The sequence below is a fragment of the Phalacrocorax carbo genome, chromosome 2 (genome assembly GCF_963921805.1).
Source record: "Phalacrocorax carbo chromosome 2, bPhaCar2.1, whole genome shotgun sequence".
In the NCBI taxonomy this organism is placed as follows: domain Eukaryota; kingdom Metazoa; phylum Chordata; class Aves; order Suliformes; family Phalacrocoracidae; genus Phalacrocorax; species Phalacrocorax carbo.
Window position 1 is genome coordinate 133,548,758 of NC_087514.1, and position 251,415 is coordinate 133,800,172.

General features: G+C 41.2%; 3 protein-coding genes and 2 long non-coding RNA genes across 26 annotated transcripts; 2 read left to right on the forward strand and 3 right to left on the reverse strand.

The window, feature by feature from the left end:
* Positions 1 to 11,050: 11,050 nt before the first annotated feature.
* On the reverse strand, positions 11,051 to 139,374 carry ABCB5 (ATP binding cassette subfamily B member 5). 15 transcript variants are annotated; one of them, XR_010371721.1, is made up of 30 exons: positions 139,211 to 139,367; positions 138,437 to 138,534; positions 137,359 to 137,446; positions 137,180 to 137,228; positions 135,947 to 136,100; positions 135,426 to 135,492; positions 135,003 to 135,194; positions 133,683 to 133,854; positions 132,548 to 132,672; positions 130,152 to 130,326; positions 129,053 to 129,166; positions 128,048 to 128,158; positions 125,574 to 125,699; positions 124,032 to 124,235; positions 122,616 to 122,786; positions 119,903 to 120,064; positions 119,174 to 119,413; positions 117,056 to 117,202; positions 116,538 to 116,642; positions 115,686 to 115,763; positions 114,481 to 114,564; positions 112,338 to 112,541; positions 111,438 to 111,538; positions 109,870 to 110,010; positions 109,239 to 109,395; positions 107,346 to 107,549; positions 106,231 to 106,437; positions 105,096 to 105,242; positions 104,235 to 104,561; positions 11,051 to 11,062 (listed from the first exon to the last, which is right to left on the reverse strand). XR_010371721.1 is itself a non-coding variant. In XM_064444464.1 (29 exons), the coding sequence occupies exons 2-29, from the start codon at positions 138,483 to 138,485 to the stop codon at positions 87,164 to 87,166; spliced, it is 3,837 nt and encodes a 1,278-aa protein (XP_064300534.1). In that variant the 5' UTR covers positions 138,486 to 138,534; positions 139,211 to 139,368; the 3' UTR covers positions 87,149 to 87,163. The 15 variants fall into 15 exon arrangements, 14 of the variants coding, with proteins under 14 accessions (XP_064300534.1, XP_064300532.1, XP_064300533.1 ...); XM_064444464.1 differs by lacking the exons at positions 11,051 to 11,062; positions 104,235 to 104,561 and adding an exon at positions 87,149 to 87,226 and having other exon boundaries at positions 139,211 to 139,368; XM_064444462.1 differs by lacking the exons at positions 11,051 to 11,062; positions 104,235 to 104,561 and adding an exon at positions 95,595 to 95,699 and having other exon boundaries at positions 139,211 to 139,369.
* On the reverse strand, positions 27,605 to 28,947 carry LOC135311747 (uncharacterized). Its single transcript, XR_010371335.1, has 3 exons — positions 28,886 to 28,947; positions 28,028 to 28,149; positions 27,605 to 27,710 (listed from the first exon to the last, which is right to left on the reverse strand). It is a non-coding gene; the product is annotated as an uncharacterized LOC135311747 (long non-coding RNA).
* SP8 (Sp8 transcription factor) lies at positions 40,078 to 42,715 on the forward strand. The gene is made up of 2 exons (XM_064441755.1): positions 40,078 to 40,175; positions 41,231 to 42,715. Exons 1-2 carry the CDS (start codon positions 40,155 to 40,157, stop codon positions 42,713 to 42,715), a joined length of 1,506 nt encoding a protein of 501 aa, XP_064297825.1. The 5' UTR covers positions 40,078 to 40,154.
* Positions 139,375 to 139,396: 22 nt separating the features above from the next.
* Positions 139,397 to 207,509, forward strand: LOC135312078 (uncharacterized). 7 transcript variants are annotated; one of them, XR_010371728.1, is made up of 10 exons: positions 139,397 to 139,613; positions 140,269 to 140,382; positions 160,991 to 161,063; positions 181,926 to 182,010; positions 184,780 to 184,821; positions 190,719 to 190,813; positions 191,555 to 191,611; positions 192,925 to 193,576; positions 194,376 to 194,436; positions 203,170 to 207,509. It is a non-coding gene; the product is annotated as an uncharacterized LOC135312078 (long non-coding RNA). The 7 variants fall into 7 exon arrangements; XR_010371723.1 differs by lacking the exon at positions 160,991 to 161,063 and having other exon boundaries at positions 139,399 to 139,613; positions 192,925 to 193,103; positions 193,397 to 193,576; XR_010371722.1 differs by lacking the exon at positions 160,991 to 161,063 and having other exon boundaries at positions 139,399 to 139,613.
* On the reverse strand, positions 182,887 to 232,841 carry ITGB8 (integrin subunit beta 8). 2 transcript variants are annotated; one of them, XM_064444471.1, is made up of 15 exons: positions 232,474 to 232,841; positions 218,146 to 218,231; positions 215,328 to 215,502; positions 212,401 to 212,647; positions 210,351 to 210,516; positions 207,503 to 207,661; positions 202,472 to 202,567; positions 202,288 to 202,377; positions 199,532 to 199,666; positions 196,159 to 196,564; positions 193,704 to 193,929; positions 191,999 to 192,102; positions 190,705 to 190,868; positions 183,195 to 183,320; positions 182,887 to 182,940 (listed from the first exon to the last, which is right to left on the reverse strand). In XM_064444471.1, the coding sequence occupies exons 1-15, from the start codon at positions 232,601 to 232,603 to the stop codon at positions 182,887 to 182,889; spliced, it is 2,364 nt and encodes a 787-aa protein (XP_064300541.1). In that variant the 5' UTR covers positions 232,604 to 232,841. The 2 variants fall into 2 exon arrangements, with proteins under 2 accessions (XP_064300541.1, XP_064300542.1); XM_064444472.1 differs by lacking the exons at positions 182,887 to 182,940; positions 183,195 to 183,320 and adding an exon at positions 184,886 to 190,611 and having other exon boundaries at positions 232,474 to 232,839.
* Between the last annotated feature and the right edge of the window lie 18,574 nt (positions 232,842 to 251,415).

Genomic DNA, 251,415 nt, shown 5'->3' on the forward strand with positions numbered 1-251,415 from the left:
CAACTAAATGCTGGAAGAATTCAGCAAGTTTTACTGAACTTAAAAAACTTTAATATTTGGAAATAGATTCAGAAGGATTCTGCGTTTATCCAAACCTGATTCCCTCCCCTGAAATGTACACAAACACTCTGATGGTACACATACACCCGGCTAAGCTTTGCATTGCAACAATCAAAATAAATCACAGCTAAGGAGCTGAATGAAACTTGCCCTGGAGTGTCTTATGTAAATGAAGTTACCATTTTGCACATTCTCTCTCCCTCATCATTTAAACAAAATAATGTTTTGGGGTGAAAAACATCCACACATCAAACCATAACAGGCTATAAGAGCACCTCCCAGCAGCTGAGATATGTAACGCTAACAAGAATGTGGATAAACAGTAGCAGCGCCGCAGTGGCTTTCCCCACCACCTTGTGCTGGCAGACATTCCCCTGGACCTGTGGTTCAGCTTGTGCCTAAAAGAAAAGCACAGGAAGGAAGCAGCGGCAGTGCTGTGGGAGAGAGGCACAATATAGGAATGGGGAGAGAGTGGGAGGGTAATGGCAAAGGCCCAAGGGATGGTGGGGGTGGGAATGGAAATGGAAATGAGGGACAGAAGAAAGCAATAGCCAGGAGGTCCACATAAAGCAGGTTGTGAATTACAGGGTTACGCATGGTAAGCCATCTGTCACTTTTCCTCAGGCAAGGATACTGTGAGAGGGATAATACTTGGCTGTACTTTTGTTTCCATAGTAAGTGTTCCCCTACTCCAAGAGTGACCCAATTTTAGCTGGGACAAGCCATGCTGCCTTTAAAGATGCATGGGAGGGCCATATGCTTTGATCAAAGTCATCTACACTACCAAAATCACAAAGAAGATGTCAAATCACATCACAAGACATCCAAACTGCCTGTCACAGTCCAGTCAGCACATTTGTTCTCTGTTCCCGACAGTCACAGACTCATCACGACTGGCCAAGTTTCTGAAAAAGTAATATCTTTTGATTTGTCAGTCTACCTCCCTCTCCATCCAACGGCATGACTTTTTGGTGGAATCTCTGTTCTCATTATCACATATCCTATGGTTTAAATATTTGTTAAAATTTATCCTCCTTAATTGTTTCATCCTATGAAGCCAACTTTTTTTTCTGGTATTTTTTCTCCTCAGAAGAGCTCTAGCCAAGGATGAGAATCCCCCTGCTACGGATGCTCTCCAAACCCGAATGATAAGTGAATTCCTGCCCCAAAAAGTATACAGTGTAGGTGCGAATGTATCCCTATTCTGGGAGCATATGACTGGCCATGCAAAGAGCTCTGTGCTTGCTTTTTTTCTTTTTTTGTTTTTTAATTATAGTTTATGTTTGAAGGGACCCCAGGAAGCCATTGGTTCCAATCACTGCTCAAAGCAGGACTAACTTTAAAGCTAGATTGGGCTTCCTAGGGTCTTGGTTAGCTGAGCTTTTAATATCTCCAAGGATGGAGACTGCACAGCCTTTCTGGGCAACCTGTTCCAGTGCTAAATAAATCTCCATATGAAGAATCCATATTCTTCAGAGGAATTTCCTGCATTTCAAAAGGCAAGTTCCACTGCCTCTTGTTCTTCTGCTGTCCACCTCCAAGAAGAAACTGGCTTCGTCTATTCTGTAGCTAACAACAGGAGATGAAGACAGAAAATGGAGGTCTCCTTAGCTATCTCTTCTCCAGGCTGAAGAAGCCCAGCTCCCTCGACCTCCTCTCATATGTCACCTGCTCAGCCCAAATGTTTGCATTTTCCTAAACTGTCAGATCTTAATGGAATATTTTCACTGTCTGCAGTTATGGGTCCCAGTAGATGGCTCACAGTGGGTAGTCATGCCAGTGGTGAGGCAGCAGGCAATCAAACCCTGGTAAGGCCCTAACAAGACCTCTCTCTGGTGAGGCCAGGGTTTCAGTCCTGATAGCTCCACATAATTTGTTTTAAGAGAATGGCCAGTACCTAGGTCTTTTTGTTTTCTGGCACAATTGTTTTCCTAGACCTTTCTATCATCAAAGTTTATCTTGATTTCCCAGGAAGGGCACTGATTTTAAAAATCTCTGCATTCAAAATCTGGTTGTCACTTGTGCTCCTGTTATCACTACCACATTTGCAGTGTTTTATTCCTTGACACTGTTTTATGATTTGATCTTGCCGTCAAAATATGCAATACTACACCCAGGCAAGTACCTTGGAAAAAATCAATTACTACACATGCATGCACAAACTCAGTAGCTTTTCTTTTGATGATACACCATGCTGCAGATTGCATATACAAGGCAGATTGAGCTTTTAAGATACAAGAACATAAAAGCACTTAGAGGTCTTCACTGTTTAACAGACACAGACTAATCTCTTCCTCTCTGACAGTCAGGCTTCAGAGTTCGCTCTGTGTGCATACAGATACAGCGTAATGAACAGATACTTATTTTATACAGAATTCAAAAGCAGAGTGGAAAATTCTCCCATTTCTACTATGTGAAACTCCAGATATCTTGCTGCAGTAAGAGAAATTGTTACCCTATATAACACTGCAGCTATGCTAACTAATACCCTTTCCCAAAAGTGTACTGTGCTTCTTTCATTACCTGCCATTTATGGTCTTGGTTATGAAACATGTGCCCTTTCCAGTCCCCTCTTTCTTTAAAGGTAATGCAATAGTGCAGCGAAATGTTAGGCCATTCACTGCACATTTATGTCTATCTCTTTGCACAGAGAATGAAATCTTCTTACAATTTGAAACATTTCTCTTCCACTCTTCCACAGTGACTAATTTTGGTCTCTTAATCAAACAAGAGAGTGCATTTTATCATTTAATTTATTCTCACTGCTTGAAATGAGCCAGCTGCATAATGGGAAGTTTGTTGACTTCCATCTAAATTCTTATCTTTATTAGATCGCTAGCATTATTATAACAAATAAACAACTTAATAAACACACAAAATGCTTATCTAAATGTAGTTAGTAAGAGTTATTGAACCAGATAATTTACCCTTAATTTTCTGAAAAAGATAAAACTATGCTATCTCACTTAGGTCACCAGGGAAATTAACTCCTCCACTATCAAACCTCCTGCGAAGTCCACTCCCACTGAATGGGTACTTGTACCTCCTTTGATTATGTCCTTTCTTTAGATACCTAGAACAACCATTCAATGACCTTTCTGTTAATTCTACTTTTGGAAAATAAGCAAGCTAGAGCACTGCTTTCTTCTGCTCACCCTCAGCTGTCCTTTACACAGAAAAAGATCTTAAAATCACACAAATATGATTTCCAGCGCTTTCACCACTGTCAAGCATAGAGAAGCAAATAGGCCTGCTTTTGTGCCAGTGTAGACAGGATTAGGGATTCAGAGTCAGCAGCTCAGCAGATCTAACTGCTCCATCTCAGACAGATGAGTCACATAAAGGGCCCAAAGAGGTTCGGAGTGATCCTGGTGGTGCAAAGCATTGTTCTGCAGGGAGGGCTGGATTTCCCCTTCTGAAGCCATACAATACATCTTCTCATAAAGATTTTCAGCATCAGGCAAAGTCATTCCCACTCACATTGCAATGTTCAGGTCTCTGTTTAAAGGGCTTTAGGTTCTTTTGGTTTTGAAAACAATCCAAACAACCCTGCCAGCCTGGGGTTCGTCTTCTGAGTCAGCCCACAAATCAGCAAGAACCAGATGCATCAATTCTCTCCAGAAATAGTTGTAATTTGCACTACTCAGGAAAGACATTTAAAACTTTTCATGTTACTGAATAATTGTTTTTAGATATTAGTGCATTTAACTAAATCCTGGAACTTATACCCTGGAAATATTTCCTCTCTCTTGTATATTAAAAACAGAATGATCCACCACTAACTGCCTAATCAAAGATATTTCTGAATCTGCATTTCATAAAAACAAATTTTTATAATTCCTAAAGATAACTTATTTTTTTCCCAGGAATAAATTTCATGCAAATGCAACTATTTGTAAACAAATATGCTTTTATACCAGCACAAGATGAGAAGCAGCTATCACCAGAAGTGAAACAGCCACAAACTAAACAGTGTGCGTTTGATTAAAAAATTGGAACCTGATCTCTATCAGAATATGACTAAGGCTTATTCACTAGTTATTAATTGCTACTAATTCACCTGCTACATAATGCAACATAAATAAAATCGAGGAACTCAGAATATCTAGTTCATCAGAAACAATATTTCAATTACTATATATATAAAATTCTCAGAGCTCACCTGCAAATCAGATGCTTCCATACTCAGGGCAAACTTCCCTGGAGGTGTTGTTAACTTAAGCATCACAGCAGAAGCACACAGATTTGTCTTCTTTTAAAAACAATATTAGTATTAATGGTCTTTTAGATTAAAATTAAACTGCAATTCTCTGCTCAGATTTCTAAGCATCAACCACAGTTAAAACATTGTGATGATCCACCTTAAAACATTAGCACCCAAACATCTTTGAAAATGTAAGGAAGTCTTTTCTGGTGTTCCTGTCTTTCTACAGGTCACCTCTCACCTTTTGGTTCTTCCTGTCAGTGAGTCAATGGAGTTTAATGCTAAAATGGCTGCATTTGTGTTGAGCCACATATGGGCTGGCACAGGAGGCAAGAATCAATCTCTGGTCCTGAAACCATCTGAAGAATGTACTTAGCTTGAAACTTGTGCTGTCTAACAAAAGCAGAGTTGTAGGGCTCTGGCTTTTAACCATAGTGAGATTAGTCACAGGTTTGAGGTTAAATTCTTCAGTAACATAGTGGTTTTTAACTAGCTTTACTAATGTGTGCATAATTAATTCACTTTAAACTGTCCCATGCTGTTTTGTCTACCCTATAAATTAAATCAACAGCAGCAAGAAGAAAAGTGAGTCTTCATATTTGGCATCTTCCTCACCCCAGATATTACAAAATATTCTGCTCAACATCAACAAATGCAATGTTTCGTTTATTTGAAGCCCAGCTCTCTGAATATGATCCTTTTTCTGTCTACAGCACATGCATACTGATGCAACAGGTACCCACAGGTTATTTGCACAGATGGTCATAGCAGATTTTTAATCTATAATAAAGCACGAGAAGTTTGCATTGACTAAAAAGTAATGAAACTTTCTGTCAAGATAAATTTTACACGTTAAATCTGCTCCAGGTTTAGATCAATGCAGATAGTGCCAAATAAAACAAAAAAACTACAAGGGAAGATTCACAAAAATTGATTGTGGCCAAAATACGCCCCAGCACTGTTAAGAGGTTTACTTCAGTAATGTCTGTGGTCATTGACTAGATCAATGAAACTCATTCTTTCAACAGCATCCAATTATCAGTTTACTGAGGAGTGAGCTTTCTAATAAATCAGTATACTTTACATAAAAGTAGACAAAACTACAATGAAACTTAATAGCAAAGTATGAAAATATTTTGGTTCCAGGAAGTGGAGGCTTCTATCACACCCAAGGAAAGGCGCATGAATGATTGCTTGCTTTATTCAGGTCTAATCCATAGTTAGTAACATTTTGAGGCAGCAACTTTCTGTTAGCTAGTTTATGGTTAGCTGGATAATAGAGTTTGATTAAGCACTTAGGACAGATGATCAATATGCTTCTGTCATATTTACACAATAAAAAATTGGCATGTACAGTAAGCGCCAAACAACATAAATTCAGGCACAATATCAGAAAGTCAATTAAGAACCGCTTTCCACAATGCAGGATCTGGAATGCTTTCTTACCAATATTACGTCTCAGGTACATTTTTCCATTCTCTTGGGTGAACAGGCAGCCAGCGAGCATTTGAGCTTTACATCAGCACTGTGTACAGTGGCAGACTTCAGGTCCTCTGTAGGTACTCTTCTTTTTCCCCTCCAAGAGGTAACCATGTGGGGAGTCCCCAAGACTGCATGCTGCCAGTAATAGGTTGGAGACACAGATAAACTTGAGCACCCCATAACCTGTAATGTTTTTATGTCACTCCACGTCTCCTATTTCAGAGCTGGGAAATCAAATGAGAGAGAGATGAAGGACTAGATCCTAGAAAGATCTTATGCAGAGCATTTTAGAAGTCCCAACTGGCTGTCACATAAGCCTAAGGGCAACTGCACAGAGTCATCTACAGAAAGCGTGCAGCAATGACATCCAAAGACTTCGTAATCCAGTGTCAGAAGATCAAGGTGCATGCTGATTAGCTGTTGGAGTGGAGGTCACCTAGCATGAGATGTTATTTGAAAAAATGTGCCAGCAGTTTTACTCAATTCAACGCTGAATTAACGCCTCAATAGTGATCATAGGCACAGAGGCGCCAGGAATGGGACAGCTGCATCATGTTCAAATCCATCCCCAGAAGGCTGAGGAGAGGTTTATAGAGTGCAAAAGGTCACCAATGCCTCCTCTGCTCCTTGCAGGCTAAGTGTGCATAAAACCAGTGCTACTTCATCCATATTTTTACACCAATAAATTATATTCCTCAGATACAATCTCGCTCTCGCTGGTGCCGTTAGTGCTTTAGCGTGCTCCAATGGATTCTACAAAAATGTAGATCATGTGAGACAAACCACAGTGCCATTGTCAGTATTTTAGACCCCTGCATTCAGGCCTGGTGCTGCAGCTAGGCTGGCTTCATTACAGTGCTAGAATTAGTAGAAGCAATTCAAAGGAACAAAGCCTGCAGCATCTGAAGGTGAATCTGATCACTGCTCTGCACTAGAGCAGAGCATTCCTAAAACACACCCTGGTGCTGCATCGCACCGTTCCTACCTGTCTGAGTTTCATTAGTAGCACCGGGATGTGTGTGGGGAGCTGTGCTGCGTACCCTGGGGGCATCTCCTGCATCACAGCAGCCGCGACATGATCTTGGAAAAAAGAGCTGAAAAATGCCAAACCCCAAACACCAGTTGTTATTTTGTCAAAAGGCTGCAGTGAATGCCAATTATTTAAAAACCTAACTGATCAATTAAAATTGATTCTGCTTTGCTTCCCATTGATTTCCAGGCTCAATGTAAGAGAGGAAAAAGAAATTATTCTCTTATATCCTTGATCCTGGGGTAGACGTGTGGCACTGTAGCATACAGCAGCAGGCTGTTCCTTATAAAATCTACACAGGATACAAATTCCTATTGACATTAGCACGAGCAAAGGTCTGACAATTCCTTCATCCCAAATTTGATTGTACTGAAAAACTCCTCACGATGGGTACTCCATTACATATGTACCAGAGTTGCTATATTTGAGCAGCACAAACTCTATGGCTGTAGGAAGTATAAAATTGCTGACAAGAAGTTCTCAATCAGTTCAGATACTGGAGTCAGTGACCCACTTGCACCTAAGGCTGATATTTGAGGGGATATGAATTTTACTTTGTGGATAAATTGAGCTAACTTGTGAAGATGGGAATGGTGCGCATTCTTTTCAGACGGCAGTAAACTCAGCGAGGTTCCCATCTCCTTTCAGCAGCGCATGTTTGTGCCTCTGTGCGTTCTTGTGACAAAACCACTGCTTTAAAGAAAAAAAAAGTTGTGAGTTAACACAATGAGGTATAATTCCCAAGAAGATGAGAGGACAAGAGACCATAAAAGTTCACAAAAACCACAGTTATTTATCAAAGACATTGCAGTGAGGCCTATTATGATCAATGAGAAGTACCTACAATTTTGTTTAAAGGCAGTGAGAGCAGATGAGTTTCTGGCCTGGGAAACTTCTCACGTAAGTTGAAAACCTCTGAACTTGATCTTGCAGTTAGAGAAACAACGCAATAAAGTCTCTGAGCCTAGCATTTCCGTTGTGCTGTTAAGCACCCAACGGCCACTGATGCATTTTATCCCTGTGCTACCTCTAAGCCTATGAGTTGCCTTTGGTGTATCTAATTTGCCAGCTTGCTCCTAGAAGAAACTTAGCAGGACTGTCAGATTCCAGCTCTGATGGGTGCACGTGCCACAGCAGCTTTAAACAAAGCCTAAATCACATTGGTGACCCAACTTGTGGACACACAGAACTTATGACAATATTGCATTTTAAACCTATAAAGCACCTAGGCTGAGCAAGGCCTAGTTATTCAATTGCAGTGGTTAGAAAGAAAATTATTTCCTTGTGCTCTAGGTGCAATACATTGACTGTATGGTTAAAAACATTTATATAATGTTCACACCAAATGTTCTCTGTCTTCCCACTGAGTTTTGGTGGACCTTGAGCTTGTGGGATCTGTCCCATAAAACAGCTAATATAAAAATCTGTCCATAAAGACACCTTCCTCAGCAGCCTTAGCAAGGAAGTGAGAGGCAAGTACGCACCTATGCTCAGACACGATGAAAGATGTGGCCAGACTCTTCCTCCCCCAGCACACACTGCAGCCCCTGGAAAGCTGCACTCCTTGTCTTCAGCTGTGGCAGCATGTCCTGGGGAAGGAGAGATCCACCCCCACCCTGATATCCCAGGCAGGTAGAGGTTTATAGATGAAAGCCAACACCTTGACTTCTATCTGGGAATATAGTGAAAACCTGAGCAAATACAGAGCACTTTCTCTTAGAATTAGTCTGATGATGGCACAGTGCTTTTAAAAAGTTAGGAAATTTATTTTAAATGCCTAAATATGAGCTTGCTTGATTATTTTGGAAAATCACCTTAAAAATTCTTAGTCTATATGATACTCATAGCTGAAATAACAAATTATAGATTTAGGTACTCTCTCTCATGCACCTGTTTTTTTCACGTTTTAGTCCTAAACTCTTCCTTCACTTTCAGCTTAAAATGCTTACTTACTCATATTTTCATATTATAGTTTACATCTTCATATATTTTTCCTCACAGCTTCAGTTTCTCCATTTAGAAAGTCATTATTTAAAATGCAATATCCTTCTCTCAATTTTGAAGCACAGCTCTGAGATATCCTCCAAACCATACTGTTCTGTTGCCTCTCTATACAAGATCCATTTATACACAGATAATTAGATTCCAACATTAAACCATCTTTTACCTTGCCTGTTAAAAGTAAATTTATAACAGACTGATTAAATCTCCCCTACAAGGTGCATACAAGCAAACTCAATTGAAATTGATTTAAGTTAGTTTAAAACCAGCATCAAGATAAAAAAACAAGGAGATAGAAAATAATGATTTCTGTCGCGTTCTCGTAGCTTACTATGAGAAATAAATTCACAAGTTATGCATGTACATACAGACAGACATACAGACACAGACATTTAGCTCTCACCTAGGAGATGTGAAGGGTCTCTTGATTTTTATGTTTTGATCACTTACCAGCATTTCTATCCCATGCAGAACATTATTCATGTGAGACTTCTGTTAACAAGCACATTAATAGATTTCTTGTTATATGTTGTAAGAAAATAGCCAGACTTTTTAACTTCCTTATTAATGCATAATTTACTATTAATAAATATTTTGGTTATGAAGTAATTTAGCAGAAAGATAATTAGTAATAGATATTTGTAAGTAGTTAGGTGATGTTCTATTATCAATGCCCTGGATAAGCCACCATTTCTGCAGTTACTACCAGAGGTGACCAGTGTTCAAATATTCCTAGTGAAGCTGTATTCACTGAGTCACTCACTCTTCGAAGTACTGGGTGGGTTATTTTGCAAACCTTGACCCAGTATCACTTGTTGAAACTCTTCCTGTAGTCAGAAGTAGAGCCTGAAGAATAATTTGAAGAAGCAAAAAGCAGCAGCCATTGAGGAAGGATATTCTCTGTGCTGACAGAATAATAACAGTCACAATCATAATCAGGATATCTGAGTTATTGGTGTTAGAATGCAAAGCTAATTCCAGATTTAAGAAGATATGTAGGGACAGAGCAAGACATGGGGCCTTGAGGACTGGATCATGCTTGGAATTTTGAAAATGATACAAGTATTTTAAAAAGACACTTTGGAACTATTTTGACGGGAAAAAAGGTGTATGTGTACCTCCAGAGACAGAAGAAAAGCAGCCTTAAATATACATGTGAATTAGATGCACTGCAGTTGAGAGGGCTGTGTATATACCATGGCAGCCCTCTGGCTTAGAGCATTACAGTTACGTGCCAAAAATTCTCACCAGTATTTAAACACCAAAGAAGAAACACTCATCTGCTTGCAATCAAATGCTTGTAAACCATAGACCAAAAACTTTGCTATGGTAATTACTTCAATACTGCATAAGAAACATTACTTGTGTAACTAGTCTTAGGCTGTGTCCCACATGGATTCCTGGTTATTTAATAATATGAACCCATACTGAAGCCATTTTCCCTGCGGGCATTCTAATGCATGTCTTTTTCCACTACACAAACACCTATTTTCATTAATTTCCCTGAAAATTCATATGATTGAGCCATCTCTTCCTTTGTTATATCCATTTCAAATTGATCAATGAGGTAAAATTTTGGTGAAGGAAGTCTCTGGGCATCCTGGTAGATGTGTCACATTAGCCTTATTACCTTAAGAAAGCAGGCTAAAAATACATATAAACATCTTTCCAAGTATGTCACTGACCAAGTAACACCATGTCTATAAAATAAATGGCATGTCTGGAAATAATGTAATACTATGTTAGGATTAGCCTATTTAACTTGGTTGTCTTTTGTGGTTTGCTACTATCTCTATATGGGTACAGCACATGGCAGAGCTGTATGACACGCTGATGCTCTGCTCCGGCACGTGAGTGGTGATCCAGTAAAATAGCACAAGAGATTCAGTGACATCCCTGGGCCTTGAATTCAGTTCCTTGCAAGAAATTAAAGAATTCTACTAACACTTTCTTATACTACATGTTGACTCTTATGAAACACAAGATAGTTAAGCATCAGGGAAGTGTTACTGATCTTACCTAGAAATAAATTTTTTATTAAAATTTTTGTAGTAGCTGGTGAGCTGTACCAAGTGAGCTAAATTATCAGTTGGCCTGCAAATATGTTTTATGTTTGTTTTCCTAAGGCTGCTTCTACTGTAGAATTAACTTCCATCGTCCAGTGAGTCATTACCTTGGTTAACTTTTACAACACTTCAACACTCCATGTAATTAGGAAATTAGGACTAAATCTTAATGATCATCATTTTCCACCCTTCTCTCTTGCATTGCTACAAAAAAAAAGTCTAGCGAAGGTAATAGATGAAAAGCCTTTGTATTGATACAGCGAGAACACCTTGATAAAGTCAAATATGCTTGTGCCATCAGCCGAGAAGAGCGAATTGGTAGAAGCATTACTGGGAAGAAGAAAATCAGATTAAATAATTAGTGTCAATTAGCCCCAGCAAAATCATTCTATAAACAATTGGTCTCTAGTGCCCTGCTTAATTATGTGAGACTTTCATCGCTTCTTATCAAGTCTGTTTTGATTTATGTTAGACTCTTCAGCATCCCAGAAGTATAATTAATTATTGTCTTGTAAATAAACCTGTGGTAATTAATGGTAGCAGAAGACAATACAGTATATTTTTTAAAGTATTCCAGTATGGAACTAAGAATACTTGAAAACTATTTTAGATTTCAAGGTAAAAGGTATTCACACTGAGGCAGGAGACAAGATAGTTGTAGCTAAAGACCAACTTGTTAGAAGCAGTGCTACACTGCCATTATATTAAACAACCCTTCTGTGTTACTTACTATAACCAATGTACCTTTGCAATCTGGCTTTAGACTGTAACATCTGCCTTATTTAGTTCTCAGTCCCTATATTAAAAGAAATTAGTCAATTTTTTCAGTGTAAGCAGTAAATACAATTTCTGCAAATGAAATTAGAAATAAAGATAAAGATAAAAATAAAATACAAAATTATTATTAATTCAGAATGCTGTGAAAGTTCTAGCAGTCAGTCCTTCCTAAATACAACAACCTGAGCTAATACCAGAAGGACTACATGAAAACAAGTGAATAGGAGGAGAATGGAAAAACAGTCCAATTGCTCAAATAAAACATATTATATAACCTGAATTATGCTACTTGGATTTGTAGATGCTCCTCCTGTAAATCACTTATTCCTGTGATTCTTCTATTTGACAGCTTTGTTACACTTGGAAAAATAAATGCAATATTCTTTGCCTTGTCTACATTCCCAGACATAATGCCAGCCATGGCATAGCAAATAAATAGGAGCTGAAAAGCATCAGCTAATGAAAGTGTGTAGCAGATCTTTTCTAAAATCATCAGAATCAAGACTAATTTCAAAAATGCTCATAGCGGGTCCATGCTGTACTTTAAACTACTGGTAGCAGTAGTAGCACCAGTAAAGGGGTACGTTACAGGTCTTTATTGGAGAGGTCCTGCATGCACAGTCTCACCACCACTGTACCTTACCAGTTCTATCACTGTTGGAGGCTTCAGAGTAGAACAAAGACTACTAATACATAAGTCCTTAAAGACTTAAGAATACCGTCACTTGACCCACAATCCTGGCCACTGATAACCCAGATGCTACAGTTGCCTTCCCCCAGCCTGTCCAGATTTCTCTCCCATGGAGATCAAGGAAGATGGGACAAAAGATGGATACAGGGAGGAAACAAGGGGAGAGGGACAGTGTATTCTACAGCATTTCCATCCCAGCATGATCTTGGACATAGCCTGGGCATGCATCCAGATGCACAGCTGGACATTCCTACAATTTCAGTTACAGTATAGTGGAGTAGTAGGCTAATGCACCTTTTTTTTACCAGCTGCCAAAACTCAGCTTGACTCCATCATTTCCACAGATCTCCAAGTAGTCGCAGGATGCTATCACATTGCTCCTTTGCCTGAACTGGTTGCTCCCTTCAGAACTGGAGAACCCGAAGATACAAATATTCCCAGTGCAGCCTCATCAGTACCCAGCACAAGGGTATAATAACGTCCCTTGATCTACTGGACTCAGTCCTTGCAATATCACCCATTATAGGATTTGTCTCATTTGCAATGAGAGCGCACTGTTGGCTCATACTCAGCCTGGCGTCCACTGTGATCCTCAGGATCCACCTGTACTGATACATGAGGTTACTCTGCCACAAGGGCCAGACTCTGTACTTCTTGCTGAACTACGTGGATTTTATGTTGTCTCAACCCTCAAGTTTCTCAAGGCCCCTCTGGACTGAATCTCTACTCCTTAGCCTGTTAACTACCCCCCCTAGTTTGTTAAGAGGACATGCTGTTTCATCACTCATGTTATTGATGAACACATTGAACAGTATCAAACCTAGCATCAACTTCATGATAGTCTGTTTATTGTCAGCTGCTAACTGAACATGAAGCCACTGAGAAATACCTTTGGGTCCAATAGTCCAGACAAGTCTCAATGCATTTAGCAGTCCCTTACATGAGAAAGCTGTGGGAGATGACACGAGAACCATACTAAAGTCAAACAACACTGCATCCACCACTCTTCCCCCATTCCATCAGAGAAAGTAATCAGCCTGGTCAAGCATGATTTGGTTGGCATTTGTGCTGGGAAATTCCCCTCCATGGTCTAGAAGTTTCCTGGATTACTTTGCACAGTGCTATGCTGCCTTCCCAGCAGTTGTCTGGGTGGCTGAAATCCCCCTGGGGAGGAGGGTCTGTAAGCAGGAGATTTCTGCTAGCTGTTTGTAGAAAGCCTCACCTACTCCATCCTTCAGAGCTAACAGTTAAGTGGAAAGCTGTCAGGCTTGATCTTGTGCAGAGATGCAGTCCTTCACTGGGAATTGAGATGGCTGCTCTCTCCCAAGACCAGGACCTAATTCCTTTCATTCTAACTGCCTTGTTCAAACCCAACTGCCTAAAACACAGAAACACCTAAAAAATCAGGGAAAATCTAGACAATGAAGGACACATTTCTTGAATCTTTCACATAAACATTACCAGATTAAAAGTATATTTAGACAAGATAGAAAACAGCAGCTGTGGAAATTGTAAATGTTCTTTAAAAAAGCAGAACGATCATAAAAAAGGAACTGGTGTAAATGCAAATGTTGAGCCAACCCAAACATGACAAAGTCTGGGAGGCAACACTTCAGGTGCAGGGCTGATACAAGGATACAAGTTCAGAACACTGGGTTATGTAGAGAGTTAAAGCAGACAGCAGGCACAATGACATGTTAAATTACCCACATGATGTATAGCTTAATGAACCCCCTTGTGTTGATCATGCTTGGCATTAATCAAGAGCCATGAACAGATTCCCTTATTTTCTCAATGCTGCTCTGATAAACTGCAATTTCATTTAACCTTGGACAGGAACTTTAATAGCTTCCACGGGACAACTGTCAATACTTTCCCGGGTATACAGTGATTAAACTGCAACACAAGATGCATGTCATGAATTTTCTTCATTTGAAATTAGAATTTTCATTTTTAACAACTATTTGCATAAAATATGCTGAGAATATGGAAATATGTAAAGGTTTGCATGATCCTTAGATAGAAATACACCAAGACAAAGGTTTTTAAAAACTAAAAAAAATAACAACACATTAATTAACATATTGAGAGCTTCAAGTAACCTTCTCATTGGGAAACAAGACAACAAAACACAAGAATTCAAGGAAAGGCTTTGTTTCTCAATTTCAGTGGTTTCTATAGAGGCTTTCTGATCTTTTTCTTCTCTAAAAATAGAGGTTCACTTCTCCCTGGGGTGAGTCTGTCTACCACAAAGGCACCGCAGAAGAAAGTTAGTAGATCCACTCAGTCTAGGTACCTAGAGGTTATTAGTCCAGGTGGATGTCAAAGGGGACAAGAATGAAGACAAATATGGATTCAGTGCCTTTCCTAGGCAATCTATTCTAACAGAGATCTACAAACAACTCCTTTGCCACTACCTTCATTTAAAAACTAGTTTCATTTGTTGCCACTAATGACAATGACAGGACAAATCTGGATCACAAGCAACTGAGAAATTTGTTACTATTAATTCACAAAAATCTTCATTATAGGTATGGACTACAATTACAGGAACAAGTAAACTACAGCTCCCCTCTACTTAGACATCATCATTTGCTTTTTTAATTTTTTAGTATGTTTTCTTTCCCACAAAACCTGACTAATCTTAATGAGAAAAAATACATTCTACACCTTCCCAAGACTACACTGCTACCAGTGAAAAGCACAGCTAACAGTACCAGTGGCAACCTATCTGCAACAGCACCCACTAAACTGAAATGGTGTTGGCTGCTATGAGAGATTTAGAAGCAATTGCCCTCAACAAAATAACTTGGCAGAGCAGTAACACCCTGAACAACCCACAGCCTCAATAGTTCTCTTGTCCTAGCCTGCACCTTGTCTCCCAGACAGGATCAGCATGGCCTGGGACTTCCAGAAAATGCCTTTAAATTTCACCATTAAGGCATAATTCCTCACAGAAGGCAAAATATAGATATGATTTTATTAAGAACTCTTTATGGTTGATTGAGTAATTGCAGGATCCTGGTAACAGGTGAAACCCAGCTGTTCTAATCCCTCTGATAACCCAGAGACTTATGGCACGCCACTATTGAGAAATTAAGCTCTTATTCTCTCTTTAAGAGCATATTACTATTTGTGTTTGAGTCTGTTTGCGCAAGGTGCTGTACAAATGTACACACAAAATAGGGAATGGGTAGGAAGCAAACCAGAGACAAAGAATGACTCTGTCAAGATCATGTATGGGCTAAGATCCAAGATGGAAAGAGAAACAAGGAATAGGGTGAACAGGGCCAACATAAGCACATATTTGTCACCATGGAGGTATTTAAAAGATGTGTAGACGTGGCACTTCAGGGCATGGTTTAGGAGACATGGTGGTGTTGGGTTGACAGTTGGACCTGACGACCCTAGAGGTCTTTTTCAACCTTAATGATTCTATGATTCTATAATTTAGGAGCAGTTATTCCAAGCCCGCATGTATGAAGGTAGGAGAAGGTTAAGGTTTCCAAAACCTCCAGAAGAGGATCATAACTGTCAGGCTAAAAGGCTGTCTTGGAGACTTCCCGTTTGTGCAAGCTGGCTCACCTGCAGGTGGGAATGCAAAAATCCTTCAGTGAGAAGGAAAAGTAAAAAGATCCTGTTTCTCATCAAAGACAGAGCAAACCGACAGGGTAAGGCAGCACCAGAAACAGGTTGACAGGATTGATATCTGGAACGTGTATAGGTTTTCAAGTACTTGTCCTGATTCAAGCAGAACATAAACAGACTGAATTCCAAATCAGACTCCTCAAACCGTATTAAATCACCAGCCATACTGGTGCTAACTCACAGCCCAGAATACCAAAGAATAATTTATTGTTACTGAATGAGTGCTACACCTATGAGGTGACAGTTACTACTGGTGATTGATGCCAATGGACCAAATACTTTGGTGTCACTAAGAAGGCTGTCTCAACAGATCTTTACCACAAAATGGACTGTTGTTCAGTAGAGCCTGGAAAGCCCTGGGCAGTCACAACAGCTCTGATGCAAATCCATTAGGTGCTCACGAAGTGCTCTGAGCTACCCACACATAGGTGAAGATAACACACCAAAGGAACCTAACATGAGATAGTTGCAGAGAAATCCATTCACAAGAAAGGTAATTGATGTTATGAATGTGAACAGAATTTTTTTTTCTCCTAGCTCGAAACTGACCTCAGGTAATACAACCACAATTTAAAAAAAATCAGTTTATAACCTGGTTATAAGCATTGAAGTCTACTGCAAAGAATCAAATAGTCTGTGCAAAAGTTGCTTTATCATTTCTACCACTCATTTCTCAAGATACGTTTACACTGAAGACTGAAACGTGGGGCAGGGGTAACGAAGCTGGCTTGGGTACCGCTGGCAATCCAACCACAACTTCAAAATGCAGTCTTTAGTCACCCTCTAAGTGTAGATCTAAGCACTGTTTGCTTAGTTAACTGCTTTGCTTGGTCTTGCAGTACCTCAGAATTTACTATATCTCTAGGAAGTTAAAAACTTATTTGTGGTGTATTGGTTTGGGGCCGGCACAAGTCTATCATACAAGATGAAAACCTGAAGTTCTGGCCGTCCCACATGTAGCTAGGCCACACACTGTGGGCTGAGTTGTGACTAAGAGCTTAAACTGCATGCTGGGTTCAGGAAGGCAGGGCTGGAGAAAAGAACAGTGCTCTTACTGCAGACTTCCATACTCAGTTGCCTTTTCTCTACTGAAGCTGCCTTAAATGCACCAAGAAAAAGGTGTTCCTGTAGTTGGTGGAAGGTACTGAGGAAGCTGCTGATACACTGACTTTTTCCCTCACAGTTCCTCCATGAATTATGTTTAAAGTTTACCTCTCCCACCAAGAAAAAGTAGTGGTAATTTGATTATGTATTCTGTATGCTGAAAAAAGGGGAGTCTGTGAATAACTACTGACTTGTTATTCTTTTTTAAAGGATTGTAATGACCTGGACAGCACTTAATATAAATTTAGAGACACTGCTGAAAGAATGCCTTGTGCTTGCACTTGAACATGAATCACAGATTCTCAGCCAAGACAGTTACGGTCGTGTATTCTGCCTCCCTGCATAACACACACTACAGGAGTTCTCCCAACAATTTCTGCCTCAAGCCACAGCTTGTGGTAGAACTGTAGTGTACCTTCAGAAAAAACATACAGGTCTGATTTAACATGTATAAAACTGATTGCATCCTTTGGAGGTCTTTTCCACTGGTTAATTACTCTCCCTTCTCAAAAGTTTCTAGTTTGAAAACTGCTGACTTTGACTTCTGCCATTGAATCAAGTTATATGTGGCTTTTTCTTGTCTTTTTTTTTTAAGAATGTTCTTGCCTCAGCTAATACCTTGCTACGCAGAGGGTTATAGACCACAGTCAAGTTGCCTCTTTACCTTTTAAATAGACTAAGTGGATTAAGTTCCTTTAGGCTATCACTGTAAGAAAGTGCTTTCTAAGCCTCCAATCATTCCTGCAGCTTTTTTCTGAACCTGCTCCAATTTTCCATCATTCCTTTAAAAAGTTAATATTTTAATGGGACACAACATTCCTATAGCAATGCTGATGTGCAGACGTTATTTATTAGTGATAGCTAAATCTCAGGTACCTCTCTAATATCAAAGAACATAATTTAATCTAAGAGAAAAATGTATGTGAAGCTGACTTAGAAAGAGTTTCTTTTAATTATTACTAAAGAAATCTTCTACTGGTAATTTAGCAGCCCGTCACAGTACAGTAAAGCCAGGAATAAATATGTAAAAGTTTTAATTTAAAAAGAACAGCATGAAGCTTGAAGGCTGATTTAACAGATACTGCCAAGTTCAATCACCTGATGTTAAGTTGGAAAACATTTCCTTGGTGCCATGAGAAAACACTGTTGGCTACAAAACAAGGGCAGAACTAATGCTGTTAGATTTTCCGTATATTGAACAAAGTAAGACTCCTGGTCCCTAACTTATACCATATTTGACAAATCAAGATGGAGAATTAAGCCAAAAGAGCAAGCAACGAGCAAGCAAACTTGGAAGGTTTATTTCAGCATGATCCCCTGTAAATTCCATTTTAATAAAGGCAAGAGACTCACAGTTAAGCTGTATGTCATTTGAATAAGCTACCTTTAAATAAGAGGGTGCTTTTCTACATTCTTTTTCAAACTGCAAATATATTCTATATCCCATGACAAATCTAAGGATCTATGATAAATGCTGGATGTGATAGCTGTGAGGCTATAGGAACATGTTTCTTGTCACAGAGATAAGGACTCTTTTGGGACACATTTTGTAATTTCTGGTTTTGTCCAAGTCTTCCAGTTGATTTGGCTGAGATTACAAATTCAAAATCCCTGGTTTATTGTGCCCCATCTTCTTCCAAATGCTTCCTGTAAAGAGGCTGCCAACTGGTCACAGGTAGGTAAGTGGCAGTTTACACTGATGCTTTTGCCCTTCCTGTGGGGTCTCCACAGCCACCAATTTTTTACTCCAGACTGAGGGAACTGGTGAGGAACATTTGCATCCAGAACGGTCCTTACGGCTCCTAACTAGAGAGAAAAAAGCAACAATTTTGCCAGAGATCAAAGAGGTGCAGCACGTATGTCCCACCAGTCAATTGTGCATACCTGCAGCTGGTGAGGTCAAATTCAGTCCTGAAATAAGCTGGTTTCATGGCATCAATATCTATTTGGCTTTATTTTAGGGGAATATCCAGTAGATTGGCATTATTTTTGTTTTGCCATGTTAATACTATTATTAGCTTTACATTTATACACATAATGAATCTAAGTCTGTGACTGGTAGATAAAGGTTTTGACTTACTGAGTTATGTCATCCAAAGTTTAGAATTACATTTATGCTCAGTTCATTTGCGCTGTCAGAAGAAAGCTTTCCAGAGTAGCAGCAGTAGAAGTATTAACTAGGCAGTTACACAAAACTCAAGTGCAAAAGAGAGAAGGGACAACAAAATGCTTAAAAAAAAAAAAGTGAAACAATAATTCATCTATTTAGGTATACTGGCTCTGTGTCTCGATACCAGTCATTGACTAACAGGAATATTAAGGTAAACTCTTCCTAAAAATGAAAATGGAACATACAATCCAGTCAACAGATGCAAATTACCAAGTCATTTTTGCAAACAGATGTTTGGAATAGCTTTTTAGAGAAGACATATTTAAGTAGAAAAGTGTATAAACTGAAATTACTTAAGTCAGTCTTTTTGCTATTTAACAGCATATTCTGAAGATCAGGTATTTTGATGACTAAACTATTGATAGTATACATTTATATAGTACCAGTGATCTGGAAGAACCAGACCTCAAGGTGATTTAAAGATTGTAGGTCTGAACATATCCTTGAAGCCTCAGAGGTTTTGGATAATAGATCATTATCTATTATCTATTATCATAGATAGATAGGTAGGTAGGTAGGTAGGTAGGTAGGTAGGTAGGTAGGTAGGTAGGTAGGTAGGTTATTTATAATCTATACTAATAGATTATTATCAACAGATAAATACAGAGAGAGCTGGTACCAGTTTGTGCTTTGCTGCTGATTCTAGCTAGAGAAAGATCCCACTGCAGGTAAACCATGCAAAATACAACTTCCTGCAGAAGCAGGCAAGAGGAAGAAGGTATTATATTAAAAACTAAAGCTCCATTTGAACTAGAGTCTCCACCTCATCACTAACTGTTAATACACATAAAATTTCAGTGTCTATGTGGGAAGGGAAGGGGAAGGGGAAGGGGAAGGGGAAGGAAGGAACTGTAAAACCCTGAAATGCCTATATTGCACATAAATGTTCTGCAGGATTCCTTTGAGTATCTTGGAAAACACTAATATAAAAAGGCTTGGTGTTCATGCTCCCAACTGTTTATTCAGCTCTGTTAGCCACTGTGCAGACACACAGCACTGTGACAGAGGACTCACTAATTCCCCTTACTAACCATCAAGAAAAATTAGACTAACCTAAAACTTTTGGCTTATTCAAGGTCTGTTTAGGACAGCATACTTCTGAGGTACTCTTGAGATCCTCTGATGGATGCTTCAGGATGTGACATTAACAATATATAACAGCATCAAAAAAAAAAAACAACAACCCAAAACCAACAGTGCTTTAATTTATTTTTTTAAACTGCAAGAACTAAATGGGAGAGGATTTATTCAGAACTTTTCTGATGTTGCATATGATCATTCTTAAAAGATAGAAACCATCTTGTAGAGTATTTGTATTTCAAATACTCATCTGGGGTTATTTATATTCTTGTCACTCCCCCCACCCCCAGCTAACATGGAGTCAGATTCTATTCTCAGTTAGCCCAATGAAAGTCCACCGAAATCAATGGAATTACTTTGGATTCACTCCAATGTAACGGAGAACAATGGCACTGAACATCACTATTGTGCTTTTGCACCTAAGCTGCTCCTTCAAAATATAAGTATATGAGTCATTCCTGCTCTTTAATTTCAATGGAAATATATCTGCTTTTCCTTTGCCTGGAAATTTTAAGTGAGTAGCAATGTCCAGCCTGTTTACAGATGCACTCTCTTCCAATATGCTTGGTAAATAGTATAAATTGACCTCCCTTCCCCCCTCCCAGTACCTGGTTCCAATCACACTCAAATCATGTTACTTATTATTCCTACTATGAAAATCATCAAATACAGTAGGTAAAGATTTATTGTATCTCTTTAAGAAATAAATAATTCATTGAATACATTAGATGGAGTATTGTAGACTTTCTGAAAATCAACAAGATAGCTATTTCTCGCAGCTTATATGGTTTAGAATGCTTTTAATCTTGGAGTACATAATAAGTTACATTTCTGGGAAAAAAAAAAGAAAATGGGGAAAAGGAGAGTTATGTAAATAAACAATAAGGCTTTCTCCTCAGAAAAGTATCTGTGTCCAGAAAAGCATTTTAAAATGCAAATAAAAGTAAGGGATTCCTTAAAACAATACGATTTAATATTTAAAATTCTCTCCTGACAAGGGATGATACAGTTTTCTCTGAAATGAGCTTTAAATTAGCATAACAAGAAAATCTAACCCGGAACAGAGCTACATCTAGTTTGGAACCAATCGCATTTGTTATGAAATCTGGGATAAAGTGAGAATAAAGAAAGGGGAGAAACAGATATTTTTAACTGTGTTTTAATGACCAGTCAAACAAAATTTAAAAATATCATTCTCATTCTTTCCAGCACTTGAAGCGTTAAGTAGGTGACAGGTTTGAAATGACCAGATTGTGGTTTGGTCACAAATAATAGAAGACCACAATGTTCATTGACTGCTCCAGGTCACTATGAAAACCCAAGCCTTTGGTCTTTGATCTAAAGATAGATGACATACTAAAAATAGACCTACATCCTTGAGTGAGGCAGAAGGAGGCAGCAGTCTTTTTTTTTTGTTGTAACAGTTTTACAAATTCTTCAGCTGGGATCAAGTAATCTTATCGAGGAATCTGGTCATAATTCAGAATAGGTTTAGTAAGGATTATTCATTTGGATCAAGCAGAATTTCTGAAAGATTGGGTTTGCATCCAAAGACATGTACAGTCAGTTTAATCTAACATCTGTGTCTTAGAATTTGATTGTTGTAGATGTTGCCATTTCATTATAAATGAGAAAGGTATTCAGTCATGCTGAATGGGGATATTTATATGTAAATATAGGAATTTTTGCTTTGGCAATAACTTCATTTCTGGGATGGAAGTTTATGTGATTCTCCAAATGCTACATTAACCATCAAAAAAACCTGACACAAAGTAAAGCCAAAAGACAAGCCTGTTACTCTGTCCCTGAACACGTTTAACGCCTCACTTCTACCCAGCAGCCACTACAAAACTACGCAACGAGACAAAGAAGATGATTCAAGCCAAATTCTCTCCTGGTGTAGGTCCCCTGGAAATCAATACGTTTGTTCCCAGAGTGAACTGGGCCACACGGCTGCTTTCTGTACGTGGTCACTGGGTTCACTGACACAGAAAACCCTTTGCGCCTTCAGGAGGAAATGTGAAAATAGAGATATGATCACACAATATATTTATGTTGAAAGTATGTTCATGTTGCAAATTTAAGCCCTCTCAACTTCAGAACAATCAGAATTAAGCTTGCCTTTGCAACTTTAATTTGAGCTCATTGCACATATGCATGATAATAAGTCTTTAGCTGCACAGACACATACATCATTCAGTGCATAGGATGGACGATGCTCCCTGAGTGAGCAGCTGTTCAATATTCTTTTTATTCTTATCACTCAATATGTGGCTCCATGCCTTCCTTACTGCACATCATTCAAACCCTGCGCAGAATACTGAATTATTAATATCTTTATGGGTGTTTCTATAGCATTCTCTGCTAGGGTTTCTGAGTGCTTTCCAAACACTAATTAATTTATCTTTAAACCTGTGAAGTGAGACTGTACTATTAGACCCACTTTACAGATGGGGAACTGAAGTGTTGATCCATTATGGCCAAGATTGATGAAAATGCCCACTAATTTGGGGTCCTCAATACGATATGCTTGGAGTTAGAATTTCCAAGATGCTTAGCGTTTTTATGGTACTTCATACATTTAAAGCATAAGTCCCGCTGATTTCAGCAGCGTCTGTGAGTACTCAGCACTTCCGTAGACCAGTCCCGAGTAAATGAAGTTGTGCATTCAGAAAATAAGGAATACACGGCAAGTGCATTCCACCTATGAAACATTCACTTGAATCATGTTAGGAACGTGAGTCTACAACAGGGACAAAATCAGGAGAGATGAGAGGTCACTTCTAGCATTACGGTTCCAGAGGAATCCTTTTTGGCACCGTAACATTCAGCTGTTTTCACTGAGACGGCTTGCCTTCTCCCTATTCTGGCTTCATTTATGGCAGCTTCTCACTTTTTCATGATATTCCAGCAGACAATAGCCTCTTATGTTAAAGCGCCCTGTCTTGCTCCCCGAGAACCCCCTGTGCCCGTGCCCTGAACAAAGTGGGAATAGTGTAGAGAAAAAAAGAGAGTGACTGCGTATTTTAAGATTGATTAGTAACACGAAGGCGTAACTCAAGGCTGGCAAGGAAAGCCTTAAATTTTTCTACTTTTCGAATCTCTCAGTTGAATGCACACCTTTAGAAGTCTTTGTGTGTTGATTTTCAGTATATAGGTTTTTTTAACCACCTTCTTTTGTTTATCATCCTGATTAAACAGGATTTCTGCTCTGCAGAACCGCGCTGCTGCCCAGGGTGGCTTTTTGGCACGGCTGGCATCTTGTGATTCACAACATCACCTTCTACAAGTCCAGATAACATAGGGACAATGGCAATGGTTGTTCAAAAAGTTCCTGAGCTCCATATGAACCTACCACAGGAGTGCACATGACACTCTGCCAGTAGATTTTTGTGGCTGTTTGCTTTGCAGCCGTAAAACCTTAAGGCAAATCTTAAGAGTTTAGTAGTGTCTTTCTCCTTCTAGTATACCCCTTGTGATCTTACCTCTTCCTTTTTTCATGTCCATCTAGACCTATTCAACAAATGAATTGGAATATCATTCTTAAAATTAGCCAAGTTATGCTTGTTCTCAAAATTAATTTTGGAATCGATGGGATTGTAAATTTTGAACCATTTTTTTCTTTAAACTTTTTGAAAGTTTTAAGATTTGGCAGATCACTGGTATGGAAAATTTCCCAGTTTTAATGGAAAATTTGACAACATTATAAGAAGCATAAAAATAGAGCCTTAGAATGGAAACTATTGAACTACCTCAACTTCAGAATTTTGGAGGAGGCAAGGGACAGACAATGACAGTATATTTATTCCTGGTTAAATTCTGACTACTCTCATTGCCTTATTACTAATATCCCTTTGATTTAAAAAAAAAAAAAATTTATCCTGATAGCTATGGGCTTGTTTTGGGCTTTTTTGTTTGGGTTTTTTTGGGGTGGTGGGTTGGGGTTTTTTTGTGTGATAGATTCTCTTTATACCTGGCCATGTATAGAACATTTATCGACTTGGTGATTTTCACTTTAGTTTGTAACCTGGTTTCCTTTTAAGGAACATACAACTTTTGCACTGGGATGCATTTAATACCTACACAGAGAGGGAGTCTGTGAATAGGCAAGGATTTGGCAGCTATAGCCACTGTACTCCGCTTCTTAGCAGCCTGTTGAAACTCTAATGACTGATCTAATAAGCCAGAAGTATTAGAAGGTCAGAGTGAACAACATTGCTCAGTTTGACCTTCCATTATTTATGGTTTGTCACATCAGCTATCAAAGCTCCGAGCCAGGGGCTGATAAGGAGCTGAATCAGCAACACAGGCATGACACTGCAACATTCTCGCATTGTGTGAATAGTGACCCTGCGATGTGGTGACCTGTGCAACCACCCATGACACATGCCCCTAAAGGTGGTCCCGGCCTGTTCACTATTTCATGTAGAAACTCTTTTTGTAAAGTTCAGGATTAACAATGCAGTTGGCACTCAACTATTTTATTTTCTTTTCCTTAAAAGGTCTAGACCACCAAGTAATCTTTGGACTCAAAGGCTTCTCTTTTCAGAACAGATCTATTTTCATGTTGTTCAAACCACAGTTTAACCATCAGCTGAATTATGTGGTGCAAAAAAACCAACCACAATCTCGGGGGCAATTTCATCTCCCTCACCTGAGACAGAGGGAGCTCACCCAAGCAGCAAAATTGCCTGGGGGAGAAAGGACCAGGCTGGAGAGCGTGGCTCACTGCCTAAGGTCAACTCCCATCTGCAGAGAGAAAAATGGGCTGGAGTAGGGTTGGAGCAATCCAACGGGTGAGTTTTATGGTCTTCAGTATGTTAGATTCTCAGTGGGATCAGGGAGATAGCGAGAGGACATCGACTGGAACAGCTCCCAGAGGCTAGTTGTCCAGCTGTGGGGTAGCATGGATGCTAAAGAGTCTGAGAAGCCAGTGTACGTACTCTGCGATCCAAACCAGGAACTGATGTGAGGCTGCCGCACGAATATCAGGTGTTTCAATGTTATTCACTTGTATGTGGATCAGGATAACCATGTTAACAGCTCCATTTTCTTTTTTACATTAGTTTTATAATTTTTATACTGTCGTGAGGCAAATATGAACATTACTTTAACGGATTCTAATGTAATCAGCAGTTGCTCCTCATCTCAACAGTGAGAGCAGTTTTCCTGGAAGCTGACAGTGTGACAGTCTTTGCCAGGTCATTAAAGGCTGCGAATTTGTCTCTGCCTATTTCACGTAGTTTAACAAATCACAAAAACATACCTTTGAAGGTTGCCAATCCAAAGCACAAATTACATGTCATAAGTAATAAGGAGTTTAAGTGTGATTCCTTTTCATAAGACAAAGAAAAATGCTCTGAGTTGCTTCAGTGTCTATATACTCATTAAACTCTTCCTAAGCTCATTAACTTTCAGGTTCTGCCTCCCAGAAAAGATTTTGGGGAGGTATCCAGTCACAATATCCCCAAGGCTACTAACAATGTTGATAAATCTTGCAATTTTATTGTGAGTGTCACAATATTTGGTGCTTTTCCCAAGTTTCAGACACCAGAACAAAACGTTCTTGCAAAATTCTCAGCTCTCATTAAAAAGGCATACAACAAAACCAAATTCTGTTCTGCACTGTTTCACCAAAAAAGGCTTAAAACAAGTGTACGCCCCAAACTCAGAAACCAGAACAAAAATGCAAAATACTTAATTTGTATTATCTTATGAGAAAGCCATGCAGCATTGGCAATGGTTTGTTTGGCTTCTGTTACAAAGCTCAAGGAAATTCCTATACAAAGTAATCTGGTAAAAACTTACTGGGATATTTGTATTGGAAAAATAAATTTACAGGCCACGGTTGAATTAGTTTACTTTATAAATAGGACAGCTAGCAGGATTGTCTGTTCTGAGGAATGAGAGAAGGCCGACAACTAATTCAGCTACATGTTGCTTCCCCCAGCAGACACGTGCAGGAAGATATTCACCTTTGAGCACTCTAGCAAGTCCCTTTCCTTCCTTTAAGCCACTCTCCTTTTGATCGAAACTTCCCTCCTGCTCTGGGTATCAGATTCCAACACTACAGAGACAGAGGAACAGAGACCGATATAGCTGAGGAGGCACCACATCAGTTGCTGGCTCCAAAAATCTGGGGTCCTAGCTGAAGACCAGTATGTCACTCCACACAGGGCTGAGACTAGCTTGATATGTACATGGAAAGAAACTGAGGAAATGGAAGGGATTGTTTTAGTTCCTGACCCAGAGAGACTGGGGGGAAAGGATGCGTTCATTGTTCATTATTCTCCTCTTCAGTGCAGGAGATGTTCCTATTTCTGGGTGTTTTTTTCCTGAATTCTGCGATAGAGGCTATGGACGCAAGCCAGTCCTTCTATCTGTAAATAGTAAGCACAAATAACAATTTTTTATTTGGTCTTTTTATGCAAGCTTGGACACCATTTTTTGCAATTGGTGGTGACACATTAAATTGTCCCCTAAATATCATCTGATACAGTCCAGTGAAGTCTCATTGTTCCAGCACTTGCTAACACTTCCTTGAGATTAGACTGGTGTTTTTGTGGAAAACATAATTCATTAATTTTTATTTAGAAAACCTTAAATGGATCAAGACCAGCCTTCCTGAGAAACTGCCTCCTTTCTGCTGCAATTCTCCTATGCCTGAGATCAGCAGATAAACAGTAAGTAGAGCTCTTGAATCTAAGCAGGAGGTAACAGTGTGGCTGAGCTGCTGAGCTATTCTTTCAGCAGCAGCATGGATGTAGGCCAAATCAAAGTCACCGTGTAGCCACAGCCTAACCGTCGCCACGCGTGTGACAGGCAGCCTGATGGCCTAACTTCAGATTGTGGATTCCCCTGGACAGCAGAGCTGGGTTTCACGATGCCTAAATCCCTCTGAGCGTTTTGCACTCCGTGAGGCTTTCCACAAATCTTGAGACTGCAAAGCTGAAATTGCAGGTTACAGAGGTGTATGCCTAACGCAATAGCTGCTGGATGGGACTCTGAGATTTATTACAGTAGCTCTTAATTGTGATTATAAGAAAATCAACACACAATCTGCTATTGACTACTAGTTTGTCTACTGTTGGAAGACGATAGTATAATTATTTCAATAAATTAATTTCTAACCTGGTTTTTTTGCTTTTGACTAATTTGCTGGATATTAAACTAAAGGTGATGAGGTTATGTGGTTAAACATTTCTTTTATGTGGTAGCATATTCTTCCCAGCCTCTTCTACCACCTTTTCTTCCTCCCCCTCCCCTTCCCTCTCTCCTCTGCTCCATACGGACATATTTCAAAAGATGCCATTTTTGAGCTTGCAAGGAATAAGCTAATTTACATCCTTTGTTTTCATCTTCATCCAGCACTCAGCCGTTGTAGTATAACTCCCAACCTGTAAGAATAAATATTTTCTGCTTTACGCTCATGCGTACATCTACAATTTACATGCCCATGTGCCACACACCTAGGTATAAATTATTGCTAACCACTTCAATTTCAATTAAAATGCGTTTTATTAACCAATGCAGGTTTGGACTAAACTAATCAGACATTAAAAAAACCACATAGTAGGATCAAAATTCCACAGACCTTTCAAACTGCAAATTCTACCATTCAAGCAGTGGGAAAACAATACAATTACATGCAAGGGCTTGTAGAGACTTGCTTAATGCATGATGAACACGCTGACCAAATAGTCAGTCCTCCTACCTCTCTATCCCAGAAGTATCTGAAAGGAACAGGACAGCTGTAGTCTTCCTGATTTTGGGCCATCGCAGAGAATGGGATGACAGATGTTGAGCTATTCTTTCAGTGCAGGCGGGAACTCCTCTCTGTCAAACAAAGGAGATTGACAGTCTCAGAGCCCAGTTTATTTGTATAAAAAAGCCAGCTGCTTCTTTAACAGTTGAAGGCAGTATTCCTAGCATAGCGGAAAGTAGATGAATAAATTAATAACTACTAACATGATGTTATCTGTTGAATGATTCTGTGTAGAAATTCTGTAGTAATTCCACAAAAAAGTTGCATAGACTTAACACCAGTTTTCCCCACGGAATGAAATGCGTCTTTACTACTGAATGTACCGGGTTCCTAAATTTGTACTTGAAGCTGCCCCCAAGTTTTGTGTGATATCCAATTAATATTTACCACTATCATATATGAAACCCTGACTGCATCCTATATAAATAGGATAATAATTTTAAGCTTTCTGCCTCGTAGGCATTTTTTTTTCAATGGTAACAATTTCTAATTTACCGATGAATGGACTTCAACTGTTTCAGAAAATCCATGTAGCTACTCAATTTCTCTTTTATCTGCTTTTCATATAGCATGATACAAACTGATATTTAAAGGGCAGCTCTTTGCAGTGCTATTCAATTTTTCACTAGCCAAGAACATTTAAGGACGAAACAGTTTATCCCATTAAACGTAAAACTCAGTTCTGAACGGCAGTGTCTGAGTAATACAGAGTCAGCATATAGACAAATCACGGTCCGATTACAAACATTTACCAATCACTAAAACCGCGAATTCCTTCTAATTAACCCTCCTCACGCTGAGCCCTACCTATTCACACCCGAGCAGGGGGAAGCATGTGATTTACTGTTATCCACCTGCATAAGCTTTCCTTGCGTTATTTTGAAAAACTAAAATTTGGGTTTGTTGGTGATGAAAATGTGAGAAACTCCCCCAACTTCCAGCCCGGTGACGGCTCGCGGGCCGGCAGCAGGCCCGCGCCACTGCCGGTGGCGGCCTCGCCTTCCCGCCGCCCGGGGCTGCCTCCGGGCCTCGCCTCCGCACAAGGGGCGCCCGCGGCACCCGAGGCCGACCGGGGCACCGGGGCCGGCTGCCCTCCGCCGCCGGGGCGGCCCGGGAGCGGCGGGGGGCACGGGACGGCAGCGACCCAGAGGTACACACAGCCACACGGACCGCCGCCCCCGGCGGCAAATGGCGCCACCGCCCCTCACGCTCGGCGGCGACTCTCCCCGCGCCCCGGCCCGGCCCCGGGAGCCGCTGTCCCGCCCGGGCGGGGCCGCGTGTGCGCGGGGCGGGCCGGGGCCCTCACCCCGCCCGCCCCTGCAGCCGCCCCCTCCTGCCGTCAGGCAAGCGGCGGCGCTCGGAGCGCGGCGGGAAGGCGAGGCGAGGCGAGGCGCTCCGCTCCGCTGGGGCTGGCTGCGGCGGCGGCGGCGGGGCCGACCCCGGCTCCCCCCTGCGCGCCCGCCCGTGGGGGCGCCGCTCCCGCCGAGGGGGCGGAGTGGGGCGGGAGCGGGCGGAGGGGTGGGGCGGGGGGCGGTGGGGGGCTGGGCAGGGTGGGCCGCGCCGCGCCCGCCCGCGCCTTTTGTGCTGCGCCCTCCCTGCCTGTCAGCGCGGGGGGCGAGGGCGATTGCGGGGGAGGGTCGCTGCTGGTGCGAGTGTGTGTGTGTCTGCGTGCACGGCGCGGTGTGCTGGGCTCTGGGTGCCAGGGTGCCCCGTTCCCCCTCCCCGGGGAGCCAAGGCGTGAGGGGCTCCCGCAGCGGGTTGTTGTGGAGTGGCTGGCTGTCCGGGTGTGTTGGGTCAGCCTGTGCGGGAAGGTGTGTTAGAGCTTGACGTACAGGTGCATTTGGCCTGTGCATGGTCGGTGTGAGTTGGAAGAGGGGGGCAGAAGGTCACTGCTGCAGCCTGCCAGGGAAACCCAAGCTCTCCGCCTGGACTCGTGAGTCCCTCAGGCAGGTGTAAGGGTGCTCCTTCTTGATGTCCAGCCATCTTGAGCTTGGCCCAAGCATTTATCTCAGTGTTGTTTCCAGCCCAGGGACAACCCTCTCTCCCACTGTGGCAAAAGTCTGTACTTAATTCATTATTATTTTTTTCCCCCACTGTGAAACAGCCAACTACAGTAAACTTCGGCTGAGACTTTGCTCTGTATTTGAAGAACAGTTTTCCATCAGCACAACAGCGAGCAGCCTTCCAGAGGAGCGATGAGTTTTGCTACCAGCCGCGTCTGCCTTGCCAAGGGTCACTCTGGCCTTTTATCTTGTAGGTCTTGTTCAGAACAGTTGTTAGACAATTAGCTAAACATACCAGGAGCAATGGCATTGGCCTCTCCTTGTGTCGGCCTAAGTGCTCTGCGTCCGCCAGATCTAACATGTCAGCCTGTGTGTTTGCTTTGGAGCTGGGCTCCTGGACTCTGCACTGCTGTCACCCGTCCTGCCATTTCCAGAGGCCACGCTGCACCCCTTGTGTAGCAGAGCTCTTCCCCTTCACTTCCAGACCGATGTTAGTCTCTGGTTAGTGATGGCAGAAATGCTGGATCCAAAGGCCAGCTGAAGTTATTCAGAGCTTCCTGCTGGTTTAAACCAAACCTGCCTGTCCACAGTTGCCAGGTGTATAGGGCACCCTCTTGACAATGCTGGAAGAAATAGGGCAGTGATCCCTACCCAAAGAGAAACGCCCCATGTTTTGGGTTCTGGTAGAGACTGACCCTTCTGAGAAATATTCTGGGCACCTCAGCCCAAGGTGATTTAAAAAGAAATGTTAAAATGGACCCAGTCATCCAGAGAGGCGCAACATGTTAGACTGCTTCAACACAAAACCCCCAGATCTCCTGCTCATTGCATGGCTCCTGAAAGTCCTTTCTAGGTCCCAGTAGGGTTATTCTCTGCCATGAGTTCATGCGTGTCGGGGGTGAAGAGATGCCTGTGTTCAACAAGGGTAAAATCAGTGAAAAATATATCCACTGTGAGTGTGGGCAGACTGAGGTTAAGGAGAACATCATACAGGGCAAATGTCCTGGAGAGTTGAGTGCAGGGTAACATACCAGCTGGGAGAAAATCACTTTGCCAACACTAGCTACGTTCCCCCAAGCACAATCCCAGTGGTCACTTACCTGTTCCTCAAGTAACAGGAAAGAAGTGAACCTGTTGATGAAAATATTCAATGTCGTACTTCTATTCCACGGGTACTAGGTGTGGTCCTAATGAACCCACACCACATCAAGCTGGTGTGAAAAATTGGAGACCCTTGGTTTTCTAGGAATTGGCAGGCACATGGTTTATTCTTGAAGATGTGAGCGGATGTCTCCTACGATGGGAAGAAAAACGTGGCACGGATGAGGAGGTGTTGCCAGCCTCTTTCTTCAGGAGTAACTGGATTTAGGATGTGGAGGTGTGGAGGCAAGTGGGGAGGGTTAGCCAAGGTGGTCCGGACCCCCGGGGGAGGGGGACAAGATCCCTCCCGCCCTGTACAAAAGTAACACAGACCACAGGGACAAAGAAACGCCGCTCGGCAGGATCGGCCCCACCGTGGGCTCTGCCAGCCCTGGCCGGCGGCACCCGAGGAGCATTCTAGGGAAAAAGTACCTTTCCCTCGCCGGTCTGCGGGTACGGGGAGGCTGGGGGAGCCCTCGCTTCTCGCACCTCACATCTGTGTCCGCCTCGGCCATTGCCTCCTTTTAAAATACATATATTTACCTCTCGGCTCCGCTGAATCGCCTTTGAAGATGTTTACCCAGAGAGACGGCGCTGCGGCAGCACTTTATTGCAATATAATGCACTGGGGGAAAAAATAGAAGGGGCTCATTATTGTGGTTGATAAACATAGGAAAAGCACATGCCTGACCTTTCATTTGTACAATTAATTGTTCCAGCAGAAAGAAAATGAGTCTTAATTGTGCACAGCTTCCTAGAGGATCAGCTGTGTGTGCCCCTCCGCGCTCAGGGAAAATCGCTGCGAAGTTTTCCTGAAGGATTTTACTTTCCACTCGGGCAGGAAAAAGAAGAAAGGAAGATGGCTCTATCCTCCCCCCCCCCCCCCCCCCCCCCGCCCCAGGTCTCCCCCAGAGAGAAAGTACATTGAAGTATAGCCCTATTTAAGCAACCTGCAGCATTTCCTTCGGTTCCCTAAAACGCACTTTTCCTCCTGGGTTTTCAGGGCTATTGGGCTATTTCGCGCCTATAATAAGGAAATATTTTATAAAAAGCGATCAACCGCCGTTTCAGAGTTCAAGAGTTAGCCCCGACAAGCACCTTAAACCCGCGCTCTGAATTTGGCTGTCGAATCACGTTGATGGCGGTGGGTGGTCACGGTTCGGAACGGGACCCCCCAAGCCCTGCGCCGTTACCCGAACGCCGCGCTGCCCGTGGGCTCCCAAGGGGCTTAGTCACTGTGTCCTCACGCAGGAGTCTGGGCACCCAAAGCTCCGAAACGAGCCTCTTTGGCCAGTGGCGGGGAACACGACCCGCGGGGAGCGGAGGGACGGGGCGCCGGGAGGTTTGGGGCGGGTTCGGGGGAGGGAGCGACGGGACGGACCGAATTCCTCTCACAGCACCGACGGACCCGCCGGCCCCGGGGTGGGGGGAGCTGAAGCCCGCGGGAGACTGAAGTTTTGCTTCTTTCAAAACCGCCGGAAAAAGTCCTTTTGTGCGGCCCCAGTTGATGATTAATAACCCCCCGGCACCCATCCTGCCCTCGGCATCGCCCCCGCGCAGCCGCGGGGCTCAGCCCGCGGAGCGGGATCGGGATCGGGCCCTTCCCGTGTCGCGGATGAGATGCCGCCCGGAGAGTGTGACCGTCTTAAACGCACGTTTTACCGATACCGATTGTTAATCTCTAAATCACAAAGGGACACATTCTGTGCTCCTTAATAGAGCACAACGCCCATTGACTTCTATCCCATTGACTTCAGTGGGAGTTTCGCTCCATTAAGGACCGCAGAATTTGGCCTAAACTGACCGCAATAATTTTGCTGCCGGTAATGGAGCTTCAAAGCCGTCTCTAATTAGCCGACGAGCAAGAATCGTTAAACACGCCGTACGATTCGGGGGCTGCGGAACAGCCGAGCAGTCCCGCTCGGACCCGGGGAAGCCTAGGAACAGCGCTCGGGTATCATTGCAACTTCTGCGGTGACAGCTTGGGGACAAGGGTGCCTGACGAGCCACTTCGTTAGCGTGGGAGCAGGAGAAAAGAAAGCACTGAAAAGTTGTGGAAGATTTGATCAGACGCTCAGCTTTTCAAAGCTGCGTTTAAAAGAATCACAGTGTACGCCGCTGCTTCTATTTATCAAAGCTAAACCTAATTAGTTGTGTTTATCCATAACCCGCAGCACTCCTAACGAGTTATGCTAAATCCCAGGGTGCCTCCGAGCAGCGAGGAGCTGCGCTTGGGGCTGGGATGAGTTTCACTACGATCTGGCACCTTCACGTCTAGCTTTCTGACTAGCAGTTTTCCGAGTACGGGGGGGAGGAAGGGGGGCGGAGGGGGAAACACGACGGAAACAAACTCAATCCGCTTCGGCTGAATTCAGCTGTAAGGGCGCTTTCACCACACGACGCTCCTGCCGTTTGTGGGCACAATCTCCTTCCTCAATTCCGCGGCTGTAAATCCAGCAGCGGGAAGAAATATCTCGCAAAGATTGTTATTTCATAGCCTGATTCCTAGGGGTGTATACACCTACATTTAAATCCCTGCAGACGGTCTATTACCTGTAAATTTTAATTTGGAAAACACCATTTTCCTCTTGGGATAAAATATTCAACCGGCGAGAATGGTGCAAAGGCTTTCGACCCTTCAAGGTGGGATGCGGCAAGAAAAAAATAAATACAGTTGTTAAATAGCATAAACTTCTACTGGGATTCCGTAAAATCTTCTCGAAGAACTAACCCATATGAGAAGAAAAAGCGCCCGAAGTCTCTAGGCATGCCCAGTGCATTTAGTCACCTCCTTTTTAAAAAATGAGCTCGGAAGTTTTGGTCAGTATTCTAGGCAAAATATGCTCAACAGATGATAGCGGAGATGCAGCCAGAAAACAACTCCAGCTATTTAAACTGCCAAATGAGACATAAAGCCGCATTGTAAAAATCATCTGGAAAACAGGTTTTCCTATTGAAGTCGCTATGTGTTAATTACTGTGATCTGGAAGAGCTCTGTATCTAAACGCCTGGAAGCCGACTTTCACCCCGCATATGTAAATGAAGAAAGTGCTGAATCTAAGCCAGAGGGTTCATGTTCGGATTCATTTCCGTGCATGCCTAGACATTAATATGTGTTCATGTAGGGTTCGTACAGTACGAGGTGTTATTTCCTTATAAAGAAACACCAGGTCTCGCTTTCCATTCTCCTTACAAAATTATTCGCATTATTTATGCTACATTGAGCGATCTAATTTCTTCGTGATAGTCAGCTAATTGCTCTGGCAGGTAATTAGAAGCGGTTTACAACGCAAAGGGCTTTTGCGGTGCCCCTCGGATTATTAAGTTGCTCTGTAAATTATACCATATTTGCCGAAGAGAGGGAGGGGGAAGGGGCTGACGGTCTTTTGAGAAGTTCTTCTCCCGCGATCAGAGCTTAAACACGTCCCCGTCCCCCCGTCGTCCCCCCCCCCCAACATTTAAAAAAATGGGGGGAGGGGGCTCTTCCAGGGCTCGGAGTCGAATTATTCTCAAGCACGCGATCTGAAGCCCATTTTGTTCGTGCTCACTGGTCCAGAATAACTTGGCCATAATGGCCGGGAATGGGCCAGGTCTGCAGCAAGCTTCCTGCGCCCTGGCAGTATCCAGCAGGCATGTGGGAAAAGAATGGCTTAAATGGGGACATCTGTTCAGTGTTGCTCATCTCGCTCCTGCGGCCAGGTCGGGTTAAGAGAATAACCTGTTCGCCACCTTGCCTCCTTCCCGCTGCTCGCCTGCCTCCCCTCCCTCTCCCGTCAAGTTAATAAGGCTGCTGGGGGGGGGGAGGCGGGGGGGGCGGGAGGGGGGTGACCTAATTGCTCTGCCATATAGGCAAATAACGACAGGGAAAGGTGGCAGCTACATTGTAAGAGGAACAGTAAATACATCAATATTAGGGTCTCTCAAGTCAGATCGCAGGAGTTCTGCATTCAAGAGAAGGCTGCGGTGCGCACTGAGTGCGCGAACCAACGTGGGCAAAACCTTCCTGGCTTAGCGCTCCGAAGGTACGTCTTTCCCGGAGGACCAGGGCTCCTTCCGCTTCGCAGACGGCAGCAAGCAAAGATCTTTTTTTTTAATTATTATTATTTTTTTTTTCCCTCCCAGATCGACACTTCCGTGCAGTTGGCAGCACATATAAATAAATAAATACATACATAGATGCGTGGAAAGCTTTTCCTTTTCCTCTATGTTCTCTGCAGGCTATGAATTTGGGTGCTGTAGAATTCGTATATGCAAGTGCCTATCACACCCACACATGTTATGTACGCGCGCATGCATATGTACATATTTCTATGTTTATATATAAATAGCATGCATTTCGGGGCATGACCCAGCTTCAGGCAGCCTGTCTGATGGGAACGTCCTGTCTTGCACACCGATTTTTCAACCGTTTACTGTATCTTGTCACCCGTTTGTAAAGCTTGTACAATGACTTGAACACATGTGTGGTTAAACCATCGGACCCAGAGCAGCTCCTAGATTATTTGTAATTAAACACAATTCCCAAAGTAACATTTATCTTCCCGAAACTGCGATTGCAATTGTCAGCCGTCTGGAGGAGACGCGGGGTAATCTGGAAGCATTACCTCCTCTCCTAACGGAGCAGAATGAAAAGAAATCAATATCGCCGAGGAGAAGAATTTAGTAGCTTTTAACTGTAAGTGGTGCCTGGGAGAAACCGATATATAATAGGAAAAAACAGAAAGCAGCTTAAACAAATCTATTCTAGGAAGGACCGAAGCGACCGGCTCTGCCCCGCCCGGGTGCTCGCTCTCCCCTCCGGCGCCTCCCGGTACTTACATGACCGCCCAGGAACCGCCGATGCGTGCACAGCGATAACGTACCGGGGGGGCTGGGGGGGCGGCGGGCAGGGGCAGGGAATAAAGGGGAGAAGAAGGAGGAGATGCGGATCGGACCTGGGCGCACACCGGCAATGTAAACAGGGCGGGTGTGAAGGTGCCTCTTCCTCTCCCTCCCCAGGCACGCACACACCAGCATGTGCACGGCGTCTTCCCGGGCTAATCTAATTACAGGGACCTTGCAGAAGCGCAGCCAGCTTGCTGCTGCTTGTTTTTTTTTTCTTTTTTATTTTCCTTTTTTTTTTTTTTTTGACACAGGCCCAGGCAAATAAATAAAAGAATAAATGCCGAAAGACATCGACGCGAACCCCACCCCCCCGCCTCCGCCGGCTGCCAGCGGGCAGGTCGGCGTGTGCCCTCGCCAAAGAGGAGCCCGGGCTGCGCAGGGCATCTTCCCGCTGCCTGCGCGGGGTGGGGGTTGGGGGGGCAGCCAGGCCGCGCATCCCTGCGCCGCAGCCCGGCTGCGAAAGGCAGGGCGGGCAGCGGGACGGGGAGCACGGCAGGGTTAGCAGGTACTTGGAACAGACATCTTTGCGCTGCTGGAAGGAATAACGCCGGTAACCTACATAGCAATAGATGTGGGCACCCGCGCACAGGCACAGCCTGCTGTCGCTGGGTTGCACCGGGTGCCCGACTGCGAGCCCCGGTCGACGAAAGTACCCAGTAAGGCAGTGACAGAAGCGTCCCAGGTAAACCACAGCAATGCAGAGGTGCGAATGGATGTTAAATAACGACATTAATCACCCCCGCTTTGCTCAGTAACCGCCAGGCATCGCACGGTCCTTTCTGGCCGGTGGCTGTTTCGTTTGCGTGCTGTTCCCCTTTTCCTCTCCCTGTCCAAGTCGAGCCCTCCTGCGCCTGGAGAGCTGGTTGTCACCCCTCGGTAAAATCTTCCAGGTGACAGCTTCCAGGTGAAGGTGGCGGGTGGAGGGGACGCCTCCTGCCCCCCCCACCTCCCCGGGGGCGGCGGGCGCGGCAAACCCGGGGGGGAACACCGCGGCTCCCAGCACACGGAGCCCGGGGAGGGCGAGGGCAAGGCCCCCCGTCCAGCGGCTTTTCCCCGTGGAGATGAGGGGAGCGGAGCTGGGAGGCACTGGGCGTCAAGCAGCCAAGGCTTCCCCCTCGCTGGACTCTTGCAAGGCAGCGGAGCGGAGCCGTGCAGCCGGGGAGGCATGAGGTGGGTCAGGCTCTAACGTGGGCGCCCGTAAATTGGCGCAAGGGTGGCCTGAAAGGCGCTCCCTCGCTAATACTGACATTCAACGTACGCCGTGGTCAGCAGTCAGGTTAATCTTTCCAGCTATGCCTTTTCAAATAGCATAGACCTCTCTTTCCCCAAAGAGACCCCCCCCCCCGCCCCTCCTCCCCGACACCCCGGTAGGGCTGTCTGCAGACAGACAAGGACCCCTGGAAAGGCGGGCTGTCCATCCCTCTGTCTGCTCGCCGTCCGCAGCGCGGAGGGTCGGGGCTTTCTCCGAGGAAAATCCCCCCTACACCCCCACACCCACCCCCGGAAAGGTTAACGACAGCTATCCTTGAGGCTAAAGTTCCGAGATTGCTAATGTATATTGTAGACACAAGATGTTAGGTAGACTTGAGCAAGTTGTTCCCAGGATGTAAATTAGGTCCCAAAAGCTGTTGTCCAAATCGAAGAAACAGAGAAATTAATCTGGGAGACTATCCATCATAGCCTGTAATAAAGGGAGCGACATGGATGAGACAGATGATATGATTAAGGAGCTGTGGTCGTTTTAATTAACTTTTTGCTGTCCTGTAATGATCAAACTGGTCAACAGACCCGGTCAATAAGCATGTTAATATCAAACAAATAAAACCAGGGATGATTAAAAACCTCCTGGTTTATTAAATTTGAAATTCAAATGAAATTTATGCTGCAGATGCATACAGAATGCTAATAGATTTTAGCTTTATTGAGAGTGGATCCCACAGGTTTTCAAGAAACAGCACGAACATTTATCTATTCCCGTACATTAAACTTCAAATGGGGGGAAAAAAAAAAGTTTTAATTAATTTCGGGAAAACCTCTCCTTGCTGGCTCCCCCCCCCCCCCCCCCCCAATATTATGTTGATGTACTGCACCCTTAAGTGCAGTGGTCAATAACGCAAATGCAAACAAAATTGTAAGCTTCCTTAAATCCTTTGCCCAGCAGGCAATGTATACAAAGGGGGAAGGTTACAGATGTTTCCGTGGCGAATTCAGAAAAGATCAGCTCACCGCTCTCAAAGTTCAGAAGCTGCTGCTTTTCCAGTTTCAGGGAAATTATCAGAGTAGCAGGAGGATGCCACTGGCAGGAGTTTTGTGATTTCTATTCAGTTCTGAGGTATCTGCCTTTTTCCTCCCTCTTTGTTGAGTTCCCTTTTAAAGACTCCCACGACTATTTTTACAACGACTTTTTCGTAATTTCCACCACGGTGCTTCTAAAGGAAAAAGTGCACTGAAAATTAAGGACTTTCGGCCCCAAATCAAAAGAGCCGGGGCAAGCATCGGAACAAGCGACCACGAAAAAAGATCAAGAAAGAACACGTTTCCTCTGGGCAGACAAGTGCAGACAAAATACGGATGCGAATGGGAGAGCCAGCCGGCGAGACTCTCCTAAAAAGAGATATATCACTAACGCCTTCTCCTTCCCCGGTGGATGGCAAAGTCTCTCAGACTTCCCGGGGCTGAAAGGAATGCGTGTCGATCTCTTTACCTAACCTGGCACACCACAAAATGCGATTTTCTGTTCCTCTAAAATATAATGCTCACGATGCTTGTTTTGCTCTTACGCCTTTCTGATCTATGTCTTAATAGTTCCTCCCCTCCTCCAGTAGATAAAGGAAGTAGAGATAAAAAAGTTAATAAGCATTCATACAAGGGAGTATCTCCGGGAAATGTTCTTCCCCTCTTCGCGGGTGATAGTATTGATTAAATTAAACCCGAAATTTAAACAAGTGTGCATTAGGTCTGTAAAATGAATATCATTATAGAAGGAGACCAAAGCAATGAAGTTAATTCTTTTTTATTTGTTAAACGGAGTTCCCTCCTTCCCCCACCCCTTCCTCCTTCTGGGCTGGCCTGTCACGCCTTCTCAACAGGCTAAAATCATTCAGAGCAGCTCGCGGAGAGAAACGCGACATTTATGGTAACCGTCAGCCTTCAGAGAAAGAAAGCAGTTCATTAATTTACTTCACTCTTACTTCAAAGTATGATAATGTACGTTCCCCCCTTAATCAATAGATATGATGGACAGTCAATATCCCCACGACACGGAAACGGGTCAAAACCGAGGCCGAGAGAAGGAGAAAAACAGTTTTTGCTTCCCCACGAAGCAAAGGGCCGTGAGGCGGTTGCTGGGGAAAACCCGCGGGGGTGAGAGCACCTGGCTCCGCCAGGGTCTGGGGACAGCGGAGGGAGGGGGACAGCAGCCAGAAGTCGCCTGAAGTGGGGGTGCCCCCCCCCACCAGCCGCCGCTGCGACAAGGACCGAAAGAAACGGGAGAGAGAGGACTGAGTAGAGGGGAGCGGGGTGGGGGGACCCCGCGGAGGACTGGGGTGCTCCCGCAGTCTCCTCATCGTTGCGGTAATAACAGTAACGCTGAGCGGATGAGGACGATGATATAAAAATCCAACCAAATGTAAAACGCTCAAAAAATAACCCGTGTCAGATTACGCGCACAGGGTGGGGGGACGGTGGGTGGTGGAAAGGGGCGGCCGGGACGAAGCCGCCGGACCCGGGGCGAGGGGCTCCTGCGGACCGGGACAGGGACCGTGGCCCGCGCCTCTCGACGACGTGACTGCGTGAGGTCATCAGCGCCGTCGAGCCCCCCGCGGGGGGCTCGACGGCGCTGATGACCTCACGCAGTCACGTCGTCGAGCGAGGCGGCGGGGCCGGGGATTGGCTGGCGGCGGCTCAGCGGCACTTCAAAGCCGGCGAGGGAGCTACAATTGTGGTGGAATGGGCGGAACTGATCATTGTATTGCACACCTCTAAAAAAAACACTGCCTCTGATTTATCAATATAAAAAAGATCCTCTGAGAGGAGGGCACTTTTGTGTGATGGCAACTTCACTTCTAGGGGTGAGTCTAAGGATTTTTTCTCTTGCTGGTTTAATTAGTTTCTTTTTATTGTCGATTGGAGGGGGTTAAAATAACCCCTGTCTTGACCGGGGCTATCAGTCTCCTCTATTCAGCCTTTTTTTTTTTTTTTTTTTTTTTTACCTTAAGTACAAGTGAGTTTACGAGAAAAGAAAGAGCGAGAGGGGGAAAAGGGGGCAGAGTCACTTTTCAGCGAGCAGGAAAAGGTTTTAAGGGCATTTGTAGAAACAACCTACAGCGCCTGGGCTGTGCTGTTCCTGTGCCCCCGGAGAAGTGGCCTTTCTTCTTTACATGTGACTGCTGGAAGGAAAAAAAAAGACACCCCCCCCCCAAAAAGCGCCCCAAAACCAAACCCCAGCACTATCGTTTTTCGTGCGCAATTTCTAATTTGCAAGAGATTGTGGCTTTTTATTTCCCTTTAAAATAACACAGCCCGCCGTGTCCAGCAGGTACGTTGAACTTGTGTATACATACATATGTACATATGTTAAATTTTATATATATATATTTAATTATCGGTGGTACGTAAATAAGGCTTTTTTTTTTAAGGAAGCATTTTTTTTAAAAAAAGAGTAATTCGATAGTCCTGCTATTCTGTATTTAAGAAAACTGTTTTACTGGCCTTGAGGGAAGGGGACCGGCCAGATCCCCGGGAAAGAGAACAGGCTGAACCGTAGCTGCCGCCGTGCCGGGGGCATCTTCAAAGCTACCGTAACAGGGGCAACTTTTTCCCCCCTCTCTTTTTTTCCCCCCTTTTTTAACCCTTCCTGAGCTCCTCCGTGGGATGAGGGTTGGATGGTGGAAAAACAAAAAGCCCGGGAAGGCGCTTGGAGGCAGAGCCGCCGTGCCGGCTGCGGCGAAGGGACCCTCCTCCCGCGGGAGTCGCGGAACTTCGCGCCCGGGGCCGGGCGGCGGAGCGGAGCCAGGAGCGGGGCCGGGAGCGGGGCCGGGAGCGGGCGGCGGCGGCGGCGGGCGGCGGCGGGGCCGCTCCGTCCCTGACGCCGGCGGGGCGGCCCCTCTCCCCTCTGTGCCCGCAGGAGGAACCGCGGGTAGGCTCCACGCCGCTGGCCATGCTCGCCGCGACCTGCAACAAGATCGGCAGCCCCAGCCCCTCGCCGTCCGCCCTCTCGGACAGCGCGTCCTCCTTCGGCAAAGGCTTCCACCCCTGGAAACGCTCCTCCTCCTCCTCCTCGTCCTCGGCGGGCAGCTGCGGCGCCGTGGGCTCCGGCCTCCCGGGCTTCGGCGTGGCGGGCGCGGCGCGCAACGGCTCCTCGGCGGCGGCGGCGGCGGCGGCGGCAGCGGCGGCGGCGGCCGCCCTCGTCTCGGACTCGTTCAGCTGCGGCGGCTCGCCGGGCTCCAGCGCCTTCTCCCTCACCTCCAGCAGCGCGGCGGCCGCCAGCTCGCCCTTCGCCAACGACTACTCCGTCTTCCAGGCGCCGGGCAGCGCCGGCGGCGGCGGCGGAGGCGGCGGCGGCGGGGCGGCGGGGCAGGAGGCGGCGGCGCACCAGCCCGTCTTCATCTCCAAGGTGCACACGTCGGTGGAGGGGCTGCAGGGCATCTACCCGCGGGTGGGCATGGCGCACCCCTACGAGTCCTGGTTCAAGCCCTCGCACCCCGGGCTGGGCGCCGGCGAGGTGGGCTCGGCGGGCGCCTCCAGCTGGTGGGACGTGGGGGCCGGCTGGATCGACGTGCAGAGCCCCAACGGGGCGGCCGCGCTGCCCGGCTCGCTGCACCCGGCGGCCGGCGGGCTCCAGACCTCGCTCCACTCGCCGCTGGGCGGCTACAACTCGGATTACTCGGGCCTGGGCCACTCGGCCTTCAGCAGCGGCGCCTCCTCGCACCTCCTCAGCCCCGCCGGGCAGCACCTCATGGACGGATTTAAGCCGGTGCTGCCCGGCTCCTACCCGGACTCGGCCCCCTCGCCGCTGGCCGGCGCCGGGGGCTCCATGCTGGGGGGCGGCCCCGCCGCCCCGCTGGCCGCCTCGCCGCGCTCCTCCGCCCGCCGCTACTCGGGCCGCGCCACCTGCGACTGCCCCAACTGCCAGGAGGCCGAGCGGCTGGGGCCGGCGGGGGCCAGCCTGCGGCGCAAGGGGCTGCACAGCTGCCACATCCCCGGCTGCGGCAAGGTCTACGGCAAGACCTCGCACCTGAAGGCGCACCTGCGCTGGCACACGGGCGAGCGGCCCTTCGTCTGCAACTGGCTCTTCTGCGGCAAGCGCTTCACCCGCTCCGACGAGCTGCAGCGGCACCTGCGGACCCACACGGGCGAGAAGCGCTTCGCCTGCCCCGTCTGCAACAAGCGCTTCATGCGCAGCGACCACCTCAGCAAGCACGTCAAGACCCACAGCGGCCCCGGCGGCGCCGGCGGCCCCGGCGGCGGCGGCCCCGGCGGCGGCCCCGGCCCCGGCGGCAAGAAGGGCAGCGACACCGACAGCGAGCACAGCGCGGCCGGCAGCCCGCCCTGCCACTCCCCGGAGCTGCTGCCGCCCCCCGAGCCCGGCCACCGCAACGGCCTGGAGTGACGGGCGGAGGAGGCGCGGGGCCGCCGCGCCCCCCCCGCCCCGCCGCCCCCGGCCGCCGCCGCCCCCCCGGGCGCGCAGCCCCGCGGCGGGGGGACGCGGACACGTAAGTAGCCGGCGCGGTTCGGCAGGGACCGCGCTGAGCCCCCGCGGCCCGCCCGGAGCCCCCCACGGGGCGGGCGGTGCGGCCGGGCCGCGCAAGCCCCGCGACGGGGGCGGGGGAGCTGCTGGGTGAGGGGCGAGAGCCGCGGCCGCCCCCCCTCCCCTGCGCCTAGAGACCCCCCCCCCCCACCCTGTCGGGTTGCCTTTAGAGCGGAAAAGAAACCCCATTCCCTCTCGCTCTCCTGCTGGGAACCGGCCCGCGCCCCCTCCCGCCGCCGGCGCCGGTGCAGGAGCGGTGCCGCGGCCGGGGCTGCCCGCACGGGGGGCTCCGACGGCAGCGCCCGCCGGCCGCGCTCCTTGGCCCCGCACAGCGCCCGGCTGAGACTCGGAACTGCCCTCCTCTCGTTAACTGCTCAAAGCCCCTCCGCTCCCCGCGACCGGAGCGGCAGGGTGCTTCCCCGTCCCCCCACACCCACCCCCCCTTCCTTTTTTTTTAATTTTAACAAATCGTTTACCTCCCCGAGTCCAAATTTCCTTACGTTTGCCAGCGCATTTGTATAATTCCTACAATTTGAGTAGGAATCGCGAAATACGCTGAAAAGAATTAGGATGAAAGTCGTATATTTTTTAACTCCAAACAAATGAAGAAGCACCGTGGGTTTCAAGCGAAGCTGTAGTTCCAATGCCAAAAAGGGAGGCGGGGGGGGGGGGATAGGAAAAGAAAATATTTGTAAAATACGTCTGAACCTATAGGTTTGTACAACTGGGGAATCGTTCTAGATTAGCTAACAATTAAATATAACTCCACCAATGTATCGGTGTGAGGTGCAGTTGTCCAGGAGACGATTTTGTATAGTATTTTTCTTGTAAATTACTTCCAGTAAATATTTGAAAATATATTGAAGTACACTTGAGCTTTTTTTTTTTTTTAATTTTTATTTCTTTTCCTGTCACGAGAAAGCGTTACTGTTGCAGTCCTGGTTCACTGCATTCTTTTTCTGGACTCATTCCTTGAAGTGTGCGTCAAATCTCACTTCAGGATATAGGTTTTGCTTGAATATTAATTTAGGTAGGCATACAACTGTAATTAAGCAAACAATATTTGATAAATGTTGAATGACATTTAATTTAATGGAGCATGTACTTATTTGCATTTGCTGGCAGTTCAGGTATAGTTACAGTGAGAGTTCTCCTATATTTCATAAAGTGGGTTTGCCACGACCCATGTATTAAATAAACTGTCCAAGTGAAACTGAACTAACGTTGGCCTATGTGTATTTCCTGAAAATAATATTGATAAATGTTAATAAACACTCCTGACACTACGTTAGAGGTTTGCAAAGCTGCAAACTAATTGTCTCATTGTAATGTTGAAATAATTTGGATATTTCACATTGAAATGGAAAGCCCTTCGCTGGAACATTTTAGATTTGCATTTTAAATGCATGAAATGTAATTGATTTTTATCTGTAATATTTTAAATGGTATTAATAAAACTCCAGATAAAACATTCTACCTTAGGTCAGCCAATTGTTTTTCTTCTTTTCAATTCCATCGTTACAGGCAGTGATTGACTTTGAACCAATATGACATGAGTCTGTTCTCTAGAGTTTCTGAGAGAAGTGAAAATACAACGAATTCAGTCCCGTTGTAAATTGCAGCCCCTAACGAGAGCAGCTTGGAGGCGTTAAAATGAATAAGTGGGCATCCTGCTTCGTGAAGGCACTAGGAGAGGAAACTAAAGGAAAGGCATTAGCAACTTTTTTTAAATTTTTTTTAAAAAAATATTTTTATCAAACTGGCGATGCGGTGCCTCTCGGAAACGGCGTGGGTACGCGGGACGGCTTTGCGTACACCTCCCTCTCGGACTGTACGCCTCGCACCGCCCCGCATCCATTGCGAGGGCGATTTAATACTGAAATGCTGAGGGTCATTATTGCTTTAAAAGACAAAATAAAAAGTACACCGCCGCTTTTATTTTCAGGCGAGGTGGTTGTGGCTGGGAGCGAGGCTAATTGCCCTAGAGAGCGCTGGCTGCTGCGGGACTCGGGGTGGGGGGTGGGGGGTGGGAAACTTCGCGGTTGTGCGTGAAAACTCCCCTCTTGCCCAGGGGCGTTTTCCTGCAGGAGCCGGAACGGGGGCGATTTCAAGGGCTGCGGGGTGCTGCCAACCAGCCGCTCCCGTGCTGCCGCCCTTGCCGTGTCGTTTAAATCCTGTCCGCAGAAAAGACCACACTGGTGTTTTCTTGAACAGGAAAACACCATTGCGAGAGTTTCCTAAAAACTAGTGTCTTTTGCCTGAGATGGAAAAGGAGTTACGGCATTTGCTTAGGGTTTTGGCAAAAAACCCCAACCTACTAACGCTTTCCCTTAACACTTTTTTTTGTTTGGGGGGGGACACACGTGGGGGAAGTGTTGTTCTTGTTTGGAAATCTGGCCTCTTGGATTACATCGGGAGGCGATGCTCACTCTCCGGGTGCTGAAAAATCAGGGCTAGAGCATGGAATCTGCATAGCAGAAAGATCTTTTGTGCGCACTTGTAAAGCACATTATTAGCGATAACCTAAACAGCAGGTGTTACAATGTGGAGCAAAAGAGTGAAGAAGTGTCAACCCCAGATGCGTGGAAGATTTTCGTTCTCTGCATGGTGTAGGGATTAGAAGGGGCTTTTAATGTCCACTGGAAACAGGAGTTGTTCTGGTTGAGTTTCTCTGAGCTGCTGCATTTGCTTCATTACAGATGCAACCATCAGAGGCCTGCAAAGTTTCCTACGAAACAAAGCAACAGTTTGCTCTGCTTTTTTTTTCTTTCTTTTTTTTTTTTTTCTTGATGCCCTGTCAATGGAGTGGTGCAGCAGCACCAGCTTTCCCCAGTGGGAGCGAGAGGCAGTGTTTATGTTACCTGGAGGTTTCCGTCCTGATGGAACAGGTTGAGCACCAAGTGAAAAGGGAAGGGAAACAGAGCAGTGGGTAACTCCTAGTACTGCTTCTCTGATAACCCCCTGAAAAGAAAGCGCTACCAAAAATGCCACTAGCCAGGAGCTTGCTGGCTTGTTTAGGGTACTGGTTGCTTCATCTCAGGGCAGCCTGGCAGTGGGATAGAGCTGGTGATGAAACTCATCCTTTCCCCGGGAAGGAGTGCGTGTTTCTGCTGCTTGAGAGCTGTTGGTTTGGATCTGGGCTGTGTGAGAACACACGTATTTTTTTCTTTCTTTTTTTTTTTTTCCAGCAAAACCCTGCACTTGAAGGCTGAATAGCTCCTTTTTGTAGTTGATTTACTTTTACTAAACCCTTCCAGATAAGGGCATTGAGTTGTTTGATAGGAGCCGGGAACTTGTCCCTGCGTTGTGCAGATCAAGGTAGAGTTAAACTAGTTTGCTGACCCCCAGGTCAAACCGGTGTCCATCAACTTACCTTCCAACTGCCTTCAGATGATTGTGGCCATTCCCGTTTGCTCTCTGACCTTTTAAGTCTCTCCCCTTCAAGCTTATAGCAATGTCTATCGAATTTCGTGTCCTGCTTTTCCCATTATTCCAGCTTTTCATTGTCATTTTCCAGTTTAAATTTTCAACAGAGCAGTGGTGGGAGATGTGCACAGCTGAAGCGATTTAAAACACCGCTTCATTTTTCCCTGCCATGGTGCCTTTCCTGCTACCCTCGGCCTGTGCCTGCTGAGACTAAACAGCGATGAAAGGGTGTTGGCTTCTCCTCTGCTTCCAGTCTAGGAATGTGAAAGTAGAAAGCAAGAAGTGAAATCTCAAATGCTTTAATTGTGGATGTGATGGCTAATCCAGCCATCAACACGTTCACAGCTGTAAAGGTGGTGGAATAAGGATACATGATGCAGTCCAACAAATCTTTCAGTACGAATGGTTGTAAGTATGCACTTGCCAAAACCTGCCACACTTCGGTTACATTCCGTGAAGCGACCTCTTGTTTAGCTTTGGGAGGAAAGAACTGGGAGAAGGTGTGAACAAATTAGCTGTATGGCTGCTCAGCGTTTCACCAGTTTTATGATAAAAGGACAAAATGCTTTTCCTGTATCAGAATAACTTTGTGCTTTGTGTTTCTTAGTGTAAAACAGGGTCTGCTTTCTTAGCTCACTGCCTTACACTTTGCTTTATTACCCTGAAGATATTAAAAAAAAATCCTCAACGTTTCCATGGAGGAAAGCACATTCTGCAATATCTGCTTTAAAACGTAGAACACCAATTTTTTGACTACTCTGTGTGTGGCATCTTTTCAAGCTAGCTGGCCATCTTGTGCTAAGGCATATGGGAAAATTTTTACACCTCAGGAGAGTGTGCATTGAGAAAAACTGCACAATTTAGGACAATTACTGCGTTTCCAGTTCTATGGTTTTCTAACTGCCGCTTGGAGTTACTCACTTTTTTAAAAAAGGGATTGGGGGAATAGGGGATAAAGGCAAGCGATATTGCACAGAAGCTTTAGTGGGACACTCTAAATACAGAGTAACTTCATTTTACACTTCTGGATTTTGAAACAAACCGGGACCCCACATTACAACTTGAGCGGTGAAGAATTTTGCAAGAAGGGTATTTATATTGCCTGTAAGGCTGGGTGAGAGGCTGGATGATGGACCCATCTCCTGGGGAGCAACTTCGGTCTTGGCAGTTGGAGATTTCTGTTTTCCAGGCTGAGTGATATTGCTCTGCAAAGTGCAAAAAGCAGTCACAGAGCACCACAACTTTTGTCGGTGGCCCCAGGGCTGCGGTGCTGCGGGGCAGCCCCTGGTCGCGGCCGGGGCCGCGGGGCTTCCCTTTGGGTCAGGGATGGAGAAGGGAGGTTTGTGTGCTTGTAAGACTGCAGCTCGTCAAATAGTGACACAGAAACTTTGTCTTTGGTTAGGGAAAGAGTGATGGATGGGCAGGAGGCTCCTTTTGAACAGCTTTTGCTCTTGTGGAGATGTAACGCCGTGCAAGTTTCCTTTGGGGGCAAGGGGGAAATAATTATAATCTTTTGCCGGCAACGCACTGTACTTCATGCCTGGCCATACCTCTTGGGACAGGAGTATGTGTATGTGTGTGCTTATATACGCGGTGCAACCTCCAGCTGCCCCCGCGTTACAAGCGCGCCTTCCACTGGCAATAAAGCCGGCCACTCGCCCATCCCGGTTGCTGCTGGGCGGCAGGCTTTGCACCTCGCCTGGAATTTCTCCCCATCGCTGCAGGGCTGCTTCTTTCGGGAGAGGGGAGCTGCCTCCCCATCCCTCCCCTTCCCTTCTTCTGTCTCGGCTCCTCACCTGGAATTTCTCCCCATCGCTGCAGCGCTGCTTCTTTCGGGAGGAGGGAGCTGCCTCACCATCCCCCCCCCCCCCCTTCTTTTTTTTTCTGCCCCGGCACGGACACGGACACGGACACGGACACGGACACACAGACACAGACGCACGCAGGGGTGCGGGGGCGGCGTGGCCGGTCCTGCCGCGGACTCGCAGCGCCACCCGGCGTGTGCGCCCCGTCGGCGGCCGCTCCCATCTCCTGCCCCGGGGCTGCCCCGCGATTCGGGGTGGGGGGGGTGGGGGGACACCGAGCTGCTCCCACCCAGGGGCAGAGGAGGGGAACCCTCGCTGTCTGCGCGCAGCTCCGCGGATGACCCGTGTGATGCCGGCGGGGACGGGCGGGAGGAATCTGCGCCTCCCACCCGTCCCCGCCGGCATCACACGGATCCTCGCACCGGGCGCCGATGTGCGGGTGTGTGGATTTTGCAGGAATATTTCCTGGGATGCTGGAGTGGGGACTACCGCTGAGCTGTCGACCCCATCCCCCAAAACCAGCACCCCGCCATCTGCGAGACTAAGTGAGGCTTCGCAGACACCAGCGGCAAGTGTCCTTCAAACTCTTTTTTTTTTTTTAAACTCCAAATCACAGCCAGTTCCAGTTCGCCCCCCCCCCCCCCCCCCCCCCGGAAAAAGAGCTGTCCTCTCCTCCCCTCCTTGCCCTGCTCCCCCGCCCCTCAATACAACACTCCGCGATGCTTTTTGGGTAGGTGGGATTATTTATTTACGGAGATAATAGTCTGCGGGCAGAGGCGCAGCTCCCCGCCTTTACGCGAGAGCAAATCTCCGTGGATTCGCCTGGAAATAAATGAGAGGGGGAAGGTACCTGCCGCCCCCCGCCCCGACTCTGCCGAGCACCCAGCAAAACGGGGCAGGACGATGTCCTCGTCGCAGACGAAGAGACGCTGGAAATGCAAAAGCAGCCATTAGGGCAGGATTTGGGTTCTGGTTTAGGTGTTACATCCCCGAGTTCTTTGAAAGCTACGGGGGGAGAGGTGACAGGGTGACGAGGGCTTTTGACTCTGTTGCTAAACTCATTCGTGTCGTTTAATGCTAGGTCGGGGGCGGCTTTTGTGCGAGTTATGTTGGGGAGAACTCAGCCCAGGAGGGACGCTTCAAAGTACTTTCCTACATTTTGTAAACTTGGCTTCTTAGTGTAGTTCGGGTGTTCGCTACCCCGACCCGTGCGTGCGAAAGGCAGAAGTGTATTCCTGCCGATTAAAGTTGCTCCACACTTAATTAACGCTCCTCCCGAGCTAGCAGTCTTCTTAGAAAGTTTTTTTAAAAAATTATTTTTTTTTTAAATCAAAGACTACAGCAACCGGTTTGGCAGGGCTAAGCGGGGAGCCGGGCAGGGACGGGGCGGCGGTGGCGGCGGCTGCCGGGGCTCGGCGCTGTTGCCGGGGGCGGGGGGAGACTGCGGCGGGATGGGCACACCGAGCAAAGGTGTCCTCTCACAGGCAAAGTGGCCAGCAAAGGAAGTACCTTCAGCCTGCAAATGAGGTGTCGAAGTACTAACGCCGCCTGCTTTCCTGCCTCCGGCTGCAAGGAACAGACGATCAGATTTGGAACTACTCAGAGGAAGAAGTTTTAATGCTCGGGACTGCAGGGGCTTTCCCCTCTTCGCTGCTGCCCCTTCTTACACAGCCCTCTCATGTTTTTAACCCCTCTGTCGCCTCCTGTCCTCCACTCTTCAGAGATTTTTTTTTTTAAGTGTTCGTACCTGAAGATCAGACATGAATGCCTGGCAATAGGTATGAGGATTTTCTTCTCCATTAAAGTAATCGATCTGTTGTGAAGATGTTGCTTATCCCTGCAAACCTTGCCTATTGAAAAACAAACCAAAAAAATAAAAAAAAAACCCTCCAACCCAAACACCAATCCCAAAAGCCCCCAAACCCCAAAACCTCCCCAAACCCCTCCAGCAAACAATTGCATTCTCAGTCGCCAGATGAGCCCTGTGCTCCTCGCCTCCAGCAGGGGAAAGCAGGCAAGCCACAACTATTTGCCTGTAGCCATTGCTGTTCTTTTCCAGATAAATATAAATTACTTATACGGTGAAGTTGCTGAACAGCAAAGGGTGCTAGGCTGAGTGAGAAATTTAGCTGGGCTATGGAAACAGGCTGTCTCAGGGACAAAATCCCTAACTGGTAAGAAATTGGTACCTGGAATGTCAGTAAGAGGCTGTATCGCTGTCTGCTGTGAGTGTTTGCTTTGCTTTGGATAGTCGAACCATTGCCACGCTAAGAATGGGGTTTAATTTGCTTATCCATATACATATGAAAGGACAAAGCCGAATGGGGAAAACACTTGCCAACTACAGTTTTCAATTGCTTACTGTGCTGAATGCAGCAGCACGCTGCTAACTCTGTACAGCCATCTTCTGTGTTAGGACAAACACATATCTCATCTTTTTGAGTGATTCAGAGAAGGACTTCTTCCCTCCAGAGCACTGGTATTACTCACACATACAGTAATGCATCCCTTGCTTAGCAGCCAGGCAGTTTACCGGTCTCATGCACCAAGCCTGAGATTTCCAGCAGTCTTCTATTTTAATGCCCACTTTGACAAGGGGTCACATCTACTTTCAGTTAAACTCAACAGGCTGTGGGAACAGCTGCAGACTAAATTTACCTCCCATTTTGCCAAGCACAGAATTTTTAGAAGAATGAATGATTGAAAACACATGCAAACAGCATATCTTTATTAGAAAAAAGTTTTGCAAGCTCTGTGAATTCTGAAAGACTTGGATCCTGAAAAATTTACTCTTAATGAGGACATCCTTAAAAAAGTAGGTGCAATATATTTGCTTGTAGTTCTGCCTGATCCTTTGCCTCTTCTCCCTTCATGACACAGAAAATCAAAAATTCAGTCTGACCTGTTTTCATTCATAAATGAAAAAATGCACTTGGTGTCAAAACCATGATGTGGATCTTGCTTCTGTCCTGCATAGCTACTGTGTACCCAAACATGAATTCAGTTACGAAACATATGGTATGTAAGGGTTTATAATGTTTTATAGAAGTTAAATCATACCCTGGCTAGCATTTATATTCATGTCAGGCCCTGCTAATTTTCACTTGCTGTGGCAGACGTTAGTTTTTTTCTGTATTAGTCAGACAAGAAAGATGATGGACTTCTAATTGTTAGCCAAGGTGCTAAGTTTCTGCATCTCTTCCCTCTAGCCTCTTGGCAGGTAAATATTCCAAGGTACATTTTATTCAACATCATGGCATATCAGAGAGTGGGTGTAAAAAATATATTACATATGTGTCCAAATTGAAATATAGATTAGCAGAACAAAAGATCTTCCTCCTTTTGCTTCAGTGTTTTTTGTTCTTAAATTACAGTAGGCAGTGATATTCCCTGTTGCCAGTAATACTACATAACATTATTGCAGTCAATAGGAGAAACTGTGTTGCCTCCTAGAGATAATACATGTTACGCAGGATAGACTGCCTACTTTCAAATAAACTTTAATAAAAGATGAAAGCCAAGAAAAGAACATGGTTAGCAAGGCTTTTTTTTTTTTTTTTCTTATGGTCCTATTTTTCTCCTTTGTTGTGATTTTGCGGTTTGGTAGCATAAAGACAAGTTTGTTTCATAATGTAATTGTCGTTTTGCTACTAAAATGCTCATGAGAGAATTAACAGGAGTTTAAAAAAAGCCCCGAAACTCAAGAAAATATTCACATTGGCACTTCTCTTCACATAAATAGTGGGAAAGGAGTGAGAAAGAGACCCAAGAGCTAAATATGAAAGAAAATAATTTTCAGCCGTTTGTAAAATGCTTGGTGAATTACATTTACTGATTTGGGGCTAAACACACATTTTACCTGCTGCAATATGTTTAAAATGTGTGGATTTCACCATTTGGTAGCAGGGAAAAAGGCACTGGTGAAGTCAGACTTAATTCAAGAAAGTTATGTTAAAAATGCTTTCATATAATTTATTGTGTTTCTACAGGTACAGAAGGGATCAGAAGGAAATAGATGCATTTACTAGATACATTTTTGGCACATAATTTAGCCACACCTCCCCTATTAGTAGCAGTCATCATGATCTTGCTAAACCTGGTATCATTCCCTTACATTTTTGTCAGCTGCCAGCTGTAGCCCAACTACAGTAACTTCTCTGATAAAATCTGTGTTCAGCCTTTGTTGGACAAATTTTCATTCTCATTGAAACACTGATTTTACTGGGACTTTGCCTGGGTGAAGACTGAGCTGAAAAATCAGTAAGACCTCAGGCTGTGTGTTCGTGGTAAGGTGTTCATGGTAAGGAGGGCAGGTGGGAGAAGCAAGGATCTTGATTATGGGCAGATCTCAAGGCTGATTTTGCTATGGTGCTTCCCCTTCTCTCATGGGTTTCTCTAGTTTGGCATTTCACTCTTCTGAGGCATAACCTGCAGTTTCTAGAGGGTATAATACCAGCAGAGAAAGTGGGCAAGGTTTTTCCCTTCCCACTGCTGCCAAAAAAATGCAAGATAAGACCCATTAAAGAGAACAGGAATAGGAAATAGAACACAGGCACTTGCCTGCTGCCAAACTGGCAAGCACTTATATGTATCTTGCTTTACAGGTCCCTGCCTGCCTAGGTATGCATCGCCATACATGCCTCAGGCTCTGTATGGCTGACCACTTTTGTTTCTTATCCTGCCAGGTTCCTTAGGAGCTTGATCCTGTTGATGTGTTTTGAGGATCCCTACATAATGTACAGGAAACTGCTTTTAATGAATTATGAGAGGAAGGACACAACAGTGTATCTCCATTTCCTGCGAGACTGCTGCTTGCCTGGGACCCTGTAGGGTCCTATTTCCAAATAGTCAGAGCAGAGGTGCTGAATCAGAGCAGAGAGCAGAATTTCAGTCACATTGCCCCCAGGTGCTATCTAACTGCTAAATGCACACAGGCAAAACTAAGCATTTGCTCCGGAGATCAAATGATCCTTGGTTTCTCCTGGATTCACACCAATCAACAAAGAGATCTGTATCTTTACAGAGATGTGAACTCTGATGAAAGCTCCTTCTGCAACGGGAACATTTACAAAACCTGCTGTGCTGTATAGGTACACTAATGTGTAACATGATGTGAGATTGGCCTTCTCTTTAATTAAGGTAAAGTAATAATCTCCACTACCTAGCTGCCTATCTCCTATAATTTTTGGAAAGTTAATTGCCCTTCATACCAGCCAACAGATACAAGAGTTCCTGTGAGGAGAGGTACAGAGGCAGACTGGTGGTTTGATCACATAAGTTTTGTTTCCATAAGAAATCACTTCAAAATAAAGACAAATTTAACTGCACATGTGCAACACTTGCAACCAGAATCTCATGAACTCAGAACAATCTTTACATTTTTTGTTTAGTACAACCATGTGTTCCTCGTATGACTAGAGACTGCCTGGTTTCTTGGGCTTGCATTTACATTTGACCAAATATCATCGACCACAACTCACCTTCCTGTTACGTAAAGCTGTTCTGTGTAACTGAGGTAATAGGACGGATTATTCTAATAAGTGAAATTGTAGCATGCTTACCCCAGACCCATAAACTCGTTTGTTAACGAAAGATTGTTCAACACAGAGCCTCGTACAAAAATGCTTGCAAACTGAAGTGACTGAACTGCACGTTACTTATTTTAAAAGGTATTGCTTTACAACCTAGTTTCTACACGTGGAATCACTCTGGAATACTTTTTGTTTGATAAAGTTAAGGCAGAGATTTTCCTTGAGCAGACAGAACCTTAGATTTCGCTTTTAACTGATGGGAAGGCATCTCATGTACTGCAAATCCTGCCACCAGGACCAGCTGCATTCCTCCCTATGGGAAGCTGGGAGAGTAAGACCACTATCATGATGATATTCTGTATCACGGGACTATAGCAATGTGGAAAGCAGCATATTTAGGATGGATTTAGGGAAGATATTCCTTCCCACTGAGGAGTAGTTCCGATCCTCCTTTCAAGAGTTATGGAGCCAAAATGCATCAGCTGTAATGTCTAAGTACACATTTAAGTGACCCACCACCCTTCACCCCCCGCCGCCCCCCCGCCCCCCCCCCAATATTTTTAGCAACAATATACACACTGATTAGGTCTATTACTAGCACAGGAAGAGTGTGTGAAGACTTCAGTCAACATTGAAGGTCTTGTGCTGAGTGCCCAGGTCAATACTTGTCCTGTCTACTGAAAGATAAAGAGTATATTTTTATAGGATGATAGGCTAGACTACCCCTCTCTGGCAAAGATCAGGTGGAAGTAACACAGCAAGTGTCTACCTGACAACTTGCAAAAAACCAAACACTTTTCATATAGGCATATTCACAGTTAGTTCCTTAAAGCATCTGAAACATGTCAAAACAAGTGATCAGAACAAGAGGGTGGGGGGCCTGGGCGAGCAGCAGTATCTACTTGCAGGGTAAGTGACTGTCCCAGCTGAAGGTTCCCAAATGTTACATGGTTTGGGCTCTTTTCCAGATTTCAAAATATAAATCAGACATCTCCGGCTAGACCACCAATTCACTAAACTGTCTTATACAAGAAAAAGTATTCAGCATTATGCAAACAGGGATCCATACACTTCTAACAGTCTCAGTTTGCACCCTGGAGAGAAAGAATGATTCCCCGAGCAACGTGACAGATGAAAAGAAGACCTGACATGTAAGGCAATCAAGGTAACTGAAATTCAGAAAAAGATAAATCTTGTTGTTAAAGAAAATGCAGCAAGATTAAATATTATAAGTTGAGCTGTAAGAAATGCAAAGGTGAAACATTATAAGCTTATCTTTAAGAAATACGATCTTTCTATTCAGAGATGGCACTCTAGGCTGTCTCTCAATAGTCTTCCTTTTCCTCTCTTCATCCTCCCTCCATTTCCCTCTTAAAAGAACAGTCTTGTTTGCATTTGTGTGTAGTGTCACCTAAAGCTTTTATGGGACAGCCTCCTGCCCAGCATTACTGCTGGGCTGCCCTACTCTCAGCAGTGACTGCCCTTTTGCTTATCCTTTGGCGTGAATGAGTTCACACAAAAAAGAAAGCAACTGGTCTTCGTTGTTAAACTCAGAGAGCAGCACACACATAAGGGGCACTGCAGAGAGTTAGGTGCAGAATTAGATTTTGGAATGCTGCAAGAAAGAAGAGGGGCAGCTGACTGGGAAGAATCTGTAAAGATGGTCCAAGCAGTAGAAAATAAATCATAATAAGAAATTCTGGTCATGGCTACCTCCAGTGTGTAAGGGCAGGGAACTTTTATTTGAATGTTGTGGACATCTAGTGGTATTGAAATGATCATATTTTAAAAAAACCCCGTCATGTCAAGATACACAGATTGTGTGTCTTAGCTTGCTATTTAGTGGTAGCATGTACTTACGCTAAAAGAGTACTCAAATTAGGTTGAAGAAAGATGCAGAGAAAGTAAGAAGAATTTAGTGAAGATCCACAGGAATGACTGAACAACTGATTGCTGGATAAAAAAGACTGTAAGAACACTTATTTCTAGCTTGTGTGGTTATACCTGAAGTGTTCGTATGGATAACAGAAATTTAAAAGGGATTGGTTCTTGCAATCCTTGAGTTTCATTCTTTTGCAAGCTTGGCAGATATGAGCCAAGTTTAGACTCCAGGTTGCAAAATTTTAACGTTGATGACAACCAGTCATTGGAATTAAAATAACCAGTTACTGGAGTCATCACCAAAGGCTACAGTAAAACTCTTGCTAATGGTAATTCTTTAACTGCTTTTATTTTCTAAAGGAAATAAAATGAAGTCTAGGCAGGAATTAGTTTAAGGAACTCCCTGATAAGCATTATGGAGGTAATCACAGCAGTCCTCTACAATGAGTTTGCTATCTCTGAATCTATGGAGATAAGCCATCAAGTGATTAGCTACAAAATTGCAAAATTATTTGACTGCTGGAGGCTGTAGGACACTCTAATCCGTATTTAGCATTTCAAACTCTGTGAGAGCTGGAATAGGCCAACCCTGAACTCACAGTTCTGTTCTGGCTAGGCCCACCATTAGCCCATGCTGAGATATTATTTGGGTAATTAGGTTTGAGTGGGTTATTCATTTACCCTCAGATGTTTGCATAATAAAATTGAAATTCGTTGATTTTTTTCCTTGATCATTTGATGAAAATCCAGAATTTAGGAAAAATCAATTTCTGGCCAGTTTTGCAGATTCATTAATTTAATTAATAAAAATATTTTTAAAAAAACAAATGCTGACTTCTGCAGAACTTTATTTTAGTGTTGGTGAAGGATCACGTTTAGCCTTCTTTTTGACCCTGATTCATGGCCCACTGAAATTTATAGGGGCTATTCATTAACTATAATGAGCTTTGAAATGGGTCCCTTGTGAAATGGACGGCTCAGATGAGAACAGATGCAATCATCTTTGGATTTTTAAACCGTACAGCTTGAACTTGAATTGTTTGCATTCACGTCAAAGTGTGCTGACTTAGAAGAGGTAATTGTAACAGTGAAATGCATCTGCCTACCAACTTTTACTGATTGCTTCTCTGTGAAACCCTTCTGCTGCCAGATGCATAAATGGAATTCTGCAAGAGTTTGCCTTGATTGTGTTATATTCAATATTTTCATTAATGACCTAGAGAGGAAAAAGGGTACCTTTATTACATTTCCAGAGAATGTCAAGTTGAGAAAGACTGGAAGCTGGAGGACAGGATTAGAATTCAAAATGATCTTGACTAACTGGATAAATTGTTTGAAAAAATAAGATGATATTCAACAGGGACATGCTCTAGGAACTAAACTCAGTAGGGAATGACCAGTTGCATAAGCACAGGCTGCAGGCTAACCATGATAACTGACGAGGTGGTATTTTTATGGAAAGAAAGATAGGAGTTTATGGTTGAATGAAATCTTGACACAAGTCAACAATGTCATGCTGTTGCAAAACACCCTCCTGAGATACATTAGGCAGGAACAGAGATTACAAGACATGGCAAATAATCCTTCTGCTCTGCTCAGCACTGGGAATGCCTCAGCTAGAGTGTGTTACTTGGCTTTGGGCAAAAGACTTTATGAAGGATGTGCACCAGTTGGAAAATTCCCAGCAGAAGAAAATGATGATGATCAACAAAGGTGTTTCAGGCTAGATATCAGGGAAAAACAGTTATTTCAACTTTAAGGAGAGTGAAGCAGAGATGGCTGATGGTTAGGCATTGTCAGCATTGGAAGTCTTAAAGAATTATTTGAACATTCATCTTTTATGAATGACACTGGTGTAGCTGATCCTGCCTTGAGCATATACAGGGATACCTCCCTGGGTCTCTTTCAGCCCTCTGATTCAGGAAGGCTTATGCTGGGTGACTGGCTCTGGCAGAAATCAGAAGGGTCACCTTGCTCACACCTGTGAGTTAGTGAATGGTTTTAGATCTGTCCAAGCTCATGTGAAAAAGAGAGGATTTTAAAACTTGAGTTCATGGGCACGTTTTTATGCAGAAAGTCTGCCTGGTCTGTTCTTTCCTCGATGTAAAGAGTGACCTGTTCTGTCAGCCCTGCTGTGACTATCAGCCTAGGAGGCCCGCTGTCGCCCAGCCATTGGGACTTGCTTTTATTGCCACACTTTCCAGAAGGCTTCACACTTCTCAGTGACTGTTGCAGATTTTTTGCAAAGAGCACTGCAGCTCTACTGGACAAAGAGGACCAACCTTTTGGCTTATTTGCAGGTTTGACTCAGTCTTTGTCCTGAGCAGATGCCCTATTCTGAGCTTAAGAGTTGATTTCTTTTGATCTAGTTACAGTGTATGAGGGTGGAATGTAAGTTAAAATTGCATTGAGTATCCTTTTTTTGCACAAATTGGCATTAGCTTATTTGCCCACATTCCTGTTATCTTGAGTAACAGAGTTTCATGACCGTAATGGAGAAAACAAGCTCATTATATTCAGCAATTCTTTTTCAGCTTATTCTCAACGATTGAGCTGAATACTAGTCCTGAGGTACACTGTTAGAGACTGTCTTATATTCTTATGTATTTCAGGTTAAATGCAGGGAAATGTGATTCAGTAGCTTTTCTTTCTATCTGAGATAAAACATAGAAGATTCAGATTTAATGTGTTTGAATCAGGCTGCCTGAAAAACTGTTGGCTTATTGTTGTTAGGAAAATCACCTTGATAAAGTTTCTGTATTCTTTATTCATTTCAAATGCAAATATAACGTGAATATCTTCACTCTTCTATTTTAAAGCAACATGAATCAAGGGCACCTCATTCTATTTTATGCCTTATACTTTGATATACTGTATATCTACCCTTATCTGAAAAAAGTTGAAGGTCTGCTTTAGGCAGTCCACCTGCAAGTCTAATAAATCCTTTCAGTGAGATTGGCCTGTGTTTATTCTAGGCTTTGCACACCATAGTGTGAATTAGTTATGGTTCAGTAAATGCTTTTAGAATATATATCTGCCTTAAACTCAGAAGCAGGCCATATCTGGCATATGCTGTTTAGAAACACCTCAGGTATCATTACTTAGGTATTTCAGCAAAGCTTAATCTTCATTAGAAAAGATGCACAGATTATTTAGCAATGAAAGTTTTAAAGATCTTTAGTGCTTTCACATACTTGAAAAAGCGTTTCTAGTTTCCTAAACCCATAATTGAGTCATAGTTAGACTGAAGCCCTTACCCACCCCACCCTCTACGCCGTAACTTAATAATACTGTGGGTCAAAAAATAAATGAAAAACAAAAACCCTACTGTTTTCCAAACCATTGGTAAAGTCATGATCTTTATTGTACTGGTGGTGAATCCCTTAATGCATTGAAGGATTCATCATCATAAGAGACTGAAACTTGAGCACTTATGCAGCCTGTTTTTCAGACAATTTATCCAGTTTTTCAAGAATACATGTTTTATTAACACTTCTTGAACTCTCAGTATATGCTTGGCAGCTATGGGATTATGTGCATCTCTGAGGGAATCAGTAGTCTTCTATTACGGATTAAGATTTCCTGATCTGGGCATCTAACTCTGCAGGATACTTCACCACAACCAGTGAACTGATATTTCTTCCAGAAAATAAGCAGAAAGAAACCTTTAAGAAAACCATGAAACATTTGTGGTGTTGTATGCTGAAAATTGACTGATAAAACCAGTAAAAAAACCCTTTTCCTTTCCAACTGTCCTTTAAAGAAGCCCAGTTTAGCCTTGAGGTTGTGCATCTACACTTACTCCATGCAACCACAATGCATACCAACCACATTGCCAGTTAAACTATAATTTATGTACAAATGTGAAAAAGAAATTACGGACATTTTATTAGTCACAAACTTCAAGCTCCTCTGCAAAATGTGACCCTCGTGACAAATATTTTCCATCATATTTGCTCCTTGTTAGCATTCTTCTATCAGTTGGTCTTAAGGTACTTTACAGATAGAGGTAGGTAGCAGTGATACAGATTTAGACAAAGAGAAATTGAAGGAAATAGGAAGCAAACATTTAGGGTATCCAAGGATAGACGATTCAGGAGCAGAACACAAATCTCTGAAAGGGATGTGTAGCAATTTAAGTTGGGCCTGGAAGTGGTTAAAGGACTAAATACTAACTTAACTCAAATTAGAGCTGAGCTGAGCTAAGAGGTCTGAAGCCAGAACAAACTATTTTACAAATCTTAATTTGTTTAATTTTAGCTTCCAGATCAGGTCCATTGCTATAGTCCGTAGCATCAAGAGTTCAGTTTAATGATTTAAATTACCTCTTACAAAAATTAACATAAAAACTAGAACAACAAATTCAGATTATACAGCTAATTAATTATATCTGTCACTGTTAGCTCCAAGGGAGTTTGCTCAATTGCATATTTTATGGAGTGGGAAAAGAGGGGGTAAGCACTTGAGTGAAAAGCTGAAAAATTATCTGCAGCCCATATTAATATTCAGCTCAATATAAAAAGTGTGTATTTATTCTCTGAAGGCAAGAATACTGATCAGGTTAAAAGACTCCTAGTCCTAAATAGGACTTCTGTAACAGGAAAAAAAAAAAGGCTGTAAAACCACCAGGTCAGGCAACACCCTTTAATACTGAATGCTCTTTTTTTTTCTTCCTCCTGACAGCTCATTTCTAAAGAAGACCTCAAGCTACTGATGTTTTATGGCAGTGTTTGTGCATTTACTAAATTAAAATATGCTTCATGTCTTGCCATCGCTGCTGGTGAATTCTTATTATTTTTCCATTGGTAACAACAAAAAGAATAACTGTGCTCTGTGCTGGTGATTGTTGGTAAGTGATCGTATTGCAGATCCTTCCATTCTGGGCAGAGACCAGAGCTTGCCCCACTACCTGAAGAAAAAGAAGAAAAGTTATAATATGTCCACATGGTCAGGCAAGAAGTGAAATGGGTTTGGAAGCCTCTTAAAGGCAGCTCTGAATATGCAAATTTAGGCAAATTAAGACTGATAGGATCTATTTCTGCAAGTCTGCAAAGCACCTCTGGGTAACGCCTCTGTGATTGACTAGATAAGCAAAAAAATCTGTTTTTGTAGGCCTTCCCTAGGATAGGTTGCATCCATTTGGGATTTAGCATAATGCCTCTCACAAGTGATAGCTCTTTGCTGACAAAATCTGGCACTTTGTTGACAATACCCTTCCACCAGGGGGATGGAGAGAGCACAGGTGCCTTCATGAAGTTGACTCTAAAGAGCTAAATCAGCTATGAGTTTAGTTTACATCATCAGCGTCTAAGTCAAATAAAATTGAGGTGTACAGAGCACTGAGCAGGCACAAAATGACACCAAACTAGGTGATTATAGTCCTTAATGTGTTAGCATATATTGTAAAGTAACAAACAGGTCCCCTTGCTCTTTTCTTTAAGGTTAAGCAGCTGTGTCATCTCTGTGGTGCAATTTCATCAGTTGTGTCTTGTGAATATCAGGTCTGAATTTTCCTGTTGCAGGCAAAACCTGAAGGGTTTGTCTACCTGGAGAAATTTACTGCTAGAATTGTAACTGCCTTCATGGACACACTTATTCCTTCCATCCCCATGGGGAATTACAGCGGTATAGTTAAGCTGGTAAATTTTCTTATTGAGACAGGTTCAGACAACTCAAGAAACACTGCTAAATTAAATATTTCTCCTGCGGGAGTAGTATATATACATACTTTCATCAGGTTTTGGTCATACCTACACACACAACAAACAAGTTTAAGACACAGCTACTAGCAGTTTTGTTACAAGGAGGGCTTTTTTTCTTTCCTGCCATATTCTGTCAGGACTCATTCATCCTGTAAACCACAGTGAAGCTTTCTGTAGTGCAGCTGCCTGTGACCCTGGGCCCAATTTTGTGAAGCAAATACCCCTTAGAGGAATACCTGCGAATCTTTTTGCTTCCAGAAACCGGAAGTCTATACTGGGAATAGTACAGTAAAGTTATTAGAAGCACAGCATAAAATATAGGTAGTTATCTACTGAGAGATATATTTACCTCTTCTGCAGGAGTAGGACTAGAGTCTGGTGGTAATCCCATACCACTGTTTTTGTATCTTAGGTGGGCTTTGGAGAAATAGTTGTGTATTTTTTTTACACCACAAAAGTACTGAGAGAGTAACATTACACCAGCAGCACGAGATGCATTAAAATTACTCTTTATACCCCACTTACTTCTAAATATATTCTCAGGGGTGACAACTGTTCTCACTGAAAGCCACGGGAGTTTTTTTGTTTAGACTCTCTTGTAAAATATAAGAAGGTATATGAAGTACACATAGACCCATGTGTCATCAGAAAGTATGAATAAAGTGCTTCTCAATGTCAATTTAGGGCGTAAGTATCTTGACTAGAATGGGGCCGTCCACCCAGGAACAGTCTTTCAAATATTACGGTAATGCACACCTTGCTCTGAGTCACCTGCTCATATGAAGATCAGAAATCCTTGGGCCAGATACCTGCAGCTGGAAGATTCATCTGGCTCTCAAGGTGTTAACTATTGAAATCACCTGCTAGATCTTGTTGATACTGAGGAAACTCATGACTGCCTAACCCTCCTTGTTGTTTTTACTAGCTTTTGCTGGATTTTAAAGGCTTTTGGCATGCACAAGTTTAACCATGTTTTTAAGATGTTAATATCTATCTTAGGGCAAACAAACCCCAAATACTCAGACCCCCCCCCCCCCCCCAAATCCCAACAGTCTCCTCTCTATGTATTCTGAAAAAAATGAGTTTGTACAACATGATTTGTACCCAAGGCTTATTCAGACAACTGCAATGCCAGTGGATAGTGATATGTCCAGATAAATTCTAAAACATTAAAAAAATGTTTCTGTGAAAGAAGGCACTGAAATAGCTGCTTGTATTAAAATGGCAGTTAACAGGCTTCAACAAGGTCTATGGTGGTTTTAAAAAATTCCTGAGCACTTAGTTTCATCAGTTCATAGCAACATCTTGGGCTTCGGTTTGCTTTTATGAGGATGTCTGTAATTTCTCTCCATTCAAGGAAATTGGTAGAGGGGTGAATATACAGTAAAGAGTTACCAAATTGGGAAATACCTCCTGGTTGTATCAGACAAATTAGACGTCTGGCAAAGTTAAACACACAAAATTATAATAAAGTAGAAACTAAGGATTAAAAAAAAGTTTAGAATTTTGAAACCCAAGCATTTAAAAGCCAAAAGGGAAGCACAAACAAACTCAAGAAACTATTTTCAAACTGAAGTAAGCATAAAACTTGCCCGAAGTCCCTGCATTTGCCCTGCAGATGATTAGTTGAACAAGTTTCTGAGCAAGCAGACAAGGTAATAACCCAGCCTAGCTGTGTACAGTGGAGTAACATAAGAAAATCGAGGACCAATTGTTATCCATTTTGTACTTCCACTGTGGCAAGGGCACAAGTTTGGGTTTCCATCTGGAGTATCCACAATGGATCAAATAATCCTATTTGGTCTTAACCTCTCGCCTTTTCTTGTACGTTGTTGAGGATCTCTGTAGAATTTTGTATGTGACCACAAGATTTATCTTTTCTGAGGGATTTGCACCGAAAAATCACAGGTTTTTGCATTTCCTTGGAGAAGACAGGGAAAGGTGGGTATTGACCAGCAGCTGTCTCCAGTGGCTGCCATAGAGGCTGTCTCTGTGGCTGCCAAGTGGACCTGGTGTGGCAACTGATTTTCCCTGTTGGGTAGCAGCAGTAGGCAATGCCAGCACACTCCTGCTACATACCCCAGTGAAGTGGAACAGTGACAAGGACAGGAGGGTACACTGGCTGAGGGGATATGACCAATCCCAGCAGCTGAAGGAGGTTTCTAAAACCCAAAGCTCTGGCAGTTGCTGAAGTTGAACCACCTTCTCCCAAGTCTTCATTATCTTCCCTGATACAGAGGCTGAAAGTAGCATTCCATTTCCACGTATATCAACTGGAATTATTCCTCAATAAAATTAGACTGGCTGTGATGCAATGACAGTTTATCTATGTTATCTGATGCACACTGGTAGAGCTTAATTCGCCTCAATGGAGTCATGCTGAAGCAGAGCAAAACAGCAGCTTTCCTGCTCTTAGTCTGCAACTTGCTGATACTAATTTTTAAGCTGGATAAGGAAAACTACATCCTGTTTTCTTACAGATTAGCAATATCAAACTACACTAGGTTAGTAATCATCCTCCCTGTAAACCCCTCAAGACTGGACATTAGTTCTTTTTCTACAGCTGTGGTGCTAGTTAGGTAAATCATAATGAAATCATCAGTACAGCAAATTGTAATCTTAGCACTTGCTTTTCCATAAGGCAACAGAAGAGAAGTGCTTTTCCCTCATTCACAGGTGTCAACAAATTGCAGATGACACCAAACTGAGCGGGGAAGTAGATGCTCCAGAAGGGAGAGCTGCTCTGCAGAAAGATCTGGATAGGCTGGAAGAGTGGACTAACAAGAACCTTATGAAGTACAACAAGAACAAGTGTAAGGTCATGCACCTGGGAAAACATAATCCGGGAGTGCAGCACAGACTGGGATCCACCTGGCTGGAGAGCAGCTCTGTGGAAAGGGACCTAGGGGTCCTGGTGGACAGAAATCTCAACATGAGCGAACAGTGTGCTGCTGCGGCCAAGAAGGCCAACAGGATGCTGGGTTGCATCAAAAAGGGCATCGCCAGCAGAGAGAAAGAAGTCATTATCCCACTCTACTCAGCGCTTGCCAGGCCACACCTGGAGTACTGTGTACAGTTCTGGTCTCTGCTATACAAAAAGGATGTGGACAGGCTGGAAGGGGTGCAGAGAAGGTCCACCAAGATGATCAAAGGACTGGGAAGCTGCCACATGAGGATAGGCTGGGAGCACTGGGTTTGTTCAGTCTTGAGAAAAGGAGGCTCAGAGGGGATCTCATCACCATGTACCAGTACTTAAGGGGTAGCCACAAAGAAGATGGAGACTCCCTTTTTACATGGAGTCACATGGAGAGGACAAGGTGGGATGGACACAAGTTGCTTTTGGGGAGATTCTGATTGGACACGAGAGGGAAATTTTTCACATTGAGGACAGTCAACCACTGGAATAATCTCCCCAGGGAAGTGGTTGACTTGGCCACATTGGACACTTTTAAGATTCAGCTGGACGGGGAGCTGGGCCATCTTGTCTAGACTGTGCTCTTGCTAGAAAGGTTGGACTAGATGATCCTTGAGGTCTCTTCCAACCTGGGATTCTGTGATTCTGTGAAATTTCAATTTTAAGGGACAAGCCTTCTAGGATGGGGACAACTGAGCGAGATGGATGCACAAAAGAAATGTCACAGATCTCTAAACTTCCATCAGATGTGTCCTTTGAGATGTAATTGACAATGCTTACATGCTACTTGTGTTCTGAGAACTAATATATCCGTTTAGACACTTGCTTTAAAATGCTCATGTCAGATTAAGAATCTGTTGCAGACATATGTTTTTAGATAGCTCCACCACACTCAGATGCCCTGAAGTATTACCAAAAGATTCTGCAATGTTCTTGAAATGCTGGTGTGGGTGTAATGGTGACTAACTCTTCTGAATAACCCTTATTAGCTGTTCTTCAGTTTTATTCTACTATAATCAGTCTTTAATTTTAGGTATGAAGCTGTATTCTTAATACTTCCAGGAAAAGAATTTCTTAAGTGTTTGCATGGAAAATAATGGCAACAGCTGACCATATATGTCTCCATGTAGGAGAATGTGTGATATCCTTCCAGAGCTGAACAATTTTAGAACACAGATACAACAAAATTATATAACTATGCCAGCCTCTGGGGTCTGAAACTCTTATGATTTAAATACCACACTACTCATCTGTGGTCTGAGTGCCCATCCTCTATGATCCCTTGAAAGTCATACCAAGACACAGTGATTCTGCTGTCATCTTATATAATGCAGTATTACCAGGTCTCCTAGGTGCCAATAAAACTGCAGTATGAGGGAGGGTGGTATACACTAAGTATAATTAAAACACCCACTTCAGTTAAATCATGTTTCTTCTGAACTTTATTTTTATAGGTTATGAACTTACTGTGAAAAAGATCACATTTTCTGGTTATCAAAGGCCGAAATGATATATGGTTTTTTTTTTTTTCTAGGTTGTTCTAGCTCTATGTTGCTGATTTCTTCAACTTAGAGAACTTTTTACATCACAAAAAAAAAAAAAAATTTTGGAAACCACCATTTTTCATCACCAGACTCTTAATAGGAAAGTTCATAGCATCTTTAACAAGCTGGATTTTTTGTCCTGCCTGACAGTAGGCCTTGGAATAGTCCTTATTTAATCTGATTTTCTATAGTTAAAGAATCAATGTGAAAACCACAAACTTTCAGCAATGGGAGGCAAACACAGTATTGCTTTAAAAGCATTATCATGTGTAGTGCAGTTACTTTTGTGAATTAAATAAAAAGAGGAGATAAATAAGCAGGGCAACTCACAGTAATGCAAGAAAAATAAATACAAGGAGTTCTCCTGCATAGTTCCTGAGTGTGTATCAGGTATTTTTTTCTTTCAGACAAGTTGTCTGCAGATTCTGCCTCTTGTCAGTGACTGACACAACAGCGATGCCCTGTTCATGCACTAACCTGATACAAAGCAAGAAGGCATGAAGTCCAGTCTCTGAGACACTGAGCTCTTAAGCAGATGGGCAGAACAACACAGTTTTGTGACAGTGACTGAAGTTTCAGAACAAATTTAACTTTTAGACTGTGTGCAGCACAAAATCAAGCTCTTCCACCAAAAATATAGCTGAGCAGATAGGACTAGAAAAAAACCAATATTATTTTTACTCTCTATTCTTCAAAAGAGGCAAAGCAGGGAAATGAGTCTTGCACAGTCTAAGCGGTTTCCTTATTTTCCAGCTAAAGGGCCACTTTTTCCTTTCATATCCTGACAAAAGTTTAATGAAAACTGACACATTTTGACAGAATAATATATTTTGGCAAAGAAGACTCTTGTATTTTTAAAAAGGAAGCATAAAATGATCTTGCTAAAATGTACCTTCAGAGAGAATTCAGAAAACAGAAATTTTAAAATTTTCTTTGTTCCTTTGTCTTCCTTATGTTTTTGAAGATGCAGGAGGCAAGGGGATTAGTTTTCTTTTTCAAACAACATATAGAAAGGCAAGTTCATCTATCGAGCAAACAGTTACATTTGCCTCACTGCCAACCAGTATGGAAGTTGGCACTGTGTAGGTTTAAACAGACTAAAGATATTAGAGAGATTGCATACCCAGCCGCCCTCCTACAGATGAAAGCAACATTGCAGTGTAATCCTTCTCCATATATGTCCTGTGTTATGTGAAGCCCATTCAATATATGTACTAAATCAACCTATTTTCTTAACTCCAGCTTTCTGGCAACCATGAGGTGCTATGCTGTTTAAGAACACTATAAGTAGTGTTCTTTGAATGTCTGATTGAGGAATCACTCTACAGTAGTCAGATTTATGCTTTAGAACCCTGTTTTTGCATCTTTTCTCATTTTCCAGGAATAAGATTAATTTAATATTATACTAAACTGCTGCTGGGGACCCCAAAACTGAACACAGTACTCCAGGAGTGGCCTTACAAGTGCTGTATATAGATTTTCTTCAGCTGATGCAGTAGTGTAAATGATACCCAGCATGTGGGTAGCCTTTGTCACTGCAAGATCATACCACTCAACTTACCATCCACCAGGATCCCCAAGTCCTTGTCTGCAAAGTTGGTCTCCAGCCAGTCAGCTCCCTGACCGTCCTACTACGTGGCATTACTTTGTCCCTGGTACAGGGTCCTCATGAGGTTTCCGTCAACCCATTTCTTCAGCCTATCTAGATGCCTGTGAATCATAGAATCATGAAGGTTGGAAAAGACCTCTAGGATCATCAAATCCAACCATCAACCCAACACCACCATGCCTCCTAAACCATGTGCTGAAGCGTCGTGTCTACATGTCTTTTAAGTACCTCCAGGGATGGTGACTCCACCACCTCTCTGGGCAGCCTGTTCAAATGCTTGACAAACCTTTCAGTGAAAAAATTTTTCCTAATATCCAGTCTAAACCTCCCCTGGCGCAACCTGAGGCTGTTTCCTCTTGTCCTATCACTAGTAACTTGGGAGAAGAGGCCAACACCCTCCTCACTACAACCTCCTTTCAGGTAGTTGTAGAGAGCAATAAGGTCTCCCCTCAGCCTCCTCTTCTCTAGACTAACCAACCCCAGCTTCCTGAGCTGCTCCTCATAAGACTTGTTCTCCAGACCCTTCACCAGCTTCGTTGCCCTTCTCTGGACATGCTCCAGCACCTCAATGTCCTTCTTGTAAGTGAGGGGCCCAAAACTGAACACAGTATTCAAGGCAGCCCTTTTGTTGAGCATGTTGATCCTTGTCATGGTTTTATGCCTTCTGTAAACTTGCTAACTTGTTATGAGGACATTTTAAAGCTGGATATCTAAGTGAAAATATCATGCCAAAAGACATTGGCAAAACTCAGATTCAAGCGATACATGAAAAAATACTTTCCAGAATTTTGGTTTACAGAGAACAGCCCAGACTAAAATATTTTTGTCACTGGAGAAAGGACAGCAGTTGCCAGTCTGATGTGCTGTAACATAGCTATCCCTGGTATTTGATAGACTGCTGTTTCTTGGCACACTTGTATCTCTTCAAGAGGGAAAAAAAAGTGCAAATCTATCTTTACAGTTATCTGTCTTTTACAAGACAAACATGGAAAGGTACAGGGAGATGCAGCCAACTCCAGTTTGCACTCTGAACAGTAATTGCTTTTGGCAAAGAAGAGACTCTTTGGGTCTGCTGTGTTGAAGAGCTAGGAAGCTGGAGAGCGAGGCACCCGTGAGGCTGGCCAGGGACATTAGGGACAGTTATTGCCTCCCAGACTGGAGACTACATGGTGCTGCTCCCAGATGCTGCTCCGACCTGCAGCCACACCAGTCAGAGAGCTGCTGAAACTTCCCCTAAACTAGTTTACAGCATAGATTTTGCCTTTGTGATGCTCTGGTTGTCCCTGTACCAGGACTGCTGGGAGGCAGGCTGGCAGGGGAAGGGGTCAGGGTGGTGAGACCCGGAAAGCCAGGTGAATATGTGGGGAGCGTGGGGAGGGGGTGGGCAGGAAGCCATGGGGCTGATTTGGTCAGTGGTGGTGGTAAGTGTCCCATGGCAATGGACCAGTTTGGCAGGTTGCTGGGCTGCCCAAGGATCAGGGTTATGCTGGCGCCAGTATGGGTCTTGGCAAGGCTGCCTCATCCTTTGATAGAAAAAAAAAGGAACAAAGTTATATCTTAATCTATTTTGAAACAGTATTACCAATACCAGTGGACTGACTCCCTGTGCAAATGAGGACAAAAAGTGAATTTCATAAGCTTTCATTTTGATAGCCACTAAAAATGCAGCCCTGTTCACCAGTGGCCTTTTACCTTGTGCCGATCTGCTGTGCTCTGTCCACTGATGTAATTCTCTTCCCTTGCTCTGGGTGGTCATATTACTCCAATATATACCTCTGTTTGGAACAACTACATTTAGGACTTAAGCATTTTTAACATGGCAAACTTCTTTGCCAGACACTCCCCACCTTGGGGAGCTATTTAAGTCTTGGATCATCTGCCCTTCAGATCTGTCTCACCTACGTTGCCAATATCTTCCCAGATATTACTAGCATATATGATTATGCACAACAAGAGTAAACACAGTTTATCGCCAGCAGTATGACACCAGAATCAGCTAGGATCCAAAAATGTGTCATCTACAGAAAAGCTTTGGATTAAAATGCAGACTGTGCCTACATGTTTCAATTTTCAGTTAAACAAAAATCTTTCTACATATTTTGCTAATTACCACAAAATGCAAAGTGGCAAGGGGACAGAAGGGATACCTGAAGAGGGGATAAATAAACACTGACAAGCTGAGAAACTATTTTAAGGTGGCTTCAATTTAACTGTAAAATTCTTAACGAGACACACTTCATATTTGCATCCTTTCCTCCAGGCTCCAGTGTACTCGTGCTCGACACACTATGTGCTCTCAGAGCGTTCCTGGGTGTATCTTGCATTTTGAGTGTGCAAATATACCAGGCATGGTTGCAGTGAGTGTAAGAGCTCCAGCCAGTCTCCACACCACAAAGATCAGTCAGGTCTTGATGTGCTACTTCTAAATCTGCCACGCAATTGGGAAGTGCATGCCCTTGGAGGCAGCAATCAGATACCAGTGACTTGGTCATTTTCCAGGCTGTCAGTCCTGTAATAAAATTCCTTGGTAGGTACTGGGCAAAGCCTCAAAGATCTGGCACAGGCAGGCCCCTGGGTCCAACTAAAAATGAGAAGAAACTTCCTATGAACAGCTCTCCATGTCACAAGTTCTCCATGGCAAGTCTTGGTATTTGTCACAAAAGGCTGTTGCTGAAATTGGGACTGAAATGTTTTGAGAGACTAACTGGTGCTTTAAAGGATACAGATATAAACCAGAATTTATTTCCTTCTACTCAAAAGGCATTGGGGCATTGAAATATTCTCCAGGATATGAAGGGAGGTGTAACTCTGCACACTCTTAATAAACACTTTTGTGTTTATTAATTTATGAGACTTGCATGAAAACACCCTTCGCAGGCAGTCTTACATGAACAATTAGATACACCCTTAACCGGGATCCCTCAGTACAGGGGTAATACAGAAAATCCAGACTGAATCCTTAACTGGACCCACCTATCTCGACTCTGTTCTAAGTATTTCTGCAACACCCACTATTCATAAACACAAATCAATTGCAAAAACTCAACATCATCTCCATTTGGAAAGGCAGGGAGTCTATAAATGAGACAGCTTCACTTGTAGGTGTGGTCCATATATGTGGAAAGATCCTGGGCACAGTAAGGTGCACAATACACAGACTGCATGTGTAAGTGGAAATACATATAATATTGCCTAGTGTTACATCTTTTCCACTGCTCTCACCAGGGGACCTGTATAAGAAGTGATGAATTATCATCCAGGAGCGGTTACAGGCAAATGAGTGGTTGGTGAAAACTTGTAAATATATTTTTTTAATACAGAGCATTCACCACTACAGATCTGCTCTGGTGAGGCCCCACCTGGAGTACTGCATCCAGCTCTAGAGTCCTCAGTTCAGGAAAACCATGGGCCTGCAAAAATAATGGCAATTTTTAGTCTGGCTGCTGAACAAAAAAATAAGCAAATTACATATAGCACAAAGTTTGTCCCAATCAGATAATTACTGTATTTTTTCAGTGATTAAAAATTCAATGGTTATAAAAAATGTTTAATACTACTCAAAGTTCCTCCGTTTCCTTTTTTTGAGTTATTCAGCCTTTCTTGAGTGCTATTTGTAGAGTCGAAGTTAATATTGAACTGAAAATACCTGTGTTGATACTGAAAGTTTCAGCTTGAAAAAGTCAAAACAAAATGTTCTGGCCCTTCCAAATTCCTTTCTTCCCTTTTCTAACCCTTGCTATTTATTGAATTTAAGAAGTTGTTTTTATTCTTGAGAAATGAGATTGTACAGGCAGATTCACTATTTGCAAATTTTTTGTTTAATCTCTGCTGTCTAGGGTCTCTGTAACAGTTCAGTGGAAATACGTTCATTCATGCATTCTGTCTCCTCCCTTCTCAAAGATTCCTTGCTCTTTTTGGAACTGGGCTAGTCTGAAATCATATCCCCAAGTACACTTACATTTTGGGGAACCTTGAAGTTTGGCATCCCTCTCTGTAGATGGCTGACCTCTTAATCCAAGATCTGAGAAGACTCAACCTTTTGGAAAGTTGCGGTGCAAACTTCAAACTTCACAGCTCAATGCTTATTGCCTCTTCATCCTTTGAGCTTAATTAGAACTTGTTTTGGATCAAATACATGCACTCTGCATTGGGTTCTTGCAAATATAGTTTGAGTTTACTTGATTGCTTTCCCTCCTGTCTAAAACCTGCCTTTTTTCTCCCAAGTGTGACTCATTGCTTGCTTTGCAGTGCTTTGCTGTAGAAATATGCACTCCATAGTAAGTTTGATGTGATTAATATCCTTTAAGGCTGACCCATATTTAATGTCAATGTTAAACTGACACAGAAATGCCAGAAACAGACACAGCATTAGATTTTTCTCTCTTTCTCTGGCTAACCTTGTCACCAAAGCTCCAGTATTATTTTTGATTTATCAAAGTGGGGGTTCTCCTATAAGAACAGACTGGGACAGAGGGTGGGGGGAGGGGTAGAAGAAAAGGGGTTATTCAGTGTGTAAGAGGCCTCTTCTTCCCACATTATTATTAACAAAATCTTCAGTGTCTGCAAGTGCATCTGTTTGCACATGAAAAAACCACCACATGCATTAGTTCAATAGTGCTCTTGCTAATTAATGTGAACACTTACACATGCAAATCACATTAACTATCAGTTTGTGCATGCAATTACTTGATTTATGCATGCAAATGTCCATCTGAGGCCAGATCTTAACCTATTGTAAACTGGCATAGCTCCACTGACTTCAGTTAAACTATGCTGATTTATATTTGCTACTGAATTATTCCATGGTATTTTTGTAGCCAATTTTCATTCTTGGAGGTATTAGGTATGCAGTTACAGACTTGCTTTAAAAAGTTGACCTTTTGCATTCTTAGTAAAGGCAGTATCTGACCCTAAAGATGGCCTGGATTTTATATTTTCTTCAAGTTCTATACGCTGAACCTCCTCTTTCTCCCTATGATCTCTGCCCCCTCTATAAATCTTGTTATGCCCTACAACCTGCTGTCTGAAAGGAAAGGAGGTCAGCAATTAGCCTTTTCAAAATGATGGCGTGTTAGTGTAAGGGCTTTGGGTGGTCCTATATATCAGATTGACTTTTAGTTACTGATCAGCTGAGGATCAGTTATGGGATACAATAAGAAACTAGAGAGTCTGCTGGTCCATTAGTATCTGATTCCAAGGCTGGAGTAGAGTGAAGGTAAATGCAAAATGAAGATCTGGGAAAGGCTTCATTATCCAAATATTTCTTCAACTTCACCTTCACTATAACAGTGAGCAGGCTGCTTTGATGCAGGTGTTGTTTCCAACTGATAGTACATTCATTGTGTCACTACAGTTCATACTATACTTGTTCAGGGAATGCTGTGGTCCAAATGACTTCAACATCATCTGAAAAAAAAAAATTTTAGATAAAACTAAAATGCCTTCTAGAGGTTTAAAGAAAGAATTTAAAAACCATTACGAAAACTTTTCAGTTGATGTATTTCAGAGCTCATGAACTACAAAATCTCTAGTTTATTAACATCAGAAAAGATTGGTCTGACCCTAAAGAACACAGAGATGCTCCATTGCCTCCACTGGGTGGAGGAACAGGCCTTTTAAACAGGAGCTGTTTGTAAAGTAACCAGAAGGTGATTAAAGCTCTACTTCCAGAACCAGCTGCAGCAGGTAATGTGGTTATGGTGAATACTGCTGGGCAGCAGATACATGGGAATACTTCTTCTCCAACTTCAGTCATTTGTCATTCTGAGTCTGCAGCCTACATTGCTGTCCTGGCCACATTTGTAAGCATGGTCATTCCCACCCAGGGAAATGCATGACACTGGTGTACCATGAACACCTTGTAAATGGCTTTCAGTAAAGTGTCCCTGAAATAACCTGCTGAACCTGGCACTGAGAATGGCCAGAAATGAGCTCTCAGAATAATCATGAGGGCTGGGTTACAAGGTGAGGAGACAGATAGGTGATTCTGGAAAAAAATGGTTGCTTTCAGCCAGACTTGTTTGATCAGTCTTAGCTGACAGACCTGGCAGAAGTAAGGACGCAAGGACCAGCATGAAAAGCAGGCAGTGACAGGAACCTCAGGAGATGTGGAGGACAAAGTCCAGGACACAGAGCCAGCAAGGTGTGGAAACACCTCCTGTTTTCTCAGGCAATGTCCAGGTTCAAAGAGACTTGTGGCTGTGACGCTTGGAATACTGAGATGCTTGGATACGGAGATACTGATACATGGATACTGAGAATAAATGGGAATCCATGCATGTTGCAGAGAGATTTTTCAGGAGCAACATGCAGACAAGGCCTGTGGAATAATCATCTTGACCTTCTAAAAGATCTGATGGGGAGGCAATTTTAGCATCCACTGGTAACTAAATATATCTTTCTGCTCCCTGGCAAATGAAACAGCTATTTTGTCCATGAGCTCTGCTTCTTAAAATTACTACTTGATTTACAGCTGTTAAGTCATTTTAAGGACCTGATTAATCATTTGCTCTTGGCAGGCAGAGTTATGACTGCTAAAAGTAAGAAACAATGTCTTGTGTCTTAATCAGTGAAATGGGAACTGTGGCCAAGCAGGGGAGATTCTTGCAAACTTTCTGTGCACGTATGTGTATGATACGTGTTGGAGATAAGCGTACAACCACCTACTGCAACATGCTTGGTTAGCTGAACCAATTATTAAAAGGAAACTGAGCTCCATTCCCACTGCCTTTTAGTGCCATTATTGGTCAGAGAAACTGGGTGAGAAGATAATATTTAGTTGTGGATGTACTTAGCAAAGCTCTCCTCTGGGACTGATACCTGCACCAAAAGATGGGTAAATAGCAAGTACTTCAAGTAGTAATTATTTTTTCTTTTTTTTTTCTTTTTTCTGTAGAAATTGTTACAACAAAATTGAACTGGACAAGATTAAAATGTGAATCAAACTATTTCCTACTAATTTTTGTAATAAAATTAAACTTTGTGTTCATTAGTGTGCCTAACAACAACCCATCTAAGTAAGGCTTTAAATTCTATATGACTGAACATTGTTCTTAGAATTTTCCCCACTTTTCTATAATGAAATCCTTGCAAGAAAACAACTATGTACATAGTATATACTATATACATTATATTATAATACAGTAAAATTTCTCTGTTACACTTGTAGGCACTCTGCTATTTTTGCATGCTGTATTAGGTTATTGCAGTAACCTGTAAGAATAGAATATTACAGGTAAATACTAAAGTGACTGGATCAAGGCAGCTGCACAGCCAAACGTTTCCTTACCTCTCATGCCATGATCCCTTGGCTGTAAACACAAAATCCATCACAATTTAAACAGGCAGAATAGAAACTCCCTCTTTAAATTATTCTATTAAACCTAAGAATTACCTGCAAGATTTAAGTGATTAGCAAAATATCATCGATGTAATGGAAAAGACACTGGCTTCATTCTGAGTCCCCTAATTATTAATCTTTTTTTAAACAAAGAGTAAAAAGGCAAGAAAAAATAGTACTGATTTAGGAACTCATGAGGTAGTGCTGTAGTTGGTGAATTTTACACAGTTCTTAGTCACAGTCTTGACAGACGAATAGAGAAGGGAGGCAAATACTACCTGAATAATTATTTCCAGACTGAGAAAGAAAACTCAGTATAAAATTTTCCAAAGCAGTTCTGTTGCAAACTCTGTAAAAGTCATTAAGATTTAACATGTATTTTGAAAGAACACCATCAGTGTGACAATATGGACTCTGTTAGTTCCAACTGCAACTGTGGAAATAAACTTGTGTTGAAGACACAGTCTAACCTCACTATAACAAATCACCTCTGGGCTAGGATAAATATTTATGATATCAGACTATTCACTGTAATAGGGTTTGGCTGTTTGCTGCATTAGAAAAAATGGAGAAACTTGCAATTTGAATTAAACATTTATATATAGTACTTTTATTGATATTGTTTCTCACAGATTGATATTTAGGTGAAATCTTAAAAAGGAAACACAAGTTAGATTAGAATGGAAATGAAAAGGATTTTTCCAGACCATGTACAACTCGTATTGGGGAAATTTTTTTATAGGTTTGTGTTAAGATTAACTTTAATTTTTTTCTAACAGACTGATCAATAAAACAAATTCACTCTTGTTCAAAGGAGTATTAAGATAGGATGTTCTTGTGAAGTTAGGATACTGATTTTGGAAACAGATTATGTTTACATAGAGTATTTCCATAGAAAAAAAAAAGTAATAGAAACAACGAATGTATGTAACTTTGTTTGAAATACAGAGTCATTATAGTTTTGCTTAGATTCCATGGCAAGATTTCTACTGTTCATATCTAACAGTCTAACTTGTGCTTATCTAAACTGAATACATGTATTTAAAATACACCTAGATACAAACTTATAGGTCCATATTTCAACCACACACAGAAAAACTGTTTATATACCTATATTTTTAATGTACTTTTGTGGTTTCTTGACCACGGCTTTGACTGTCTATGTGAGACTACTTTATTGTCGGCATTCAGCTTCTGGCTACTGACTCATCAGTCTTCCTTATTCTATAAGTGCTATTCTGTAAGTACCTCAGAATCCTGGTGGACCACATGGTGGACATGATGAGCAGTGTGCCCTTGCAGCAAAGAAGGGTAGGAGCACAGGGGGCTGTTGGTGAAGGAGTACAGCCAGTGGATGGAGGGAAGAGGTTATCCTCCTCTATTCAGAGACTGAGAGCGTGTTAGAATCATTGTGTCAAATTCTGAGCTTCCTGCTACAAAAAACACATTGACATACCAAAGTGAGTCCAGCAGAAGGCTATGAAGATAAAGAGGACTGTGGAGCACACTGTGTACAAGAAACTGCTGAGATACTGAGAGAAATGGGTTTGTTCAGTTTGGAGAAAAGTAGTGTAACAGTTGCTGTCTACAAGCAGGTAATGAGAAGATACAGAGAAGACAGAGCCCACAGAAAAAAGGATTAGGGCTAAAAGACATTAGCTACAGAAAGAAAATTATGGCTTAATATTAGGAGTATATTCTTCACAGTGGGGTGGCCAAGCACTAGCACAGGCTGCCCAGACTGGCTGTGGGTTTGCCAGCCTTGAGGCTACTCAGAATTTATCTGGATAAGACCCTGAACAACCTGACCTAGCTTCACAGTTAGCTCTGCTTTGAGCAGGGGTTGGATCAGTCACACAACAGCTTAGGTTGGGGCTGTGGGTCTATTTCTGTTCAGAAATGCTTCAATTTGCACTAGGGGATGATAGAGAAAGACATAATTAAGCAATGAAAACACAACTGAGAGTCAGAGACTTCACAGATTCACCTGTAGGAGTAAATAAAATAAGCAAAAACCTCATAGGTTCCTGAGACATAATGAAGTGTACTTCTGGGAAAATTTCTTCACAAATAAATGTGCTGTTGTCCTGGTTTCAGCTGGGGTAGAGTTAATTTTCTTCACAGTAGCTAGTATGGGGCTGTGTTTTGGATTTGTGCTAAAACCAGTGTTAATAATGTGGAGATGTTTTAGTTGTTGCTAAGCAGTGCTTACACTAGTCAAGGATATTTTCAGCTTCCCATGCTCTGCCAGGTGCTCGAGGAGCTGGGAGGGGACACAGCCAGGACAGCTGACCCCAACTGACAAAGGGATATCCCACACCATATGACATCATGCTCAGCATATAAAGTTGGGGGAAGAAGAAGGGGGGGGGATGGGACACATGTTTGGAGTGATGGTGTTTGTCTTCCACCATTACCCGTGATGGAGCCCTGCTTTCCTGGAGATGGCTGCACACCTGCCTGCCCATGGAGAGGAGTGAATGAATTCCTTGTTTTGCTTTGCTTCTATGCACAGCTTTTGCTTTACCTATTAAACTGTCTTTATCTTAACCCATGAGTTTTCTCACTTTTCTGATTTTCTTCCCCATCCCATTGTTGGGGGATTGAGCAAGTGGCTGTGTGGGGCTTAGTTGCTGACTGGGCTAAACCACAACAGCTGTGAATGCTCTGTCATTAATTCTACATGCTTTGTAAATCCCTAGCTTTGCAAAGTGCTATGGATCACTATACCATGGAACAACTCTGTCAAGAACAACTATTTTGTACAGTAGGACTCAGTCATTCTTTTCCTGAACCAAGCATGACCACATTCAGGGCCATTTTAGAAACCAAAGTAATAATCTTTTTAAATTGGGGGATTAAAGATCAGAGAAGTGGTGGCAATAATGTTTAAAAAAGGCTCAGTTTAAGAAACATTTCTAGCTGATGTTTCCCCACGGTGTGAATAACCAAGGACTGGCAAAGGTACCAACCATGTTACTTCAATGAATTTATAAATGAATTTATAAATTATGGGGAGAAAAACCACTTTGCATGCCTTTCAGCAAACATGATGGAAAATAAGGGACCAAAACATGCTTCAAACTGTGGCCAGTGCTCACAGCCCGATAAACGACCATTCATACAAGTTTAATTTCAATATTGTCAGGCAATACATTTAGACAGGGATTCCTATCAAACAGTAATACGAAATTAAACCAAGTATTTTGAAATTACAATTGTTTCAATTTTTTTAAAGAAAACTGATTTGAATTTTGTCTTCAGGGCATACAGGAAGAATCAAACAGAAGAACCCTGAAGCAACAGAGAACAAGGTAGATGGCAAGAGTGAGGAAATGGGTATGAGCCATTCCATAGTGCTTCCCCAGGACCACAGGTAACAACAAAAACCATGTTAATAACTGTGCTGAGTCAATGACATTAATTTTAGAAAAAGGAAGACAGCCCTCCTGACTGCTACAAAAATAGTCTTTGATGCATTTTTCTGAAGAATTGATGTCAGCGTGTGAAAGGGAAAGTGATGTGCAGGAGCTATCCTTAGCTTTCATAGATTCACAGAACGTCATCGGTTGAAGGGATCCCTGGAGGTCATCCAGTCCAACCTGTGCTCAGGGCTGGCTGCTCAGGGCCTCACTGCTTGAGTCTTCACTGGTTCCAAGGGTGGAGATTCCACAGCTCCACTTTTGACAAGCATTTATCCTCTTCATGCTAGGTATTTTAGGGTTCAGTAAGACCCCTGGACCTATTTAGCTAGTCACTACTTTTTGAGGGGTTGATTCTTCCTCTTCAGCTTCTTATTATGGAGCATGATTTCCCATTTGCTCTATTGAGTTTCAAGATGTTGGTGCTGAATGCATCCTTAGGATATTCTGTGGTCATGATTTCCTCTAGTGTCACCCATTCAAACTAATTCAAAGAACACAAGACGAGAAAAAAATTCAATCACAAATATATTGTGTTGGTCACCATGGCTGTGAAAAGCAGACTAGTTTCTGTTTGTAGTTTCACATAAGTATTCTGGTATTCTGTTTTACATTTATTCATCTGACCAAATTAGCTGCATTTCTCAAAGCTATTGCTCTGTAAAGTTATAAACATTTCCCTTAGTCATTAGGAAATCTACATATAACTCTACAGTATTAAAAAAGGCAAATGTTGTTTTAAACCCTAGGGAAGCTACTTATTTTCCCTCAAAGAGGTGCAATTTTGAAAGGTTCCTGCAAGCATCCATTGACTGCAATGACAGATGTAATTACTTGGCATCTCTTCAAATGACAAAGTTTGCAAGCAAACAATAGATTGCTACATGCATTGACAACTTTCAATTCCATTTTTTTGAATGCTTTGGCAAACTCTTAAGGAAATGTGTTTGGTGGCTGCTGCAATTTGTAGGTGCATCTTTGTCAGTGTCTACAGTTTAACAAAGCTAATGTTAAGCTCAAGTAGAGCAAGATTTCACCCTTAAAATTTTACACTAATTTCCTTTGTGAGTCCTTCCAGTTCCAGCCACCTCCTTCTCACACAAGTAGTGAAGTTAGCTAATTCTAGATAGTACGTCTGAAAGGCTCCCTGGCCACAGCACACTGCCAGCCATTCCCGTACCACACCTACCAAATTGTTTACATGGCATTCCCAGGCAGGGCCAGATAAGTATATGTTTTAAAGACATTTTTCAGAGCATAGCTTTTAAACTGCTTTAGTAACCCTTGGAAATCCAGTCCCACTACTTTTATGGTCCACTTGAACTTGGTTGTGTTAAACAAGAGTGTCTCAAGTTATGCTACTACAACTGGCATGTGAACTAGCAGTACGCTAGGTCAAGACTTCGTCTCTTCTATCATGCTGCCAGCACTTTTCTGCCTATCAGTGTTGACAATAGCTCAAAACTTGGTTAGGTAGCATGGGGGAGAACCTGCCCATACCTGGCCTCCCTCTGCCTTTCCTATGCTTTTATTTGCACGTTTCATTTTGCTGATGAAGGTAGACTAGCATGGGAAAAATGGTCAAAGCTGTTAATATGTCTGCACAAAAAAAGTGCTGTCTGGCATGTTGGGGGTTTTTTGTGCGCTCCTATTACTTTGGTTTTAGTTTGCCTCCAACAGCACAGTTAAGGCCTGGAGTTACAGCCTAAGTTACTGCTTTTGTCTTTATAGCCCACTCTGAACTGTGGAAACCACCCACACTTCAATCTGAGATTACAGGCATAGTCGCTGCCAGCAGACTGCAGAAGAACAACATAGAAAGGTGTGGCCTTATTTGGAGATGAGTTGATTTTGGAGATATCTCAGTGCCTGGCAGCACTGACAGCACAGCACTGAAGGGTTTTCCCACTGGAGGCCATGGTCTGGCTGTCAGGTCACTCAGTGCTTCTGCATCTGTTCTTAAGTGTCACCTTAAAGCATGATTATTCATGAGTCCTCAGCTAAGCTGTCTTTTGAAGCTCATCAAAGACATTCACGAATAAACAAACTCACTATGGTGCATAAAAGAAACCAGCATTTGTAAAATTGCTGAGTAACAAATGCATCTATGCATGGCCATATTTCCAGCTCTCGCATCTAAAACCGTGATCAGTAGGGATTTGATCTGTGATATATCATCCTGCATACTACAATTATACAAATAATAATAGTAATAATAATAAATGTACCTGTGAGGTTGGAAGTGAATAATATGGCTCCTTTTTCTCTATCAGCTCTGTGTGTGTTCCCATTTCAACCACTGCGCCATCCACAATGCCCACTATTACATCTGCAGTCTGAGCGGTGGAAAGCTGATGAGCAATAATAATAGTAGTTTGACCTCGCCTGGCCTGTAAACAAAATACCAAACTGTAATTCATGTCCCCTGTTGCTTGGTGGTTTAGAGTAATTCCTCTAATTTGTCATATTGATACTGTTGTTACATCCCATTGATCTCATTTGCTGAACATCCATATAAGCCATGATTCTCTCACAACTGTCTTAAACTACAACCTGTTCCTTTCCCTGGCAGTCTGGAATCTTACCCACTTTCTGATTTGGCTTATTTTGCTGCTTCTGCTTTTCTTGGAGCATATCCTGGTTTGTGTTGGTGGTGTTGGTGTTTTTTTTTTTTTTTATGCTATTGAAAAGCCCAGCCATGAAATACAATGTTGGGAGCATTTCCACAGGGTCTGGCTCACTGGCAGAGGACACAGGTCTCTGTTTTGCTCCCTGGGTCCCACCAATTCTAACAGCATGACACCAGTTATTTGCCATTGGTAAACATTGCTCAGCATTATCCAGCTGAAGGCAAAATGCTTGCCTTAAATAGGTAACTTTGAGCTTCCATTGCTTCACAAAAAACATAGGGTTTATAACTTGGTAATTTATGGAGGAAAGCTATGCATATCACCTAAGTACAGATGCCAAATTTCTAGGAATAAACAAAAGTACAGGTTAGTAGCTGCAGCCTGCCTATATAACCAAAGAAGAGAGACAGCAACTTCTTCCAAAAAGCCTCTGACTCATCTTCCGTCTGCATTAACTGTTGTGAGTTAAACACTCAGAACAGTTAAGCTGTCTGTACAGTGATGGCTCATCCACTTGGATGGCTATTGCATGGTGCCAGCCCCCAGCTAGATAAGCCAAGTGGAAATCATTGTTTCAGTGGTGATGAGGCAGAAGATACAAGAATATTGCCACAGAATGAGAAATAATCCTTGTTACAAATCTATCGTGGAAAATGATAACAGTCACTTGTGGCTTCTCCCCGAATTTAAATTAAATGCATGATTTGAGAAAAGAGAAAGGGTTATATCAATGACAAAACACTTTTCCAAGTCCAATGTGAACTAGCATCTTGCTTTCTGTGCCTAGAGCACATGCAGTGTCATCTAATAACAGCGTTTTAGGACTGCACACTAAAGCTCAGTCAATAGCCATTCCTGGTTTCTGACCCCCTGATTTCTGCAGATTTCCTCTTTCAACCACAATGGTAGTTTGAAAAGGAAAGTATGAGGTATATAATTTTTTGCACTGTGAAAAAATAACTTTTAGTAGGACCTGACTGAAAGTAGAGGTAAATGGAAAAATCCCCTTTGATTCCTGTAGAGTTCAAGTTGCAAAGAAACGGGATCTAAAAGTAATGTTTTCTTGCTACATGACATTTCCTCCTAGAAACTGACTATCAGTGCAAAATCCACCTTAATTTACTGTTTGCCCACTGGCATAACTCAACACACGTGAGCAGGTCCTCTGACAACGGCAGCGACATTTATGAGCCTCAAGTTATACTTTTGCCAAGCATCTTGCTGAAGCAGAGGGCTGTGTGTATAAAACCACGTTTTGAAAGCGGCAATTTCCATTTTCGACGCAAGGTGGCTGCAGAATATCAGTGTTTGGTTTAAATTCACCACCCCCACCCCCAACCCCTCCGCCCCGCATCCCTGTGTGTCTCTTGTGTTGTGGCCGGGCAGATGTGACCCACTTGGGACTGGCATTTAAAACCCCACCCCCGCCCCGAGATGTCAGTCTAGCGTTTCAACTGCATTTAAGTTCACTCAGCTTGGAATTTTTCTTTGTACTTATTACCCTTTTGATCTCGTTTTCTCTATTCTTTGTGTGCTTCTGCATCCCTTGGTTTTCATTTCAGTGAGTTTAGAAATAAGTTAGGTTTTAGAGATAAGATGTGCTTTATAGGCAAGCACACAGAACTCCACCACACAGATGGGAAAAGTAGCTTCTATTCAATAATGAACTTTCTGTCAATTTATTTCCAAGGAAGAAAGATATTTCAATACCATAACAGGAAAGTCCTGTAGTCTAAAGTATGTATTTTATTCTTTTGTTGCTGTTACAACTTCTTCATCAGTTACATTTTCTCTGCCATGTCTTACACCTGTTCTAACTCTCATCCTAGAAGGATGGCTGCCTGGATGACCATGTCCATGAATTCTCAGAAACCTCTTAAGTTAAATGATTTTTACATGATGTTTCTCCAGGGTGATCTAAAGAAAACATCATACCCTCTATCAGAGTGCAAGATTGCACTTTATGGCCTTTCATCTCTGAGTCAGACTGACGTAGAGGGAAGTCTGTTACCAGATTAATGAGTCATCAGGTAACAGTTTGTCTGCTTTAGGTAGATGTGCAAACATGCCTGCAGGTTCTTTGGGATACAACTAGAAAGTGATCATATACATACACATATATATGTGTGTATATGTCAAGTGGTCACAGAGCTGAACAACTGCCTCATGCATTTTCATGGAAGAGTGCCGGGCACTGGAGTTCAGGCTTGAGTGTGTTTTGCCACGTTACAGATTGATCTGGAGAGAATATGCATGCCTTAATGGCTTCAATTCTGTTAACCTTTCTCATACTTAATCCCACCTACATAAGCATTACCCCAAATGACAGCATTTTCCATTCTCTCATTTAGCCTTTCTGGAGGCATCTTTATCTTCCCTCCATTGATTACAAAGGGAACCTAGATGATTACCTTAAGCTAGACATCAAAATGGGTAAAATAATGCCCACATGAAATGTAAAGGTGACTAGGTTTAAACTTAGAATGCTGTATAGGTTGAAAAATTAAAAACAGGTGAGTAGGCTGCTTTCAGTGTTACTTATCTCCTGTTGAGAAAAAGTGATTATCACAAAGAGCCAAGAAGGTAATTCTCAAATAGTCATTGGCTTAATATAAGTATTTGTTATTATTATAGCAAGTTTTACAGGAAACTTGCAGCCTCCCACAGTCTGCACAGGGAAAACGTTTGATCTGGCCAAATTGTAAATATGACTATTTCATCTATAACCTTGTGTAGAGTAACAAATCAAGCTTCAGTTACCTCTATGTATTCCAAATGCTTGGCTCTACCCAGCAGAATGCTGTTCAGAGGAAAGGCAGCCTGAGCTTTCGTTAAGCTTTAGTAACCATGCGGTGTTTGGATGAGACAGTATTTTGTGACGAATACTCCAATAATACTCTCTTCTTCTGCTATGGGGATGTCCGTTATGGGATATAGCATATAGTGTTCTCCATTTAGTGTTTGAAACTAGAAATTAAGTTTTTCACTAAGTCACATAAAGTTGCCTATGTTCCCCAGTTAAATATATGTCTAAATGAAAGTAATATTTTTTGCTTTAATGGGTCTAGAAAGTGAATTTTAGTGTCACCTTTCACACACATTTCAAGCCATTTCAGTTCTTCTAGTGCCATATTTACACCAGGCAGGAAAAAATATATTTTACTATGGCTAAGATTGCTTTTCTTTCCCATCATACCGGTTCTGTGCAGTAGCTGACTGAGGTAAGGACAATTAAAGGTGCAGTGCCAGTGGTGCTGGTGGGGCCTTTCCCTCACCTAATTTAAACTGGGGAGTGAGTAACTGCGGTAGAATAGATGTGGCTACAGTAGCAGCAAAGCTTTTGTGAGAATACTAATAATGTCAGCTGATCTCAGTACCAGCTCTGAAGATTTCCTCTGAAAATGTTAGGGAGTGCTTTTCAGACAGCTGAGCTACTGAAGAAAAAAAGTCAAGCAGAACAAGATAATAATAAACCTACTTACCACAGCAACCGTATCATCCCTGAATACTTTTGTGTTAGTGTTTTTTTTCCCCTCATCATCATGTTTATAGACTATGTATTCTGCAAAAATATGGTAATGTTGAGATTATTATTTACTACACAATCTTTTAGTTGGTAAAGAACATCATATCTGTTGTTGTGGCGGCTATAAGAAATCATTAAAAACTACAATTATACATGTACTATCCTATGACCTTTTGTATTACACCAGGCCTGGCATCTCCATTGCTTGTAGCGTCCCCACTCTCAGCTACACTTGGAGTGAAGGGAACAATTGTTGAAAACCAGGGGATGGGGAAATAAACAGATGAAAAAAAGGTTTGGGAATATTTCACCTGGGAGAGAAAGGAAAGGGTATTATTTGTACACAGGGTACACAGAAAAGAGGTTGGGAATGTCTTTGTATCTCCCTGTGCAAGAAGAATAACATAGTTTCAATATCCAGGAACAAAATAACTGTCCATCTGGAATGCAACCAGAACATTATTTCTAAAAATTGTTACAGGCCTTATGTTCAATACAGTAACCTAGACTGTACTGGGCTGTAGTGCCCTTTTGTGTCATTTTGCCTCTGTTCATCTATTTAAAACATCCAAGGCAGAAGAATTTACAAGCCTGGATGCAAGTTCCTTGTTTTGGGATGCACTTCCTTTATTCTATACTCAGAAAGGGGAAATACTATAAATGAGTCATCTGATACAACATACGCTTTCTACAGCCCTCCTATAAAGACAAACATTTCTTCTGTACTAAAGAGCTACAAGCATGAGAAATCACACCGCCTCTCCTTATATAGGCAGCGCAGCTCGCAGCTTCAGAGGGTTCTCCAAAGGCGTCCGGAATTGCCCAGGGGCGTGCAGAAGCTGCGTAGCAAATAGCAGCTACGGATCACTTCAAGAGAAATATTAGTTCAACTGCAACCAATTTCCTGCCCTTTTCCATGGGAGATTATTTTGCATGGGCCCATTTTTAACTTGGGTTATTATTTCTTTACTATGCTGTGATAGCTACGGGAGTACTTTTTTCAGTTTATCAAAGCAAATGTTAACTTGAAGAAATAGACTTATTCAGATAGTATGTAAAGGCAGAAATAATACTCCTGCCCTTTATTTTAGAAGCAAAAATCATAGCAACAGGTATATTGAAAGCACTGGTGCAAAACGTTATAAAATTAAGGTCTCGGGGACCGATAAGAAAAGCATAGAGAAAGATCATCTGCCTGCCAGCTCCTATGGAAGATGTAGCCTGCTGTGTTAACCACTCCAGGAACTCCCAGGTTTAATCAAAGTCCAGCTAAGCTGCTGAATTTGTATGTGGTGGACAAGGGGGCACTTGCACTGATTGTTCCTTTGGCCCTGAGCCTTTGCTGCTGACAGTTGTCAAGGGTCCCACAAGCACCGCTGAAGTTGTCCGGTGACATTGTATGTTTGGGAGTTGAAGGATCCTCTGAAATCAACCTCTTGAGGCCTCTCACACCTTCAGATCTGAAGTTTCTTACCTCTATACTTTACCTCTAGACGCAAATCAAACCACAACACAGCTATACAGCATTGTTTTAAAGAGTACATCTATCCAAACCACGCTAGGAGGCCGGGTGATGCCCCAGCTGATACGCTTGTATGAATGCAAGTAGCAACCATAGCTTTCACAAAGAGCTTCCCAGATTGCTGACGAGTCAGAGGTATGGGAGATGGAAGGGGTAGCAGTATTAAAAAAAAAAAGCAAGCAATACAGAGTATGAAAAACTGGTATACCTACTTCCTTTCAATTATAATGCAGGGAAATGAGGATGGAGCGAAATCTCCAAGGCAGAATTTGAAAAGTGGTTGAGGATGCTTTTAAAAATGTATGAGTGTAACTAACCCATGGGTTTCACTGTCTAAATACTGCAGAACCATAACAACAGAACGAAGATTTTTGTCTTGAAAAACTCAATTAAACCAATTTTAAGATGATTGACAAGTCATAGTGATAGACGGGATGTTTTTAAAATTGAAAGACAAACAAAACCCTTTACCAGCCATCACAGTCCATTTTTCCACTGAGTTTACTACTCATCATGTTAACTGAAAAAGTTTACTATGAATTTTATTCAGCTGGACTGAATATCCAGTGAAGTCAATGGGGCTGTAGAGCTCAGGGACTGAATATGGAGGATACCTGAAATGTTCTATTTAGGAGCAAAAGTTACTAGGAATTGAACAGCTTTAGGGAAAATACTCATCTCAAAAAAGATACTATGAGTGAGCAAAGAACCTACAAGAAGGGAAAAACATATTTATCACCAAATATATCTGTATTATCTGTATTATATATCTGTATATCTGTATATCTGTATTATATAGATTATATAGATGTCAGGAAGCATAAGGATGAAGGGAGAATAACCTCAAATCAAGCAGATTTAGATGCTGCAAAAAATTAAGACTAATATCTGGTAGTTCTCAAGACACATGGATAGAAAATGAAAGAAGCAGCAAGGCCATTGTGTATAATTGCCTCCACCATGACTGCATAATGTAGACATGACCTAAACTACTATGTCAATAGCTTGTCTTAGCCAGGAAGCTGATGATGTCACGTACATGGGAAAGGCAGAATCACAAAAGGGGCAGACAGCATGGAAACAGAAACGACCATGGTCACAGAGGTCAGGGCCTCAGCTTGGATAATCTCTGTTCTGGAAAGGAAATGACACGTGAGGTTCTGCCCAGAGGCAGCCAGTCTGAGATGTTCTGAGTGCATCAGAGGTATGTTATATGCTTTAGTTGGCAGAAAATAGATATGAATTTTTTTGGATGTGAAGAAACTGATTAGAAATTACTCTATCATCTATACTTGTGTGAACAGTTTTGGCAATTTTCAATTTATTTTACTGAATTGATGGTATGTGTAAGAGGAATCAGGGAAAAGTGGAATTTGTATTCAGTAATTTAATTTAATGATCTCTTCCCAGATCAGCAAAAATTGAATTTTAAATCACCGGGTTAAATAAAGAGAACCTTTCAATACTTAACTGAGGAGTTTCTGGTGCAAATTTTTCCTGTTACCCCAGGGATTAATATGACCTGCAAATCCAGAAGAAAAACCCATTAACCTGTGTAATACAAGGCAACAGGGTCACCTCCACTAGAATATTCAATTTAAAAGATATTTCAGAATTAAATCTGCAAGTCCTTTAAACTCAGATAACATATTGCAGTGTATGGAGTTTGTGTTTAAGACTGGTGATTTATGCAACTACTGTTGCGTGTAAAGCAGAAGTTCAGACCAGAAATTATTTCATTGGTGCCTTTACGTGGTATTAGAGCACTTCTAGGACTGTTAATTTATAAATTGCACATATAGAAATACACCATTGTAAGTGACACAACATACATGAGGTGTAGACCACACAACTGGACTTGCAAAGATTGAGCTACGGTTAGAAATATGCTCTTCTGAAAAATGCTTCTCTTTGACAGATACCTCTCCCTTCACTTTTCTCTCTAGTTACACTCAGCAGACTTGGTATAACACGTAGATTTTATAGATATTTCTTTATGGTTAATATCTTTTGTGTCACTTTCTTCAGGTTCTTCCACCTAAGACGGGTGCTGTCTCCTCTTTAACTAGCAATGATGTGAGCTGACTTTGTGCAAAATGCTGCTCTCCATATTCACAGAGGAAGGATATAGATGCCCCAGCAACAAATAAAAGCGGCGACGGCTTTGCAGCCTGCAACCTCCAATCCATTCAAAGCAGCAAAAAACAGCAGTCATCTGAAGCAAGAGAGTTTCTCATTAATTTCTTTTTCAACTGAGTCTTTATCCTCTGCTGAGGGAGAAGCTGACAGTTAAAAGGATAAATAAGAAACAAGAAAACCAAGAGAGAAAAAAAACAACCTCCTTTTTCCACAAAATATACTAAATGTAGGCAACTCAAGACAGATGTCTGCCAATGTTATGGTGATTAATGATGCCTTACACAGAGCAAACTCTGCCATGTGGAGCAAAATTCTGTAAATTACATTAAAAAGGGTTTTTTTATTAAAGTGATGGACATACTTACACACTTTTACATATTTGTAATAAAATAAATAATAATACATATTTATACTATATTTATATATTATATACTTATATGACATGTAATATATTAAATGTGTTAAATGTGTCATTGCCTGTGATATATACTTATACATCGTGTATGTGTTACAAAATTCATATTTTCTTCCAGCTGGATATATATGTGTTTCTGCAGAACGAGTACAGAAATTTGGGTCAGTATATGGTACTTTCTTAATGAATTAGTTTTATCCTTGCTTTTAGGGTATAAATTGTTTAAAATAAGATCTGTGTTCAGTTTTTCCATGTTGTGTAATTGCATACTTACAGACTTGCTTTAGGCTATGGACATTATTGTGTTTTTGTGTTTTTCCTTTAAAATACCAAAAAATTATATTTCTTTTCTGAACAGGTTCCACCCAGACCTTCCCTTTTCCCAAGAGCAGCACTCTTGACTCATACCGTATTTGAAAATTCTGGCCACTCTCCAACTGGTATGTTGAAAGGATTTTCTTATTACCGTCTGATCTGTGTTTCTTGACAAGATGTTTGGCACTGAGCACATAGTCAATAGTTTTCCAACACATAAGCTCTGTGGGATAGCTTCTCAATTTTATACAGAAGCTTTTCTGGATTCACACTTTTTCTTTTTTTATATGGCTTAATGAATTTACAAGAGAATTCTGATGGAAATAAACAGTCCCCTACTGCCAAAAGTGCATATAAAACTTATGGCCATGCGCCATAAAAATCAGCTTCCTACTTTAACAAAAAGTTTTAGATGATGGGGAAAATGGGCCTGAAGACAGCATGGAGCTTGGAGCAGGAAGATATTTTTCTGAAACAATATAATAATTTATTTTTAAATGACAAGATTTTTCTCTCCAGAATTATGAAAGTTGTTGTACTTGGAAAGACATGATGCATTTTGGAATAGGCTTTTTATTTAGGATGTTTCTTCTGTGATTTGCTTTGATCTCAGCAAAACATGTGTGTGAGCATTGCTAGAGGGGGACTTTGTGTTTCAGTCCTATCAAAGCACATTCTTTGCAGAACATATTGGAAAAATCTAAGGAAGTAAAAAAGAGCCCTGTGCATGTCTGTCTCTCCTTCCAATAATGTTGTCCATCTTCAAGCCATGGGTGTCCACGCCACCTCTCTGAATCCATCACAGGTGTCAGTATCTGTCAGGACTTTGCTTTAGGGACAAAACCACAGATATGGACTGCTTCCCAAGTCTAAGCTCAGCCTAGTTTAGATACCCCAGGAAATGACACCAAGCTAAGTTTGGAGCAAAGTAGAAGAGTTGTTGGAGTACCCTTCTGTCATGGTTTTCTTTATTTTTTTTCCTCACACGTGTCTCCATGTTAATATTACTTTATCAGTTCTTTCACTCTCGGGTCCCCTGATCCTCGTATGGGTGACTGGATGCGTTGGTTGATGGCTTTCCATGCAGTGCTGTGCTGGCCAGCTTTATCAAGAAAGGACACATAGATGAAAAAGGAGATAGGGAGGAGACGTGGAGTGTTTTTCTGAACCCCAGCAAATTGTCTCTCCAGCCAGACAGTTGCAGAGACTTTGAAATATCAATTTTACCTGAGTGTTTGCTACAACTCTCATATATCGGTTGTCTTTGCAAATCCAAACATGGGGGTTTGAAAGATATCTCCAAGCCGAAGGCACTTGATCCTGATTATAAACTGAGTCACTGTTTTAGGAGCTAAAATGATACATAGATCATTTGATGTATCTAACTGATTTAATGTGTCTAACTGATTGTTAGATACTCAGTCATCATAAAGCAAAGGGAAGAAGCCAGAGTCAGATGGGTACATTGCAAATTACCTATATTTCTCTGTAAATTGTCAGTCTAATTGCAATACTTTATCAATTCTGTAGATAAACTTGGTTTTTTAGTTTTAAAAATTAAAAAAAAAAAAAGAAGAAAGCAATGAAGCTTTGTGAAAACATCTGTGAACTTGCTTTCCCTTGTCTTCAGCTCTGGCTCCAGGGACTCCTTAGTGAGAATGACACCTAGCAGGGTGATTACTCATAGAAAGAGGGGCAACCTTGTAACTCTAGGGACATTATCATGTACTGCATGCATAAAACTGTTCACCCAGGTTAGCTCTGATGCCACTGGTTTACTGACCTGACTGCTCCCTGGGGATTTTCTTGCACTGCTATGTAGGAAAGCTACTTTCTTCTTCTAGAGGGAGCATTTGTCTCTGCTTGCACTCTATTTTCTTTGTCATTGGCAGTGAATGCATCAGCTACCACTTCTCCCTGGGCAACAGCAATGACTGCGACCACAACGGAAATCCAGTCCCCTCACAGTCCCTTCCTTTGCATTTGTTACACAAGATTTCATAATTCTCATCATGTGTGATCTTACTCAGCTTAGGTTTCTTTACAGATAGATGATTTAGCAGTGAGAAAGTTCAGAACTCATGTATAGAATAAAACTTGACTAGACACCACTTTATTACAAGAAACAGGCAAAATAGAAATTAAAATCCACTTTAAAATCAATTTTATAGGATCTCTTCTCTTTTTTCCTGGGATTCTCTGGTGGGACAAGGGAAGCAGACCAACGTCTCCTGGTTATGATACCTCATCCTTCAAGGTTTTCCCTACATCTCTTCAGATCCACGTGGTGCTGGGTAAATTGCTTGCAACTGAAATAGCCAGAAATAGTTTCACTGAAAGAAAGCTTAAAAGAGCTAACAAACCTAACAAAACTGGAGATTTAACTTGACTTAAGAATGCCCCTGAAGCACTTGAGCACACCGTATTCCAGGACCTCAGTTTATCCTCTTGCATTAAACTACACAGTTTCAGGTATAATTATGGAAATGGGAAAAAGATCCCCGGGAGTTAATAATAGTTACTGAACCAAAGGCTCAGCTAGAATGGTTATTTTGGCCATGAGGTAAGCAGGCAGCTTTATTTAGAAGCAAACCTCAGAACACTTAAACTGTGCCACCCTAAATCAGAAAAGATGAGACCATAATGTAATGGTGAATAAAAGAGGGAGTAAAACCACCTGTTTATTGTTCACAGCCAGGCAAGGAGAAGGTGCTAAAGTCTCTAATGCCTCCATGTTAATTATTTTCTTGAAAGCATCTCACTTACCCTCCCAATGCACAAGTGTATTGAAAAATAGATGCAGCAGAGGAACTGACTGCAAAACTCTTTGGGTCTCTGAGGAGAATTAGCTATCTTCCTCAGGAGAGTTATTCCTGTGGTGTAAATTTTGTCTAATTGAAAGAGATGGGTCTGGCAATCAAGTGATCTAAAAAACACTACTCTAGGACTTCCAAAACTTGTAACTCTGCAATTGCCTCATGGGCTGGGAAATCTGGAGCTTGAAGATCCCTATAGTTCCCTGGGGGTGGACTTAACACTCAGCCTTAAGGACTTTACAGTTAAAAAGAAGAAATAGTTTTACTAGCAGTCTTGCTTCTACCTGTTTTTGCCTTGGAGAAGCTCTGGGTTCCCAAGGGAGTAGAAATTCTTGCTGTGAAGCCTCTTTCCCTGCTCCCTCCAAGCTAACATGTCACAAGATGACGTTTTTACTACAAATGAAGGTTTGCATAAGTGAAAATGTCTTAAAAAAAAAAAAAAAAAGGGAGTCCACCGTTAGTGGGGATTGTAGAAGCATGGGCTATGTGCAGTTTTTACTGTGCAAAGAGAAGACTCTTCACAGTTGAGACTAAATTTCTTTGCATCATAAGGGCAAGTTATCCAAGAAGCTCTTTACCCTGCCAGCTTGCAGGGCCTGTGCCTGAGAGTGGCAGTGTGATATTGCAACACAATGCGATGCACACATTTGGCATTGCTAATGCAGCTAAAAATATTGCAGGAGAATAAACAAGCAGGGATCTGTACAAAGTTTGTGTGCCAATAGATGTCACTGTTGCATATTTTACATAGTTTTATAATTCTGGCAAATGTTATCCGACCTAACTGTGCTGGGAAAGGACTGTATATGTGTTCTATTTTGCTTCATAGACTCTTGTCTATGGTTTTTATATATAAGGCCTGTCCATATGACAAAGAGCAAGTAAACTGGAGCATCTGCTGTCTAGTGCTTCATCACCTAGATTGTTAAAAATAAGTTTTATCTGTCACATAATGATTAAAGCAGACCTTTACCATTGATCTGTTTGAATTTGTAGGCCTGGCATTTGGCAATACCATCTGCAACAGAACTGATAATCAGACTTCACAGAGATAACAAAGGTGAAACAGAGGAGCCGCAGAGCTGCACATAGCAGCCTACAACCAGTTCAATGTCTCCTCTGGCGCCGAGATAGTATCTGCTCACGTGCTGTGTTGTTGTGGGCACATGTAACCAAGAGCAGGACTTGGCATGGCTTTTTGGCAACCCCTGCATCTGACTCATGCTCAGAGAGAAATACCAGAACACTTCTCTGCTAAAGCACCGGGAAAAGGCTCCTCTTCTGTGCTGGGCGCATCAGCTGGAGTCTTTGCTCTGCAGGGATGAGAATTTTTCAGTGGGTTTTATTCCCTTACCAGGGATTTGCTTTCCATTACTTGCCAGATCGTTCATCCTGGCCATCTCCCTTCACACTGCAGCCCCCCCTCATGCTCCTGCACCTCTGGTTACGTAGCAGGGGAGTCACAGAAAATGTTACTATAATTAATGTGCCACTGCAGGATCCTGTCCTGCCTGTGCTCTCATTCTTGGCTAATGACTCATCCTCTCTTTTATTCCCCCTTATGGCAATCAACATGAATCAGTGCCTTACCCCAAATGGCAATGTTTTTATTAAGGACATTGAGCATATCCCTTGCTTGGAGATGCCAGGTAGAACACAAACGGTTTTGATCCTACCAGTGCAACCAGAAAATCCGAAGAGGTTTTTTGGCCTCCTGAATTTCCTGCATCTTATTAGACTGTCCGGCACACATCTGTAACAGCTCACAACCAGGCCCGTCAGCACATGGCTCATTAAAAAGCCATGGCTGCCAGCTTCTTTTGGCCTAAATTCTTCCCTTCACGGCATAACACAAATACCGGTCTGTGCACTGAGTACCTTCGTGGGAGCTTGAGGGAAACAAAAGCAGCCTCTTATCAGACAGTTCAGTTCTCTGTGGGTGTCAGCGTGTGCTGATGTGCAACAGCCTTTGCGTTCCTCAAGAGTGGGGAAGTGGAAAATCCCCACAGATGAGACTCTGACCTGAGTAATTTGCCTTGTAAATGACACAGAAGGGTCCGACCCGTAAGAAGGTTTTGTTTTGTCCTCCTGCATTTTTTTTTTTAATTTTCTGTCCTCCCCCAGTCATATCAAATGCAACTTGCAAGGTATATACTTAAAAAAAGAAGGGGGTGGGGGGGATAGATGAGTATTCAAATCAGGGCTATTATTTCCAATCCCCTTTTACTCTGTCCTAATTAAAAACCATTTGTGGCAAATTATTAGATTTTAATTCTTGGAGCATGTGAGCTACCAAACTTACATCAACAGCCAGAATACTTCAAACTTAAGCTGCCTTGAAACGGTTGTCATCCCAGTAACAAAAGCTGGAGGTATTGACTGAGTATCATCACCTTGCCCTGCTAGTACCGCTCTTCCTTAGGAATCTCAGACATTTCCTGCACTGGGGATCCAGAGAATTTCTCATGAAAACATTGCTCAAGACCTATTTTGGCTAAAAACCTCTCGATTTATGGCAACTTAATAATATTTTTAACTGTTTGTTGAAGCATTAAAAAGCACTGAGAGTTTTGTAGGCATGTATTAAGGAAGCAGGAAGAGTGGTTTCTTATTTAATGCTATTAAGTTGGATGTTGTTTTTTTTTAATGGTAAAAATGTTAAAATCAGGTAATCAGACCAAATGGGGCAGTGCAGGAGATGGCTGTGCTGGACAGGTGCAGAGCGGCATGGCCATCCTCGTCACGCTGAAATGAGTGTTTGTGGGGGTGAGTGCTACAAGAGACATAGCGAGGATGGGCAGCGGCCGTCAGCTGCCGTAGCCAGAGGTCAGGGTAGCACTGGACAAAGCACAGGGGAGCAGAAGCTGTGGCTTCCTGTCATTGTCCTCCCTTTCCTCTTCCACACATCTGCCTTCATCCTTTTTCCATAAATCTTTCTCTCTGGTTCTGCCTCAGCAACCCATTGAGTGCTGGTGGGGCAACTATCAGGGTGCCAGGCACTCTGCTGCTCAGCTCGACGAGAAAGGCTCTGCAAAGCGCACAAGCCCTTCCTGCTGACGACTTCGGATGCTGTGGCCCAGCCTGGCCTCCCCAATGCAAGGGAAGCTTTTTCAACCACTTTCCGCCCCGAGTCAGGTTATTAAGCCAAACCTATTTCCCCAGATGAGGCAGGCATAGCTAGGGACAGAGCAGTCTCACTCAGGGTGTGAGACTGTGCTATGTGATGCACTACAGAACATAAACAGAACATAAATAACTTTTTTTTGTTGTTTAATTACCTTGTTTTTCAGCTCCTCAACCTCCCTTCCCCAGCAGGATCTCCTTGTCACAGGAGTCACCTGCTGGAGATGTATCTCCAGCCTGTTAGAAACAGGACTGGCTAATTGGCTTTGGATGTACAGTTTATTCAATAAAAAGGCCAGCAGAGGTTAGCTAAAACTGTTCACAGCTAAATCTGGAAAATGGTTTTAGCCACGAAAAATTGCTGAGAAGGTTGAAGCTCTTCATCTCAACATTTCTAGAACAACAAAATAGTATTTGTACCTGCAGAAATTGTTTCTAAATCACAAATTTTAAAAACAGAAACAATACTTTCAGTTTATCCTGAACAAAATGTTCAAAACATTTGGATTAGCCGAAACAATTTTTTAGTGAATGCAGTTTCATTCTGACTTCCTCCAGAACGGTTTTGGGGAGAACATCTTTGCAACAGCTTTACAATTGCAATTTGCTATGGACAAACTTGCCATGGCAGAATTAATGGTGTCAGGCAAGACCCTGAGCTGGTTTTGGAAACCTTCTGATACAGATCCCGGCACGGATCCTGGTGTATCTAACAAAGTAAACCATCCTGTAGATATGGCTCTCTTCCCTGCTGTCTCCTCAAGGCTCTCTTGATGCAGCCTCAGGAGGCTGTGACAGACCCCTCATGTTTCGAAACCTGGGACTGGGTGGACAGATTGCTTCTCCTGGCTGTCACTGGATGGAGAAAATCCCCTGTCTTGTGATCTGACCATAACAAGGCTTCTAAAAAAAGGCGACCTTTTGAAATCTCTACTACTAACCACTCGGAGAACAAACATACCCGACAAATCCTCTGTCTTTTGTTAGTTTCCTGTAGCATCATTACTCACCACTTCTGGAGTTTGCTTACCCTTTTCATGTGTAGGATTTCTTTGTTTGAGACACATTATTACTGTGTCTCATGTGCTTGAAATTACTCAGGCAGGACCGAAGCTGAATGGTGCTAGACATTTAATAAACAGCTCGGGGAAATACCTCTCCCTCTCTTGACAGGTTTGCTGTTTAATCTGAAGCGAGATAGGACAAGTGAATATGATGAGCTGAAAGAAGGAAGGCCACATGAAAGATGTATGTCTAATGTCCTTGTAGGACATCATTTACCCCTCAAGCCTCATGAAATATTTCCAGAAAACACACACATTTGACTATCACTCAATTCAACCTTTAATGGTTGCCAGGTTTTTTTGAAGGTTAAAATAGTGCAGAGTCCTGAGGAAAGATTTGGAGATGTTTCTGCTTGTGTGTACTTCAGTGTTTTAAGGGTTCGGGTTTTTTTCCTGTTTTATATTTTCCTAGACTGATCTCATTTGGGGACAGGATTCTCCCTGCCTCTTCAGAAAGAAGCTGGCAGATTTTGGAAGCAATTGTCTAAATTATAAATATGGTAACAATTATAGCAAAGCCCCTTCTGACTTTGAGTTATCATCAAACTGGGGTTACATGCAGTAACTGCATCTCTCTACTTGAAGTTCCCAGACATTTCCAGTTCTAACAGTCAGCATGGCCATCTTTATCTCCCCCCCAGTAAATGAAACACAGCAAGCCACTTTTTGTGTACTTCTGTTTCCAGGGAAACATCCTCTCAGGTAAAAGGGTCTCACCAAGTGGGGCCTTGCTAGTCTTAGTGAAGGATGGAGCTACCAGAGTAGCTTAGTTTTTCTCTCTCTGGCAGTGATCGCAGCTGAGACATTGACTAATACATGGGGCAATCTTAGAAGAAATGAGGGGGGTGAAGGAAATTCCATTAGATTTGGGGGAAAACAAATAGAACTACTGATGTAAAAAAGTATATGTATTATGCAGTAGGTAGTCTTTAACAATATTCTGTTATTCACAAATCACACGTAATAATAACACAACCTGTTATATGCAACATTGAAAAACATTTATCAATGCCTGTTTTCTTTTGCTTATGCTTTTGGGTTTTTTATTAAAAAACCTGAGACTCAGCTTAAATATGGCTTGTGTTAGCACAAGTTTATTATAAACATATGTGAATGTTTATGTGAATGTGCCAGTTCTGGTGGCATTACGATTGAGGAAAGGGGATAAAATAAATTTTTAGATGCACTATACTCCACATAAAGATGAAAACAAGCTGAAGAAGTCATGGCAAAAGCTGAACTTTAATGAAATGCTTTTTAAATGTCACGCACATAATACAGTACTTTACTGATGCTTGGCAGCAACTACATAACGATGACTAGGGTGGGATAAGCTGTGCTCCTGTTGGCTTGAGAGAGTTTTTAAGGACGCTCAATGTGGGGGTTTTGGCCTGTTGCAGGTGGCACTTTAGGCTCCTTCTGTGCTGGCTGGGGTTCAGAGCAGCAACGGAGCACTGCTGCCCCTGTGTTCTTCTGAGAACGATATGCAACTGTGGGATGGCTAGGGGGAGAATGGAAATACGAAGCCTTCACAGGAAAGCTATACTTTCTGGAAGAAAGCAAGCCTCTGGCAAAGCAGTGAGATAAGGAGAGGTTTAATTTTGCTGTAAGAAATGTTTTCAGAGAAGCTGGTTTGGGCTGCGTAGCTTTTCGTAATACCATCTCTCATGGAAGCCAGGGAGCTGCTTCTGGGGTCTGGGCAGACCTGCTGCTGCTTTCATAGCGTGAGCTGTCTGGGCTTTTCAAGTGCAAGGAATTTAATTGCTTTCCCAGGAGGTATGGCTAAAAGGCCTAGACATAAAAGCTAACAAAGGTTTATCTACTGAAAAATTGAATAAATATGCATGAGTAACTAAAATCATGGGGGCAAGTGCAGCATGTGAGTCCAGAGTGATGGCTTAAGCGTCTGACTAAGCTGAAAAGAGAAATTGCATCATCAAAACTTGATGACTGTCAGGAAAAAAAGCTACTTTTGAATCCACAAGTTTGAACTAAAATGCTGAAAGCAAATGGAATTTTCCCATGATTCATTTGAATTTTAGCTTGGATTCTTTCCAAACTTCTAATCATGAAGCAATCTCTAATTAATTAAAATACATACAAGCATATCTTTTATAAATATAAAACTATCCATTTAAATATACTTATGTATATTGAAGAGTGTATGCTTTCCCTTCTTCCATGAATGGGGCACATTAGACGTTTTCTCTCAGAAAAAACATACCCCTAACTGTTTGTATGTGAGAAACAATTAAGAAGTGATAGACGCAAAGATTATTTAATGGTGGTCAATGCAGACAAATTTATCAGAATCAATATACATTATCACACTGTGCAACTAAATGTATAAGTGTAAAATAATTATAGCAAGGTACTAAGGTATATATTTAAAAAAAAAAAGAGAGAGAGAGAGAAGGAAAACATTAAAACATAACACTGGAAGATTCCCAAAAGGATTGGCATAAATTCATGGAAAAAGTTGCTCCAGGTCTCAAAGTACATGTGAAATAAGAAATTGAAGAAAATAGTCATGTGAGCCTTTATTGGGAACCATATTTATTCCAACTAAAACTACATTACTGAATATTAAAAAGTAAATGACATTACAGATGTCTTTTCACATTGCTCTAGCCTCATAAAAGTAGCCCATTAAAATCTCATTTTCATATTCAGTGTTGCTGATATACACTTCATTTACTGTAAATAAAACACGTACTGGGTTTATAACTGAGACCATCAGTGCTGTGTAAAGTGACAGTTGTTTGGTTGAGTTTGCTCTGAAGCAACACACACGCTACATTGCCAGGTGTATGTTCATATGACTAGCAGATGTGAAAATGGGAACTCCACTTACCATTTTTGGTGTGGTTTCAGAAAAAAAGAGATTGTCAGAAATACCGTTTATTTTATCCATGAAAATGTTAACTCCTTGTTTAAAATTCCCCATGTGCCATCCAAGAGGGGAAAAAAAAAATCCAGATTCTTCTAATTCACTCATAAGCCATTTTGGGTGCTTCCGTAATCTGTAATTTCTTTTCCATCTTACACATTCAAGAGAGATAATTAATGTTTCCTGAATGCTAGTCCTTCCCTCCAACCTTCTTGCACTACTAACACACAGATGAAGAAAATTCGCCCTCCTGCCTGCAGGGGCCCTTCCTCTTCCCTCAAGCACTCCTTGTCTGCAAGGGTGTGCTCTCCAGTGCCTTTCTGGTCAGGACCTCAAAAAACTATTTGCAGGACTAATAAGGTAACCAAGCAATGTCTTCAAGAAAGATCAAACATTCAGAGAACTCCACCTAATGTAAAAGTATAATCTGAATGAAGACTGAGACTCTCCATTTATATTTATGGTCAGAAATAGGCAGGTCCCTGGTGTAGTTCATTGTACACTCAGACAGACATCTGGAAAGAGATGAGTCATATTCTAGAGTGTTTTAAAGGCAATCCGATCGATCGCTTTAGCTCTAAACATCTGAAGCTGAGTGGTAAGTGGCCCACAGAAGTGCCTGTTTCCCCCTTATTTCCCTCTTTGTAGAATACTATGTGTGCTCTCTGGGAATGCTGTCATGGTGGGTCAAATACTGAGGACAGATTTTTGCAACCAGGGGTGAACTTGAACAATTATTTCCACAAAAATAGCCACATTCAGGTCATTCTTTCAAATCTCAAGGACCGTAATAAAAGGAACTATTCTAGTGGTGATTAACTGCAAGATGGTTTTGCTTTGGACTACATAGGAGAAGGCAGTAGTCACAGACTACATTCAGAATGATTAGAAAGAAATGAGCATGTTACACCTATGGCAAGAGCAGAGCAAGGAAATACATAATGGTCAGTTCAAACAAGTCCACAAAATCTATTTGTTGAGCTAACATAACTTTAAAATATCTTTCACAAATGTGAAAGCATTCAGTAAAATAAAGATTGGCATCTTCAGGAGAGTTACAGGAAGAGTTAGCAAGTTTGCTTTGGACCATATGATACTGATGTCCTTGGACAGGCTGGGGATAACTCGAGTGGATGTGTGAGCTTCCCTAAGGGCACAGCAAATTGTTCTTTCCAGAGGGAAAGCTTTGCTTCAGAAAATAGGTGCTGGACATAACTGCCGATGAGCCAGGTAGGCAACAAATGCTTAAATGAGAAGATGACTGCTAGGGTCTCGGGTATGTAAGAGCTGCCTGCAGTCTAGATGACAAAGAACAGTACAGAGGCAGATGGAAGCAATCCAAGGTAAATGATTCACTTACTGAAAGCAATGATCAGTCTTCTGCTGAGAAATTTTTGTTAATTTTAGAAAGTAATCCTTTTGCATCACTATTGCTTTTGGCACTTCCCCTATCATCTTTGATGTGCTGTGTGTCCTAGGGAAGGTGCTTGAAGAGGAAAAGCAGCCCAGGCAACTGGCAGAGAATAGTCAGGGAGACCTATAACCATGTAAAATGTCAGGGTGATGAGCAATCTGTGGTAAGACATATATAGGGCAGCTGGAGGCTGGTAAACAATCGCGAGGCAACTGGATTCTTCTCTCTTTGCATAGAAAACTACCAGCCCTTTACAAGTACCTAAGAGTTAGGACTTCACAAAACAAGCCCCTCAGGTATATTTTACAAGAAGAAAATATATATACGCTGTTTGTGGCCTCCCTGCCTAGCTATTTCTCTTCTTGTCTAACTATGCTGAAGGTCTTAGAAACATCTTAACATCTCAGACATGGAGAAGATGTATTTTACAGAAATCAGGTTTGTCCTACATACAGCAGTATGGATACATGGGAAGAGGTCAAGTAACGTGCTGACTTCCACTCACTGTCTTGACCAGGTCATGTACAGTTTGGCTACAGATGTAATGACGTTCAGGACACATTTCTTCAGTATAATCCAGGTCCATTTACAAAGAGAAGAGCTTGGGAAAACCTTGAAACAACTATCACTTTTTTTCTTTCTTCAGCAAGACACAACCGTGGCTCCAGATAAACTGTATGAACTCTTCTGCTTTTGGTTGTTTCTCCTTAGAAAAAATCAGTTCGCTAGGCAGAGGACCTGCGGTCGCAGGCAGCACATGGGCCCTAAATGCAGGCAGGGCTGGAGCATTGCTGTGACAACACGCTGCTTCATGAAAGGGGAGAAACAAGTCTCATCCAGAGAAGAAAAGTAACCCTTAAAATCCAAACTCCATGGGCATTAGGTTATAAGCTGTCCTACTGATATGTATATGGTAGGATCTAGCAGGTCAAGATCTGACTTTATTTATTTATTTTATTTTACTTTACCACTGTTAAAAGGCTAGCTATTTTCCTAGAGCGGACACAGTTCAGCAAAAGAGTTTCACTTCAAACCCTCCAGCAATGTCAGGTGAGCAGACCTTAACGATCCTGCATAGTTTCTTAACATTTGCCTTACTAATCAGGTGAAATCAGCGACCATTAACATTTAAATAGGCCCTCTCCCAAGTGTGACAGGAATTTCCTAATGCTATGACTACAGCCCTGCGAGCTCCCCCTCAGCCAGACACGTTCCCACTTGCAAACACAGAAGTGAAAAGTCAGGGGTACAACTTGAGTTGATTGTAGCCAAGAAAGGAGAGGTTAGGGATTGCCTGCCACAGATTGCTTAGCGGAATTTTGCAAACTCTCCGAATTTTAAACTCATAAATCTAATCCAGGCAAAAAGTAAATAAAGAGACACTGATGTAGTGTTTCAGCTGACCCCCTCAAAAATCCAATTGTTCTTTTCACTCCACTTTTCAAATGAAGATCATTTCTAAAAGTACAAGGTTTGTGAATTACAGTTTTAATGAAAGCTTTCCGTCTTGCCATACAAACAGCATTGTTTAATAACTTCTACTTCACAGGTTTTAGATGAATATAAATTGAAATTTTACAGGCTGCAGAGGAAAGTAGACATCTGGGAAAAAACACATGATGATAAAAAACAGCTATATATGATACTACAATGGAGTCAAGCAATTAAGAAACACTCAACTCTTTCTCCAGAATCCCTTATGAATGCCTTCTCTGAAGTCTTTGCTCTCTTTTTTGGGACATCATACCTTAGTAATTCCCTGGGAGGCTTAGATCAGCGCTGGCATAAAGCAAGTGTATGGGCTGACTGGTTCTCGTCTAGTCACAACAAGGCCTTTGGTGTTCCTTGACAAGTATGGGCTGATGTGTTTCCTTCATCACTGTCCTCATGGCAGTCATCTTAGGGGTGACGTCCCAAGTGACACCAGCAGTGTCTCACCATATTATGGGCATGTTTGGAGAACACTAGTCCCTGCTTGGGCTGGGATAAGGGAAGTCTTTTTTTTAATGCTGGCACCTGGGGTAGATGGTAACAGAGGTGGGACGGAGAGCAATGGGCCAACTCTGCTTTTAAGTTGCGTCCTTAAGTTAAGTTTCTGTCAGGGCTAATTCTTTTGATCTCTATCTCAGTCTAGGGTTTGGTGCTGAAAAAGTGCTTTTGATGTACATTTGACTCTCAGTTTAGGTCTACTTTTAATTGGAGCACAGCCAATCTGCACGCTCAATGGGTGTATCCAGGTGGGAAGGTGACTTGGTCTGAAATAAACCGTCACAGCACAGAGTTTGTTATTAGTGTCTACAAGCTGAGCATATTAATCTATTTATATCTCATGGAGTCAGTAAAGCCATCCAGCTCAGTCTGTCTTTTAACAGGCATGCAGTTGTGTACTTTTTTGTCATTCTTATAGATGTTCAGGATTTTGCTCTGTTTCCTTTTGCTCACCCTCTCCTTTGTGTTGGGTAGGACTTTTGTCTGGTGTTTTTCTCAGGTCTGCAGCTAATCATTTAAACAGGGCTGTGATATGAGTGGCTTTTAGTATGTTTATATTGAAATAAATCAGTGGAGTGTGTTCTTACGTTGCATAACATCTCACTTGTAAACTTAAGTAAATCAATGCTATTTACTTCAATTGTGTTTTCTATTTCCCCTTTTTAATCACGTAAGAGCAGAGCATGTTCCTGAGGCATATTTGTCTGGCACTGCTCTTTCCCCACTTGGCTGCTACACACTCCCTCCATCACATCAGCACCTGCTCCGTCTGGCCCTGACCAAAACCCACGCCTACCTTTCTATAAGGAACAATGTGACACAGTGCTGCCAAGCATCTTACTTCAAGACCTTCATCTGTTTATTCTTAACATACATAACTGGTGCTGAGTCTGTCCATCTATTGCAGCATGAGAATGCTCTGTGTAAACAAGGGTGAGGAACACGCCAAAAGGGATGCAAGTGTAGCCAGTTTTCTTTCCATAGTAGGCAATGTTGACCTCTGAAAGAGCAACTAGGGGGAAACACAAGTCACAGCACTTATCTTTCCTAGATGACCATGCTGCAGCTCTTTCAGCACCTTCCAGGTTACATCGTGCATATTTCCTCGCTCCTCTTGCTCCTGTGCTACTAAATAGTTCCAAGCTGGTAGGAAGGAAGCATGTTTGGGTTCTTCTCCATTATCTGCATGGATGTGAATGCAGTATTTTCCACAAAGATGCTGCATTAACTAACCCCAGATGTTAGACAATTCATTATGTTACAGAGCCTTAGCTTAATTGTTGTGTCCTCTATTTATCTATTTAAGTTATTTTCCCATTTTTACTTCATCTTACTCAATTGTTACTGCAATAGAGTGTAATGAATTGTAATATTACGAAAATTTATTATTCATTACCGTTGTAATTAAAACCACATATACATCTAACCCAAAAGTACAAAAATTATTCTTTCCTTCCCCAAAAGATTTATGGATTAAGGAGGAAGTTATTTTATTTTCAAAACTGAGAATCAGTCTCTATTGCTTGCAATTTAACTACAGTGCAGAAACAAAACAGGGAAAGGCAATTAATCAGACCCCACACTAGATAATTGGGAATGTAATGAGACTAGCAGCTCCTGTAGTATCTGCCTATCATGAGGAAGAGGTCACACAAGAGGGGTGCCTGAATGAGTAATAGCTCCTCTTGTAACAGTCCCTTAGAAAAACTGTACGAAGGAGAGTGCCTGTATTTATTTTGGCAAAGCTGAGACCAGAATTTGTTTTATTTTGTGTGTTTTATTCCCCTCATGGATCTGATGCCAGAAAACAATCGAAATGAGCAAAGGGGATAGCCATTATTATAAGTTTTGTCTACTGCAGTGGAGCAGAGTTCTCTGGAAATTATAACATATTGCAGGTTGCTCCAGGCCATAAATCCTAACCCAAAGCCACCTGCAAAGCCTTGGAAAATTAAAATGCTGCAACTGGGTTTAACCAGCCAAAAAAAATGGCTGCTGAGTCACTCTGACTACACAGTACATATTCTTCAACTGTTGAAGGATGTATTGCAGCACCCTGATGAATATGTAAGAGGCATAACCAATTATTAAAGCACATGTGTAAACGAGTTTTGCCAACACTTAAAACAATCTTTAAAATTATTCATAGATTCATTTGGGTTGGAAAAGACCCTTAGGATCAAGCCCAACTGTTAACCTAACATTCCCAAGTCCACCACTAAACCATGTCCCCAAGGACCACATCCATTAAAAATAAAGGATACCGATATCATACTGAAAACTGCTTTTTAATTTATTTTCTTAAAAAAAAAAAGAGAAAAAGGAAAAAAAAAAAAGCCCTAAAAAAAACCCCAATGCTATTCACATGGCCGAGTCCACTCCAGAAGGACCCATCCTAGCTCCCCTGGAAGACTTGAAATGACCCTGACAGATGCAAAGAGTGATTAAACTGTTAGGTCAACAATTGAAAAGTACTAAACAAAACAAAACAGTACTAATTAGAGACTTGTGCATTTACAAGGGCATAGTAGTGTCCTTCCTTTGCCAGTAACTGGCTGTGGGTGCCCTGCTCAACCACCCTCCCGTTCTGGATCACCGCAATGATGTCTGCAGTCTGTATGGTCGTCAGGCGGTGAGCAATGATGATGCAGGTTCGACCTTGCCGGGCGTTATCGAGAGCTTTCTGGACGATCTGCACACAGATGTCATGAAAATCCTGCTAGCACCTGGAAAACCTTCACTGGTCATAGAACCACATTTGATTTCTTACTCTTTGTAAGCACCTGAATATATCTCCCATAGGTATACAAGTCAGTGCATACATGAGACACCCTTACTCAACATGATTTCTCACTGAGGTCAGTGAGACTGATCGAATGAGCACGAGACATTGAGAAGTGGGTTCTTGGGCATCCAGTTTGGGTCAGAACACAAATTCAGTATTTACCATCAAATACAGCAATAGGAAGACAGCTAAAGAGTATCAGCTCCCCACGGTGTTTTCTCCTTGACATTTTGGGTTTTTTCTACTTGTTTACTTAGTAGATATGCACAGCTTCCTAGTGTCATTCAATTCACAGCTTGCAACTGGAAAAGCTACAGTGATACACCTGCCCTGCTGTTTCACAGCTGAGCATTTGCAGTATATTTGCATTGATTTTATTCTACAGAAAGCAACTAGCCATGTACATAGACATATATATTTCATGTAATAACCCTTACTCACCTTTTCACTTTCTGTGTCAAGAGCAGAGGTAGCTTCATCCAGAAGCAGAATGGCAGGATTACGAACCAGAGCACGGGCAATTGCTATTCTTTGTTTTTGACCTCCAGAAAGTTGTGTTCCTTTCTCACCCACCCGGGTATTATATTTCTGGGTATTAAAAATTTAAAAATGAGACCTGAGAATACTTTTAGAGAAGGAAGATTAGAAAAGTAAAATTTTATGCATGATATAAAATGATTAGGTGTTTCTACCTTGAAAGAGAATAATAGTGTAAGTGTTTCTAAGAAAGCTAAGGTTTTATAAGCTCCTCTAGTATAAACAGTTATATATACAGCCGCACATATTTATATCTGGTCTGAAAATTTACTTCCCCAAAGGCTGGAACAGGCCTTGTATGGTACCACCAGTGATACAGTGGTAATGTGTCCACAGACATCTGGCCATGAGTGTATGAACGTAAGAGTAACTAGAGATTTAATGTTTACTGACATGTACATGAAGAACTTTATCCTGTGTTACCTGGGAATAAAGAATGTCAAATGTCATTAGCAGCAATGAAGATGAAATATTTTTTCAGCATCATTATATCATTTTCAAGTTACACAGAACTACAGTGAAAACAAACTATCAAAGCATTTTTTTTCTTGTTAGAACCAAATTTTTGGCAGGCACGAAGGTCAAATGCCATGTAATTCACTTCTGATTTTTTGCCTGTTTATTAAGAAACACTCCCTATGTATGGCTCATCCAATTAGAAATAAAACATTTAGTTTTACTGAACTATTTTAGGGAAAAAGTATAGTTTTTCTCAGAGTAACTTGAGAAGTTTCAGCTGTTGAAGGAGAAAATATATAAAAAGATATGAGGACCTGTTTGTACATAGTGTCCTCTTATTTTGTTTCCTCATATTCTGCTTTGTCTACCACAATATTATTTGGAACACTAACTTTTTTGAACAAACTAACAGGATTTTAAGCTTGAAACACAGTGACATTTTAAAACATATTTTTATTATATTAAGTGAAACAAAAATATTTATTTTTAATTTGATCAACATAAGTGAGCATTGCCTAGATTTCTCCACGTCACTCCAAAAATCTAATCTCATTGTGAAGAGAAGATCACTATCTCTTACCTCTGGCAGCTTTTCAATGAAGTTATGAATATTTGCTGCTTTAGCTGCTTCTTCAATTTCCTCCTGACTGACCACCCTACTGTTGTCTCCATATTGAATATTTTCAGCAATGCTGCAGTCAAACAAAATGGGCTCCTGTGACACCAGGCCCAGTTTGGACCTCAGCCATTGTAAATGCAAAGATTTGGTATCCAATCCATCTGCTACCTAGAAAAAGTAATAGAAAAATGTTGCCAAGTTGACTACAGAGCTCATCCACAGATATACACTGTAAACAGGAAACATGAACTGTAAGAGGAAGCCTGTTATGTGTTAGATTCCCAGCTGAAATCAAGTAAATTTTGTATGCAAAATGGAAAAGAACCAGCAGTGTAGCTGAAATATTTCCTTTCATTAGTTTTTAATTCTGTACATGTTTTTGCTTCCATTTCCCTGCAAACAGAAACACAGAGTGCATATCACAGGCTGTTCCTGCAATCCTTCCAGCCCTACTGGCCACAAGAAGCATGGGGAACCTCACAGTAAAGCCTATCCCTAAGAAGCTGAACACAACAAGAAATATTCTCAGCTGCAGCCCTTTAACTAAATCTTAAAACCTCCAAGGAATTTTCCATGTACTTTTTATACCCATTAATGGGGACCATGTCAAAAAGCCCGTTGCATCCGATGGTGATGCATCCCTATGAGATTATGTTTGTATTATCTGAAGCATGTATCTATGTCTCTGGTGTGTGAATTCATATTAATGAGATGACTTATACACTGACAAGCAAGCGACATGAACATTATGCCCCTGTGTGACCAGCTGTGAGCAGCTTTGGGGAGGCAACGCGGTCTGACACCATCATTCTCTTCCCCAGTGAAATCAGCGCGCTGAGCTACCACACTGTGTCAGCATGGGTGCCAGTGCTGGCATGTGCATCTAATGCACAGGGCAGGCAATGACAGGGGTCTTGGGGTTGTCTACAGCTCCGCTGAAGCCACAGCCTCAGTAACCCACACCTCTTAAAAAGGCCGCTCTCCAGAGATATTGCTAGGATCATTGAAAACCTCTGAAACTTGGAAGATAAAGAGTTCTGTAGACTTAATTGTTAGTAATAGCCACACAACTCTACTTTTACCACTTGTCCTTCCACAGGGTCATAAAATCTCTCCAAGAGCTGAATAGATGTGCTTTTGCCACAGCCACTGCTTCCTACTAACGCCAGAGTTTGTCCTTTGTTGACCTTCACGTTGAGTCCTTGCAAAACTTGAAATCCTGGCCTTGTTGGATATACAAAATGGATGTTTCTGAATTCAATGTTGCCTTCAAAGTTACTCTGAAAAAGTAATAGAAAGTTCACATGTTCATATTAGCATTTATTAGCTTTAATTAAAATAACAATTGTAAGACTTGGTTATTTAAGTGAGAGAACTGAAAAGGAAGTTCGGGAGGGTATTTTCAAAACTGCTGCTGAAGTTCTTTTCATTTCCATATTGGATCAGTGTAGCGTCATTGTTTATGGGCTGATCTGTGGATATGTCACTAGATCCTTCTGGAGAGTTTTCTATACCTCTTTCTTCTATTTCTAACTTCAGCTTTGAAAAGAATATCTTTAGACAAATAAACATTAGTATATTTCTTTTCCAATACATGTAATTGAGCCACTTCTACTCTTGATATAATCTATAGCATTTGCTTTCCTAATCAACACAAGGTCAAGATCAGCTATTAAGATAGCAGAACTAAATTCTTCACTAGGTAATTCACAGGCATGTAGGACAAGCTGTGTTTTAAAAAGCAATGGTAGCTGTTAATTGGCCATTCTAGCCAGGCCAATTTCTAAGCACAAGTAGAAGAAAGGGGGCACACATTAAGGCTAGTGCGTCTCCTATTTGAGGTAGGAGCCAGCCTTGTGTACATACTGGCAGCACCACTAGTACAATGCTCTCACAGCAGCTGATGATCTAATTTAATGGGCTTGAAGCTTTGCTTTGCTGAAGTCACAGGCATCACTGGTATACGAGTCCAGTCTATACCAGAAATATTTTCATTTAAGTTTTATTTTACCATGGACCTTCCACCAAATCTTTCAACATCTGCGCTGGAGGACCCTGGTTCAAGAAAATACGTAAAAGTGCTCAAACTTTAAAGGCTGTGTATAAGATTAAAGTTATAGAAACTGGATTATGGCTTCCTGAGTAGGGGCTACCACCTAAAACCTACACAGGAAGTTTATTTTAAACTTAGATGGATTACAAACATAATCCTTCCAGATCACATAAACTGAAAGCATCTCACGCAGAAGATTGACGAGTGCTGAGGTCAGTTTCCTTAATGACAATTTTGGTTTAGAGGTAAGTGTTTTGGATTTTTTTGAGTGTGTTTTGATTATTGTTTTGTTTTTTTTTTTCTTGTGGTTCCCCCCCAAACTTAAGAGCAAAACAGGTTATTCATTAAGTTAGTTTGACTTCACAAGAGCACATTTTCACTTGTAAGAGCTTCCACAGTTGTAAGAGGATGGCTTTTGGCAAAACTGTTCTGTCTCTGAAGGAACTAGTCTCTCTTATCTACAAAAAGAGTAGAAAAATGCATTTGTATTTTATTTCTCTGGTAAACTGTTACGAAGACAATGCAACTGTTAGTGGAACTGACTTTGTCAGTATTTTCCTGAAACCATTTCAGATGTAGGTCAGTAGAATGAAAAATATTTTTAGCTCACTTTGAGCAAAACTACATTTAAGCCTATACAATTCTGACTGAAAACCAGAAATAATATGGTCCAGAAAAAAAATAAAATTAATGAGTCAGTACTACTATTTTATGTAATGTCTGTCTTTTGTGACACCCTAAAAAATATGAAGCTATGAATATAGTTGCAGACAATAAAACATTACTTATTTAGTTTGTTTCAGTGATTTTCGGAAAAAAAGAGAAAAAACCCAAACCAACACCCCCAACCAAAACAAACCCCAAACGAAAGACCCCAAACCTAAAACCCACCCAAACCAAAGAAAAAAACTCTTACCAATTTTTCACCTTCTTCACTGTAACTGTCAATTAGAGGTTTTCTGTCTAAAAGTTGAAAGATTCTTTGGGCTGACATTCTCGCTTTGCCATAATCTGGTGCCAGGGAAGCAGACTGAGCAACTTTCATAGCTGTGAATATGATGGAAGAGAAGACTCTAAAAACAAAAGACAAATCATCATTCATTTCAGGTAGAACAACTCATTGTTTTCCTCATGTGTAAAAATAAACCTTCAAAATAAACTTCAGATTGTGACATTTCTGGAGCTCCTCACCACCTCAAATTTCATCCAGTATTAGGAAGCCCTATTTGTTCCTAGAACTACTTTATAGGTGAGCAGTGGTGTCACACCATTCCCTGTCTAATACCCTCTGCCTGGAAGGAACGTCAAACAGCAAAGACTTCTCTAGAGCAGGTATGCTGAGCATGGCCACACGCTCACTGCTTCGCTGCCCGCATACGCACCTTTCCCCAAAACAGCCCTCCTGCCCGAACCGCACTCCCAACCAGACTGAATTCCTGAATCTCTGTGCCCCATTACCTCTGTAATTTGATGAAACAATTTTCATGCATTTAAATCACTATCATGTGTGTTGATTTTTTTTTTTTACATTTTAAAAATATACTCACATAAATACATTTTCGAAGTTGGTCAGACTATGGGCGATGAGCCATGCCCCAAATCTGAAGACTGCTGCATTAATAAAGTAGTTTGCACACTGAGCTACTCCATAGGTAAATCCATAGAAAGGGGCTTTTGTCAGAGAATCTCTGATAAAGGAAGAGACTTTCTGTAAATAACTTGTAAAACAGAAACAGCAGACACTGGCTGGGGGATGTTCACTGCAGGGGGGGTTGAACTAGACGACCTCTAAAGGTCCCTTCCAACCTAAACCTAAATTATATGATTCTATGATGGCCAGATTTCTCGGTTAAAGGGTTCAAGCAATACAGCTCACCCCCTGAAAATACCACAAATCAGCCCAGACGTATGCACACTCACAAACAAGCCCTGCCAGACCCTAAGAGCACCCCGCATCATGGCATGAAACTGCCCTTAGGACAGAAAGTTAGAGCAATGAGATCCTTCCCCCTCACTTATGTTATCTTGAACCTCTTCCTTTGCTTTTCCATAACAGGGTGGGTAACTAGAGCAGTTAAAAAAAAAAAATTAATAACTATCACATATGACCCATCTTATTAAGAAAACAAGCAGGCTCCAGCCCAGGCTACGAGCTGCCTGCGGGCTTCCGCCAGGTCTTTCCATCTGAGCAGAGACCTCTCATCCTGATTCAGAGCAGAGACAAATTGCTGGGTATCCCCGCAGGGATTCAGGCTAAGCCTCTATTTCTCAATCTGTCCTTCTGGAGAAGTTTCATTTTGTGTAGCTAATTGAATGCACACTGAACCAGAGTCTGGAGAACTCTCTGCCCTCATGGTTTAGGATGCTCTCTGAGGAAATGAAAATCTCCTTTCTAGTATGAACTGTAAGTCAGAGACCTTTGACAGTCCAGGCAAGCATCCTGCCTGTATCTGTGGTATTACCGGTTCACGAGATCTTGAATTTAACACTATTTTGCCTGGAGACAGATTAAACAATGCATCATTTTCAATTCCTTCTTTCACATTATTTGCCTTGAAGGAGGAAAGAAACAAATTAGATTTTGGGCTACTTTGTTTAAATAAAACGGAGCTAGAAAGATCTGGCATCCTTAATGATTTGAACGTGTTTCAGTTGTGACAAGGATGTAGCAGGTCAAACAAGGGAAACATATGAAGTTCATTTCAAGGTTTCAAAGTCACTTGAAGGGAATAAAACTGGTTTATGTTACAAAGGGTGTGGTATGGGGATTAACTGTCAGTTCCTGAGTTAACGAGTATCAATCCAATACACTGAAATGGAGTGAACATATACCTGATATTCTAGGCATACACAAGAAACCAAAATATTCTGTAACATGTAAGCAGAGAATGCAGTTTATAAAGTGTTTGCACAAATCTTGCAAATATTTTTTTCACTCTGCATTTAAGAATGTGTATTTAAATATACCAAGTGAACAAATTTCAAAACTATGTAAACTGCTATTGATATCCTTCCTGGTCTTTTCAATATTGGATAGTTTGCAAGAAATGTATTTACAATAAGTCTGAAGGACTAAAATGTACAAAAAAATAATTATTAAAGAAAAAAATCCCACCTATATGGACCGTGCAAACTGGTAACGTATCTTTCATAAAATGCATCTTCCCTGGTCAGTGAAGCTACAGTTCTTATGTTTTCAACTGATTCTATTGAAATCTAAATTGGGAGATAAAACAAATAAGAGGTAATCCCTTACAACAGCAGTCTGCGACGTATCTCCTAAACACTTGATCTCTTCTCTAGCATTTATTATTTTAGATCAGAAAGTGTTTGCTTAAGAGAAGAGATCAACGTCTATTACCAGGTGAAGGAAAGCTCAGAGCAACAAGATTATTTACCCCATGGTCACAAGACAAGGTGGGGCTGAAGCCAACATGTGTTTGAATTCAGAACCTCAGGCCAGCCACTGCCCTAACCCGTGGGTTGTGATCCCAGTGATTTAAACCCTGTTTCATAAAATAGGAACAAACCCCGGTCATGTTTGCACTTTTGCATGAACTACTGTCTTCTGGAAGAGCGTGATCACGTGAACGAAGGCAGTACCCTGAAACCCTTGAGCACATTAATGGTTTGCATTTTATGGTGGAATAAAAAAGTAGCAATGTCAGGGCTCAGTGGCTCAGCCCTGCAACGCTTCTGGCCACAGCACTACACTGTTTGCCCCAGGCACAAGGCAGACCAGGGCCGGGGCTGCTGCCGTTACAGCTGTTCCTGCCCAGAAATCCACTATGGAGGCTTTCAAATGCATTCTTATAGCCTAATTTACAGATGTTTTGTGTTATCTATGTTTTGCTTTTCTTGGGGATATACAAACATTCCCTTCATACCCCACCCTGTCCTGTCCTCTCCCCCCTCCGTTTATCTTGGATAATTGACTCAGCTGTAACGTAGCTACAGTGTTGCCCTTGAAAGTGATCTCACAACATAACCCTGTACTTAAAACTGGGGAACTTACTCTTCCAGCCTCTTCCAAGGCTTTTTGATCTTTTGCAGCATGACCAGTCACAGAGCTAATTCTCGCAGCATTTGTAGCAATAACGAAAGGAATGCTGGCCAGGATAAGCAAAGTTAACTGCCAGCCGTATACAAAAGCAATAATGATGGCAGTTAGAAGGGTGAAGACAGTCATAGTCATCAGTCCAAGGCGGCTTCCAGTTGCCTAAGAAAACCCCAGAAACCCCCAAATATCCATCATTAGATTTTCTTTTTGTTAACTTATATCACCACTCGAAATCGCTACACAGTCAAGGCCGGCAGTTAAGCTAGAAAATGAAACCATGCATGGTCACATGCTTGGACATCATGCACCTACTTATGTAACTGTTCCTAGACATTCCTCTTACCTGCCAGCATTTGGGCCATCAAGCGAGGTTAAAGGAGTCTAAACAGTTGGTCATGGCAGTTCTTTAATGAAATATATATCTGGGTGTTCTTGCACTTCCTGAGGCACAGAAGACTGTGGTCACTGTCACAGTAGGGCAGGTTGTCTGTTGAGTGCCCAGTGTTAGGCAAGAGGGGCTTCTTTCTAACAAGAGTTATCCATTGATCCATTCCACTAATGGTGGTAGAAGCTACTCATCCTCAGGTTCTCACACTGCTGCACCTGGGGTTGGGTTCTCAGAAAAAAATCTGAATTTGGCCACCCTGCAGAAATGCTTTATCTCAGAAGGGATAATGAGTGGGAAAGATTAACTCATACTGAAGAACTCCTGTCTCCTCCCAGACTGTATAACCTTTTCATCAAGAACTTTTAAAATGAGATATGATTAACATCCAGCATCCGGGTGGGCTCTAATCTGCAGAAAAATGGTCTGAAAGCAGCCCTGTGGAAACAGTTCATCCTCGAAAATTTGGCTTGATGGAAAAAAGAAAAATCCTTGGGTGGGAAGCAAAATTCTTCTCTCTTTTGCCAAAGACTTTCCTGCCCTGAAAAGACTTTTCTTGTTCAATAAAATTTAAAATAGTAATAATTAAACCAATGCCGAGGTGAATTGTTGCCATATGTTCTAGGGGCTGCACATAAAGATGGATTTGGAAACTTCAGCCAGCGCAGCATGAGGCATGGTTCGTTCTTACTCTGTAGCACTCCAGAGAACACAATAGCTTTGGAGAGCAATTCATGCCCTTAGTTGGCTTTTGTATTTAGAGGACCCTATGCATGCCTCCTTTCTACTGCCCTGACAAGGTGATATAATTCAATGCCACTGAAACAAACTGGAACTTTAGAAAATAGAAGTGACTAAATTTTGTCAGACTATTTTCTCACTACTAGCCCATAAGGAAGGAGGACAGGAAAGAGAAAGAGAAGTCTACTGAGACTGAAAAATGTAGGGATTACATTTTCCCCTACAAGTCCTGCCATTGGGGCACATCACAAAAAAAGTGTGATTTCCCCCCCTTTCCCCCCCGCCCCCCGACCCAGGGAGAAGGGAGGAAATGGAGCGGCATTTGGCAGATCATCAGGGACTGCTGATGAAGTGAGCGGTAGGAGAAATTGTGCGGAACTTGCCATATTCTCCTGCCAGAGTCCAGTGTCCACCTCTCCCATACCAGCACCTTGAGTCATTCCATCCCTTGGCTGTTGGCCTCCATGGTCTTCCTTACTAATGCCAGGCCATTTCTTACCATTTGGCCTGCTTGTGTGTGAAGCACATTTGGTAGAGATGGGCAGAAGAATTCTCTTTGCTAAGGTTATTAAAGGTTTGTATCATCTGCAGATGTAACTTCTTCATGGTACTCAGATGACACCCATCAAAGGGTGTAAAAACCTGAGGTCCACTGATTCTGGTCCCCAGCTCATACAGATTTCACTTTGGATGGTGAAATGGTCTACAGTTATTCTATGCTTTACTTAAAGTCTTGCAGGGAGGGAAATGAATGGTACATGAATGTCTGCTGGATATTTCAGTTCTCATAAATTATCAGCTAGGAAGCCATTTCCCAAGTGTCAAGAGTATGCTATGTAAATGCATTCGCCAATCTGTGGGGTAGATTTGCTACCTTGTGTTCTGGAACAACCTCAGTGCCCCTTGCCAACTACAATTAATATTTGTAATGAAAAAAATATTTCAAAAACACATGAAAAAGAATCAGCCTACCCCTTTGACTCGGGAAGCATCTGTGGCAAGCCGAGTTAGCAGAACGCCAACAGCATTTTTCTGATCATCGTACCATCCAACCTCCTGCAAGAAAAGGCACCGTTTTTGTTTCAAAAAATTGCATGTTCTTTTCTTGTTTCAGATTGATCTGGATTACTAATAAAATGAACAAACATTTCTAGCTCAGGCAGCATATGAGGAAATGGAAGTACAAGTCATGATGGCTAACTGCAATATTCTTCCTCAGTAGTTAGCATCTTCCAAATAAAGTAAAAGTTTAAAGAGTATTATTCTGTTGTGAACATCTAATTGTTCACAAAGCATTATGAACTGTAATGTTCTTCTGAATGTGCCTATTTAGAAATGTGTATTAAAACCCCTTTTCACTCAGCCCTTCCTGTGGCCTGAAGAGGTTAACTATTTTCTTCTTACAAGTTACCCACTCCCTTAATATAGAAAAGCAATTACTCATCTATATTTTTACATTCAGAAAGGAAAAGAAGCCCTTTTATTTCCAAAGGCTATAGCAGGCTTTTTTTTAATCACTGATTTTCCCCCTCCTAGTCACTTTCAGATGTTTCTATGAACACACAGGTTCTTGCCCTAACGGGTGTGTCGGCTGCCAAGTTATGTGTTCTCAAAACTCCTATGCAAGTAACATGAAATTGCACAAATCAACAGGAAAGGTTTAACATAACATAAAGATAAGTAACATTATTCTTCTCATGGGTAATTCTTGATGAATAGGGCAATTTGAATCTTTTGGAGTAAAAAAGTATCAGATTGTCTACTTGTTATGGATTGCAGCATGTAGATTTAAAGCTAAATAACTAAACAGATTAGATTTAAAACTATGTATTTCATACTTGCATCATGACCACACAAGCAAGGGGAGATGAAACTTTTTTGGTCATACTTGCACACACAGACAGCTGCAAACTGTGTGCATATTAGCATGTCAGAAGCGTGCACATCTGCAATGACATTCCTTCAAAATTAGACTATTTGCAGTGGCAGCACTGAGCTAAACTGTACGTGGGACAGGAGACTTTCAGAAAAAGTTGTACTTTTTCCTAAGCTAGTGGTAGAAGAGACATTTTTTTGTTTTCTTTCTCCAGAGCACACACCTGAAACCCAATGTGTACCTTACAACAGTCTGCAAAAGCCATCTGGCTCTCATGGTACTCTAGCTGCCTAATTCATACCTGCTGAAGTAATGCTCTGAAGGACAAAGAGCGCAGTCTCATTGTTAGTATCTCCCCAGACTTCCCAAACATGAATCCCTGGAGGAGGAAAGAGACACATTTTATCATCTGATGCTTTAACTCTGTTTATAAAGCCACACAACAAAAGCAATGACACCAAAAAGCCTCCTACAACCCCCTGTGAGTGTATAAGTCTTGGGAAAAGTGCCATTCACATTCCTGGAACCTAAAATTCTTTTTTCCCACAGAAAGGAAGCAACATGGCAAAGAAGGCGAGAGCTTTGTTGTAATGCCTGATTCTTATGCCTCAGCAGCATTAGAAGATAAATGAGCCTATCTAGTCATTGGCCTCCCTACTCTGACTGCTACCAGAGACATTCAGTCACAGCAGCCATACCAGTGGATTTTATGTTATGGACATCAATGTGCAGTAACTGTTTCCTGCAAGCTGTGAAGCAGACGTAAGAGGACAGCAAATGATGGAGTTTGCTTGATGGTATGAAAGAAACCATCTGCTATGGAAAGAGTATTTTATACTTACCTTGGCAAGTGCCTGTAGATTATCAATGAGAAATGTCAGTCTTAACTCTGACTTTTAAAGCCAGACCTTCAACTTCAATTTCAGTCATGTTGAATCCATATTGCCTTCAGTGACTGATTTAAAGCAACAGCAAATATGGACATATGTCTTTAAGTAAACACACCAATAAACCCCACGTACCTCAGGAAGAACCCCAGCACTTTTATAATCTCTGATTGGTGTTTTACTTCTCACACTGCATTGATACGAGTTATACCTGCAGCCTGCCAGGGAGTTAAGGACTTCTAACATTTCGGTGTAGCGACACTTACTTGGATTATGTATGCTGCTAAGGTAATCACTCCAAGTAAAAGAAACATTAAAGAAAGCACCAATGTGTTTTTATTCCTCTTTTCTGGATCTGTTTCTTGAAAAGCCTGTGTAAGAACAAACACAAAAATGAATACATAGACAATGAGTGCCAGTTACATAAACCAGCCTTCATCTCAAGAGACTTGTCTACTTCAGTTTCTCTTAGCAAGTACGCTGGACCCTGACATCAGTCTGCAGTCAACTTTCTGTCGAGGGCCAGAAGACAGTCCAGCTTTCCACTTAACCTACATCTCGCTAATGTTTTTCCCCAGCTCCAACTATTGTTCCACCTTTCTTCTGCTGGTCAGATGCAGTTCCACCAGGCTCTGCCTCTAGAGGCTCACTTCACCAAAATTTATCCAGTTTTCATTGGATCCATTTATACAAATGAATGCCACTCAGAGTCTTACATAGGGAGAAGTGGCTGAGCATGAGGGAGGCCCAGGACTGCAATGTCCATTTGCAAAAAAATACTTACCCCAATTATTTTTCCAAATATAACAGAGAATGCAGGATGGACCCCACCTGAGATGGCAGCAGCAATCACTCCCAGCAGTACATACAGCCACTCAGGTTTGTTCAGAGCCAGGATTCTTGAGTAAGGCACAGCAGGGAGATTTTCTTCCTACAGGAAAGGGAAGGCTGCAAATTTTCCTTGGAAACATGAAATCCCCCAGACAGTGGGTGTTCATTAGGCTTTGACTAGTGAGCTGTCTTGGTAAACCACTGAAAGCCTTCTCTGTGCACTTGGAGTGAGCAAACATGCTGGAGCCGTGCAGCTTTGCTGTTTCATATCCTAGAACTTCAACTGCACTGTAAAAGTTTGGAGGCAAAAATTTAACAAAAGGCTAAGTCATGAGGGGAGAAGGGCCAGGACAGTTCATTGAAAGTCAGATGGGGACTGGTCACCATGAATGGCAACTTTAACACTTGAATCTTTATAAAGAACAGAAAGTCTCACTGTTCAGAGCACAGAAAAGATCCCTCTGGTTTGGCTAAATGCTAGTGGGCTGGCAGTGATACAATTGGGTAGAGAGATCATCTTTCTTTTGCAAACTATAGCCTATGCATCATTACCAAAAGCATGAGAGAGGCATATGTAACAGTCGGTTAGCCTGCATCTCCTTTGAAAGTATAAGAAATGCTCTGTTCTGCTTTCCTAATTTATTCAAGTGTCTATGCCTCCACAGCAGGAATTCTGGAAAAGCAAAAAATGAAAACTTTGGAAATGAGACAAAATATTAGGCAGAATTATGACTAAGTTGCTCTTGCTTCCTGGTTATTTTATCCCATATTTCGGATGCTGAATGAGGGTGGCTAAGCCTCAACCATAAAAGTGGACTGAGCTTTCTGAAATAATTACAACTGCTGGATGCTTGATTTCTTAATTTTTTGTGAATGTGATTAACACCGAAGCCTTGAGCATGAACACCCACTACTTCCTCTGAGGTCTTCAGCAGTATTAATACACAGACAAAAAGTATCTTTTGAAGTTGTGAAATTTTTTGTGATTATAGGAATGGATCCAGATCTTTTCCACTGTTTTAAATGTGTATTAGCTGGAAACTATATTTTAGTGAGAAGGAATATCAATAGATACAAATTACAGTAAAGATTCCAGAAGTATTTTAAATAGTCAGATGCTGTATAACAGATGAGATCCTAACTTCCATAGATTTAAAAGGATCCATGGTTTTACTTCAGAACTTACTTCAAGGGTCCTGAAGGCAAGTAAAAAACCCAACCAACCAAAAACCACCAAACAACTCTTCCAATACATTTCATGCAAAAACATGCTGCAGCTCAAGCAGTACAAAATAGGAAAAAACAAAATCAAGTTTTGTTTATTGTTGAGCTGCCTACCCAAGGTCTGATCCAAAGTCCACTAGAAATCTGCTCCTATTGATTGCCATGAGCAAGTTTTACTCAACTTTGACAAAAAAAGTTCTGTTCCTAAAACTTGAACTTACTATATGACTTTTATTTCTGTATCACATTTGTCAACTAAAGTGTTTTATCTTAATAAAAACCTCCAGAACCGGATGTTTTAAAGCGTATACTAAGACTGGGGGAGAGAGAGAATAATTGTTCTTTTATTTAGAATACACTTTAAAATGTTAGGGTTTTGATATTTTTTTTTCTGTTTGACATAAAGGTAAAATGATATTCCAAAGTGCCTTAAAACTTGGTGCACACACCCCAGAGATAACATTTTCCACCAACATTTGTGACAGTGAGCACCAGGAAGTAAAGAATCCTGGAAATGAATTCTCACAACTCATTTTAAGTAGATAAAATTAAAACATCAGTAACAATGAAATAATGCACTTAATTTTATGAAGGATAACAAATAAACAGCACAAGCTTTTTCCAGCTCCACACTAAGTCAATAGTGTTAAAACAAACTTTTTGGGAAGACCTACACAGTTATCCCCATATTCCTAGGACAGATAGTCAGCCTGGTGAGTACTGGCTGCAATAGCACCGGAGTAAATGTCGCATGACAGTCAGCTGTCTAAAAGTAATTAAAATTATGCACCATGTGTTTATGCTTACACGTTATCACTAAAATTCTAAACTAAAGTTTTATACCAACCTCCAGCTCTTTCTTTTTCTTTTTTCCAGAGGACCTTTCCTTAGAAGAGTACCTCTTGCTTTTATATCTGCTGGATCTTCTTCTAATGCTGCCTCTTCCAGAGACCACCGATTCTTCAAAATTATCTTGAAGAGTCAGCTCTTCCACAAGATCATTTCTATCATTTTCCTCATATTCCTCAGTCCCCATGTCTTCATTTTCTTCTGATGTCCCATCATCTTGAACATTATTGCTACAACCCTGGTGAGAATTTGGGATATACAATCACAAGATATTTTGAGCCGGGACAAGAAAAAGTAAAACTCTTTTTCTCATGAGTACTGCTGTTTCAATCATGTCATCACTGTTGCCTATAGGCCACACATATTTCAGTCTGTAATGGCCGAGCAATAGACTATTTGGTCCTGATTTTTTTTCCTCTTTTCTGTTTTTCTTTAAGCACTCTGTTGTATCCACCTAGAATCTAACAATTCTGAGGTTATGCCATTATTATGTAGTCTGTGCCTTCAACTCACTTATGTTTTTTGACATGTTGGACTGTGTAAATGTAAAACACTTTTATGGGTAAAACCCCCAAGAATTCCAAGCCTGTGTCCATGCCCAGATTAGAGCGACTGAGCAGCTGCCAGCTGGACAACATGCAGGAACTACAGAGAGAAAATGGCTCCACATACCAGCATTTCACAACTTGGCGAAATGGAGAAAGAAAATAAATAAATTTGCCTTCACCTGCTGCATTACAAGAGAATAGTAGACTCCTTTCTGCAACATGAGGTCACTGTGTTTTCCTTGTTCAACCACAACACCTTTCTCAAATGCAGCAATAGTGTCAGCAGTCTTGATGGTAGACAGTCTGTGAGCAATCACAATGGTGGTACGTCCAGTCCGAGCCTTACAGAAAAACAACAAAAGCTATTTACATTAAAATGTGCAAGAGAACAGCACAGAAATAAAAGGTTATTTAAGCATTTATAATATAACATAAATCCAAAATTCAAAATTAGTTCTTTCTTCTAAAAGCAAAGAATTCTTTTTCCTAGTTTCATGTCTCTTGTTTAACAGTCTAAGGACATTTTCACTTGCCTAACTGAGGCAGAAAAAACCACATTAATCTTATTAGATAGGCAATGCATGTATTAAAGGCTATAATTAAGGTTATTTGACTTTTTACCAAACTTAAACTGTTTGAGCTAAAGTTGCCCATAAAGTGTTTCCATGTGTATGTATGCATGGGAGGGAAATGCAGTGAGAATAGTTAGATCTTTCTTAAAATAAAGCTAGGATAGCTAGTATATAAAGAAAAGATGTTTTCTTTATATACTGTCCATGCATATTTTTGGAAATATAACACTAGCATGACTTCTGACAAGACTTCGCAGGAAAGTGTAAAGGAGTGGAGCACATCTGGGGTCAGAAATGGCTTTTAGGCACTCCCTAAAGCTCTCTCCCAGTCTTTGGAAATAAGCTACATCTCAAATCAGGGGCCTGCTGGAATTTGGCAGGGATACCTGCTGAAGCCTCAGCCTGTAGGTTACATGCTCCATCCCTTTCCAGCTCCCACATGCAGACCAGTGCTGCGTACAGCCTTCACACAGCAAATAGGCACATGCTAGTCTGTGGCTGCTGGAGAAAGAGAGGCTTCCCTCCTTGCTGACGCCTGGAGCAGGTGGTGGCTTGGTGGCAGAAGGAGAAATCCAAGGGGACCTCACACAACAAATATGTTCTGCCGTCAAGGAGCCTGCTGGAAGTTACTTACTACGGAAATTATACATCGTATGGGCACATTCATTCACACACATACGGGGCACATTCAGTAGGTGAATGTTTCCATGGAGATTTGGATTCTTCCCCTACACCTGCCACCAAGTTTTCATGGATCTGACATAAGTCACTCAAAGCCTGTCACAGGTCTGTCTTGGTGCAGTTTTCATGCCTGTGTCCTAATGTACAGAGGTGCGGAGCCTTCACCACTGAAGCTAGGAGCTATGATCAGAACAAGCAAAATCCTCTAAAAGATGCAAAGTTATCTGAAAAACAGAAGACTACAAGCATCTGCATATGACTGCTTGGAAACAGTGTGCATTTGTGAGGTTAATATCTCTGGTCCTCAGCTGTAAAAATAAGGAATGATATTAGCACCACTTTTTCCACACAGGGATGTTGAGAAGAAATTTGTAAATCCCATTTGGGGAATACACTGATGGACATCAAAAACCTGTGAAAAGATGAATAAGTTATGATTCAGGGCTTATTTTGGTGTGTTCTGGGAAGATACTGAAGGATGAGGAAGAGTATATGTAACAGTCCCCTTAACTGAGTGATCTCCCTCTGTGTTATGCAATAAGCTTCTGGAAAAGGTTAGTATTTGACCATGGAAAAAGAATGTGCAGAAGAAAGCTAAATTATGGCTGAAGCAGCAACCTTTTTGTGCTTAACTCTGCAGCAATAATATAATGTATATACAAATTAGATTAGATTAATATTATGTTTGCATCTACATGTTACCTCAATACTACTAATATCAGTAGAGTCATGTGAATATAACCAACAGCTACATCTTACTTCAGATTTAAACTGACTGGCAATGAAAGTGGCAAGTTCTGTATTTTCCTTCAGCCATACTTGTAACTCATATCTCTCTTCATAACTACTGAAATGAAAGGCAAGATATTTCACTTAGCTTTTAAAAATACGTTAAAATAAATATTAGATAAATGAAACAACGTTCCAGCCCAACCATTAATTTCTTTTCAATCAAAGCCTCCATGCTTCACTACTTGTTGGTGGAAACCGCTGATGAAGGAGGACTGCCAGGAAGGGACTGTGAGCTGGTGGGACAGAGGCACAGGTATGAGCCCTGGGAGCTCTGCTCTGCAGTAGCACCCACCCTAACACAAGGGGCAGAGACTCAGTATTTGGAAGTGGCTCTGCTTTTTGTTCTGTGTAGGGTCTGATTTGCACTCAGTCTCCGTAAAGAAAGAAAATTACTAAATCCCAAGAGCTTTCTGAAAACCATGAAGTAACTGTTCAGTGAAGAATGAGTACTAGGAATATTATACTATACATTTCTATTAAATCTACCTGAAAAAGGCCATTCACTCCTCATGCCTTACCTGGTAAGATGCCATCCATATTTCACCAGCAAATAAACAACTGTGATTTGTTGAAGGGAGTGCAAGAGACCTGTTACACATGATGTAAGTGTCCTGGTAATTAGTAACAATATTAAAAAAAAACCCAACCAACCCTAAATAGACATGATTCCTAAGTGAAATTTTGATCATTTAAACTCCCTGTTAAAACCATGAAATTAAAACATCCATCCAAATTTTATTTTCCAGTGTTCTTTATTCCAATGGAAACCTGCAGTGAAAATTGTATGTTAGTTTTTCTTAAGTGCTGTTGCACCTTTTCACAGTAGCCTAAATAACATGACTCCTACCTTATCAAGAGCTGCTTGCACTATGGATTCACTCTGAGTATCTAGTGCAGATGTGGCTTCATCCAGAAGAAGAATCTTGGGATTTCTTGCCAGGGCACGGGCAATAGCTATTCGCTGCTTCTGTCCTCCACTCAGCTGAGCCCCTCTTTCCCCGACAATTGTGTTAAATTTCTGAGAAAGTCGAAGTCAAAACAGAAGTTGTGGAATGTCTCAAATGAGCTTCTTGCTTCTCTGTGCAATCAAAAGTACTCATCTTCTAGACAAGAGGTAGCTTAATCAGGCTGACTTGGGCATGGGCAGAGAAAACATGCAATGACACTCATCCATCCAGCCCTTAGCCAAGGCCTTCTACCCCCATTACATACTTCACACCCCTAACTTTGAACTTATGGTCCTTTAAAGACTTGATCTTTACTACTTGCTCAGATAATGCTCCAAACCCTGGGCTTTCTCAAGGCAAGCCTGCAAAATGCACCTCCGCATTTGCTGAGGACTGCCTGTCTTTCCAATAGGGCTGGGCTCATAGGGGCTCACTAGGACCTCTAACATTGCCTCCTCTGAAACTGAGACACCTCCCCTGGAGCCATGGCTCTGTTCCTACTGACAGTGTCACTCACTCCAAAGTAGCAAGTCTCGAAGTCCACTGTAGCCTTTTATTATATAGCTGTTTAAGAGTAAATATGATCAAACAACTCTTCTTGAGAAGGAACCTTGGAACAGATGGACACGCTAGAAATGGCACATGTTTGAGGGATGGGGGTCGAGCTCTCTGAGGTAGTAGAAGAATTTGAAATAAAATCCCAGGTGGGCACTTTTTCCACATCTTTTTAACTGCAGGACCAAAAGGAAGGACACATCATCACCCATTCCTGAGGATGTGTTTTGAATGACTGCTCTTACTTCCCACTCCCACCCTGGAAAAAGTAAGGCACCTACTGCTAGGAGAGGGCTTAAAGCTGTGAATCGCAGGCAGAGGGAGAGCTCAAGCTCCCAGCTGCTAAAAATGGCCTTGGTTCAGGACATACTTATTTACTTCCACCCTCCATTTCCTACTGAACTTGCAGACAGCTCCTGACAAAGTATTTTGGATTTCTGTATCTCCTCTTTAAAAGCCCAACTCTTCCCATGCCTCATGAGATGAGTAGGGATGGTAACACATACAGCTGTGAAGCTTCCTTTCTCCTGAGTTAAGGCATTGACATTTTTTCAGACTTAGGCACAAGTCCTTGGAGGGCAAACAAATAAAGGCATAATATCTAGTCCAGAAAATCACTGAACTGAAAACTGCTGGAGGCTATAAGAGTATTTTGGGAAGTTGTAGTATAACTTGAATTCCCATGCTCTCCCTCTCAGAAACAGGATGATGGCCTAAACGGACCTTTCATTCTTGCACTCAAAAGAAGTTCATGAACTCACGTCAGGCAATCTAGATATGAAGTCAAAAGCATTGGCTTGCTTGGCTGCTTGTTCAATTTCAGCATCAGAAATATCTTCTCGACCGTAGCGAATGTTCTCTGCTATTGTTGTCGCAAACAAAACAGGCTCCTGGCTCACAATACCAATATTTTCTCTTAGCCACTTTACATTAAGCATCCGAATATCCTGACCATCTAAGGTAATCTGAGAGGAAAAGTGTATGTCAAATGCATTCTGTTAATAATAAATTAATTAATTACTATTACTTGACTCAAGTATCAGCTACAAGTACAAAAAAAAAAAAAAAAAGAAAAAGAATGTTGTCTTTAGTAGAAAACCATGTTGGGGGAGAAGTTACAACTGTAGTTTTTCTGTCCACTGCACAAGCTAGAAAATGGTGAGGAGCAGCATATACAGAGAAGACACCAGGTATGTTTTTTTGTTCATAGGTTTTTGGGGTTGGGCTTTTTTGGTGTTTTTTTTGGGGGGGGGTGGAGTGGAAGGGGGTTGGTGTGTTTTTGTCTTTTTCTTCCCTCCCCGCTCTTCAGTAACCATGCATACTTTTTACCCTGTTCTCATGCCCGTGTGCCAGTTTGCTGCCCTCACAGTTGTGGCTACACCATTGCCTCTGTGGCTGTGTTTTACACCAGATCAAAGCAATAGTCCAAGTCGACTAAAAAGGAAGGGGAAGTTATTTTTATCCTAGATAATTTGCAATGTGGTCGTATGAACACTGACGTTAGCATGGGAGAGGAACAGCAAACTGAGGCATGGGGGCAGGGATGAACAACCAAAGAAACAATAACTTTAAGAAACAACTGTGTTGATAATGGATAGCCACCTTGATACATTATGTAGTGATAGTTCAGTGTTTAATATTTGAAATGCTTATCTAGTTCCAACCAGCAGTAACAAATACTGAGTAACATTCTTCAAATATTAAGCAAAAAAGGAATATTTTCCTTAAAAATATATTGTTTATTTTCCTCCTTTTTTCCTTTGGAAATTTCTTGAGAAGTATTTACCACATACTGACTGGATCTAGTGTTCAGTAGTAGAGTAGATGTACAATGTGTAATGATGGAAACTCTTGCTGTGGGTTAGCAGATAGAGAAAAATGAGCCAAAAAAATGACCATTTAAAATAAGAAAACTCTTCCCAGGTTTTAGTTTACATTCAATGAAAAGGAAGTAAAATACAGCAAAGCACTGTTTGGTTGAAAAAGTTTTAAAAAGCCCTTAAAAGTCAATTGTTGACGAAAATAATTTTAAATTCAGAGCTTGCACCTATTTGTGCAAATACCTTCTATTTTTGGTGTTTACTACTTCTGGCATAGTACTGCAAGGAGGAGGAGAATAATGAAGTCCAGCCAACAGGATAAGATAGTTCATTTGAAATTTAAAATGCAGAAATACTGAACTATGCAGAGACATGCTTAAATTCAATAAAAAATAAAAATAAAACCCCAGGTTCAGTCAATATGGGAAACTCATGCTTATCCTAACAGCTCTCAGTTTTTACAGTTCATTTGCAGACACTCACTTCTCCCTGGACAGGATCATAGAATCTCTGCAGCAACTGAACTGTAGTGCTTTTTCCACAGCCACTAGCACCAACTAAAGCAATGGTCTTCCCAGCTTCAACTTTCAAGTTTAGACCTTTGAGGATCTGGGGGAAAAAAAGAAATATTTTAGTTTGACAGGTTTTATTAGAGGACAGTCTGTCAAGGTAACTGTAGCAATAATCAAGGCAGTAGTAAAGGGTGCAGTCTGAAGGTATGGCAATGTTAGTAAGTTAATTATACCTGGGAATATTCTGGGGCACTGATATGAAAAGGCCTGCATCTGTGCTTGTGAAGTGTATTAGCCTTTGAAACAGGATGGCTACATGCAACCTGCCTTTTGGGAATGGTCCCTGAATCCTTCTGGCTACCGAACCAAGCCTGGGAATTATTTGAGAAGATTGATAACTGGAACAGGCCAAGTTCATGCCAAGAAACATTTTAAGAGTTCCCTTGCATAGACCATTGCATTCCTGTGCCTGGGAAAATTCCCCAGCACACTCAAATCAACTAATATAGACACAGCCACAGTATTCTCAACTTGATAGCTTATTTTCTCCAATTTGTGTGATCTGGTAGGAGGCTCGGGGTCTGTCCTCCATTTTCCAATCTTTAGACAATGGCATATCACTTAGTTATGAAATCTCACAGAAGAATACTTCTAAGGTGCTAAACTTTATTGCTGAGAAACAAGCCTGCTTTCTTCTACTTTTAGAATATAAATGCCTGTTTTGACAAGGCAACTGCTGGAAAGCCCTTAATAAATCCCAATCCTTATTGTTAACAGCCTCAGCAACCTGGGGAGTAGCTGTAGTTTAATATCTTTGTTGCCATTTTCACGTTTAGGAACATTTTACCTCAAGAGATGTCCATGTCATATATAAGTAATGCTTTGCAGTTGCCAAAATATTTGGCTGCTATGGGAACTCTTCTTGTTTATACCAGGCTGATTTATAATTTTGCCTACACATGTTTTTGCAATGAGAGATTAAAATAGTTGCAATATTCCTCTCCTCTCCCTGTGTTACATTCAGCAGGATTTCTATCTCCAAGAAGCTGATATCCTGGTGCATGCATTATCAAGAATATAGATTCTGGGTACCATAATTTCTCCAGATGCAGATAGTCACAACTGCATAACAGGTTATTCCTAATTGTCTTTTATTGAGCAAGGTGTTGTCAAGATTAAAAGTGACAATAACTAGACTCCTTAGATCTCTGATTTGGCTTAGCCTAGACAGGGGAGATTACAGTGTTGCATCAATTGCTTGAGAGATTGTGGATAACTTCTACACATCTTTGTTGATTCCTTTTGGCTCTATTAAATAACACTGATACTCTTAGTAGGGAGAGTTGCTGACTCAGTGGATTTGGAAAGGACAAAGTATTTCTTATTTCTCTCCCATTTGGCACGAAGACCCATAACATAGCTCATTGGCCTTAATAGGGTTTTTAGGAAGAAGGGTGAAGAGTCTGCTCTATCACTTCTGATTTCTAAGACAAGAGTAAAAGAAGATGCATTGCACTGACATCAGCTAGGGAGAAAGACCAGCTCTGGGTCTGTCCTTCAGCAGCCCCAGTGTCCTGGGAACAGATTTGGTGCTCCATGAGACAGACCGCAGATGGCTGAGGTGGGAAGATCTATCTGAGGAAATAGCCACAGTGCTATGAACTTCCCCATTCTCACTCCTTAACTGGCATTTCCATCTTTTAATTGTTGACATTTGAAATCTATATTTCTACATTTTTCTTTATCAAGTAACAACAGCAGCAAATCCCTTTTCCTTCACCTTTGTCAATGTCTTCAAAGAGTATAAACTACTGAATATGGTAGAGAAGTCAAACCAACTGTATCACCACAAAAGCAGAGCACCATGGCATGACATACATAGCACTGCACAATACAGTTACTAAGTAAAGTTCAACTGGCAAAGAATAGGGACATCTGTTTACTGAACAGCAGTTTTAACATCTGCCCAAAATAACATTTGACTTCCAAATGTATGTTTAGGGTGATATGTTTCAATCCACTTGGTGATATAATAGTTGTAAAGCGTTCACAGGTCACTTTTCACATGGGATACCACAGCAACTCAGAACAAGCTGAGGGACTGGAAAGAGCAACTTCCTGGTTTAACTCTGTAAGGTCTGGAAGTTTTAATGACAGATCTTGAAAAAAAGTCTTATTTGGTTTATCAGAGCTCTTGTTCACAGAAATTCAGAGTAGAAGCAACACATTCTTCTTAGCTTTGTCCAGCACGTGAGAGTGGTGAGCAGGTAGCCAGTGGCAACAGATCTAGAACTTTGTTTTGTTACATTATTTTTTTCCCCAGTAATGCACAATCTCCCAAGGTAGGAATGCATTTTACATTCAACAATAACAAGATTAGAGAAATAATATGGGCACGGGCTGCAGAATTTCAGTACAGTAGATTAATCTAAAATGAACACTTACTTTAACATCAGGTCTGGATGGGTAATTGAAATGGATGTTTCTGAACTCAATTTCTCCTATGAGCTTGTCTGGTTTGTAGCCTTCCTTAGAACTGCTATCTATTAGCCGTTTCTAGAAAGATGTTTTTAAAATAAATTGCTGATTATTATACTTTCGGAACTGCTATTTCAGCTGGATACATTGTTCTCTCCTTTACTTTCTTAGCTGCTGGTTTACACTGCAGCACACCTTTGCAGAGCTGCTGCACTTTACTTGCAGGATGATGAATACAGGGGAACACCTAACTATGAATTCTGCTTTGACAGATAGAGCACATTTTCAAATGCAACAAAATCCACAGCAGAAAATCTGTAATTGTAGAACCTAACTATACTATCTTGCAGCCAAAACATGGCCCTCAGTTATCCATATGTGAGCGTTTTGTACTCATATCAGGAAGAACCATGTAGCTGTTTCTGTATGAACTTTCTAGTCCTAGTTGTTTAAAATACTTTATACACACAGATATCCGATTATTGCATAACAGCAAGACCAAGATAATAACAATGTGGAAACTCTTTTTGATAGCAACATCAGCACTGTAGCTTTATATTATTATAGTTTTCAATAGCACTATTAACCCCCTCCCCACCAACTCCCACTCAGAAAAAAAAATAAACCAGCTCAGCTGAAAATGGGCATACACGCATTTTTAAAAAAATGGTATAATTAGTGCCTTACTACTTTCCCTCTGCAGCTGAAAGTCTAATATTAGAGAAAGACCTCATCCATAAATCTCAGATATGCATGCCAACATTCCCAAAATTCACTGTAACAAATAAAGAGGTAGTTTTCTTGATGTGAATGGAAATATTATGGGTTTCAGTGGTAGGCATCTATTGAGTTTATGGATTAGGGACTTCTGAGTGCTTTTGTTACGTCTCTCAAGAAAAAAAAAACCACAAACAGAAACAAGGGAAAATGTTAAGCCTCGTTGAAAGGTTTCTTTTCTACTTAGATACTTACCTTATTGATAATCTGATATACTTCATAAGCAGCCCCACATGCATTAGCCATACTCTCGAGGTTGGGAGCTGCCTGGCCCAGGGAGAAGGCTCCGACAAGCACAGAGAAGAAGACCTGCGGGAAACAGAAGGAAGCATCACAGTTAATAGTGATTATGGAGCCACAGTGCTCAGCTGTTAAATGCCCAGGTCTTTCTAGTGCACCCTTTCCAGGAAAATTAAATACAAAAGTGAAAGGTGCATTTCACAGTTGCTCCTGTCCACTTCCCGTTTTCCTGGGATGAATAGTAACTACCGACTCATCCTTTTGTGGCATAAATAGCTTTTCTTTTTGATGATTTTGCATTTTCTATCATCTACAAATAGAACAAGTATCTTTCTCTGTTGCTTTCCAAATGTTCCCAAAGCTAAGAGGCTTGCAAAACTTAGTCCAGAATTTCTTAACTGAAATCCCACCGGCGGGACCAACACACAATCAACTTGCCATGCTGTGAGGAACCACACTGAGGAGTCAGGACATCAGAAGTGACTTGAGTGTGAAAGTTAAGCATGTAGCCAAACTTTTGATGGCAAGAAGGTAGTGAAATATCATCAAACCAATACTAACTTAGACATATTGGTAGTGTGTGGTAAATGTTTGCAAGTAAACAACAATGAAATGAAGACATTGTGGCTAAATGAGATCTTGAGGACTTCCCAGTACCTATTCAGCACACCAGTGGGACTCAATAATCCTAGTGGCTAGCTAGAATTTTGCTGGCAGTACAGGTTACTTGTCTTTGCACTCAAACCTCCAGCTCTAAATTGTTCATCCTGCCCTACAATAGGGTCCAAGACGAGTGAGGAAAGCAACCTTCTGTATGCAGATACTTTTGCCTCTGTGTTGATTAGAGTAGGAATTCAAGGTGCCCTGTTCAAACTTCTTATAGCAGAAGCTAGATAATATGTATGCCTTCATTTTAGTTCTTTTATACAAAGCAAGCCTCCAACAGCTCATTTAGCAAGCACAGGACAGAAAATAGAGATGATATATACCACTTAAATAACCTTTTCCCTGGAATTACAGAGCTTTTTTTTCAAAGCTGCATTGATGTACTTACAATTAATACAATGCCAATATCATAATTTTGCTCCTCAGCAGTCAGCTTCGTTCCATACCAAAATGCAAGTGCATAGGATCCAAAGATAAGAAACTCTGAAACACCTAGAGATGTGTTGGTGGTAATGGATTTTTTCACTCCAACACTTCTAGCCATCTCTAAGTTAGCATCATATCTGAAAGTGGATAAGGAAACCGTTTGACAAGTATCACATGCCATTCTGGTTGATATTTCCCAGTGCCCTTTTTTAATGAAAAAGTTTTTTGTCATAAACCAATGAAACAATTTTTTTTGCATTAGTCCTGAAAGGAAAACTTTAAAAAGTTTTATCAACATTACCTGTTAAAGGTAAGGTTTGTGACTTTCACATTTAAAAAAGGCAAACAAAAAAAAACGCCAAACCCCAGGCACTATGCATGAAGGCAGGTAGAAGAATAGAAGCCAGAGCTCCCTCTGATGCCAGAGTTGTTATCTTACTGGCCATTCTGGGAAGTCAGGAATCTTTCCCTTAGGTTAGTTTACTGATTAATACGGCAACGTAACAAACAAGTGGACACGGGAGACCACTATAAAGACTGACATGTTCAATGAGAGAATTATTTCTTCTAAGGATAGTTCATATTCATTCATTTACAGTTTCCAGCTAATAGCTTTCACTTACTGTAGCTCATTATGGGAAGTATACACTAGGAATAGTGTACCTTTTTACTTGTCAGTGACATGCTCATCAGCTTGCACTTCTTTCCTAATACATATTTTCTAAACAAAACCTCCCCATAGTAGGAAGAGATGAAATTCAGTTCGGCCAGGAAGGAATCTTAAAATAACATGCATTAATTTTGTTCATGTAACTTGCTCACATGCTACCAATGTTGTATTTGTTACTCAAATATATTTGAATGTTTTGGCTTGGCTGTGTTCTTAAAACCAAGCCCTCCCTTCGAGTCAGCAGCACCATAGGTCCTCCAAGGAAACGAGAGCTGGATTTAAGCATTTTTACAAGTGCATGTGATCATTTAACTACAGAGAAAGAGCCAAGCCACTGCCAGAAGCAGATGATGACTGAAGGTCCCTTGCAAGTATGAACATTTGTGGTCAGTGGGGGCACTGTGGAGTGAAAGGTTGCTTCTCCTAACTCTGAAGCCATCGTTCAAGAGCTGTGTAGGAGTCACAATACACGGTTTGCAAAATGGCCTAGTCAGTCCCCTGTTGGAGTTTTCCTGTCCCTAGTAGATGTTCCTAGGAGAGCCACCAGTTCCATGGCTTTTTTACATTAAATGGAGGTGGAGCTGTGGAAGAGGCTGACTGGCCAACCATGGAGGAAAGGAAAGGTTTTATTGCCACAGAGTTACCTGGGTATCAGTTGTTTTATCTCTAGACCTCAAAAACAAACAAACAAAAAAGAAGAGGGAAAAGAAAAGTAATTTGAAGCAGCTCCTCCCGTTGGATTTTCAGACACTGGTATTTGCAGGAACCAAAAAGAAGAAGGGGAGGGGGGGGATAACTGATCTAGGTCATCTTAGGGCTTTTTCACCTTTACTGTGTACGCAGAAGGGGTCTTAATATTGTTGCAACTTAAGGACAAATCCCAGTAAGCAGAATACAGCACTGTAAGAGAGTCTGAGCGCAGCCCTTGGACGCAGACAAGTGCAGCAGCAGGCTGTAGGACCCTGAGCTAGGGCTAACATCAACTTAGAAATTTTGCACAAGAGCAGGGCAAACATGAGAGTTAAAAAAGATAGAAAGATTCATGGATCATATGGATCAGGTCTTCTGGTTTGCCTTTCCCAACTGCATGGTATTGGTAATGCCCTGTATCTGTAGAGTGAATATTATTGTTTACAATATGTGAATAAATTTGTGGTCAGCCATATCTACCTCATCTTTTACATGTGACCAGGGCCAAGACTGGATTAGGTCAACTACTAGTGTTATGTGCAAATCATTAAAGTAGTAAAAGCCAGTGATGTGATTTTACTTAAGGCTGTTATCCAGTGAAGCTTAAATATCAGCTCATTAATCAGAGAGCAGAACAGCAGTGCACATGTTCTAGAAGTTAAGTGATTAATCACATGCTTTGTTGCATTTGACTACTAGGTAAAGATAACCTTCTCACCACTTTCATTTCAAATTCAACTCCAGATCTCAATCAGAGGAGAAATTTGAGTCTATGCTGCAGTGATAACACAAAATACCTAGTATCACTGACCAGGTCTATTTACAAATCTTTATTTTCAGGTGAGCTGTCCACTTAGAGAAGGATAAAACGACACTAAGGAGAATCCTGTTCCCCTGGCCCTCTGAAAAAAGAAAACAACCAAACGCAAACCCCACAAACCCAACCCACAGCCAAACTGCTTTTCCATATTTTAAATATAATTATTTTAAGTACTTACTTTGCTAATGCTTTCTGCTGTCCATTGAAAGCCACAACAGTCCTGATTGCTGTCAAAATTTCTTCTGCCACAGCTCCTGCTTTGGCATAAGCAGAGAGCTCTTTAGCAGTAAGAGATGCCAGGAGCTGGAAAGTTGAAAACCAGATGTTATTGCAGCCTACTGAGAGGGTATGCATGCTGTATTGGTGAATAAGAATGATCAATGTTCAAAGCACAAGATGAGGTTTAGGAAAGAAGGGGTCAGCTCCTCTCTGTGCCCTGAATTTCCCCCAAATCCAGCTCATTCTCTCATTACATCCTTATTAAAGTGAAAGTCTACACGAGCATCAGATAAGCCTCATGACTGATCCATTTTCCTCACAAGCTGAGGACAGCCTATGAACCACACCATGATGCGTGGGAGGTCAGGGACATGTGCTGTAGCTGCTCTGGGGAGTGTCTGAGGTGTTCAGAGACCAGAGCACCAGTAGACATTCAAGTAAGCAAGGTAGTCACTTTACAGCTTCTTATGTTCTCTTCCTATCTGATTTGAAATGTTTCAAGTAGAAAAAAACCTCTAGTATTGTATACAAGCAACCACTCAGGAATACAAACCATACCCATTAACGCAGCTACAACGGATCATAAGGGGCATATGTTTTCCTGTCTGAAAGGGAATCCTCTTCAGGTATGTCGCTAATGTATATCACGCCAGTCTGTAGCAGCTCTATGTATGTCCTAGGGTCTACTACTGTACACAGCATGAAACTTGGTAAATTATTTGCAAGATATGTGGTATTGTATATGTGCACATGGAAAGAGCTTGAATTTGTGTTAAAGAGGGAAGAGTGAGGGACGCAAGCTTGTGCCTGGGCTTCTCCAGCACTCTGCATGAAGAAGATGCTCTGATGCAGATTACCCTCCTGCCACATGGCAGAAGGGGACAGTATGTGAACAGAAGGAATGTGACTTTCAAGTGTGTGCTTGGGAACCCAGAGAAAAGCTACAGGAGGAGCAGAAATCATAGAGTGAGCATGGGGCCGACCTCCCAACCTAGAAACCACACTAGGTTCCTCCCATTCTCTCCCCCTTTCCTGTGTGTAAGAGTTGCAATGTTTTTCTGTTTTGCTTTGTTTATTAATCCCCACATACTTACAGTTGACCAAACTGCTGCTGATGCAGCAAGCAGAGGGCTGACTGACAAAATCACCAGTGTCAGCTTCCACCCGTGGATGAATCCTATAATAATCCCTGCCATAAATGTGGCAAAAAACTGTACAAATATACAGATCTTGTCTCCGATGCCTTCGTGGATGGTGTTGATGTCACTTTAAATAATAATAATAATAACAACAACAAAAGTTTTGTTAGCTTTGAATGCCTTTCATTCTGGCTCCCTCCCACTCTGTTTCATGCTGTGTGGCCTAATGTCAGAAGCTTTGCCATTTCCTAACTGGCACAGTGAAATTTCTAACCACAGCTACTGAAGAGTACCATTAGTCTCTTGTGTGGCCAAAACACTGCTGAAACCTCCTATTTTTTAGGACTCATTTTCTGTATTTTCCATCATTCTTTGCTGTTTCTGTGCCCTGTCACTAGGTCACAAATGGCCTAGTTTCCATATCCAGCATCCAAATGGAGCAATATAAGTAAACAGCCAAACAACCTCCTCACCTCCTGTGACCATCTCCAAATAATTCCTTCTGCTCAGCACTCTGATGCATTTTATGTTCTTAATTTTGGCTACAGACTCACATCAAGGGTTATCTCCATCCTATCAGAACCACCCTTATTTGGAGGAACCTCTGTTTTTCATACAAATTTCCTTCCTCATTTCCTCTTCCCAGCGCATACAAATATTAGAGCTAAGAGAGGTTTCATTTAAGCCTCTCTTACACCTTTCAGGACACAGCTCTGTTCAAAGCTACCTTAAAATCTGGAGGAAAAAAAATAATTCTGTATTCATGCATATAGTCCCATTGCATCTCAGGGCATACAGTCCTCATCCCTAAGACTATTTAAGTCTATGGAAAAGATCCAAAGACTTTGACTGGATGGAGTCCAGCCTGAGATCTGGCTGGATGTAAATGCAAGCTTATTTCCATTCAATAAAGTGTCAGAGCTTTCAGTGTTTGTAAACTAGCTGGAGACAGCAGAGTTGTTTATCTAGTACTGTCTGCCACGTACTTCATGGACATTAGAAACCCAATATCAGGCATTTTACAGCAAAAACCCTTCCAATGCATATATCACAGAAACTGCACAAATGAAGCTGAAAACGATAATGAATTTCTCCCTCAGAGCTGTAATATTTCACACTTTAGATATTTGGGGTTTTTTTGATTTTTTTGTGTGGGTGTTTTTTTTGTTTTGATTTGTTTTTTTAAACTCTCTATAGGTTATTCCATAGAAGATAAATGGCAGTTTTCTTTTAAATGTCATACTTAGGAGGGTAAAAAAAGAACAGAGCCCTCACTCTGTCAGTCTGGTGTTCAGCGTTCCTATCTGGGTAGTATCAAACCAAGCCATCTCCTGATGGAGCACTGCAAAAAAGAACTTCTGCCGGATCCTTGCTGTCTGCCTTGTAGCAGCAATCAAAAATGTCCATACTTGGATGGTGCTCAGGATCAACACAGCACAGCCAATTCCCACATAGTAGTAAGCAAACCTGTGATAAGGGAACAAAAGGCCATATGACCCCACTGTACCTTGTGAGAGGTTTTAGACACACAAAGCAACAATTAGTCTTTATTTACCCCATCAAAGTAAATTCTGAAGCCTGTGATACATCATTGGGAAGCCTTTTTGAGAAGGCAAACGTTTGGCTTCTGCTCAAAGGTATAGAGTAAAAGAAAACCACTCAACAGTCTGTCAACAGAATAACTATGAGGAGTCTTACTTTGTCATTTCACCTTCTATATCTATGCCTGGAATTGATGGATGGCTGGAACTATTTACTGAAGTACCTGTGAGGGGGAAAAAAAAAAAGTAATATCTGTGAAAGTATTATACATAGAAGATAAATCATGGCAATCTAGGGTCATCAGTTTGGGAAAGTTTTGTATCTGGCAAGTGGGTTTTTGCAAAATACAAAATCATTTGGCAAATACACATTTATTTTTAAAGATCTTCTAGTAATTAGTGCCTGATAACTGATGATACAGAAGGTGGTCATGCTCCTTACTGTCTCACCAAAGTTGAAGTTCATTCATAAAAAGCACATCCAATGCAGTGCTTTTGTCCTGGTCTAGCCATTAAAGATTGATTACAATGATTGGGTAATTTGCAGCAGGATGAATTTTGCTCTTTACATATTTGTTTAGATGTGTACCAGTGCATAGTCTGGGCAAAAAAAAAAAATCTTAGCCCGTGTAGAAAAACATAACTGGTATGGAGAGAAGTCTAACTTTAACTCTTTACCTTCTGATTCATTCAATTTCACGCCGCTTAGCACAAAGCTGTTCGTCATCTCTCCAAACACAATGATCATGAGTGGCAATGCAGTACCATTTGCAACAGCTGCGATCAAACCAACTACCATCAAAAGGACATCCACCCAATCAGCATAGCGAAACTATGTGAACATTAAAAAGAAAAAAAAAACAAAAACAAAACATAAAGAGGAAAAAAAGTGAAGTTATGCCTGACAGTTCATGTATTTGTTACAGTACAGCAGACTTACAGAACATGTTTTGTTTCTACCTACATATTCTAAGTTGCAACAACACTCCAACTGAAGATAAACTCAGAACGTAAGAATTTTGTAGTAGGTCCCATACGTCTTTAAATCAGTACTCAGTAAAGCTGCTAAGGGAATACAGGCAGGACACATGGTTCTTCCAACTCAGCAGGAAAAATCCCAAAAAGTACATCCTACATGTTTCTAAGTGATGATCTTCTCTGTACAATATATTGCATTTTGTGTTCCAGTAAGTTACATATTTACTAAAGTAATGCCTTTGAAAAGTAAACAAGAGTGCGTTATTGACCGGCACCTGTGTTACATCTACCAGTAGAAAATGTTTGCATTTTCTGCAGAGATTGCAAAGATTATATCTTAAGGTTTGTCTTCACTTGAAAGTTTGTTTGGTTTAAAGAAGGATGTGAATTTAAACTGCCATAGCTATTCCTGGATGTGGTTAATCTGAAATCAGAACATTTTATTCCTGATTATCCTAACCCTCTTCCAAAGTGTAAATGGACATGGAATAAACCAGAGAAAAATAAAACTTTTCTTGTTCCAGAATAAGCAAGTCCATGCTTAAGAGTTATTTGGGAATAGCTATTGTATGGAAAACTGACATAAAACCGTACCACTGGTTGTCTCAGAGATCAGATCCCTCAGATGTCAAACAGGATAAATCCTTTATAAATAGAGCCAAGGCAAGGGCCTGTGCAGTAAATATGCCCTAGATCAGCCCCAGCAGGAGTGAACTTCATCCTCCAAGAGTACTAAGGCTGAACTGCTGTCAGAGCTACCAATACTCTGAGGGGGGAATCTGACCTAACAGGCCAGATTTTAAAGAGGTCTAGCATCAGTACATCTCAGGCTTCTTTGGTTTTTGATTGCCTATTAATAGCAATTCATAAACAACTTACAATGAAAAATGAAGAAAAGAAAATATAAAGCAGACCATCAGACTGGACACTAACCAATTCAAAAATGCCAACCACCTGTTTCTCTGGCTTCTCGTTTTCCTTCCTAGAGGAAGATACAAAAGCCTAATTAAGGTGAGTTTTTTCTAGCAAGCCCATATTAAACTCGCCCCCCTGCCCGCCCCCATACATCCAGTACACCAGCTGCCAATACTTCAAGTTTGAAAAATACCGACTTTTTTTTCTTGGGCTTTAACTGGTCACTTTCTTCAAGATTTTCATCATGTTGGAAAGAAGGGTTTTCATATCCCTTGCTTGCAGATTCTGTGAAATAAAAAGCAGACTTTTTTTTTAAACATCATAATACATCTTTTGTACCAATTTCTTGCAACTTTCCTTGCTGAGTAAAAACATTTAAAGCTTAAAAACTAATTTTTCTCATGTTCTTGGAATCTGTTGCTGAATTTTTCTTGAAACTTCCTTTCTCTTCAGTTCATCTCCCCAATCAGAAAAAAAAAAAGCTTCCAGCTCCATTTCTGAGATGAAAACTACCTTTATTTTTGCAATGAAAAATATATTTATACAGAAAGGCTATCAAAGACTAAAAGCAAGAATTAATAAATTCTGCAAACTACTCGACTGAATGCAAACAAGGAGAAGCCCTACTGAAATGAGTGGAATTGCTTATAGTGAAGGTCATAATTGCTGTAGGTAACACAGAATAGACGCGAGTTGCCACGTGTCCTCCTTCCTTTGTGCTAGAGGCTTTAGAAATCTACACAAAAGAAGAATCCTGCCTCAGAAAGCTTATGATTCTAAATGCATAAAATGAGATGTCATAAAAGGATAAAGAAACTGATGAGCAACCAAAGCAGGGAGCCAGCTGTGAATCGCGCAGGCAGAAAGGGCCACACCAGCCACCCCTATTTACATTTACCTTAACTTGAACTGCTGACCCACGATGAATAGAATTTTCCACATGCTGTTTTTAATGTCAGCCAGTCTATAAAGACTGGTTTAGACAACCATTTGACAGCAATAATGTGCTTCCACTTTACTGAGCTTATCTCAGGAGCATTTTCACGCCTAGGCTAGGACCCACCTAAATAGTTTTACCCACATAAGTGAATTTTGTTGAACTTCATAGAATGATTCATGTGTAAACATTTTCTAGGTGGTGGCTTTAATTCACTGGAAACTCTTGTGTTAATGCCTATAAAACCACTATGGCAATCAAGAAAGACTTTTAATGCACCTTTAGATTTGGAGCTGTGGAATATATTCCTCAAACATGCTTTCATGCATGCGGCTTACCAGCATGGGAGAGGTCCTTTTCTGTGGAATTTACAAAACAATCCTTCATTATTCTTCTTTGTTGTTTGCTTATGAGATAAATTCACATTAATAAAAACCTACATTAAAGAAAAGCAACAAAATATTTAGAAATAGTAGATATCTAAAGGGTTCGCATTTAAATATTTGTGGGGTTTTCCATTACTCATTACATTTTGGTCTCAACATTGTCCTACTTCCATATTTATTTTAGTTATTAACATTATGATAAAGAACTTTTAATGAGATATTAAGAAAGGTGCAAACTAAAACAATGGAACCTAACTCAGTAGCTTGTTTTCATAGTCTTTTATGCCAAATCCCTAGATCATTCATGAAATAGATCATAGGTCATCATATACAAATTATTGTGGATGATCTATTACAGAACAGAGGTTTTCCCTCATTATCTTACGTTTGATTAAAACTTATTGAACAGTCGTAACACGATCACAATAAGGACTAAAGATACACATAGGCATTACACCACACACCAACTAAGCGAGATTTTGAGGCAGTAAATGACTGATGCTTCAAGTTTCCTTAATCTTTCCTTCTTGATTTATCACATATACAGGTTTAAAAAGAAAAAAGAAAAAAAAAGCACACATGAATTTGATGAAGGCTACAATAATAAAGATAACAAAATTCATAATCGACCTGACATAAAAAAATTAATTTTTCTTTTTTTTAAACATGCTGTTTGATAGATTTCTGGCTGTGGGTTTTTCCCCCCCTCATGTTATTTCATCTTACCTTTAGAACCTGCGCTGTGCCCATACGTGTGGGTGAGTACAGCCCCCCTGGGCCGCGCCGGCGGGGCGGGGCGGTGCCCCCAGACCCGCGGCGGCTGCGGCCGCCAGCCCGGCCCCTGCCGTGGGCTTTATAGCGGCGGGCACCACCCGCCCCCCGTCCCTCCTTCCCTCCCAGCCCCCCCCCGGGTTTCAGGTGAGTGTCGGTGCCGCAGCCGGGGCCGGCGGAGGGAGGCCCGTCGGGGCTCCGGGCCGGGGGGGCTCCTGTCGCCCCCTCGGAAAGAGCCCGCGGGTCTCCGGCCCTGCAAACCGCTCGGCCCCGGTACCGACGTGCCGCTCTCCACCTTGAGCCTCGCCGTTACTAAAACTAGAAGAATTTTAGTTTGAAGAACTGCTGATGAGTAGAGGTGAGGGGGTGTTTGAAGAAGAGCCGCTTGTCCAGTGAAAAGTTCAGGCTTGCGAAAGCTATCTGCAAGGTCGTGTCAGATCTGGGGAGCCGCTTCACTGCATTTCATGAATTTCAACTAAGAGTAAAGATATACTGGTGAATTTGAACTAAGAAATGTTATTCTTTAGTACAGGTTTTTATTTCCCACTTCTAAATGACATAAATGTCTAAGTTAGCTAAACTCATTATCATTTTTAGAGAAAATAAGCATCACATTTTGCTCATTTAATTACCACCTCCTTCCCACAATTTGTGTGCGGTCTTGTTTTTGGCAAAAGACTGTTTTTTGTTTTGGGTTAGCTCAGAGGGTGTGTGAGGTTTCCCCCCCTCTCTGAAGAAATTAGGTAAACAAATTAGATTTTCTACACAACCCTAGAAATAACAGTTCTTCAGCCTCCCCACCCGCACGTATTGGAACCTGTATCATTTGCTTCCAGTAATGCTGTTAATGTTTATGAAGAATAAACTCCTAGTTATTTTCCCATCCACTCAAATGCCCTTATGTCAAAGCCAAGTCCCAGATAATTAAACTAGTCATTCGGCTGAAGTTATTCTTGAGTAACAAGCTCAGGACTCAGCCTAATTTAAGCTTCGCTTTTGTGCTTTCCCCACAGGATTAATGTAAAACATGTTGGTTATGATGCCCTGAAAGAGTCTTGGAAAAGGCATTGTTAGGCATCATTGCTTCCTGCCCCCTGGGACCCTACATGTTCAGTTAGGTCTGACAGGTAGGAGTTTGGATCTATTACTTTTTTGGTACTTCCTTGTCTCATTAGCATTACCCAGGGTTTGTATTACAGACTCAGTGTTAAGCCTGCATAATGCACATTCACCCATGTTCTCTGTTCCAGAAAATTAATGAAAAGCTTTGGCTTCTGCCACTATGGAGAATCTGAAATTACAGAGTTTTTAAGAGAAGAGGCAGAACAGCACGCTCAGGCAGTTCACTGTCCCAGCCCAAGGTCCACAGCTGTATGCAGTATTTCTTTCGCTGAAGGCAACAGGGTTTTTTCCTCATTCATCTCAGCGGGAGCAAGAACAACTCACCACGTCTCAGTTTCTGTTAAAGCAGGTGATTAACCTATTTGCAGAAGAAACTATGATCACATTTAATATTTTAAACATAGGGACATCTCACTTAGAAAGTAAACACCTGGATTTTAGGATAGGTGTGGGGCTGACAGAGCACAGACAGCAAAGTAGATAAACAAAGGTAGTATAAACCCCAAAAAACTCTCTTGGACCAGTTTTCAGAGCTGCTAAGTACCCCAACACGCTTGGGATCACCTGCGGCTAGGGAGCACTTGATACCTCTGAAATACAGACACTTTCACTTTTCAGAGTTCATTATCAGTTTTTCACACAAAGTAGCCATGAAGTGTCAATTACGATTCAGATCCATTGCTTGATGTGCTGCATGCCTTGTAAGAAAAAGCCTCAGAGTTGCCCTGCATAGAAAAGACAGTCCATAAAGAATGTGCGGATTAGTAGGGCAAACAACTGAGAGCACAGAAAAGAGAAGCATGGGGTGTTGAGAAGAAAGTTGTTTCCTTCTCTCCCCGTTTCTTCCTTTGGGAGCGATGTTATGCTCTATGCAGGTTAATGAGTGTCTCCAAAGTGGGGGAACCAAAACCATAAACAGATTAAAAAAGAAAATGAATAAAAGGAGTAAGAAATAGTCTCCCAGAAACAGATTCTTGATCGAGCCTACTGAGAAACATGGACTCATAGTCTAATCACAGCTAACTACTCTGTGCTTAAATAAAAAATAAATTGGTGCAACCTGACATTTGCACAGAAGCAAAAGTTTGGGACTAAAACATGCACGTGTCAAGCAGAGAAGACTCCCATCAATAAAAGGTGGAAAGACAACACAAGAAATGGTAGTTTACAGTAATACCCTTGTAATTTTGTGGGGGACACGTGATAAAATATCGTAATGTGACTTGGAGGGCAAATGCTGTTTCTTTTATCCAAAAATATTTGTGTAACTTTGGAAAATACTCACTGCATCTGAACACTATTCTATTCCAGACAATATTCACCCATGCCTCTGTGTGTTTGGTTCATCTCTTCAAAAACAGTCAGTGACAGGAAAAGCAAAATCAAACAGTTAAGCATCGTTAATTAACACCAGCCATAACTGACTGAACTAGAAAAGATATCTACTTTAAAAAAATATTGACTATAAGCACATTATTAAAAAGAAACAAAAAACCCCACCAAAAAAAAAAAACCCCAAGACACAAGCTGGAAATGAGAACACATTTTCCCAGCAAAGCATTAACACTGAACAGAATACAATGCAAGGTATGAAAAAGTAGTAAGACACCCAACTTTACTGAAACAGCTCAAAATTACAGTGAAATACGAAGAAGGTGTATTGTATTTCATGAGTGTTGTAGCTGCTTACTGCTTTTTGACTTCTGCAATGGACCAGAAGAGCACCGGCAAGACACCCAGCCTGCACCCACAAGCCACATGAAGGGAGTCAAGGCTAGTATTTGACCTGTTACCTTAATCACAGCTGATCACCTGCCTTTCTCAGGCAGCTGGTTTGTAACTAGCAGGATGGAACTATAAAAGACCTTTATCTTATTTTTCTTTGGTGTTGGTTGCTTTTTGTTTTTTTGCATGTTATACCTGTGATTCAGCCAGAAAAGACTTGCCAGGATCACTTAAAAAATAGAATTATGAAGTCCTGTTTTATTTATTTGTCAGAAATCAGACCAAAATGGAACAATCGATACTGTAGGTCTTGTAGGCTTTGTGGGCTGGTCACCATTAGTTGCAATCAGCTCCCTCATTTCTACAGTGGCACAGGGACATATGTATTGTACTCAGTGTCAGGGAGGGGGAGGTAGGGTTTCCTCCCTCCCTGAGTAACTGATCCAAGTTGGGCTGTACAAACTGGCGGTACCGAGTACCCACAGGGAACGAAAAGGTCTCTGTTGTGGAGCAGCTGTGGGCTTCTGTGTCTTTCAGCTGAGATAGTTCCTTATGTAAGCAAGTTAGTTATTCTAAGGTCTTCCCCATATCAGGAGAAAGGCAAACCAATGGTTTTTGGTCCATCAAACCAAGAGTATTAGGAAGACAATGTTTCATTTGCCTAGCTAAAGGAAAGGACTAAAGAAACTGCTACCTGCCTGGACATCTGTTGGGCAACACAGGCAAGAGAGGGGAAGAAAAAAAGAAAAAGGCCAGGAACAAAATTTTCTTTCAAGAGGTCAGAGAATTAACTGGTCACGGGGTTTTCTACATTTCATCCTGAGAAGTAGAATGCAATCAAGGAAGAAAATTTGGATGAAAGTGCTAGTGCAATTATAAAGTTCATGATTCTTTAGGGAAAAGAAAAAGGGAGGTACAACAGCAGAATATAGAAAATAAGTTTGAGTATAGGAAGATTATTGTTATTCATGGAAAGGCAGTTTAAGAGCAAAGGGGATAAAGAGTTGGCAATTAATACAAACTTGTTATGGACTTGAAGCACAGGATACTATATTCGTGTAGGAATAATCTATCAATAAGTAGAGGTTGGGAATGACTTTGTAGGCAGGCTTTTCTACAGAATAGCATCTAGGAAATATAGCGGGTGGAAAACTGAACAGAAGCCAACAATGTCAAACTGCTGTGGAAAAAAAGCAAAATTCACAAAAGCACAGAAGAGTCATATGCAAAACACATGGAGTAGTGTTTTCTCTGCTTAGTCCTGTTAGGTCCTCAGCTGGGGGTCTGTGTCTAATTTTGGTTATTTCAAGAAAGATGTGGGTGATAGAAATGATGGAAGAAAGTGAAATTAAATGGGTATGAAAGACATGACCTCTGAAGAAAGACAGATGGAATTGGGTTTGGTGTAGTGGAAAACATGCAATTTGGTTTAGAAAAATACGAGGAACTGTTGCAGAAATAATGTAATCTGGTGCCTTCCTGTCGTGGTTTAGCCCCAGTTAGCAATTGAGCACCACACAGCTGCTTGCTCACTCCCCCCACCCCTGTGGGATGGGGGAAGAGAATCAGAAGAGCAGAAGTAAGAAAACTCATGGGTTGAGATAGGAACACTTTAATAAGTAAAACAGTAATAGTAATAGTCATAATAATAATAATGTGTAAAAGAAAAATGAGAGGAGGGAAATCCAGGGGGTGTATAAAAACCCAAACCAACAAGTGGTGCAACTACTTACCACCAGCTGACTGATGCCTGCCAGTCCCAGAGCCACAATCACTCCTTCCCCCTGCCACCTTCTCCCAGTTAATATACTGGACATGGCATCATATGATATGGAATATCTCTTTGGCCAGTTTGGATCGGCTGTCTTGGCTGTGCCTCCTCCCCTCCTGGCTTCTTGTGCACCCTGCAGAGTATGGGAAGCTAAAAAAGTCCTTGACTAGTATATGCATTGCTCAGCAACACTTAGCAACAACAGTTGTTGCAATCAAATGTTGCTATCAAACATCAGTGTGCCATCAACTTGATTCTCATACTAAATCCAAAACACACTATACCAGCTACAGTGAAGAAAATTAACTCTATCCCAGCCAAAACCATGACACTTCCATATCTATTGTGGCACTGATTTATGGTAAGAAAGCCAAAAAGTAGGTATTATGAAAGTGGTGTTAACTCTATGGCTAGTTAAGCACTGGGCCAGATTACCGATGGAGGTGTTGGCATCTAGATTTTTTATTTTATCTTTTTTTCTTTTCTTTCTTTTTTTTTTTTTCAAGTCAAGCAACTGTCTAAAAGGAAAATTTTGGTATAGATGATTTTGCCTTGAGGCTTGAGGAAAGATCATATTGTCTTCTTAGATCCTCATCAGCTCTGTTTTCTCCATTGTGCTGATAAACATAATGAAAGACAAAACGGAATAAAGCTGGTACATCTTGTATTTTGGTTAAAGAGTTGAGGTCTGGTATAAACTGAGTCTGTAGAACAGCTGGTGACAGTTTTGGCAAAGGTTTCTGATGATGAGAGATGGGAAATTGGACAAATGGCAGAGCACTTAGAAAAGGTGATGTAGAATTGAACTCCTCTCCTCAGAGGATGTGGTGGTTTTCAAGGATGGATTCATAACGTCCTTTTCTGCAGCTTCTTCTAGCCTACATCTGCCAGGTGCCATCTCAAACACTGAAATGAGTTCACTACCTAGTCCATATCCTGGGGTGGGTCATCAGCATAGCATACCTATTGATGAATTTCCAGGCTTCTTTTTGGAGTGAACCAATGAGTTCACTTTCAGATGAAAGCAGGATTTGGTTTTGAGACTAGTTTATTCCTGAGTTTGCAATCCATATCCTTCACTTTGGACTATAAAGATATCTCTCTGTAGTTTTGCTTTCTGTATAACATCACCGTGACACAGCTCAGCACTCACACACAGCACTACGGACTGTTAAAAGACAAGAAGTAATCACTATCTTTTAGCATTTTGTGTGCATCACGTGAGGTGCAAGGGAAACTCAGATTAAGTGGTAGACCATAGAAATGTGGCCATTTCACTCCAGAGGGAGTATTTCTGAGTAAAGTGGATAAAAGCTGTTGAAACCATGAAGGGCATAGAACTCCTCAGGAGTTAGCTATTTTTAGCAGTGTAGGTGTAGCTACTGATACTGTTTGTTTGCTGTTAGTGTTATCCCAAAATGCGGGTTCATTCACCTGGTGTGCAAAACACCAAGCTACACACAGAGTGGTGGAGGTACTTTATTTGTCATTTTTGTGCAAAGATTGGTGGTAGTTGGTAATCCACAAAGCTAGCACACCGCACTGAGAAACTACAAGGCATTTATACAGTTAAATGTGTCAGTCACAGCTAATATTCACACGCCTCAGCTAATAATTGATTAATTTCTTTCTCGCTTGGATGTAACAGTACAGCTCACTTTAATCTACCATGCAAGTGCTTAGATTAAGTGATTTACTAGAGGGGGGGTTGTTCCTGGCCTATGGGCCTGATTTTTAGTATTATAACAAGGATATTTCCCCTACTGGGCACTTTGTTTTAGTTCTTACCTACATCCCAGTTAGTTGTTCTCCTTGACTATACACTTTATCACCCTGTCCTCCGTGGCTTCTGAGGTGGGATGTTTGCTTTGATCAGCCTCTCAGCTCTCCTCAAGGATACAGTTGTAAAACAAGCGCTTCTCTGTCTCTCAGTTTCCATCTCTGGCCCCCAACTTCTGTTTTGCCAGGCTCACATAGTTCATTTTCTTAGGGATATAAGTAGATTTTCGTAGTGCTTTACTAACATAACCCTGGGATGCATGAAATTGTGTGGGTAGAAGCCACATATTCTGTTTCTGAAAGGTCTTATTCAAGGACTGTCCCATCTCACATCAGGAAGTTAGGTGATGGTGAATTATCAACAGTTCACGTATGAAAATGTGAAGAAAATATCAGATGTCTTTACTACAAGGGTAGCACCAGCCAAGCCCCAGTCTTTGACCTGGGAAATATTTTGAATGTGCTGCGCAACACCAGACAGGGTGTGGGCAACACAGAGAATTTCAGTTCATTTATTATTGAGTCCCATACTGTCAGAGGAAATTAAAAATTCACAATTACTTTCCTTTAAATAGTTTTATTTCTCAAGACAATGTCAAATCTAGAGGGCAAAGAACTGTCTTTTGCCCTAGCCTCTCCCCCTCCAATAATCTAGCATTCTGTAGATTTTGTTTAGATTTAGATATATAAATAAATATATATAGTATATAAATAAATAGATATATAGTATATAAACAACATGACTGAATCAACCAGGTGTTATTCATACAGGTAAGCTGTTTACTACTGAATGCCATTCTGATTAAATGTTTATATGCTCCCAAGGGTCAGGGAATGCAGTCCTTTTCATCTAAAGGAATCAGTATAAACATCCCTGCTCAGCGAGCATGGACTTCGTGACTCTTATGAGCACATCACTGAGTGTTTCCCTTGCAAGGACTGACCACGGTTAAAACGGAATTTTTTTGTCAAAGATATGTGTGGACGGTGACCTTCCACTGATACTATTTAATCTAGGAAAACAAAAGTTTAAAAGCAGAGGCAGAATATAAGTGTTTGAGGATACATGTAAAACATTTAACCCTAACTAAAATAAAACCCTTTAGAAGACAAATAAAAATATATGTTTAAATAACATATATGTTTTTAAATATCATATATGTTGTTTCCTCTGGACTGTGGAGAGGGTGGCTGTATCAGGGCTGGGCTGGAGGTGATGCCTGCTACAACACCCTCTCTACTACAGCAGTGCTCCACACCGTGGTTGTCCTCTCTTCTGAGAGCTGCAGCACCTGCCTGTGCAGCTGGTATCACCACTTCCCTCTCTCTAAATCTACATTTTTTCCTTTGGTTAGAAATTCCCAATCCTTTTTCCAGGCCTTGAGTGTCAAAACTCTTAGCTATCCCCTAACATTACACCTCATGGTCACCTCCAAGTTATATGGTCCATGAGGGCATGAAAGGGAAAAGACATCCTAGGATTAATGAAGAATTATCTTAGAACAGGGGAGATGGGGCAAATTTCTGAAGGTAGCTGCCTTGTATGCAAACTACAGTTGGTCACCAGAATAAATTATCCTAATGGTAAACCTGGCTTAAATCTCTCAGGTCAGGTAAGATGTTACTTCTGTCCATAAAGTTGCATTATGTGGTTTTCCCTTGGGGCAGCTGGTTTTTTCCATGACAGCCCATTCACACTTACTTTCCGTGTTCTCTTCTGAGGAAAAATGTTTTGGCACTTCAGACGACAGCAGTAGGATTTCTGCCAACCAGTGGCTTCTGCATCTGAGACTGCTGTGTCCATGGTGGCTAGTCCTGATGCTGGCTTCTAAGGCACCAAGTTCTGGCTCAGAGGGAGCAAGACTGACTGACAGGGTGAGGGGAGGAACAAAGTATTACACCTCGCTGATGTGTAGATAGCTTGTGATGAGAGGCAGAACAGGAACTCCATGTCCCAAAGCTGACTTAGCCAAATCCCAGTGCTTAAAAAGAAGATGCTGGCATCTTCTAAATATCCTCCCCTTTTGAGTACATTATAGTAGACCCTCAGTTATCTCTACAATCTCCTTTTTCTACTTCCCCCTTCCACTTGAGAAGTAACAGTATTCACTGACCTTAGTTATCTGCATACTCTGCAGGATGGTTTCTAAAACCTCTGCCTTTTCCCGTAAGTTCCTGACCCAGTCCTTCAGCTGACAGGTGAGCGGAGTTTAGGAGAATGTTTTGTCCAGTGTAATCTTTAGCAATTTGTGCTCACAGGAGTGAAGGAAACACTTCACATGGACTGGGGAGTGCTCAGGCAACTAAGGGAGCTAGTGAGATACAGATCCTGGTTTTCGTACTGTTGATGTAAACCCTAGATCAGGACTTTCTGTACTGTTTTCACACAGCAGTGAACTTTTGGCTCTAACTGTATGTGCAATATTAAACTAGTTATGTAAGTTTATATTTCTGTATGCATCACTGCAGAATCATGCTTAGGCTTTCACCAAACTGCCCTTCCGTTGTACTACTTTCTAAACAGATTACAAGAACTCTGATGAGCTACTGGTTGGACCTAAATTAACTTGGGCATCAAAAAGGTCTGATGAAAGATATTTCCTTTTAAGGAGGAGTTGGTGGTTCCAAGGTATGCACAAGAACATACCTGAATAGCTCTTAAAGATTTAGGAGATGGTTTGGCTTTTCTAGTTAGCAACAGACTGCCAAAAAAGATTAGACTGTCAGATACTACCTTTTGAAATCTTCCTTTATGTGCCTGTGATTATGAGAGAAAGGGTAGAAACACTGAAAAATAACTGTAGCCGCTGCCATGTATTTTTTAATTCTCCTTTATTCTTTTCAAAAGGATGTTAAATTGTCTGTGCAATACTACCAAAATCTGTCTGAAGACCTGAATGGTCTCATAATTGTCTAATGAATGACATAGTACAGGTATGAATTCGGCTAGCATATCAATTAATTAACTGGCCCATAAAATATGTTATATTCAGAGAAGCAATACTTTGTAACTATTTTAGACCAGTTTTAGCAAAACTAAACTCAAAGAAAAAGAAGAAATTCAGTTTTCAAATGGTTGTTACTCAAATATTACTCTGATTTCTTAATGGATACAAATTTATTTAGGTCAATGAAAAAGGAAAAAAGGATTTTTTCCCTCCTGTTCCTCCTTATAACAGTCTATGTCATTCCCTAGGACCCAGTTGTACTATTCTGATGAACTGATACTTACGGAAATAATTAGAAGATCCCAGCTGCACTGCTCATTACTACATATCCTTGAAGTCAATATGCACTGTGTTTTTTCCCTTTCTGATGTAATTCAAAAAAGCTTTTAATGAATTACAAGTAAATTCATACCATATGTCCAAGGCAGCAGTCAGGAGGAGCTTTCAGGCAGTATCACTGTGAATGCATTGGATTTTTTTTTTACTCTGTTTGTCTTGGATGCTATCCTATAACCAATAAGAAGATACAATCTGAAGTTTTATCACTCACTTTTATACCTCCAAGCCATTTGTATTGTAATGCTGTGGAATAGAAACATTCTGCAACATTTCCCTACCTGTAAACCTGCTAAAAATTAATCTAGGCTCAGAATCCAGTTATTTCTCCTGAGAGCTTGGAGATTTATTTATTTTTTAATCAAGAAAGCTATTATTGTCTCTTTTCCAGCCCCAGACCCCAGCATGAGCTTATGATAGCTTTAACCAGAGTCCAACAGAGAGCAATCCATCCCTTGCCAAAAGCACATAAAAGTCCAGTCATGGAACAGGACAAAGCCAAGATTTACTGAAGTGCTAAAAACAGTCAAAAGGGAGGGAGAGAAGCCCTCCTCCACCAGCAGCTCAGAACACTGTGGGACACACAACGTTTAAATTCCTGCTTCACTGGATATGGGTCACGGGTCTGGCTCTGAACGTCCCAGATGGAAACGGTGCCCCAGTGCCAGGACACAGGTCCCACTGCAGCAGTAGAGAGGGTCATGCTGGTGGGATGTCCAGTAGCTGGCAGGGCACTTCAAGTCCTTCTTTTGGTCCAATTAATGCCGAGTTATGTACACAGCATGAAACAGTTTTACAGGCAAGATTAGACACCTGGTGATTAGCAAATTCTCCTTGCTAGTGGAGGAGGATTAAAACTCTCTTTGGAAAGTTACAGGACTGCTCTTGGCTCTTCTACAGCCTACACTGGGAACGGGATTTAGCTAACAGACTCAGATACCTACATTTATGTGACTACATGCCAATGCCTGCATATGAGCTATGTGCTCAAATTCCTGTTATGGCCAATGGGAGCCTAGTCAGTAATGTAGATCTCTACTTTAAGGTGAGCTGACCGGATTTCTGCACCCTGGATATCTCACTTGCTCTTTAGACTAGATCTTCATTGGCAGTAATGGGAGCGGGACACCTTTACAAGCAGACGTCTAAAATGATGTGTCTGAATGTGGGAACTGTATCCCAGCTTGAATGTAAAAGGTACATCATGACATTTTTGCAAATGTCAACCCATTTTTTCCCCAAGTGAAAGCCTGTAAAGAAGATGGTTAAGGATGATTGAAACTTTCAGTAAGCATGTTATTTGTCTAAATAAATAAAATACAGACTCTATTCAGCTGTAGTATCCTCTTGAATTTTTACTAGACTGAAGTTATTTCACCAGAAATATTTCACCAGAATATTTCACCAGAAGCTAGAGAGTTCATAGGAGAGGCAAATCAGACACTGAAGTGGTTGATTCAACCTTGATTTAAGGAAGTAAATGTGGAGAATTAAACTGATACTCTACTTCCTTATGTTATATCCCTTATTCCTGTTATTGTATCACTCACTCCCCTGGGCTTAAAATAGCAACTTTGCTGTGAATCTTTTAGAAAACAGGTGTTAGAGATGACAGGATCTAGAAAGTTAGGATTTATTTGCTTTTTCAGCTCTTTTACCACTAACTCCCATGATCTTGGGCAGATAATTTTCTATCTGCATTTACTGGAAAACAAAGAAAAGGTTTTTCCTTGAGGTATTTAAATATTTATCTATTTATGAAATTGAATTTACGAAATACACCTTTCCTGATCCACAGAGGTACTGTAAGAATGCAAAGAAAGCACGAAGTGCCCAGGTTGTGCAGGCAGAAAATTCAGATGTGTACCTGATACTGAACAGGTTTTCAGGGTTTGAAGCACAGTCACTTTAAGGGCTACAAAACCATAGGCAGTAAATGTAAAAAAGAAAGAAAAAAAAGTGGAAGATCGCTATTCCATTTCATGAAAAAGTCACCTTCCTTCCTTCATTTGCTCTCCCGTATGTTGAATTAATTATTTAAGAGAGAGAAAAGAGATATCAGTAGCTGAAGCCAGCATTGTTTCCTACCTCAGTAACAACCCTGCCATGACAGTAAAACAGTAAAGAAACACCAGTGGAAACACTGTAAGAAAAAGCTGAACAAGTTGGTCCATTATCAGTATGCAGGGACACGCACGAACACGCTCAGCCTGACTTTGCAGCAGCCAGCATTTGCAGTCTGGGCTCTAGCTGAAACATGTGATAAAAATGTGAAGGGCAATCTAATTAAAAAACCTGAAACACTGAGCTGAGGTCATTCCTGTTTACCTCCCACTGTAAACGATGTGTCCTCTGTTGCATGCTATATAAACAACGCCATAGAAAGGCACTGTGGCAACCAGGATAGCTCCTGCTCTAATTCCCGGGGCTATTCTTTCCCCTCTCTGCCCTCAACCACAAATAACTCCTTTCTGCCACCACTAGCCTCACCAGCCTTTGTGGGCAGCTACTGGTAAGGCTCAGCTGTGCTTGTCCCTGCCTCGTGCTTCTCAAAGGTCACCAAGGACAGGTGCCCTTGCTGCTGCTCTGTGTGCCACCAGCGAGAAAAGGCAGTTGGAGGCCCAATCTTTGCTCTGTAAGAACTTGCAGAACAAACCAAAAAATCCAGGACTTCAAAGGAAAATCCAGATGTTTCCCTCCCTTCTCTGAGCACGCTCGGTATTCACCCATTACCCCCTCTCAGCGGGAACAATTTTATTCTTGGGGCTGTTATTACTTAACACTGCTAAATTAGTAATATCTTGAGTTTTGGTAATGACTGTCATCTGAGGCTAAAGATGTTCTGCAAGCATTACATTATTGGCTGGGCTTCAGCTTCCTAGTGAAGCAGCAAACCCTTTTATCTCCCTTATTTTATATCAAGAAACTGGGGAACAGTGTCTGAGTAGACAATCAGCGAAGTCGATCATAGTGAAGTAAACCTAACCAAGACATACTGAGCCCTAGCATTGAGCTCCAGCTACAAAATCAAGCATTAAAATCTGAAAAGTGATGGCAAAAATATAATTTGAAATAGACAGGTGACATTTTGGTATACAAAGTGTCCTTCTTACCACAAGGCGACTGAGGGTTATGGGCTGGTGTGGGATGGGAAGATGGGATATATTTGGTGACTGGTTTGACCAATGTTTAGTCTGAACTTTGCTGGTAAATCTCATCTCTGTTTAATGTGACAGTTATCAGAATCAAATTACACTTAAAACTTTTGATAACAGGTTACTAGCAAACAGAGTGGAAGTATATACAGTGGGAGGCAGATAACAGGATATAACCACTAACACAGAGAGAGAGATAAAATGCCTTCCTCCACCCAAGGGGCCATAAATATACAGGGGGAGTGCTACATTTGTTGGAGGAGTCATGAAATGCTAAAATAAAACCACAGTTCTTTCTTCTTATCATTTAGGATTTGCAGTTATTATGCATGAGGGGTAGTACCCTCACACCTTCATTCGGTTACTGTTATTCTCTCCCCTGTAGTCTGATTTTGTACGCACAGAGCAGGAGCTTCCTTTAAGCCAGAGAGAAAACTTTAGGTCAAGTTTCTTAACTGCCTTATCTGTTTTACAACTCCCTTACAAAATGCACCACCAGTGCTTATCAGAGGGTGGTTTATATTTAATATTTTCAAGACATAAAAAGGTTATGAACCAGGAACCTGCTCCTGACATTCATACAAGGTGACAGAAACAGGGAGTGGGGTTAATTTCAGCTTACCTTTCCGTATAGAAAAGCTGTCATTTGCCATGCATATCATACCGTAATGAACAGTCATAGCAAGACATTGTGATGAGTAGGACACATCTCTTTCTAATGACACCTAATTAATCCAAACATGGCTGGCAGAGGGGCTAGTCAAGCTGCGCAGCTGTGCAGAAGATAAAAGGTTCCTTGGTGCACAAGACCAATATTTAGAAGACAATCATTACTGGCTATGGCTCAGCAAATATTATATTTTACCAGGCTGATGTGTACCAACAGGTAGAGGACTCAGAGGACAATCTTCACCTTGTGTTGGATTTTGCTGTATTGTAAGTCAGCCCAGTGGAAGTACACTTACAGCCTTGTAAGCAGAACAGAGTCTATGGCATCACAACAAGGAGATGTAAGGACGTAAAAGTTGACAAAAAGGATGTAAAAAGTTTAGAGCTATAAGTTTCTCCATAATTTCAGTTATTTTCTTTCTAAGAAGAAATTTTAGACACTTTTCTAAATTTCTGTCTGTCATAGACCACAGTTTTAGCTGAGGTAGACATGCTCTTGTCCACGAACAAGCACAGGGATGTGCTTTGGGAGGTGGGGAGATCAACATTTCAGGTTTAAATTTTGGAAAGTGGTCTAATTTCTCAAAAATAAAACAAAACTTCAGAACTACCAGTGGAAAATATTGGTTTTCTTCTTACAAAAATCATACTGGTTTTAGGGAGGTCATCCATAATATTGGTAAGTTGCCACCCATGGCATATAAAAAAAATAATTTTCCATACAATAAGGAGAATTTCCAGCCTTAGTGTTAGTGTATGAATGTTAGCTTGGTAGAAAATTAATGAGTATTATAAATTACTTCCTGATAAAGTGACCTGCCACAAAAGTTAAGTCTTTATAATTTAATTTAATATTTATAAGGATTATTCATTACTTCTTCATGATCAAACCTTCTGTGTATTCCTATGTGTCTGTGCTTAAGAAATGGGAGTCTGAAATACATAATAAAGATGATTTTTCTATAATTTCCTCCAACACCTGGGAAAACCATGCTGAGGAAAGCTGGAATTGTTTCATGTTTCTCTAGAAGGGATCTATAAAGCCATGTTCTCCATTTCTTAAAAAGTATCAGTTCCCAGTTGTCCTTCTGAACTATCTTCACTGAACCAGATTCAAGCCAAATTTGGCATCTGCTGTATACAACTTGAAACATTTTTCCTATCAGTGTGGCATTTCAGCTGGAGTTTTCCAAAAGACATTAACATTTATTTCATTCTTTTCTCAAATTATCCCAGTGGCTAATTTTCTTTTTATTTCCAATAACTGGGTTGGCAGGATCTTGCCTGTAGGACAGTAAGTTTGGCCTTAGTGTCCAAGCAACTTTAAAATGACAGTATTTCTAGACAATGGATTTCTGAAATGCATACCACTTCCTGAAAGATCAAATATCCACAGAGGTAAATTTATTATTTTTACCTGATAGACTTTGGATGTTTTAAAAACAAATCTAAGAGCTACTGAGATCTCCTTTATTCCATCTTATATATATTTAATTTGTTCCATTATATACATTTCAGTTCTCTCTTCAGAGGCATGCAAGAGCCAGTCCTTTAATAACTGATTTTTAAAGAATGTGTAATGATGAACGGCCTAAAGAAGAGGACAACAACTGAAGGCTGTAACAGGGTTTGCACAGGTCTTGCAGTCAAGCATTTGTTAGAACCACTTTTTACTTTGGGGTTACATGAACTACGAATACAGCAAATTCTTTGGCAAAGGGAAAGCAGGATAAACTAGAATGAGATCTTTCTAAAGCTGATGACTTTTCTTTATTGGATCACTGATTTCCTATGTGAGGAAGATGTGTTTGTTCCAGAGTACCTGCCATTCCTCAATGCATTTGCACACTACGTGGAGAAGCGCATGTCAAACTGGAGCAGGTGCACATTTGCACAAGTATTGTGAAGCCATAACTGGGCAAGCAAAGGGGATCAGTATGAGACCTTGTTAAAAGGAGAAAAATTGAATGTGAAGGGAACATTTTCTCTGGGATCTGTTTTGCTTTGTGGAGGCAGCTGTTCCCCAAACCTATTATCCTGCCTTTAACGTGGCTGGGTTGCAAGTTGACTTGCCATCATGCAAAGTTTGGGTGAATGTTTCCCTGATGGTCAGAAACTTTTTCTTGCTTCAAAATCCTTTTCTACGTACATCTTTAGGCTTCAAAGCAAAATCCTTATGGATGACTGTGGCTTTAGCTGTAACTTGTAACTGTTGTTGTTGGAGGAACAGTGAGAGATCTGAACACAAGTCCTACTTAGAAATAAGTACTACTCAGAAATTCAGTCACCTCCTGATCCAGCTTACCAGACTAATTGAGGTGGCCTTGACGGGTAAATCAAACAGAATGGTCAGGCTTTTTAGCTAAGCTTGAAACTCATGTATTTGACTTTAAGAAGAGCAGGGCTGTATGCCTTTTTGTCTTACACACATGTAGTTTGCTTAATTGTTGCCCATAAGCCATTATCAGTAATTGGCATTAGTGTATCAGTTTCAGTATATCAACCAAAAATAATAAAATATTCGTTTACCCTTGGGAAAACAAAGCAGAACCATTAATATAAAACATGGTTTGCTTCATTTACTGTGTGCAGTTCCTGTCTCATGGAACATTTGTTTCTTAGCATTTCATGCCCTACTCAGCAGGTTAATCACATGAGACCTCACTGGCACTGCAGAAATCATAGGGCTTTCTAACTTTGTATTTATTATATGTTCAATACCTGAAAGATGGTAAAAAAACATGGAAAATGGACTCCACTGTGTAAGGCCCATGAAGGGGAGATGGCCAATTCAGAGAAAACTTGCAGACACATCACACACTTTCAGGAAACTAATAAAAAACCTTCATAGCCAAGGGAAGGAAAAAAAAAGCCAACCCACCCCAAACAAATCAAAAGCAATGGCCCAGAAATGTTAAAGCAGACAGTGCTTTTCCTGGAAGTTAACTATTTAGTGCTGTTACCTTCACTGAAATGCTGTTTTCTTTCTAGTGCACCACTCAGATGTCAGATAATTGTACAGGATGACATAAAAGAATGTATTTGGGTTTATCCCAGACTCAGTATCCAGCATTTCTGGAGGTTTCCTGAAGTTGGCTCTCTTCTTAGGAAAGTTTATTTTTCAGATGTCCTTATCTCAAAAGATAAGGACCCAGCTGGGACTAAAAGTAGAAAAGCAAAATGCTGTCAGAAAAAATTACTCTGATAGTATTTTTAAATCACAGAGCGCAGCTAAATCTTTAAAGGAAGATTGCTTTGGAAAAGTATAGCCTCCATTTGCAACCTGAAGATGTCCAATTAAAAGTGCTTTCCAGTTTGCACCACAGTTCATGGTACAGTTCCGTAATTATATTAATTAGGAAAGATTTTTCTTTATGCTGACATCAGGTGAAGTGGTACAGAAAAATATAGAATATTCTTTCACAAAAAAACCAAAAACCAAACCAAAATTAAATGATCCAAGCCTATATAGTCACAGTTGGCCTTCTACTTGTGTTTCTGAGAAGAAGGGAAAGCCAACCCTGCAAAGGCTGGTCCAGGAAGCACCTCACTAAAAACACCTGCATAGCTCAGTCTAACAATCCTGCCACTGAAGTTGCATCTGGAAAGACAGCTGCATCCAAATCACCACCCAAACAATTTTTGAATTGCAACAGAGTAACAATTTCCATGGCATTGTACATTTCAGCCAAGTACCAATGCCTCCTACATTACTGGGCAAAAAATTGTTGAACCTACTTGCACCTGCAGAGTGGTCTAGCTGATAGCTGGGGTGTTAAAGGATACTGTGCTTTATGTGATTAATGAAAGAGGCTGAGGTTATTAATACTGTGGAAAATATTCTGTTACATAATGAACATATACGAAAATTTCTTTTATTTTTTTTTTAAAGGGAGTCCACGTAATCCAACAAGCACGTAGGGAGCTAATACCAGGAAGAGGTGGGCATTACCGCTGAAGGGAAGAGGAGAGGTGCACTGCTGGTGTGCAGAGAGGAGAGCTTGTAGCTTCAAGGGTGGTGGTAGCTGGTCGATGTGGCAGCTGTGTTGGGGCTACCTTTTGATATGAGTAGTCTTGTTGGGTTATGCATGTCCTATTGCAGGCAGAGGGTGCTTGGCATGCTTTACCTTGGTTTGTGTGCTTGAACCATTCCAAATATGCACTTCATAGATTTTTCATTACATTTTTGAAAGCTCATTAAATTGACCAAAAGATATTAGAAAATACTATGATCCGATTGCTTTCATACCTTGCTCAGCTTGAGATACTTACTCCATATTTGATCTGATACAGCACTTAATGAGGAAACAAAAGTACAGGTTGCTTTGAATTAGTCACTAAAGTATGGACAAATTTAAAGAAAGAAGCTATCATTTGGTCAAATCAGCTTGTCCAGTACCAATTGGAAGGCCTGTGAGGGATCCCCAGAAGCAAAGGGAGAAAAAGGTTTGACATAATAGAAGGCTTATCTTTTCATGTTGAGTTAAGAACTCCAGCTGTGCAGATTAAGTATTATGTAAAAACCAGAATGAACTAGTTTTTCACATTGACTGGATTTTGGGCTGTAAAAAGTAATTCACTTAAAAAGCATGCAGAGTGTATGCAGAAATAGCCTTACTTCTGTTGGGTGAGTAAAACAGAAAAAAAGTGGAAGCTCTAAGAAGGGAAAATTGTCCAGCCCACATACTGGGGAAAGTTTAGAAAACAAACACATCTTCAGTCAGAATTTCTAGTGCTGTATGAATAAGCCCACTGCAATAACTAGAAAGTGTGACTTAAAACTATGAATGGGACTACATTTTGAAAGGAACAACACAAAATCAAACTAAACTTTTCACCCATTCTGGTGATTTGTAGTTTTGTAACGGCATTTGAATCCTGGAGTTTTCCTAAAGCCTTCCAGTGCCTCCAAACCACGACAGGACTTGTTCTTTTTGATGAATCTGGTTAAAATGCAAATTGTGCAGCTGAGCAGTGAGAGGACCAAGCCTTGCGCTGTCTCACTGAAGTTTGGACCCTTGCTGGATGGCACTGAGGTCCTCAAGCCCTGTCACTGCTCCAGACTCTTCATCTGCTGATTGAACTTAAAATACAAATGCAGAAACTGGGAGCAAAGGATAGCCCCTAGGACTCTGCCTTCCTGTACTGATGGCTTGGCAGTACAGCTGGTGGTACCAGTACTGGCGAGGAGTAGCAAGGCGTAGTTCACACTTTCCTCTTACTGGCAGGGCTGGCTGCAGCAGCCCCCACAACTGACAGTGGATCTAAATTGAAAACAACCCTTCTTTTCCATGGAAAAATGCAGCTTCCTGCTGGCCAAAACAGTTTGCAAGTTTTTACCAAATCCTACATGTACTTTTGGCCAAAAAACAAAACCAAAAACAACCCAAACATTTTAAACTGGGATTTCAAAAGTAGAATGTTTTTATTTTCTTCAGTTCTGAATTACAAATTCTTACATTTTTTCCTCTGAATTTTTAGAAGCAGACACCTCCATTCCTTTTTCTCCTCAAATATAGGACTCTAGCACTTTGTTCTGGGGAAAAAATAAAAACTTTTCTTCTCCCCCCAATATTTTTTCATCTTCTGGGTTCTTTTGATGAAAGAACATCAATTTTTTTTTGTTGGCAACCACCAATTATTTCCCCAAACCTGTTATTGTACTTTACTCAAATGGAAAAAAAGAAAAAAAATCCATCATTGGGTTTTCTTCCAAAATAACTTCTTAACAACTTATTCACTAATTGTGGAGAGCAAGGCTGGGAGTCAATTCATTGTTGAAAAAGGCACTCAGTGAGGGAGAAGAGCTTTTGATGAAAACAGTTTTTTTTTTTCAAGTGCCTATTGACTAACAGCTTCTGATGGTGAATATTTGAAAACCTGACTTCATGCTTAGGAGCAGACATATTTGTCAACATTGTCACTGGTACCTGCAAGTGTGTTTTGTACAGGCTCAACAGACTGTATTACTTGGTATGAATGGCTGTATTTTTCTTTAGAGCTCACTTTAGAGACACTGAATTTACAGTGTCAGTGAGGGAGGAGAGGAGGGCTTCTTGCACAGCAGGTCTTCCAGTCCTATGAAACAAACTACCTTCAACTCTGGAAATATCTACAATAAGAAGCAGCAATGATGTGGGAATAAGGTCCACATCTGCTTGCACTCAGCATTTAACCCACCCTGAGGCAGGCAGGAACGTATCTACTCACTGCCAGCAAAGCCACATCCCTGCATCTGACCTTAGACAAGTGCTTGTTCTTGGACATCCCCATCACGACTTCATTGCTGTCTTGCCCTAATTTCCTTATTTTCTCTCCCTAAAATTAAGTGCTTCCTTTTCCTACCTTGTGTTAACAGATTTGTTTAAGTCATTCAGCTTCATGTGTTGCATCTGACATGAAAGGGCTGGATGTTGGTTAGGGCGTCTTTGTGCCAGTTTAACAGAAATAAAGAACATACAGTAACACAATTCTATTGTCCTCAGCAAAAGACAACTGGATTGCTAAGCAGCAGCATTTGATCTGGTGCCACCAGTTCGCAGATCCTGCCAGCAAACACTCAGCAAAAGCCTTTGTTCTATTTTTTAGAAAGAAATTAAGGCAGCCTGCTAAAAAATCATTAAAAAGTAAATGAATAACCAACTAAGTCACCACAAGTTCCTAAGTCTGTGATTTTATCTCAGAAAAAGCTGGCAATGGTTCTGTGCCTATTTTATTTTACAAAAGGACTTTGGAATAAAAAACTACCTTGGAACTTGCACAGTCAGTTTTTGCAGGTAGCAAACTTTCAGTGAAATTTTGTTCAACCTGTTTCTGCACATGCATTTTGTGCTAGTGACATGACAGCAACTGCAAATCATAGGCAAACTGAGCCCATAATGCTACTCTGCCCTTACGCTTTGCTCTCCCATCCCAATGCTGGCCTGATGGTCAGGGCTAGCAAATTGACTGTGACTAATTTTAATCTGCAGGATCAGGGTGAAACGTCTACCTGGGCAGAGGAACTCCCGATGATTTGGAAGGGAATTGCAAGAGAGAGGACTGCATATCTGTGTAAATTGAAGGAGATTTCTGCATCTCATTCAATATTTAATTACTTTTATCTTAATTCACTTTTCACAGTTTCATGGTAAAAATGATTTCACCTAGGAATTCCTACAGTAAGGTGAGCTAAAATTTGTATTAAACGTGCTCCTTTGTGCCCTGTTTCTTTTTTTATTCTAACGACCTCATCTCAGAAAAAATTCATCTTTTTGCTCTTCATCTTCATATTGTATCATTCATGGTGATGAATTTTCTCCATGCTGGTACTCAGTGTTTTGGGCTAAACCCAATTAAAGCACTTCAGTGACTTAAAAGTTTACCTACAGAAATAGGCCTGGTTTCCACATCGCTCTGCCCCTGCCCTGACACAACCTTAGCCCTGTGACATTTCTGTACAGCGTAACATTCTCTGTGGAGTGTGGGGCCTCTCTTCCCCACTGGTGATCCAGCTCACACAGCTGCCACCTGGCTCCAGATGTGGTGGTGCGTGCCAGCACACATCTGCTCCGCAGCTGGGCTCTTCCTGGATGACCACAGAAGCCCTGCTTGCACTTTGCTTATCTGAGCAGTGGGACCTTGTTGTGATTTGTTCCCGAATGGGACAAAGGTATTTCAATAAAGCTTTCCCATAAAAGCTGTATGGAATGGTAGCAAACTCCCTAAGAACAAAAGAAAAGTCAAACCCATCAAAACCAATAGTTATTCATCAAATCAACCAAAATCAGGCAGAAATGAATCCTGGGAGCTTTCAACGGGAGAATTTTTTTTTAGAAGCCATGAAAGCTACAGCAGTGCTGCAGCTACTTTGATCTGTAAGTTACACCATGTGTGGTTGTTATCAACATTGACTGAGGAATAACTCTTCCAATTAGAGTTCGCACCTCTTGCAACCGTTTATAATCGGTTTCCTCACTAGTAACTCCACCTGTAACCAGATAATGTGCGTTTATGATCTGTCGTGGTTAGGTATCTACAAAAACCAGACCCTGAGCCAACATGTACACACGTGTTGGGTGTCAGTGGTTGGGGCAGAGGAATAGGTTTGAGGAAACCACTTTAAAATCTTCCCGTGTCATAGGAAGGCCAACGCCAGATGTGGTGGGCAAAAGCCCGTACCTTTCAACACCATCGATGTTTTAATAGTCCACAGCTTGTCTGCTTAATCGTTCTGCTTCCTCCCCAAAAGGTTAGTGATGCTGCAGATGTGGAAGAAGATGAGTGAATGTGAAGTTCTGGAAGCAGCTTCATGAAAAATTAAGGTCAGGTAGCCTCTTACAAATTAGGACTCTCCTGCAGGTAGTCTGCTTCTCTTCACAGTTATATAAATCAGCAGTCACAGCAACAGAAATACTCCTAGGAGAACAGGAATGTTAGAAAGATTTTGGAGAACTATCATGTCTATGAGACTCCATACCAGTACTGAAAGTGGTCAGTAGGTACTCACTGGGTTCTGAGCTTTCCATGTAACATATTACTGAAGACTTTTAAAGTAAAATGGTAATTTCTCTAAAAGTGAACATGAATTCCTAAGAGAAGAGAGTCTTACACATGAAAAGTTCCCTGGAAAACACAGCAGGAAAATGATACGTGGGATGACAGTACTAAAAAGGAGGAAAAAGTCCGTTTACCGTAACTTTAGGTGGTGAGAACAAATAAGTGAACACAGGTTACCAAGTATCTGTAATCTGGATGTGAACATGAAAGAGCGCAGCCAGAAGCAAACTTGTTGCTGAGTTCTGGTAGTTTATTCCTGCCGCTTTCTCCCTGCCTGAAGTTTTAGGAATGAGACTTGCAGTTTGTACTTGTGCTCATTACTTGTGACTAATGAGAGCACAAAAAGAGGTTTGGCATCCTTCCCTGGGTGGTGACCACTCAGGCTGTGAGAGAAATTAATTATCAAGGGCAATTTGTGTCAGCTCATAAATACTACTGCTGCAGAAGAATTCATAGCTGGAAGAAGACAGACTGTCATCTCTGATGACTGCTTTTGACAAAGTTTTCCTTACAAACTTGATATCATGGCAATTGCTTTTTATGATAAATGAAAGTGACCATTTAGCACTGTGCTAATAAATGTGTCCTAAGACACATGTGTCAGGCTTGGCTGTTATCTTCTGTTACAGATAATGGAAGATGGGGCAAACATACAGCCCTAAGAAGCATGAGCCTGACTCATCATTGTGCTTCTGCTTTTAAAGAGCAGACCCTGGAAGATGGCCAGGGCATATCAAAACTATCAGAGATTAGCTTTAGCTTCAACAGGAGTTCGTGCCTGTACAGCCAAGAGCTCCCTGAGGAGAAGGGCCATGGGCAACGAGGCTTAGGAAGGCAAAAATGAAAGGGAAAGGAGTGGAGGGACTTAATTAGGGAACCATGAAAACCCAGCACATGGGAATCTGAACACAGAGGGGTAGCTGAAGCCACACATTACCCAGTGGGCCGAAAGCTCAGCCCAGTGACCGCTGTCTTGTTTGCAGGTCCAGTGTTTGCACCAACAGGGCAGGTTTACTTGGTGGAGGGTGTTTGGCGTGCTTCCTTCCCCTTCCACCTCCTTGTCACCTGGCATGTGATTCACCTGCAAATAATGCATGCCATGAGTGACCCTGCCAGCTCAGGGCCTCAGTCCTAGCTCAGAGCCCACGTTCTCATGCTGGTGACCCTTGAATGCTCACACTGGTGCCAGCCCGCAGTGGAGAGCTCTCTCAGTGTGGGAAGCTGAAGTGCTACCAGGAGCAGAGGGGGTGCATGTTTTTCATCTGACCTGACAGCTACTGTGAATGCAGTCGGCTCAAACCTTCTCAAATGCTGCAGTGCGGCAGGGTGTATCGGGTCTTGTCCTATGTAGGTGGCATGTTCCTGTTAAAAGTAGCAAAAGTCTCACCACAGCTGCTTTGAAATCACTGGGGCTTCACCACGGTTAAGGAACTTGGATGAATGAGCTGCTCCAGGATGGAGGAGTAAGGTTTTGAAAACCACCAAGTGTCACTGAGGGACCAGCTTTGAATTTCTTCTGGTTAATATATACCATTGGGAAATTTTGAAAACTCCAAAACCCTTTATATGCCTTTGAAAAAATGTCCCCTAGCAAGGCTAATGCTCAGGAGTGCATGCAAGTTGGAAAGCTGCTGTAACAGCCTCTGTGAGGAAGACTTGCTTTAGCTGATGATCATGGCCTTATTTCCTTCCTGCTCAGATTTGGCTCAAAAAACTGTGCTAACACTCCTAGCAACATGGTGAGAATGGAAAAATATCCCTACCAGCGCTTCTCTTCAATTGGCTCATTATTAACTACATGGCAAGAATATTAGCCATGTTAAAGCACTAATAGTACTTTCTTCTCTTGGTGCTAACTATGAGGTTTGCAGTTTACTATAAACCCATAAAATATTCATTTAGGCTGTAAGAAACTGTAAAGCTTTCCCAGACCATATTAGGTCATCTATTCAGTAAAAATTCTTCAGTAAAAATTCAATAATGTTTCAAGAGGGCTCAAACTGAACATTTTTTTTCCTTTGATCTGAACCATGGTCATCACAGCAATGATGATCTCAGCCACAAATCTGTATGCACATCTGGCCCCAACTTCAGTTGGATTTGAATAATGGGATCCATGCAGGAGGGGTGGTAGAGGTGTGCCCAGCCAACACACGCTCAGTGGGCGTGAAGTGACAAAAACTGTCAGCACTTTCCTTCTTCAAAGGTCCCCAGAACAGTGAATTCTTGACCTGCCTCGGGAGGCTGGGCATTGCTTGGGGCAGGGCTTCCCCCACCCCCACCCCAATATTCAAAATTGTCATTTGGTCTCAGAGTTTCGCCATTGAGGAGGTGAGAAAAATTTGACTTGGGAAGCTCTTGCTTCTCCATCCCTCCTAACCTCTTGATGCTAGGCCTTGTCATTTTGGGGCTTTTATTTTGAAATGCATTAGTTTTTAATAACAATTTAGAAAAGAAAGAAATAAACTAGCAGAGAACTTCTGCATTTAGCTGTTATTCACCACTATTCTCAAAATAGATTTGTCTATATTATAAATAATATAATAAACATTGCATAATATATCATAATGCAATATAATATATGGTACAACTTAACATTACATAGCATAACATAATATAAACAATCTATACTGATAATATACATATACATAATATACATAATACAGAATATTATATATATTATATGTCATAGAATATAGATTCATTGAAAAAGAAAACATATACATAATATAGAATATATTGTATGTAAAGTTTCTTCCCCCTCCCAATTTTTGAAGAACTGGTGATAACTAAAGTAAAAATAATAGCATGAATGTACTTTCCAGGAGTGGAGGTATGGTGTGAACACTGTTTTGTAAATGTGAGCTGTGTGCATCAGGAACAAAGTATCTCAAACAACTCACTTTAAAAAGTGACCAGTGATTTTGCTGCCTCATTTTTAAGAAGCCTTGAAAATGTTGCACTTTTGCCATGAAAAAAGTTGTTTTAAGTTCCTCTTAGATTGACCCACTAGGAATCAAGACACTCCGTAAGCCTCTAATCACTTTCTAAACTTCAGGCCAAGATCAATTTTGTTCTGATTGAAGAGGTTTTTTTGTGGGACTGCCTTCTTGTGTCTCTGTAGCAAAAGGATTATCCGTGTTAATTAGTCTCTCATATCACAGTGTGGTGGAGTACATAAGGCACTGATGTGCAGTGATTCATGTCCCTGCAAGGCAGGACACAATTACACAGAGATTTCCCTGGAAGTCCTTCTTGGCATAGGGGAAGTTGCTGCTTGTGTTCAAGAAAATATGTTGGGAAACGCTTAATCCTCGAGGAATCCCATTGAGATATAGTGAGTCACAATTATGTTGGGAATGTAGTGGAGAAGGGAGACCGGGAGGACATGCCAGAATGGGGGCGGGATTGGCTGCTGTACCTGGAGTAGGGTGCTTTGCGTGAGGTCGCAATGCGTGTTTATGCCGCTCCTGGAAGGACTCCACAGCTGGACTGCGTGCAGAGCCCAAGAAGCTGAAAAGCTGTAATTAAACCCAAGCAAAAATAAATGGACAGTCTATCTGTTAAGAGAGAGGCAGCTGGGCATTCCCCTCCCCGTTGTTGCCAGGGTCACAAGAGATCAGGGCTCTTGTATGAGAACCAAGTTGTAACTGTATGCTGGGACTGTGAGATTTCCCTTTGTGAGCCGCACCCACAGCATGATGCCCCCACTCTATTTTAACAATGCACTTCTTCCCCAGGTGACAGTCCCTGGGATGTGCAACTTTGTCTGCACAAGGCAATGGAGGATCTCAAAGCACAGGAGTAAGACAGGAGCCAGAACAGTTGATCAGCATCCATTTCCCTTCTTCAACACTGTAGCAACTGTGTAACATGATACATGTCTGAGCCTCTTCCCTTGCATTTCCCCTACACTGAGCACCTTCTGCTTGTTTTTTTCTTTCTCATGTTGCTTTTGTCCAAATTGGAAGCTTCACATGGATGCCAGAAAGTTAACTTGCGCAGTGTAGCTTTCCCCCAAAAGCGTCTTGTGGTTCACCAACAAAACATTGCAATCAGGAAGGTCCTTCTTCCTCAGAAGTGATCACAATAGACTTTGGTTTGGAAATGAGGAGGCATTTTCAAGTTGTGACTCATGGCCACATTTCCCTTTCTACTCAGTACAGGCTCAGGCAGCAAAGACCGTATCTCACCTTGTGCTCCAGAGAATTGCTTTGGAAATTATGGTGGTGAAGTGAGTGAGACTGATCATATAAGAATGCAATCATACTGTAGGATTATTTTGTCATCTTGTCTGCCCCCTCTGACTCTTTCTTTTGAACAGTCACATAGGGTTTTCACAAAGCAATTTATAAACTCAATTACGGTTGTTATTACAAAAAGTTATATTGGGAACGTTTCATCAAAGGTTCTGCCATGGTCCATGGGCACAGTAGCCAAGCTGAATCAAGAGCTATGTTCTTCTTGGCTCACTGTTGTCAATGGTCAATGACACTTGATGACAGGATGTGTAGTAACCTGTAACTTACATCTAATTGATCTGGAAGGATATATGGCACATCTTTCTTCTCTTTTGGGCCTTCAGTTTGAGTAGGATATTAGAAAAAAAAAGTGTGAATAGAATTAACATTTTTATTACATATTTTAATGGGATGCAGCAATGGAATGAGCATTGTACCTTACAATAATTACATATTTTTTTTTAATAAGAAACAATAAATATCAAATGATCATGTGGAAGAATAAAGGAGTTAAACTGTCAACTGGACCCATCCCATAGGGAAGTCTGCTGCATCCCTGGGGCAAGGATAAGAGACATTACCAGGAAGCTCCCTAGGCTAGTAAAAGGATCCAATTATTATCCACTAGTGGTTGTTCAGGTCGGCAGTGATGAGGTAGCTGAGAGAGGTGCAAAGACAATCAAAAGGGACTTTAGAGAACTGGGGCAATTACTTGAAGGATCAGGAGCGCAGGTAGTGTTCTCCTCCATCCCATCAGTAGCCGGGAGACATACAGAAAGGAAGTCCCATCTCATTAACACGTGGCTCAGAGGCTGATGCCAGTGGTGGAGTTTTGGTTTTTTTTGATCATGGGGCAGTTTACATGGCACCGGGCCTGCTGGAGACAGATGGGGTTCACCTGTTGCAAAGGCGGAAAAGGATTCTGGCTCAGGAGTTAGCCGGCCTCACTGAGAGAGCTTTAAACTAGATATGAAGGGGGAAGGGGATAAAACCAGGCTTGCTAGGGATGAGCCTAGGGGAGTCATGCCTGTGTTGGAGATGAGACCCATAGATCAACTGAAGTGCATTTACACCAATGCACGCAGCATGCGCAATAAACAGGAGGAGCTGGAAGCCATTGCGTGCCAGGGAAACTATGATGTGGTCGCCATCACGGAAACATGGTGGGTTGACTCACAAAACTGGAGCGCTGTAATGGATGGCTACAAGCTCTTTAATAGGGACAGGCAAGGAAGGAGAGGTGGAGGGGTAGCCTTGTATGTTAGAGAGTGTTTTGACCGTCTAGAACACAACGACGGTAATGATAAGGTTGGGTGCTTATGGGTAAGGATTGGAGGGAAGGCCAATAAGGCAGACATCCAGGTGGGAGTCTGTTATAGACCACCCAGCCAGGATGAGGAGACAGATGAAGTACTCTACAAGCAGTTGGCTGAAGTCTCACAATCTCTAGCCCTTGTTCTCATGGGAGACTTCAACTTACCAGATATCTGCTGGAAATACAACACAGCAGAGAGAAAGCAGTCTCAGAGGTTCCTGGAATGTGTGGGAGATAACTTCCTGATGCAGCTTGTAAGCGAGCCAACCAGGGGGGGTGCCCCGCTGGACCTGCTGTTTATGAACAGAGAAGGCCTGGTGGGTGATGTGGTGGTTGGAGGCTGTCTTGGGCTCAGCGACCATGACATGATAGAGTCCTCGATTCTTGGAGAAGCAAGGAAGAGGGTCAGCAAAACCGCTACCCTGAACTTCAGAAGGGCAGACTTTGGATTGTTAAGGCATCTGGTTAACAGAGTTCCTTGGGAGGCAGTACTGAAGGGCAAAGGAGTCCAGGAAGGCTGGATGTTATTAAAGAAGGAAGTCTCAAAGGCACAGGAGCAGGCCGTCCCCATGTACCATAAGTCGAGCAGGTGGGGGAGAAGACCGGCTTGGCTGAATAGTGAGATTTGGCTGGAACTCAAGAAAAAAAGGAGAGCTTATTGCCTTTGGAAGAAGGGGCAGGTGACTCAGGAGGACTACAAGGATGTTGTGAGGTTATGCAGGGTAAAGATTAGGAAGGTGAAGGCCCAGGTGGAACTTAAACTGGCCACTACCATTAAAGATAACGAAAAATGTTTTTATAAATACATCAGTGACAAAAGGAGGGCCAGGGAGAATCTCCCTCCTTTGTTGGATGCGGAAAGTGACCTTGCCATGGAAGATGAGGAGAAGGCGGAGGTACTTAATGCTTTCTTTGCCTCAGTCTTTAATAGTCAGACTGGTCATCCTCGGGGTTGTCAAGCCCCTGTGCTGGGAGATGGAGAGAGTATGCAGAATTAAGTCCCAGTTGCTGAAGAGGTGGCAGTCACCGACCTGCTCCTTCACCTGGATGTTCACAAGTCTATTGGGCCAGATGGGATCCACCTGAGGATACTGAGGGAGCTGGCAGAGGAGCTCGCCAAGCCACTCTCCATCATTTATGAACAGTCTTGGTCAACTGGGGAGGTCCCAGATGACTGGAAATGAGCGAATGTGATGCCCCTCTACAAGAAGGGTCGGAAGGAGGATCCAGGGAACTACAGGCCTGTCAGCCTGACCTTGGTGCTGGGAAAGGTCATGGAGCAGATCATCTTGAATGCCAATAAGCAGCATGTGCAGGACAATCAGGGGACTGGGCTCAGCCAGCATGGGTTTATGAAAGGGAGGGCCTGCCTCACTAACCTGGTCTCCTTCTATGATAAGGTGACATGCTTAGTGGATGAGGGGAAGGCTGTAGACGTTGTCTACTTGGACTTTAGTAAGGCCTTTGACACTGTCTCCCACAGCATTCTCCTGGAGAAGTTGGCTGCTCACGGTTTGGACAAATGCACTCTGCGCTGTGTTAAAAACTGGCTGGATGGCCAAGCCCAGAGAGTGGTGGTGAATGGAGTCAAATCCAGTTGGCAGCCAGTCATGAGTGGTGTTCCCCAGGGCTCAGTGTTGGGGCCGGTCCTGTTCAATATCTTCACTGATGATCTGGATGAGGGGCTTGAGTGCACCCTCACTAAGTTTGCAGATGACACCAAGCTGGGTGGAAGTGTCGATCTGCTGGAGGGCAGGAAGGCCCTACAGAGGGACCTGGACAGGCTGGATCATTGGGCTGGGCCAATGGTATGAGATTCAACAAGGCCAAGTGCCGGGTCCTGCACTTGGGTCACAACAACCCCATGCAAAGCTACAGGCTTGGGGAGGAGTGGCTGGAGAGCTGCCTGGAGGAAAAGGACCTGGGGGTGTTGGTTGACAGCCAGCTGAACATGAGCCAGCAGTGTGCCCAGGTGGCCAAGAAGGCCAACAGCATTCTGGCTTGTATCAGGAATAGTGTGGCCAGCAGGAGTAGGGAAGTGATCATGCCCCTGTACTCGGCACTGGTGAGGCCGCACCTCGAGTACTGTGTTCAGTTTTGGGCCCCTCACTACAAGAAGGACATCAAGGTGCTGGAGTGTGTCCAAAGAAGGGCAACAAAGTTGGTGAAGGGTCTAGAGAACAAGTCTTATGAGGAGCGGCTGAGGGAGCTGGGTTTGTTTAGTCTGGAGAAGAAGAGGCTGAGGGGAGACCTTATTGCTCTCTACAACTACCTGAAAGGAGGTTATAGAGAGGCAGGGGTTGGTCTCTTCTCCCTAGTAACAAGCGAAAGGATGAAATGGCCTCAAGCTGTGCCACAGGAGGTTTTTGTTGGATATTGGGAAAAACTTCTTCACAGAAAGATTTGTCAAACATTGGAACAGGCTGCCCAGGAAGGTGGTTGAGTCTCCATCCCTGGAGGTATTTAAAAGAAGGGTAGACGTGGTGCTTGAGGATATGGTTTAGTGGTGGACTTGGCAGCAATAGGTTAGCAGTTGGACTTGATGATCTTAAGGGTCTTTTCCAACCTTAACGATTCTATGATTCTATGATTCTGTCTAGCCACTGGATGGCACAATTGCTCTATTTAACTATTGCAAAACTGGGCTGTTTTTTCTTCAGCTGCAACTGAATAAACAAATTAACCCAGATGCAAGGTAGTTATTTAGAGTGTAATAAACCAAATTAGAAAACCAAAGTCATACACCGAGTAGGAAGTGCAGTTTGTCATTGTTCAATTTATGATGTTCTGCAAATACTACTACTTTAATAGATCAACAAAAAACAACTATTTGAGCAATTGTCACAATACTGAGCTTTGCTTTCCTTCCTGTTTATGCAGCTCCACTGTCTTCAAATTAATGAAAAAAAGGAAAAAAGGTAAAAGGGCTAAAAATGTAGAAGTATAAATGTCTAACAGACTGAAATTAGGCTTCCTGATCAATTAGTTATTGTTTTAAAAATAAATTACAAATAATAGGTCTAAACATTGTTATTATGGAAGTGTCCCTAATTTCCTGGTTGAGTTTTTTGGAACCACATTGTCTGTTTTAAGGCCTCTGTTTCATGTTGTCAAGTGTACTGTAACTACTCGTTTTTTTTTTTCTTGCTGACATCTTTGGATCCACACCTTTATTCCTCCCTTGAGGAAAAGTTGGGAAGATTTCTGTAAGTCATAGTGCTGAAGGCTATGACGTATGATGTTTGCCTCCAGTGAGATATGTTACTAGTTATCTAAGTAGTAGTTCAAGAAAAAAAAACAGTCATATAAGGCTGACATTCAACCTTGGTAGTACAGTAATAATACACAGCAACAGCGGCAGCGTCGTTTTGATAGGACTTACTGACAGCATATTGCTCATATGGGACCTCTTCTCCCCAGCTCCGTTTTCAGCTGTGATTTTGACAGTCTTTTTCTTGGGGACATATGAACCCAGTGACAGCTGCAAAGTGGGTGGGCACTATTGTTTGCCCAAAACAACCACAGAAAAAACCTTAAGAACTGCTGATTTAACTTCTATTGTGGTTTTCTAAAAAACAAGGATAAAAAAAAAAGCAGGAGAATGAGAAATTTGCACGATCACATAATTTTTCAGTTGGCCGCTTGCCTTTAATAACTTCTGAAAGATGACAGTGGCCTATAGTTCTTAAATGCAGAAATTTATCCCAGGTTGGGGATACAAGACATGGAAACAGCAGTGTCCCCTTATCCTTCTGAAAGCTGGCTGTTTGTGGCCTGCACACCAGCCTGCCAATTGGTGCACGCATTGCTTCAACCAAATGAACAGGGACATGAGAGAGGGTGCTGGGGTTATCAGGGAAAGATGGGGAGGCTTCTGGTGGATGGAGAAGAACCAGACTTCATCGGATCCATGACTCATGCTTTTTAAACTTGTTTTAAAGTCTGAAAGGCACAATCAGATGCCTAGTTTCAGACGCACACCAAAAAAAGAGGAAATAAATAAGTAATGATACCCGTGAAGGCTGTAGAAGCACAAAGCCACGATGGAAAGGCTGAGAGTAGCTCCAAGGTTTGCATGTGGAAACAGTGGCATGTGGCCAGTTCCAAATCCCAGGGACGCCACTCTTGCAGCAAAGCAAATTCTTTAATAGGCATAATTCAAAAACAGAAGAATAAACAGTATTTGTATGAATAGCTGACCAATTCATGTGTGGAGGAGGGATCCCCTTGATAGGCAAAAGGAGTAGTACCCCTGAGACCTAAAACCACTGGATGAAACAAACAAAAAAAAAAAGCCTGTACTTAATATTACCAAAGACTCCTACACAAACCCGAGGCATAAGCATAAGGGAAGAGCTCGCTTTTCTGTAAGGAGTCCTGGCACACCACCAGTCTCTAGCGCATGTGTTGGCTCTCCTATAGAAAGCATATGAAGTAGGGATCCTAATTCTTTCTCCTCAGACTGTTCAAAATGCAGAAAAAGAGGCAAGAGGAGTATGACAGACTAACAGAGAGGGCAGCAGCTGACTTGTGTGGGCGCTGCTGCTGCTGAGCAGGGGGACCGTGGCAATGGGGTGCTGGTCATGGTGCCCAGATCCTGAGCTGGGGCTGGGATTCCCCTGTGGGCTCCTCCTGAGCTGGCCCTTGCTGGCCCCAGGTCCCTGGCACTGCTATGCTGCTTTCATCCCCCTCCTGGTTTATAAACCAACTGCTACAGAAAGTGGGGAGGAAAGCATGATGGTCAGAGAGGTACAACTGGTGGGGTTTTGTCTGGGTGGGTCCTATACCCAGCTCTCTACCCTCTTGCCCCTCCCCGCTGCTCCACACACACCTGTGCCCATCTGTGTGGTCCTACCCAAATGATGGAGAGTGAGTTCCCACCCTGTTGCTCTGGGGTGCCCATCAAATGTGCCCAAACCAATGCTCCTCCTGACCACAGCATCCTAAATGAATCATCCTGACTTGGATGGAAGTCTGGGGCAGGGACTGTCTTTTTGTCTGGGGCTAGTGTTGCCCATAGCACAACAGGTGAGTAACCAGGGTCTTGGCTGCTCCTGCAGTTTGACTAATAGCACCACTTTCATAGGAGTTAAGGGTTCATGTGGAGTTATTTGGACCTACTGAATCCACAGGCAAAATCAGCAGTTTTTCTGATGTCTCTGAAACTAAATCTTTGTGGATAAAAGCCTTCCATTCTGCACATGCAGTGCTTATTTCTCATAAAGGTTTTAAAGCAACTGTCAGGAGAATGGAGCCCGTGGAATAAATATACTGTAGGCCCTAATTTATTCTCAGAGCTTTACTGATGCCGCAGCCCACAAACAGCAACAGATCCCTTCGTGTGAATTAAAGTTTATATTAGATTACAACCATCTGTTTACAGTGCATAGCTTTGAGGCCTGATTCATCATGGCATAACTCCAGTTTTATAAACTGCGTTTAGAGTAACATTAGAATGATGCTTGGATGAATCCGGCTTTTTAAATGTTTTAATAGTTTGGTTTTTTTGTTAACTACCAGAGTTATTACCTGTTGAAAAAGTAACAGCTGAATGTAACCCTCATGGCCATGAGTCCACTAGAAGAAATGCACTGCAGGTCTCCTACTGCTGCCTAAGAAAAGGGCTGTGACTATGGACTAAGAATTGGAATATGTTACAAAATGGAAGTGTTGGGCAATAAATTTGGGATAGTTAATATTTTTTGTGGTGTGTTAATCTGTCACGCAATGACTTAAATATGTGGTAGCTTTGTGGGATGTAAATATGGCATCCATAATAGTTTATGAGTCCATCTGTACTGGCAAGCTGGTGTCTTTCATGTTTTGCTCTGAAGCCCATGTTCTTCTGGTCACCCAAACAGCACGTGTCCACCTGAAACAAGCCAAACAGCTTCCCAGGAGGGGCGACAGCCTTACTCTAGGCGCACAGCTGTTGCCTTTCCTGCAATGCCAAAATTACAGATCTGTGCTACACAGTTTACATGTGCACAACCCATACGTCCTGGGTGGAGGCACAGAGGGTTCTTCTGACACTGATGACAAAATAGTGCAAAGGAAACCAGTATGAGCTGCCCTAAAGGTGGTTACCTTCCTGGGTTGCAACACTGAGTTTCTTGTAAACCTGATGAAAGCACAGTGTTACTGACATAAGAGGTCTTGCCCTTGCAGACCGCGCCCAAGGAAGTATACATTGATCCATTAGCCAGGAATACTTGCAAAGAGACCAAGTTTTGTCAGAAGTAGCTGTTCCACTCATGCTTGAAAATGTGGGAAAATATAAGACAGTAAGGTGATGTCATGTGTTCCTATAAATATATAGACCATAAAGTAACTGAAAGCAGGTCTGGTTTATCTTAAGCATTGCAAAGTTAATTGCAACTCTATTTTTTGTTAGTTTCAATCCCTACAGGTATATACCATATTATATCTTACATTTTAAGGAAGATTAAATGAATATGCATTGGTTTAGAATTTATGTTAAAGAATGTTCTACCAGAGCTATAGAATTACATCCTTTACAAATCAAGCTAATAATGTATGTTTTTGGAAAATATTCAGTTTTGTCTTTATCTAGGACTTCTACCATTATCCTTGTTTGTTAAACAAGCTAAAAAGCAGTCTCAAAACATCAGAGAAGGCACAGAGGCAAAAGTTAAGTTAAACTCAAAGCTACTTTTCTTTAGTCTCATTCTTGACATTTTTATTACATCAAATGGGAAATTAACACCAGATTGAGGAATCTTTTTCTTTTTTTTTAAATATCAACATTACTGCAGTTTCACTTTGGACTGTCAATCAGTCAATTGTCTGAGAGGAAAAGAAAACCATTAATAAAAATATACATCTATCTAGTGTCTTCCTTTTTTTTCCCCTATGAAATCAATCTACCTTTTTGCTGTAGTATCAGAGTGCCTTCCTAAGGTTATTATGAGTGGCATTACAGTTTGACTTGTTTATAGAATCTGTTATATTCCTCTGTTTAATATTTAAAATAACTTGGAGCCTGCAATTTGATCCTGAAATGCAATAAAATATTTGACAGTGGATTAAGCTTTCTCATAATCATGCTTTTCCCTGCCAATCTCTATTTTTTTCATGAACTGTCAGTCAGCAGTTAAGGGCTTAAGTCTCTCCCTCAGTAATAACCATCCCTGCAGTTGTTTTCACCTCAAAAATTTATGTGAGGAGTTTTCCCCTTAGGATCCCAATTTAATAAGAAAAATGTTACTGCTGCATCCCAATAGTTTAGGCAATATTATGCCCAGAGGGGAAAAAACCAAACAAAAAAACCCCCAAAACATTTCTGTATGACTTTGAGCAACATAAATACCCATTTAATGGTTTGTATTGCATCAGTTCAAGGTTTTTGCATAGAAAAACTCAACTGCTTTTTCCTAGTCTGTTCAGTGCACGTCAATAATGACTTGTGGCCATACAACCCTGGGATACAATCTCCTAATATCTTAATAGGGTCCTGTCTGCTTTGTGCCTCAATGAGAAATCTCCAGGGAAAGTGAAGGTTTGGGAGGAGGTGGCCCTCGGTTCCCTGTCCCTGGCAGAGTAGTGGGGAGGATGCTGAGGAGACATGAACCAAGCACTTGCTGCCAGCGCTGAGGTGCCTTGCTCTCTGCTCAGATGCTGACTGTTAAAGCTGGCATGTCACTGATATTTCATCTGCTGGTGTTGCAATCTCTCTAGTTAAATTCTTGCAGCAATTCAGCCAGGAGAGCCTTTCTTTATAGCACTCTCCTCTCAAGTGCAGCAGTGTTAGGCTGTGTTAGGCAGCTGTGGTGTTTCAAGATGAACATGGCTGAGCTCAGCCCACGGAGACAGTCACGTCTTAGGACAAGCCTGACACAAGCTTCGTTGTTGTTATTCCACTGAAGACAGAACACGGCTTAACAGTAAGCTAATAAGAGTAAATTTTAACTTAGAGTTTGTAATTACACTTCAGGATCTTCTGGGCTGAAAATGTTGCAGTTGTAAATAAGATGTTGTTGTAGTATAAAAGCAGTCTGTGCTGCATTCCCTTCTGCACTGCAGAGCAGAGACACTTGCTTGTTGGGCCTGAGGGAAGTGATGAGATGCTCGAAGATGGGATACAGCATCTGTCCCCACTCACCAGCACTTCCCGGTGCACCTTGTGAAGGGCCACCTGAGTAAAGAATGGCCATGTGAGTGTGTAATCTCATCCCCTCCTCTCCCTGCCCTCTGCCTCCAAAGGCAAATCAGACCTGATTTCTCACCCACTGCAAACACTGAGGCAGCAGAAAAGGCCAGGACTAGTTCAGAACTGTCATGAGGTTCAATTTTCAAGTTTTTATAGTCATATATGAATAATTTTGCATAATCACTTATGCATATCTAGGAAAAGGGCATAGATATCAGCGGTGTATATTTTATAATATTTTATAATATTTTATCTTGTTAGCTCTACGGATGCAGTCTGTACCTGGCCTTGGATGCTCTAGTGAGAATAGATCTCATGCACATTCAAGGCTTTCCTTGGGAAAGTCATAGGAACTATCCTGTCTGTAGAGCCAGCCATGACAAGATAAGGCCTCAGCACATTTTTTCCTGTGTTGTTATTTTCTTATGCCGTGTGGGAGACTCCACTTCTGCCCAATGTTGACACTTTACAGAAAATGTTCTACTCTGGTATTCCGTGCTTTGCTGACGTACGGTGGATGTCAGTCTGTTGTGAAGTTTCTTGTACATGCGCGATATATCCCTTCTAAATTACCCATAAATTAACAGTGCCCTTCACAATATTTCTAAATTGCAGTGAACCAGGTTATGGTTTGTCACTTCGTGGACATGGATGATGTTACCCTGGTGTGATGGACAAACTTCAGCTTCATGTGGGAAAGGGGAAGATTGTGAGAAGGGACGCTTTCCACAGGAAATGTGAGAATGGATCACATGAGGAACATTTGGCACTTCTCTGACATCATATATATTGGACAAACTTTTCAAACCCAACTCATGAGTGGGAAGAGAGCATGAATTACGGAACAATTGCATAATATTTGGTCTAATATTGCTCTGTGACACTTTTGGCCTGAAGCCATCTTGTGAATTTGTATTTCTGATTACCTGTGGTCTTTCTCAAGAAATCTAACCAGATTTCAAAGATGTTCCCACTAAACTGAACTCTATAACTGTAGCAATAGGAATGACAACAGAACCTTTGGAAAGGAAAAAGATGAATACTGCAAGAAAAAAAAATGTAGGAAAAAAGCTTTTTAGGAGGCTACTGACCGTGGGCCAAACCGTGCCCTTAGCTATGTATATGCTATTCCCACTGAAGCTAAGGGGATTTCTATATGCCTCAGAGCAGAATATGGTCCCTTGCTTTAGATGGCAAAACTCTTCCATGGCCAGATGAGAAATACACATTCAAAAATCAACATATGCTATAAATTTCACTGTATTAAGTTTCTTTATATAGCTATGTCTTCCTGTCTGCTTTGTAAAGCAGTCTGAAAATCACAGTTTTTCCCTCCAAGCAGATTCTTAGTAAACCGCTTACCACTTTCATACAGCAAGGCTCTTGAAGTAAATGCAGGTAATACAGAAGGGAACAATGTCTTCTTCGGAGTTAACCAGGTTCCACATTTATCACAGTCTCACAGACCTATTTGAGTTGGAAGGGATCTTGCTGGGTCTCTAGTCCAACCTACTGCTCAAATGAGAGTCAACACTGCATCAGACTGGTTTGCTCAGGACTTTGTCCAGCTGGGTTTTGAAAACAGTGAACGACAGAGACCCCACAGCTTCTCCGAGCGACCTCTTCCAATGCTTAATTGCCCTCAGAATGAACATTTTTCCTTATATTCAGTCTCAGTCTCCTTTTTCAACTTATGTCCATTATCTTGCCATGGACCTTGGTGAAAAGGCTGGCTCCATCTTCTTGATAACCTCCCCATAGGTCCTGGCAGGCTGCTCTTTGGTGCCCCGAAGCCATCTCTCCTCCAGGCTGAACAAACCTAGCTCTCTTGGCCTCTTCTCTCTGGGCACGTGCTGCAACTTGCTGCAACCATCTTGGTGGCCCTCCACTGAGCTTGCTCAAGGTTCTCAATGTCTTTCTTGTACTGAGACCCCAAAAGCTGATGCAATATCTAGACGTGGTCTAATAAGTGCTAAGTAAAGGGGAACAATCGCTTCCATCATTCCACTTGCTACGCTTCTGTTAATACAGCTGAGGTTGCTGTTGTCTTGCTTTGGTGCCAGGGCTCCCCGCTGTCTCACATTCAGCTTGTGTTCACCAGGACTCCCAGATCCTTTCCAGCAGATGCTCCCCAACCAAGCAGACCCTGGCCTGGATTGGTGCAAGAGGTTAGTCTGTTCCAGGTGCAGGACTTGGCACAGGCTTTTGCTGAATTTCATGAGGCTCCTGTCAGCCCATTCCTCCAGCGTGTCAAGATGTCTACCTTAATCCAAATACTCACACCATGTGGAAAAGCCTTAGAGATTCATACTATGGAAACTATCTTAATAGATTTCCGCCGTGCTGAGTCTTACTTTCAGAGTTATCCCAGTAGTCTTGTTTTATAATTTTCCACTGCTTGGGATTCAACAAATGTAGGAATGTCTTTGGGCCTGTGCTGTGCCAGAAGTTGGAGGAATCTCTGCCAAGATTTTTAAGTTCAGAACTTTGGCCTTTGAACAAAGCCTAGGAGTGAAACAATGATTTCCCACCCCCAAAAGACCGGTTTTAAGGTGATAGTCACTATAGTAGATGACATAATAATCCTTGTTTTAACTGTTTTCAGATGCACCCTTTTTTCTGTCTCATTTTAATTTTTGTCTTAGAAACAATTCTTCCCATTGCCATAGCTGTGTCTAATTAAAAATTCAGCTTATTATTCAGAGAGCCTCACTTACAAAATGGTGTGGTTATCAGAGATATCATGTACAGCAGGACAGTTTAGGGCCCATATATAAAAACTTCATCTTCTTTGTGACTCAGGCGCAACCCCTTAACTGGGCCCCAAACCTTAAACCCCCTCAGATTTCTAGACCCTTTCTCTAAGATCTACCAAGTTTGAATCTAAGTGACCCACCCACAGATTAAGGTTAGTTTTTTTTTGTTTCCCCCCCTCCCCAAAAATACTTTTGCAGAAGTTCTGAAGATAGGAAAGGATAGATGCCAAAGGATGCAGAATCAATGCACAGGAAACCAGGCCTAGACACTGAAGAACCTGTGCTATGAAGCGTGGGGAATGGACAGAGAAATTTAGCCAGGACATAGCAGATTTGCTGAGCAATTGTTGTGATGTTATAGATACCTTCCCCATTGTGGGAAGTTGTGGACTGGCTAGTAGGCAGAAAAGCTAAAAAGAAGTAATAGGCTGAGCTAGGACCTAAAGAACTTAGTTCCATTACAGGAAAATTAACAGTATTGCAATCCTTTCAGTTGTAAATCTTGTAATCTCCTTAAATAAAATTTGTTTCCACATCCCTATTACAACTCTGCAGGTTATAGGACTAATTTAATATCACATTTAAGAAATTTTACCTTTTCAAGAATCCTCTGTATAGAGCCAAGGTGCTAATTAACCAATCAGGTAGCCAACCAAGCACATTCAAGGTCAGCAACCCAGTCTGGGAAGAGTTTGGAGCGGGATGAGTGGGAGGAGGCCAGCCAACCACAGGTATAAAGCCAGAGGCAAGGCAAGGATGCCTTCCTCTGTTAAGGCCAGCTCTAGCATGGAGTGAGTAGAAGTCTAGAAGTGGCTGGACAATATTTTTTGTTCTTGTAGAGAGATAGGAGCAGAAGAGGTTGGTGGCTTTCTGGGTTTTGTGCTATGGGAGGCAAAAGAGAGTGCTTTAGGAATTGTTCTGGCACCTATTTGAAAAGGCGAAAGGAAGGAAGAACACTAGAAGTACTTTTCTTGCAGGGAGAGAGGAAGATTTACATGAGTGCTTCCCCTGCGGGGAAACCAGCCAATGTGTGTATGGAAACCAGGGTAGGATAGCTGACCCAGAGGAAAGTGGGCTAATGGAGATGTTCACTAAGGACACACTGAGGTTGCTAAACAGTTTAGTCTTCAAAAAAGCAATTTACTTCTGCTGAAACGTAGGCTGACAGAGGAGATATCCAGGAATGTCACACTGGCAAGTGAAAGGAAACATGACTACAGTAACAGGTTTCTCTCAGCTGGGTTATATATATGTGCCCTCTCTTAATGTGAGTGCCCCTCTGGAATTAGGAAGTCCAGCAGAAAGGGAAGAGGGGGAGATGCTCTCATCCCGCAACCAAATGTACAGGGGTTTAGACATACAGAAAAACATACAATTTGCCTACTTAGTGCAAAGCTGATAAACCTCAGAGGCAGTGGGTTGCAGCTGAGGGTATTTGGGTGAGCATCAACCACATAAAGAAGAGAGAAGGTAGGACATTCTGGAGGCAAAGCTTTTCTGCTCTGAAAAAAAGCTGGAGACCAGGACTTTGGTAGGAACTTCCTCTGAAACATTCACTGTACCTTGAGCAGGACTGGAGAGAGAAGTAGAAAGGCAGACCTGTAATGCTAGGAGGGTGGTACCTGGAGGAGATTCTGCTTCACTAGGAATGGTGTTACTTGCAGACTAAGCAGACGCTATGAAGAAGAGCGAGAGATTCTGCTTGAATCAAAGGGGAACCAAACTGCTAGCATTTGTGTTCAAGATAGCTGTGAGTGATCAGCTTTCCTTCATACAGTGATTTCAGAGCTAAACATGGTAGGACAGTAATTCAGTATAAAACCCCTGTTAAGGAAAAAGACATGAAAATTCTGTATCAAATGAAGTAATACAAATGTTAGGAAGTGTTATAAAAGGAATAAGAAAAGACTCACATCAGTTTATCCCTATGTAAGTAGGTGGTTCATCTACGTTTTGAATCTTGAAAATAGCTCTACTCCCTCATCCCTAAGGGAAGAAAAGAGGATGCTAGTGATAGGAGAGGATCAGAAAAGGGCAACAAAGATGATCAAAGATAAGGAAAGGCTTTGGTATAAAGAATGACCATGTATGCTTGGACTCTGCAGTCTGGGAAAGGTGACTTGGGGAGATGTGACAAGTTCTACAGAAGAAAGTGGCTGGGGCTCAATACCCAGTCTGTTTGAATGCAGGAGCTATAGGCCACCAAGAAAAGTGCTGGATTCAAAACAAAAGGAAGCAGTTCTTCATGCAGCAGTTCTAACCTTGGTGGATTATGATTTTTTTTTAGTAAGTTCAATGGCATGTACTTGAAAGTGAGGGTTACTGATTAAACAAACTAATCAGATGTAGGAAATTCCCTAAGCTGAAAAATGATTGGAGGCTGGAGGAAACTCAGGGAAGTAATATACTCTTGGCGTGTGCTTATGCATCCCATGGCAGTACAACTCCACTGCTGGAGACAAGCTACACCGGGCTAGATGGACTCCAGGTCTGAAAAAGTCTGGCTATTTCAGTGGGGCACTGGTATAAAAAGTAAGGACTCTTGTCAGAACATGGTTCTGGTACTGCGAGAGCACTTGTCGCTTCTGTATCTCTAAGGTAAGGAAGGCACAGTGCTGCTCACCTTCTTTGTGAATACCGTAAATTAAATCCTGTTTTAATGTCTTGTAGGGAGACACCCTGGGGAAGGTAAGTACCTGAAAAATACCATTCTAAGGGACATCTCAAAAAGATTCTAATTAAAAAAAAAAATCTTCAAGCAAGTCCCTCATACAATAATCATTCGAATTAGCAAGATTTTGGATATGTTATACTGGTGATTTCAGGAGTAGCTGTGTATAAATTGACTATAAATTTTATATCCAATAAAACTGCAATAGCCCAGGTGTTGTAATCATAGCAAAATTATAACACTGTCTTCTTTGCCAAAGCTTGCTCAAGAATAACAGTTCCCTTATCTCTCTGGTTCAAAGGACATTGAAGACTTCACTTTGTTGGCAAGCTCCTGCACTGGCCTAGAGAAGCAGTAGTAACTGGGCACTGAGCAAGAAGAGAGTAAAACTTGGCAAGGTAAAAGCACTTGAATTCCATATGAACTAGGTCACCAAATGTATCAAATAGCTTAAATGATAGCAATTAGACTCAATTACACAATTTCCTTCGAGAGATTTCAAGTGATGTTGACAGCCATTTGTTTTCCTGGGTAGTTCAGGAATTTACAGTGAGTTGCATTATTTTCAGGTAGTTCAAATCCAAACTATTTTTCTTGTTGAGTGAAAAGGGGATAAATAGAAAATGTAAGAGTAGTCCGCAATAGTTGCTTTCATAAATTCTTTGTGATCACGAGGGTGCAAGGCAGCAGCCAAAAAAGATAAAAGGCAAAGACTGAAGGACATGAACATTGGGGAACACTTCAAGTTGTGGTTTCAACATGACAGCAGCCTAGTCATTACTGGAATATGTATAGGAACGTTTCAAGGAAGATCCTGCTATTCATGAGGAATTAGGGGAAGAATCCCGTTCTAAATACGTACAAAAAGGTATGTGAGACTATATCCGTATATATAGTACATGGATTTATATAGTTTGTTCTGACAGGCTATTTTAGCAACCACAAATGGACTTCTTGGTAAAGAAAAGTTAAGTTGGATGGAATATGTAGATACTCACACACAAAGATATACATGAAGAACTATTTACAAATAATAAAAATTGTCATCAGAATGGTGGTACTGGAAGGGAAATGTGGCTTTGGGTTCAGAAGCTGTGAGGGTATCATATTTAAAGGTTATAGCAGGAGAATCCCTGCAGGTATCTGAGGACTGGCTAGTTCACCAAGAAATAGCCCTGACTTCTTAACATTGGAAAGGAGCAGAGGAACGTGACTGCACCTGGCCAGGTTCAGAGATGCTCTGTTTAGCTTCACACTACAGACTTTAACTTGTTCCTGTCTGCCCAAAAAATAAGAAAGCTCTCCTCATCAGCTGTTTGCTGATGAAGCCCTCTGATTCAGTGTCTGCAATTTTCAAAGGCAGCACAGTGAGGAAAATTTTCTCTGATAGCCCAATTTAGATATGGAGAGATGCACCAGAAGCTGAGGAAGTTGGAACTATTTATTTTAGCTGTCTTTTTTTTTTTTTCCACAGGATCTTGGCTGCAGAACGATTCAAGGACAGAAGTCAAACCACAAGCTGTACACCTTAAACACTGCTCAAGACAACGATAATCTAGGTAGAGACCACCCTGAACTCTTTAAAATTCCTGCTTCATCTAAAGCAGAGTAAAGCGAAGGTGTATCTGAAAACTCTGTGGAAAACCCATTGACTGACATGTCCCCTGTCTCCTCAGCAGTTCAGCCATGTATCTTACAGTCTCAGTAATGCTTTCAGAATGGATGTGTTAAGGCTACGGTCAAAGGCTAATGAGTCAGAAGGGGTCTTGTGGGAGAGGCTGCTCCTGTGAGCAGTTTTGAGAGCAGAGCAATCCTACTCAGGAACAGGTCCTGGGCTCTCCAGATTGCTGAGGCATAAACAAGAGGCTTGGATGAGGCTTAGGGCCCCAAAAGGGGGACTCGGCAAGCTGTAAAGCTGAAATAAATACATCACATGCACTGATTTCAATAAGCATATGTGACATAACTTGGCAATATTAGGCTTTTGTGGTTAATCATTCAGTTTTATCAGCTGGCATACACATAATCTTTATTAAACAGTAACTGTCCTTCATGAATCATGCTGTTCAAGGCCAAGAAAATAATCAGAGGACATATTATGCTATGGGCTGAGTAGATGATAGAATAGTTTGCAAAAAGGAAGACACTGCTTTCTGCCACCCACCACTGTTTCCCTGGGATGAGGGGCAGGAGATTATGTTGGGGCCTCTTACTGCTAATAAATCAGACTGGCAGCCTATGTCTAGGTAACATGAATTCTGTACAGTCCAACCCACCTTGGACCATCCCAAGACTCCCAAGCAGAAGTTGAGTAGCCAGAAGCCCCTGCACCACCTTGACAGTACCTGTGCTCTAAACACAGCTTCAGACCATTTGGGTTTCTGTAAAACTAGACTTTTTATTTAATTCATACAATATGTTTAAACTGTTTGGTTTTAAACCCAGGGCAGCAGGAATGTATTTCCAAGGTTCTTGTCTTTGTTGTAGTCCTGAAAGCAGAAGAAACCACCTACTTTTCAGATTAATTCCTTGCTAGTTAAAAACAATCTGTTAACAAAGTTTTCATTCTTAATTCTAATTATTGCCTTTTGGTTGTCATCATGCATATTCAGATCTTCACTCAAACCAACTGTCCCTAAACCAACTGTTCTCCTCCCATCCTCTCTGTATATTGGATCAGACTCTGAACCTACCACAAAGGCAATCATGCAGGGAGAGAAATTCTGTAGTAGCGTGCACCTACATGACTGGTGTCAAAAAAGTGGCTGAAATCAGGATCTCTTTCCTCCTCCGGCTTTAGAGGCTGTAACTTAGGTTTCTTTCCTCTTTGGAGAGACTGAGCAGCAAGCCTTTTTCTTGTCAAGGGTATCTGCAACAAAACAGCAGTTGTGTTACTTTAGAGCCAAATTAGGATGCTGTTGTGACCTCACTGACAACTTTGTGGATGTGGATAAAGATTGGCTAAATGCAATGCCGCTAGTGTAAAAAACCCTATTAGTTGTTATCTGGACATTTTAAGGTATATAGGTGTGACATAATTGCTGGATTTCAGGACATAGGAAGAAAGAAAGACTTCATACAGATCACTTACCATCATTCCACAACATATAGGGTATGCAATACAGCTTGGTGCCAGGATCCCTCTCTATAGGGGACTTAAGTGTTAACACTAACCTTAGTTTCAAGATTACTATCAAATGGCAAAATGAAGCTCTATGTAGCTCAAGTTATATGCTTAAATTATATGTCTGAAATTCAGATCTAGGTTTATGTTTACTCTGAGTTAGTGACAACATTAGTGTTCCCTCAATAAAGAGCTTTCAAAGAAAATGTGTATTTCTCAGTTTGTAGGACTGGTTGCGTGTGCTTGCTGTGTGTGTCAGTGAGGGCTGATGACTCCTGTTTCTGTGAAAGGAACTTTCTCAGCCTCAATCTCATCAGGCATATATCGGGGTTAAGTTCCTTGCTTTGATGGAAGCAGCAACAATGACGAACAGATGGACCTTGTAATATTTACTTTTTTTTTCTAGTTTTGCTGTACACCTTCTCCCAGGTTTTCTATTGTATTGTTAAGTCCTGGACACTAAGTGACGTGATGACTGAGCATGTATCAGTTGTCACTTGATTCTAGCTCTCTCTCTCATCCCCAGAGTGAAAACTGCATCATGTTAGAAGCATGAACAGCTAGTTTTACCAGTGATGTCTGTCAGGTGTCTTAGTGCCACAGCTGTCTCTTATTGAGGCATCATGGTCTTACAGCACAAATTTTGAATGTTCTTGTACACAGCATGTCTGAAGTCCTTTTGATGAGAAATTTCGTGGCATTGTGCAAAGCAGACGCTATTACTGATTCTGCTCGAGAACAGAACATGTGTCACCTTCCCAGTCTAGTGATGTGTTTTCACCAGTACTCCTAAAGCAACCTAAGCCTGCAGCGAGTGGCATAGATGAGGCATTTGCAGAGAGATTTACCCATTCCTAGAAAACCAGCTCCTCTACCACCCAACAGAGCAAAGCAGAAGAAAGGCTATCGTAACCACCTATCAATCTATAGGTTATATTCCTACAAGAAGTATCTTCTTGTTCCTTGCAAAGCGCTAACACCTCCTGGTGCATTCATGTCTCATTTGGGTTGGGCAAGGTAAACCACTCGCACCTCCGAACTGCTAACTGCTGTCGTGTTCCTTCCCACGGTCTCGAAGTTCAACCTGAACGTGCATTCATCTGTTTGCCCACATCTGATAAATGCGATATTTTTGTATTCCATCTCTTCTGACACAGTATTATTCCACTTAAAAACAACTGTAATCATATGCTTCCCTTTGCAGACATTTGTGCACCTTAATGAAAGTGCTTTATATTTTTAAAAGGTGAGTACCTCTTCCATTAACTTACCACAGACATATTATATATTAAAAATATGAAAAATCTGTATGGATTAAATATTGATTTTATTTTTTAGAGAGCAAGTACAATGATGTTGCATTAAAATAATGCTATGTCATAGTCGTTACAGCTCTGATAGAAAAATAAACATCTCAATATACTACAGTGTCAACTCATTAATAAATACCAAAATAGACGTTAGTAGTCAACTGAAATTAAACAGCTATAAAAGTATACTATTTTAAATAATAAAATATTCAGTATATTTCCAGACAAACAAAAGTAGTGATTTAAAAGTATCATTTAAAATGTAAAATGAACAGTAAGAAGTTATAAATTTATTTTAAATTTCTTCCCTTACTAACATTCTCTATGCATAAAATCTAGACAAACATTATTTATCTGTATATACTTTTTTACAGAAGGTATTATATGTTAAATAGAAAGTTTAAAACTGTAGTATTATTAATAGCTGTCACACCATCGCTAAATAAGACACTTTAAAGTAGCTTTATTTTTTGAAGCAGTAGTAGGTAAAAGTGAAGAAGATGTTAGCACAGTGAAGTCATCCAACATTAATGCCTTTCCAAAAGAATCTTTCATCTTCCAAAATCTCCCTGCAAAATAAAACTGAAACAGCCCAAACACAATATAGGTATCAGGATGAAATGTTAGGATTTGGGTAGAAGCCATTATTTTAACAAATGCCAGACATTTTTATTTTTTTAAATATGTAGGTACCTTTTTTTTAAGATTGTGTGCAGAAAAGGAGACAAAGAGAACATGCAATCCAGAGCAGCATCTCTAAGGCTGAAGAATCTACTAATTTTAGTTCTTTTCTTTTTCTTCCTCCCCTCCCCTGCCAAGAAAGGCCAACCATTCTGAGCTGGCTTACACTCACTGAAACCCCACTGATTTGGCTGGCTATAGAAATGCATCCACGCTGGCTAATTTTAACCTTTATTGCCTCTCCATGAATTTCAATTCTCTGTAAGATCCATGAGATGTCTGTGCATCAAAGCAGTGTCAAGATCATAATTAAAAAGTAGTGTTCTTCTTAACTACTGCTCCATTTCTGCTTAGCAAATAAATCTTTCCCCTCTCCTGAAAATAGCCAGCCAGAACACTGGCACTACACTCACGGTCAGAGCAAAGCGTCACCCAGCACTGACTCAGCACGATGTGTCTATGAGAAGTGCCCTTTCCCAGCTACAGATTAGATTCCTTAAGGCTGGCTGGCGAAGATCCTGGGGCTGGTGGGAAGTCAATGAGCAGATGCCCCAAGGCTTCCCAGAAGCTTTAATGGAGGTCTGCACCATCGAGGTTTACAGTTCGTACTGGCACAGGCGGTCCCTTTCTCTATTACATGCAAGCATTTTTTGATGAGTAAAGATGTGAAAAGCCTGCAGTGCTGAGGGTAGTCTGTGGCCAAGCGCCTAGGACACAAACTGCACCACCTCTGCCAAGCCAGTCTACTTTGGAGGAGTGGAGAAGTGTGGTCTCAGAGCACCATCTCTGTAGGGATGCTATAGGATCATTCCCAACCTGGGAATTGTAGGATGCATTGCGCCTGCTGAGGATGCCACCCCTCTACAAGTCCCTGTGCAGGCAGCAGTACCCTTGCATCTCTCTGCCTTGGGCATCAATAGGCTTTACGGCTACTTTAGGACTAACAGTTGCTTGAAGCTGCTTCACACATTCGCTCCCACAGTTTGCAACACATGTACATTTAGGTATGCACACTAAGCAGGAAACAAATATTATATATGATCAGACTGGGAAAAGGATTTTTTTTCCACTGCAGTCTGAAAAATACTTTATATAGCAGGTTTCCATGACACCATAGAGAGGAAAAAATAAATCCAGTTGAAAATAATGGATAAAATGTAAACTATGCCTATACAAGCGTCCTTCCTTTTTAAGGTTCACTTTTAACATTCCTCGTGAACGTAAGGGAATTTCAGCTGGGCACAATGAAAATTCCTTGCATACCATGCGCACGTTTTGTGGATGCAACAGCTATTTTCCCACACACTTCTGCAGCAATGTTATTAACATAGTTATGGTGCTTGGAAGTAATCAATTCATAGTATTTCTTAATTTTAGAGTCTTCAGAAGAATCTGAAGTAAAATACATGCTTTTTAATTGCATAAACATGTATTTTCTGAAATGTTAGGCAAATAACCAGTTAAAGGTAAAAAAAGTGGGATTAGAATTTGAAAATTATACATATGGATTTTAACAGTAACAGTTCTGCTGTGAAAAGTCATGCTCTGTTTGTGGGAGCAAATCTAAAAGCAACTACCAAAACCAATGATTAGATGCAACAGTATCTGCCAATACATTTTTGGGTATAGGCATGCAGTAGAATTATTTAACTTTTTTTTCATTTTTTGAAGAAGCCTAGTATAAGAAGCTTTATTTAGGAAGTTTGGAACATTCTATTCGGAGGCTAGATTCTTTTCCCCCTATTTTTATGAGCATCTTTGACGCACAATACATTGAAAACTAATATGAACTAATTAAACTTTAATATCTCCCATATTAAGCGCTATAGGAAGCAGAGTTCTTCTGCAATTGCTGAGGAAATTCCTTGTGAATTACAGGCTGCTTTCTCATTTAAGGTCATGTGCTGAGGGAACACAGCTCCCTAAATAGTGAGGCTTTTGTTGGGCTATTCATCTCCTGCAGCAGCTCTTCTGAAAAACATGGTCAAAGGCACAGGGAAACAAGTACCAAGCAAAGCCAGAGTTTCTCATGGATAGATTCCATCCCTAGAAACAAAGCCTCCTCCCAAGGATCCTGCTCTGTATAAGCTCCCCATGGGCCTTCCAAAAGCTTTGACCTGTCACATTAGCAGCAGCTTATTCTTTTTCACTAGCCTCCTCCACAATGCAGCAAAACCATGAGGGAGATGCAAAAAAGCTTTTTTTTTTTTTTTTGCCTTTTTTTTTCTTCCTTAAAAAACCTATTTTTAAAATTTTTTTTTTTAACCTCAGGACAGCAAGCAGCTTACAGTGCAGTTTGTCCTGTGAGCCCGCTCTATTTGACCAAAGCATTTTAAACATTCAGGCAGGTGTCTGATAAAAGAAATACTGGCTGTGCCCCTTCGCATGCAGCACTGCAGAAGAAAAGTAGTAGCCATGTGATGTGTGTGGAAGACAGGTATTACAGCTCAAATTTTCTCCCACAAAGAACCCAGCTCCATTGTCCTCTACCCACATAATTTAACTCCCTCTAACAGTGAAAAATAATTTATAAAAAACCCAAACCATTAGCTATCACTTCAGTAAATGCTTTCAGGGACGTAATGGGAAATACATCTGAGGAATCTTTTTTGCTAAAAAAAAATATAAAAAAATAAATTATCACTCTGTTTAAAGAACATAATCACATAATTTGTTATACACTCAGATATTCTCTGCTGAGCTTTTAAATTTGTTTTGTTTTGTTAAGCGAAATAGATACCCAGAGACTGTGTTTCCTACTAGCTTAAAAATACTAATGAACTGTGACAAGGCAAACAGCAGATATATCTTTATTGATCTTTTATCTTAATCCCACTGAAACCAATGCTTTGGAATCTGTTAATTTGCATAGAAGGAAAATGGTTGTATGTGTTTTAAAAGAAAATGAAAGTTTAAGGTATACGTGATAGATTACAGAATTAATCTATAAGATAACAGAGCTATCACTAAAATCAGGGTCAGTATAAGGAAACACCCCTTTGTTTAAATGAGACACTTTTGCCTGTATGGTAGGAAGCTCAGGGACTACTTTGAAGACTGCTTTAGAAACCTTTAATAGTCCAGTTTACATTTTCTTTTTTAACCAAGCCCTAGAATCTAAAGCTTTTATGATAATTTAATGGAAAGCCCACAGTCTCTGTATTATTTTTCTCCATCCCTCACTTGATCCATGACCCTATAAATTAATTGTCAACACTCACAGAACACTTGTCATTTGTTCTGCATCCTGCCTTCCTTTCACATGTATACTCCTCAGACTTCAGTGGGAATTTGCAGAAGAAATACAGAATAGGAAATACAAATATATACTAATTTCTAAAAACTGCATGTAAAGAGTTCCTGCTTTGTTTCTGTAACTCTTATCCATAACCAGTACAGAACAATATTTAATTATCAGTAACTAATGCTGCTAAAATGATACACTGCATACTCTCTTCTGAGATGATTTTTTTTTTTACCAGCAAGATTTTAGTGCATTAGAGGTTGACGAGATTTTTGTAGGGTTTTGGCAGCATAACATTAGTAAATCAGACTGTTGGCTGACTCTTCCAACTAGCATATAACAACAACATGTCTTCTACCACTACAGGTGGGGTCAGGGGTGAGAAAATACTTCTGCTTGACCTTGTAGCTCAAATTCTGCTTTCGGATAAGCTCATATTGGTCCCGCTGTGTTTAGAAGAGTTTTGCCCATTTCTGAAGGCAGAATTTGATCCCACATTTATGAAGTCAATGAATGTGTTCTCTTGAGAAAAAGACTCCTGTTTTCCTCACCTTCTTCCAAATTGTAGGTGCTTTTCCGCGTCACACTGGACACATTTCTCAATGCACAGTCACAAAACCTGAAGTGGTTATGTAAGGATTCCTGAAATCTAATCCTGTCAACTAGTTTACAGTGGAAAAAAGAACATGGGTGTAAAATCAGACTTATGTCTGACATCATACAAAAAGAACAAAGCCCTTATTTGGCAAAACACTGACATGTAGCTAGCAAACCAAACACAGCTCTGCTGTAATTCATCTGATTGCAATGGAGTTGATGCTGCTGACTCCAAAGGTGAAGTCAGCCGGCAGTGATCATCACGTAGACTATGCTGTTGGACAGAGGAACTCTCTCATTTTCTGTAGCCACTCAGTTTCCAAATACCTTAAAATTCATATATGAACTTTTATGTTGAAACAAGTAGAAAAGGTAAAAATTACTCTTCATCAGATATAAATTATCTTTAAGTGACATCATAATGTATAAAAAACTATATTTATAAAATTTATCTCTGTGCTTGTGCACGCATGTGTGTGCATACACACACAACTATACATCCACACCAGTAACTAAGCACTCATTTAATCCAGTCATTTTTATTAAGTAAAAAGGAGAAGCTAAGAGGCTAAAGCAGACAAATCAGTGGAATTTAGTCAACTGAGAGAACTATAAAAGTACCGTTTACTCTATTTAAGAGCATTTGAATAGTTTTATCTATTGCTATAATATACAGCAATGTTAATAGTTCAGTCACAGCTTTTGTCCATTCCCACAGAGCACATCAGTACTAGCTACATGTAGAGTGAGATCAGTGCTTTGTCAGACCGGTTCATACCTACATTCTAGGCCATAACTAAATAAATTAGAATACGCTAAAGTGCTACATCAACACTAATGTTCCTGAACAGTAGTAACGCACATTTCTCTTTCAAAAATAAAAAAAAAAAAATACAGCAGCTATAGTTTCAAACATAGTCACATTACGTGAATATGCTTACATGTCACTTTGTTACAGTATTCAACAAAACACACGACACAAAACCATATAGCAACAGTCAAGATTCCGACACAGTACAAAAGGTAACTTTTTAAAAGTCGAGCATGATGAAAATAGACATTTGCAGAAAACACACTGTCTTCAGAATTCACACTTGAAAGTTTCATTTAATCGCAACTTGCTGGTGTCGATATTTATTTCCTCTGGTTTGTCACGTCTGTATGTTACTGTTCTTGTACAAACAGTAGGCAAAAACATCTTATCCTTGAAGGAGAAGATACAATTTTTATCAACAATTAGCTAACTTTCATGTGCAAGAAAAAGATTACTGAATATGATGGCTCTGAAATCAATTACCTTCTTTGTTGCAGATACTCTGTAATCAGCTGAAGATTTAACTTTATTGCTACTCCCCTGCAGAATTATCTGCCTGATGATAAGGACAACAAGCAACCCGATCAGAAAGGTAACTATAAAGATTATGGAAAAGACTCTAAAGTAGCTTCGTCCAGAGAAACATTCTGCAATGAAAGGAAAACACAAGTGTAAAGTCTAATGTATGGAATAGGCACATCCCTCAAACACAGTTGTATATACCACTGCATAGTAATGTTGCATAAATAAAAACATTAAACACAAGCCTGATAAAAGTTAAGGGAAAATAACTTTCAGGAAGTTAAGGGGAAAAGCCACCATATGCAAGCTTTTATAGTGGGGCATATCACGAAAGGCAATTCTGATTAAGATCCCCTGTAGGAAAAATGGTGAAACTATTATTCCTTTAATCTACAGAACTAAGATTCAGCTTCACTGTGTTGGCCACCACAAATTCTCTGTAAGCTGGTGAGCTGATAGCTGAAATAGGGAGGGTGAATAGTTAGAGATGTATGGGGCCAAGACAGTTTAATCTTCACAAGGTTACAGTGCAGATCATTGGCAAAATATGAAAGGAAATGTGGTTTCTTGAATCTTTGTCCAGTGCTCTTCTCACTGGTAAACCTCTCTCACACAGCAAGCTTTCCTTTAATGAATACTAAAGTTATGAGAAAAGTATTCAAAGTTAGTTTTTCTCATTGATGAACAACTGTAAGATAAGCAGACATACAAAAACGTGAAGTGACAAAAGCTAACCATTTACCTGCATTTTTGTTGCAGCATGGACTAAGCTTTATGAGACTTTATTAAAGAAACTTTTGTTTTTCCACAGCCCTCATAACTGTGCAGTTTTTTTACACTTGAATATTTAAACATTACTGAACGTGAGGTAAGCATTCTACTTCATTCTTCCTTGTTTCTGGTAATGTCAAATAATGTAACCATATCCAAACTAATAAAACATACAGAGGTCATACGTAACAGATTTCTATAAATATTTCTTTAAGCATTGCTCAGGCAGGATTCATTATTATTAGATGTGACTTCTCACAGAGCTGGGAAATCTGATTTAGCAACCCTTGCCATTCACATTTCCTGTTATTATTTATCTTTTACTTTCCCCGAAGCTGTGAGTGATTTTCCTCTTTTTCCTGCTTTCTTTGTTATTGTAACAATATGACATACTTTTGGAAGACATTGTAACGGTGATGGATTCAATCATTAATCCCAAGAGATTTTAATCTCATATTAAAATTACCTAGAAAATGTCACATACCTGAAGTTTGGTCAATATAATGCAGCAGGTAAGCGCAAGAGGTTGTGCACTGCTCAAGTTTAGCTTGAGATGCATTGTTAGAATGACGGCATTGAACACAATTCCTGTAAAATAAAACTGTGTCATTGCTCTCCCCTTAAAGAGATTGTATCAACAGGCTGACATATTGCTTGCACATAATGCTTTCCTGTTGTTAGTAAAAACATTGCGCCATTTATTTATTTTTTTTTGAAATGTGATGCCTCTCCCAGCATTTTATCCCTGTGATGCTTCTCAGAACCAACTAGTTAGAAGTCATAAATTAAAACATGTCTGCGGCTTCGAGTCATCTTCATCCGGCCCCTGCTCTCTGCATTTTGTGATGTGTGCTTTTAAGGGGGTGTAGCTAAGGGTCCAGCACCCTTTGTTCAGCTGTCAGCCTCTAGTTCAGTCCTAGCCTTTCCTATCTATCAATCTCATTGGGATACTTGCTGGCTCTGAAGGGAAGAGATAGGTGTAGGAAACACAGCTTTGTTAATAATTTTTTGGATGCTATGTTAAGACAAAGACACATAAGGTCCTGCTGCTGGGAAGTGCAGAAGGTGGGAGGCAGCGCAGTCTTGCCATCTTCACTTTATAGCCTTACAGAAGATGGACATCACAAGTGATCCTGAGAAAGCCCTCACTGAATTTTTAACGAAGGTATGCCATTTTCTGAATTTATTAAAGGCATGCATTTCACAATGACTTTGAACAAGAGTAAGCCAGCAAGGCTAACTGCATTTTATCCAGTGAAGTCTTGGCAGTCATCTTTTCAAACATGGCCCAGATTGTCTCTCCAGTATACTCAACAGATGAGCTATAATTCAAATGAGTGCGAATAAACAACAATTCTGTTTTGATGACAATACCCTTTTCAACTAAAGAGTGATCTCTCACCCTCTCAGCCACAGTGGGATGCAGAAGATTACACGTGCTGATGGGAAGGTGTAGAAGAGACACGCCTAAAGACAGGCCTTCACTGAGTCTTTACGCCAGCACCAGCCAGTGTGGCACTGACAGCTTGGTCTAGACTCTTTCCTCCTTAGGCTGCTCATTTCAACCTCCACACTGTCCCTTCCTTTACGTGAGTAAGGAAAAATGGCATGCTTTAAAACTAGCACAGCAAAGACTAAGCGGTTTAAAACTGAGTAACGGTGAATGTTGTTCTCTGGGTAAGACCAGCCCTGCTCTGCTGACCGATGGCAGCGGTAATGCGCAGGCACTGCTCTTGTTCCACACCACCTTTTTTCAGCTGAGAAGCACAAGGAATGTGCAAAAACAAAACTGGAGAATATTATTGGACTCGGTGACATTCAAGAGTAGGATCTACTGTCTGTTTTTAAAACTCCAAATTTATGGGCTTTATTTCCCATCCAGAATATTTCATATGAAGAACCATCTTTTAATAAATATATGAAGAAAAGGATACTCATAGGACACACCTCCTTTGACTTCAGAAAGCTGATGGTTGGACACAGACTGGTGAACACAGTTAAGGACATGCAATTCTCTTAATTGGCAGTGTGAACCTCTCAGCTACATAGAGGAAAGTATCAAGTATGATTTTTTTTCAATTTCCTGCTATATATCTAAGAAATATATCACACATATAGCCAAACAGAAATATTTCTCCTTGTTTCAACACTACAGAGTTAAAAAGTCAAGTCTAGCACAAGAAACGTACCAGTTTTCTTCACAGGCTTTGTTACAAGTTGGGCAATATTCACACAAACGGCCAAAGCTTCTTGGATCTGTGCACTCACACTTTCCACATACACATTCTCCTCTTCCACTGCAAATCTGGCCCTTTGAATTCAGGCAGTGCTTTGCTGATTGTAACGAGCACTGGCAACGGTCACCTTCCCAGCCAGCAAAGCATTTGCATTTACCAGCTTCACATTCACCATTACCTACAACATCAGATAGCCTTGAGTCATGTGCTTTTATGAAAACATAGAAAGACAATTTTTGTACGCATGCATTTGTATTGCTGGTGCTTTACATTAAACAGAGCTAATTTAGGCCTTGGCTTGCTAATTAGTTTTTAAGTTAACAATTTGGGCTGCAATTACCAGCATGACAGATATTTATGGCTGCTTTTTGTTATTAAGTTGAGCAAAAGCTGCTACCTTGATGTCATCCTAAATCGTTTACTAGAATTTTCCCTGTTGCCTTGGACCAAAGCAGCAGGGATGAAAAATTACACAACGACCAAGAAAACAGTCTTCAGGCAAACTAAACAAACTTCTCTTCAGCCAGAAAGCATTCAATTCAAATAAACAACAAGATTCAGTGGAGGAAGGACTATCAAGTTCATGTGCACATGCCAGGTTGCTTTTTTTTCTTTTCTTTTCAGAAGCACACATGACAGCACTGCTTTTCTGCCCTTCTAAAGGACAGATGACTGAGCTGGACAGGTGGGTATGCTATGCTTATGAACTGTAGGTTGTTTAATAAGAGCTTAAAACACAGAGCTTCAAGGATTCAAAGGCTACGAAGAACTTCTGGTGGCCTTTACAATTTCCCAGGCAAAGCAGTGGGAGTTTTAGGGCAAAGTCCATATTTTCCATGTTGTAGCACATTTAGGGAGGTGTACACCTGATGTGTTGATAAAGTTTGGCCACATTTTTACAGTGTGTAAGAACACCTTTAGGAAATACAGAAATAGAGAGCACATAAAGCACAGGCAGGTCTAGCAAATCTCATCAGGTCTCCTCAACTATGCCTTGGCAGTACCTAAGTTTCACACACGTTGTGATGGCCCTTCTTGTGCTCCAGGGACCCACAGAGCAGCGGCAGGGAGACAGTCACATCTAACAGATGGGGTCCCCTAAATGGGAGTGAGGCCGAGGTACAGGCTGCCTCTTTTTTTGCCGTGTCTGGGGAAAACGGGTGGGGGAAGGGGATCATAGGACGTCTCAGAGCAAGGCACACGAAGAGGCACACTGCTCAGCCATAGCCCCTGGCAGCAGGTTCCCTTTGTGGACTCCATCACAGGTGAGTCTCCAACACCTCTTAGATGAAGAATTCCCTGTGTCCTCTGCCAAGGAGGGCATGACTTCTCAGGCTTTAGGAGCTTATAAGTTTGAAAGGCCTGCTTATGGTTAAGAAATAGTAAATTTGCGAAGTTGGTTGGTGGGAAAGAAGAGTGGGAAGATGAACCTTAATTTTGTGTTGCAATGAAGTATTTAAAGGATTAGGTAACATTATAAATCTTCATTTTATGTAAAGTTCACAGTCATCAGCAGAGCAAAACCCAAATAAATCTACTAAAGTCCACAGTATTACTCTAAATTTATCCAACGGTGGTTGAAAAAATTGGTCCCTCAATTCACTCATTGGTGAGTATACAGTGAAATGAAAGGACGCAGGACAGAAGTATAGATTTTAAAATATTTAATTACTTCTGAGGGGAACAAAATATTCTGGTAGAGAAACAGTAATGATACTGACTCAAACCCCTTTTTCCTTCATAAGTCTATCTTAAAAATACATGTTTTGTATTTTGTTTACATGCAATTTTCATTTGCATGCTTTCTTTAAAAATCATAAAGATGTTCACAAAAAGAATAAGAATTTCTAACAACTCTCCCTGTTTATGTTTCACTTATACTCTCCTTTCTGGAGCAGGTGTTCTGAACAGCTTTAGCATATATAGCAGTATTCGGAATCAACTGTCACTGTATCTCTCACAAGACTGATTTACGGTGTCAGAAAATCAGAACCTCATCTGAAAGTTATGATTACTTCTAATCTCTTAGTATCTTATATTCCCATTGGATTGAAATGTACCAACTTACTTCCTGGAATAATTTTACTGTTTTATCCAAGATATCAGTATCATTACTTCTGAAGAAGTTTGAGATTTAAATCTTAAAATAGCTAAACTTAGAAAAAACTCAATAAATCCCCTAAAAAGCGGCGCTGAAGTTTTGAAGACAGTGCACACCTTTGTGGTGAAGAAAGCCCTGGAGCACAAATTCCTACCAGGCTGTTAAGACGTTTCACACACTAACTCTGCACACACAATTCTTGTACTTGACAGCCTGATATCATTCAGCTGCACCACGTATATAAGCTTCAGAAAACAAAACAAAACCAAACCAGACCAAAATACTGACATAAACTCTGCAGCTTACCAGAACATAAGTTTCCCTGGTGATATGGGCAGGAAAAATCATCCATTTCACAGTACTTGCCATACACCTTGCCTAGCTTGTTTTTGTAGCAGAAACATTTTCCATCTATGCAATTTCCTTGACCACTGCAGATGGGCTGGTCCTGGTGTCGTCTGCACCTCTCAGAAGGAAGTGTATCTCTATTAGAGCTACAGTTATTGTCACTGCAATGGGACTGTTTGCCATCAGAAAAAGTTTCATCAGCCCATACTCTGTTGTGCCTTGCACTGTCTCCATACTGAGAGGCACAGCTTTTCTGCACATTAACGATGGTGGTTTCATTGAAACCAATAGGCTTAAGTATTGCATATCTTCTTCCTCCAGTTGTATCACATCCTTTCATTGTAACTGATACATTGAAAAGTACCTAAGAAGGAATAAAGACAGATCTTACATCATCACTATTTCCTATAAATGGCTTAAAAATTTTAACATATAAATAAAACAGCATCTTACATAGGTACGAATGTGCAATAGCTAGTAACAAAATACACAGTGGTCCTCTGTCAAAAATGATATATTAGTAATTTGTCACAAATACAGTTAAAACCCTAACATTAGAAGATTGACAGCAGTCTACTTTTCATGTGAAGAAAGCATAGTTCCAGATGACAAGTTGAATACAAGTTAAATAGATATAGAATTACCATCATCATCTTCCTGATCTTATTTAATGTGTACATTTTTGTGGATACTATAGAAATACTCAGACAAGAATTGGGACTGGATTGCAATACACAACAGAAAGAGATACTTTTCATAAAAAGAACCTATAATGAATGTTCATGCTGTAGAAATGGCCTGTGTGAATAGAAACCACGCAGGTTTTCTGGATGGCCCTTTCTATTCCTACTAAAGCACAGAAGTGGCTCACACCTTAGCAGCAGCTTATTTTTGCCATTCCTACAGTACGAATGGAGCAAGAGTCTTGCTGTGGCCCTGGGCAAACTAAATGTTGCTTTGGGGTGGACCCAATGCCTATCTCTTGACCACATATGGCCATCACCACGATGCCCCAGGACCTTACCCTGGTAGCACCTGCTACAGCAGCAGCCCCTGTGGTTTTTCAGAGTCCTTGCACAGGACCCCAGATCCTCTTGGTGCTAGGTGACTGCCATAGAGTTTTAATCACTACCAAAACTCTTTGACAGCTCTGACATCTGTGATACTTCCGCTGGATAGCAATCTTGTATTTCACAATTGGTTGGTGGTTTTTTTTTTTTGTCTGGTAGGCTTCTGACAGGGTATTCTCACTAAGGCTATTGAGCCTGCTGACAGAAAACAACTCTTCCTTGCCTCCTCACAGAGAAAATATAATCAAGAGGAAAAGGCAAGAAAGGAGCCCAACAGAAGCAGATGCTTTCAGTTTACCACCAAAGAACAAAGATTTCCAAATAAAAAAAAAAAGAGAAAACCTAAGAAACTCATTACATATGAAGTTGAAACTACCCACAAAGACTAAGACCATTCATTTCTCATTGCTGTCTCCCCCTCCCGCTGCACCCCCACATGAGAACAGCCAAGCCCTTGGGGACAATAGTGGCTTTGTGGCAAGCAGGGCTGCGGCTGCCTACACGGCTGCCTACACGGACAACAGGAGAAGAATGCTGTGCAGATGCATGCGCTTCTTAATGTCGTATTGAGGGGCCACACAGGCTTTGTCTCGCCCTTTGCTTTTCTTCTTCTTCTTTCTTAAATGCACCACTACACACATAACCCCTCAGTTGCCTACACTCTCCATGCATGAGACGACTTCTCTTCAGTTCCAGGGCAAAAGTGTGGCTAGGCACTAATTAATTCATACGGCAGGTGCGTATCACATGGGGAGGACAGGCTGCAGCTAGAGAATGTGCTTTTTATTCATCACAGAGCCCTGCTAGAAAACATCATCTTCATGTACAACACATTACTGGAGGAATGGCAAGGAGATGGGAGGGAAGGGCAAATCATGTCTTGCGTACGAGTTGTGAAATCTGATGGTTCTGAACAAAGCTGCAGAAAGTTTAAACGTATTGTGAATAAAAAATTACAACACTGTGAACACTGACACTTGCTAATAGCCAAAGTTAGTTTTGTACCTTGATGAGGCCATAGGATTCCTTCAGAATATAATACACTTTGTGTTTTGGTAAGAAAAGGAAGGAAGAAGGATTAGACAATGAAAGGAATGTGAGAATTAAGGAAAAGCATTTTGTCTGTAAACAAATACTGAAAGGAGGATTTACAGTTAAAATGATCTCTTGAGGGTGGCTCATTTTCAACAGCAGTAGATGTTTAGGACCACATGCAATCTTTTACAATCAAGTGGCTTGGCTTTTTATTAAAAAGAAACAGATATAAATATTTTTCTTTTCATTAAACAGAACGAATTCCAGCCCTATTTCTTATGACATGCACAGGGAGCAACACTGGAAAAGAGATGAGTTAAGAAGAAAAACATAGCAAATCTTCCTTAAACTGTAGAAGCTAATCAGCAGCAAGTCATGCAGACAAAATTCGGAAGAGGATAAAATACATCCATATGAATGTATTTAAAATCCACACATTTAATCCACTGATTTGTTTTGCTATTTCTACACACAGACACAAGTAAAATCACACCAGCTGAGATGTATGTACATGTCAAGAGGGAAAGAACTCCTTGACCTTGCTCTCCAGAAACACAGACCTCTTCCTGGCAAACTAAATGAATTACTCTGCTAGTCCAAGCAATTAAATAAATATATCAAGGCACAGAGAAGTTGTTCTGGGAAGAAAACCATGTTCTTTATATTAGCCAGACATCTTCCCCCACATTTTCATGGTGCATGATGCTCCAATTTTACAATCTGTTTCATTCAGTAGGTGGCACAGATCCAAATGGGAATAAATAATTTTATTAATTTGATGTATAAAATAAGCTAATCATCCACAACCCTGAGTGTGCATGAAGACTACTAGAGCAAGGAGAGGGAAAGGTGGTGTCTCGTACAGACCCAGGGAACACAAATTCTAGTGATTCTTTTTCACTGGGTGGTTATTTTTCAACCTCTTTATGCACAGATTTCAGCACAATGAACATAGCCATTGTGCCCAGTAGAGGACAAAGGAGGAGAGTTCTAATGGACATTAGCTTTCAGGAAAAGCTTTGAGCCTTAGTTCCATGAGATTAGTGAGAATTAAAATAAGATTCAGGAAAAATAAAACCAGAGAATAATAGAGAGTCTGTGATCATTAATCACATAAATCCATTTTAAGTTTAAGTAAATCCCTAGAGGATTTCACACCATTGAAACCCAACCAAACAGAAAAATAAGTATTCCAGTTCCTTGAAGAACAAGAACTGTCAACATACTTCTTCATTGTACCCCACATTTTTACATCCTTCCATGCCAGTTTTTTTACTTCCATCAGGACAGATTGCAGTGATATTGAAATGAAGACCTTGGATCTGATTATCCACTTGAATTTTCACTTCCGAGATTAGTTTCTGAAACCAGAAAAGAAGTTTTAGTTGCATTGCATCTCAACATATGATGTGCATTAGTGACTAACACCAAGTACGGCTACTATGTCTGACGAAAAATGAAGAAAGCTTGTCTGTGTGAATAAAGGAATGAATTAAAGCATTGTTTCCCACATAAAGACCCGATTACATTCCAAATATATGCAACCAGTGAACTGGTAATTCTGATAAAGAGGATTACGTTTTCCAGATAAAAATGTTTTCAGCTTTTCAAAAATGGTTTTGAGACTGTATTTTTGTCAATTTGAAAATCTATTCTAACAACCGCGCGCAACAAAAACTGCTTACTGTTTGAGAAACTTCACTGCCTTTTAGCCACACATTTAAAATAAAACAGTACATATATATACAGCTATTGTTATCCAGCAGAAAAGGTTCCTAATTGACTTGACACTTTATATACTTCTGATATTTTGCATCTGTGTCAGAAAAGTTTTCTCTGAACAAACCTTAGGGTGATCTGAAGGCCACTGGGATTATTCTTACTGATTTGTTTGGGTCAGCTAGGACCATATAAGTGAACAACTGGTTGACTCCCAATAGAGCTTTTTACAATATGAAATAATGAAAAAGCCAGCTACTAGTATTTGCTGCAGGCTCTAAAATCCTATTTCCTCCAAGAAGGAATATTGCTTTTTGACCTTTTAAAAATTTACTGAAGCTCTGTACAAACCTATGAGATGAAAACTGCACAAAGAGATCATTAAAATTCCTGGCATATTAGTATTAAAAAAATTAGTTTAGTGCGATATTTTTACTGCTACAAATGGAAATCTAATTACATGAATCCGAACACATGTTTATCTTAGTAACTTTTTGAAATTCAGTGACTCATATCTGGCTTTTTAGCCAGGGATTTTCAGCCAGGGTTTTCCACAACTAAGCCTAAGGTTTCCCTGCCTAGAACAAGAGTGCAAGAGGCCCACTGTCATCAACCATCAACACTAAATTTATTTTCTTATCTAAGTACTTTTGCTTTCAAGAAAGCAAAACATTCAAGCTCTGTTCACTGTGTGTTTGTATATTACAAGCCCCTAAAACTATGATAAAAATCTCAAAGTATCAACTCCAATGTAGTTTAGGATGGTAAGGAAGATACTATCTGAAAAATGAAAATAAGGCAAGAGCAAACTGGGGGTGGCTGGAGCAGGAAAGTCCCACAGAATCTTCCATTGAACTAAATTATTATTTTGTAAATTTTTGTTTCCTCTCCTTGAATGTTTGCCATTCACCGTGCTCTAAAAACCGGGATACAATTTAGGATAGACAGTGTAAAAGTGGCATAAAAAAGGACTATGATTTTCAAAACTTTTTGCCAGCAATTTCCTGCAAACCTCCATATTAAAAATTAGATTTCTTCATTTTATAAGAGAAAGTACAATATGAATGAGAACTTCTCTGCACTTAGATTACACCTAACCTCCTCTACTTTTGAATGTCTGCCTTCTGCACAATGTTTCCAAAATGAAAGTGAAAAAAAATGTGCACAAACCCACCCTACTGACTACGAACAGACATGGGAATTGGCTCTTTGTTAGAGCCAATCTGCTGAAAGCAAATAGCCCGATTTAGACGGTTAACCTAGTACAATGGATATTTTCAGTCTCCCATGTCCAACTAATTAAAAATAATGATATATGTGATATATGTTGATACCTTGCATATAGCTTTGTAATAGATTTTTCAACTTTCGGAACTTGCATGTCTGTGTAACTTGCACACCTCAACAGCATTCAACCATCTTGTTCATTCTGATGCTGCTCTGTGGGCTCCTTGTGCTCTAGTACATCAAATCTATACTACTTGGCTTCATTTTCAAAGCTGTTTATGCCCCCTCTTACCAGAATACCTTTCGTTCATTATCAAGATGCCAGTTTCCACTTTCAAGCTGCCATTCCCTGTTCATCATTTGTGGAAAATGACTTTATGCTCTTTCCCATGCTAGTACTTTCTCTTTCCCATACTATTACTTTCAGTCAAGAACTCCAGGCAAGAGTTCACAAAGCCATTTCCATTGTTCTCTCTGAAATCCCTATCAAAACTCTTCTTCACTGCCAGGCCTGAAACCCCATAGTCATTACACTGCTTTGCACAGTGTAAATCCTGCCTTCCACAATATCTACTGCTGTCAAACTACCTCCTTGTAAATTCCCACCTCTTGTCTATTTTCTCAGAATTATGCTGTAAAACCCTCTAGATACTGTAGTATCTTTTTGCTCTGAATTTACATGGTGCCTAGACAGTGGTATCTGGTCTGGAACTAAAGACCTGAGATGCCAATATTCAAATAAGCCAGACATTTCGTTCGAAGTTACCTGGTAACAGGTGCAGAGAATCAAACAGCATATTTAGAAGCATCCTTAGAAAATAATAATTGCTAGCTCTTGGCTTTGAGATCCCAATAGCCTGGGAATTTGACAGCTGTCATGGGATAGTGTCACCAACCTGGATATTCGGAAAACCAGGGAATTTATCCTAGTGGACTTTAGATAGAAGTCAAGATCCTGGAGATTCCAACTTTAGGCTATGAAAGGTGAAAAATCCCGGTACATATATAGCATACAACATTGTCACTCTTATCGTACCTGATAGGCTTCCACCACCAAATCATTGAGATTTGCTGCTTGTGATTCTATCTGTCTTGCAACAGTACCAGGCAATAGAGGTAACAGATCCTATGAAAAATACAATCATTTATGCACATTTTAAATTTTAAATACAAATATTGTGCTTTCAAAATTGGAAAAAGAAATCAGGTTTCTAACCTACTTTATACCAATGGAACTGGCTTCCTTGAACAGCAAAAATAACATTGATGTTATTGTCAATCAGTTTTTCAGAGAGCTGCCCAAGAGATGGATGCTCCTGCAAAATACAACAGAAAAGAGAAGACTGCAGATTAGAAGGGATAAACATTATATTTCACGGATGACACAATACAGGATTCCAAAACCACCCAATCCTTATTTCTAAATGTACAAAGAAACGCTAGGCCTACATCCAAAACAAGGTGGGACCAAACAAATAAACAGATCATGACAAAAGATATCACCAGGACATCAGCCAGACTGTGACACACTTATCTGTTACCAACTATGCAGGGGTGCTGCAATGTGGGAGGACTAACTCATACAGTACTCTTTTGTTGGTTTAAGTCTGATGCTTAAGAAATAGGGATGTGATGTTGTCCATGGTCTGTCTAGAAAAATAACAAGATTCCTGAGTATGATAGGTGGATTCTTGTGCAAAAGTCAGGGAGAAAGTACAACATGAGGGCACTGAGATGAGGTGTGCTTTTGGGAACAACAAGGAGAGTAATTGAAAGTTTGTTTCTCAGAAATGTATTTTGGCACCAGGGGTCAGACACATCAGCTAAATGCAGTCACTGGGCCGGGTTGTAGCAATGCCAGTATTCTGTGTGGATCTTCCTTACAGCTGACAGCTTTCTCCTTCTCTGTATGTCCAAGACCTGCCTTAGGAGTGATGCCTCCAGTCCTCACCGTGATGACCTGCTATATTTTCTTAACCATGCTTGTGCTTGAAGAAGGTGGCATGAGTTTCATGTCTCTCCCCAGTAATGACATCGCTCTGTTTGGTGAAGTACTGATTGTGGCATGTCCTGTGACAGTGACATGTCCTTCTACACTTCTCATTGAGAGACCTGACATGGATTCAAGAACAAGAGGTGCATTGCTATGCCTTCATCCAAGATCTGGGGAAGCACAAGGGCGTCTGTGTGGTCCCAGTGGGCTTTGCATACCTGGGCTATGTGAGACCCCTCCAGCTCCAGTACTCTGAAACAAACTGTATCTGAAAGTCACTGCTTATTTACCATACATTTGTGACTATTTCTCAAGAAGTAAATTCATGACTAACATTTAAAATCCATGACTAACCACAGGGAAGTGACTGGGGCCTTGGCCTGTTTCCCCTTAGAAAGATTTAATCTGGACACCTCCACTAATGTCAGGTCCTTCAACCTCTTTCTCCCATACACTTCTGCTGCCTTTCTCTTTCTGAAATTTTCACCATCTGCCCCACATTGTCTCTTGCACAAACACACTCTGTTCCCCTGTCCAATTCATTTCTCCTCAGAGTGCCACTTGTTACACAAGGCACCCTGCAAGACAACTGCTCTCGTAACAGTAATCTGAATTGCCAAGACAGCTGAGAAGAAGTTATGCAAGGGGGCAAAATCCGTTTTCCATCATACTGCACCATTATAAAGAGCCTCGTATAGAAAGAACAAAGGAGTTTCTTGCCTCAGTTTGACCTTAGCCAGGATCCACGCCTCTCTCAACTTTTCTACCCTTTGGTAAGAGATTATATTCTTTAAGATAAGTGATGAAAGGTAGCAACAACCAGGCCTTCTTACAGCTACAGCTGGGGAGTTTGGCATACGTGAGGGTCCAGGGAGCATGCATTCCCACCACACAGAAGTTGTGGGTGACCTGCAGCAGCAGTAGCTTTGTTGCCATTCCCAATAGCCTGCAACACAGTACTTCAGCATGCTGCCTTCTCCATGACCACAGACTGCAGTGGTGGGGCCTTCATTGTGCTGCACAACCCTACAGGCCACATGCAACTCTCTGGCAGAACACAGACACTCTGAGTGGTCCCAGGACACAGGCGAGTGAAGCCAGATGTTCTGCAAATACCTCCTGCACTATAAATGCGTGAAGGACGGGGCAGTGTTGAGGGATCAAATACATCAGTCTTCCTGCTTAACACATGACCCTAGACATGTCTGAATTCCAACAAAATGGCCCTTCAACATCTCTGCAACTAATGGCAAAACTCTGGGATCAGTGGTATCAGGAATGTGTTTCCAAGCCCTCATGAAACAAAAACTTATGCAGATGGAGCTTACTGAAGTAAAGAGAAGACATGCATAGACGTGCAAGTCTTGCAGGGACCAGATCTCCAAAGTATACTCGTCAGCTCTAACTCACTAGAGTGTCCAGCTTGGTTAGTAGTGCATTAAAGTCTCACTTCAGATTAGAACGAAAAATTTTCTTTTTATTAGAAGAGACCTAAAAAAAAAAGCATCAACAGAGCCACACTATCTTTTTCATTTTAAGCATGTAAAGAGATGACATAAGGAACTGTTGCTAACTCATGAAGCCTCATTTTACTTGCTGTATTTTTGTATTTCTGTGTTATCTCTTTCCACTACTGCTGGATGTACTTTCATTTTAGAACATCTTTCTTATTCCAATTACATAACTAATTTTATTATTTTAACCTACTGTGTTAAGCTGAGAAGATGATAACTAATACAGATGTTAAGTATTTCAGAGAGTTAACCAAGCACGTATCTAATTAAAATAGACTAGATTTCTTTCCTGTCTTACACTTTTTTCCTGACTGCTGCGTGACTCCTTAGCAAAAGTTAGGAAGAAACAGGCAGAAGAGTGACTAACTGGAAACACTTCTGATATAAAGGTTAAGCTTATGCAAATAAATAAAGCAAAGTCCTCTTAATTGGCACAAGGAGGAAATAATATGCCAAAATGCAATCTTCTCAAGACTACCTGAAGCTAAGAATCAAAGTAGGAAAACAATGTGATTACAGATGGCTCTTTAATTTAGCATGGCACAACAAAATTGCACTGATAAAGAAAAAAGCAAAAAAATGTTTCATATGACTTTTTTTTTAAAGCTGATAGCCTTTCATGACATTTCATGTAAATATAAATTAGTCCCGTCCCCCCACCCCACCCCCACCCCCCGATTTTACTTGTTTATTTGAAGTTTCTTCATGGATCTCTGTGACTAAAATAATCACAGGCTATATACCACTGAGAATAAAAAAAAAAGCTGGAAACCAGTACACCTACCCTTACAGACACTACTGTGTTATCATGTCAAATTTACTCCAGAAATTATCTAATACTGAGAAAGTTTTCTATTCTGTCCCTTTTCTATTCCTAAGTGGGTGCCCACTATTACATGTGGGCATGCAAGAATTAGCTCGTGGTTGAAAAAACATATGGGCTAGCAGCCAGAAAACACATGGGCCAAAACATGACACCACAGATTTAACCATCTTTCAAGGTCATTTTATTTGAGTGGCTAAAAAGACTACCTCATTTCACAAAAGGCATCAATAGCAATAATCATGGGAGACTTCTTATTCTATATGGGACAGTAAAATCATTATTTTTCAGCCCAGAACCCAGAAAACACTTTCTTCAGTCAGCCCTCAATCTGTCATAGTTCCTTACAAAGAGATTAATTAATTTTGTCTGTATTTTATATTGGTGAGGTTTTCCAGCTGAAACAGAAGTTAATATCTCAAGTTGGACAGAAAAGAAAAAGCTGAGGTTTTTTTTCTGAAACAGACAATATCTTTATTACCAAAGGAATCCTGAACACCGGAGTAAGATTTGTACCTTCAGCAGTTGTTAATAAGCAAAGCAAAATTCCTCTCATTTATAGCACTGAAATTAGGGAGAAAAAAAGAAGAAAGAAAAATAGAGATAGGGACATCATAACATGTAAGTATGCTCTGCTTTGGGAAAGGAAAGTTTTGGGATTATTTGCTTTAAGTAGAATAAAGGAAGGGATTGATTTTTTCCCAGGGACACTGTAGAAATACTGAAACTGAACAGACTGGCTAGAGGGAAATAAATAACCCTGACATCTGTGAGGGAATATCCAAGAGGTAACAGAGGGAGTATATGAATGCAAGAACATCAGATAATCGGAAATCCAAACAACCTTCCTGTTAACACACACTCATCTCCCTCCTCCACTCAGCAAGGTCCTGAACACCCACCGATTCCCAGAAACCTCTCGTACTTCATGATCACACACCATACAGCCGCTGCTTCCTGCTGCCCCGCCATCCTTGTAAACACCAGTTGCTGAATTAAATTCAGGTCTAGCCTAATTTACACATAGCCCTCATTGACTTCACTAGCACGTTGCTGGCTTGGGCTGAACAGAGGCTATGTAATTTAACTAAGTGCAGCAAGCACTGAGAATAAAACTGTAATGTGCTCTAATGATATCACAGTTTTCTGTTTTCCAGTGATTACATGGCAATTAAATAGTGATACATGTTTCTTAAATAAATGATTCATGTTTATGTTTATTTAAGAAAATAGCCAAAGCAATTAAAATATACAAATCTTAGGAAAAGAAAAATGGTTGTCTCCAATCACCCATGACTACTTTATACATTCTTAAAGAAATATTTGGAAAGCTAAAAATATCTGCTGAAGGCATATTATTTCACTACGGCAGATTTAATGCAACTTTTTGCACAGGTATTAACACACATTGGTTTTATACTGTGAGATTCAAATGTATTTAATGCTATATTACCACAACAAAGCTCTGTGGCACAAGAATATTTTCTAGTCCATCACGATTGAATTAGCTAATTGCTGTTGTATGTCTTGTTTCACTCTTACCAAGCCTTTTCAATCAATCCAACTATGCATCTTCTGACCATAAAGCATGAACGCTACCTTTGTCTCATTAGCAGGATCTTGCAATTCTTACATACGCATGTAAGAATTGCTCATCATTATGAAATGGTAATAAAAACCCACGCCAAACCCAGTAACATATTCTCCTCCGCTGTGTCTCAGACTCCAAAATACTTTATCCCACACAAAACCAATGTCAGTATTTCCTGGTGACTGATTCTTCATTTCACGTCTTGCCTACCTGGGAAAATACTGTTCTAATAGATGAATTAAAAGCAATGCTTTGGCAGCAATCTAAAAACCTCATTTATGCAGTTTTACACTGCTTCTCTGAAGGCAGAATGTATGACATATACCTTACCATACTCGTAGCTTTGATGTACACATTATCTTTCAAATGACAGTTTCCATCGTGGGGAATTACGATCCCTGCTAATTTACTATCAAGGGCCAGATGGGAAGTTTGATCTGTCATGACAAGAAGCAGTCGCTTTGCTTCTTTGCGCCATCCAATATGGCTCTAAAAAGAAAACAAAATTAAGCACAAGAAAACAGTAACTACCTATTTTCTAAAATAATAAATAACTAAATGAAAAATGAATGTGAAAGTGCACTTTCAGATATTACACTGCTTAGCAGCACTGAGTTTAAACTGGGCGATTTAAAGCATTTTCTGTGGAAAGATACATCATGTCCTACATCTGAAAACTACTACTGCAAGTCAGAGATCCACTTACTGTCTTCGCTTTTTGAAGAAAGATCTCTCTAAAATATATACAAATTATACATTACATATTGTGGGCTTGGGTAACAGCTGCCACACCATGTGTGTCACTATTACATACAAATGCATTTGTGTAATTCTCTGGGATGGAAAAAGCATTACAACCAACAAATATGCATTCATTCGTATTGGTACTTGGTACTCTCTTCTCTTTTTATTTTATATTTATTTACTCTATATTCTCATCCCTCTAGAATTTCCATTTCCTACACAGCTTTCCATAAAGGACATCGGCATATGATCAACCAATAAAGTAAAGTTTGTGCGTCTTCTTACACCTGCAAATCGAGAAATTCTTTATTATGCAGGAAAATACTACATCTATCCACCATCTTAAGGGATTAATAGCAAAGCGGCATCCTCAAGCGTGAATTCCATGTGTTTTAGGAATTCAGTGATGTGAAGAAGGTAGCAGGGCAAACTTATATCCAAACCAGGTTAGGTGCCAATTTGTATTTCCGTAACATTTTTTCCCCTGCAAGGAATAAAACGCTGCTTCAAATCAAACTTTAGAGGCACAGACGAATCACCTCATATTCTTTTTCATTATTCCCTCTCCTGATTATTCCATCTTCTTCACAAATTCAATTTTTCCACCTTTTTCCTCCTTCCTTGCTCCTCTTCCCTACAGTGCTGTCTCATCTCTACCATTTCCCTTAACACTGCCAGGTATCTTTCATCTTACGTGAAACATGTATCTGCAGTATAGCCCATGTATTCAGCCAGGCTTCATGCCTTATTCTCTACCTTTCCTTTCTTTGCTTTACAAAGAGGGATTTAGCTCCCCTCTCAGGCTCATTTCCTGCTAGCTCTGAATGGGGAAGAAGTATCTCATAACAGTAGGGATAATAAGTACAGAGGGGTGTGGTATCTTTTCCAGCTTACATGTTAGGCATCATCCTCCCTCAGACAATCTAGACAGCATTCCCCTAAAGGGGTATTAAGTTTTATTTATAAACAGGCTATATCTTAATTAATACCAAATTCTCCTCCGGCACCACAGAAACGTCTTGTTCCTAAGGCTCTACCCATTGGCATGTCAAGACTCCTACCTATGTAAGTTATAGCAACCAAAATTTTAAAGAAGCTTCATGTCCTAACCTGCTAGCGCTTGCAACAGGAATGTAATGGTTAAAGCAAGATGGAGCAAGTTGTAGAGTTCTATTGTAGGCAAAATGAGTGCACATTAATATAAATTACAGTTCATGATGGTAGTTATGAATTGCACATTGTTCTCATCCATTTTGGTTCACAGTTCAGTTTGCAGGAAAGCCTCCCCATTCTCATGAATGTTTCCATTCTATTGTTTTTGGAAGCATATATTATTCTAGAGCTCACATGACATAAGTGTGGAATGTGTCCAATGAGAAACACTGATTTTAAGGAATTTTTCCAAAACTTCAGAATATTTTTTTATAACAGCTGTGATCATGGTGTTTGTGAAGAGTGACTGTTATTTACCTGTTTTACAGCTCATCAAAATGTGAAAAAAAATTGGGGCCAAAGTATTAATTTTTAACAGAGTTTGGATTAGCTTTTGGCCTTGATTCATTCTAGTGCTCCAGAACAGAATGTGAAGATGGACAAGATAAAAGAATTGTCCTGACAATATCCCAAGAGATGAGAAACACACCAAGCCTGAGATTTGGACATGAGTTGAATTGCCTTCAAGAGCACTAGAAGGAGTATCTTTTAGAGCATTAGCAAACCCATGAATCAGCCAACTTTCAAAATTTCTATTGCACTACTATGCATAGAAGTAAAACAACATGCAAAAAAGCCCTTTAGAGCAAACAAGTTCATATTAATATGCTTATAGCTTGGTGACTACTGATGCAGATCTTTTCCATCCTTTTTGGCATGGGAGAGATGGTGATGAAATTTTACCAATATACAAAAGTTAAGTTTTATTCCGTTTGTATTGTTTTTAAATTCTTTAAAAGATGAGAGAACACTGAAGTGCATTTATTTTCCCTACTTACATGAGCAAATATGAAACTGATCCTTCAGTTTTCAAACACATTAAGTGGAAGAAATGTCAAATGGTATGTCTTCACTTAGGAACAAAAGGAGGGCTTTAATAATTTTCGAAACAAATTTTGTAATTGGCTAAAGTTAGTACATGTGCCTGTTCAATCAAGAAGCAGTTGCTCTCATTTTCCATCCCATGTTGGTTAGGCTGGTTAAAGAACATCAATAAACACTACTGAAAAATATTTCCTTATGCTCTCCTTTATCAGTTTCAATGGGAAACAGAAATGTAGAGCTAAAGGGTAAATGTAAAGCTAATGGAAAAGGAGGAGGAAATCCTACTATTATCAGTCCTAGACTGACATTTTGAATTCAGGAACACTGAGCACTCTTGTACATATATATATATATATGTTTGAACAATCGTTTAGCCTGTTGTTAATAAGCTCCTTACCTGGCACACAGCTGCTTGGAGCATCGCATCAAAGCCCCCTTCAGGTGTATCAATATTCCCAGAAATCTTTTGTTTATTCACTGCATTTCTGAATTCTGCTATATTGTCAGTCAGGGATAGCACGTGAATATAACCGTGAGGAGGCATACAATCTAAATTATAATCACTGTACAAAAACAAAACAAAAGTCTAACACTTATTTTCCATTTGAAGGAGATGTAAATATTCCCTATCAACACATAAAATCCTGTTAGTAATGAAGAAGTACATATGCACAGTAAAAGGAATACTTAAAGAAAAACAAATAACTACAAGTGAGGTTAAATTCAGTGGGGATTAGTATTAATTTACTATGAACAACTGATTATTTTGGTATGTTATGGAAATGTACACAATATAATTCAGTTCATATAGTAACAGTATATATGTAGTGTTTCTGTACAGAATGAAAAGAAACCTGATGTGAGCGATGGTATGATCTCAGAGAGTATATCATCCCTTTTGGAACATCTACAGAGTTGTATAGCTTTGCTTTTTGTTATCCTGAGAAAGGGCTATTAAGATCCTTTAATAGCTCAATACACGGCCTACTGGATCAAAACTAAAATAAAATTTAAGTTCCTACATCCACTATTAGTAAGTAAACGTACATAAAACTAGTGCTGAGATTACTGATGGTTGCCTCATTAAATGGATGGGAAACTCCATTTGCTGATCATCTTAGTTGTAAATGATACTTTTTGAAATTATATATAAGGGGAGAAAGGATGAAGTCTGACATAAGGAAGCTAATGTCGTAACACTTGTACAGGTTGCTGCTCTGTGACCCATTTAGGGCAGTGGAATTTACAGCACAAACCAAGGTGCTCACCTGATTCAGAAAAGCTGAGCAGGTCTCACCTCACTTACCTTCTGTTGCATACAGTGTAGGCATCTGGACTATAACCTGCCTGCCCGTGACTCAATTTACAGTCAATGAAGATAAACTGCACTATAAGGATTAATACCTCTGCAGATACCTACTTTTAGGCAAAATGAATCGTGCCCTGGCAGTGCTAACTGATCTCCACTGACTACACAGACAGTCTAGAGGACTACTTTAGACACAGACATTTATATCTATGGACACCTTCAAGAGTCGTCTGGACAGGGTGCTGGGCCATCTTGTCTAGACTGCGCTCTTCCTAGAAAGGTTGGACTAGATGATCCCTGAGGTCCCTTCCAAACTGGGATTCTGTGATTATGTGATATCTATCTAGTGAATTCCACTACTAGTGCTCAATTCAAAAATCACTGAAAACAACTTTGGATCACATCTTCCGAGGAAGATAATAATGAGCAAGTAGGTATGCATAGTTAATATTAGCTTTTCCAAGTATTACAGTTTATACAGACTTGAACTGATTATGAATAATCTTGTTCTTCAGAAGGTATTGGAAGTGATCCCTCACTTTATGTAAGTGTTGAACACAAGGTATAAAAGACATGGCATGAAAAAAGAAATGCAAGCCAGAACACCTGTCTTATTTAAAATGGGAGTTTGTTCATATTACTACTGTGGAATTACATCAGAGGATGACTTTTGTTCATTAAACGAGCTGAAAGAACCTGCATCACATCGACAAAAGTAGAGTTTTATGATAAGAATTAATGACTATACGACCATATACCAGAAGAGAAGTCCTAGGTCAAAAGTACAAAAATCGGCGATGAATCTATGCAAAATATATCCAGAAAAGCTAAGAACACAACAGTTGACTATATAATTGAAGAGAAAACATATTCAAATATACCAAAGTAGCACATTGTTTGGCTTGTTTTGCTAAAGAAAACACTGCACATTTTTTCTGATACAGAAATAGTTTTTCTGAAATCACTCACCGAATATTTCAGAACTAATCACTGTATAGTAATTTTCTTAGGAACTTTGCTGGAGAACCAAGGTATAGTGAAACAAAGACAGATTCTAAAGAGCTTTAAAAATAAATATGCATATCTGTGTAATTAAATAATTTCTTGGTGTTACAGTAAATACACAAAAACTACATACCTGCACTGGTTATGGATTCTACCTGGATGAATGCTAATATAGGGTGACACAGTTTTATCCACGTAGGATCCAAATCCAAGTCGAAAATCAAGAGAAATATTTGCCATCTTTTTAGATAAAGCAAATCCAACGGAATTTAGTTTTTCTATATTGTTGTGCATGGAGGCTGAGACATCAACTAAATAATAAAGATCCACAGGGTATTTCTCTAGAGGACGAACTTTTAACATAAAGTTTGCTTCACTTCCTGATTCAAAGGAAACAAATAAGTTTATTTACTATTTTTGCATGGACACTCTTGAAAATACATTTATTTTTGCAGCAACCTCAGCACAAAGTTCTATGTCAGCAAATAGAAAAACAAACAAACAAGAAAACCTCAACAGTAAATGAAACTTTGAAGCATCATTCCAAAATAAGACATAAAGAGGCTCTTTGTAGAACATCTTGCCTTTTTTTTTTTCTTGAAGGAGCACTGTGCAATTTATTGTAAAACTCTGACTTCCCATTTTCTTTTAAATTCCTTGTTATACAATCCATTTGGCATTATACCAAAAAGCAGTTATGACTCCCAAAGGACACAGGTCTGCTTACAAATTGTGGTCAGTCACTTCAAGGGTGACACTTCTAAGTAGTAAGTGTATCCTTCATAGCTTGTCATGTGAGTCTAAAACTACATGTGTACCGTAACGACAGCACAGCCTGAAAAACTCATGTAAATGATGCTCTAAGTTTATACCGATCTACTTCCAAAGATTCCATGAGAAAACTCTGTAGGATCAAAATATATTTTTTAAAAAAGAGGTTTTAATATTAAAAACCCAGAATTCTTATTTCAGGATGATAAATGTCTGTCTCTCCTGCAGAGCCACATCATGTTGTCACATGTAATAAAAATGCTGATGCTTTGGAAGCCTCTAAAAATAGTCCCCACATTTTTGCTTGCCCAATATTCTGTAATGCCAGCAAAAAGAGTGAAGTGACTGGAGTATGGGCAACATAGGTACAGTAATGGATGACTTCAAATTGTTCACCCAGAGTGTGAGCTCACAGAAGATAGGAGGGAGTAGGATCTTTGCCTGATAAGTGCAGAATGAAATTCAGTATTATGTAATGAAGATAAAGAAAGGACAGGAGGAAGGGAGACATTATGGAAGAATTATGCAGGCTTTCAATAAAAGAACAAAAGCCATCTAAACACGTTCAGAAACAGATTCACTAAAAAAACCCATCTGAAATGTGACTTATCTCTTCATGACATTTACTGGGGCATATGACAGGCTAGATAGCATAATTAAAGTACATCTATCACAGATCTGACCCAGAGAAGGTACACAAGCAGAGTACTTTCTTCCCATGGTCTTTGAACACAATCCACCTGAACGTTTCAGGATTTCTCTGTTTCAGGTCTTGCATGAAGAAAACAGAATTTCAGTGTGCTGTTACTTATCTGTTTCCTCCTTGCCAATGTAAACCTTTTGTAAATGACCCTTGCAGGTCTCCAGTTTGCATATAGTGAGATGCTGAATCCAGCTTTTATTTCTTCCCACATAAATCCTGACAGTTGGGTATATGTAAACAGTGAAAAAAAACCTCCAGTATCAAAACAAAAACATCTTTGTCTGCATGATTATACTGTATCAAATTCCTGTTTTGAGGCACAACTATAGCTGAATATATCTGTGCATTTCCCTGGGAACAAAATATGGGCAGCATGTCTGCATATCAGAAGTTATTCTCCTGGAGTCCTCAGAACTTCAGCTTTCTGTCTCCCTGATGCAAGTGCTTCAGCAAAGCATATGAAACCCCAAACTTAATTTCACTGTTTACTGGCAAAAAGGTTCATTAATCCAAATTTTAAAAAGCTAAGTCTTCTCTGTGAATCCAGTATACCTTAGGAATTAAACGTGATTACAGACACTTCTAGAGCTAGCTCAGTTCCTGACACCATTTCTCAGTACAAAGCAGAGTATCAGTCATCTCTTTGGAAGGAGAGTGGGGAAAGGAGAGGAAGTGCTGATGTTACTTTCTTAGTTTTATTATTAGGAACATGGAAAACCAGAGTTTCTTTGTGCTTTACACTCATGCAGATCCTTTCTTTTTCCCTTGTAATTGACAGGAAATTATCTTTTATACAGTGAAGATCAGCAAGATGCTACGATAACTCAGACTTTTCCTATTCACTTAATGTTTTTCTACAAAAGATTGATCCCTCTTAAAAGACATATTTCTTTATTCAACTATAGTTTGCAAAATAAAGAAATAAATTAAATTCTGTTATATGAAACGTACCCTGCATCCCTTTATACCACCTTCCACTTCTGCTGTTGGCTATGGCTCTCTTAAAGTAAATACATTGATTTAACCAGAGGGCAAATAGAGATATACTAGAAAATCTCAGATCCGTAGAGGGACTAGCAGATTCTGTCAGGGCCAGATGTCTCACATTTTATAAATGAAATGTTAGACAGTGAATACCTAAGCCTCCTTTAGGAATCCAGCCTTTTCTTATATATTGGCATTGGTGTCCTCATAGCTGTCTAGTCAATGGACTTAAAAGTAACCAAATAATCAAGAACCTTATCAAATGATGAATTTAGGAATTCTAACCCGGTTTACTTTCAGTAAGGAATGCAGTTTATATGCATGTAAGAGAAAACTATTTGTGTAAGTGGCTAAAGAAAAAGAATCAAAGAAGGACTACCTAAAAACCCTTTTCCACTTATTACTGGCATTATTCTGACCTTCAGCTGTGTTTGACAGAAACACTTGTTGCTGAAGAACATACCTGAATATGCGAGCAACACCATCATAGTCCTACAATATAAAGTTATAGCATCATTCTTCAAAATAATTATTCCAGCTGCTTCTTCACAAAATATTTGTACTTAATTTTAGTTTAAATAATGTGTTAGAGACTACTCAACCTGGACGCAGTTGGACTGAAACTTTTCCTGGTGTCACTTGGGTATTTGTTTCACGGTCACTGGGTATCGTGACACGAACTGTGGGATTTTCTACAAAATCTGATTGGCAGCCTCTTTTCATTAGGTTGAAAACCGTGTCACAGCGTCCCTTCTGTGTTGCGTCGGCCATGAAATCCTGTTTTATAAGATACAAAAAGCATAAAACAATCTGAGCTGAAAAAACCAAGTATAATATCTTCAAAGGAAAGAGAAAAACAAAATAATAGTCCTTGAAACAATAAAATAGCTACTATAATTACACAAATTGTAGAACGAGACCATGGAAGCCATATGCTTTTAATAAGGGCAATGACAAAATTTTTAAATTAGAAGTTAAACCTAATCGCCACGATGACTTTTCTCTACAAAGGACAAAACTTTTTTATGAGAAAGAGGATCTTGCACAATCAGAACAAGCTGACTTTGGAGAAAAAGGAAACTATGAACTGTCACTGTGGCAATAAAAAAGGTTCTATGCTATGCTATGAGTTAGCTATACCATGGAAGTGTCATTCACACAACATCAAAACAGGTTAATTTTTGGAGTAATCTACTGATAATGTTAATCAGGCTAACATTTAAAAGTAAAAGCAGAAGCCAGCTTTAGATTTATCTAACTTGAATTTGTCTATCACATATGTTTAACTTTTACCCCATACCCTACACCAAATCCAAAGACCAGCTAGACTATATCAATTCCCAGAATGAAGAAGCTTGGTCAAGACAGGACAGTTTAAGGTGCCACCAACATAAAAAAGCCCCTGTAACAACAGAAAAGTGATTAGTAGTAGGATGATCTCAGAAGCAGCATAGCCTTTGTTGCAGTGAAAGGGCAAAGTTGCCAAAACTGTGCCAGCATGATCCAATGCAAAATTTCTTCCTGACCAAAAATCTGATGATTAACATGATCCTGATCATGCAAGTTAAAAAAAGTTACAAAGTTCCTTTGTACTCTTTCAAAGCATTGGTCCATCCCAGCCACATCTGGAGGCAAAGGACAATCTCTGATATTTCAGAGGCAGATGAGGAAAATAAACAATCAAAAAGTGCATACAGAAAACTGTGTATTAGAGAATAGTCATCCAGACCCTGAAAAGACCACAGAAAGCCCCTGAAGAATGAGACTCAACAGTCATCTTGTTTTCTAAGTTCCAACTAATTTTTATAGCCCACCTGATATATTTTTTCCACAACCTTCTTTAAAGTAGACAACAGACTACTTTTTTAGATTACTGCTATTTATGTACCCTTTTTAACATATATACATTTCAAAAAGGTAGATTTTTAAATGTATAAAGAACTTAGCTACTCTCACTGTTATCACTAACAACTGATAGATAAGTGCCATTTTCTGAAGTTGGCTGTGTGTGGGTATAAAGTCAAAGCATCTCAAGTGTTCCTCAGGGCTGATTTTCTCATTAAAAATATTGTGTAGATGAAGCAAGATGCTAAGCTGAAAACTGCTCCTGTGACTTTGCTCTGGGAAATTTCTGTCTGTATTAATATGGGTTTTGCCATTCCACAACCATGGACAGTGCATAGGTGAACCAGCTATCAAAGCATGGTCTAAGAGTGTTTAACAAACCCCTGGCTTCCATGAACAGCTCTCAGGATGGACATGAGAAGTGAAGCAAGAGAAGCAGGACAGAACTGAAACCTTGTCAAGTCTGAGCACCTACTTAGGAAGAGACCTGCTGCAGCTTCATAGCACTGAAAAGCTAAGAAGTGCTGTTCCATGATAAATGCAGATGTAGCAGGATAATGTAGTGCCCTTTGTAAGACAGGACATCAGGCCACAATAATGGACCACTCCACATTGTAATCCATTGTGCCATCTACATACGCCCTAAGGCTCCTCTTGGAAAACAAACCCACCATGCCTCTATTGTATTACTTTTCCTTACACTTGTTTCAGACGAAGTTAATAATTCCAAAACACAGTATCTCGGATAAAGTTACACCAGTGCCTTACACTCCTTATCTCTTCAGGCACGCCCTAGGAATTTATCTACCTTCTCTGTTAATGAAAGCTACTACAGACAATTTGCATGTGACCTTCAAGAGCATATGAGTTTGTAATTGCCAGTGATATTCTTAAAAACCTTGCTTCTCTGAAGTGCTTAAAATGGTCCAGCCTTACTTGAAATTATGTAATCAACTGGTTTTTTTCTGTCAAACAAAACTAGAAATTCTCATATTCTTACAGTTCACAAAGCAATAACAATTTCAGAATAACTCCTGCTACCTAAGATCTATCTTCTGTGGTAAGTCTCAGAACTGATAGTTTCAAGTGTCAAAATAAGAAAAGTATAATTTTTTCCATTTGTGACAGGGTCATAATATATAGTGAAGTCAAAGGTAACTACACTGTTAGTAAAACCTTTTGCTAAATGCAATAGGCATATATGCTTAGACTTGCTCTGATATATAATGAGGATTTAATATAAATTACTGATAAGTAATTTTGCTTTTGAAGCCAAAAACTGTTGAACTCTCAAAGTTACTATAAGTTGGCCAAAGTTATCTACAAAGCAGATGGAACGCATTAAAAACTTCTCACTTTATTTAAAATTACTGCAATTTTCCAAATAAAAGATTGTATTTTCTCCTTTGGAAACAAAATATATTTCACGTGATTTCTCAGATTCTGTCTCCAGAGGTCATTTAAAGATGTTCTTGCTATTTCTCACTATAGTTTTCACAGTTTAAAATTCTATCTTTATAAAGATCAGAAGCAGCTAAAATATAAAGTCAAAAGCAAATAAAAAAATTTCCATACCTCTTGAGCACACCATCCACACTCTGGACCCAAAGCGAGACACTTTGTGCATGTAACTGCATTTGAAGTGGCACATCTGTTTTCCGCTGCAATGAAATACAAAACCAAACATTCATGATTTATGATAATATGTGGGAATTGTAAAATACCTAATTTTAACCCAAGACTTCAAAAATTACTTCACCAGATTAAGAGTGATGACAATGTATCCAACAGAAGTAAAACAGAACAAAGGCAGCCCAGTGAGGGAATACTTGCACCATTTTTTTAACCTACCATCTAGAACTATATGTACAGATTGAATAAACTCCATTCTCAAGGCCAAATTTTTAAGATCCTGATTTAGAATAATTTTGAAGTGAAAGTTTATCTTTGGCAAGTACTTTGCTGATTTACTGCCTAACAGAAAAAATTTACCAGTTAGCTTATCTCTTCATAGACATTTTCCTTTTAAGTCATTTACACTTGACTGAGGTATTCATTATTCACTCTCCATGGAACCCAAAATATTTTCTCACCTTCTATAAATATTCCCCCTCTGCATTTTCTGGAATGAATAGTTTCCCAGAAGAGGCAGAATTTTTTTTTTTCAGAAGCAAATACAAATTTATCCAACATTACGTGTGTCACAGATTGAAGACACATCACTCTGTACTAACAACGGCAAAACTTGTGCCTACTAACAGGTCTATCAGTAAAGCCCTTTATACCCTTTTCACAGCTTTGTTTTATAGGTCATTGCTTAAATTACTACACTTTGCTATGAAACAACGGAAGTCGGAATTGAGAAGAAAAATAGCCTTTTCAAGGGACTTGGTCAGCTCAGCTTGAATGTCAGCACTGGCATATCCTTTCAGCACGTTCAGCACAAGGCTTTTGCAGACCAGTGTGCCTCTACACAAGACAGAATTCACCTGCTATGAGGAAGACACATAATATGACTCTTCAGTGCACAGCACGATACTAGTGCTGTTTAACAACATTGCTTAGTGGCATATTCAGCGTGGCATATTATATGATTATAAAATCTACTGGAAACAAAATAAAATTAATTACTGCATACTGGAAAGGCTACATCTCTTAATTGGTCCATCATGATAATGTGAATATCATTATACCAAAACAGTTTGAAGAAAGGTCGGTTTTTCATATGAAGTTTTAGCTACATGTACTGTCTCTCAGATTATTTCTTTCCAACCTGCAGTAATAATGCATCTCTCTTTGTAGAGTAATGAGAGCAACTCCCCACAGTGAAAAGCTGTGTTAGGAAAACACACACTAAAGTATCTTTTTTATTTTTATTTAACTGATCTCAGCTATGGATTCAAAGATGAGATCCCATATCACATGAACAGCTAGTCCTCAATAGGTCACTCTGAATAACTGAAGATCCAAGGAACTAAACACAGCTTTCAAGTTATTAGTATCAACAACTTATATACCACTGTCAGTATTAACAAGATAGAAAAGCCTAGTACAGCACAATTGCAGCATTATACTGATAACATGTAGGTTAGTGGCAATTTCATTAATTTCAAAGGTCAAACCAAGATTTCTATTTCATTAAACTGCTGTTGACATTTTTTGCCATGCAGGCAATGTAGAAAAGAAATGTATATGAAAGAGAGAGAAACTCTTACAGATATGATAGAAACAGTAAGCTGAAAAGCAGCCCAGGAAGGTGTTGGAGCAAAGGGAAAACTGATTAATGGGGGGGGGGGAGAGATGTGGGCAGGGATAAATAAAGGAGGAGTCACTAAGGACAGAGAAAAGAACAAGACAAAATCCAAAAGGCTTTTGTTTATTTGTTATGAAAACAAACACAGCAAGTTTGACTCGGATGTGGAATGAGAGCAAGCTCATTCAGCACTGACACAATAAAACTTCTTTGCATTTATAAGAAGATGGCAACAGCACTTCATGTTCTGCAGTCTGAAAGAGCACACCTCGGGGCCATAGAATAAGTTCCCACAAACCACAAGAGAGGAGCAAGAAGGGTGAGGATTCCAGGTAGGTACCGATACGCACAGGGTTGTAGAGCTTGCGACAGATCCCTTTCTAGACAATACTGGTAAAGCACAAAGACACAGGATGAAAAGTTGTTGAAGGGGTAAAAATAAAAGGAATGTAATTGTTCTTGGCACAGAAACATCACTCCCATCTTCAAGTAGATACCAAAGACAGCAGAAATGAAAGACACTACAAGAAAAAGAGTAAAGCAATGGATTCAGTAAAAGTGTTGAAGGACAAGGAAAGATAAGAATTGCTGATGTGCAGCGTGACAGTGGGTAAAGACCACCATGGCACAAAACAGGGAGGAGATGACATGAGCTTTGAAGTTACCAATCAAGTAACATCCACCATAAGAGACAGAGCTGTTCTGATAAGAATAAATAGTTGACCAGAAGTAATGACAGACCTGTGTATCTAGCTATAGAGATAAGCAATAAGCCAAATTAATTCCTGGTCATCGTAATCAGTAAACCAACGTAAACCAAATAATGAGTTTGGCCTAATTAATTTTCTGCAGTAATTTCTGAGACTCCCTTATTAAAAGGTATAATCCTATCTGCATAACACACATTTCCCAAAATTAAATGCCGTGGACCATGTAACAAAACATTCATTCCTTATTGTAATGTGCACTTGCTAAAAACTAAATAGTATGTGTCTATGACTAGGATAACTGTGCCATATTTCCAGATGCATCGGAAAACTGACTGAAAAATAATTGTCCCAAATTCTTTTTCTGTATGGTTAGTTTAGCTGCTGAGACTAATGAAGCTTGATTTAGTTTATTAATACAACTTATGTGGTAAAATACGGGGCGGGAGAGAAGCGTGTCTTTCTAAATTGCTAAGGGCAGAAAAAAAGATCTTAAAATCCAGTTAGGGTTTTCAGTGTGATCATGGCAGATGAAATGCTTTAACAAATGAGATATACAGTATTGCTGGATGCAAACCTCCTTGTTGATAACTCTTAAGTCTCAAGAGCCCCATTTTCACAACATGAAGTCACGGATTGGCAGTTGACAACCTTGGTACCACTGGCTCAAAAAGCTGATTTTTTTGGACTAAAGAGAAACTTGAAGAAGGTTTATTAATGCCCGGGACACATTCTGGCTACATCACTACTGTAGTTCCCAAGCACATAGTCCCTTACAGCAGTAACATTTATGGACATGCTTTCATTCAGCAAATATTTATTATTTAGTTATAAGCCTACTCTAAAACCATAACTGATTTCGTATAAACTTCTCAGTTTCTTTTAAAAATCATATGCTAAAGCAAGAAAGATTTTTTTATGAGTTGGCTGAAAAAAGAACTGAGCTTTTTCCTGCCACTTCACCAAAAACAGAGTCCAGACAAGACTGAGTTACTGTTCAGCCAAAGCTAAGGGCAAGTTTCTGCTGGCTTAGTTATAACTGATGTATGCCAAAAGGTATTTTCAACAAGGGCCAAATTCCCTGTGCTGGGAACTGCACAGGCATATGCATATAATAAAAAGTGAGTGCAGCAGGTTAAACTGCACTTTTCCAGCCTCCTCCACAAAATACAACCATGCTCCAAGGACTGCAGCTATTTACAGTGATCGCAGGTGGGGCAAGCCTAAACTCTCAGCAAGAAGAGGGATCAAGGCACGACAAATATCATATATGTTATAATAATATCCTGCCTCCCTATTATAAAAATAACTTTACCATGATCAGGGTATTTATCTCAAAAATGGAATAACAATAACGCACACTGGCATTTGAGAGGGGATGTTAAACAGGTTTTCAAACAGACAGCCAAGTACAGCCAAGAATTCAGATTTATATCAACTTCGCTGTTGGTACACGTTTGTGCTGTTTCTGGAGGGTGCACCACTTGCTTTCTTAAAAAAGAAAGCCAAAATATAACTGGCAGTTTATACTCCCTGATCATGGTCCTCAGACTGCTGAACACTGGCTAAGGCAAGAAGATACGAAATTATCTAGCCTCTACAGTGCTTTTTTCCTTCAATTCTGTTTCCAATCTTGTTCTAGGGCAGCAATCAGCCAGGCTGTCCCTCTCCACAGATAATGTGGCCTTCAATAACTTGCATGTAGCATCACTTCTGAGGAAAGTTGCAGCTCCTATGCAGTACACTGCAGCTGTCTTCACCTTTCTGTCTTCCTTCAGGAGCAAACTGTGACTCCTGCAGAGGGGACAGGCAGTAACTGTCCCAGTTAACACACAGCTTCTCAATTCACTTTGGCTGAATGTGCAGATACAATGAAAAGCATTGTAAAAATGTTACAGAGGGGGATTTTTTTCCATGATTATTGTGTCTGACACTAACTTTCTCAGATTACAAGGAAAAAATGACTGCCTGTGCTTTAACTGCCAATCCTAAAATCTAATCCTGGAATTAGGGTTTTTTTCCCCCCTTTTTCCAAACAAGCAATAATTCTCTCTACCCTTTGTGCAAAATGCCATGCTTTAAAAACATGCTTTGTCACCACCAGTTTTTCTAAGAAGGTTACAAGGTATGCCTCAGAATGAGCTTGAAAAGGTCCTCACCCTTGCCCAGAAAAGGAGATTTCAACTTGAAAACTGTACATCTATTATGCTTTATAATAAATTCCTAAGATTACTTGAGCAAAAATACCAGACAACTTCCCTTCCCTCTCCCTTTTTTTCTATTACATACTGGATTTGTTAATGGGTCTCATTTCTCTGTTAATGGTTGTCCACTTTAGTTTCACTATTCAGACAGGAGCTAAACTGCACAATGATTTGAAAATATTCTTTACCAGCAAGAGAAGCAACTGTAACTAAAACTTGGCATGTAAGAGACACGTGTTTGCTAAGAAAAAGATGTGTAGAAGAAAGGTACAAAACATGACTGGTACTGTTAAATCCTGAGTCCTGGAAAAAATACTTCTGTAAACCTGACAAATGAGTAAAAGGAAAAATACTTATGTAAACATGGCAAGTGAGTAAAAACAACTTTCCATCAAAACAAGCAAGCAAGCAAACAAACAAAAAACCCCAAACCAAAAAACCACCCTAGACCTTCTTTTACTTCTAGGCATTAAAAAAAATAATAAAGTGTCACAGTGTTCCTAAAAAATAAAAATGGAATATACTGGAAGAGGTAAACTATGATGTGGTTATAGAGAAGATAATAGATATAAATGAGACATAAAAAAGAAGTATACATGCACATCTGGGTGAATGCAGTGGAAAGCATCGCTAGCAAACAAGTTCTGATGATTGATACAGGTTCCCATTCCTAACTGCCAATATTGCCCTGATACTCTTGGAGTTCCCCAATTAATCTGCATTACCATACGAACACAGTGTCCTACGAACATGAGGGGCATTACTGAGAGCAACACGAATGAAATAAAAAGCCATCAAAATGCAAAGTAAAGCAGCAGTCTTCCTCATTGTATGGGAGTGCATGCCTTTGCAAACTATACAGCAAAATAACCAAGATCTTTCTTTTTTGCACATTGTGTAAGCTCTGATTGACACCATGAGAGAGAGAGAACTGACACTGGATATCAGCTGAACATGGCAAATGCAATGAGGGAGAAGGAAACGGGGGAGAGCTCTGTCAACACAGCATTAGGAAAGCTCTGGCAGAAAAGGACAGTCATAGCTGATGCTGGAGGACAGCACGTGTATCAGAAGTCTGCTGTGTAGTGGCATGTGGAGATGGAGTTCCCTCCACATGTATGAACAGTGTATGGACGCTTCCATAACTAGGAAATTATACAGACACTAGGCTTCAGGGAGATACTCCGGATACCTCTCTGAGCCTTCATGTGTCTTTCTTAGCCTCATCTCTCTGAGAAGTTCCATCATTTATATGAATGTTGCACGTCATTCAAGAGGAAAACTTACAGAACAGAAGCCTCAGGGAAATGCATATAAACTCAAGTTTTTAATATATAGATATCATTTTAGATGAATTCTGTATTTTGTCAGAAAGATGCATATAGCAGCATTTCAGAAAAGGTACTACGCAAAATAGCTACTGGTATAGCAGTTAGGACTCACAAATGCAGCACTCAAACCACAGCCTCAAACATGACCTTGACTGTGGGAGACAGAGCTATTGACTACTCCAGACTGACTTTGTTCCCAAGCTGCAACACAGAATAAAAACAAGCAATGTAACCTTGAAATTTTTCACAACACAATTTTTGTTTCTTGGCTAACTTTACTTGTAGCCTCTCCTTTCTTTGAAACTTCCTGCTTTTATGGGAGATGGTTAAATTTTGTTGATGCAATCCATGCCTGCGAACACTGAGTCAAAGACTATTTGCTTTCTGAAACCAATCTTTTCTGTCTCTTGGAAAAAAAACCATACAGGACAATTTACTCTGCTTATATCATTAGAAGAGACTCATTTCCCACAGCCATTAGCTTTTATGGCACAGGTTTGATGGTCCTGTTTGCACAGCTTTTCACCATTAAAAATGCAAAGCATATGGAACCAGAAGGCTGAAATATTTTTTCATTAACTCCCTTAATTTAAAGGGAACTTCAGGATGTGCGGACCTGTGTTAATTCCCTTGTCTCCTAGGAGAGAACATGGGCATAGGAATCATTGTACTCTAGTCATTCCAGCTGCCAGAATCTCCCTTGGAGTTGGCCACCTTGGATACAGTCATGCTGCTCAAGCAACGCCTGGAATAGCTACTGCCATATTTCATTGCTAATTTAATTTCTCGTAAGCACTGCTAGCAAGCAGTACATCAACAACCTAGAATGGTCAGTATATTCCCGTTTATGCTATTAAGTCTTTCTCTAAACATGAGTTCATAATGAATATAAAGGTAGACACAAATGGCTATTTTTTGCCTGCTGAAGAAGTTCAACCTTGAATAAAAGACAAGACCAAGCTGCACTTCCCACCATCTCCTATAGCTCCACCACCTTGAGCCAGGCCCTTAAACCCCAATCACCCCCCCAGTCTACCTTTCTATCGCATATCTAGTCTTCTCCAAATTCTTGCTTTCTGCCCCATAAGAGCACTGCCTCTTCCTGCCACTGTGCTTTCATTCACAAACCCAGAAGCTGGGCAACAGCTCAGAACTATTTCTTCCCAAGGAGTGTCACCCTAGAGCAACCGAAACACAGGTTTGTAGTCCATAGCAATACAAACAGCTCAATTCACTTTTACCTGCATATGTTGTGAACCGGAACAAACCTACTCTGTATTTCAGACTGTAATTTTCAAAGCTGGAAACCTAATGGAACCAGTCCTTCAGTTCTGAACACAAAATTATGAGTGAATTGTGCTTCTATAGAAGTTTTTCCTGAAACAAACCAAAAGCCCCAAACCAAAAAATGTGCGTGTGTATATTAGGAAGACATGTCAGGGTTAAAACAAAACATTGAACACATAACACATAGTTTACACTCACAATGAGAAAACCTAAAGAATATTAAATAAAAGCCAAGACTGGTATCAGAGAGGATGATCACCACTGCTTAAGGACTTGTAGCATGTAGCGCACAAGTTATGGTTACTGGCCCATGAGACAAAAGTAATGTGGTAAAAGCTTTCTGGGATTTTCTTCTGAATTATTTTTGTTACTTTTATGCTCTTTGAATGCAGAGACAGCTAGACGTCATATTTTGATCAACGGTGCGATAACAGTACAAAAGACTCTTAAGATCCCATTTGATGTTTAACACCTGAATTAAAAGTCCTTCAAAGGTGAGTTAAACTACAGCGCATTTCTGAACATGTAGATCAAAAATGGATGAACACAAAGATCTTTTAAAAGAACACTGAGAAATTAGTTTCTCAAATAGGAGATCCATGCATTGCTCACAAACAAAAAACCCCACATCCAACCATACCTGTCTAGAAAAGAAAACTGGCCAACCTCCATTTTAGGTTTATATAAGCCTGCTAGGTTTTTATAATTTGGGGGCGAAGATTACACAAAACATGACTGCAGGCTATAACATATGTAGACCCACATACTAACTGACTACTGGTGCACACATACTGTTTGAATACCAGCTTCTGCTTGTGCTTCTGCAAGTAAGCATTCGCATATGTGTATGGTCTGCAGGTGCAGTTTAAATGCTCTGCAAGGGACAGCCTTCAAACACACGAACTGAAGATTTTTAAACAGGTAGTGGATTATTTAACATTCTGAAGTAATGCCACAATGTTTTTCACAGTAAAACGCAATCCAACACTTTTGCTTAGATTGGAAGAGCATGCTTACTGGTGTCATCAGTTTTATTTAGGTAATTTTGCAACATTTGTGCTAGAACGTAAGTTGTCTCAAGTATTCTTATTTCCTGGGAATCCTGTTTGCACAAGAAGATGGGATCTCGTTTCAGCTTTCCAGCAAGAAGCTCCCATCCAAGAGAAGCAAGTTGTCCTCAGCATAATACTAACCCCTGTCACCCTCCAGAGATGACACAGAAATAAATCATACTCTTACGTACAGTACAACAAGTGGAATTCACTTAGTCTAATTCCCCTGAACATGGAGAAGGAACAGAATTTATTTTGGAAAGCACAGTTATTGGTTTAATCAGACTTGGACTACTTTTGTGATGCCACCATACATCATGCAGCTGTATTCATAACACAGCTACAACAACAGCAAAAGACTAAAAATACATAAGTTTTCAAGATTTCAACCCAGTGAAATACTGCTGCTAACAACTTAATTCCCAAGTCAGTGGGCAGAGAAAGGGCCTGAAGAAAAATAACTGAGCATCCAGGAACATCATTCCATCTGCCTGAAGCTACAGAATTTTCCTCCTCCAATAACTGTAGTTAAAATCTCTGTCTTAATATGTTTTGATAATTATAAATACTTCAGAGTCATTACCGTCACCATGCGTAATAGCAGTAAGAAGTCACCGCAGGCATATGACAATGAAGTCATGGGAAGCATAGAAACATATGAAGAAAAAAGTCAATTATGAGCTTTGCAAACTTTTCAATTTAGGCAAATACAGCCTCAATTAGAAGCCGCTTTTTTGGCAGCTTTTTAATGCTATAAATTCCAATCATCCTGAAACACTTATATTTTGCTCAAGGGGTTGTTCTTGTTCTGCCACCAGAACAAGGGGGAATCCTGAATGGCTGGCAAGAACCTTACTTTTCTTCTTGAAGAAAGGTTCCATTACAGTGGACAGTGAACTAATTCATTAGAGCTCTACTTCCTTCCCAAAAGCTAAACTAAATAGCCCAAGTTCATTTATGTAAAATGCCAGAAGAAAAAAAAATTATCTTTTAATAAAGTTCAAGTGTTTAGAAAAGAATAACAGACCATATCCTACTTTGGCCATCATAAATTATGTCTGTTTAAGCAGATCAGAAAGAAGTATTACATCTTTCCACTGGTTAGACAGAAGTCAGCAATTAGTAATGGACATATACAGGAGTTTTGAAGACAGATTTTGCTGGAAAGGAGGACGTAAATAGAGAAACACTGAGGCATTAAGAATTTAATAAAAAAACCCACAAAATTCTTAGCCAGAATTTTGTCTTCAGTACATTCAACTGAAGAAGCCAGAATTATACCAAGACGCCTGCCCTACCAGTTACAGTAAAAGCACAGGATAGTTCACATATATGATTCTTGACAATATAACATATGATTTTAGTGTCATTAACGTATTTTAAGAACACTGAGCAAACTTTAAACCTCAGGACATAAAGCCATTCTGTTTGTCCTTCTTATCCTCCCAATCACTGCCTAAGATATACCTATCCCGATACTAAAAAAGTATCATTTTGCTATAGGCAGGTTTTAAAATGAACATTGGTGATAAATAAAATGATTCATGTATGTAGTATAGATTCTATTTGTTCAATAAGGCTAATATTTCTTACATCAGGCCTATTCTAAAGAAGTGAGATCCCTAGCTTCTAAGGACTTACTCCTTATATGATGATGACAAATCTGACTTCCTGACTTCCTGAACAAGTGTTGATAAATATCAGCAGTCCATGTCAACTTACACAATTTGCAAATATAATATCCTATGTTTCTCTTCTCATACCTCCTACTATAGATTAGCAACTAATCCAAATTGTCCCAAATTTGTATTAACATGGACACGTCATCATGAGCTCTTCTAGGGACTTAAAAAAAATTACCAGAATTTATGCACTTTGTGAAGCAAAAAGGAGATTACAATCTGATGTTTTAATGTCCTTTTATTGAACATCAAGCAGATGAGGGCTTATTTCATGAAGATTTTCTTAAGCTTCCATAAAGCTCACATTCTGACATCTTTCTGATGCTCTGGGGATGTAAATTAAACTTAGATTGCACTGTAATGGAAAATCAAATTTATTCCGTCAGACCCCTTGACTAATAGGGTGTAATTCCTGCTTACTCAGTTGTTGCAGTTCCAGCCTTGAAAGTTCAAGGACCAGCAAAGAAGCTACTGCCGCTTCAAACCACTGTACGGAGTATTCCTGCCGTATGTGATCTTCAGGCTGCCTTCACAACTTCCTTCAGTGACAGCATTTCCTAAGTGACATAGAGGTCACCTTCCCAGAGCACCAAGAGTATGGTTATTGCTCTTCTAGTTGGTAGACTGCTCATCTCCTCTCTTTTCCCAGTTTCACCCCATCTCAAACATCCGCAGCATGGAAACGTCGTAAATACTCTACATGCAACCACCAGTATCATTCAACTTGCAAAAACCATAAAAAACCTACCAGAAAAAAACCCTGAAGAAACATGAAGTTGCAACAGATTATGAGAAGTGTACAATCTGCAAAGCAAATTTATGCATACCATTGGCATAATATGCTCCTTGGGCAATGTGCACCCAAGCAAACCTCCCCCTCACTATTCCTCAGAACTGCAATTCACAGCCCTCTCACACACCCAGGTTGGCTTTCCCAAAGGTGGTTCAGTACCCCGAGGGAGCAGATCACCCACGTGGACTCCGGAAATTAAAAATGGGTCTTCTCTTCTTCTTGGATTATTTTAAGCCTTCGGAAGGTCAGAACTGTCTCAGTGCTGAGTATCCCATACAGGACAGCTTCTTCCACTGAGCCCCTAAAGGAAATGGCCCAGCACAGAAGAGAAATCAATGGACAAACACTGGTTAAAGCTATCATGATGTACCATTTATTTCAGACTCTTTTTGTGCGCATGCAGTGACATTTCCTGACCACCTCTCTTCAAAAGCAGTTCTTCCATGGGTGGCTTGAATGACTTTTCCTATTCCTTTGAGAAGTAACACAGTAATGAGTTCTGGAGCTTTCTAACTAGAGGGAACACACATGAGAATCAGACGTGACAAGACTGGCAAAACACCAAAGACCCAGATGAAGGAACATTAATGGATCTGTTTGGCATCAGAAGTCATGCGATTGGGATAAATCAACTATCAGTTGTCCCTGCCATGGTCACAGATCCTCTGCTTTCCCTAAACCCCTAACTGGTCTTTCCAAATGACACTCTAAAGAAGACTGAAAGTACCAATTTCTAAAGGGTCAAGAGATTTGTCAGCCATGACTACGTAATAGAATTGTTCTGCAACTGTTCTCTAACTCTTAGTTTAGGGATACAGATTTACACGCTATCCCATCCCTAAGTGCACATCACAAGTAAACCCTGTTTCCTTGATCGTCATACAGAAATTACTACCTAGGTACTTCTGAAAGCACCAAATACCTCAGTTTGCAAATTTTAATATACATCAGAACTGTTTCTGAGGCACTGCTGAGATTTGAACCAATGCTGTTAACCTTGACCAACCAGCCACTCCTCAGTATTTACACCCTACATATCCCAAGTGCTTATACAGCAGACAAACTAATTTCAACAGTTTCGTTTCTGAGCAAGGCAAGACTGTCTCCACCGAAGTGAGCACTTAGACAACTGGTTACCACAATGCATACACATGCTCTTGCTGTGGAATCCAGCTTTTATTCAGTTCACTGGTTTAGATCTTTAGGAGTTTGTCAGGTTTTAGTGTTCAAATATAAATCTGGGATCTGTAGAAATCACTATGGAACTAGCTCCATTCTTATGTCAGGTATTTGTTTTAGTTGGCTTAGTGAACCGCAGAGTTCCTTTGGTGAAACTTACTGAACAAGGGATCCTTTGTAGAAGGCGGCAACACTAACCTTTTTATCTGAGCTTACAGAACCTTTAATTTGGGACTTGCAACTTTACAGCATTGTGAGATTTGCTTTTGCGCTCCTTGTAACTCCAAACCCAGGGCCAAATTCTACCTTTACTTATCCCCAAGCAGTAACTCACATCTCAAACTGCAGTTTGCAGAACAAACATCTCAGATAGATAGCATCAAACCATTCATTTTTCAATTAGAAGAGCCACACATGCTCCAACGAGAATGAATAAACTTGAGTTCCATCTAGGTTTCATATTAATTGCGGTCTCTTTTAGAACTGGAGATTCAGCGCAACAGATATGCAGGTTCTGCCAACTCTGCACATAAATAATCTGAACTTGCTGATGGCACGGGAACAGCACGATGCTCTTCTCCATGCCCAGCCCTGTCAACGCAGAAGCAACAAGGAGTGGCTGCTTCAACAAAGCTGTGCTGCCAAATAGCTGTACATGGAGCTGCTGCCCAGAGCCTCTCTTGGAGCAGCCTGCAGAAGTTCAAAGAATCCAGGTGGTGCCGCACCGGCTGATAGAGCTATCACAACCAAAAGTAAAAAGCACGCACCAACACCGATGCCACCAAAAACAATGAAAAATTTAATGTGTTCATTCACAGAAAAACAGAACACTTCTTGCTTCAGCTGTGGCTCTAGCCTGTAAAGTGATTATGTATGAAGGAAAGAATTCAGCATGACTTTCAGCTTTCATGAATTAGCAGAGGTTTCAAATGAAGAGGAAAAAAACAAGCTATATCTGAGCTACGTCTGCCCAATCTGGGAGCTGTTGTCACAATAAGCATGTAACCCATGACGTACCACCCATGTATAGTTTCACTACCAAGCACAACAAAGAGCCAGCATCCTTTGGCGCAAAAGCCCCATGCGCAATCTTCCCCTATGGCATATTGTTCCGATGCATTATTTGCACTGGTGTGTACCCAGGAGCTACGCTTGGGAGCAAGCACAGCACTGCACTCAGGCACAGAACTACGGTCTCCACAAAGTTTCAATTAGCCTTTCAACTCAATTACACTTCATAAAAAAGAAACTGGGATACTAGATACGAGATGTCATGTTTTGTAAGAAATTTAATAATATTACATTTTAATTTTTCCTATTGACATTTAGTTCGGTTTTGAATTCAAAATATGAAGCCAAAAAAGCAAAATAAATTATCCTGTGAAAGTTAACAAATTATTCCATTGTTTTTAACAGCACTGGGCAAATCCCACTGAATTAGGCATGAATTTGTCACATATGCAATAAAGAACTTAAGAGAAATACACTGTTCCCATTGTAAATCTTATTTTTAGAGGTTACATGTTAACGTTTTAAATTAACTCCAGGCTGAAACTTGGAATATGCAATTATTCCACAAGGGGAAAAAAAAAAAAAAGAGGAAAAGTGATTGACAACTTGGTCTGCTTTTCTGACCACTACTAGTTAAATAAGATCCTTCATTAAATACTTGACCCACCTGATAGCTCTGTCTGATCAACCGCTGAATGATCTAAGGTACATTGGCACAAACTCCTCTCGCCCTGCATGCATCAAAGCTGATGCCCGGGGGTTTGGGAAGTTCTTCCACAATTTGAGGGGTTACCCACATTTGCCAGGCAGAGCCTTTGCCACCACCAGCACCACAGCTCCCGGGCAGCTGTCAGCATACACATTACCCCAAGGTAAAGAGACGACGATCACCTCCCCGTAACCCTACCCATTTCAAACCCTGCCACTAAATGCCATATCAACCGTGTAAAAACGAGTGTTTTCATTCCCCAAAACCGTCCGTCCGCAGCCTGTGACACCCCCGGAGGGGTCTGGGTGCCCCTTCTCGCAGGTTTGCAGAGGGTGCCGGGGCAAGGCGGGCACCCGCAGCACCCTGCTGCGCGACACTCCCCCGCGGGCTCCCCACGCTACCGGGGAGCTGCCACGGCTCCGCGAAGGCTGGACGACCCCGGGACGGACAATTAAATCACGGGCTCGCACTAGCGCTCCTCCGGCGGTGCGAAGTTTGGGCGGGGGCCAGCCGCTCCCGCCCGGCGCGCCCCGCAGGTACCCTCCGCCTGGCCGGCCGGTGTGCCCCGCTCTGCCCCGGGGGAAGCCGCCGAGCCCCGGGCGCGCCCCGCGCCCACGCACGGCCCCCGCGCGAAAGCCAAACCCAACCACGACCCCGACCAGCCAAAGGGGGACACGGGGGGCTCGGCAACTTACGGCGCTGGCAGAGTCCCGGCACGGCCGCCAGCAGCCGGGCCGCCCCCAGGAGGGCTCCGGGGCCGCGCTGGCACTTGGGCACGGAGACGATCCCCGCGGTGAGGCACGCCAGCAGCGGCACCCACATCATGCGCCGCGGGCGGCACCGCTCCCGCTCCCGCTCCCTCGCCCTCTCCTCGGGGCCGCGTCTCGGCGCCGCGGCGCGCTCAGTCCCGGCCCCCGCGGGGGCGGCGGCGGCGGCGGCGGCGGGGCCGGGGGAGGGGCGGCGGCGGCGGGCCCGGCACAGGTAGGGCGCTCGGAGGCGGCGGGGCGGGCGGGGGCCGCCGCATCTCAGGGGCAGCGCCCGCCGCTCCCCCGCGCCCCGCGAGGGGCGGCCCCCCGGCGGCGCCGGCAGCAGCGGCGGCGGGGCCCCGGCCGAGCGCGGAGAGCGGCTCCCTCCATCCGCCTCCAGCCCGGCGCGCAAGGGGCGCCCGGCCGCCCGCCCTGCCCGGCCGCGGGGAGGCACTTGGCACCGCGCGGGGAGCGGCAGCGGCCCCGCACCTCCCTCAGGGAAACAACCGCCCGGCGGCTGTCCCCGCCCCGCGGCTGCCGCCCCCCGCCTGCCGACCCCCGCCGGGGCGCCGCGCCGCCAGGTGGGCGCTGCCCGCCGCCGCCGGGGCCGGGGTTGGAGCGGGGGGGGAGGCACGGGAGCGCGAGCCCAGGCCGCCCGCGGAGCCGTCGGGCCCCGCCGCGGTCGGTGCGCCTCGGGCCGGCGGGTCCCCCCCGGTTGCTAGGAGACGGCAGCGGGGCCGGTTCGGCGGGCGGGGGCGGGCGGGGGCGGGGCCTGGCGGTGAGGTCACTGCGCCCGCCCCGTCCGCGCCTCTTTGTTCGGCGCCCATTGTTCGCACCGCGGCTCCCCCTTCCCCCGCCCGCCCCGCCCCGCTCCGGGGGGCCAAGGCCGCGGGTGAGCGCTGCGCCGCCCGCCCCCGCCGCTCGTCGCCCGCCGCCGCGGCCCGGGTGGCGGATGGCGGCCCTGTCGGCAGCCCCCCGGCCCTTGGGGCCCTCTCTCCCTGTGAAGCCGGCCGGTGCAAACGGGCGCTCGTGCGACCCTCGCTCCCGCCTCCTCATCCTCACCCCCCTGACCCCGACCTCAAAAACTTCCCCCGTCCGTCCCCCGTCTGCCCCCGGCGCCGGCCGGCAAACCGCCCTCCCACCGCGCACCCCCCTGCCGCCCCCGATTACCTCACGTTACCTAAAAATACCTCCCCTCCTTTTATCGCTCCTATCGCCCTCCCCGAGTAATTTCTGCTCGGAGTTTCCACCCCTTCGGGCGAAGTGGGAGTAACGCAAAGGTTAACCGTGCCCTGGGCCGGGCGGAAAGTACCGCGCCGTGCGGGCCAGGAAAGCCCCGCCGGGCCTAGGTGCGCTCGCCGGCCCGCACCGCCCGGCCCCGCTGCGCTCCCCGGCTCTCCCGGCCTCAGGTTTATTCTTCCCCCCCCTCGAGGGCTCCGATCCCGGAGGAGGCGGTGGGTGCCCTTTTCCCGGCAGGTGAAACGCACCTGGTCACCTCGCCCTGTCACACCGGGTGACGGGCCCCACCGCGGGGGTCGGTGCGCCGGCCTCGGGCCTCGCGGCCCCTGGGCTGAGCTCAGGCAGCGATAGCCATCGCTGTGTCATCGCTTCGGTTCTGTTCCGGCTGAGCAGATGTCAGCGCATGCAGGGTGCCAAACCAGCACCTCAACGCAGCACCCGACTCTGCCTGTGCAGGGTACAACGTTAATAAATCATGCAAATGCAGCCGGAGTAAATACCGTGCTGTTTCACAGTCTTTACGGATGAAAGGCTGTTGAAGAATTTTCAGACCGTGTGCTAAGCCTCACGGCGCTGATGGGGAGGGTTTATCATCTGCACGTCAAAGGTCAGAAACTGAACACATGCTGGGTTGGTTCAAGGACTCAGAGGAAGACACAGCAATGGAGCAGTCCTACGCTCCCATCCGTGTGAGTTTTTAAACACTGTGTCATCTCGGATAACTTGGAAATCTTGGAAAAATCCCCCATTTCTGACATTCGAGTGTCATTCCTCAAGCAGCCACAGCCCAAATGGGGATATGGTATGTGAGAAAGCCATATGCTGACGTGAAAGGGTAGCATCTATGTGCCTTCAAACGTTGCATTCTTGACCTAAAAGCTCTATGATTTCAGAGGTCACAATCTGAAACTGTGTTAAGTGGCGAGCTACATGTCCCGTGAGCTCAGTTGGGTGCTATTCTTTGAAATGAGATGTGCTTGTGACAGGTGAACTAAACTCAGTTCACTCCTATTTGACACTAGAATGTCTAACTCCTGCGTCATGATGTTGCAAACTCACAGTGATTCAAATGTACCTGAAAAAAGGGTCCAGGATGAGACATGAATTCAAGAAAATATCTTTAAAGAAAATCGCTGCAGAAGCAGAAGTTCCTGAAACGGACATCTCTCTACTTCGGGATTTTTGCCTGCACAGTCTAAGTAGTGTTGATGGGAGGAAGAACACAGCCAATACTCAGTATGGATATTTTCTGTATGAATGCATTTATCAGATCAGAATTTAAATTCTCATAAGCATCATAAAGAAAACGTCTTTGTTCTCAACAGCATGATTTATCTCGAGAATTTCTAAGCACAGGCGGTTCACCAAACAAATAGGAAATGGAGTATCCCTTGCATGTACTACTCCTTATGAGAACCATGTCCAAAGTTGTGGCATTCTGGGCAGAAAGGCAATATCTACAGTCTAATGTGGAAGAAAAAAAAAGGATAATTTTGAATATGATATTTGAGAATAAGGTAACCAAAATGAGCACACTCTATTCATTAATTTAAACACTGAGGTAAAGGATGCCACTATTGGGTGAGAACTATGCACCCTGAACAAGCAAAGTCACCAGTATCAGAAGTAACAAAGAAGCCAAGAGCTGAAGGTGCCAAGAGTTGAGGCCTCTATCTGTTAAGGCCGCTGTAACTGTTCAAAGTATTCTGCTGGTTTCTGAAAAATGCAGCTTCTCCCTATTTCTTTAGCTTCATTCCTCCCATGGTGGAAACTAAAGACTTAACAATATTTAACTTGCAGTGATAGCATCTTCGAATATATTGTTGCTTAGATGGTGTTTGTAATGCAATAATATAAGCCGCATCTCAAAGAACATTTGCAGGAGATCTGAAGGATGATTCTAGTTCTACAAATGGAGAAACTGAATTATCTAAGGTCACATAGAGACTTTTAACAAGGACCTGAAGACCCCTGGAACTGAATATAAGTGTCAATCCGTTGTCCCATGCACAGGGCCATGAACACTTGAAGTAATAGTGGTTGTGGGATCTACGCCCTTAGAGATATTTGAAACTCAGCTAAACAAGTCCCCAGGCAGCCTGATCTAACTGGACCTGTTTTGAGCAGAGGGCTGGTTAGGCCTCTGGGGGCTTTTTCCCACCTAACTTATTCTGTCCATTTTTATGGTGGAAAGCGTGTAATTCTCTGTTCTTACATTACATGTATACCCGATTTCTTGAAGTGTTCTAACTGTGCTTTCTTTCCAGCATTTAAACTTGCTTTATTGAAAACAAAATGTAATTGTCTATCACAGTTCTGGGGAATAGCCTCTCTTTTCAGGAAACAGTTTTGAAAATGTTGCATCTGCATGAATGTTCACTAGAGTGGGTTGAAAAACCCAAAGCATTTCTTACAAAAACCACGTTCCTTTTTTGGTTGAATATTTCCAACCATCTATGATGTGCCATTTCATGGGGGAGAGTCCAAACCAAGACTGCAAAGGGAAGAGTGATGGTGTTTTACAACTTCTAATATCGAAAAATACATTATGTGTTCATTAGCCTGTCACGTGATTTCTTACATTATCATGGCGTCTTAGGCATGATTAAAATCCCCATAGAAAGCATTTTGGTATACTTAAATTAACTGCAGTTTCCTCCAACTTCCCTATTTTAATAATTTAAAATTTTGCTAGAATACAGTAATTGTTTTGAAGTTGGTGGCTTCATTTGCTCCCACTGACATGCAAATTGTATTTCTTTGCTATCTAACTAAAAGGATCACATGCTTGTCTGTCAGATACAACTGCATTTGCTACAGCTTGGATTCTTTTTTTTATACAACATTTGAATCTGCATCTGTTTCATATAAAGAAGTCAGTGTATTTTACAAATCTTTCATAACCCATGAATTTAAAATGACAGAACAATTCAAATTCAATAGATGTTCCCAAGAAACAGATTGCCAAGGGATCATAAGCCTCCCCCCAGCAGTGTGGACTATGAACAATCCACCTATGCTGTTTTTTATATCCAGTGAAATTCTGTATGAAATTCCAACTGCCCTGTGCAATACACAAAATTTGTAACAAAATGTAGTTTAGTCGTTTGACAAAACTGTGATGCATTTCCACACATGATATTAAAACTATGCACATTGTTTTTTATTTCTAGGTGCAGTTCTCACTGCGAAAACTGATAATGTCGACTTTAAAACCAGAATATTTACTCCCCAAAATAGTATTTTTCATGATTTTGTCATTAATGCTTACCTTAGTTACCAGCCCACACTACTGAACTTCCTGATGCACATGGCAGAAAGAGAAAATTGTGCATTTTAAGGACAAGCGCTATTCCAAAATGACTGATACTCTCTTTAGAGTTTTTCCTGAAGGTTTCACGTGGGCATTTCATGTGGGCTTGCAAATCTTGCCTGGGTTTGCAACTTCAGTGGCTTCAGTAGGCCTGCATGAAACAATCTGGCAACACCTGAAGCACTGTATTTTTGCATTTGCCTTCTCGATGCTAACCGTTTGGTCAATGTTAAGCAGAGACAAGTGGAATAACACCTTCTATCTTCCATATGTTCAGCCTGGTGACTCGTGTATACTGTGTCTAACTGTTGTTTTTATTCATCATTTATTTGTATGCGTTTAACTGTAAGACGTTTTTCTTTTCTGGTCTAAGTGCCAGCAATATTCCCTCCCTTCTGCTTTTCTGTAGAGAATTACTTGCAAAACCCCAGCAGTACACTTCTCTTCCTTTCTTATATAACCAAACAAATTCTAAAATTTATGTATTAAAAATAGCATATGTAGTCCTCTAGAAATCCCAGATCTTGATCTTGTGTGCTTCAGTGCTTGCCGAAAGCCCTCTGAGGAAGTGTGTGTTATAAGACAATAAACCTGAGATATTTCGTATTATTGCAAGAAAAAAAATTGCAGTGCAGGTGGATTCTCAACCAAAATGGTCAGCGTGCAGTTGAGACAGACAGCAGCGGCTTCTCAGGTGAGAAAGTGTCAGTCTGTTTAGAGTTTACTAGGTCAAAACCAATGCTTTAAGCTCTATCCAGACACTTATTTCCTAGGACGCCTGTAGTACGGACAGCTGATCTGTAAATTAGCATTGAGGGGGGCCTCAGTGAAGGTACCCTTGTCCTCTGTTTAAGAAAGAAGAGGATGATTTTTCTAGAGACAAGCAAGCATAAGAAGTTATCTATATAATCCAAATAAGATGCTCAAAAGCATAAAAACATGTATTGTAACAAGTGGCCAAAGCTCAGGGTTTTTTATTGAAATGCTCTAATAATCTCTTTCTGGAAGTATTTACTGAAAAAACCCCAGCAGTACATTCAGTTGAACAGATGTACTCTGAAAGAAGAACATTTTAATTGTTGTCACATGCAGAGTTTTAAAGAACACTATTACACTAAGATTTTTCGGTACTTCCACCGTGCTTTTTTATGTGGTGGAACTGGTATTTCAGATAGAAGTGTTTTCTTCCTTTTGACAAATAAACTTGTGGTGTGCTTCGAGAGACATTCTGACTTCAGATGGAAGAGCTCCCCTGTGGCCTGTCTTTAAAGTATAAAATTTACCTGGGGTTCTTCTAAAAGCTGTTATTAATATTTTCCAGATATTACATCACGGATTTACAGGCACTGTGGCTTGATTTCTGGAATAAATAGGATAGAAGAGCAGTAAGCCAGATAAGTTATTTCATTAACCTTATTTCAGTGGGACTTTTGCCTGAAGGACTGAAGACCAGACCCTGCGTTACTAATCTTTGTGCCATTTTCCTGTTTTCCTTCAATGACTAATAGAGAACGAAGAGCATATAGTTTTACTTAGTTTTATATTCACAAAGGACTGCAGCCCACCCCAAAACAGTCATTACAATTTTGTATGCTAACTGTATGGTTTTCCAGCTCCGTGGAGGTTGGGCGAAGGCCGGGTTTTTCTCTTGGTAGGTGTAGCTGTAGGTCCACAGATGCTAAGGCTGCTGAGCTCCTCTGGAAACATGCATTTCAAAGGACAGTTTGTGACATAAACAAACAGCATTTTCATTTCTACAGAGGAGCAACACCCACTGTGAAGTTCAGCACAGCCATGCACTTTTCTCAGATTTTTTTGTATTGTTGCAAGCTGAAACTATCCACACTACACTGGCGCTCCATGTGGTTTTTTTTCTTTTACCTCCACCCATTTCCTTCTGTTCTTGTTGCCTGTCTCCTACCTTTCTGGTACTTGAAAAAGGCATGCAATCTCCACTTACTGCTGAGAGCCACCTCAGGTGCCAATCAAGTGACTGTGTTGCACCTTGGTATTTTCATTTCCTTCTTCCTCAAAATTTAGTTTCTCTTCTTTCTCTCATTGAAGACTATTACTCCCATTCTACCTCCCTCCTCACCTGCATTAAAATTTTTTATTTGCTCTTTCTCTCACATTGTTTTTTCCCTCAGTCACTTTGGATGGATCCTCAGATATTTTACAGGCCTCTTGCTTTCCCCATCTTCCCTCTCTCTGCTTCTCTCACTTCCCTAATGGAGTCCCAAGGTCACGATTGCTGCTGCTGCAGCTATCTCAAGCAACGCAGTTTTTCCTTCATCCTCTTTCCATTATGATTTCAGCCCTTCTGTATCCCCAGGATTTAAGACGTTGCATTACCAAAGGGGGAGATGAAATATTCCATAATAATACAGCAGGCCTGACAACATTTTGGAAAGTTTTCAGAGAAAATTCCCAGGTAAGCCCCTGTCACAATTAGCTCACTCATATTTCTCAGAGGTTTACTATGTAATGTTGTACAAGGAAGGAACTGGTAGAAAGAAAAAGGTAGAATATAGTGGAAAAACAGTAGGAAATATTTCTTGGGACTTCTGAAAGATTAAAGTTCCTCCTGAGAAACTATTGAGGAAATTGTGTTAGAGGTTGAAAGGGAAAGTTAAGTTGTGGTTTAGAAACAGTACTAGTACTGTTTAACAGAAATTAAAGCTCATATTTAGCACAGTACAGCCTCTATAGATCAGACTCAAAAGCATCCTACAGTTACAATGCAGAAGTTTGTAACTGGGTGTCTGATGACTACAGATAATTTCTCCTGTCCATAGCCAAGCCAAGCTGCTCATTCTGGTGGATTGAGTGGTGGCCGATGAGTGGAAAAATCCCACAGGCAAACTCTGTGTGTGCATGGCAGAGCGGGGAGGTGGGAGGAGTGGGGAACAGGGTCAGGGAGGGTGCGTTTTTCCAGAATTATCAAAAGCTTTGAGCCTCTCTGATAGGATTTTGTCTGGTCTTGTCTTCAGACTTGGAATGTGGTGTGCACATTACAGCCAGGATGCTCTCTGTGGGGTATTTATCTGCATATTCCCTCCTCTCTCACCAGATCCCTGCTCAAGACTCACTGCTAACATGACAACTAAAAGTAATCAAGAAATGTTTAATGGTGAAATTGAGAAAGCATGGAGGCAGATGGGGGTGTTTAGAAATTATAAAAAACTCAACAAAAACAATTACTTGCTGATTTTTGTAATGGTTTCAAATATGTGTCTGTATATATGTCTCCTTGCCTCTCAAATCCTGCTTATCCTTAGGTTGTTATTACTTTGGCATAGAAGCATCTGTGTTTGAGCAGCACCTCATAGAAGTTCATCCCTACCTCTGATTTTTTTTTTATTCATATCAATCTTCCCTCGTCTAATTCCAGGATCCAGTAGAGCTGTAGTTATTGATGTTACTGTTTTTCTTTCATGCTATAATAAAGCTAAGATCCTTTTCAAAATTATGTATAATTAACTTGTGGAATTCATTGGCTCCAGATAAGAACCTTGTAGAATTTAAGAATAGATACTTATATAGATTTTATGCACCTTTACACTAGGCAGGATGAAAGTTCGTAACAGAGGTAAGCTTTCATATTTCAGAACAAGAACCAACAACTGTCTGGGGCTGCGGAGAAATCTCCCCTGCAGCTGTATAGCGATGCAGTCCTTTAAAGATTATTTCTAGTTTTGCTGAAGCATTAGGTACTGGCCATTACTGAAGTCAGGACAAGGCATAAGAGGGACTATGGGATACATATATTGCTAAGGGACAGACGCCTCTAGCCCGAGTTGAGGGTCTCTAGGAGTAATTGCATTCTTCAACAATATTTAAAAAGTCAGTATAAACTGAGGACCAAAATTAAGGTCACACTGTTAGCATATACTTGAAAAGAGTACACAGCTACCTTAGGATTTGCCAGGCCTTATGTTTTTATCTCAAATGGAAAATATTTTACATAATTAATTTACAGCCAAACTAGTTATTTGTTCCTTTAGAATTTAGTTAATGTGATACTTTACCAGCAAATAATCCTCATGTGACATGACACACTAATGAACAGTGGAAGGTGAGGGGAAATAGAGGTGGCAAACTAATTTAGTAAGCCTAGCAGTGTTTGAAGAAAAATGTTTCTGATTAGACTTCTTTGGCACCATTTTCCATCATGCATGGTCTTTAATTCAAGATGCAGTGGTTGTATAAGAGACAGATTATATATCAAACAGAAGTGTTAACCTTAATGGAGAAATTGCTAGGTGAAGTTGCATAGCCTATATGACATGGAGGGGTCAGAGAAAATGTTCATTATAATTCTTTCTTGATTTAAATTCTATCAGTCTTGTAAGTGTCCAGATTTCTACAGATAATTAGCAAAACTGTATGACTTGGCCTTGGAATAAAATGGAACACAAACTATTAATTTGCAGGATATGTGTCCTGGCTGACTCTGAAACAAGTAAGGATTACATTACATGAAATTAAGCTAAAATTTCGCCACACTCAACAGAAAAATACAGGTGCAAAACTGAAGTAAAGGAGAGAATGGCCGGCACCATAAGCGGTACAAATATCAGTGACATGCACTTTACCTCAAATATAACTGTGTGCGCCACGGAAGACATAGACACATGGACTGCTCGAAGGGACAGAAGAGAATGTCTAGTCTTTTGCTCTTAGCCGTTAACTGTCTCCCAGGGAATACTGCAAATACACTATGATCACAGCTTGAAAATGCACAGTTATGAATTTACTTATTACTTGTGGGTTTTCATTTTTACAATGGGGGCCAAAATGATGCCGTCACTAAGCTTCTTCCCATGTGTGGGTGGTGGAAACCACTAGTTCTCTGTAGACTCTTGGTTTATTTTTTAGTGCATCATTGTGAGTTGGTCAGTCCACTTCCTTATAAGAACATGAGAGGTGTCATTCCTGTAGGTGGAGAGGGTAAACCGAAAATAATACAGATCAGATCCTGTGGGGAGTCAAAATGGAGTTGAATGTGTAAATCAGGATTAAGCATCAAAACCAAAACCAGCAGAAATACAGTTCTTTGTTGTCCAGAAATTCTTTGAGCCTATCAAAGTATAGCTTTTTTCCTTGAAATATCTCGTACGTAACTTGTTCTTTTGTTTGCTATTTGTGCTTTGGGATGTAAGACGTATAGGATGAACATACTACAAAAATGATAAGAAGGATGTGCTCTAACACTAAAAGGTTGAGTACAACTTTATTTCAAACTATTAGGTTGTTTCTCTGGTAGTTTTACATTTATACTCTGTGGCCACATCACTTCAGAGCCTTCTTTCTCTTTAATTCAGGTCCTCACTCTATATTCTACAGCCTACCAAAAAGTTTTTATGAGATCCACTTATACAAGGAGCAAAACATAGCATTCACTGTACAATGTTATGAATTCTAGGTACATAGACACATTACAAAAAGTTTTTCCAACATATGATTTCATTATGTAAAATTGGTAGTTCATTGAAATTAAAATTTTTATAATTGTGCAAGAAGTCAGTATTGGCCACCCAGTACAGACACCATGAGTAAGAAACAATAATTTTAAGTTATTTGATGGAAATTATAAATAGTTGTAGCTAAATAGAGAGCTGAGGCAGAATTCTGCCTGTTGGTGCAAAAAGGAGTCAGTAGCCAGAGTTTTCTTCTCCATCTGAGCTCTTGCTATTTTCAAGTAGCTTGAATTTCTAATGAGTGCCTAGAGACAGCAACCTCTCCTCTGTAGAGAGCGTAAGACCTACACAGCTTGCCTGCTGCCCCGGTTGTGTTACCCAAACAGTGGCTGGGCACACCACCCACTTTTGGTCTTGAGCCATCTGTTGCTCAGTAGTTTATGCTTCCTTTTATGTTGTTTCTTTAGTTTTGCCTTCTGCTTTTACCAAAACCAAGTACTGTATACGATTTTTCCCCCTAATTTTTATATTGGCTTTCAAATCCAAAATAGATGCAGAGAGAAGAGATAATTCCTTCTGGAGCGCTGGACGAATGTTTGGGTCTTTTTTTTCCCTTGCTTTGTATTGTGTTTTTTTCTTCCAGAGCAAAGTTTTGTTTCCCTTTAATCTCTTTCAGCCAAAGCGACTGTAGACGCTGCCTGTAACAATAGTAGGCAAGCATTTTTCCATTCCAAACACAGGAATGTAGGCTGAAGGAGTATATAAAACCTTTAGGTGGCAGCCAAGGGCTACAGTTTGAATCCCTAGATTTATTAGTTCTGTGGTTTATGGTGTCTGCTTCAGGTGGCAAAGAGGATATGATGAAGAATTAATTTCTAATACACCCAAAACTAAAGCAGAAGGAATTCAACACAGGTGAAACAATTATTAAAAAGCTGGATGTGTCTGGATATACAGGAATGCACCTGGGAGCTCTCTCTGTGGTCTTGTTGCACTTCCACCACCCTCTGTCTCCTCCAAAGTGCTCTTAAAAGCACACCCTAAAGCCTAACATCTTAGTCCTATCGATAAATTTGTTATAAAAATGGCATCTAATATAGGGCTTTTGTGCTGTATTCGGAACGTGAATGATAACGCGTATGGACCTGGGAGAAGGTTAGAAACACTTGGCTGTCCCCGGCATGGGTCCTCTCTGCCCCATGGCCCATCACAGCAGGGCTGTAGGGACTGCTTGTTCCCTTGCCTCCCTGGCTCTGTAATGCCTCTGCAAGTCTCCTGCGCAATTTGGGGCATGCCATGGGAGACTGCTTCTCCAAAGGTGGTCATTCAAACAATATCTTCAGGAATTATATCTTCAGGATTATTATCCCCATGCCATTCTAAAACAGAGCTTTGTGAAAATGGTTTGGATTTTTTGTTTTGTTTTGTTTTGTTTCATAAAATGGACTTGTCAAAATCCTGAGATTAGTTTGCTGCAGTTATGCAGTAGATGTGTTGAAATTCTGCTGAAATGTATTCTTACAATGTTATTAAATCATCTAGAGATGTCAGAATGTTTGTTAATGAAGATAAAACTATTTGAAAGAAGCTGTAGACTCCAGAGACTTCCTCTCAGTGAAGAAAATGCATCTTTGTTTTTACAAATAACCGCACAGAGATATATTTTGATACAGAATTTACTTTTTTTTTAAAACTTGCTGTCATTTCCATGCAAGAAAACATGGCCACATATTTATTATGTTTTTTTGGGAGTTAAAACCAGAAAAATGAGAGATTTACAGATAACCTCATCTGTTTATTGTACTGTTCCCAAAGTTTTTCTTGTCATAGTTAACAACCACATGCAGCTTCACATCACGTTGTTTACCTCTGCAGTCTAATGCAGCATACGTCGTCTCACCATCCCATGGGTAGGCTGAAGTACCCAACATTGTGGTGCCAGAAACCTACATACGTGCAGAACAAACATCCAAGTTCAGCAGTGAGACAAGTAATTGGGTACTCTGATTACAAACCAGATGTTAAAAATCAAGTAGTTTAATTTAAGTGGCTAGTGATCCAATGATTAACAAGATTGGTTTACATCAAGATTTGAGTTAGAAAATATAACTTTCTTTTAAACGGCTTGTAAATGTAGGAGGTCTGTCTGAGTATGTGGTTTGGTATTTCTCCACTTTTCCTTCTTTCTTCCACAGTCTCTATTTTTGTGAGTACCCATGTGAATGACTGGGGACATATGTAATCTCCATTTCCAGTATTTCTGGCTCTTCAGGTACAAGCAAGGGTCTCTCCAGAAGAATTACAGCTGTTTTAGCACACACCTGGACTGAGGCTATTACATCTGCCTCCCTGCAGAGCCTCTTCACTGGTCTGTGTCTAGTTAGCTCTGAGTGGAAACAAAGAGGTAAGTGAGCCTGGATTTTCCCACCTATGGAGAGGTGCCATGCTGTTCTTACTAACGCTGTTATCCTCTTACTACCCTGTGCTGCTGCATGCTAGTTCACCTACTGTTGCATAAAAAGGGCAGGCATCCAGCTTTACAAATTCTTTGCATTTTAATTGTCCACTTCCATTATCTGCCCCAAACTTCCTCTCATTCAAGTCCCTGCTTGATTGCATTCACCTCCAGGAAGCAAAGAATAAGGCATCTAATTCACATGGTTGAAATTACTTAGTAAACTCAATGGTCTGAGTTGATGTGGAATACAGCCAAGATGCTATAAAAGATGTCCTTGTTGTTCATGAGGCATCAATAGATGTTTACATGACAAAAAAAGATAAAGACAAAAGTCTTCCACCTAAAAGACACCCACTCCTCTCCAGTGTATATTCCTTATTACTGGCATTTTGTTTGTTCATATAAAAAAACACTGGAGGCTGACTTACTAGAAGCAGAGTTACTAAATGGTCCACTTACTTAGTTAAATAATTTATTACTGCAAAAACATTTTCTTCAATTGAGAAATGCCCATCCACCTCCTATTCCACGCTATCTTGGGGTAGACTTTCTTTGGAGGCTCTGCCTCATAATAATGTTTTTTTTTTAAGTGAGAGTGATCAGCCAGGCATTTGTGCTCTGTCTGTGCTGAGCTGTGCTATGTTGTTTTGTGACACATTTCCCTGCCGGGGGAATATCTGGGATATGGGGGTGGTTTTGAAATGTTTGTTTAGATAAGATGAGAAATGATCTCACAAGTTGCCGGAAAGAAGGGGCTTAGTGTAATGGGAGGTAAGCGAGGACGTGTCCAGTATGGTGAAGAAGGAATTACACATTAGCTCATATAAATAATAATAGCAGGTGTGGGTAATTGCACTTTAGTAAAACTGTATTTGAAAGCCGTGAAGTTGTAGTTTCTTAGCAACTGCTGCTGACAGCCATGTTTTAAGTGGCCAAGGCTTTCAAATTAAGCAACACCCATAGACTGCTAGACAACAGCATTAAATGGAGAGAAACACTAAATCAGAAGTGTTTCTACTCTACTCTCTAAACAGAAATACAACAGAGAGCCAGAGCCGCAGAAGAGGTGACGAAATAGAAAAAGCAGAAATTACATCTGCATTTCTAGGGAAGCCTTTTCAGGAAGAACTGCTTAGTAAGAACTCTTATGGAGAAAGGCATGATCCATAGCCTACTCAATGCGATGGGTAGACTTTAGAGAATGTTGGCAGGGGCATAATTTGTATTTAGGTAACTTTGTTACTTTGTTAATGCATTTTACTATGTCTTTTTATGTATTTCTCATGTAAGATCTGTGTGTGTGCATGCAAAAGATTTCATTTTATGCGAATGAGTGTATCTATGTTTAGTGTGAAGTGTAAATGTAAGTAATGTTAATCACGTAAGACCGCACTTCCAACAAGATGATTTTGGATATTGGGTAAGACATTTCGTGGAAGAAGATGGTGCTAAAGTCAACCAAGAAGAGATGAAGGATACTTAAAGAGAAGGAGTCTGAAGAGTTCAATTTTTGGCTAGTTGATGCAAGTTTACGTTTGACTAATTCATCCTGTACTGTCTGAGTTGTCTTCAATTCCTTACAGATGCTCCACAGAAAGGACTATTTCTGATTGCTAATATTATCCCGAGTCAGCTAGGGTCCTATCCTAGCAGTTGAGAACATGCTCTTAATTCATTATCTGTAGAGCCAGCAAAAAGCTCTTGACTATAATTTTGTTCCTCTTTTGAAACCAGAATATTTTCTGTCAATACATAGGCTTGGATATGTTATCCTGGGGAAAGGTTCTCCAACCCAAGATGGAAAAGCTAATGTATTAGTTAAGGCACGCCCTGGATTAACAAGCTTCAAATTCTGGGCAAGTGTCCTAACTTCTGTCTTGCTGTTCTGGTGAGTGGGAATGTCAATCTGTCTCTTACATGACTGGTGTGTTATATTGTACCCTTATTCCAGCTCCGTAAAACTCTTCTTACTTTTTTAAAGTAAAACTTACGTATGCAAAAGAACAGTGGAATTGCCTGCTACAGGTTTTAAAACACCTTAGATATTTCCATATTTTCTTCCAAGTGCAAAGCATATTTCTCTGGCCTGACTTTCTTTGACATAGTTATATAGAGGAGACATTTGTGAAAAAAACCTGTTCTAACATGACATGCCACTGTGTTCTTCATGAAGACAGTGCTGTGTTTGTTTAGAATGAGATGAGGCTATACAAAATATACACAGTACCAAAGGCTGATAAATAGTAATACGGTTCATTTCATTCAGTTCATGAGCTGTTTAATTTTTATCCTATGTATCCTCATACAACCTCTAGTATGACATAGATTCCGATATAACCACAGTTAAAAGTAATTTAGTTGTTACGTGATCCAAAACACATACAGTATTCCCCGGGGCTTCCCATGATGTCTTGACACATTCAGAGACAGTCCTTGGATTTGAAGAGAACTTATTTATCCATGACTGTTTGCTATTAGGTGGAGAGTCTCTAAGTATTCCTTTGTCAGGAAAAGGCTTTTAGCCTTTTAATAACATCTCATTGAAGTACCTAGCCACCAGCTTTTAAAAAACTGCATGTAAGACTTGCTGATCACTTTAATTTATTGAGTCTGATGTTGTTTTTTTCCTCTCACATTTAAGTGTTTTATTCCTGACTTTCTTGTTAATTCTCCTATTCTTCATGTGACATAAAAAACAACTTTCAGTATTTCACTGTCTTGTTTTTTTAATTCATATTCCACAGAGTCGATGAATGCCCATGATTTTCACCGTGGGATGGTACACAGATGTTACACTGCAGGATATATCTATCATCAGCTTCAATTTTAGGACAGAAAACACTAAAACTGCATGAACCTGAGTACTAGTGTAAGTTGCTCTCAGAACCTTTAATTCTGATGAACATGCACCTCTTTCTTTTTGCAGGTTATCATAGATTTTTCAAGCAGAAGTACTGGATTACAAATACAAGTGGAATCTGCAAGTGAATATAGTCTGCTATACACTGAAACCCAAATTTTCGAAAATGGCCTGGGATTCAAAGTACCTCAGTACCAAGCAACACAATTTTAGATATCTGATTTAGACAAGAGCTGATTTTCTCTCTAGTTCCCCCTGAAATCAAGTGGATTGCAATCTGAAACCTGAAGATGGTTGACTAGTTCAGTGCACACGTTGCAATAATAAAAGCCACACATGCCACATGGGATTTTTTCTTGCAGAAATCCAATCTTGGTTCCAAACAAAGCTGCCACCCTTTTCTATGTTCCTTTTTTTCCCTAGCTGAACTAGGAAAGGTTGGCTTAAATGATTCATAAATGATCACAGATACTGCCTAATTTATTATATTTATTTTACTTTGTGGAATAGGAATGTATTTCTTTTGACACTTTTATTAAAGTGAATTATATAATCTTTCTTTACTCAGTAGCTATTTCTCAGTTATTTTTGTATCATTCAAGTATATTGTTCTGAGTGATATTCAGAAACCACTTCCATAACTGTATGTCTTGTTTACTTATGCCATGTAGGTTTTTAAAGCTGTCTTCATTGGCTGATGGCAGGGCACCAATCCCATAAATGAACATGTTTTTGTAGTTTAAGAGAGATAACGCAGTCTCTGTACAGCTTTTGTCTATTACTGCCAATTAAATAATTGACACCTCATTTCTCTTTTTATTGTCTGTAGTCTATGATTGAAATGCAGCAGTGACTCACTGTTATATAAAACAGGTCCATATTTTGCTTCTTAACTTTATGATTCTTTTCAAAGTATGGGTGTGCCAGCTCTAATGTGTGTGTGGCATCATTGGGAAGGAATTTGGAGGCAGAATAGAAGTTTTCATTCCTTTCACCAGAATATTCCATCTATTTAAAGATCATAAAGCAGGCAGATGGGAAATGCCTAAAAAAACACAAACCCAGGGGAAGCAGAAAAAGAACAGGTTGGAATGGACCATCTGTGAAAACTTTTTGAGTATCAGATATAAGACTTGAATAGCTGGCATAGCAAATGAAAGCCTCATTACCTCCAGATGATGCAGATGCTGGGTCTGCCTTAAAATATTGCAGAATTGTTCAAACTTCACAGCAGTAGTTCTGGTAAGTTGGATGAATGGCATTGTCTGAGCTGGATTCAATAGGCTGACACCACCTGAGCAATTAAATAAAACAAGAGTCTTTCCTTTTATGTCAGTTTATACACAGGATTTTCAGTCTTGCAATATTGTGCAACGGAGGAAAGCTGACTTTGTTCAGACAAATTTGGCAATTCCATGAGAATTCCTGAAATTATTTGAGTGAAAAACTAGCTGGATCATTTTACTACTAGAATTCAAATACCTACTGGTCTATGAAAACTCATGATAAAAAAAAATGTACTACATAATTAGGGATATTTTTTTCCTTAGGGTTTTTTTCCTCTGATTTTTTTAAAATTTATTTTATTTCCAATAGGCTCTGATGGAAATATCTTATCTTTTTTTTTTTTTTTTTTAAGATTTCCCTGGGTGCATACTTTTGAAAAAATGGTTTCATTAGCACTAATGCTAAAGAGCAGTAATATTTTTTTTAGAACTATTTTTAACATTGTTATCTTGTAGTAATAAATAGTTCTCAGCCATAGAATCTTTCCCTGAGATGAAAGAGAGAAGAGCTACAAATATGAGCAGGAAGTGATACTGGCTGTAATTTAAAGACCACCTCTAAAATGACCTCTACTATCCTGAAAGTAATTTTAAAGTCATCTTGCCCTGTTCTCTTCCCCCCTCTTCTTATGAGTTTTGTTTGTTGGGGTTTTTTTAAGTGGATGTCCCAGTTTCTGAGCAAAAACTTGGAATGTGTGTATATAACAACATAATTAGTGAATACAGTAAGTGAACCATTCAAACTGGAATGAAAAAATCCCCACCAGATTTTATAACAGCTGCTGAAGTCATGTGGATAAGCCTGTTCCCGGTCTGGATATCACAGGAAAGAAAGATCAAAGCATTGTTCAGAGCTAACCATGTCTAGGGTAAAAGAAACAAGGGCGAAATTATGGTTTGTTTGTTGGGGGTTTTTTTGATGTTTTTTAAAATTGCTTTTGTCCATAATTATTTTATAGAGAACAGAAACCCTGTTTTAAAAATTTCAGGCTCAATTTGAAATTATTCACCCAGATTCTCAGTAGGAACAAACATGTTGCTATGGAGATGGACCAGAGCAAAGACAAAATATAGATACAGATAGATTCCCCAGAGGAATGTAATTTGAAGCATAAGTACACTGCTTAAACTGTATAAACACTGTTCTGGTATGCCTTGCTTTCTCCATCAAAAGTACAATAAAATATCCCTAATCCTAAATGATGTGTTGCTGTTTTAGGAATAGCTTTTAAAAGATTAGTCATTCTTCTAATATTTCTTTTACTTCTTTTTTCATAAAGGACAATACAGAAACTTTTTTGTTATTGCCTAAGTGCTATTAAAAGAAAAGGGGAAATCAGCAATAAAATGAACAAAATTTTGCAGAAAAAGCAGTGGTGAGGACTTTGCTGTGTAAAGAGATATTGTAGTGAGTTCAGTATTCATACCAAACATAAAAATGTATACCTTTTTCTTCATTGCTATACAATATGCTGAGCCCGTGTGGAACTTCCTAGAGAGAAAGGACTAGTGCTTCTGCTTTGAAACCCAAGCATCTGCCACCTGGCATACACAGAAAACCTTCATTAGGCTCTTGGATAAGAGGACCTCTGAACATACAGTTGTGGAGATGCGATTCTGTCCCTGAGCAGCCAGCACAGTACACATGAGCTATCTACCTGGATCATTGTACTCCAGAAGTAATATTCATGAAAGTGACACAGTCTCAAATAATCAAGGGAAAATATTATAATGATGTTTCTCTCCAGTAACCAGTAATTCAACAAAGGGAAAACTCATGCCAAGGTCAGCACTATATTTATTGAAGTGCACTATTTTACCTGCATATGCTGTCTAAAATCATAGCTTCTATTTCAGATTAAATATCTCATTATATTAACACTTTCCTCTAGCTCTCTGTGAAAATAGCACATCATATCAAAAAGGATAGGTTAAAACTGTTCCTGTATTTTTTTCTCATAAGCATTATTTTCATAGGTCTCAGTTTCCATAAGTAGCTTGTGGAATTCAATATACATGGTTTTTTATAGAATTGCATCACTGTGTAGTACCACAACATGAAAAAGAAAATATTCAAGCTATAAAATAGATAGACCCCCTTCATAGATAACCCAGTCTTAACATTACATCTGGAAGCTATTAAAGCATGTGGACTTCTTTTCAGGGAGGTTTTAGAGATGATAAGGCACAGATTTAAAAATATTTCTCTACAGTTGTGACCACCAGCCAGGTTTTTGAGTGAACTTGACTGTGTTTTATTATAATACCTCTATATCATATGTATTGCTTAATATAGATGTATAGGTATGCTCAGA

Bases quoted from the DNA above. Each gene is read 5' to 3' on its own strand.
- SP8 (XM_064441755.1), top strand. From the start codon at position 40,155: ATGGCAACTTCACTTCTAGGG. The intron at 40,176-41,230 runs GTGAGTCTAAGG...CTGTGCCCGCAG, and splicing joins TGGCAACTTCACTTCTAGGG to GAGGAACCGCGGGTAGGCTC.
- ABCB5 (XM_064444457.1), bottom strand. From the start codon at position 138,485: ATGAAGGATTGTTTTGTAAATTCCACAGAAAAGGACCTCTCCCATGCT. The intron at 119,414-119,902 runs GTGAAGGCAAAT...AATTCTCACCAG, and splicing joins ATTCTCTTGTAATGCAGCAG to GGTTGTAGCAATAATGTTCA. The intron at 105,243-106,230 runs GTAAGAGATAGT...TTTAATACCCAG, and splicing joins TCATTGAAAAGCTGCCAGAG to AAATATAATACCCGGGTGGG.
- ITGB8 (XM_064444471.1), bottom strand. From the start codon at position 232,603: ATGATGTGGGTGCCGCTGCTGGCGTGCCTCACCGCGGGGATCGTCTCC. The intron at 202,568-207,502 runs GTAAGGTATATG...TGTATTTTGCAG, and splicing joins ACATCAAAGCTACGAGTATG to GAGCATCCATCTCTTGGGCA. The intron at 199,667-202,287 runs GTACGATAAGAG...TTCTGGTTTCAG, and splicing joins TGGTGGTGGAAGCCTATCAG to AAACTAATCTCGGAAGTGAA.